Source organism: Hesperophylax consimilis, chromosome 16, assembly GCF_061612785.1.
Source record: "Hesperophylax consimilis isolate HC1 chromosome 16, BYU_Hcon_1.0, whole genome shotgun sequence".
Taxonomy (NCBI): domain Eukaryota; kingdom Metazoa; phylum Arthropoda; class Insecta; order Trichoptera; family Limnephilidae; genus Hesperophylax; species Hesperophylax consimilis.
Window position 1 is genome coordinate 32675747 of NC_142851.1, and position 288358 is coordinate 32964104.

A 288358-nucleotide genomic window follows, 5' to 3' on the forward strand; every position below is an offset into this window, starting at 1 on the left:
TGTATGATTGACTAAACACTAGTATGATGGGATAATAATTGCTCAATTTGAGCAGTTTAGGGGTTAAATAAAACACTTTTAATAAATTTATAGTCTTCATTATTTATTTTCATTGAAATGCAATAATTTTCATTATTCCGCAAGAGTAAACAAATTTAAAATTTCATAGTCTGAAATGCAAATGGCAGAAGTTCTCATATAATTTGATAAAAAGTACGGTGTTTTAAATGGTTGATCAGCTCAAATATTTGTGCCTAAATATCACAATAAAAACGGGTAATATTATAAAATGATTTGTGAAACACATTGCAGGTTACAGTTTTTTTCTTTGAGAAGAATACTATAAATATACTGAAGATAAACACTACAATAAGCACCTAAATCAAATTATTAAGATAAATTAATTGACTTCTTTTTAATTTACCTCTAGAATAAAAACATGCAGTTTTGTAAATAACATAAAATATGTAGATTTAATTTAGGTCAAAGATTTTTAGAGAAGAAATTGATAATTAAATCAAATGTTAACACTTTGTTCGCGGGAGACGCTTGCTTAAATGTTTTTTTAGTATTTTCATGCTATTGGTAGACGACGGGAAATGCCAAAAAGTGTTGTTTATCTGTGAAGTCAAAATTCTAGCCAGATCTCGTGAGACTTGTACTAGGGTAACCGGCAAATTGTTGAAATTATTAAATTCGTAGAGTTATTACCGGGTGGCAGACTTTGGTCATAAAACATGCACTTGTGGTCATATAGCATAGTTGTAACATTTCGTCTTTATCTTTACGCTTCTTCAGTGTTGTAGCAATATTCTTTCTTCATTTTATTAGACGTTTACCATTTTCGTTTCAACCTTCATTCCGCTGTTAAAAATCATTTTTAATAAAAAAATATAACGAATTTCATACAAAATATCTATCATTGCAAAATCAGAAAAAAATTCCTGCTTTACGTGGTGGATTGATAAAAAACCACCCGCAAACATTGTGTTAATATTTTAAGCAAAGCTATTACAAATGATAAAGCCTACAATGACTACCATTTTCTTACATCTAACAATTTGTATAAAAATACAGTACATAATAATTGCAAAAATATAGTTCTTCCAAAAACAATCTACGGAACATAAAAAAATACTTTATTCCGATGAGATCTTGCAAAAATACGTTAATTTAAATCGTCTCTACTGTTTGTTGTATAAAATCATAAAAATTAAATCACAATAAATATTGCTCTAATAAAAAAGTTATGTTTCAATTCCTCATAAGGTCAAAGTAAATAATTAATAATAAACTTTTTTTAAATATAAATAAATCATTTGAAAACGAAAATAATCTGACTAGCAGCTAAAATTTATTTGGAGTTCTAAAAATAATCACAGAATTTTTATGGTTAAATTCGGGGAAAAAAAATCAAACAATGTTTTCTTTACACTCTCTAAGGACGGATATAGTAATTTAAAAATACTTTTCAAAATATTTGCATTTCTCTTTTCTCACTAAAAACATAAAGACTAATAATTGTTTTATAAACCCAAAAGGGGTGTTGGTTCAGACGACTAGATTTATTAAGTACATAAATAAATAAAAAATGTTTCAAACATTCCATCTAATATAAAAAGCACAATTAATCTATAATACATATAAGACTTTAATTGCGGAGACAGTTGTGTTGCAACAGTTGCAAATGCATTACGGTATTTGGAGTTCCCATTGAGGTGCACACACGAGAGACTTTTTATTGGAAGACTTTTAGTTACGGCTCCCGGCAATCGCAACTTTCACCGCGGCTGAACGATTATATCTCAAGTCTTCGGAAACTGTTCTGAATTCAAATTTTACACATATGTACATCCATGTTTCCTCCAAGTATCCACATAAGGTTATTTTTTTAAATAGTTGCCGCAACTAAAGTCTCTCATCTGACTAAGTTAATAAAAAAGTGCTGCCATTATAATGAATAATAAAAACTTGAAATTTTTATGAAACATTACCACTTTTTTTTACCTATTGAGTGGTATGAATCTGTTTTCAAAAAAGTATCTTTCTAGAAGGTGGATTTTAATTTAAACAGATAAAAGATTTTACTTCAAGTAACAATAATAATTTCTAATGCGTGGTTAATTTCAAAATGTGTACACATTAAAACAAAATTATAGTAAAGTCCTATACAATCTGACGAGCATTCTTATTCATAAAATATCACTTAGGTATAACTAAAAAAATATCTTTGTTGTTTGGTAAAAGCAATAAAAAAAATTAAATTTTTTCATGCAGAATAACACATTATTCAAAACAAATAAATAAACTGCTTAAACTATCGTTGTGCTACACAAAAATAATGTTACTGTTAGCCAATGTTACATACATACATAAAAAATATAGGTAGAAGTGATTGTCTATTTAGAAGCTATGTATATTCAGTGATGAAGGTACATGAATAATTGTCACCTGTCCGATTGGCATTTATTTAAAGCAATTTGTATTAAATCGATATTTAAGTCTATGCATATTGGCTGTGTTTATAAGTACAATGAGAATAAAGTCTAAAAGAGTGAAGAATTAAATCACAAAACTATCAATACGAGTTTTTAAATACATAGTCTGCATATTCAGTTTAGGCATGACTTAGGCCCAGTTATTTTGCAGAAATCATGTGTGACAAAGTTAACAAATGGAAATTCAGTGCCATATTGTTTTTTTTTAAGTTGAAAGGTTTCCAATAAATGCTGATTCTAAGTCCATTGCAGCTTTAGAAGAAAGTATGATCAGCAGACGAGGACAACCATCATGTTGTTAAATTTGTCAGATTATTAGAATTTTATAGAAAGCCGAAAATCACCTAGAATCGGAGTTTAACGGGGACCTTTTAAATGTAAAAAAAAAAAACAAAATGACACTGAATGGCCATTTGATGACATTTGAATTTCTGGGCCTTGGGGCAGATTGTTTCAGATAATTTTAATAATTCATCAAATTTCAACGTAAAAATTCAAGTTCTGTTGAATGATTTGTTAACATCATTGTTTGTTTCACAGTACTTGAATAGTAACAGAACTAAAATAGGACTTTCACAAAATTGAATATGTATTAACTTTGAAATTTGATGAATCGTTCAAATTTTGTGAAACAACTCGTCCTAAATTTCTCTCTTGTTTTTCAATAATAATTTATCAAAGGGAATTTTCACATTCATTTGATAAATGCATTCACAGGCTAGCTTTCACATGGCCTCGGTAATTTTAAAACCTATATGTAAGAACAGAACTGCACCTTAGTATCTCGCCTGTTTTGAATAATCTCGAGGTACTTTTAAAACGCTAATCATTTGATAAAATTCAAATGCATTGAGTAAGATTTTCTTAGGCTAGTTTTAACGCGGTCTCGAGAATTATAAAACCTATGAATAGAGATGGCAAAATTTCGTTTTAACTAAAAACGCGAAAAAATATTTATGTTTCGAAAATAGGGCATTTATAAGTTTTCTTTGCGTTTCAAGGCATTTGAAAGTGTTTCCAGTGATTTCTATTTCGCGAATTAATGCGAAAAACGTGATTTTGGCCGTATTTCAGCTAAATTATTCTATTTAGCGAAATAGGCGCGAATTTCCCGAAAATACCGGGTATTAAAATAATATGTGAGAATTTCAAAAAATCGATATTTACATTACGATTTTTTATAATTTTGTTACTATTTTATGTGTAAATATTTAATATTTTTGTACTGTAGGCTAAAATTGCTTTTTGACATTACACAATTTGTGCGAAATAAATTACGCTTATTGATGTTAATCGCAATCTGCATTTGTTGTGTTTGTGTTCGACCCGTACTTAGAGTTTCCTTCCTTATTAAATCTTTCACATGGAAATACTTGCAAATGAAGGTTAAACATATATTTGTACCAAAAACACTTAAAATACGCGCTAAAAACTTTAAGAAAATGCATTTATTTCTATTTTGCTACAAAACGCTAAATTATGCCTCAAAATGCTATAAAACGCTAAATTTCCAATTTTTAATGCTAAAAAATCTGAAAATTAATGCTAAATTTTGCCATCTCTACCTATGAAGTAAGGATATCTGAGTAAACTCTTAAATTATTTTTTTTTTTCGATTGCATTTTTAGAATACATAAGATTCAATTTAGGCCACATTTGTGCTGTATTCTAATTCAACACGCACTACTATCAATCTAATAAAACCCTAGAGAACACAATGATGAATTAGTATTATTAATTGGTGTCAGATATTTCAGAGTTGATGGACCCAGCGTAGGAGTTTTTGAGATCTGATGGGGTCCTTGGGGCTCGACTGTGGATGGTGGGGGATAAAAGATTACTTGACGGAGAAGGGGAGGCTGTGGTGTCTCCGAGAGTGGGGGGCTGGTATCTCCTCGAGTGCAGAGGGGTTAAATGAGTGAGGAGGCGCAGAAGCTGGTGGTGTTTCGAGGAGTTGGAGGGTTTGCCGGATTGGCCGGCTGGAGGGGGCGGCATATCGATGCAGAGGGGGCTCTGGCGATCTCCGAGAAATGTGGCGATGTTCCCTTCCATGCGTAATACCTTCAGCAATACACTCTCCAGGTCTTCTTCACTGTAACAAATTTGTTAAATTGAGTAACACTGTATGTAAATTCATTATTAAATACTGTTGGAAATAATTAAAAGATATAGCATACCTAGCATCATAAATAAATTGTGCAAAATGTATATTATTAATACAGTCCTTTTCGTCATTCATGTCCGTCTCCCGGTGGTATATGTACAAAAAGTCGCTCAGCTGCTTGGCTATCATGGCTGCTTTGTCTTTGTCACTCATTCGGTTTGACATGGCCTGGAAAAGAATAGTAGATGTTAGTTAAACCAACCACATATAGTACAGCGGCTAGATTCTCCAATCCAGGCCGCTCATAATTGCCGTCGAAAGTACGTACATTGGTCGACTTTCTTATTCTCGAATCTCATCAAAGGTACATACTTAGACGCCAAGCGTCAAAAGTCATTCCACTCGAACGAGTGGGTCGAACCAGTTGACATCAATTTCTGTCAAAATCTAGTCTATTGTATCTTAACATAAGATCATTTCCCACCCGCTCTTTGCAGGACGAGCATCATATATTTTTAAAAATTTGTTTTAAAGTCCCATATAATGGCTGATTTACCGGCGATGTTGGCTGCAATAAATAATGTATAGCAATCTGAAGCGGCTGCTTTGAGACCAACAAGAACGTTCCGCCAGACTCGATTCTTTCGCTAATTTGACAGACGAAGACTTTGTCAGGAATAGGCTTAACAAACAAAGCCTTGGTACATTGGCTGGTAGCGTAGGGAGTGTGGCGAACCCATCGCTCAGGGAGTGGAAACACGACATGCAATAGCCATCCCAAGCCAAGGTGTGAACTACCGTGCTCAGGCTGAATGACCTGGGGAACAGTGTCACGTACGGTGCCTCTGAGAAACAGGGTCGCATCTCGGAGTATTTAGACCTTACTCCAGCACTCGGGGCTCTGCTGGAGTAGACCTTCTATTTCCCTGTATACCCGTGGGAAGAATATTGGAATATTTGAAAACCTTCAAGGAACCGAGGGGGAGTGGATTCTTCTGCCATGGGGCCTTCAGGGAACCAAGGAGGAGTAGACTCCTCCGTCGCAGGCCCTATAGGGAACCAAGGAGGAGTGGAGAGGAGAGACAAAAATCTCTTCCATTTGGCCTTTAGGAAACCAAGGAGGAGTAGAGAGGAGAGACGAAGTCCTCTTCCACCGTGGAGCCTTTAGGGAACAAAGGAGGAGTGGAGAGGCTAGATGAGGCCATCTCTGTGAACTCTTCCCTTGTGAGGCCTTCACGGAACCAAAGGGGAATGGAGAGGAGAGATGAGGCTCTCTTCCCTTGTGGGGCCTTCGGGAAACCAAGGGGGATTGAAGAGGAGAGATGAGACCTGGGAATACACATTGTGGAACCAGAAGATATAGCCACATATCCAATGACAGCCCTGGTGAACTTTATAAAAGGGACCGGGTGACTGTCAAAGGAATGAGGTAAAATGGGAGATAGCACAATGGGCCTATGGCCTAAGTGCTCACGGAAACTATGTGTAAACCGTCTCCGCTCTATAAAAAAAAAAAAACATTGGCTTGTAGTTCTTGTGTCTCCGTTCTTTTAAATTCCCATCCCGTTATTCAGCTCTAGATGTCGAAACAAAGGTGCGTACAAAAATGTTGACGCGGTGACATTTTGTTTGGACATTTCAAACTATCACCATAGAAGCATCAAAAATATCAGAAACAGACAATATTTACAGGGATGCCAAAATAATCATCTCTTCAACCTTACAATATTCAAGAATACGTATAAATGAAATATAACGACTGGTAATTTTTTGCATGTAAATGGCGCTAACGAATAACTCTTGATCGCTATTGGAGAATCGAGCCGCTGTACTCTCTCACTAAGCCGCCATCCACAATTTTGTGACTGATCAAATGGTCGGCTTTAGCAATCTAGACCCCGGTATACTAAGGACGGGTTGTTTCGGAGAATTTGAACAATTCATCAAATTTCAACGTTCATTTTCAAGTTCTGTGAAAGATTTTTTAAAGTAATGTTTTAATTTCAGTTTTGTCAAGCAACTAGCCTATAATGATATAATAACAGAACTTGAATAGGATTTTCACAGAACCCGGAAATGAATGTTGAATTTTGATGAATTGTTCAAATTCTCCGAAACAACCCGTCCTAAGTGTGTAAGAGAAATAACTCAACCTGTAATGACATAAGCTCGAATCCAGGCATACGGCAGACTATAGAACTTAACAAACGAATATGGGAGAATTTTAGAGCTTGATCTTGTGCTATCATCTAGTAAAAATAACGGCAGATTATAGTAGTTGTCGGATATTAAATTACCTTCAGGCTATAAGGCATCTTAAGAGTTGAGGCCGCCCTCTTCAGGAACCGGTGGACGAGGTCAGCGTGGTGCGCCGACTGTTCCGACTTAGAGTTTGAAATCCGCTTCAGAACACAGTTCAAGAACAAACCGAAAGCTCGGCGGATTTCCCCCGTGCTGGAAATCAAAGTAGACGATAACAATCAAAATTGGGATAAGCATCTTTAAATAAAGAAAAAATAATACAGCAGATTCAATTATAGACCAGAGACTGACGGACCGAGGATTGATGGTTAACTGGGATCGTTAACTGATGTCAACAAATGCAAAATGGTATTATTGGTTTATTTTATGACAATGAATAAGATTCTTAAGATTCATAATGCACATGTTTTCAAAAGCCATAATTTGGTCTGAAAGGGTCGCTAGTACTGTGAGTAGAATGCTCGGTTGGCAGTCAGATGGATCGAGTTTGAATTGAAAAGCAGCTACTGACTAACTCCTTTTACAACAGAAATAATTATGCTTATCAAAACTCTTGTACCTACTATAAATCTTAAGGTACCTATAAAGTGTTTTTATATATGTAAAAGTTATTAAAAAATACTTACGTCAGATGCATTCCATGTTCCAATTGCTTTTTAATAATGGTTCGAGCAGTTTTGGCATCTGGATGGGGGGGCCTGCTAGAGGACTCCGAGTCTGATGTATCAGTGCCACTGGCATCTAGGCTCACTCGGGGGCACACTGGCAACACCCGCTCATAACGCATCAGCCTAAAAGGTGTACAAAAAATTAGTCCACATATTGATTGTCTATGGTTTTCGTTTGTAGAACTCTCTCAAGGTTTCTGAAAGGCCGTTATGTCTAATAATAATAAAATATAAATAATAGAACAAAAAAATTAAAACGTAATTAAATAAATTATACATAATTTAAAGAAATCATTGCTGTCAAAGTATGGGGTTTAATCAAAATATTGAATTCCGATTGATGTTTTGAATTCATTGCTCAGTAACAGACAATATTTTCGACAATCACATTTTTAATTTAATGTTTTTGTCAGGATGTGTTTCTTTTTTATCTTTCTCCTGTGTCATTATATATTTTTATGCAAGCAATTTGATTGATTCTTGGCTTGAATATTTTATGTGTAGGGGGATGAAGGTAAAAAAATTATGCTGTCAATAACATAACCACAATAATGATAGGAAAGAATTGAAATATGTTATTACCTTTCAGGAGGATCCGACGCATTGTGGGTGACGACACTGTGGTCGAAATTTGGCAGGACTTGAGAGTGTACTAACAAGTTGTAATTGTGAGGAATTAGCGTGTGAGGGTCTATTACATTTGTTATGGAGGTGTTGCACACTGGAATACCACTTACAGGATCTGTTCATTAAATTTAGCATTAATTAGCAGTGGTCAATTTTAAAGATTTAATTAGCGATTTAGTAATAAATTGTAAGTAGGTACCATAGACTACGGAATGCCTTTTATTACTTTCAATTATTTGTACACACCTCTATAGAAAGAATAATTCAACTAGCAGCCCTGAAATGTTTCTATTATAATAAAAATCTATGGAAAACCTGATGCAATGTCGCCATAAATTAAATAAAACAGTTTCCTATTCATTTTCAATTTTTTACAACAAGTGTATCAGGAAGCATTCTGTATTTCCTTGGTCTATTGAGTTTTGATGTATTAAGTCACTCTGTATTTGTTCATGATTTGTTTTATAATTATTATTTAGTAATTCAAGCGAGAAGGGTAAAAGCGGTAAACCATAGAAATAGAGTAAGATAATCATAAAAAAACCTAAAAATAAATCTAGTAGAGAGTATCTTCTATATTTCTATAAAGGTACATAATGAAATTAAAATAATAAATTAATTGTTTTAAAAGCCAGTAACTTTCTTGTAAAAGGAAAAATTTGTACTGTAGATGAACCGAGTTATAGATAAGTTGCATCATTACACAATAATTTTAAATAAGAATCCTCCTATGCAAGGAAGTACACTATGTCATTATCAAATAATATAATTCACCTATATTTCTACCTCCAACATAATAATTTTATAACCACTCAAGCGATTTTTGGCATATTATGGCAAGTTTGCGAAAACGTTTTTAGCGATTGCTTGTCATAACGATCCAAATTTATAGAACCTAAAAATATGGGATGAACGGCGAAATCCAGGTGGATTCATTGGCTTTAAACCGCAGCAAGCAATTAATATGTTTCAATATTAATATTTTGAGGAATGATATTATTCAAATAATGTGGTAAATGTATAATATAAACGTAAAATAAACAATTTAACTTTTTTATTCAAAATACTAAACTCTAATTTCGAGAGTTTGAACTATTGCAACTCATAAACCTACACATAATATATAAAAATAACAATAACAGCATAAAAAAATACACTATTCTACTGCAGCATACGGAAACACAACTACATTGCACATTCCCTATACACAGCAGTTTAACACTATGGGAAACCAATACTTATACAATAGGTCAGGGGTCACCAATTACTTTCATTAGGGGTCCGTTTTTTTTTAAATATATGACGTCGCGGTCTGGAAGAGAAAAAGCCTAACAAACTCCCCCCTTAACAATTGAAATAATAAAGTGTACTATTTAAATATGTGTAGATACAATATCAATGAACGAATAAAACGAATGGGTTCCGGAACAATTGTTTAGTATTGTCATTAAATCTTGGAAATGTTCATCGGTAAGTCTGCTCCGGAATTCATTTTTAAAGAAGTTCACTTGGAATACGTTGACCCAAACAAAGTGAGAATTTTCAAGGCTATTTCTTTTAATTCTGGGTATTTATTACCACCTACAAATTTTATCCAAAACTCTTGACAAAAAACTTCCTGTTTTGGTGTTTTAAAACTGCATTTTCTTGGAAATTGATCATTTCCATCTGGAGAGCAGCTTTTATTACTCCCAAAAATATTTGCAGCTTCATTGCTCCATTCATCACCGGAATACAGTGAGTAAATGTTATAATAATAATAATAATAATAATTGGATAATTTGTAGAGCGCTGTTTTTGTGAAAAATCACCTCAAGGGCGATATGGAGATTTTCGACGACATTCTCAATTTTCTTAAAATCTATGAATCTATTTTGTGCGGACCTGTTAACAGAAGGTACGCACAAAATAGGTCGGCGGTCCGGATCCGGACCGCGGTCCGCGATTTGGTGACCCCTCCAATAGGTGATAATGACATATACTTGTCGAATTTTGTGGATCACATAAAATATGTATTCCAATGCTACTCTTAAACCTTCTGTTGTATTTTTGTAAACCTATCTGATCTATCTGTATTTTTGAAAAATTTTGTTTGTTGTATTTTTTATCTATTGTAATTTTATTTTTACTATTTCTTCTTTTGTTTTGAAGTTATCTGTCATTTTAAAATTTTACTACCTAAATGTAAAAGCCCTCTGGGTGTTAAATAAATAAAAATGAATGGAATAAGCCGAGCAGAATTGGGAATAAGCCGACGTAGCTCAGTGGTCCAGAGCACCTGACCGGACATCAGAAGGTGCGGGTTCGATTCCCGTCGGCGGCATTTATTTTACTCGGGAGATATTTTCAATTTGTATGGATATTTCAGGCAAGTAATTAATGCTTATGATAATTTGTTAAAAATTAATGGTATTTTTATATTTTTACATCTAATCGCTCGAGCAGATGAGTGCTATCTGGCTTTATGTTTAAAAGCATTATTAAATGATTTAAAAGACGTTTCATAATGTATGAAATAGATCAAAAATCATTGTCATTATTGGCAAGTAAGTACGTCTTTTTTCCAATTTTCTAGAACAAAAAGTATAGGTTTTATCATTTTATACCTGAAAAGAGAATAATTTTCAGCACAAATAATACTAGCCATAAACTTTTTATCCCGAAAAATTTTTGTAAGTCACCTGCAAGCTACTGTTAATTCGTTATTATAAAAACTGTGAACTCTGAAAAATTATATAAAATTTTAATGATGATGTAAATGTGCGAAACGTTTAAAGTGATGTAAAAGGTGCCTTTTAGAGTGTGTTGCATACCGAGGTACTGCGCGTACTTCTGCCAGGAGTCCTGCGATGGGAATATCCTGACATAGCCGCCCCTGCGCTGGTACTGCCCTTTGACTATCCTAATGATTTTTTGCTCGTCGTTGGACAGAAAGGAAATGCCGTTTGAGTGGCCGGGCAGGGAGTTGAAGGTGCTCCCGAAACCCTTCTTCATGGTGGACACCATGTTTTCGGCCGAGTGTACACGGTTACACTGAAACATGCAATCACACACTTACAACATATTCAACCACAAGATAAATGACCACGTTGATAGAACACTCCATCAGACATAATGATTTAGCCATTATACGGGCATCCGGGGGTATAGTGCACTAACTTCGGAAGGTGATTCTAAACGATGGTAGGAGTAATAAAGAACTTTTCTTTCCATACAAAAGACGTACCTACTAAAAATCCTTAGTGTGAGGTACGAACTTACCCAATAAATTCACTGTGAGCTCACCGTGGCAACGTTGCATTTTTATGATCCATAGAAACCGCATGTAAACAATAACATAAGACCGACCTTTTGACATTTACAATAAGCTACAAAATCGTATGTTGTAAACCAAATTCAAAAAGAGAACTGCACTAAAATAACAAAATGTGGTAACCCTTTTGACGATAATATTATTTATAACCATTAATCACAATAATCATAACTAATGTCATTGTTTTGAACTCATTTAAAGTCTTTGGAGAAAATACGCACTAGATAAAGACACACTACATAAACAAATTATGATTATAACAATCAAGTTTTTAAAGTCAAACATTGAATTATCAGATCACTTTGCTTTGATAAAATAAAAGTTATTGACACAGCGCGCGGCAAGTATCCATTGCATTCAAATTCAACACTGATTGACGGAACCGGCAGCAGGCGAGGGACAGTATACTTGGCAACAATTCAAAATAATAATGCCAGCCGCACACGGTGAACTAATTTTACCTTTTTACTTGAAAACTACTCCTAAAAGTTTTGAAAAAAGATATTTTTCTTTTTTACTTGTACTATCGCCTCCCGAAGTTAGTGTACTTTACCCCCCCGCACACCCTGTATAATATTCTAATATATAAAATCCAAATTTTTCATAAAATAAACCATTGTATGCAAAAGGCCACGAAGCCCTTTCTCTTGAAGATAATTCTGAGTATTCAATACCAAAAGTAGCATCCGGGAAAATATGTTTTGTTTATCATCTTGGAACATTAAACGGTTAAAAACTGAACATAGCTGAACATATCAAAGTGGTCCTTAAATATATAAAATTTGTGATAATATTGCAAGGTGTACTTTTTTATGAGAATAAAATTATATTAAATAAGGAAATATTAAGTAATAAAAAATTTAAAAAACACGTTAAAATCGAGGGGTTGATTATAAACATTTCCTTTTTTTACATTAGCTCCATTCAGGAGGCCCTGAGTAAAATAATTCCCCTAAGGGCTTATGTCATCTTTGGGGAGGCTGTGTAGGGGTATTTTTAAAGAAAGAAAGGAGAGGAAGTTCTGGGAAGGAAAAAGGTATGAGAAGTGGGTAGGAATCTGGCGGTCAGTGTGTCCAGGAGAGATGGACTTATGAATCCATCCCTCCCACTGCAGTGCAAGGCAATGTTCCAAAAGAGTCCTGCTGGAGACGTCAGAAGGTCTCCCTCAAACAGTCTCTTCCGATCCAGCCTGCCATGCAGTTGGTGGGCAGACGCATCTGCCGCCAAAACCCGGACATAGAATAATCAAAACAAAACCTCACCCCCATGAGCCCGGGCACCCCTGCTAAGTCACCAAATGTAGCAAACCACTTGGGGCGACCTATGGTAGAGGTCTTGGTTATTCAATAAATGGTTCCCGGGGTGGCGGTAACCAATTGTACCCGCCTCCCAAATTGTATTAACAATGCTATCACATACCTTAATATTTTAATAATTATGCTTTGTTAGAAACAAATATATATTATATTAGAATATAGGGATAATTTACTTACACCTACGATTCTCATTTTGAGGTTAACTGGTTTGTTGGAGGCCTGTGGGACGGCAATGACGGCTGCGGGTGCTGTCTTGGCAGTGGGGTTGCAAGCCGGTATCCCGATGAGGGTAAGGGTGTCCGCCAGCAGAGAGGACTTGAGGCGGGCGTCCAGGGGACTATCACAGCCCAGACTGGGAGAGAGGTTGATCTCTAATAGCCAAGGTTTTAGCATGTCGTCTATGAGTATGTCAAAGCCGTACAGTTCTGGAAATGTTGAAAGATATTAACATAACTAGCGCAGAAGACCTGTGAAAAGTGATATTATGTTAGTAAGTGAATAATACTTTCTTGAAAATGGAAAAGCACAGATCCTTGAAAATCTGACGTTACTTGTCAAGATTAACCTTAATAAATTTTTGGGGATGGTAATGAGAGACAAATGAAAGATGTGTAGTAATCACAGTGTTTATTGAAGTCAGTGAAGTGTTGTAGCGAAGTCTCCAAACCGATGCTAGACGCAGTTGGAGGACATAATCGGTGGCAAATTTCCCAGGCCACCCGGCTCAGTTAGTGGCAGGCGCTTGCCTCGGACTGACTGACTGAGTGCTAAAGACTGACTGCCTAGGTACCTCGACGTAGCCTCTTTATGTAGTGATCACACGGGTTCGAGAACATACCGGCAGTCGCGAGGAGGTAGATGCGGCGCGCTTTCGCCACTTATCTCGTTAATTCCAAATGCGATGCGCATTGCACATATCTATGTTCATCTAGGAGGACACAGCTAGCAGAGGAATTGAAACCACCACGCCTAGGTGGGAACCAGACGAGTTTGTCAACTCAGCCACTAACCTGTCAATTTATTTAAAAAATTGTGATAAGTTTATTTACCAAAGCAGTTGCTGAAGTGCGGCACGAACATGCGTGTGGCCCCCGCGATGGACTGCGTGCAGGACAGGATGGACTTGATGACCACATCCTCGATGGCAGCCATGAGCGCCCCCGTGTCGCGGCCCTCGCGCCTTAAATGGCGCAGCAGGGCTGACAAGGTCCACTTGTGCCCCACATTCTCAGCCGAGGGATCTTCACATCTGTAATTATTCAAGAATATTATTATTATGCATTCATTCACTACAGCTTAATACTAACACATTTTTGGTTATGTATGTGTCTGTATGTACCAATAATAAAATTATCTATTTTAGTAATGACGATTTATTTATTTAATTTAAGAGTGAGCTCGAGGGATTTTATAGTACCGTGAGGGAGGGGCTGCATAATGTATAGGAAAATAGAAGATTGCTCTAGTGCAGTGGGAGGGAACCTTTGCCGCCCAAGTAAATAACAGCCAGCAGACCACCGGCTACTACTGACAACCACGCAACGTGGCACCGTGAGCGAAACCCTGTACCCCTTTCGCTCACTACCGCACCACAACGCATCGATGCACGCAGATATACGTATATTCTATTTATACATAATTTTTTCCCTATTTTTCAACAAAACATTTTTTTCTATTGCGGTGCAATGAATACTTGTAATTATTTTTATTTATTTATTTTAATATCAACGGTATAAAATTTACCATATACAGTAAATTATAAACAGTGACATCAGAAAATATACAATTAACAGAAACTCTAGATGGATATAAAAAGTTAGAGATACAAGTACATGCAAAACTTATAGGTAGACTAGGTTAGATTAGTATTGATAGAAATATATGATAGTATAGATACACGATATAATATATTACAATAGCTAAAATGTATGCATTTATTATCAGGTTTTAGTTGAAAGTAGGTAAGTGCCAATCAAGCTGTTGGTTCACCTTATTGACCCAAGTTTCCTCAGTTGCCCCAGGCAGTTAATTTTGTATACATATTTATTTGACTTTTTATGTAAGTATTTTATCCAATACATAAATGTATTGCTAAGGAACACCTAAAATATCAACTCTGTGTTTACTATATTTACAGGCTTATTGAAATAATTATAGATATGTCGAATCGGTTGACAGCACAGACAAGGAAGGTTTAATGACTTACTTGATGTAATCCGAGTGGTATTTGTTGATGCTATAATTGCAGAGGTGCATGCACGGGTTCCAGAGGTTCTTGTTGGTCTTATCGTACTTGACGGTTGCGAAGCGCACCAGCCCCTCCTCGTACATGTAGATCAGCAACGGGTCAAACGAGGTCACGCACACATACAGGCGCAGGTCGCACTTGTGCCCGTCCACCAGGAGAGGCTTGTCAATGTACTTCGCCACCACCACACTCTCAGCTTTGGGGATCTTATCAGGCTGGAATATAATTCATGTTCTCCATAAAACGGTTATGCACCAATATATATTATGGAGAAGATTACAAATTTGAAGTACATTTAAGTATAAAGTTCTTGAGAGCAGTTTTATTATTTTGTGACATGCGACAAAAGATAGTTACTGAACTGTCTGTAAGTGATGTTGAAAATTTCGATGGTCAATGTAGAATCGTTGAGCAGTTGAGTGGCTCCATTGATTGGCGCTTTCTGATAGGCAGAAGTCCTCGCTTTCAGAGTATAAAAAAGTGCATGGGATCTCTTATGAGAATACTTGCACATACAAGTTAACCTCTATCAATACAGGTGGATTAAGTATAGTTCCAAGTTGTAACTGTTGAGTGTTGTGTTGTCTAATTTAATATTTCATTTCATGTTTTCTTATTTATCATTTCAAATTAACTTCATTTTTTCTAATCTCGATGTGAAGAATCCTTTACATTAAATTCGCGTCCGTGTGTCACCTTTCCTGTTATCTTCTCTATGTATTGTCTATACATACTACGTTTTATCTATGGGTTTTTATGTCAAAATAACGGGATTGGTGTAATTATGTCAAATCATTCTTATATTCTTGTATCATTACCTTTTACAAAATTCACTTGCATTCGAGATCTAAAACCCTTTGAGTTAACATTCGACACCTTAAAGCCTCCGTGCTAACAACTAGAATCATTGCAAATTCATCTGAATTAAAACGCAATAAATCAATCTGTTAAAACATAAGTGTTTTAATAAAAACCATCTCTCACCCACCACTCTCTGTGAGCGTATCCCTGCGCAAAGAAACGAACGACTTCATGAAAAGCAGCTCGCCTTACAACCGACGGCAGAAGTCCTGGAGACATACGCAGAGATCGTCCAGTAACTACATTAATTACTTTGCTAATTTTTACAGTAAAATTTTGTGTCAAAGGCACTGTACAGAGTTATAAAAGAGACCACTGTTATTTACAGCTGTTATCGGCTGTGAAAGACAATGAGGGAATGAATTTGTGAAGTAAACTGTCAAGAATGAACAAATTGAAAATGTACAGAGAGTCAAAATGTTTGCAATAGTGAAAACAGATAATACAATACTCTCTCGGTAATCCAACAACTACTATAATCCGCTGTTATTTTTACTAATTGAAAGCACAAAATCAAGCTCTATAATTGTCTAGTATTCATATGTTAAATTCAGTTAGTGCGTCGCATGCCTAGACTGGAATGTCAAGCTTTGTACATAAACATATCTTGGTTGCGGTATCTTACTCTTGCACACTCAGTTACTGCAATGCCGTCTAGCTTGCTAGAGCTGACAATTTTACCGGTCACCGGGGTTCATTATTGTAATTTTAGGATATTTCGGTTTGTCCTCTGTGTATTCTAACTGTTCATTTCGCTCTGCCACATTTATGTTTGAATAAGTTTACAAAATGAAGTCTTTTTGTGGAGCGTAAACATGACACCGTAACTTTAAATCAAAAATGGAAAATTTCTGAAAGATCAATAACAGCGTTTGTTTTTATGAAATACCTGCTTTAAATTTTTTGCATATTGCTTTTGGGCGTCAGATTGATGAGAAAGTACTGTAATATAACTCACCGAGTTGACAATATAAATGCCTCTCCCCCGGCTGGAAGCGGCGGGTTTGATGATCCAGGGCCCCTTGGTGCGGTAGTGCGCCGTGCACAAGTCCCGGTACTCCACAGGCATCAGGAACGTCATCGGGATGAAGTCAAAGTTCTTGGACCCCCGGAAGTGTTGCATCTTCTCTATGTTCTTGAACAGCTTGTCTTTACGTGTAAGCTCGTAAGACCTAAAAAATACTAATATTTTGAGCTTATTCATTGCAAGTCCAAAATTAGTATTAATCACATTATTGTATAAAATACAAAAAAAAAACTGAAATTTTTCAATAAATAGTTACTAGTAATTATGTACTTCCTCAAATATCACACTTTTGTTGATTTATTTTTTATTATATTTTTATTACAAAAAATTTCTCTTAGGACCTGTCATCTTTGGGAATGCTGCTTGAAGAGTGTTTTAAAAAAAATGAAGTATGCGAGGTTTTTTTTTTAATCCATCATTGTAAGCACCCGCTAAACTACCAAAGCAGTTTGCCAGCAGGTCAATTTCACAATATTGATTTTAACACTAAAGCACACATATTACGAGAAATCACAATTTAGAAATACAGAATATAACATTACAAGTGACTTCTATACAAAGATATAACACAGTCACATACTCATAGGCATACACACACGCAAAGGCACACAACATACATTCATAGACATATTTATACACAAAATTACATGCATAAAATCAACGCATACTAATTTAAAGGTGCTTACATGCAATCTGCATATAAAAATCTTGATTTATTAACTATGTTTTCAGCATTTTTTTTTAGTTCAGCGGTGCAATTTGATTAGCTTTTTATATGCATTGGCACCTTATGAAATATAGTAGGTACATGATAAGTGAATGTTCATTACCCAGACGGACATGCCTTCTGGGAAGAAATTCATGATTCTAGGAAGGAATGGGTAAGATTAATGGGGTCAGTGCGCCCAGTAGTTACAGATGCATGAATCTATGCCTTCCAAAATGAAAACGAATTAACAAACAATTGAAAAATAACAATTAAAGTCTTGTCTTATTTGAGATAGTAAGGATATTTCAAAGCTCCACAGCTTACGACGGAAATGATGTTGCGAGTTGAAAATTTTAATTGACCTAAAAATCCCAGACAGAAAAAGCTGTGTGAATTTTATGATTCCAGAATTCACCATTCGAGAGTTTTTTGCTGATATAGAAAACAGATACATGATTAATAGCGAATCTTTATAAAAACACATTTATTATAGATTGTATTATGATTATAGTTTACCTTGGAAAATGATTAACTCTCTGATGCGCAGCCAATGATCTCAGGAGATCTGGTTTTGGATGTAGTCCTGTCCACAAGAGAGAAAAATCTTTGGAATGAGACAATGTATCTTGGAACCCATGAGCGTGCAGTATCTTGCTCAGCAGCTTCGTTTCCGTCATGGCCGTCTTGTACGTGAGATTCATCAACGAGGCCGGCATCTGACTCTTCTCCGGTACCTTAATATCACGGTAATCCTTACTATAAATATCGCTATAAGTGGAATCATAACTTAATGAAGTATCAGGAGTATTTTTACTAAGAGTGGAAGACACGCCGGAATCTTTCGATGTAGAACTCTGAAACGATTTGGGATCAGACGATTCTTCGGGCTTTTTTTTATTCTTGTGAACGGTTTTCAGTAAACTCTTTGGCGATTCAGTCTCATGACCGCTGTCGTTATCCTCGTCGGACGACGGATGTTCGGTTGGTAAAGACATCTTGATAGCATCGGCAGTGGTGTTTATCACGTTGAGTTTTCGTTTCAACGTTATTTTATTAATATCGTTCAACACATCTCGAATATCACGCTTTTTCTGCGAATCGGGACACTCACACGAAAAGGAAGTAGTGTCGGCATCTACACTAGTTTCTGTGCTGGCATCGGAATCATCTATTATTTTACAGTCCCATTCCGTAGTATGATTTGCGACGCTTTTCTCACCATTTTGATTGCACGGCTCAGATTCTCCAGGAATCTCTTGGGATGCTTTTTGTGTTAGACTGTTACGATGTGCAGGGTCATCGAGAATGTCTTTTTGAGAATTTATATGCATCAGGCTGCTACGAGGGGCGCTGAAGGAGCTCTTGATGGAGTAAGGGTAGGTCTTCTCCTTGGGGGCGAGGACACAGCTCCGGAAGACCAGCACCGTTCCTTTGCCTCCGAGCTGTCCACCCCACAACCAATCTGTGAGATCGACATCAGATTTTTTTTTGATACGACTCGTTGCTTGTTTCTCTTCATCCTTTACTCTCATGATGGCGAGGGTACCACCGTTGGGAGTGTTGAAACTGAAAAAGAAACACGAGCCACAAGTCAGTTGATTAATTTCTAAATAGCCATTTGCCCATGACTGATTTGCAAATCTCTTTTGCCTTATATGAACTTATTACTCTTTATGGTGAGGCACCTTATAAGGAAAAACAGATGGTATTAGAAAAAGTTCTATTGCAATTGCAAATCTTTTACAATACTATTGCGTGACTTTCATACACTACTTATCAAATAATAAAAAATGTGAATAACGTAAAATGGGGTGACTTTGATCAATTTTCAAATGATTGACGGAAAATGTGAGGTCATATTTATTGCGCATAGAAATATATTTATAAAAGAAAATCGTATATGTATTTGGAAAGTTGAAAAAAAATTAAAACCGAGGTAATCAGTCACCTTTCGGAATGGGGTACCTTTGACATATATATACATATACATTCAAGTGTAGTTATATGTAGTTAAATTTTGCACATGGATACACAACCATTCACCCTATGCTAATGGTTGTTTATCAGTTGTGTAAAATTAAGAACACGTTTATTAGTAAGGCACGTTATATCAATATAATTTACAATATACATAAATGACAACGCTATTATAATCTAATCATTGAAGACAATATTAGCGATTTTGCAACGAAAATTTGAAACAGAAAATCAGAAAAAGATACGGTCGCATCTAGAAATTGAACCCAGGGCCAAGGCATTGCCGGGGAGCTGCTCTGAATTTGAGGTTTTACTCATTATTAAGTTATTTAAAAAATAAACCATTATAATCATATGGGTAAAATAAAATGCACATATATTTTTTTGTCACTGAAAATATCTAAAAAAGAAGAAAAAAAAAACAGCTTCACAAATTCAAACGACAATATGTTTGAACATAAATAGAAATTAATTGATTGACGCTTTTCGAAACATTTGTATATTTATAGCGATTTGTTTTTGGGGTATTATGCCGTGTTGTGCTACCTCTACCTACATTCTTTAGCCAACGTTTTGGACACCATTGCAGTGTCCACCATCAGGGCAGATGTGGCATAATACCCCAAAAACAAATCACTATAATACTTTTGGCTGTGAAAATCTCAAATCATACCATTTGTACATTGTTGCCCGAAAAAAAAAATCATTAAAAAGTAGCGAGTAATTTCTGAGTTGTAGCGAGAATTATGCAGATACCGGCGACGATCAAAGTCGCCCCATTTTATAATAGTGATTATTCAATCGGAATGATTTAAAATTTAAATATTCCTAGACATTAATGAATAAAATGAGTGATAGAAAAATGAAAAATACGTACATGAGAAAAGTAGAGCATAAACAAAGTGCAGCATGTCCATTATAAAAACTAACGGGCTTGCATGTGTTTGGTCAATCATCTATAGAATATTATGTATAGAGTTATTGAATAGAGTAATGTTAGGAGTGGACTGGTGGGTTGAGCATGCAAGAAGTACGACGCATATTATGGAATATATGGATGAGATCTAACAATGGCGGCCTCACAATCAAATAATCCTACCCATTGTCCCATGTTCCCATAAAAGTTATGGCTTCATAGAATCGAGAGAAATAATGTATTGCACAAAATATCTTAATCAAATTATTTCATTTATTTTTTGTAGACAGTAAATTTCAATTGAACTCTTAAAAAAAATAATAATTGAATTGATCCTTCCTGTCCAGGACTGGAGTTGACAACTCTACCAACCTCGCCAAATGCTGATCGGGTAGGACCGAAATTTATTTACTATATTAACTGCTGTAATATCGTCCGATTTCAGAGAAATAAGTATATGTACACACTCCTTGCTTCATTCACATTCATACACTGTCTCGTACAGTTATTTTATTCAGTTAAAAGTTACGGTTTAAATAAACCAGAAAACTTATGTTGTATTATATTATATCAGATTAACAATAATGAGATTCGCAATTTAATTAAATTAAAGCACTATCTACGTCCAGCACGGCTCACGGTAAAATAAATTTACATTCATTCATCTCCAGCCAGGCACATCTGCATTGTTCAATCAACGAAATGTTTAACTTTTTACCAATGGAAAATGTAAACATTGCTTTGATCGTAAATCTCAACAAATTTTCACTAGCCTTTATGTTTTTAGCAGAATATTAGAAATTGTGAAATAATTTCAAGTTATTTAGCAAGACTCATATTTACAATGTAATATTTTTATAATATCCATCATCAAGCCAAATGTGCTGACAAAAATATTTTTTAATGTCTTAACCATACAGCAGAAAATCTGTTGTAACAAACACTCTGGAACGGTAAGGTCTGTTGTCGTGAAATTTGTGCGATTTTTTCTGTCCATAATTTTCAGGTTAAAGCAACGATTTTCAGCTTGCAATGTCATTTCCATCTTGAGCTATGGAGCTTTGAAACATTAATTTAACTGTCAAGAGACATGATACCATATTTTTCAAGTATTCAATAAGAAAAAAGTTTTTTTTGTGTGTTAGAAATCTAGACAGAAAAAAAATAAATTGTTTGACATACGTAATCTAATTAATAACTATTATAAACGTATTTAATCATATCCAAAATTGGGGCAAAACCGGGTAGAAAAAGTACATTTTTTTGTATCTATGCCAAATGTAGCTAATTTATTTTGAAAGCACCACAATAAAAATACATGCCCCACATTAATATTGATTTACAATAGATATTGACAATAAAAACACCTTTTCCAAAAATAAAATACAAATAGAATGGGTTATTGATATTCCTGATGGATATGAGTAACTATGAAAATATTTAATCAATTTTTATGGCTGCAAAACCAATAAAGGGTCCCTCCCTTGCGTAATAAATAATTCCAAAAGCTATCTGCTGAAAGGATCTGCTATGTAAATAAATTCCCCTGACTTTAAAAGTCAAGGAATATGAATATAATTAACTGACACCACATTACGGTATAATGACTAATTTAATTTACATATTCTGTACACATAAAATTATTTTTATGATTTAATCATGATCAGGTACAATTCTGAAGTAATACATTTGTAGTACAGCCTCACCTAAATTTCCACACCCTATTTTAGTGATTTTTTTTTTCTTATTAACCCTCCCGCACCCGATGGGGGTAATACATTTCCCCCAAGTTTTGTACGATATCAAAGTTTTTTACACATACTCTATAATTTAGGTAATCTGAAAAACCTATTCTGTAATCCATCTGCATTTAAAGAATATTAATTAACTATCCCGCAGCCAAGTGGGGGAGTATGTAGTACCCAAAATTACTATCCTCCTTATATTAGCTTAAATACTTGACATATCATATTAGTATTTTACGTATTCCTGCGCAAATCCATAAGTTATCATTAATAATTAAAATTTCCTGAAAATCTTCATACAAAAAATCGATTTTCGAAAAAAAAATAAAAAATCATTTTCAGCTATAACAACATCAGAAATGCCATTTTTTATAATATTAGCACTCTAGTACACCCAAAAGTCACGAGCCGCCACTGGTTCCGGTTACAGCATTCATCGACACAAAATACAACATGTCATTATGATTTAAGCGATTAGTTCGCAGTGATGCTATGTCTAGGGAGAAGTCCCCAGATCTGGGGGTTTTGAATTTACAAGTAATAAAGGACGTTTTTTTGGAAAAAGGTAAGAAATCTAGGGTATTTTGAATAATAGTATATCATATATTTCATACAATGGCTATATCTCAATAAGAGGATCATAGAAATTTTCGCAAAACAAAAGGAGAGGGGAGTAGAGCTTCTTTATAAATAGATATATAGTACATATGTAACGCTGCAGTCTGGTGAACCCCCAGATATTTTGACCACCGGCCGCCACTGGCTACAATAATATATATATTGAAGTTACTTTCGATTTTGTTCTAGCTCTTTTATCATTTTGCATTACGTAATGATTGACTGCTGGGTGAATAAGTGCAAAATCCAGTTAAAACGTTAGGTAGTAACTAATATCTAAATGTTACTGGACAGGTCAAAAGGAATATTAAGAGACACAATCACTCTGCGATATATGATATATGGGGGATCCTAGAGACCCCCACCCCCCTTCGGGTGATACAAGATATTTTCCTTTAGGTATGTAAAGGTTAAATACCTAATTGAAAAACATGAAATAATGGGGTCTGCTCTCATCTTATGACCGATATAAATGGAATAGAAAAGTTCCATAGCTCATAAAAAATGTACACAAAGTACAAAAAAAAATTATGGCAATAAATTTTGTCATTTTCTCAGAAATCGAAACTGTAACCTCCAAGTGGTTAGTCGAATGAATCAATAACCACCACACCAAAAAAAGATGTCTTATTATCATTACTATGAATCCATCACTTTGTAGGTAATCCTGAAATTCCACCTCAGTGGCAATAGACCTACATCGGAAGAAATTCAATAATCACCACACTCCGAATGCATCAAATCACAGCTGACATTAATTTTGGTCTAACCCTCCTCAAAAGTAGTCAAGCAAGATATGAATTAAAAATGAAGTAATGTACTTAATACATAATCATAATATGTCTAGACTAGAACAACATTGCATCATTTAAATAATTATAATTGACCTTGACCAACAAATTTACAAAACAAGGTTTAGTGAGATTAATAAAACTTTTGGTATCTCATTACTGTAATAATTATTATGAATTAAAATAAGAGTATCTCATTACTGAGGTAATGATACACAGTTAGTTATATGATAGTGATAATATTACTACAAGGTGTAATGTTACAATTTATTTTCGTCACGCGTATTGGATTACATTTGAAGATACAAGGTGTCCGGTGGTAAAGAGCACAAACTTAGGGAGGTGATTCTACATGATAGTACACGTTAAAAAAATAAATAACTTTTTTAGAAATTTCAGGGTTTTAAGGTAGCTTTCAGGTACAAAGATGAATTTTTTTAATAAAAATATAATATTTTTTTAAACTAAACCGCACAAGAGTCCCAACTGCTCCCAACCTTCTGGAGCCAGTGAGACTATGGCATCCCCAATTGGGGTATGTTGTGAAGCTGAATGAGAGAGGAAGGAGATGGAGAAGAGAAAGGTGGGATATGGAAAAAAAAACCATGGAATTTCGAAAAAAGTTATTTTCTTTTTTACTTTTACTATCATGTAGAATCACCTCGCGAAGTTAGTGCACTTTACCACCGAAAATTATTTATTTAAAAAAAAATCAAGTTTGATTCACAAATAATGTTGAATATGTTTAGAAAAAATCTCTTAAGATGAATAGCAAGCTAAAAATATTTATTTTCTTAGCGGCGGTTTCACAGAATATATATGCAAGAGTTCTAACTGTTCCCAACCGCCTGGAGCCAGTTATACTAAGGCATCCCCAATTGGGGTATTTTGTGAAGCTGGGGGTAGTGGAAGTACCCGGCTAAAGCCATTTCAAGCAACGTTCCACTACTGAATGCATGAAGAATTTGATTAATTCATCAAATTTCAAATTAAAAATTCAAGCTAAATTTAAATTGTTTCACCATGGTCAGTTGTCTCACAGTACTTAGATAAAAACAGAACTTGAATAGGACTTTCACAGAACTTGAATATTAACTTTTAAATGAATTGTTCAAATTCTGTTAAACACCTGTCTTAAAAATCGCTTGGCAAGCGGAGTCTAGAATATTGTTGATTTAAACGCAAAAGTGGTTTATAATTATTTTGTGAATAATTTTATAAGAAAGAAAAAAAGTTAATCAAGGGAAACTGTCAAAAATAATCTTAGTCGTAAACTGTATTTTTTTTCAAATTGTTTCTTATTTGTGAAAAATAAATCATTTTCTAGTTTACGCTTATATTTTTTATAACCTATTTAACAATTTCAAACTGTAGGAAAAGCTTCAATTCACCCAAAGCAAATTTTTTTGGTATTCATAATGTAAAGATTAATCAAAAATAGTGATTTCACTGATAGCTTCGCCTTAATGCATGATATAAATCAATTGAAGAACTTATTCCTTTATAAAAATACTGGATTAAAAAGTGGACGCGTGGAAATGTTTGGAGTGAAATTTTGAGGTATTTTTAAGATATACAATTCCGTAGTACATTATTTTGACATATATCACAAGGTTTAGCCAGCGTTAGCAATGTAAGCGCCAGAAAATATTTTTTTCGACTTGATTACAAAACATAGACTTTCCTCTACTTTCTATAATTATAGTATGCATGTATTATGTATGTAAACCTTCCGGAAGAAATTTTCTAAATGATAGTGAAAATCCTATCAATGTCCGTTTAGTAGTTTAGAAGAACTAAGCGCACAAACAGACAGACACGGTAAGCGATTTTATTTATACTATTTAGATATTTACATAATATTAACGAGAAATCTAAGTGTATTAAATAAATAATTTAACGTCAGCTTGTAATATTATCATAATTTATACATAATCATACATAATTCAACACACTTATAGATAATAATATACATGCATTTATGGATTACCTTAAAAATACACGTGTAATAAAAAGATTAACAGATAAGTGCCAAAGTATTTAGTGAACAACTGTTTGAATAATGTATGCAATCATTAAAACTCGTGAAAATATGTAATAATGCAACGTAGCGTGATAAAATTAACTTTCTTTTATTTCTTGCGATAAACAAAATTCATACCATTTGCAATTTAACATATCAAATACCGATTTCTAAGCTATGTAATGTTTACTAGAATAAGAAGGAAAACGAAAGCGATAAAGCAATTTAATTAGTTTTAGCCAGTGGCGGCTCGTGACTTTTATATGAGCTAGTTCTTAAATTGATGTTGTTATAACTGAAATGATTTTTTTTTGTTAATCAAAATAAATAAAAATTGTATGAAGATTTTTCGGTTAGGCTGGTGTACATATATACCTAACCTAATCTAACTGTAAGAATCCTGAAAACCTTTGTACAAAAAACTGAAATGTTTGCAAAAAATATATATTTTCAGCTACATCATGAATAGAATGGTATTTTTAAATCCGTCTACATGAATTTCGATTTTGTTTTCGGTAATGAATGAATTATTTAATGAAGTTAACCCACTTCCCGACATCCGATCGAGCTGAAACTCAATGATGACAATAATGCATTCTATCAACTTTTGGTGGCACAAACACAAATAATATACTAAATAAATGTCAGGCCTACCCAATCGGGACTTGGATTAGTCCCTTGGAAGGAAGTTTCAATCCTCAGTCCAACCATAAAAAAATATATTTTCAATTACAAATAGATGTATTTTAGTGAGGGTTGATTTTTTCAATCTCAACACTCTCACTTAAGTCACGAGCCATCACTGGTTTTAGCTATCTCATTTTATTGCAATACATAAAAATAAAATAAAAGAATGGTTGCGCAAAACCATGTGTTGAATTTTTTTTATCCTTAATTGATAAGCATCAATAAAAAAATTAAAGTATTACATACTAATAAATCTTCATGAATTTTAATTGAATATTCAAAGAATTGGTAGCACTGAATATAATTATAGAATTGTTCGAACGGTTACCAACCACTCAGGCTAGAGGTGCTAGAGTCAATTTGTTCGCTTTACGAAACAGCTCATATGGTCTTATAAAAATCATTGTCTAATGTCATAGTGAGAAATATGATTTCGCTGTAAGAAAGAGAAAACACTACGCTTTATATTCAAATCTAGAAGTTAACTCATAAAATTTGGAAGCTTATTTCATCACCTCTCAAAAACAGTTTTTAGTTTTCGGATATGTTAAGCAATATAACATTTATTTGGATTTTATTGCAAAGTGGAAAAATTCTCCGACCTACTGACAGCCTCTTATAGAAATATAATGGTCAATATGCCAGACGCTTGAAGGGTTAATTTGATATCTAGCAAGTTCAGACCACATACATCTATCTACATAAATAAATATTTAAATGTTTGTTAGTTCAAACTCTTAAATCTCTGAAAGTTCTTCACCAATTGCTTGACAACGAATTTTGACACAACGTTACATTCGAATACGCGCGTGTTTTTATATACCTATATTTTATAGATGTCACCTGTGACAGGTAAAATCATGTTTTTTTAAAAAAACAGTACCATCTGTTGGACAAAAATGCTTTTTTGAAAAGCAGCGCCATCTATTGGACGTAAAAGCAACACACGTTATTGTTTCTTTATCTGCACAGACAAACTTAGCCACAGCTAGTTTTAAAATGAAATTATATGCAACATCTGATAAACTCAATAAGCCAACAACCAATGAATGATGCCTTTTAAAGCCAACAGGAACTATCATAACTAACCTAGTTAACTAAATTTACTGTTCGACTACCATAATATGGGTCTGTGTGTATTTTGGCGGATGTAACAACTATAAATAATAATAATGATTTTAAATTAAGTAAATGAATAAAGACATTTAAATTATCGACGAAGTTGAAGAATTCTACACGCCATGCTTTTAATTTTACTTAGTTGCCAGATCTACAGTGGTAGAAATGAAGTTAACGAGAACCATCTGAATACATAATAAAAGATTATCAATATATGTGCAGAAAAAAACGGACATATTAACCTCTTAAAGGCAAGCGTATCTATATGGATATGTTTTTAAATCATTTCTCTGAATATAACTAGCTATTCTACGGAAACGACATATGGTAGATTATACACTATTTTTATAAATATACAGAGTTTCTGTAAGGGGGTAAAGTGCACAAACTTCAAGAGGTGATTCTACATGATGCTAAAAGTAAAAAGGATAAATAACTTTTTCGAATATCCATTGTCTTTTTTTCCAATGCAAAAATATTTTTCCATAGAAGAATATTATCTTTTCAATGCAAACAATTCAACTTCTTTACCTGAAAACTACTTTAAAATGTTGAAATTTCGAAAAAAAAAAATGTCTTTTTACTACTACTTTTTTATGTACTATCATGTAGAATCACCTCCCGAAGTTTGTCCACTTTACGGACACCTTGTATAAACACATTATCTGGTAAAACAGTACAATTTAAAAAAAAAAAGTGGATAAAAAACAAGTAAGGTATGATGACAATAGAATCAGACGACAAACAGTGAAAATTTTGCGGTGGTACACCAAGAGTTAAGACATTATTCTACATATTGATCATAATATCATTTGAATGCATTATTAATGTAACTAACTATAACTAATAATCATTAGTATAAGAAAGTATGTATTATGTTAAAGTATCATAATATCATTTGAATGAAAGAATGGTAGGAACAAATCCATGTACTGCTAAAAAAATAATGCATACATAAATAAAAATAGATAGAAGAAATAATTAATTTTGAGTCATTCATTCTATCTAATTGAGAAATACAATACGAAAGATTTTAACCAGAGGCGGTCAGAATGAAATTGGAAGGAAGTACGTATATTTATATACTATTATAAAATACGATAGAGACAATATCCTGGCATGTGTAAAGAATACTAATACAATGCTATGTAAATAATTGTATTGTGATCATTGACATTCTATATACGTATAGAGATGACTAATTCAATTAGATTTATGGTATGGGCTTGGTGAGGTTTGTTTTACATTAAACAACATTTTAAAAACTTTGAAAAATACATAAACGAAGTTATCTTTTCAGAAATCGTATAGTTTTATCGCACCGAACAGATAAAGATGCGTATAAAATGTTAATATTTATTTGCTGTGTAGTATTTTACGGGCAGTATAAAGTATTTTGGTAACTATACCGAAATTATACTCGGGCAATAGGCCCATTTTATTTTAAAAACACTTTGTATCAGTTAGAAAACAATGAGAAACAAGTATTTCAGCAATGGAAAAAGTGTATTATAATAATAAGTAGCTATTTTGTTCTTAACTAAACCCAAACTAAGAACCTATTTTAGATTCTCAGATTCGGTTCCATGATATCTCATCAAAATGACAATTCAACACACCTTTAAAAATAGATATATTCATTTAAAAGTGATGAAATAAAAACTAGGTTAAATATGTAATTTATTTTACCTAGTTTTTTTATCACTTTTCATGACTTTATATCACTTTTTGCAGGTGTCTTGAATTTTCATTTGGTGAGATATCTTATCACTTACAGATTCATAGTTTGGAATAAGAAAAGAAAAAAAAACTAGGCTTAAAATTTCGCATCACCAATAATGGCCACCAAGTGAACAATTGATTGTAATTTTAATGAAATAACTATTCAACTGCATTATTTTCCATTTTCAGATACTGAAATACTTACATCTCATTATTATGTAACTGATATAAAGTGTTTTTAAGATAAAATGTGCCTATAAACCGTGTCCCATTTTCTGTATATTTACTGGTATTTTATGCAAGGAACTTAGCTAGCAGCTTGCAGTAGCTTCAAATGGTGAGATTATGAGATACATTATCCTTATACATATTATTATCTTTTCTTAGATAAACAAAATCGAGTTAATTTTGTTTACTTTGCGAAAATAGAGCAGTGCAGGTTGCCCATAAGAACTGAATAAATAATATGTATCCATTGTCCCCAAATTCAGAATATATATTAGTAAAATTTTGCATAATATGCTTTGGTGCTTTACTTAAGTTTATAATAAGGTTAAAGCAACATGTTTGAAAGTAAATTAATGTTTACTTTGAGTAGATATTTCAATGTACACATTCATCACATATGTTTTATTTCAACTATACAATAATTATTATTATATTATATGTAATCGATTCGTTTTAAAGATTAGTAAATATTGAAATGATTGATTTTTAAATAAACATGAGGTATGCGCATGAGATAGCTAATGAAAATATAAAATCTATTTCTAATAGAGAAAATTGTCTTTCCGGCTTCTAGATCTAGCTGTGAAATTGACATTGATTTACCCACAAGCTGGAATGAAAATGGTGAAAAAATGTCTATTTAAAAAGGTAAAAGAATGCGCGAATTGCTGAATAATTATTTAAAAGAAGAAGAGTAAAAGTGAATGTCGCGTGAGTGAGAAGCATTAAATGGAGGGAAGTTGGGGTGGTACCTCGGAACAATGGCTCTGTTACTGGGAGCGTGAACTGGAACCAGTTCCTGCCCAGCAGCTTTGGCTCTAATTCTTTTCTGCCCATCTTCATATGCGTCCATATCAATAGTTAACTGATTTAAACCAAAAATACTTATTTTATAATTAATTAAATATTCTACTAAAAAATTATCATCATCCTCCATATTACTCTAGAATTAATATTAATAAGCATCAATATCCTATGGTAAGGGGTATCCTGGTCATATTTTATAAACCAGTTTGATAAAATTATTTATTCCATCAATTTATGAAATGTCAAATCAATATTGTTTAATTTGTTTTGTTTTAGAGCTAATGCAAGGAAATGCCAAGGGAAACGAAGAATTGCACAATTTAAAATATAACAATAGTTTCTGTTAAAAATATATACATAAGTATATAAAATAGTTTAAAAGTAGGTTGTAATGTAATATAATTGTTCAAGTACAATATTATGCTACAGCTAAATACCCATACAGCAAAATAAATAAATAATTAAAAATATCTCTTAATGTGTAGATCAATAGCTCTACATAAATCTACATAATTGTTGCACAATTTGCAGTTTTAATTAAATGTAAATAATACAAATAAAAACGAAGCAAAAGTGCATATTCCTTAATTCATACTTTATTTATAATCAATCAAGATTCAATAAGTTCGATCAGTTGGGTGTTTCTTTAAAAAATATAATCTAAAAATAAAAGTGACTGCATTAATCGAAATAATTTTTAATTACCTCAACGTCCTGTTCTCTTTGTTCATTTTGAAACTACAACTGACTGAGAGTTAACTTTATTTGTTTTCAGTGCACCCCTTATTTATTGTTGCTAGGCTATTTCACTAAATCACGAAACACGAATATTTAATTGATGAGATACCTACCCTTATTTGAAAGAGACATGAATAAGTCGGCTGTGTGTTTAACCTCAATTAATCAAGAATAGGTTTGTTTACCATTTAGGTATGTCATAAAATATTCAACTCTATTCGATTTATTACAAATAAACGTGTAATAACTTTCGCTTTTTTCTCAGTAGGGCAAAATCATTCACGGTTGACGTATCGATTATAATACAGGGATATATAACTAAAGAATTACAATAATAATAGCAGAAAAAACTTACGTTAACTGATAATTTGAGGAAAAATTGCACAATAATCCACCTTCTTCATTATAATTCAAAATTTGACACTGCGAATTTTGACGTGCAAACCAGACGATCGGGAATTTACTTTTTCAATTTTTTGGCATATTTGTCAGTGTTGCTGGGCAAAAGTATTTTATGTTGCCAGAACAAGAAAACAAATAAAAATATAATTTTTTACAGGTAGGTACTTTTGCCCATTTATAATAACAATATGTAATGTTCTTTCTTTTTTAATGTATCTTCGGGAAATGAAAATAGTAATTTAGAAATTTATCTACGAACTTTCGAATTAAATTATGTACTGGAGCTCGATAAAACCGACTGGTTTTTACGTCTTTGATGTCTATCAAAACAGAAATGAATTGTTTAAGGCACACAAATAATCGATTTGTTGCGTATCCTATGGATTAAATTTCACTTATCCTTAGGATGATGCACTATTTCATGAAAATATTATTTTTATATTTACAGCCCTTTATTATTTTAATTTGAGAAATATTGTGAGGCTCAAGGATATGGATGAATGAGAAAAGAGGAAGGTTGGAAAGAATATTTAGTCTATTTCATTTAAAAATAAAAAAGGTTCTCTCTTAACTCATGTGCACGGTGATTTTTTATTACTTTTTTTTCAATCAGTCAATCCAAATTTTTATTTCTTTCATTTATAACTGTTCCGACTTTAGCCAAGAATCAAACCAACGAAAATGCCACCTGTATCTGTATTGAGTAATTGAAATATCCGACAGATTTCTCCCTTAAGCGCAATAATTGTGATTATACATTCAAATGAATTAGTTTATAAATAGGCTTGCAAGCCCATTTTCTTTCTCTTCTCTCTCTAAATAACGGATCAATAACAACAATGAAATAATTACGGAATTCGAGGGTGGCCATTTTTGTTACCAGTGATGTGTGTTCTAAAGAATAAAACTTATCAATTATATTTCGTAGTATCATTAATTTAACGAGGCCAATATTATAACAATAACAATGGGACTATTTACTTCAGCGGTCAATCAATACACTCACTTACCGAGTGAATAAGGAAAAATCAAACAATAAAAGATACCTAGTTTTAATAATTAAAAGTTCATTTTTATTTCATAATATATTCTTATTCAATTGGATTTGAACTTACTGAAAAATATTAAAATCATTATGTAATAGGGCATTTTCGCCAAACTTTGTACATGTTTTATGCATTCCATTTCGTCATTACTTTTACTGTCCACTTATAAATTTCAACCAATATACATTTGGAATGGAAGTATAGAACGGATTCTTAATCAGAAACGTTACATATAATTTTTTTCAATGTTAGTCTGAATTTACATAAAAAACGTACTTTTCATATTTTTCTATTTCCAAAGCTTCTAAATATGTTCCCCATTACATCACTTATCCCAAGTTTCCCTCCCCCACCTCTCTCCCACAACTGACGATCTGTCCCACTCTAGTATGCTGTCTCTTTCTTCTTTTTTGATAATATGTGTATATATATGTGTAATTCTGTATTTAATAGCATCATTTTTATAACTGTCCTGATGATGGTACGGAGGTACCGAAAGCGGTAGAAAATAAAATTTATCAATAAAGTGACTTAAAACCAAGTATTTTCATTTCATATATCAACTGAATTTAATTTTTGTCCTGAATTGATGTAGTAAAAATGGCATAACTTTTAATTTTGCTTTCATTTCATACAAATTGATTTTTTAATAAGAAATAAATTAAATGAAGAATTAAATTTAAAAAAATATATTTCTTAACACACTTCCTATGGGAAGGGCAGTTCTACCTTTTACGCTGGTCCTACTTGAATGGCGGAAAAGGCATTGCTGTCCGATAATTTTATATCAATTTCTTTGTAAGGGTTCCAACTATATGCACATGTATTAAAAAAATGTGAACGGAGTTTTCACCGTCTTCAACTTCTTGTCTTTCGTGTGGAAGAATATTTTATCAAAAGAAAACTATATTTAAACCCGTATAACATCCTTACACTTATCGCACCGTGGGCAGAAGTTTTTTTTTGTAATGATTTGTGCGAGAATGAAAAAAAATTTTATACACATAAAACATAACTAAATAATACACTACTGACTTTAACTTCAGTTTATGGAGTTGTATAACAAAAGTAGGCTTTAATTTCAGACAATATTTTATAGCTGGGGCGTGTATTATTTAAAAAATTTCATTCAAATCATGTATTATTTTCAAAGATATAGCTGTTTAGAACAAAATCTATTTTCTCGAATGATACCCTTATTTTCCCCGAGATGGCAATGCGTTCTACTATTTACGTAAAAATAAACATTTTGTTGAGAGGTGGCATAAATTATGACAGCCCCGAGGGAATGGGTTAATTTAATGCAGAGGTGGGACTTCTCATGTGACACCTAAATTAATAATGGATTAAAAATATATATGTGTATGACAGTTGCCTTTAACTGACTGAATAATAACTTGCTAATATTCTATGAAAAAATCAATCAAAATCGTGGGTCATGACAAAACAACAATGTACAAATTTTGGTGAAAATGCCAGATAACATTTTATATTGTAATTTACAACAAAGTACAATAATTATATTAAAGAATCTAATTATGTGCGTTCCATTGCTTCCAGTTTTCTTTTTATTTCATCGGATGTATATTTGAATTTCTTTGGCATGTTGGGATCCGTCGAGGTGTTGTCACAGCTGCTGTGTTGCGAGTTCTTTGACTAAAATACAACATAGAATTAAATTGATAGCATTATATAAAATCATTCAAAGAAAGTAAATACATATTTATTTCTCATTCGGAGATTAATTAATGTACTAGCTAACGTGTACCCGGCGTTGTTCGTGAATTTATAAATGGTTTGGGGTGAAATTTGATGTTGTGAATTCTAGAGTACCTGACAACTGGGTGCATTTTTAAGGTGCAAATAATATTACTGGATTGTAATTAAAATATTTGTACTCGCCCACAGACGAGAGACTTTAGTTGCGGCGACAGTTAAAGACTATTCCAAAATTCATATAAATTCTCCTTAATGTCGCATTGCTCCTTTGCCCACCTCTATATACCATAATGAATTTTTACGCCTGCAACTGTCGCCGCGACAAACATCTCTCGTCAGCGGGCACTCTGGTTCAAACAAATTGGATTCGTTTTCTATTTAAGTGTAATTTTCAAAATTTTAACTGATTGTGTCAAGAATTCAGACAAGACTTAAAGTACTTGCCTAAAATATTATATTTTAACAGAAAATTATTTTAAAAAACATTTTGAAAATTGTAACTGATGTGTCGAGAATTCAGACAAGCGATCAATAATACTTTAATTTTACATTTGAAATGTGTATTTCTTTTGTTTAAATTTTAACAAGAAAAATCAGATTTTGTGATATTTAAAGGTCTGCGTTATTTCCATTTTCAAGAAAATGTAAACTAACCAGATTTACTAAAATAATACCCTGTGATTTTTCAAGGGTCCTTCGCTAGTAGTTAGTGACGTTATAAACTTATTGATTATTTTTTAAATCTTACCCAAAACATGACATATTCTGGGGATATTGATTCAAGTTCCAGAATTCTATCCTCAATCTTTTTTAAGCGGCTATAAATGTCACTGGATATCGGCTTTGCTATATTTAAATGCGTTTCAGCATTGCATAATCTTTCGTCCATTGCTCCTTTGGGATGGTGTTGAGAATCATTACTGATCAGGTCTGGTTCTCTTTTGGTTACTTTGGTTTGGGGTCCCCACTCATTTTGAACTCGCATAACTGTAGAAAAAGAATTTTATCATTAGAATAGGTAGGTACTTAAATTAAGACAAGAAAAAATACACTACATATTATTTAACTCTATGGTTCAGGTCTGAGCCATAAATATTAGCAAATACAATTTGAAAATAGAACTCTCTTTAGAAGTTAGTATTTAATAATATCATTAGATGGCGTTGGCGATGGCCTAAATACTTAGGAATAAGTACATCCGCTCACGGGGCAACTGAAAAAAAACAAGTTGGCAACCCATGTTGTGAAATTCAATGGCAGTCCGCAAAGGGCGCAGCCAGTTTTCAACGGCAACGCAACCAGTCACTCGCAATCACCTGCAGTTGCCCGTAGATATATCAGTTTTCAAGAAATTTGCGATTTGTCCATGCCTCAAGAGCTGTCATATTACGATATGTCCGAGCAGGAAAACATAAAATTTATTCAGGAGGGTAAAAAATTCCCGTGTATTTACGACTATAGGTTTACTGATTATGAAATTAAAAAAAATAAAATAATGGCGGCTTCATCATTACTAGATTCTGCAGACATTTTTTAATGCAATATGATAGTGACAGATGATGGCTGAAGTGTTCTTCATTCTATAGCTAAACAATCTTAGATAATTTGTGAAATCGTAAACTTGAGTTGCAGTGAGAGAAGCTTGACAACCAGTTTGAAACTGGCCAGGGGGGTATAACTCCGATAGAAAATTGGAACCGAAATATTGGGAAGTCATATGATTGCCTAACTATATCCACCAATGAAAAACTCTGAAAGTCTATGGAATAAACTTTCAGAGTTTTTCATTGGTGTATAGTTATAATAAGTAGGCTCCGAATGAGAATTGTACTATCTAAATATTGGCATATCTATGGTTTTTTAGGACCAATTTGTTTCATACAAAAAGCCCAAAAATATCGATCTAGTGAGTGGTTTATTTATCCAACCGGCAGTTGCCAACCAGTTTAAGTTTAGTTTCAGTAGCCCCATGAACGGATGGACTAAGTATAAGTCCAACTTCTGACATTTCCCATACAATCTAATGGCAGTATGCTATGATTTTTATCTTATCTCAAAGCAAAACAATAATTGAGTATGGGTAAGAACTAAGTGAGAACTGTGAAGAACTAACTGTTCTAATGTGTTGCTTATCATAATAATGTATATGTATTGGTATGCATATCATCGACATGCAACAAAAAAAAATGTGTTTTTCACATAACAATCATTTAACCACTCTTTTATAATTTGCCACTCATTAGTTACTCAGTTTTTGCTGCATAGCAACGAGATATTATCTAATTTAATTAACTTCTCAGTCTAATTCGTTCGGTTTTGGGAAAACAGCAATTACTCTTAGAGTCAATTTGTTCGTTTTTTGGAATAGCTCATACGGTCTCATAGAAATCGTTGTATCTCCCTTACCGTAATAGTTAGAAAAACATATTAACTAAAAGGTGTTAAAAAGAGAAAACACCAATCTTTACATTCAAATATAGAAGATAACCACAGAATAATTAAAAAGTACAGCTTTATGAAACCGAAGGTTTCAACCGCAATTTTAGAAAAATTTATGAAACTTTGTGAATTTTTTATTAAATATTTTTATATGAAATGACCTTTGATTATATAAATGTCTAGATAGAGTGTCGCACTGTTATTCCGACAGAAAGAACAGGCCAGATTTGAAATACTTGTGTGCGTGTCACGCACACAAGTATACGCAACTTATATCGTTGACGTAAGCGCTTAACGTCACTGTAGGCGTATTGAGTGATACCAGCTCCCTATTATTTCCCAAAAAAGTTGGGAAAAAATATGTTTCGATTTTGCGGGACCTATAATTCGTTTAATTTTGAATTCATTTAAGTAAGATAGTTTTCTACATAAATATAATGATATAAATGAAAAGAAAATCATTGTTAAAAGAGATTTATTTTTATTTGATTATTTTTAACAAATAAAAAAGAAATACGCTTCCTTTTTCAACCTTCGACGCTTTTGATTGTTGACAAAATACAGGTCTTTGGCAAGGAAATGATCAGAGCAAATAACAGATGTTTTAGCTGGTTGCCAGACATCCTCTCCGCGGCTTTTTCTTATTATTTCTATCCACTTACTTCTTAATATAGGATCATTAGGTATTCTGTAAAATATGCATGAATAAAATTAAAAGTTTACTTGATACTTCACAAAACAAGCCTGTCACATTTTTTTGTAATTTTAATAGATAAACAAATTTCGAATTCATAACTTTTTTAAATATAGTGTCAACGCGAAGAATTTACAAACACAAAGACAAACTTTCACATTTATAATATTATTATATATATAGTTTACTTTGGGTAATTATTAAAACCTATTTTAAAATTAACAACGCACTCATGGGAAATTTTTTTATTTACTAGATTCTTATATTTCTTAAAGAGATGAATCATTTAAATTTACTGAATTTAAAGTTAATGTTATTTATAAATAGAACGGCGTCATTTGCGCCTTGCAATTTTTACCTTATGTGGGTATTTTAATTTGAAGAACAGGCAACCCTATAAACAATGCGTCAAAATATGGCATTGTCAAGACTATTCAATTTCAATTCAATTCAATTAGTTTATTCCTTTAAAAACATTACAAAATTATTAATTACTATTCAATTCAATTAGTTTATTCCTTTAAAAACATTACAAAATTACATTTTATTTCGTTTTTAAGTACATTTGTAAAATGGTATTACATAATAAGTAAACGGTGTATAAACTATACCAGCATCAATAGAGCTTGCCTTTTAAAGGCAGCTTCACCGATGCTACAGCTCGACATTTAAGTGTAGAAAACAAATGATGGCGCTGCAATCGTTTTCTAGGTTTTAAATGGCAACACCAAGATGGCTCATAGGACAATGAATGTATGTTAAAAAAAAAACACTTCAGCCAAAATGCATATTTCATAACGTATTTGTATTTTCAAAAATTTTGCACAAAAAACTGTAATTTAAATGGAAGTAAAATAAAACAAAACAAGTCTTAAGTGGGCGTTTATTTCGCTATAAAAACGTAGGTACAAAAGGTATTTAAAAATCTGAGTCTATTAATTCAACACCTGACATGTAATTATTATCTTCGTCCTCATGCGATTCTTCTTCTTCCGTATCTTCATCTTCATCTAAACGTATTATCAGTTCATCGATATCATCATACAGAGTACTGCCTCGTGCATAATATTCTGCCTCAATTTTCATCACGTGTTTGCAACAATTTTTCCAATCATCAGCACTTATGCTATTAAAAGCATTTTCTGTCAGCTCTTTTATATTGACCGTGTTTCCAATATTCTGAGATGCAACTTTTCGTTTGGCCTGTGCCCAAATTAGCTCAATCGGGTTAAGGTCGCAGTGGTAAGGGGGAAGCCTTACAACCGTGTGACCATGCTCTCCTAATACTTCATCAATATCATATACAGGCTCTGGCTTATGCATTTTAACCAGAGCCAACAATGATGGTTTCCTTAATGAATTGTCAAAAACAATGTTGTTATGTAATAACCATGCTTTTATGTCATTAACTCTCGTTGAGGTTGTTGGTGCCTTGTTTCTCACAACACTGTGATAAGGCGCATTATCCATGACAATAATGGAGGGCTCTGCTATATTGGGTATGAGCTTCTCAACAACCCACTTTTTAAAATTATGTGCATTCATTTCAGAATGGTAATCCTCTTTTTTGTTTGTTCCACTAAAAATTAATAGGGCATTAGGGACAAAACCCATTTCACTTCCAGCGTGAACAATGATCCAGCGCTTACCTTTTGAAATATCGTGTTGAACTCCTGTCACATCCATAGATTGCCAGCATTTCTTTAGCTTGTAGGATGAATGGATATAACTTCCATCCAAGTAAATAATATTTTTTTGCAGTTCTTCAGGTAAATTTCGGTTATCCATGATAATTTTTAAGTAATGCTCTCTTTTCGCCGCAATATTTGTTTTTTCAATAAGAGCACTTCTGTTTGTTTTGCACTTTTTATAAACAAAGCCGATGGAATGCAAAATTCTTCTTAAATATTCCCGGCTACCATCAAATCCAATGTCTTCTTTGAGTACAGTTAGTAATGTTCTTAAAGTTGGGACTTCTTTTCGCACTATGTAAAAAAAATGAATTTTTTGTCGAATGGCACAAATATCAAAATCATCCAACTCTTTTTTAGGGCGTCCTATTTTCCGTTTTCCCGGTGTTTCAAATTTTCCGTCTGCCTTTTCCCCTTCCTTGACGATTCGTCTTACCGTTGATTCAGATTTTCCTGTGTGTGAAAAACATCATTAAAATTAGTATTATAGAAAAAAATTATAGTTAAAAAAACACATACTAGATAATATTCATTTAGAAAGAAAGAAAGAAAGATAAAATTAAGAAAAAAGTTACTTTTCTATGAGTTTAAAGAAGTTGCAAATTTTTTTTTTTAATTGAGTTATTCCCTTTTTCCTGTGGCCTCATATGAACTGTCAAAAGGAAATGTCAAATTCGGATTGTTAAGCATAACCTCAAATCAGATTGTAACGGTTATAATCGCTCGAAAATTGGCATAAATCTTCTAATACTAATGAAATTTATTAAAAAAACTATACTACGTACCAGTCATTTCTGCAGTTCGTTTGTAAACATCTTCTAAATTAGATAGGAGCATCTTCGCGCGATATTCGGCTAGGCAGCGTTGAAAAACGCTGTATATAACTTCTCTTGCACCACTACGTATCGGTTTGTTCATTTTAATTAAATTCAAACAATATACAGGCAAACAATGAAAAAATAATTATTAAATGAGCGGATCATACACGGATTTAAGACAGTAAATCGGAGCAACATGACCATAACATGACAGACATACGAAACGTCATAGACAAAGCAACTAATTCGGTGTTGCCATAGTAATGAAAAATTTAGTTCCAATTTAATTCATTTCTAGACATGCTGGATTCACTGTAAATATGTCGATATCCGAATTAATTCTGTTCAACAGCAAGACTGCTCTCCCCACCGGCATGACCATTGGCAAGTTGGTCCTGCAGGCCGGGAGATAAAACAGTCTATGCTGTCGGTGACGGAGATAACCATCAGGAACATAGAGACTAATACTCTCCATGATAGTCGGATTTACTAACCATCCACGAATCAGTTTGAAGAAGTGTGATACAATATGCACATCTCTTCTGACCCGTAGATGGTTCATACCGAGCATGCCCAAGAGAAAGTCAGTAGGATAGAGCCACGGGTAGTAGCCATACTCCCTCAGGTAGAGGAATCTCAGAAATTTCTTCTGCACTCTCTCCAACATAAGGGAATACTTCACCTGATGTGGGCTCCAAACCACCGACCCACTCTCAAGCCTACTCCTAACCAACGCAATGTATAGCACTTGGAGAACCCGGGTGTCTCTAAAATTCATCGCAGTGCGTAGGACGAAGCCCAGCATTTTCAGTGAAGCACTACACGTCATTTCGATATGAGTATGAAATGTCAGCCTACTATCAAACATGATGCCAAGATCTTTCATAGTGGAGACACGTTTTAAACTTCGGGCATTCATGGTATACCGGTAAAACCAAGTATGACGTGCCCTTGTGAAAGAAAGAATGAAACATTTAGAAACATTGAATTCGATCCGATTCCGTTTACTCCAGTCAACAATTCTATTAATGTCCGATTGGAGTCGAATGCAGTCTTCTAAAGTTTTAATTTCCAAGAATAGTTTTAGGTCATCAGCAAAAAGAAGTGACCTGGAATGCAGAATATTTTCTGTAATATCGTTAATAAAAATTAGAAAGAGGAGCGGTCCTAAATTAGAGCCCTGTGGAACGCCTGAGAGTACAAGGAATAATTTTGACATGAATATTCCATGAGATATAAATTGCTTTCTTCCAGTAAAATAGCTTGCAAAGAATATGAGAAACCGTAAAGAAAAACCTATAGTTGACAATTTATTCAATAATATGTCATGGTTTACGGTATCAAATGCCTTCGAGAAATCATTATATGAGCAATCTACTTGGTAGCCCTTATCTAAAGATTTGGAAACATAATCTGTGAGTACCAGTAGGTTAGTATCTGTTGATCGACCTTTTCTAAACCCATGCTGTTCCGATATTAAGAAAGGCTCTACTTGAAACAGCACATGTTTATGAATTATCGATTCGAATAACTTAGCCGGGGCGGAAAGTATTGCCACTGGCCTGAAATTTTCGACAGATGTCTTTGATCCACTTTTGAAAATGGGACAAATTTTTGAGACTTTCCAGGAATCAGGAAATACACCAGTATCTAAAGATAGGTTGAATATAAAACTTAGTGGCATTTTTAAAAATTCAACACATCCTTTTAAAAAAAATACTGGAAGAAAGTCTGGCCCAAGTGAATGTGTATGCTTCATGTTATTAATTGAAGATTTAACATCTGATTCGTCTATATGACTTATATCAATGTTTTGGGCTCCCTTCACATTCATCTTGGAAGCAGAAATGGGATTTAGTAATGGAGGCTCATTACTGTACACTGATTGGAAATGAGTTGCAAATGCATTGGCTACATCCGCTCCTCTAACTTCCCGATCACCATGCATCATGATGTCTGTTATACCACCATCTTTGCGCAGTGATTTTACGTAGTCCCAAAATGCCTTGGGATCATGCTTGATATCACTCTCTATTGAGTCGACATACGTTCGGAATGCTATATGAACATTTCTTCTAACAACTGCTCTGAGGTTACTGAACATTTCATACTCATTTTGGTCACCAGTAGCTTTCCATTTTTTATGGTGAGCATGTTTTATCTCAATGCTCCTGATGGTATCTCTAGTGAACCACTTCGGATATCTACGTCCACCTCTGTTGGGAGGTTTCCTAGGGAAGCAAGCGTCAAATACATTATAAATACATGAATAAAAATGGTGTAGCGCCTCATTAACGGTATCGAATTTAGAAAGTTCATGCCAATCCAATTGGCTCATCATCTGATAAAGTTTGACAAAATCACCCCTACCAAAAATCCATCCCCGCAAAGTGCCGTCTGTAGTTTTAGGTAATTTGGTAGTCTTCGGAGGCTTTTTACAAGAATACCGGAACTCTAATGCGGGGTGATATTTGTCCTCATATACGAGGGGAGAATCGCTATGTATGACATTTAATTCAATGTTACACAAAACTAGATCCAACATCCTCAACTCAGAATTGGGAATACCATTATTCTGGGTGAGCCCAAACACTTCGCATAAAAAATTGAGGTCATTTTCAACATCCTTGCCGCTACGCGCTGAATGGATGTTGAAATCTCCCAAAACAATAATATTCCTTCCTCCGAGAAGATCCACGTTTTCGTGAAACTTATCGAAGAATAGTTGATATGTTTCCAGAGTTGATACCGGTGGAAAATATATTACACATATAAAAGTAACAGACAAATCGATTGTAATTTTTATCCACAAGTCTTCGATGTCAGCTTCCAGATCAGGCATGTGTTCGGCCTTAAACTTAGTTTTGACAGCCAAAAGGCAGCCTCCGCCTTGTCTGTGGCCACTACCACTATCTCTGTCCTTTCTGTACACTTGAAAACTGTCATCGAATAACTCCTGGTTGCACACACTGGAGTTCAGCCAAGTCTCAGTGAGCCCTATTACATCGTAATTGTTTACCAAAACGTTAGAATAAAATAGAGAACATTTAGTTTTTAGTCCCCTAACGTTTTGGTAAAAGAAATGAAAACTATTGTACTGTCAACTATGTTTAATATTTGGTAGCCGTGGTGTAATTACCTTATTGACCCATTCTTTTAAAAACGAATGCTTAGGCCAATGCTTAGACTGCAGTAATTCTGCCACCGCTGACCCGGGTATACCGATTTTAAATGATGCATATTCTCCCCTCGTTTTGATTTTTGTTATTTTAAATGAGGAGATACTGACAGATTTACTTATTGTTTTGAGGTGCGATGTTAAGTCATCTACTGTAGTGTCTGGATGCAAGGGGTAAAGATGGAAGTATTTCACTTCCTCCTGGTCCTTTTGACTACCTCGTACGGTGATGGGACGCCGTTTACGATTACGATTAATCAAAGTCCAAGGTTGACTTCCTGGAGTTTGACGTAAGGGCGGTGCATCTGCTTTAGCTCCATCGGGCGGGGGCGGTGCATCCACATCAGTTCCGCCGGCCGGTGGCAGCGCATCACTATCAGATGGCGTGGAGGTAGACGCTGTGGAGGTAGACGCAACGGGTGTCACATCAGGAGTACTTCGGGATGAAGCATAAGGGGAAGAAGATTGTCCCTTGTCTGAAGCGTTACTCGTTTTTTTCCCTCTTTGGGAGGCTTTTGCAGCCTGTGAGCGGGTTATTATTTTTCCGACGGCCAAATTTGCAGTGTCATCTGAGGTACGAGTCGGCTTAGTAGACGGGTCGACGTGCGGGGGGAACGGAACGGGGAAACCGGGCCCGGCAGTTGCAGTTGTATTGTCTGCGGAAGCAGCGAGCGGGGGCGGTGAGGTGGCGGTGACGAGGGGCGCTGGCGGGCCGAGTGTGTCGCCTGTAGCGAGAACGGGCATGTTGTGCACACATGTACCTGCAACCGCAGTTTCACTATTGTACAAACTACCGACAATTACTGGTGACGTTTTTAGAATATTTTTAACAACATTCAACTCACTAGTTAAATTGTCCACTTTAACCGAGAGAACTTCGATGGCCATCGTTAGCAAACGAAGCGCATTCGTTTCCTCGTTGATATCCATTAGGATAAACTTGTAAACTTGTAAATTATTTAATAAATTAAAATTACGGCGCGCGGCGAAAAACACGTATGTCCTGCCGGCGAATTTAACAGTTAACTAAATTACACTATTAAAACTGAATTATTTCTTTAACTAAATGGTTATTATATGGCTTTGAAAAGGTAACTTACCTATGATAGGTAACATTTTTAGTTATTTTCAATCGTCCTTTGTAATTTCTGCACACTGTTATAGCGCAAATCGTCATTTTCAAATGTCACACAACACGTGTTTACCGCACAGCGATAGTTTCGCATCTGAGCGGACTGAACGAGCTTATCAGCCAACAGTTGACTGATATTTTTTTTGGCGTTTCGTCGCTCGAACGCTCAATCTAGACATTTATATAATCAAAGGAAATGACAAAAAGTAAGGAGGCTTTAATGTTTATAATACATTTATCTAATAAAATGTGTTTTTTTCGTTTTCAATAATTTTAGTTCAGTGTTCCGAAAAACAAACGAGTTGAGCCATTTCGAAACATTTTTATGTTTGATTTCAAAATTTTAATATTTCAAATATTATATGTTTATGTCAAATAATAAAATTTGAAAGGGAATTTCATCACCTTTTAACAGCAGTTTTTAGTTTTCGGATAAGTGAAAAAATATCCCGTTTATTTGAATTTTATTGAGAAGCGGAAATGCACACAAATTTTATGACTCTCTGACAGCATCTTTAAGAAATATAACGGTCAATATGCCAGAGGCATGAAGGGTTAAGAAAGTGCATTTAAAAACCGGTGGCTTTTGGATGTACTAGAGTGCTAATATTACAAAAATGGCATTATTGATGTTGTTGTAGCTGAAAACAATTTTATTTTTTAAAAGATTTTTTAAACAAAGATTTTTAGAAAATTTCAGTTTGGCGTGCGCCGCACGGATTTCCTGAAAAAATCGTTTTCAGCTACAACATCAATAATGCCATTTTTTGTAATATTTGCAATCTAGTACACCAAAAAGTCACGAGCCGCCACTGTTAAAAACAATACCTACCACTCAAGTGTCCTTTTGAGTCTTTCCTTTTAACAAGAACCGCATCGATCCTTGCACAAGTAGATTCACCAGTCTCCGGTATTTGTTTAGCATCTCCTTTGTTTGCGATAAAATCCTGAATATTGCAAAGATTTATCTGTTCTCTTTTCCTATCAATGTAGTTTTTTATTCTCCTCTGAATCTCGTCATTTGAAGCGTTTACTTGTATTATTTTCGGGTCGATCGTGAACTGTTGTGTTAAATTATCAGATTTTTTCTGACCGTCTGATGGAATAGACAATCCACCTTCTGAAAATTGGAAAAAAATATGTAACAATGGTCATGATAATAAAACACCGTCAAACGAGGAATAAAATTTATTAATAAAAATATATATTGTGTTATTTAAAAATAAATAACTTATCAAAATCAACAAACAAATATGTACATATTATATTTTTTCTACATACTAACTAACTTTGTAATAACAATATACACACTGAAAAAAATTTTTGTTCTTTTAACATAGCTGCCAACAGATCGATCGGCGAAATCAGGAACTACAAGTAATTTCGTACTAAAAAATATTGAAACAACGTATCCATTAATATCCATGACATTACTAACATTTATGTACAAATGAAATAGATATAGGATCGGGCAGCGTTTATGTACAGAAAAGTTGAGTTGAATCCTACATTCTACATTATGGGTGTGATTGAGATGATTTGTTTACTCGCTTACACTAAGACGAATGCGGAATGCTGTATGAGACGACCTACTGCTAGTAAGTTGTCGTTTTTACAATTATATGTTGCTACAAACACCATCTCAAAATCTCTAATGGCGCTTAAAATCTTCAGGAAACAATCGACAAAATTGTATTATTTATAGTAAAAAGTAATTTGCATGTATTTACGAATGAAATGTTATTCGTTGGCTTTGACTAATGTTTGCCGTGTGAAGGAAACACTTTCTCATCAAACAAAGAAAGAACGGCCAATCACCATATCTTTTGCTTGCCACTTTGAGATCTCTACAACGTGTCTGTATGTTTTGTAATGTCGTTGATTAAATTTGTAGTTCCTATCTTCATCATAATCAATATCTTCGCTGTGCCACTTTACGTATGATATCATATATTTTAATTTTGAGCAAAACTTTATAAATAAATCATGTAACATCAAAAAGTAGTAAAATAATTATGCTTAGTTTTCATTTTGACTTGTTTTATGTTTGCTGGACCATTGACACTCGGCATTTTCTTTCCATTGACTGTCAACCGTGTCGGGTTCGGAATAGATCTCCTTTTTCCAAATGGGCACCGTACCTTTAAGATGCTCGATGCAGTATTTCACGGCATCCATTGCATCTAATCTGTGCGGACTACTGATCGCTATCACAACGCTCGCCTCCAAAACTGGAACTGTCCCCAATCTGAAAAAAATGATAAAAATATAATAGCGAACCTAACCATCAACAAAACTACAAATAATCAAGTTAGTATAGGTGACACCAAACATAAATCTGAGTGGGTCATCCACGAATAATATTTATTATACAAATAATCAAGTTAGTATAGGTGACACCAAACATAAATCTGAGTGAGTCATCCACAAATAATATTTATTATACTAAACTATAAACGGATATCTGAAAAATCATGGATACTCTAAATTCTCGACAAATAAGTTCCAATTTTGAAAACGGCAATAAAATAATTTTCTTAAAAATATAATATTTCAGGTAGGTACTTTTTCCCTTTTCTGAATTTTCCAAATAAACGCTTCCAATTTTGAAAATCGAAAACAAATCCAACTTTTAGAGTTTATTGAAGCAGAGATATAAATGCACAACTGAAATAAGTATTTTTAATTCTGTCTTGCATGAAAACGAAAAAGCCAAAAAAATCAAAATGTCAAATTTTTCCAATCAAACCCTTAGAAATCGAAGAATCTAATCTAATATTCATTCTGTCTGAGGCGTGCGGGCAGCGTGGATTTGATTTGTATACAAATCTATAGTTATATTCCGAGGGTGACGAAATTTTGCTCACTTGACCTTCAAAACAAGAGGAAGATTATTTTGTTTATATTATATTTCGAAACGCCGGGGACTTCAGCTAATATAATATCCATAAATACATTCTTTCTGACTAGTGTTATTTTATTGTGATAAATAAAAGAGTTACATTTGAATGTTACACCAATCATAATTTATACACTTAATTCTTTTTTTACACAGCAGAAATGTTTCACAAAAAAGTGTATTCATGTTCATTTGGAAAAATGGGATAATTCTAATAGGAACGGACATTTTAATGACCGTGTAAAAACGGAAATTATTGTACAATAGCGATGGATCATTTTATTAAGAGCGATGGTACCAGCTCAATATTATCTTACAGATCAAAGAGTCGGCTCAATTGAACAAAGGCACAATTGAACGACGGCTCACTTGAACGACAGCTCAACTGAACGACGGCACAATTGAACGACGGCACAATTGAATGATGGCTCAATTGAACGACGGCTCAATTGAACGACGGCTCAATTGAACGACGGCTCAATTGAACGACGGCTCAATTGAACGACGGCTCAATTGAACGACGGCTCAATTGAACGACGGCTCAATTGAACGACGGCTCAATTGAACGACGGCTCAATTGAACGACGGCTCAATTGAACGACGGCTCGTACGTCACCTCGTAACATGAAAAAAATAAGATGCGGTAGTAAGTAGTTGTAAGTACATTTGTCCAAGTCCAGACGTCGGACTGTCAGACGCCATTCACGTCTCTGGGTATGTAATAACAATTAATACTTGTATTATTTAAATGGCGCTATTTTCATAAAATACCTCACATTCAACTGAGTCCTGGTGCAGTTTACCGGGAGTTTTACAAATACAGCTCAACAAAAAGAGCTAGCTCAAGTGTGCAACTCGTTCATAAAGGACCCATCAGTAAGAAACATAATAGATTATAACAGCAACATATTTAATTTTACTACTACTATGTGAACAAAATAATCAATCTGCCATTGTTCATTCTTACTGCATTACCAACACAAATAAGTCACTTATTTGTACCTGTGTATAAATGTATAATCATTTCTCAATAGCGTGCCGACCGATGCATAACATAATATTCAAACATAAATCAGTTAATTATGCAATGAGGACATTAAAAAAACCAGCGTGCAGGAATGAATGCTGTAATTATTTATACAAAGGGGAAATAATGCAGTAATAACCAGCTACTAACAAAATAATTCAAGAGAAAACCTTTTTTACAATATTCATTTGATTCTCATCAGAGAAAAATAAAACTTTTTTTTTAATGTGAATACCGCACAAGAAAGCAAAAGGGTATGGGGAAAGGAAAGAGATGGGAAGGAGAAGTACCCGACTATAAAGATCTGTTCACTAAACACCGCTGAAGTCATTTCAAGCAACTTTTCGATTCTGAATAGTGGTCTTTCACCAAGGCGATACTGAAAGTATCTTCCACTCTGGAACGTACCGCAATATACTGTTTATTTTGAATTAATAAATAACACAAATTAATCAAATAAAATTTACTTGCGTATGCCGGGACTTTTAACCGCGACCTCTAGATTGCTAAGTGCCACAAATAATACGCTACATTATTTTTAAACAATTCATTAGCGCATGCCAGGATTTGAATGTGCAAACTCTGGATTCTTTGCCGAGGATCTTAACTGTTCCGCAAAGGAGGTCATCAATATATTCGAAACAATGGTGATATTTTCCATTAAAGGTATTTATGATCCGTTGTTGTGATTATTGATATAGTGTGTATGAAAAATATAGTTAAATTTACTGTACTTGTCATAAAACTAACAATATATAGCCACATTCCCAGTGCGAGGGTTTGAGCATCCCTTCGTGACCATTTTAGTGGAGTCATAAAAAGTTTCTAGGCTGTACATTCAGTCGGACCTGAATGGGGCTTCAAATGCACCATTTTACTTACAAATCAGATAGAGGTTATTATGATTGCATTACAAAAAATCTATAATATGAACTTGACCCCAAATATCATATACAATTATCTCTGAATTATGAAACAACAATATGTATGGGTTTGTGAATAAAAACATATTGTTATTACATTTGGAATCGGCGGTTTTAGATAATTTTTTAAATCAATAATAATGAATGAAAATTACGAGTTTTTAGTATGATAATCATGATCAGAAAAATAAACTTTAAATCTTCCACACATTTTTAAAAGTATTCATGGTTTGTGAAAACACTCCATTATATAACTCTGATAACTTATGTAACTCTTATAGGAAAAATAATCAACAGCAAGTATTATGCAAACTTATTGCAGAGTTTAAGTGATGACAACAAGAAAAACGGCAGCATTTGGCGAAAAAGAAAGTGTAGATTCATCAAGACAATGCACCCGTTCACACATCTGTTATCGCGATGCCCAATAAGTTAAAATTAGAATCGCTTCCACATGCAAAAGAAAGTGTAGTTTCATCAAGACAATGCACCCATTCACAAATCTGTTATTGCGATGAACAATAAGTTAAAATTCTAATTGCTTCCACAAGCACCCTATTCGCCAGATTTAGCCCCCTTAGATTATTTTCTCTTTCAAAACTAGTAAATACAAATACAATAAAATGGCTAGGTGGTAAACGATTTGCCAACAATGAAGAGGTGGATTCTGTGGTTGATGCCTATTTTGAGGACCTCGACGGTTCCCACTATAAACAGGGTATCGAAGCTATTGAACATCGCTGGGAAAAGTGTATAGAGCTGAATGCAGACTATGGTGAGAAATAAAGATAATTTACCCATCTTTGCATTCTTTTTCTAATCTTGATTACCATAAGCAAACACTTCAAAAACTATTCCATACCTAATCAAGGTTATAAATATGTATTCCTATCTAAATTATGAAATCTATTGAAGATTAGACTCATAAATTAAAACAGTGATGGTCAACAATATAATATTATGAGTTAAAAGATAAGATCTATAATAGCAATGATGATACTAAATTTCTTATCTTTGAGAGTAACATTCTTATACATAATACTGCAAACTGTTAACTTCGTGTTGGTAATATCTATATCTAATGTGAGTTGCTTTTTCATATTCAGGGACGAGCTCCCTAGAAGAAACTTATCAAAAAATAAATGCAGTTATCCTATAAGCCAAGTGAAAAATATTACAACTTTTTTATCATGAAAATAATGCAAATAACAGAAAATCTGTTTAATCTGTTGTTACTCACTGCACATCGCAAAAACCTTCGAAAATGGTGAACTCTAATGTTGTGAAATTTACTATTTTCCATTTTCAATTCCATCCTAAATTTTAAAACATACATATTTATTTTATATTATATAAAAATATATGACATGCCTTTATCGTTTGTTCCATACTTTTCAGTTGTTCAATAAGAAAAAAGATTTGGAACAAATAGTACCAAAACTCTGGGTGAAGCTATAACAATTTCATAAAAAGTTTAAATGTTGTAGACGGTATGTAACAAAAGACATTAAAACTAGTCACAAATTTTGGTTTCGTTGGCAGGAATTTTTTTTTGTGTTAAATCTGCCGTATCCGATAATTAAAGGCCTATTTTAAAAGGATTATTAAATAAATGCACAATTTTAAATGTGAACAAAGTTAGTCTTTAGCTTGGGTATAATAAATTTGAACTTAAGACCGTATTAAAAATTTTCGACAACCACTTTAATAGTTCACTGAGGAACAGGTTACAGCCGTTTCGTATCTCACAAAGGAACGTTATGGCGCAAATACATTTGCGAGCTGAGCTTCGAATTATGGGAAAGGGACGAAGCAACAGCAAATGGCTCAAAACGCCGCATGCGGTTGCTTCGTTCCTTTGTTATAATTCGAGGCTCGGCTTGCAAATGTATATGCAGCATAATATCCTTAACCATTTGTTTTACCAAAAGGATTTCAATGAGTATTTTCTCTCAAAGTCGACAGTTTACTAAGCGTCGCTTGGGTTAGACCTGCCGGAGGTTGCCGAAGTTAGGTAACTTGACTTTCTAAAGCAATAACATAACCATTTATGGGTCATCACAGCTGTGACATTCCATCCAGGGGTCAAATCTGTAAACCTGAGTGATGAGGTAAAAACTAACCAAAAGAATCCTGCGTCCCATTTAGTAAAAGACAAAGCGGTGCGGAAATGAGAAAGCATTCTAGATCGAAGAACTGATAAACATACTCTCGGATATCTCATAATAATTAGATGTTTTGTATAAAATTGTAATAGTTATTTGTAACTCATACATGAAGCAGTGTAAGCAATATATTATGTGGTACATTGTTATAGGCTTGTAACGGACGTACTGCTCCGGGCTCGGCCGCAGTCACCCACGTTAAAATTATAAAATAAAATTCTAAATTGAAATATGTAAATGTATGTAAAATTAAACTGTAAACCCTCTATGTATGTAAAATGTAAAAACAATAAATGAAACGTCGGAGCTTGGCTAGAGGTATACGGGCAGAGAAGTATTGTGAGAGCTGGTAAAATCATAATCATATTTTAATTCGGGCACGATTATGAGAGTCGTGCCTATACGAGAGGGAACGTTCGGCCACGGCCCGAAGCAAAGGGCCGTGCGCCGTCATGGCGTGCGAGATGGTTTGCCGTCATAACGTTCCACAGGCGCGATTCTGAGGATCGTGCCTGAACAAAGGCCGTAGTCGCGTTCGACCACGGGCCTGAAATTACCGGCCGAGAGGCGGTAACGAACCGGCGGCGCGCCGCGATCGCGTCACAACGCGGCCCTCGATTCCAGGAATCAAAGAAAAAGTGGGCCCGTGTGAGCGTCGCGCGGCCGCCGCACAGTGTGTCGAATCCCAATCTAGCTCCCCTTTATTCATTCCCATACTCTAAAATCATTTGTTTACAAGATACCAAACTTACAGAATTACAAAATACGTCATTTTAAAGGTAATTAAATAAGGAACAGTTTACAAAAATCGCATAATTTAAAAAATATATTTACGTAGAAAGGCTTCAATTTTAATACTGAACAAATTAATACGTATTGGAGTGCGTTGATGTCTCTTTCACAACTTCTAAAGAATTATGATTTTTAAATAAGATATCATTAATACTACTTTGCATTTTAGGTCATTTTGAAGATTATTAAATACAAAAGTATTTAAAAAATAAAACGTATATAAACATTAATTTTCAAGCTTTTCGCATGAATAAGAAGAGATTAAATTTTTCTTGTCTTTTCAATAAAAAATCTTCCCAATACTCCAATTTCAATTGAACAACATAAGATACTTATAGCCTTAAAACCTCCGTCATTTTGAAGGTAATTAAATATGAAAGTGTTTAAGAAAAAAAATTACTTAAAATATCATATAGGTAGGCAGTGTAGGCACCGCTTTAAGTACTTTACTAATATTAATACACGTTAGAATATTTTTGTCCTTTCAATAATTTACCCTTCTACTCCATTGTCGTTTTTGTGAACAAGTTAGCATGTTTCGAGTCTTACGTCATTTTAAAGGTAGTTTAAAAAGAAGGAGTTTTGTGTAATAATATATTTCTAATTATTTTTTACACTGGCAGGCATCAATTTAAATATTGATTGTACCTACAAAAACTTAATTGTTTTAGTATAATATTTATACGATCAAAGACAGAGCGTGATTTGCCGTCAATGTTGCTTGTGTGGAATAAGGTATATTATTTTTTTTAATTTTTGTGGCATATCGCGGCGATGATGAAAATAATTTGCCCACCATTGAAGCAGCATCTTTTTTACCAGAAGCTCGTAGAGATGCTTGAGCCACCATGGATATTTGTGTTTTGTTGGAGAACTGAAGGATTTTTTTCACTTCTTTTGCTTTGGTTTTTTCGCAACAATCCGCAAAAAGTTTTTTTGGGCGACCGCGTCTGGAAGCACTTGTAACGTTTAACGTCGTATTGTAACTACAAGAAGGTATTGCACCATAAAAAATATCACTAAAATTAATGTCTTTGTTGAGTCAAACGGAATAATTATTCACAAATTTATGAGCACATCTTCCACTTTTCTTCCAACGCATGTGAATTCCAATGGTCACTACACTAATCGAATGTTTAAGTGATTTCAAAATATCGTCAGTAGGATCTACAAAACCAAAATGTCGAATAACATGACGTAATATCTTGTTTGCTCGGTCTTCCTTCGGGTTTCGTAACCAAATATCGAATATCGTTCGGTTAGAAATTGATGGCTGTATCACTGGAATGTGAAGAAATGGCATGAAAACGCAAACAGATGCATAAAAATTTCAGCCAAATGAAATAAAGATGAGTCAACCTTACGACTAATTTTTTTTGGAATCATAGAAATGCATAGAAATAAACTTTCAGACCATGTAAACTTTTGAAACCAGATAAATGAATAAATATTGCTTTCTGTTATTTTTGATTAAATCTTACATGCAATCTGGAAAATATAAATGGTCGAACACGATGAAAAAAATTAATGCATATCTTGATTTGTCGCCTCCATTTCACAGAAAAATAATAAAATTTCACACAAATAAACCACAACCATTCAGCGCAGACGTTCAAAACAGACTGTTTATTGGGGTACAGAGCAGCGGCTCAAGTACAATGGACTTTAAATGTGATCAAACCTACCCCAAAGGCAATAAAAATAAAAATATTTTGCAGTTTTATCTACCTGGGATATTTAACAACTCAATGCTGAATATTTAAAAAATATTTGAAATACACCAATTTTGTATTAAAGGGGAGCTAGATTGGGATTCGGCACACCGTGCGCCGGTGGCCTATAAAACATGAAACACCCCCTCAGAGGGCAGATCTCCAGAAACCACCACCAGCTCTACACCTCTCTCTCTGCTCTGCCCTCTACCTCGCTCCGACTTCTGACTCTGCTCGCATTCTTTCACTCTGACCCCCGCCTCACCCTGGACCACGGACTTGCCTACCCCTTCGGACCAGACCCGGAATCTGCATCAAGAACAAGCGACAAGCAATCGGACCAGCTCTACAGCGGCTGCAGAGACGCCCCGCTCTACCCCTCCACGCCACTGAAGGACGACATCTCACGCCTCCACAGATTGGGATCACCGGCCCATTTACAGTCTTATGTGTCACACAATTACGTCTGATACAAGGCTAATTGTGGAAACAATAAAACAAACAGAAACAAATAATATTACTTACCGGTGATAAATGGCAATATTATGAACATCCGTCCATTCTTTCCTGATATCCCCACAAATACTCTTCATTACTTTTAAGGCCATGGTATCATATGCTTCATACTCGAGTTGCACCACCTACAAGCATAATTATTGTTGAAACAAAGACATGGAACTGGCAGAGGAAAGCTGAAAGTAGACTGAAGGCTGTAGAAATGAGATTCCTTAGTCTTGTGGGTTGTAAAACCATTCATAAGGAATGTGAGAGTAATATACGTGTAATGAGTAAGATTAAGAAAGGGACGCTTAGATGGTTTGGGCATGAAGAGCGAATGAATGTTAGAAGAAGTCGGGGACGCCCGAGGAAAATATGGCATAAACTATTTATGGTGGTTTTTTTAGAGTTTTTTCATTGATCTCTTTCAGCCAGATTTTAAATCTTGAATTGTACTCATAAAGCTTTTCTATAAGTTTTATATCTGTGAGAAAGGATGTTGTGAGTTGCAAAATAAATGTAGTAAATACATTGACATAATCTTACAGGCACATTTTTACATAAATATAGTGTACATCCTTATAACTAAAAATTTAATTTAGCCACATTGCATTTTTTGCATTCCCAGCATCATTTTGAAGAAATTTAATGGTCGAGAATTTTAGCTTTTTTATATGAATACTGCACAAGAGTCCCAACTGCTCCCGACCGTCTGGAGCCAGTGAGACTATGGCATCTCCAATAAGGGTATGTTGTGAAGCTGAAGGTAGTGGGGAGAGGAAGGAGGTGGGGTAGAGGAAGGTGGCTATTCAGATCTGGTCACCAAACATAGCTAAAGCCATTCAAGCAATGTTTCAATTCTTAATGGTGGTCTTGCACCAGGGCAATACTGAGAGTATCTTCCACTCTGGAACGTGCCACAAGTATACTATTTATTATTTTAAATGAATAAAATGTGTAATAACACAAATTAATTTTAGCAAATAAAATTTACTTGCCGCACGCCGGGATTTGAACCCGCGACCTTTGGCTTGCTAGTCGAGAGACTTAACCCTTGACCACGGAGGCTGCTTCAGATACTATATGCTTGTTAAGATACTATATTTGCAGTTTCTAACATTACAGATTTTTCAGAGTTGATTTGAGAGAAAATGTTGCTTTAAATGGTTTTAGCTTTGTTTGGTGACCAGATCTGATTAGCCAGGTGCTTCTCCACCTTCTTGTACCTCTCCTCACTACCTTCAGCCTCACAACATATACATGGGGATGCCAAAGTCTCACTGATTCCAGATGGTTTGGATTGGCATTTAAAAAAATTCATACTTTGAAAAACATTTACTGCTTTGCAGCAAGAATCCTGCATGAATGGCAGAAAAGAATTACAATTTCACAAATCCAGAATTACAACACAGAAAATACAGAAAGAAAATAAAAAAAATGTTACCTTTTTCCCTTCAAAGTTATCTCTTGTTGTTCCGACAAACAATGAAACAGCTCCGCATGTTTCCGAGGAAACCTCCTTTAGAATATGGTCCACCGACAGAATATCATTTGTGAGTTTCAAAAAATCCATTTTGTTAATCAAATTCAACTCTTTTCATATACTTAACCTCCACTCAATGGCGGGATAATTGCTAGTTCATCATTACTTTCAAAATTAATAAGATGTTCACCATGGTCCGCGCACAGCTCTGTGTTTTTGGCAATCAAAATATTGTTTTTGATACTAGATAATCCAAAAGTGGCACTGATGGACTCCAGAAGGTGTGAATATGTTGTTGTCTTTGGAACAACTATAGAAGATTCCTTCGAGCCAACTATTTCCCTGGATTGAGCGAAAAATAAAATTTTAACAGAGACAGTAGACATATCCATAATCCTGAAAAGAAAAAGTTTTTTAATGCTGGTTTAAATAGTCGTTGTAATTTAAGTATAGTATGTTAATAATGATTATGGTAAATATTTACCTACGACTACCGTTTTTACTACTACAAAAAAATTGCCCCTTTAATAACGCCTGCTCGCGTCCCCTTTAGAGTTATATCCCAGTTTTCAAGTAGTTTGTGGGCTACGCTAAGTTTGTATAGACTGGTTTGTGATTTAATTCTACCTAATCCAACCTAACCTAACATGTACGGAATATTTTCTCAAACGGTAGTCGTAGGTAAATAATTACCATGATTATTTATTTACTTTTAAACGATCTCAAAAATACGGTCATGCGACAAGCATTAGATAGACAGGAAAATAAGTTAACTTTAGAGAAAAAATTTTCACTTAATCACAGTGGTTCAAATATGACACATTAGTTTTCGTGGAAATGAAGCCAATCAACGATGACCTAAGATATTAATCAATTAAATTGATCAGAAACGTTAAATAATTACTTTAAATTACATTTTGACGTAACACGAGTCAGAACCAAGTATGTATATAAGATATTTACCATAACAAAAGTTTGATGAGTAGAACAATTACTTTGCATAAAACAATAAGCGAAGAAACCCAGTTTATTTAAATAAATTTAAAAAAACAATAGTTAAGCTTCGGCACATCTCGCGACCACTTGCGACTTGCAAACATAAAATAATAAACCCGGAAATAAACCACTCAACTTGAAACTGGCGTAGTGTTGCCCGAGTTGCCCAAAAATAAACCACCGCTCACGAGTTGCCAATGTAAAATAAAGCCAGACGTCACTGAAAAACATATATTTATGCTGAGAGTGGTTTATTTATGTTTATGCTGGAAAATGAGATAGAAGGTAACAGCATTGCGTTCCAATATTTGGAACTTGTATGGATCGATAAAATATATCGTAACTGTTAATAGTATTTAAAAATGCTACATTTTGGATTGATTCCATTTCATACCTTAATTCGTGAGTGAGTGGTTTATTTATGCCTTAATTCTTGGTACGATTCTAAAATATTAGTTAGTTCGGCGCGATAGAGCCTAAAAAAACGGCTTTTGTAATTCGAACCCAAGTGTTGCACTTGTGCCCGTTAAAATGATAAGTTTCTACAAATGCTGATTTTGTTATTGATTCCACATCAGACCATGTTTTTTTAGTACGATTCAAAAATTTCAGTCAGTTCCCGAGAAAACGCCTTTCATAATTTGTACCCAGGTCTTGCACTAATTTAGTTTTTTTAATAAAGTTTTGACGAGGATAAAGTTGTCGAATTCTGCTGCACGCAATGCAAAATTTAAAAAATATAACATTTGTTTCAACTTAAAGATGCATTAAAGTTCAATTTTTTCTCAATCGCGTTCTGAGTTAATTTTGAATGTTAAGAAATACTTTTAATTTCTAAATAACCCAAACAAATAACCTATTTTGTGCATGCATTTCCATGTCCCCCGACTTAAATTATTTTTTCCAGTAAAAATAAGCTGAAATCATAGACATATGATTCCTATGTCTGTGGCTGAAATCAAATTATGTTATTTTTAAATTATTGTTTCCAGTAGTAAATAAGCTGAAATCAAATTATGTTATTTTTAAATTATTGTTTCTAGTAGTAATTAAGCTGAAATCAAATAATGTTATTTTTAAATAAATACGCATTTTGCGTGTAGCGGATTTCGGCAACTCTACCAAATCCTTTATCCGAATTTCGATACTCTTCAGCATCTCTTAAGTATATTCTAATATATCGTCGATATTATTTCCCTGAGGAATCGGCAGTTTTTATAACTGATTCCTTTTAGAATATTAATTTATCCAAAATGAAAAAAAAAAATAATGTTACAAATTCTAGAAATTATAATATAATATAATATATTATAATATAATATATTTTGCTATATAGACTACCAAAAGGCTTTCGATAGTGTCCCGCACTCGTGGCTGATCAAAGTATTAAAAATATATAAAATTAACCCCATTATTATTAGCTTTTTGGAAAATATTATGTCCTTTTGGAATACCAATTTACTTATCAATTTAAAAGGTAAGAAAATAGTAATACCGGGCATTTCAATTAAAAGAGGGATTTTTCAAGGAGACTCATTGAGTCCTCTTTGGTTTTGCTTAGCATTGAATCCTCTATCTAAAATGTTAATTAAAAGCAAGTTTGGAATAAAAGTTAAGGGTAATACAAGGGAGAGTAGTACAATTTCGCATTTATTATTTATGGATGATATAAAATTATTTTCGAATTCTGAACAAAATTTAGAGAAAATGATCGAGGTAGTTAAAAACTTTTCAGATGATATCAAAATGACATTTGGTTTAGATAAATGTAGAACGATCCATATAGAGAAAGGCAAAATTATAGATGGGGACGAGAGTATATTTAGAAATTTCCAAATTACTAGTATGAAAAGGGATGAGGTTTATAAGTATTTAGGATACCCACAATCAAATAGATTAGACCATAGTAGTATTAAAAATGATATTAGGATTAAATTTCAAACTAGGATAAGGAAAATTTTAAAATGCAATCTATCTGCTAAAAATTTAGTAAAAGCAATAAATACTTGGGCAATACCTCTATTAACGTACTCATTTGGCATAATTAAATGGTCTAATACAGATTTAGATAACTTAGAAAGATTAATTAGAACTACGCTAACAAAGTTTAATTGCCATCATCCAAATTCAGCTATAGAACGAGTTAATTTACCTAGAAATTTAGGAGGTAGAGGTATAGTCAAAATAACTTCTTTGAAATATAATCAGGTAGAAATGCTAAGAACTTTTTTCCATAGGAAAGCTCATAGCTCAGAAATGCACAAAATAATTTGCAAGGCAGATAGAAATATTACACCTTTAAATTTATACGATGAGAATGCCAACATTTTTATAAATCCCAACCAGGAATTATTAGATTCCTGGTCAAATAAAATTTTACACGCAAAACACTTCAATTATCTCAACCAAACGTATGTTGACAAAATTAAGTCAAACAAATGGTTGAGTATTGGAGAGTTGAGCGCAGAAATAGAAGGATTTATGCTTGCAATTCAGGATAGAGTCATTAATACTAAAAATTATAGAAAGCATATAATCAAAGATACAAATCAAATTGATGATTTGTGTAGAAAATGTTTGGCTTTTCCGGAAACTATAGAACATATTATATCGGGATGTTCTATATTAGCACCGTCCGAGTATACATTTAGGCACAATCAAGTTTTAAAAATAATTCACCAAAATTTGGTAATTAAACATAACTTGATTGACTGCCGTAATGTAGTACCATATTATGAATACGAACCAAATTCATTTTTAGAAAACGAATTTTATAAAATATATTATGATAAAACTATACTAACAGACCGAGCGATTAGTCATAATAGACCCGATATAGTTTTACATGACAAAATTAAAAAAATAACTTATATCATTGATGTTGCTATTCCAAATTCCTGTAATATTCAAAAATCTGTTAGTGAAAAAATAAGAAAATACACAGATTTAGGAAATGAAATAAAAAGAATTTGGCATTCTCAGACTATAAAAATATTACCATTCGTTATTTCGGCTACTGGCATTATACCTAGCTCTCTAATTAAAAATTTAGGCGTATTAGATCTATCAAAAAATTTATATATAAAGATGCAAAAGTCGGTCATTTTGAATACATGTAGGATAACAAAAGATTTTTTAAATATTTATGTTGAGGGATCAGTAGGATTTATAGGCCCTGTTAGAAGTTCTACCGAGCCGAACCCTCTGATATGAAAATATCTGGAGACGGTGAATTTTTTTTTCCCATTTGATATCTGGTGATTTGACGTGTTGTTGTTCTTGTATTGTTTTGTATTTATTTTACTTATATAATGCACTTACATAGTGTTGATTGACTAGCTGATCATTTGTGGAAAAGTGAGTGGAAGGGTTAAGTTTTTCCTTTGGGGAAGACTTAACCCGGACAACTAAATCGGAAGTTTTAAAAAATATTATAATTAATATTATATATGTAATAATTAAAATAATAATAAATTATAATATATATGAAATAACTCATGGATTAGATAAAATTGATTTTACATTGAATTTGATTGCTTTATTATTTTATGTCAAGCATTAGTCAGCGAAGGAACCGGTGCATTGTGGCTGGGACAGGAATATCGACATATCGATCATCTCTAATGAGCATTATTTATGCTAATGAGTTTGACGTTTGACGTGAGTGTGTTTATGGAATTATATGCGTTGGTTTTGGTTTATTTATGTCAATTTATGCATGCGTTTGACCGGGCCGAATTTGACGTTTACCTACTCTGAACTTTATGTAGAACTGATTGATTTTAGTTATTTTATTATGTTAATCATTATCTAATTTCAATATAGAAATTTATATCTTTTGATTGGCTTCTAATTAGTATATCTTCATTTGCTATCTAATGCTTCTAAAATAATGTAAGTATACTAGAAACCATTACGAATTTTACGCTGTTGTATGAGCCGGGTTTGTCACAACGCTTGAGTTTCATTGTGTAAAAACTTTATAACATAGTTTTTTTAAATAAAAATGAGTGCTAACAAACGATTTAAAAGTGATATACCAGATTTGGAAACAACTGAAAAGCAAGAACCATTCGAAAACATTGATAACAATCCCATTGTCATCTCCAACTATTTTATACCAGAAAATGCTTATAAACCAAGTTACCATCATAATATCTACGAAGACATCATAACGCCACCATTTCCCGACATTTGTTCATCATTTCTTACAAGCATTAATAACCTGAGTTTTAAATTGAGGGATCTTAAATTCTCTCGACCAGTCGAATATGTATACAATCCTACTGAATATGCGTACGATGTATTTAAAAATTACATTCACACTTACTGTAATAATCTTAAGCGTCTTATGTTCCTTGGAATGAACCCTGGACCGTGGGGAATGTCACAAACTGGCGTAAGTCAAAATTAATTAATATTAGTAAGTAAATGCAAGAAATTTCGATAAGATAACCTGTCTGTAATGATGATATTCCTGTCAGAATCTAGCAAGACTTTAGAGTTTACAGTTATAAGCAGTGGTGGCTCGAGCACTTCTTCGATGGCCCCCCGATTCTTTTATGTGTACTGAAATCTCACTACCCGAAGAATGTATAAAATTTCTCAAACAAAATTGAAAGTAATTTATCTACATTTAACCAATTTATAATATAGAATAATAAAAGTAGCACCGTATCTTGCAAGATTATCACCAAACTTAATTTGAATGTGCGCGATTCCCGCGTACATACCGTCTAGCATACCGTCCAATTGTAGCCAGGGGATTTTCAAGTCTGTCCCCTTCGAGATTCACATACAATTGCGCATGCGCGGTAGGGGGGAATTCCTAGCGAAAGAATCAAAATGCACGAAATACGAATTTCAAGGGAAAAAGTTCAGTGACGTCCCCTGACTGTGCTGTGTATACTGCACATGGCCAATGCTCAGCGGCGTCAGCGCCTTGACCTCAAGTAGTGTGTAGGTTATTATTATGTATGTGTGCATTTATGCTTTAGTAAATCACGAGGAAGGTCGCGGAGCGGACATCAGTTTGTCCATAGGAACTATTCTAATTTTGAGCTTAAAAAAATCAAAAATAAGGTTTTAACCAGAGGCGGCTCTAGGGATTCAGTCGTGGTAGGTCATTTGAAAAAAATGTGTGACTAATCTTTATTTGATATTGTGAAAAATGCCCATATATTATTAACTATATCAATTTGTTATAGAGTTTTAGAGTCGCGGACTCTAAATAAATATTATGTTAATATAATAAATTGGAAATAAATACACAATCCATGTACTTACGGCAAATTATTTTTAAGATATTAAGTTTTAATGTAGTTGTCCACAACATTAAAATAAATAAAATCAGTGTTTGATTCTATTTGACAATGATTTTTTACGTTTTTTGTTTTGTTTCATTCTAAATCGATAACAACATAAATAATTATTCTAATCCTTTCCCGAACTATGCAATTGAAAAACAACCATTGTTCCACACACTACAAGCGTGTAAAATGAAAAAACGACATTTGTTTATGTCACCATCTCTGTAAAACATATAATATTCACCGTGTTGTCTCCCCCACGGTCATGACCTAAGCGTCCCTAAACTTTCTTCGGAAGCTAATTTTTACTTCGACGAAAAATATAGTGCCATCTCGTTTATTCTATGGCGCGCGTAGGGACAGAAGATGCCAAATTGGACATTCTTTAAATTGACCCAGCGAATCGTGTGGACTTGTGAATGAAAGCTTCTATTAGAGACAACAGATGTCACTGCTAGTCACTCGCCGCCGCCGCTGTTTCGCGTTACATTTTAAATGTTTTGATGCACATAATTGAATATTATTATTGTTGTCTTATAATTTTGGGGGGTCAAACACCAATTGACCTAAGGGAAGAACCGCCACTGGTTTTAACTATTTCCTCTTTAAGTAGGTTTAGGGATTATATGGTGACGATAGACCCCATCGTCCCTTTATGAAAAACCGCCACTGGTTATAAGTCATACAATTTTACGACTTCAAGATTTTATGTTGATATTGTATCAATCACTGTTGCAAAACCTTGAAGGCATAATATTAGCCAGGTGCTGACTGCATTTAAACATTATTTTATTGTAAATTTACTATATATTTATATATGGACCCCTGCATTTGCAGTGTTGAATAATCATGTCCCTGCATGGTATGAAGCACTGCAATTGCAGTGTCAACCTTATACGCTCATTTGCCTTCGAATATTACCTATACTGAGTTAGTCAAAGACAAAAAAAAAAGTGTCACTTTATCCAAGTACTCTATTATTATCTATGTGTTTTAATTTAATTGGAAGTTCATCGTTATTTAATTAGAGCTCATTACACATAGTGTGTACTAACTCTGTACTTTAATTCTTAAGGCTTATAGCTTTTTTTAATTAAATAAGTAATAAATTTGTTGAGGTAAGTCACATAATAATTATGTCCTTTAATTGTAGAATAATTGTTTAGATAAAATATTATGTATTATTGTTATACTATGTAGCTTTTATTTATGTAGTTAGTTAGAAGGAGAAATATATTTATTTCTTTAACCATAAATAATATTTTTTTTTTAAACCAAAAAAAAGAAGTACCACAAGGTTAGTTTTTCCGAATTTTTTTACATTCTTCGGACATTTGACATTACAGTGATATCTCAATCCATTGTTTTTCTGCATGTGTCTTTTATTTCTTCCAGTCCCAAATTAATTTCATACAAAAGTCGAAAAAATAGATCGCATTGGTCTCATTTAAATTGGTCTGGTTTAAAGCACACAGTTTTTCTACTATTTTACACAATCAATCGCTGCCGGCAGTCGCTTCTGACATTAATAAATTGTTTTTAGACAAATACAGCGGTGCACGCGTGTAGTTATCTTTTAACTTTCTAGTTTTTGATTATTTCTGCCTTTAAAATGAACCATCTGGTGAAAAAAGTCTCTTCAATAAAGATTAAAAATTGTCGACAAAGTGGAAAAAAATCCCACTGAAAAACATGTTGATATAGCAATGTGTTTAGGCATCGCAACATTTATATTTATACACATTCATTCATGTGTAAAATATATACGACGAACAAAAAACCTTGCGATTTCGTCAGTAAAAAGATAAATTTAAAAGCAGTATAGTATATTGTAATCGTGTTTTATATTAGAAAATATTTTTTTACTATCGTTTGCGTCTCTGTGATCCAGGGGTAAATCTCTCAACTGGCAAGTCACGGCTTCAAATGTCCATGTAACTGTTATTTAATAACTGAACACAATATTAGTGTATTATTTTGATCGCAGTAATTGAATTGATTATATACCATTAGTGCCACCTGTGAAATTTAGGTCATATTAATTATGAAAGGTTCTTGCCTCTGCTAGTTACTTGCTGTTAAGTCGCGTCCGTAAGAACAGTGTCCTGTATTGCTGCGTGTTGAATTTGAAGGTGTCAATGTGTTGGTGAACACTTTTTCATATAAAAGCCTAGGTTCCTAAAGAACTAGTGTATTAAAACCCTGTAAAAAGTGTCCATTCATGGTGACTGTAAATAAAGTGATTCAGGTTGTCTCTCAAAAATAACGGTGTTGAATTTAAAAGGACCCTACAATTTATAACCATTAGAGATTCTCAAACGAAAATTTGAAACAGAAAAGATATGGTCGCATCTAGGAATTGAACCCAGGACCTTAGCCTTGCCGGGGCTTTGCTGTACCACTGAGTTAATACTACCCTATTTCCTTCAGTCATATTTAACTGTATCATACTTCTAATAAGAACTACCAACATTATCATAATTAAGATTTAACCAAGTACATGTTGTAGTCTATTGGTCAATTTCAAAAATTGGAATGCGCCAATTATTGCGGTTTGTTCGCTAACTGAAAGCACCAAAACACATTTTTTTATTATTATTTGGCTCGTGTGTGGTATTGAACTTACATAGACGATATTCGCTATGTCTTCAATTAACTATTTGAATATTAATATAACTTACCTACTAATAATTGACCAGATTTTGTAAAATATTGTGCAGGTACATAATATATTGTGGTAATTGTAATTATTTAGATTTGATAAAAATCTTATGTTTTATCTATGAACTTTTTGTAGGTTCCATTTGGAGAAATAAATGCTGTCAGAGACTGGTTGAAGTTGGGTGGAGTTATTTATAAACCTGAGAGAGAAGTCAAAACCAGGCCGGTTTTGGGATTTGATTGTAAAAGATCAGAGGTATGTTTTTTAACTCCCACTTTATTTTTTTTTTCGAATTTTGGAAATGTTAAATTTACTAAAATTTTCAATGGATAGTATAATATCCTTGATATTAGTGTATGAGCTCACCCAGACGCCAATAGATTAGTCTATTAGGTTACCCATAGATGGCGTTGGCTATCGATAATAAGAGGATAATAAATAATGTGAGAACCTCGATGTTGGGTTCCATGTTATTCCATCCGTCTTCTAATTAAGATATCGTTGTAAATCTATCACAATAAAAGGTTGTTTCGGAGAATTTTAACAATTCTTCTAATTTCAAAGTTAATTTTCAAGTTCTGTTATTATTTAGTTCTGTCAAGCAACTAGCCTATAATGATATAATAACAGAACTTGAAAAGAATTTTCTCAGAACCCGAAAATGAATGTTTAAATTTGAACAATTCATCAAATTTTAAAGCTTATTTTCAAGTTATATGAAGGTTCTATTCAAGTTCTGTTATTGCATCATTATTGGCCAGTTGCTTCATACAACTGAAATATTAACAGTACTTGAATAAAACATTCACAGAACTTGAAAATCAGCTTTGAAATTTGATGAATTGTTCAAATTTAGTGTTTTGTTGAAGCCAGGTTTTATTGTTTAACCCCTTCAGTAATCATTTCAAAATTAAAAATGGAAAAAAAACACCGTTTTTTTATCAATGAATTTTATTTACTCAAAATATATATCCTCATATAAAAGCCATTTCAGGCCCAAAATGGGAAATGAATATTGATGTTGTGGTGCACAGTGTGAAAAAATAATTAAAAATTTTCTTTAGTATGAATTCCGAATTCTGGCACATAATAGCCGCCCGAGTATACTCGGGCGTGGTCCTTAAGAGTTTAAAAGAGTTTGTGAGAAAACTGCGGAGATACAATAGATAGATACCACATAAAATATGTATGTCTTTCAGCATTTCCATTTTTGAAATAGGTATAAATATTTATTATCAATCTCTATTCTATTTCCTTCATTGTAAATCATATATTTTTTACCATTCTTATACATAATTTTATATCTATTTTAACAGATAAGTGGCAAAAGGTTTTGGAGTCTTGTTCAAGAGTTATGCGGAACTCCTGAAAATTTCTTCCGTAGCAGTTTTGTTCACAACTATTGCCCCTTACAACTTATGACTGAATCTGGTAAAAATGTTACGCCAGCAGAATTAAAGGTGGGTATTAATCAATCAAACCTGATGCATAGCACCTGTTCCGCATAACACTGTATAAACCCTCAATCCCCCTTCCTTCCACCTGCCCTAATTGCCTTTTAACTATACCCATAATATGTTATATTATATCTGTCCTGACAAGGGCACGGTTTTGGCAAACTGCCCAACTGTCTGGTGCAATTTAATGGGAGCACTCTCCCCAATAAAGACTCCATTGAAATGCTTGGAGTTACTATATCAGACCAGCTCAAGTATCGGGGATCCATAGAAGCCCGAGTAAATCAGGCCTCCAAAAAGTTGGGCGTCTTGTACAGGGCTAGGAGATTCTTCAACAGTGACCAGCTGCTGACCCTGTACAAGTCTCAAGTCCGCCCAACTATTGAATTTGGGAGCCACCTTTGGGCTGGTGCCCCTAAATACTTGATAAACCTGCTTGAATCTGTGCAAAGGAGAGCGATCCGTCTGATTGACAATCCATTGTTAACAGACCGATTGCCTTCTCTAATGCATAGACGCAATGTAGGCATGCTGTGTCTGTTCTACAGGTATTTCAATGGAGCCTGCTCCAAGGAGTAGGCAGCATTGATTCCTGATGCACCGGTGCACGTGCGCGAAACTCGACGGACACGAACTGAACACCCATTCACGGTTGACGTTGGTTTCATGAGAACGTGCCTTTTTTACGACTCGTTTTTGTGTAAGTCGGCTCGTATGTGGAACGAGCTACCAGCATCTGTTTTTCCTCCCTCCTATAATCCGAGCCTCTTCAAGGCCCGCATTAACAAATCCCTTCCTACAGCCCCTACCTTATTCCGCCTCACAACGCCGCCCAACCGGGTGGTGACATAGTTCCACTGTCTGTATACTGCACAGGCAGGGACACTCTTGTGAGGTGTCACATAAAAAAAAAAAAATAATAAAATAAAATAAATAAAATTTAAAAAAAACATGTTGCAATAAATTAAATGGAAAGTATTACTAAATTTGGTAAATTTTGGTTTGTACATAATGGGTTTATTAAATAAATACACAATTTTAAAAATGAACACAATTTTACTACATAGTACATATTACAGTCAAATTGCAAATTTGACATGTATTTATAACAGTTAAACAATAGTAGACAATGTAATAAACTTCTACAGCCCCTCTATGGGTTCACTGAAGAAACCGGTTGCTCCTGTGTCATTCCTCCCAAAGGATCCTAATACGTTCTCTTCAGAGATGTGCTTTATTTCAAATAAATCCATTTCAAATGGAAATGCAAAATGCAAAATGGGTATTTTGCATTTTGCATTTTAAATGCTTTTCTCAATGCATTTTACATTTTAAATGCTTTTTTGCAACATTCTTCCTACTATCTCCACTCATCTTTTTTTCATAAGCCCCAAATATCAGTCGGTCCTCAACCTCGCCGTGAGAGATAATTTATATTTGTCATGTTGCTCCATTACAAAAAATACTAATTCAAATAGGTACTGAACATGGGGCCATGACGCTTTAATATTAAATGTTAGATAAAAGTTTCTATGTTTTTAACCTCTCAGAAAAGGACTTTTATTTACTTTGTGTTCCTTTGCGAACTGTCAAAACGCGAAAATTTTTGTGTTATTCACGAGTTTCGTTAAAAACTTCATAACTCACGTTTTGGGAAACGTAGCCTCATTCTAAAAACTGTTTTGGAAAGATTATGAAATTCACTATCGTATTGTTCTGTTGTACGTAAATATTTGCGTTTCTAAATATACATTTTCTGAAAACGTCAAAAATATCTAAAAATCGCTGACCATTATTTCAAAGCTGTGAAAAATGTACTGTTTTCTGAGTATCATAAAGAAATAACACTTTATATATTGAAGAAATATAATTAAAAACTATTAGTCACCTCAAAAGATTAACCGTCCGTACTAAAATATTTTTAATAAATTATTTAAAAACGCAATAAATTATGAACGAACAAGATGACAAATCCAATCGACTTAGATAATGCACCTCTAGATTCCATAGATATTCTTGAATACAGACGCGTAGCGTTATTCATTATCGATACTTTGTTTTTTAAATCATGGCAATCCGTATACTAGTGATGGAAATAAATCGATTTTTGTAAAATCTCGCGCGTTTACGTGAAAAGACGTACTAATGTCTTGACCGCTATTATCATATTTACGTCTTTTGACGTTCTAATGTTCCGAGTGGTTAAGTTGGCAACATTAGTCCCGCGCAAATTTTTTGTGGTTTCATAATCTGTAGTCGTGGTGTTTCTGGATTTACCATCATGTAATGTGTTTGTTCTACATTGATGTCCATTATTAAATGACAAAATTGTTTAAAAATTCTATAATTATTTTAATTGTTTGACCTGAGAAACCATTTTGCATTTTCAGTGCATTTTGAAAATAGGTATTTTGCATTTGGAATGCTTTTCTTAAACCCATTTTGCATTTTCAAATGGAAAAGTTTTGACCCATTTCCATTTTGCATTTCAAATGGTTTTGGGTACCCATTTTGCACATCTCTGGTTAGAGGTTCATATTTATCATTCCCTGTAATAGGATCGCAAGACCCTAAAATTTTTATAAAAATCATCAATAAATCAGAAAGAATTGTATTTTTTAGACGGTTGTTTTTTTTTCAGGCTACTGAACGAGGAACACTTTTCAGCCTATGTGACGCCTCATTAATTGAAGCCATAAATATTTTCAAAGTAAATATTATTATCTGTATCGGCAGATTTGTGGAGGCCCGAGTTATTAAATTGCTGAAGACTGCAAGGTTTAACCATGATGTCAAGGTATGTTTTAGAGATTGGTACAATGCGTGCACGTCATCGAAGATTGTTCTCTTCCTTCTTACATGTCATGTGTGAAAACGAAATAGACAGAAGATACTAGAACAATGATATCACATACAACCTCTCTCTGGGACTAGTATACATTTTGACTTTTATTTGCAACTTCAAATAATGGCCCTTGAAAACTAACCATTTTCGACCTGTGTTTACATTAACTCCTCAGGAAACACAGAGGCCAAGAATGAGTTGTAGAAACGACCTGTTCCCATGTGACAAATGTCAAATGTGTACAAATGTTGGGGGCATGTTTCCCGACTTTGCATTTTCCATAGAAATACCGTTATAACGAGGACAGTACTCCCACCTGACGCCTGTGCTCTAAAGATTGCGATCCATTTGTTAAAATGGGGGAATTTATCAAACGGTAAGTCAAAAGTATTTTGGGGCACCAGACCTGAGGTGGCTACTAAATTCATCAGTGGGGGCGACTTGTTTTTTTTTACATTAGCTCCACACAGGAGGCCCTGATGAAAAAAAAATTCCCTCAGGACCTATGGGGGTGAAGGATCTTTTTAGGGAAAGGAAGGAGATGAAGTCCGGCTGGTGTGGTCAAAAGGTCTTCCTCAACCAGTCTCTTCTGATCCGACCCGCCACGCAGTACATGGGCAAACGCATCCGCCACCAAGACCTAGACAAACCTCGCCCCATGAACCCTCTCACCCCTGCTAAGTCACATAGCGAATCACTTGGGGTGGCCTATCGCAGAGCCATTGTTTATCCAATAAATGGTTTCCGGGCCGGCGGTACCCATACCCGCCTCCCAAATCGGAATTTAGCTGGCAGTAATGGCAATTATATTTTGTTCCAGGTACTGTTGATTCCCCATCCCAGTCCAAGAACCCTCGGCAACAACAATTGGCAAGAAAAAACAATCAAAGTGATTGAAACCCTCGAACTTATGCCATATTTCCAACAACCACCAGTCATCGAAGAATCCTCCAATTATAATATATCTAATTATACGCATTCTGCTGAAAGATCAGTTTTAAACCCTCCCGCCTTCCCATACACAATAACGTACGCAACGAGAAGCGAGGTTACATCGGAGCTTTCAGTAGCAGGACATTTCTTCGAATTATGAAAATGAACAATAAGGACGACAACGATTACATGAAAGCAGCGTTTGAGCTTGCTAATGAAGCCCTGGCAGCTCAAGAAGTACCCGTTGGATGTGTATTTGTCAAAAATGCAAAGATAATAGCTGTTGGCCGAAACACAGTCAACGAAACGAGAAATCCAACAAGGCATGCTGAGATAAATTGTATTGACCAGGTTGTAGACTATTGTAAACAAAACCAATTGCATTCCGATGTTGTGTTTAAGGATATAAGAGTGTTTGTGACTGTTGAACCTTGTATAATGTGTGCAGATGCTCTGCGGATTGTTGGTGTTAGTGAAGTTGTATACGGGTGCGCCAATGACAGATTTGGCGGCAACACCGTCTTTGGAGAATTAAATCTGCATAAGAACTGTTATTTGCAAACGGGCGGAGTAATGGCGGATGAAGCCTTGGCCCTGCTTAAGTTATTCTATAAAGGGACTAACCCCATGGCGCCGGCATCCAAGGCAAAAAAGAGATCTTGATAACCTCAAAAAAATTATGATATATATATGAGTTTTTTTTTATTGTTTTATGTGTCAAGTGAAGTTATTATTTTATCAAGTCTATGTGGATTTTATATGTTTTGTAATAGATAAGAAAAATAAAAACTGTGTTAAAAGAACTTGTGTCTCTGAATTCTTATTGCCTAAATTGAAAGAAAGGTGGATGAACGTTCGATGAATCCTATACAAAAAATAGGAAGATCTATAAATCTCAGTCACATTCTAAATTTTATGTGTAAGGAAAAAAAATGGTTTGATATTGGTGAGCGAGGGACACTACTAAGGACGGGTTGTTTCGGAGAATTTGAAGAATTCATCAAATTTCAATGTTAATTTTCAGGTTCTATGAAAGTCCTATTCAAGTTCTGTTATTATATCAGTATAGGCTAGTAGCTTTACAGAACAGAAATAATAACAGAACCTGAAAAAATCTTTTGAAGAACTTGAAAATTAACTTTGAAATTTGAAGAATTTTTCAAATTTTCCAAAACAACCCGTCCTAAAGTACGAAACCTTGGAAAATCAAGTTCAAAATTTGATGAATTGTTCAAATTCTCTGAAACAACCCATCCTTATAGTCCAAGCGATGACCATAAAAATCCCATCCCATAGGCCACATGAACAAAATTAGTAGTGGCTTAATTAGTAATTAGTACCGCTCACCAAGCTGATGCTCCTTACGCGGGTAATTTAAAAATGTCGCTAGAAGAAAGATATTTTTTGCTCTAATAATCGCGTAGACCACAAGGTTCTCCTCGGCCGAACGACATATTCGTAAACAGGGAATTTTTATCTAAATTCTGACATCGATTTCATTCGTGTGGCACGTCGTATATTTTCATCCCAAAAATGACACCGGAAGTCGTCGCTTTCGAGGACTCCTCCCGGCCCGAAATCTGGATGAATGCGTTTTTTTAACTAATCTTATTTGAGGTTAAAGCCCAGTACTAATTTGGTTCATGTAGCCTATGGGATGGGATTTTTACGGTCATCGCTTGGACTATTATTATTTTTTTAAACTATGGTCATGTACAGCAGATGAATGGAGAAAGGCATTTAGGAAAATATTTTTATTTTTATTTGTTTATTATTTGTGTTTTTTACAATAAATATACAATGTTTACAAGTCATACTGTTTTAATTGATACTACACTTCCATTAAAAGCATTTGCTTGTGGATGGAAGAGGAGTGTACATTTGCGAAAAAATAATATAACTAGTTTACAAAGTAAAAAAAATTACAAAATTAAATTCCATACAAATTATTGTATTTGGAAGGAAGAAAAAATATATATAAAGTTAGTGGAAAAAGGAAGGGTTGCCGCAGAAAGTGAATCAAATACTGTAACACCTCCAACTGTCAGGACATTTTCCATATATTCTGATGGCTGTACGCTACACTAGCGCCTCCTAGCGACGCTAGTTCTGCGGGTTGGTTTTCTTTCATACATTTTGTTGGATTTTATGTAAAATATTTTCACTATTCAGAAATCTAAAATTATGAAAATAAGCTATCAACAACCTGTACAACCTTTCTACTTTTTTACTTGTACATAAAAAATATTAAAGCAGCTATTAAGTTTGTATTAAGACTGGCTCCAGATACTCAGGCATCCGGCATGTCTATATAGGTGCACTAACATGTTCAGGTGGACCTGAAATCTACGCAGTCCCAAACAATAGCATCGACAAACTATAAGTTTAACTTAGCGGCATAACAGTTATAAGTATAAGTCTACCACTGCCACCAAGAACTAAATAAATTAAATTATTTGCCACCATTGTTTGGAAGGAATGCAACATGTTACACTAGCGCCTCTAGGGACTAGGTAATTTAAAAACAAATGAATTAACCCCACACAGGGCTTATGTAAAATTTGGTATGCCGTGTGAAGGGTTTTTTTTAAAGAAAAGAAGGAGAAGAAGTTCTGGAAGGTATGAGGTTGGGTAGGAATCTAGGGATAAGTGTGATCAGAATATGAATATAACCTACCAACCTCTCTCGATCGGGCACACCACGCAGCTGGTGGGCAGGTGCCACCTGAACACACCTCACCAGATGAACCCGGCCACCCCTGCTCACTTGGGGTGACCTATGGCAGAGGTCCCAAATTAAAAGTACAAGTAAGTGCTGCCAATGTGTTAATGGAGTTGGGAATATTATGAAAATTTTAGGGTATGTGCTTTAGTTGATATTGGGCATACTGAGTCTGTTCTCCGGGTATTTTAATGGAGCATGCTAAGGAGCTAGCAGCATTAATCCCCGGTGCACGTGCATAAAACTCGACGTACACAAGCGGAACACCCGTTCACAGTTGATGTTGGCTTCATGAGAAGGAACCACCTCTTCGACTAATTTTTGTGTAAGACGGCTCATATGTAGAACGAGCTACCAGAATCTGGTTTTCCTCCTTCATATAATGCGGACCCCTTCAAGACCCGCATTAATAAATCCCTTCCTACAGCCCCTACCTTAATCCGCCTCACAACACTGCCCAATTGGGTGGTGACATAGCTCCCCTACTTTTCCACTGTACAGACATGGGCGCTCTTGTGAGGTGTCATATAAAAATAGTTGAATCATGTTGTGAGTGAGTAGAAGTTAAGAGTATGAATGTGAATGAAACAAGTAGTGTGTAGTGTGTGTGTACCAAAATAGAGTTGTTCTGCATTCTATCCTATTTGCATACACTTGTGGAGAAAAGGCACCACGGTTAGTTAGTTTTTTTTTTTACTATAATAAAGAAATAATTAATCTCTTTAATAAATTGTTGTGTAATTAGTTTCTTGATAAGAGAAAATTGTTCTTACTGGCATTGATTGCACTTAAATTTAATAAGTAAATTAAAAACATTGTACGACATCTCCTGAATTATGCTTTCCAAATATGGAGTCCATATTTTGCAAAGGATGTAGATGTAATAGAGAGAGTACAGATGATTCACAAAATACTTTGAAAGACAAAGATTCAAAACAACTAAAATTACCAGCATTAAAATAAAGAAGAGAAAGGGGTTGACTTGATTGAGACTTTCAAAATTTTATCTTCACCACCAAAACAAATGTAAATCTCTATTGACACTATAGAAACTGAACAAAACACCTTTTGCATCCAAACCTCGCAAGTAGAGTAGTTGAAGCATGGAACAAACTTCCACAATGTGTCACCGATGATATAAATTAATTTAAAACTCTCTTGGATTGTCATTCAGAGAGAAGAAAGGATTGAATTTCTTTTAAACTTAGGGTAGAGACACATTATGCTATACGCATGGTTTGGCCTATTTCTGGCGTTTGCCATACACTGCCTATGGGAATGTATGGCAGGCGATACAGACTAAGCCGCAAGAATGTAGAGTGATCTATCACAGGGTGAAATTAGATATGTATGAGGGCATCAACTAATAATAATAAAATAATTTTTATGCGCACATATTTTTTCTGTCTTGTCAACAACGTTAATGTAAATCCAGCAAGGCCTGGAATGTCAATGGAGAAACAATTATGGGCGGAAGGAAATTGATTGGCTCCAATAAGGATGGAGTAAATTATTATTATTGCTTATTTTATGAGGTACCATTTGAACCAGTACGTTCTGTAGGTTAATATAGTTCAGGATTGGAAGAAAATAACAGATCAACCAATAAAGAGAACAAGAATAAGATTATTAATTAGCCAGTTTATTTAATAACATTCATCAAAACCATATATTCTTAAAAGTAGTACATACTTGCATATATTTTTAATATTATAAAATTTCTAAAACTGGTAAATAAAATATATTAATAATCAAGTAAAATCTTTCATCACAACGCAGCGTGCCGAGAACAACTTAGAATAAACAAACACTAGAATTAATAGAATTTTGTACAAGAGTCAGTGCTTTTTACAGCTAAGTCTAGTTTAAAATATAATGTGAGTGCATTAGTTAGATTTCCGCAACGTTTGGGGTTTCAGGTTCGTGAGTTCCATTTCCGTTCACTATTATCACTTCATCAACATCTTCGTTGGACGCCTCGTCATCGTTGGACAAGGCTTCATCACTGTCAATGTGTCCGTTCACTAGAGATTCAGGGGAAGGCGAGTGGGAGAAGCCGTTCACCATAGGGGTGCCGTTGGTCAAGGGGGGTCCATCAGTGGGGCAGCCTATAATCAGCTGGAACGAGCCCTGGCTACTGCTGCTGCTGGAACTAGACGAGGAATCACTCTCCGAATCCACACTGGCACTGCTATTCCGAGAGGACTTCTGCTGGGTCAGTCGTTCGTTTTGCAGCCTCAGGGTCTCGTTGGAAGCCTGTAATTCTCTGATCAAATCTTCGTGTTCCTTCACTTTGGCCTGGAGTTCCTCCACAATCCTACAAGTCTTGCTGCCTTCGCCAGTAGCTTTATCATCTTTTTCAAATCGGCTCAAACGTTTGGTGAGAGATTCAACTTTGGCTTCTAAAACCAAATTTTCTCCAATTAACTCTTCCCTCGGCATATTGGCCATCCGTTCACTTTGAGCAATTTCGTAGACACTAGAGAATTCTTTTGTCAAGAAATCTTCTTCATCTTCTGGCAAAGAATAAAAGTAATTTTCTTCACTATCCACACTGAAGCTGGAGTCTCGGGTCCTGGCTGAAGGAGCTTTGGGTATTTGAAAGACTCCTTCACACTCCGGCATGTGGACTTCCATCAGAAACTGGTTGGTGTTGTAGGGCGCGTGCAACTTGGCTTGGGCTAGAACTAATTTCCTGTTTCGGTTTATTTTTGAGTTCTTCCCGATAGGATTCCGCCTCTGGTGCCATGGTAACTTGGCGTAAGGTTTATTCGCCTTACGTTTGGATTTGCCGCGCCTTGTCTTCTTCTTCTTGACGCCCGTGTCGCCACCTGTCGACACCCCCTGAAGTTGCTTATCCTCGATTACAATAGGAGGCACCTCTATCGCATTTGTTTGTTGTTGACTGCCATCTTGGACAATAGATTTTGCATCACATGTATCCATTTCTGAACGAATGACGTTAATATTTTTATGCAAAATTTTATTTAACACATAATACACGAGATACTACAGAGGTTTCAGCTCAAAAATGCTCAGCTTATAATCAAAAACTTTAATTTTTGTGAACACACCCAACGTACACTTTTCGCTGCAACGGCAACAATCGCCATTTAATTATCTATGACTATTTTTCTACCTTTCTATGGGCCAGTTTTCAGGAGGACAACCGAGTGTCGAGTTTTAAACCACCTAATAAAAATGTCAATTTATGCTTTGGCTGCACGGATCTTCATTTATGAAAACAGTTCGTCATTTTTAAATCCCGGAACATATTTTTTATGTAATTTTCCCGACTGTGTCATAATATTTAAGGCATATAAGGTGCATATTTTTCGTTCAGAGAATACACATTTTCCTGAATTTTCCAACAAAAATATTTTGCAAGTTTGCCATATGTATAGATTCTTAAATGATTTTCATAAAAATTCGATTTTCTCCAAACTCCCAAATATTTTCATCGGCAATGGCAAAATCAAAGAAAAATATAAAGTGTCAGTTTTAAATTTTCAATAAACCTATACCATTTCACTAACAAGCAGATATACAAACAAAATGGAACAACTAAGCAAATACACAAATTTAATTTCTGCGAACTCTTTTCCAGGGGTATTCAACATTTTTGGGTAAAATTAATTCAGAACAACTTTTATGGTAATAAATATACCATTTGATTTGGTGTTAATCAGGGTGGCCAAAGACGACTTCTTTAAAATTATTATAAAAAAAACACTAAAATTTTGTACGTACGAAATATTTTTTATGTGAAAACGCACAAGAGTCCCAACTGCTCCCAACCGTCTGGAGCCAGTGAAACTGTGGCATCCCCAATTTGGGTATCTTGTGAGACTGAAGGTAGTGGGGAGGAAAGTAAATTGGGAAGAGGAAGGTGGGGAAATACCTGGCTATTCAGATCTGGTCACCAAACAAGCCATTTCAAGCAAAGTTTCAATTCTGAATGGTGGTCTTACACCAGGGCGATACTGAGAGTATCTTCCACTCTTAGACAGTTCTCCAAATATCAGTTTTGCTTTATCAATATACTTACTTTTCTTTGACAAAAAATAAAGACGAACATCCAGGTTTACCAATAACCTGACAATACCTTGTGCAATGATGGAGGACCAAGCCAGGAATTGAATCAACGATGCCTGGATGGAAACCTGACGCAGTTGTCTATTCAACCACTGACTGACTAAGCGAATGAGTCTGTATTTTTATTTGTAGTTTTTTCGGAACAAACGAATAAAAGTACCAACTATCTCAAATATCTCCCAATAAAAAATAAAAAAAAAACAAGAAACACCCTTTTTCAAACATCTTTTATCGTCATAACAGATTACATCTCTTCTATTTCCATACAAAAACTCATAAATAAACCACCCACAACTGTTTGAGATAAGGAAGGTGCATCTCCCACGGCGCCGCCTGTATGTTGCATAAACAAGTTCATGATTATAAATAGACTGCACTAATTTCACGAATTCTTGCTTTTCCACCCTTCTTGTTGCGGACAAACATATTTTTTGTGCGCGGTTCATGTTCCTTAGGCCGATGTCAAAACAAATATTGCTGTCAATATTGTTCCACCGAAAATGTCAACTCATAAAGTTCAGTGCGATGTAAAAGGATACACAGATTCAAAATCAATTCGACATAGGTTTCAGAGTTCTAAGCAGTGCGACGAGAATCTGTTTTAGTCTGTTTCGTGAATGGTCGTGGAGAAGTGAGTGGTTTATTTATGCGGACAAATCTCCTCCACAAATATATAAACTGACTTATAATTCAATATTTATATCAGTGTTTTTATAACATTGCACCTAGCGTTGCCAAGATTTAATTAATATTTCCTGTGAAACTAGCAAAAATGATACAACCAAATTTATATATATTACCACCTTTTTGTCTTTAGTTTTTCTTTTCAATTATAGGATCCCTGGAAAAAAACAACACTTTTATGTGGAAATATACTACCCCATAAATAAACCACTCACCACTACCCACTACTACCCTATATAAATAAGCTCTTTTCTCTGGAAAAAGCTTAATTTTCATCTAAAAAACGTTCTTGGGTTAGTCAAATTATGTATAATATTAATATATTATGTAAATCCTCATAAAAATTATTTATGGCACTATTTGGCATTCTATCCCGGCTTTTCACTATTTTTTAATCATTTTTTGTGATAAAATGTCTGGTACCCAACCACGGATTATAAAAATAGTTACATTTTTATTACTGTTTGTAACACTGAAATCAACAAACCTGACAGCCGTCAAATAATGTCAATTTTGCTTATACTGTGAGTGATTTATTTATGCTTGTACTACAATACAAACTTTACAGTTATTATATATTGAAAAATAAATAATAAAGGATTTTTGTAACCTAATGTTATGTCACCCCAGAAACAGTAGTCTTTCATTTGGGAACTTCAGGTTTTCAGTACATATTACATGTCATAACATCAAAAAGCGAAATAATTACTACCTGTAACGAAATATTTCTTTTATAAATAATATGCTCTATTAATATCAGCCAAACATAATATTGTGACGAATATTTGTAAAGAATATCTACTATGGCAGATGAAACGTTATTTGACTTTTTGCATAGCGAAATAATCAATTACGCTATTGACCAGAAAAGTGACAGCAAGGATGTTAAGGTTTGTTTTAGGTTTATACTTAATTTAACTATTATAATACACATTATCATATGAATTTTAACAACTCCCAGCCAAGATTAGTTGTCAGGTATATTTATATTTATTACTGTCTTACTTTTGTAAATTGCACTGTTATCCTATTTTTCTAAAACGTTATGGTTATGAGGATGTCGACACAAAAACAGGAATATAAAATGAATAAGATTGTTATTATTTTTATAATTATAGAAACCAAGTAACATAGGGTAAATTGCTTGAATGTATTAAGTGGGCGGAACCGCTCCAAAGTGAACCTATTGATTACAATATTTTGGTAAATATTTCCCTACCCGCCGTACTTTTAATAGGCACAGATTATGGAAATTACACTCCGTTTCAACTTAATTACTAGAAGAAACAACCATTTATGTCGGGATAGATGATAAAAGATGCGTAATAATACTATTTTTATTAAAAATTCAAAATTTTCATTATAAAACGATCCCTTTGCCGCCATTTTGTACTTTTTTTTGTATGGAGTGACACTTGCGAAAGTCTCGATCTTGACTCTCCCCTATCTCGTTCTTGACTGTTTTTCCTCTATGAACTTATAAGACCCGTGACTCTCCCTGCCCTTCTCCCTTCTTGTCCTTGCGATCCACGTCTTTCAAAATTTTCTTTGTCTTTGGGCGTACTTATTAATTCAAATTTAATTGTGACGAAATATGATTCGTCACAACTTGAAAGCACGAAATCAAGCTCTCTAATTAACCGGTATTCGTATGTTAAATTCAATAGTCCGCCGCTAGCCTAGACTCGAGTGTCAAGCTTCGTACACCGATGGGTTGGGTTATCTCACTCGTACACACTCAGTTACTATACCGCCGTCTAGCTTGCTAGAGCTGACCAGTTTACCGGTCACCAGGGTTCATTATTATTGTTTTAGGATATTTCAATTGTCGGTTAGTCCTCTGTGTAAACTAGCAACAGTCGCATGTGTTAAACATGACACCTTAATATTTTATACCAAAAAAATATTATTTTATGAAATATCTGTTTTTAGGTAATCTGTTTTAAATTTTTAGCATATTTTGTATGTATACACTATAATCCGCGTTTTCACTAATTGGACCCTTACATGGATTTCAGGGTGACTCCAGTGAGGATGTATTGTATTAATCACTATTGGAATTAAAAATCTTTTAAATATGTTTTTAATTTCAGGATACAGATTTATCCGTGGTTGAGTATATTGGCTTTTCCGCGGGTTATAAAATAATGGAAAGATTGACGCGCGAGTGGCCGAGATTCAAGGACGAGCTGGACACGGTGAAGTTCATCTGCACCGACTTCTGGACCTGCATTTACAAGAAACAGATTGACAACCTGCGAACCAACCACCAGGGGGTGTACGTCTTGCAGGATAACTCTTTCCGCTTCCTCACCAAGTTTTCCAATGGACATCAGTACCTAGAATATGCGCCGAGGGTAAGGAAATTAACAATATTTGTTAGTCTGTATATGACCTTAGTTATGCTCTTAAAATTTTGTCATTGCCCATTCCCTCTTTCAATATACCTATACCTAATTATTCCGATACTTTCCCTTTCTGGAGACGGTTTCAGTCATAAATTATTATAATTTTTTAATTAAAGCGGAGACGGTAAACAGATACTTGAATTGTCGAGAATCGAATACTTGGGTGTTAGATAAGTCTTTTTATAAGCCCAGATAAAATAATGTATAAGGCCTATGAAAACTGCTTTAAAGTTCAAAATCTCCTACTTATGAACCCATTTTCGGTTATGATTTTATTGTATAATGTGGAAAATTAAGTTATTTATAAAATGATCGAAAAAAAAAGAAATATTTATGCCTGAACATCCACAAAATAAAATAAAAGACACTTTTTGGCCACGTTTTTTTCTTGCATTAATCAAAACAGGCGGATCGTGTTGAGCAGGAATTTAAACCTTATCGCCATCTACGTAAGGGTTGTTATTGATAGCGGCTCAATTTAAAATATTACACTACATAGTGCATGGCCTTAACATAATACAATGTACATATTTTTTGTAGCCTTGTTTTTATTTATTTATTAACGCCCCTTTTAGGGGCTTTTAAATATGAATTCTTGGTGACTCTACCCATCCGAATCCTGAGTCCTCTTCAAATCAAATCAAACAATAAATGGAACCTCACTAAGTCTTCAGTTTGTGCAGAAACGGGGGGTCCGTTTGAAAGATTCCCCTATCTTAAGAAAAGGGTTGCAATCTTGCCCTCAGGTGGGAATGCTGTCAGGTGAAAATGCCACGAAGAACTAGCGTCATTAATCCTTTCGAGACTCATGTTCACTCCATTCTCTCCCCAAAAGGACCCTACACACAGCATCCTGAAAGATGACACACTCCTACAGAGAGTTAAGCCTGGCAGATGAAAGTAAACAAGTCCTTAAATTTTTGATAATAAAGCAATTCTTTTATTATTATTATTTCAATACACAGAGATAAATATGTATATCACAAATTAAAAATTCATCATCATTTAGAATAGATCCCATCTTGGTACGCAAGCGTCGATTTTACCCCCCTAGGCGTGCTAAAAGATGTTTCACATGAAAAAAGCTAACCTAGCCTGTTCTTTTTTCATGTTCTGTTTTGTCCGGTTACCGATTATAACATAGCCAATTTATTTTTATTTTCGCAGTTTGTGGCGTACACCTGCGGCCTGGTGAGGGGCGGCCTGGCCAGTCTGAGCATTAACAGCATCGTCACCGCAGAGGTTCAGACCATGCCCTCTGTCAAATTCCACATACAAGTCCAACCTAACTGAATTAATATTATCACAATACATATTACTCTATTAATTATTATTGCTTGTTTTATTTACAAAAAAATTTAATTCCATAGATAATTGAAACAAGAAAGATGGGTTATGATTTTTTATTTGTATAAATTGGATGTAATTAAGAGGAAACCAAGTGACTATTTTGGGTATTTTGACCTTTGAATGGATCTACGTGGAAATATCAATGACGTTACAATATATATAGATGCGCTGTAAAAATCTCATAACAGCAAGCCAAAAGCAATTCAATTGTGGTGCTTTTGATTTCCTAGTTTTAGTACTAAACTGCCACACTTGGCGTAAAGTTGTGTGCTACCTCTATGTAAATTGCATTAAAATTGCTTGAGAAAATGTTTTCATTACTCGGCAAACATTAGTAAAAGCCAAGAAATAAGATGTCACTTGTAAATACACGCAAATTATTTTATTATGAAAAATACAAATAATTTGACAAATACAAATTGTTTGCTGAAAATTTTCAGCACCATTAGAGAAAGTGAGAAGCGAACGTAGCAACACGTAAGTATAAGAAGCACAACATAAAAGCAGTAGGACGTCTCATACAGTATTCTGTGTTTGTCTTATAGTGTAAGCGAGTGAGCATATCTTGTTATTTCAGTCCCACCAGTGATGTAGAATGTAGTATTCGACGTAAATTCAAATACGCCACCCGCTATCGTTTATTTTATTCATACGCACATATTCTTTGAATGTTTATGTTTATCATACTTGAATAATGTTTGAATTAAGAATTTACTGGAGTGCTTAGTTTATTTTTTTTATTAAAACACAAATAACTTAGTTTAATTAGTTAACTTAGTTTATTATTTGCCACATTTTATCTTGAGTTTGTGAGACAATAATGAGTCTAGATGTATTGTAACGTCATTTGAAGTCAATTTCTCCATATTTAAACTTGTAAAAGTGTTGCCAACATCGTTCACAGTAGCGCCCAGCTTTAATAATAATAATAATGTTCGTTTAATTCGGCTGAACAGAGCGGTGAGTGCAATACTCTTGTCTGCCATATAAAAGAATTACACTAAATAAAATTGAATATATTATGATAAATAAAATAAGATTGTTAACATATTTAGCGCTACCATGGTTTGAATAATAGTGTTAGTTTGCACGCTTCCATGCCATATCTTCTTTTGTTTCTGTTATCTTGCTGAATCCATAAATTACTAAAACAAATCGTTTTTGTAATTAAAAATAATAATTTTAGTGGTGTCTCTGTGAAACTAGGGTTCAATGAACTCTAGAACTAAGATTTGCTTTGATTTTCAAAATTAGAACTTTAAAAAAATAAAAATATATATATGTGAAAGAGTCTTAACTACTCCCAATCGTCTGGAGCCAGTGAGACTATGGCATCCCCAAATGGGGTATGTTATGAGGCTGAAGGTTGTGGGGCTGGGAAGGAGATGGGGAAGAGGAAGGTGGGGAAGTACCTAGCTCTTCAGATCTGGTCACCAAACACGGCCAAAACCATTTCAAGCAACATCTCAATTCTGAATGGTGGTCTTACACCAGGGAGATACTGAGAGTATCTTTCACTCTGGAATGTGCCGCAAATAAACTAAATATTTATTTTATATGAGTAAATTGACTTACGCATGCCGGGATTTGAACCCGCGACCTCCGGCTTGCGAGTTGAGATCCTTACCCCTCGACCAGGGGGGTATAACACCGATCGAAAATTGGAATCGAAATATTGTGATTTATTATTAAATTATAAACAAGTAATATGACCAATCGTGTGGATACTGCCAAAAGTTGGTAACTTTCAAAAACATGTTTTGGAGAGAACTCGATTTTAAAGTTTGACCTTCATTATAAAGTCAGGGTTTTGGGAAATAAAGTTGATGTTGTTTTTTAAACAAACCTGCTTATTTTTATAAATGCTTTGACAATATTTTTCTTGTCTACTAATTACTAGATGACGTGAACCCGGGGTTGCTGGGACATAAACACATACAATCCTGGACTTTTCTGTAGGCCTTTTTAAGACATACAATTCCGTAGTACATTATTTTGATGTATCTCATAAGGTTAGAAAATAAGTCAGCCAGCGTTAGAAAATATTTTTTACGACTTGATTACAAAACATCGACTTTTCTCTATTTCTATAAACATAATATGTATGTATTATATATATATAAACCTTTTGAAAAAAATTCTATAAATTATAGTGAAAACTCTATAAAAATAATAGAAGAACTAAGTGCACAAATAGACAGACGCGAATAGCAACTTTATTTTATACTATTAAACATTAAAACAAATGAAGTTTTATAAAAAAAAAACAGTAGCTAAAAACCTACTTTTGGGACCCAAAATTATTCCAGACATAGATTCATAATAAATAAACATTAAAATCATCACTAATTCAAAAAACCAAAAAATGTAGTTACCAACTTTTGGCAGTAACCTCACGAAATATAATTAAAAACAGAAACCACAATAATGTGAGCTGTACCCCTAGGAAAGGCTTGGCCTTCAGTTTCTTCGTATTTGAGATTATTTACAAAATGTTCCCTTACAATGAATTGTTATATAGATTTCTTAGTAATCTTTCTTTGCTTGGAAAAAACATTTTGTACATTATTATATATAAAAAAAAACATTTATACCATGATAAAATTGAAACCATCACCTAACGACTAAATAAAAAAAATACCCTCTTTATTGTCTGTACAATCACCAGAAAGAAGATTTTTTGGACCTATCTGGGAATATAACCTTTCAATTGCAGATTGTTAATTTGAAAAGGTTTGTGTCTCGGCTAAAGTCAAATATTTCAACCAACTTACCCAGTTTCTACAAAATAATAAACTGATGCTGCTTCACAAATTTCAAATTACTTTGTGTAGAAAAATTAGACCTAACTAATAATTTTTTCAGATTGAATTTCAATTTACTATTGCAGTAGAAATCTGACTCATAAAAATATTGGGAACAAATTAAATGGATGGGTGGATTTGGAAAGAATAACAACAAAGATTAAGATTTCAGTTATTTTTATTACATTCTACATCTCCAACTTTCTACAATTATTATTCTAATCGTTCTGTTGGTACAAGCTTAACACATAATAAATAAACAAATCGATCCATTTGTAAATGCCTTCAATGGTACAAAATAATCTTTAAAAACTGGATATAATACAACTGTAAACTTGATACAATAATTGACAGTAGCTTGAGGTAGACAGTTTGGATAATACAAAAATAAAGCTTGAAATTATAAATAATACAAAAATAAAGTGTACAGATTTCAAAAATATGTATAACTCTTGTTAAATGTTTGGAATGGAGAGAAGATAAAAAATATTAACCCATTCGGTCTCGCAGCGCTGATATCATATACAAGATAATAATATAGATATCACTGTGAAACAAAGAATGTCCATTAGAGGAACCTTTTGCCATTAAAATAAAATTATTTGTGAAACATTATTCTTGTAGCAAAAGGTGCACAGACGTATGTCTCTTGCCATGAGCAGAAAGGGTGTGGTTTATTAGTATGTAGTTAGCTGGCGCTCATTGGTGGGTGGCTGAGACCAAAAGGGATAACATAGTAATGCGGTGTAAATGCAATTAGGTTAAGTTATCATAAAAAAATATTGTAATATAAAGGCATTATAAATAAATCTGCTGTTTGTTGGGGGGAAGATGGTTTACTTGTTGGCCGCCTTGTAGTAGGTGGTCATGGACCAGCCCAGGCCCACGAGCATGAGGGTCATGGACAGGCGGTACAAGATCATGTCGGAGGTGCCCCCCTTCAGGAAAACGGGAAGGTCGTTGTGAGCCTGCGGGAACAATTTTTTTTTTAAATCATCTGCAAATTGTGATTAACATTTACAATGCCAAACTTTTTAACATAATCTATCCCATAACGCGGCAAGTTTTGACAAAATGTTTGTGTTTTAATTGGCAAATAAATAATAACAAATAATTTTTAAAAAATCATAAAAAGTGATGAAAAAAAAAACTAGATTGGGTTTTTGAGGCAGTTCTATCGTTTTATTATTCATCACTTTTCATAAGTGTTCTGATTTGTCATAGAACCGTTTTAGAAACTTCTTGGATCACATACATGCAACATCAGCATACAGGGATAGCTGCCGATAGATCACATAATTTGCGACAGCCGCATAGATAAGGAATGATGATTAAATTCACAATTCTATTATAATAGTTTTGATGATGTGGGCCCCACTGGGTGCAGTACCCACTTTATTTAATATAAATATATCAATTTTACCAGTTTTAGGAAACTAGCGAAATTTTAACAGAAAAGTTAGATTCAAAATTTTAAGTACATACATTTCAAAAATTTATAGCATTAAAAATGTAAATAGTAGGGTAGGTACCCCTTTCTCAAATAATATACACACTTTGAAAATTAGGTACCTACCCACATTCTACTATTTTTAAATTATAATATTTATTTGCTTATAACTTTGATCAAATAACATTTCAAAGCCAGTACCTACACAAGTATCAGTAAAAATATTGCAGTAGTTAATAAATTAAGGATGTCTTGCATCCTATTTGAAAAAAACTGTAATCTCAAAAAAAATGTATCTTGCATCAGATATAATATATATAGTCATCTTCACTAAATAATTCAGAGACTCGTCCGAGGGTAATCATCATTTTGCACAGATACGTCAAATACAAACTGGTTGTAAGTATATTATTGAAAAGAAAATTCACTTCCAAATTTTCGGCAAGTGTAGGAATTGAACCTACACCTTCAGAATCGTAGACCAGCGCTTTAACCCACTGGACCACAGACACTGCATATGATACTGTTGAGAAATACTTACTAATAGTCGGAATAACACTTTGAAATAAGGGATTATTAGTATGCACAGCTTCATGGGCATAACCACTTGAGACATGTATTTGTATTGATTGGTTACTAACCTGGAAAAGTTCTTGCTGAGCCTTCAACTTGGGGTTCAGAGGAGAATATGCGACGGGCTTTGAGGACGATTGTCTGATAGCAAGAGTCTGGATGTTCTTGGCCGCCTGCATTACCTTCGTGATCTGCAATAAATAAAATTAAAATTGGTAAATATGTTACATAACACGAAGTGGAGTAATATTTTCTAACTAAAAAACCTTATGAAAACCTCAGGAAAATTACTTTAAAAAAATTAATATCTTGTATTGTAAGAATAAAACTTACCCTGACGAAACTCATTATGAAAAGTTATGTTCTCCTTTAAAACCGAAATATAGTAATTTATCTAACTTGTAATTTACAAGAATGAAATTCCTCCGAAAATATGACGTCTCTAGAAATTTCTAATTTCTATGCATTTGGAGCCATAACCAATGTTTTTGTCAATCTGCTAATATACGTAGGAAGTTGAAAAACATGCGCAAAATGCATAAGTTCATGGCGAAATGCGCATTGCAATAACTTTAATTTTAAATACCCTACCAGTGTCATGAAAGCTATATGCGAAGAAAAAAAAACAAATGAAATCTGAAATTATTAAATGTAAGTATGTAGTGACGAACGGGGTAATACGTGACGTGTTTAAAACAAAATAAATTTACATTGTCTAACATAGCACTTATCTTACATTTGACCGGTATATCAATTGCTTTTTATGCTCGCTAAGGGAGATATTTACGTCCGTTAAGTTTCTTTTTTTTAGAAACTTTGGAAAAATAAGCCGATTGATATTACTAAAAATTACTGGTCTTAAGATATATCCGAAACAGTAATAAATGGATTTTGTGTAAATATCTAAAATATGTATTTAATGAAATACCAATATGTATTTCCAAATGATAAGCAGAGGACAGAGGGTCAGGAATCTTTAAGGTTCTCACAGGGAGCACTGATTCTGATATAAAACAATCTCTGACATGTTGTGTGTAACTTGTCTGTCGTTGTTTAAATAATTCTGTTGTAAATTTAATTAATTTAATATGCTGTTTTCTTAAGATTAATGATTTTTTATTTTGTTTTATGAAATTCTATTTTTTATCGTGAAGCGGAAAATTTATAATAATTATTGGTTTCTTTTTTTGAGTAATGTAAAAACGATAAAATTCAACTTTTAATTTCTCAAAGATTAATAAATACATAAATAAAATGCTATAAACTTTCTTGAAAACACGAGTTCATTAGCAAATAAAAATTAAAACCCTTCAGTTTTAAAAGTGAAAATATTTACTCTAATACAATTTACTCTCCTGTTCATTAGAGCCAAACAAATATTATGTCCAAGCCCATGGTTCGTAGATATATATTTTCTACGAACCTTGGTCCAAACCAAGCGTGTTTCTTTTGGTAAAATAAAATGATACCCATGTTTCACTGTGTATGTGGTGTTTTATTAAGTATTGTGTCGATTATCTCAAGTAACGATCTATTTACCCCTACCTATTGTTATCTATGGTATAAACTTGTTGATTCGCGGTCTTTTATTCTTTTAGTGTTTGTTTCCGGAAAATGGCCTCCGAAGAGTTGGTGACCGAGCATTTTTTGATGTTAGGAGTTGAAATAGAAGGAATTGTGTTGCAAAAATGTAAATTAAGTATATTTATTGAATATCTTGCACCTTAAAATATTTCACTATTGTATTTTCTTTGCTACAGCCACTTTAAAACGTCTTTCAAGGTTGTCGTTCATCGTTCTTTTTTATTTTATTCTAGGCGTTGACTTGTGCAATTCAAACGGATTGGACCCCGAGACTTTTGTCGAACAATGGATGGCTTTCAGTTTATCTCATCACAATGGTGCCGCTCCCACCATCAACTTGTTGGAGTTGATGGAAAGGAAGGCATTTTCCAAACCAGAAGTTCAAAAAAGTTTCAAAGAAGTGAAGGACCACGCGTATGTTTCGGAAGCTTTGTCGCATTCTGTGTATCAACATACCAACATCTCGGAGTATCCTTTCTATGACGCTTTCCATGTTTTTCATGCTCGTATTTGTTTTTTCTCGAGAGTCAAAGATTCCTTATAGTTTTAATAACTTTTTAATTAGTTGAAAGTAACTTTTTAATTGTTCGAAACTTTGTTAGTAACATTGTAATTATTTTTTCACCCTGAACCGTGTCGTAATTATTATTAGTCTTTTGCTAAAGTTATTCAAATTGGTATTGTTCTCACTGTCCAAGTGTATACTTACAAATTCTTGAGATATTTATTCCTTAACCAGTATCTTTAGTAACACTGAAGGAGATGTCATTGCAGATTACTTGTGCACCACTCCGAAGGTAGGATTTATATTATACACACTTCTAAGGGGTTTTTCCTCTTTATTGAACCCTGGTTTTAAGCTTCAGAATTGTTAGTTTTTACCAATTTTAATATTTAAATCGCTGAACGTTCGGCGATTCATCTTTCTTTTGCATTATGCCATTTTCATGCATGTTCCAGATTTGTGAAACTTTGCTCTTCTTCCTGAATGGGTGACGGTCTATCCCACAGTGTTATAGTTCTGTGACTAGACCTACACTCATTAAGGACGGAGAGAACTACCATCATTGCGGGCGTCAACAATAAATCTTATACTTAGGCTTTACTACAGTGCAACTTCAGATAAAGTGACAAATCCTTAGTCACGTGTAAACTTTCTTAGAATTGACTATGAAGGATGTTGAATTTATCTCTCAATGTCATCACCATACTTTTATCATGTAGTTGATGGTCTCATCATTGAAATATAGGGTGTTAAGAGATTTACTTTAACCAGTGATTCCTGAGGTTATTTGGGTACAAAATGTAGATGACATTTTGGTCTAAAAAACATTACGCATTGCTATTATAAAATTGCTTTCCTGTGTTGACTCTGTGAAATTATAACCAATGTGAACAATCACTGTGGTGTAGTAGAGGTATCGGTGAATGATGGTCTACAGCTGTGTCCAACAGTATAGTCGGTGATAATTGTGGACGGGTATGTGTTTAGTGCATATTGAACTTGATTTATGACTAGATCCATACTCGTCTGCAGCCTTCAACATTCACAACAAACAACCTTAATCACAGACTCCTAGAACCTTTTCTTACACTGAACAGAAAAATCCTAGAATATTTATTTGAAAGAAAACTAATGTCGCTAATTTATATAAGACCTTTTGACTCCTAGTCCCCAAACAAGCCAATGTAATTGATTACTCGTTCGATAAGGCCATCGTACGTGGAGATACTTACAAGTGACTACAGGTTTGACATAAGTTGCACGCTAGTGACAGTGCTGGATGCATGCTACGCCAGTTGCATTCGCATCTGCTATTCGTTTGACAGAAATGTCATTAAATTTGTTCTGGAGGTGGGAAAATATCCGTGTATATGTAACTATAATTTACCAGAATATGTTAGAAAGGATTTAGCGGAGAAGGCGTGGATTGAGGTTGGAAAGAAAAGTCAACTTGACAACATTTATATATATTTATTTATACACATATATATCTTTTTAAATACATATCAAGTTTCAGTATAATTCGGTTCCGCACCGTGTACAGAAACCAGCTTTAGCATATTGGTATGCCGCTTGTGGCCGCGTCACAGTCATGTAGCGCATAAGTATCTCTGGGTACGAAGGGCCCGAGACTTTCAATGTTTGTGACACCTGGAAGTAAAGGAAAATTGACCTTCCTTCGGGCACGGATACTTGTCCACAACACATCTACTGGTTTATCTATTCAGTATTTTCTTGCCTCAATCTTTCATACATAATAATTAATATTTATACATATTCTAATTTAAAACTAATGAATACTTTGAACAGGTGGATGAATTTGTGTATTTGGGAAGTTTGCTTGCGAGAGATGGGAAGCCTGATAGAGATATTGAAAGAAGGGTAAATGCAGGTAACTCCATTAATGGAGGACTGAACGCAGTTGGAAAAAAACTATCCAAAGAAGTCCACAATGGAGTGCTGGTACCTACCCTGATGCATGGAACAAGCTGAGGAATAATAATAATATTTGGATGATTTGTATAGGGCCGTTTTTGTGCAAAATCACCTCAAGGGCGCTGTATAAATATATGATATATTTCTACAATTATCTATCTTATTACTAACTATAGACTAGTCAAACTATTGTCAATTTATGGCTAACATATTGCATCCACCGGTACGTCGATCACCAATACAAAGCTATATGTGCAATGCATTTGATTGATGAACGTGTTCCTACATATTATTATTTATTTACATTTTATAGAGGCAGATAATATACAGTACCATACTAACCTGGTAGGTCACTTGAGATTAACACTGTTTATTGTTTATTAGAGAAATCTAGATACGGTTCAAACGCACAGGACATAATTAGAAAATTGGACTTTCCGGTATTTATTTTAATAATATGTATTAATGTTCTTTAATGGGCGTGTTAAGGAAAGGAAAAGCAAACTTTATGCTAGGCGGTACCAGAGTACAAGGTTTTGATTAGAATTCATCTTTCTAAGACAGATTTCGAATAATATAAATCCAATAAGAAAAGTGTGATTAGGATGTATTATAGGCAATACAAGAATGCTACTCTCAGGCAGGTATATTTAATTTAAGGGTATGAAAGCTTAAAAAGGTAAACTTTTTTATTTATTTAACGCCCAGAGAGCTTTTACTTTAGTATAGACCTGAATTCTGTAGGACTTGTTAGGCATCTTAGTTCCAGACAGTGGCGGCTCGTGACTTTTGGGTGTACTAGAGTGCTAATATTATAAAAAATGGCATTTCTGATGTTGTTATAGCTGAAAATGATTTTTTATTTTTTTTCGAAAATCGATTTTTTGTATGAAGATTTTCAGGAAATTTCAGTATAGCCGTGCGCCGCACGGAATTCCTGAAAATCTTCATACAAAAAATCAATTTTCGAAAGAAAAAAAAAAATCGTTTTCAGCTACAACAACATCAATTAAGCCATTTTTTGTAATATTAGCACTCTAGTAACCCAAAAGTCACGAGCCGCCACTGGTTCCAGAGGGAGTTTATTCCAAGCCTTTGGCCCAGATGCTCTGAAAGCGCGATCACCAAACTTAGTATTTGGCTTGTGCTTAGGTTCCATGGGTCTGCCTGTAGCTGATAATGTTGCGGATCAAAAAGTTAACTGCCTCAGACCAGTGTTTCCCGTTACGCATAGTTCAGAGATGTAGGGTGTACGAAGGTGTTCTGAAATGTGCAAATATTTAGAGAACCTGGTTATGAGCCGTGCTGCTGCATTAAACACTAATTGAAGTTTATCAGTTTGAAATTTTGGAAGGCTTGCACAAATGCCGTTGTAGAAATCGACACGTGAGACTACGCTAGATTTTACGTGAGTAGTTTTGTTGCCTCAGTAGGAAGGTTTCTTCGAATAGTCTTGAGTTGACGTAGATGAAAAAAAATGTTGCCTACAGTCCTATTTATTTTACTAAATTGACACGGAGAAGTTTGACTGTTGTTTAAGGGATGATATCGCTGCCGGAAAGAGAAATAGGTGAATCGTCTAGGAAATGTTGATGCTTGTTTGTGGCCGCCCAGGAAACTCAGTCTTAGATGGATTCAGCTTCAGCTTGTTTGAAGACATCCAACGAGTTATTGCTTCTAGATATTCAGCTATATGGATAGTTACTATTGATTTCGTTTGGAGCGCAGTAAAAATAAACTTGCTAATTGTCAGCGTACCAAATGACTAGATTATTTTGGCGACATCATTTGTAAAAAGGGTGAAGAGAAGTGGATCCAAAACGGATCTCTGGGGTACACTGAAGAAAGTGTTGCAAATTCAAACAGTTTATTTCCAACTTTCATGGCTTGTAAGCGATTGGATAGATAGGATGCCAGCTAATTTTTGATGTCGGAGTTCAAACCAAATTTTTCCTCTAATATCTTGATGAGGAAATCTTGTCAAATGCTGCACTCATGTCTAGGAGTGGGATAAGTGCTAACTTACCTGATTATGGCAGGAGTTATGTCTGACAGCATACGAAGTAGTCTGGTTTCGGTTGAATGGAATTTTCTGTATGCAGATTGACGATGTGCAAATAATTTATTTGAATTCAAGTGACTGGTTATTTGTGCAGCAAAAATTTTCTCTAGGATTTTTGAAATGAAAGGTAAGTTTGAAATGGGTCGATAATTACCTAAGTTATCAGTGTCTAATTGTGACTTTTCAGTATTAGCGTAACTACAGCTGACTTGAAAGGTTCAGGAAAGTCACCGTGCTGAGTGATTTATTGAAAACGTGAACTAGGAATAGAGCTAAAACAATGAAACAGGAAGGAAGGATGAAAGTAGACAATGCTGTAGAAATGAGATCCCCGAGGCATATGTGTGGTAAAACCATGTATGATTGTGTGAGATGTGGAGATCCCCAAAGAATGCAAGGGAAATGTAAGCTTAATGAGTAACATTAAGGCGATGCACTACTTCGTGTAATATTTTAAATTGAGCCCCTATTAATAACAACCCTTACGTAGATGGTGATAAGGCTTAAATTCCCGCTTAACACCATCTGCCTGTTTTGATTTATGCAAGAAAAACATGGCCAAAAAGTGCCTTTTATTTTATTTTGTGGATGTTCAGTCATAAATATATAATTTTTTTTCGATCATTTTATAAATAACTTAATTTGCCACATTATACAATAAAATCATAACCCAAAATGGGTTCGTAAGTAGGAGATTTTGAACTTTAAAGCAGTTTTCATAGGCCTTATACATAATTTTTTTCTGGGCTTATAAAAAGACTTATCCAAAAAATACTCAATTGTTTCAAAGGCCAAGATGTATTCTACTCGCAGTATTTAATTAAAGCATCTGAAACATTTCTAGGCGACCAAATTTTCAAACCAAAAACACATGATTTTGAATTACTACGTATGGCATCGCCTTAAGAAAGTGATGCTCTGATGTTTTCGGCATGTAGACCGTATGTACGAAGAAAGGAGAATATATGATGCAAATGTGAATGGCAGAAGAAGTCAGGGACAAGCGAAGAAGACATGGCACGATCAAGTAAATCAGATACTGGAGTCGGGCCATGTCAAGAGTCAGAATAATAAAGGGGTATGTATGAATGTGGCAAGGAGTGTTTTACAAGACAGAGTTGTTTGTCAGTTTGTCCTCTCTGCCTACTCCTGCGGGAGACGGCGTAATGGTTAGTTAGTTAAAACTGAACAACTTCTTCTATTGTAGATAAAATTGGGTTTTATCTCCTTTAATGTCACGTACGTAAATTCAATAACAATATAATATTATTTAACCTTTTGACTGCTAAATATGCAGATACACCAGAGTTTATTTCAGAATTAACTTAAATCTGACCTTTATTATTTATTTAATCATATCAAACATCCTTAAAATATTCGCCAATGCACTTTCTTGCACATTAAAAAACTTCATATAGTTTAACACTGCTTCGGAGAAAATATTCAAATTGTCTTTTGTTTTCATCATCCTCGGTAAACTCCTGGCGTTGCTCATTTTCTGCAGTCTAATTTGTTAAATTTTTATTAGCATTACCCTGAGAAGGTTATTTTCACAGTATTTTAATTTAATTTAACGTTAATGAATAAATTTTGGATTTAACGGTGTCATTTTTGTCCGTGAATACAAGTAGTACATCAGAATGTCATTATATATATAGATATAGCCAGTTTGAAATGTTTAAGAATATGTGGTTTTAGATCATTTCTTAAATCAATAAATTATGAATGAAAAAATATAAATAAAACGCATTTTAGTTCGATGATCAAAATCTAAAAAAAAAAAACTTAATTTAATTTTAATTTGATTGGATTTAATTCTTTAATTTGAACAATTCTTCAAATTTCAAAGTTAATTTTAAAGTTCTGTTATTATTTCAGTTCTGTCAAGTAACTGGCCTATATTGATACAATAACAACTTGAGTAGGACATTCACAGAACTCTCAAATGAACATTGAAATTTGATGAATTGTTTGAATTCTATGAAACAACCCATCCTTAGAACGGGTTGTTTCGGAGAATTTGAACGATTCATCAAATTTCAACTTCATTTTCGGGTTCTGTGATAGTCCTATTCAAGTTCTGTCACTATACAATTATAGGCTAGTTGCTTGACAGAACTGAAATAAAAATAGAACTTGAAAAAATCTTTCACAGGACTTGAAAATGAATGTTAAAATTTTATGAATTGTTCAAATTCTTCGAAACAACCCGTCCTTAAAATCTATCACACATTTTTCACGTCTTCCATAAATCCACAGAATCTATCAATTATTGGTATAGACTTTAAAGTTTCCGCCAGCGCATTATGATACTTCATCCCTTTGTATAGTAAACTATTTTGCATATTCGCTTTCTCCTTTTTCAGTAGCTTGATTTAACTGCTTGTCGATGATATTTACACATAAAATAATAAATAACTTGTTATCAAAATACTTTTCAAAAAAATTATATACAATTAGGACATTCACACAAAAAGACAACACAAAATACCCTATTTAGACAAATAAATTTTGTTTCGACTAATGCCTAGGTATTGCAATCCCAGGGTTTGATTTTGTAATCACACTGGAGTCATTGTGTCAATGATCCCTTAATCTCTACATTTGCCCCTTTGACCAGAATGACTCAAGAGATTGCAGTTCCTACAATATCTTTGTTTTTCGTTATACTGAACATGTTAACAAAAGCTATTATGATTTATTATAACTTATGCAAAAAAAGAGTTTTTTTGTTTGTTTTTAGAGTAAAAAGGGGGGCAGAGAATATGTGACACCCAAGTCCAGCAAACCTATGAAAGTGGATGACACCCTGTCTATTTGTCCTGCCACCTATTCCCCATCTTTGTAAGTAGTTTCGTTATGATAAAATAGATTAAAAAATATATATATATTTACATTAATTCTTCATATGGACCTATGCCCTTAGGGTATGCTGTGTAGGGGGTTTTTTTGAAGAGAGGAAGGAGTGAACATGGGTCTTGAAGAGAGTCTTGTTGTAGAAGGGAGGAATAAAAAGGCAGTGAAATTTTTCCACAACGAGAAGGAGGAACGACTGGTTCTCATGTGACAAATGTCAACTGTGTACAAATGTTAGTAGTGTTTGGTGTGTTTCCCGATTATACATCGGTGCCGAAGTGATCAACAACCCTAGTTCCTCGGAGCATCTTCTATTGAAATACTGGTAGAACAAGGACATCATTCCCACAGCCTGTGCTATAAATATTGCAATACATTTGTTAAGAGAGAAGAATTTAACGGACCGTCCGTTTTTCCAGTCAACCAGGTATTTATAGCCAAATTCATCAGTGGGGCGCAATTGTGATTTGTACAGGGTTAACAGCTTATTATTAAAACATTTGCGGGCCCTGTGCAGTACGCTCGCAGTGCATTTTACTGGAAAGGGCTGCGATAATAGTATATATGTATAGAGTCACGCTCGCTTTCGTACTCTTATCATTTTGCCTTACAATTTTTGACTGCTGGTCGAAAATGGGCGATGCCCAATTAAAACGGTAGATAGCAACTAATAACCCAGTGTTACTGGAAATGGCAATAGGAATAATTGGAATATATGCTATTTTATCGGGTACCTTAGTGACTCCCCCTTCAGATCGTGCATAATTTTTACCTTCATACGTAACCTATGTAAAGGTCAAGAGGTTAATGAGTTAAACTGCAATAAATATTTGAATTAAATAGAGAATGTGAAACATATACGAAGGGTTTTTAGGTCAATGAGTAGAAATGCAATGAATGTTTGTTTATCCTCAGATCTCAATCAGTAAAGTATTCTTCGCGTGTGAATGCCGGCGATGTCTTGTGCAGTTACGGAGACGCGGCGAGACTGGAGGTCAGCGGATGGATCAACACCATCGGGGAGGCCTGCAAGGTCACGCAGCTGCCCAACCATGCCGGATCTCTCTTCTCTACTAAAGCTATGTAAGAAAAAAAAAGAAAGACAGACAGTTCTAGGTTATGAACTTCTCGACAATATTTAAATTCTTCCCACTACGTACTATAATTATCAGCGTAAAATTTGAACTATCACCTTTATTCTTTGTCCCACAAGCATACAAGCTAAATCATTGTTAGCAAATGAATCTTCATACCCTATTTAAATAGAATTCTCGATAATGTAGTTGCTATTCACTGTTTTGCAAAAATAAATTAGAGTGTAACAATAGTAAAGTTTAATAATACTGTAGATCTGAAATCAATGAATTGTTTTTTTATTTTTTTCAGGTATGGATTTGAACTTTTACAAGAAAAAGCCGGCCTACTGGATAGCAATATTAAATACTTATCCCAACACATTCTACACAAGGCTGATATCAAAGACTCCATCTCCGTTAAGTGCAAGAGCCAAGTTCCCGTTACTGCAGTTGGTCGAATTGATTGCGATGCAAACGGTAGGCTGAATCCCAAATCCGTTCTACTGCAAGGAACGTGGGAAGAATCACACGGACAAAGTGTTTCCGTGGACTTAGATCAAGTGAAGCAATACTCCTTATTTCCAGGACAGATTGTGGCTATGAAGGGATTAAATATAAGAGGTGATAAGTTTTTAGCTCAAGAAATCTTTAACGATGCTTCTTACGTAAAACCAGAGAAAATCAGCCCTGATGAACCAATGAGTGAGCCCTTGCAGATTGTGTTAGCTTGTGGCCCGTACACCACTTCTGATAGTCTCACCTATGATCCTCTGACGGATTTGATCGCGTACGTAACAAAGAACAAGCCGCACGCATTTATCCTAGTGGGGCCGTTTGTGGACGCCAATCATCAGCTGGTGAAGGATAACACAATAGCGGAGACCTACAAGGCCTTCTTCGAGAAGCTGGTGGAGAAAGTTATGACGGCCGTGGAAAATGCCAGGTAATAAACTGATAATATTGCTTTAGCGATAACCACTCTAGCAATAGTTACCTAGATTCGGGTAGCACCGCTCATGCGCTTGACGATAGGTAACACAAATTTGGGTAGCATTGCTCATGCACTTGAGTGATAGGCTACATAAATTTGGGTAGCACTGCTTATGCACTTGAGTGATAGGCTACATAAATTTGGGTAGCACTGCTCATGCACTTGAGCGATAGACTACACAAATTTGGGTAGCACTGCTCATGCACTTGAGCGATAGACTACACAAATTTGGGTAGCACTGCTCATGCACTTGAGCGATAGGCGACAAAAATTTGGGTAGCTTGCGTGTGGGTGATTTTTATGAATTTAAATTATAAATTTAAACAAAAACAGTGAAATGGATGGATTCATTGGAATTTTTATTTTTAAATCCCAGTAAACAGTTTATATGTTTCCGTATTAATATTTAAAGGTATGATTTTTATAATGCGCGCTGCTGAATCTAAAACTGGAAGTATCGCTTGAGTAGATAAGAAGCACTTTCTTTTGGTTATTAAAATAACATAAAAAAATTTCGGTATGTAGTTGTCTGTCATTGAAATCGACTGAAAGAATGAAAAATTGGTGACCATCATAATTTTAGCCATGATAAATAGTGATGACAACTTGATGATTCATCGAAAAAAACTTAAATTTATTTCTTTATGTTGTATTTTTTGGCAAAGTAATTGCTTCAGCAAATAATAGCTTCTCTTCTACAGAAGAACTCATAAAAAACAAGTACTGTTTGAATCTTGTAAAGTAACAAGTAAATTTATTTGGATTACATAAAATACATTGATTTTAAAATTCAAATATGACATAATGATAGGACTATTTTCTTCCTTTGATGAATGCTCAAATATTTGAATTTTTCGTTTCAGTCCCTATACCCAAGTAATTTTCGCATCTTCGTGCAAGGATATTTTCCACGCCAACATCTATCCAACGCCCGCCTATAGTCTGAGAAAGACCTACGCCAACCTGAAGATGGTTCCTGATCCTTGCACTCTAAATATTGGTGGAGTGAATGTGGGCCTCACTTCTACCGACATATTAATGCACTTGAGCAAGGAGGAGATCTCTCTGTAAGTTCATTTAACTCACGTAATAATATCACTAGCGGAGACCCGAGAAAAATCATGAAATCTTACTTTACTTATGAAAAAATTTAAACATGTTATTCCAAAAAAAAAAATAATAAATTGGGTATGTTGCAGTCCTGCCCAAGGACCAGACAAGCTAGGCAGGCTGGCAGGACACCTGCTGCACCAGCAGAGCTTCTACCCGCTGTGGCCCCCCAGCGGCCTGCTGCCCGTGGACACGGCGCTGTGGAGCGAGCATGCACACATGGCCACCATGCCGCACGTCCTTCTGCTGCCTTCCGACTTTAGATACTTCTCCAAGGTAACATGCAACACAGCTGCTCTCAAATGTACTTTTTAAAAATAGATAGCAACTCTATATATCATAATTTGTCACGGTTTTTATGTTCCAAAACTAGGCCAAGAACCGATTCCACATTGATTAACCATCTCTAATATTTGGTTCCAAACATGCCTGGGAAGAATTCTTTCTTTCTATATATTTAAAAAAAGGCAAACATTAATGTTTTAAGAATGTTTGAGAAACTCCTGCTTCCATAAATTATAAAGGGAAAAGGTTACTCGTGCAACGATGGAGGATGGCGGCTAGCAGAGGATTGAACCCACGACGCCTGGTTGAGAACCCGATGCTTTGGACCAAATCATCATCATCATCACTTTTGGCTCTACAACCCCTGGTGGGTCTTGGCCTCCTCAAGAGTCTTCCTCCACTCATCTCGGTCCCGCGCCAGCTCTCCAGTTTCGAAGCTCCAAGGCAGACAAATCTTTGAGGACGTTGTCGCTCCATCTTAACCTTGGCCTTCCCAGGCTCCTTCTCCCTATCGGTCTTGAGCTCAGCAGGGACTTTGGTTCTTGATGCTCGGTCATTCTCTCCACATGACCTAGCCACCGAAGTCTTCCCAGTTTTATGAACTTTGTGACGTTTAGCTCCTTAGACAGAGTATAGAGCTCATTGTTATAACGTCTGTGCCAAAATCCATTTTCTAGAACGGGTCCGAAGATGCGCCTCAAAATTTTCCTTTCAAAAACGTCCACTGCTCGCTCATTCTTCTTAGTTAGAACCCACGTCTCGGCTGCGTACGTAAGCACTGGTCTAATTAGTGTTTTGTACACTAATACCTTGGTGGTTCTGGAAAGCAGTCTGGATTTTATTTGTTTTTGTAGGCTGAAATAGCAGCGGTTTGCATTCACGATGAGCCTCTGGATCTCCTCTGTAGTGTTGTTATTGTTTGTTATCAGGGAGCCCAGGTATGTGAATCTTGGTACCGTTTCAAAATTTTGCCTTCCACATGCGAGAGATGGGGTTTGTTGGGTACATCCTACGGCCATGTATTTGGTCTTCTGCTGGTTTTGGACCAAATACCCTAGAATAATACTAATACGCCAAACTCCAGTAAAATATCGGCAGTACCAGCGCTGGCCGCTAGAAGGGCTAGTGTAGCATGTTGGGATTCCTTCCAGACAATGGGGGCAAATAATTGAATTTATAAGTATGTACTCGATGGTTGTGTTTTGTGCTTTCTAATTTGTATTTTGATCAATATCCTTTTTTTAAGTATGTGCAACAAAGCAGTAAGGTCTAATGTAGGTTACCTAATATGTATCTATTTTTTTAAATTTTCGATTTCTATAATTTTATCGTAAAATAAAGGAAATTAATATTTTATATACAATACGTTAAGGTGTATGAAATAAAACCTAGCCGCAGAACTGGCGGTGTTAGGAGGCGCTAGTGTAGCATACTGCCATCAGAATGTATGGGAAATGTTTGAAGTTGGAGGTATTGTCTCTATTCTACCGATATTCGACCGATGGACTAATGAAGGGTTATTTTATTAAGAGCAGGAGTCACGGTACCAGCTCAATATTTTCATGACTCAATTGAATTGGAGCCGTGAGCTCAGAGCGCATGAGTGATGAGCATACCGTTCTCGCCCGATATGACTACCTCCTAGCTCCCCAGCTTAAGTGTATGAATGATCGTAGAACTCCTGGTACCGGTACGCCGTCTCGTAACACGAGAAAAATAAGATGCTAAGTAGTTAGTAGGTGTAGGTTAAATCCAAGTCCAGATGTGGAACTGTCAGATGCTGTTTACGGTCTCCGAGTATGTAATAACAATTACATAATACTTGGATAATTTTTCTCATGAAAAAAAAAAAACAGTTACCGTTCAATTGGGCCGTGGTGCAGTTTACCGGGTGTTGTACGAATACGGCTCATCAAAAAGAGCTAGCTCAAAAATACGGTTCGTCCATGAACGACTCATCTCTACAATGGACCAACTGCCAATCAGTGGGATGGAGCCGTAGGCCAAAAGAGATGAAAAAATATCCTCTTCTGCCAGTTTGCAAATACATACTTTAATAGACCTAACTATATATATTTTTTCTAATTTATTCTCTTGCCAGATCTTTACAATAGAATTCTCCTTGTGTTCACAGGAAATCAACGGTTGCTTGGTGGTAAACCCTGAACGCTTGACCAAGGGAGCTGGAGGAGGAACCTTTGCCAGGATACAAGTGGACACTGGCTCCGAATCAAACAACATACTCTGCCAGATACTGCGAATCTAGACTGTTTAAGAGCTAATATTTTGAAGTAAAACGATCTTGCTGAAGATCTTAAACATATAATAAATGGCAGTGTCATTCTGATGGAATTTAAAGTACAAATATTTTTTACGGCAATGAACAATAAGTATGTCTCTATTGAAATCTAGTATTTTTTGTGGATGGTTGAGAAGAACTTTGACTAGCAGTTGGAAGATAGAGTTAAGGTGGGTTTTTCCCATTCCGGCGAAATTCTCCTGATAAACGTTTTTTGTCGAGCAAGTGAGATTTCTTTTAAGTTCTCTGGATATTCCTACATTCCTGCCTACTGTTCCTAGAATGTTCTAAGAACGCTTGGTATAAACGCACGGTAGAGCAAGAAAGATCCCAGCTATGTAGACCATTCTTTCGTGTTCCGACGTGCTCGCTGGCAGAACGATTTTTATCAAAATTTTTGCTTATTGTTACACTCAAATGGATTGAAACCAAGAAAAGTGTTAACAATTGCTTGAGAATTATCGAGAGCAGTTATTTGTGTTGATGTGTACTTATAAAAAACAATACCAAATCCACCAATCTTTTTAGGGTATAACAATAAAAGCAGCAATTTTTATTACCAAGTCATTATCATCGGACATGTCTGACGATGAAGACTTAGTTATGAAAATAGTATTATTACGGTATAATTGAACAACTAAAACTCCACTCGTAGTGCATTCGCGAATAAAATTTTTATTGTTTAATTCTGTGAGCTAATTGCTCATGTATCTGTATTCGCTCAGAGTTGTTCTAAACACAGCTAAATTTGTTTTGTGGATATGGATATAAAATGCTTTGGTGTAAGCCCAGCTTTAGAATCTCAAGTCAGCAGGTGTGCTGTCACCATAGGATAAACAATAACACAAGAATTGCCTTTTGGGCGTGTTTCGTGATCCAAATCGACTGTCCCGAAGAACAATGTCAGATGTGCAAATTTGTAGTTTTGCAGGAGAGCTGTTTAAAGTTTCGTTTAGGCATTTTTACTGTTTTCGATAATATATTTCGCTAATTAAATAAATAGGGGTTAATGAAAAATATCAAACATTATATTTCTTCATCTCAAAAACACTAAAAATGCAGAAATTAAACTTTAAATATACTTATTTTTATAAGCAATAATTGTTCGCCTGAAACACTCATCCACATTGAAAAAATCTCCTGATAAAAAATACATGACGCCAACGGGACTCGAACCCGTGTAATAAAAATAATAATTAATATTTGACAAGTCCAAGTATTTCACCTAAAAAAATGTATACAATTTGTATCAACGCCATCTAGTGAGAGATTTAGCACTTACAATACCTTTCTCATATAAAAATAAAGTTGGTTGTTCTCAGGTGAAAAAAAATGTAAAAAAAGCAGTAATTGTTGAATGAAACACTAGCATATATTGAATATTTTCTCGGGTAAGAAATAAGCCCCCATAGCTCAGTGGTCAGAGCTTTCGACCGGAAATCGAATGGACACGGGTTCGAGTCCCGTTGGCGTCATGTATTTTTTATCAGGAGATTTTTTCAATGTGGATGAGTGTTTCAGGCGAACAATTATTGCTTATAAAAATAATTGTTATCCTTTGTGCTATGCATAAATAAAATCTTGTCTTTAAAACATTAATTTATCAAAAAAATAATACTTTAAATATTTCTACTGCAAAACTACAAATTTGTGCATCCGACATTGTTCTTCGGTACCGTCTGTGTATCACCATGGTTACGATATTCAAATGGGATGTCGATATGCAATTTCAAGTATAAGAGAGGCAGACCGCGTGCTAAATGGTCTAGAACCAAATGGTACTAAGTGGCGCATTTGTTTCCATTCAAATTTATCTGGAAGGCACTTCTTGTTTTCTTCGTTATTCTATGACTGTCACTAAGCCACTGATAATATTAAATGTGTATTGTCAATTTTCCTATGCTGAACAAAATATTACAATATGTATAATGTAATAGCACCCATTCCGATAATAATTATTATCATTACTATTAATTATTACCAAGTACGTATTATAGTATTGTACCACAGAGTTGGAAATATAATTTGTGATTTATTTGTCAAGATTTTTTTAATAAATTAATGTTTTTTCAATGACTTTCGTGTTTTCTTTATATGTACACACATATTATTATATCATAAATTTCACAAAAACCAACAGGAGTAAGGAACAGACAGAGCTGCCCATAAATGCGATTGGAACAAACCAAGTGGCGTGGAGCAGGGGGGAGTGGGGTGGGCGTGTCCCTGTCGGTGTTTTATTAATAAATATATCTGACAGTATGCAGACACCTCGCACTGTAATATGCATCACCTATTTAATGTGAAAAAATAATATCTGCTTACGAATAAAAAGTTCTTTTTACAATGGCGCGCAAACTGCTGACAGCGTAAAAACTTAACTACATATTCCAAATTGGGTAAACAAAAGTTTGGACTTGTTTCCAAAAATTTGATATTTAGTTAGACACTTTTACAAATGTGTTATAATTTGTCGCTACGCCAGGCGATTCGTTCAAGAACAAAAAACATTCAGATCCTGTGTAAAAAAAGTCCCGCAATGGACTGCGCTGCAAAGTGTTTTTACTTAAGCGAACTTTAATTTTCTGCACAGGGTCTGGTTATTTTAATGTGTGCTCTTCGGCGTTATTCAAAGCATTCTTGAACCCTCACGGTGCTAAAAATATGATCACATGGTTTGCCACCAGCTTGTCGAAATGATACCCGGATTTCATGTTAGGGCAAGTCGATCTCTTTCGACGTCAATGGCTTACATGCATTCTTCTAGGAATATGCCAAACACGTGCCCAACATAATTAACATTTGTCACACGGGAACAGGTCATTTCTATGACTCGTTCATGAGTTCCAACAGTTTGGCTGTGGAATAGGTGTCTTCAAGACCCAAGTTGCTTAGTTACCTCAATAGACCCTCCACACAACATCCCTAAAGATGTCAGGTCAGTGTAAAAAAAAAAAGTACATATTGTGGCGTTACTGCTAATAGGACAAATTTGAAATAAATGGAGTGATGATTTATGTAAATTAAAAACTCTCTTACTGTGAATACATTTGGCATTTATCACACTATAGTGAATAAAATGAATATTTTGATTTCTATGCACTGCAGACAGTTACTGGAGATTAATAATAATAACAAATTGTTGATCGATAAATGTAGGATAACGAAAGATTTTTTAAATATTTATGTTGAGGGATCAGTAGGATTTATAGGCCCTGTTAGGAGTTCTACCGAGCCGAACCCTCTGATATGAAAATATCTGGAGTCGGTGAATTATTTTCCCTCTCTTATTTGATCTCTGGTGAGTGTGTTGTTCTTGTATTGTTTTGTATTTATTTTGCTTATATGATGCACTTGCATAATGTTGATTGACTAGATGATCATTTGTGGAAGGGTTTAGTTTTTCCTATGGGGAATATTTAACACGGACATAAAATCGGAAGTTTGTTCACCCGCATTGGTCTGCCTGCTTCAGTAAAATTTTATTTTATCGAGAGTGACCGAAAAATTGGTTTTAGATACTCAATTATTCTAATGAACTTACCAATTTTGGCAGCAACTCCACAATATTACTGGTATGTTTTGGATATACATAATGTATTTATTAAGTATAAAATATTTTGACAGTACATAGTAACAATTGTAAAAATATGCATATAGTAACAAACTTTGTAAAATCTTTAATAAAATATAAACAGTATTTTATAACATCAACTCTAAAGGTGCTAACCATTGTAAGATTCTTTAGGTCCCGAAAACTGCGATGAACTGGTAGGAATGCGGAATATTTGGATAGAATACTAGATGGCAAGACAGTGGTAAAGGTTTTCAAGCAGGGGGGTATAACTCCGAGAAAAAAGTGGGTCAGAAAAAAAGACACGGTAATCTCTATGGGTGACTTGTGACGTATATTTTCCACAAACCAATACGAACTTCATGCATGTTTATAGGCCGCTGTCATTGGCCGATTTTAGGCTAGCCAATGGGTTGGCTCCGAATGAGAATTATATTGTCTATGGTTACTCCTTTTTTATAGTTTCTATCCTAGTCGATGGTGAGTATGTGTAGTAGTGACGTATATTTTTCAGTTACAGACTTTTATCTATGGCAAACATTAGGACCCATGGGCTCAGTACTAAAAACCCGAAGATATTGATCTAGTGAGTGGTTCATTTATGTTTTCAAGGTTGGAAGTGACCAGAGGCAGACCAAGGCAGAGGTGAACTACTGCGTAGAAGAGGTTTGGAGCAGGGCAGGAACTGGAGACGAATGGCTCGTGACCGCAGCCAGTGGAGAAAATTTGCGAAGAAAGTCAAATCCCACCTTGGGACGAACATATCGACTGCGTAAACAGTATGTAACTCCAAAAATTACTGTGTTCAAATGTAGAGAAGTCGCATTTCCATCGTTATTCCAGTTTCAAGTTATGAATTAAAAAATGTTTATGATTAATATGTACCCTGTAAATATACATATTTTTTTTATAAACTCTATCAAGCAACTTCAACGATGTCGCCCAATTTGACATTTCCTCCTTTACGGAGAGCAAGATGGATGCCCATTACTGGACAAGACTTGGCATTGAAGTTCTTCTTCTTTGGATCTCCGATTAGACGATACCTGGAAATTAAAGAAAAGCATCAATCTGCGGAAATTAAGCATATAAATAATAGAAGATAATTAAAGTTAACATATTGTATCTCCTGAAATTATAATAAAGAGAAAAATGATATGGGCAATGTTGGCAAACCTTCAAAAATTAGATTTAAGATGTTCTATATTATGGTATCTGTATCTGATGAAAATACAATATTTTGGCATGAACTTTCGTTTAGCATGAATATAAATAACTACAGTGAAACTCGCTTAAGAAGTTCTGACTTAAGAAGTTTTCAGTCTTAAGAAGTTTTATTTTTCAGTCCCTTGATATTCCGTACAAAAAACTGCAAAAAACATTTAGTTTTTCCCACATAAGATGTTTTAGCTAAAACTGTTTTGAAAGCTAGAGGCGAAATGTTCCTGATTAATGAAAGTCATAAAATTTTTCACTTTGTTATTCCCATTTAACCGGTTATGTGCCATAAGCGTGTTCACGCGCTCTCCATTGCCTTGTATGGCAGGCCGGCCATACAAGATTATTAAGATTATCGACTTTTCAGTGATCTATCCAAAAGCTTCACATGGCAGTCAATATGAGTGCAACATGCAGGGTTGTTACATTTTGGCGTTTTTTATTCGATCTTGTGTCAGTTATCACTTCTCCGTTGAAATATTACAATTTTATTGCCATTTTATTTACTTTTCGTGATTAATATGTTATAATTTATGATGCTTGTGAAAATAGGTAATTATTTTTAGTTTACAGAGTGTGTTTTCTGTTTATTGTTGATTTTTGAGTTTTTGTTTTACGAAAATTATTGTAATATTTCTTTGACCGGCAATGGAGAGTGGTGAAGAAAATACATCTGGTAATGACCAACTGGAGGAAGATTTCATGGATGAAGCTGGCCACACTATTGAATCGTATGACAGTGATATTGATTTCGAAGTTGGTGATGAAGAGCAATAGCAAGTTCTTGTATTTTTCTGTGATAAGTTATGACAACCCTGACATTTTGTGAAAATATAAGTTTTTTTTTTTACTGAATTATTTTCATTATCTTTATTATTATTTTTATATCAATGTAGGTTTAAAAGCTTTGGTTACCAAATTAAAAAAAATAATAAGTGATAATGATAATAATAAATAATTTAAGTGTTACGATCGGACGGGCGAACCTTTCGACGTGAACCAATTGAAAAAAACCCTCGGCCGCGGTGCCCCTCACCGCTGTCGCTTGCCTATATTGTTGTAAAAATATATAATAATAATAGTTCTTATAAGATTGCCTAATACTCTATATTAGTTGGAAGATCGAACAACCGCTGCGTCCAACCAGTGCGTTGAAAAAAGAGAGTTTTACATATAAATATATATAATAAATGCTCCAAGGTTGATAAAGATTTCGTCAAACCTCGTGCTCTCTGCTATTTTATTTTGCATTGCTATGTTTTCAATAGTTGAATTGTGCGTCACAATTATGTCATATTGTTGACACTCTTCACATATTTTTTCTGCAATGTCAAGTGTCTTGTGCACGACTATATGTGAAGTGGGAGATTTATTAATTTGAGATAAATAATTGATTACCTGAAGTTTGCTGATATAAATACATATTAATATATTTTTATACTTACGTGTTCAATGTAGTAATGGGTTCCTTATCTTCATTCTTTTCTCCAGTCTCAACATCAATTGTTGTCAGGATGCATCTTGAATAAATAAATTTAATTATTAAAATTTCAAATTCTAAAAATGATTACGAATATTTTAAAGAAGATGTTATTGTAGATTGTAACCATTATTGCTTGAAGCTGACAACCACTAAAATACATTGTTCCTATGAAAAATTAATTAATTGAGTCTCAAATTCCTATCTAGGAATGCGAAACTACGTACATTAATTATATACACTTCCGTTGTGACAAATATGATGCTTATACCTAACACATACAGTGGTCAAAATATGTGGGGGTTCACCAGAGTACAACATTAAGTCAGACAATAAATTTAATATTAGGTACAGAACTATTTATAAAAAAGCTCTATTCTCAGCTCATTTTGTTTAGCCTCCTTATTGAAATATGGCCACTCAACAACATGTATAATTATTACATAGCTCAAAATTCCCTAGTAACTTACAGTTAAGGCGATGCACTACGTTGTGTAATATTTTAAATTGAGCCGCTATCAATAACAACCCTTACGTAGATGGCGATAAGGTTTAAATTCCCGCTTAACACCATCCGCCTGTTTTGATTTATGCAAGAAAAAAACATGGCCAAAAAGTGCCTTTTATTTTATTTTGTTGATGTTCAGGCATAAATATTTAATTTTTTTCCGATCATTTTATCAATAACTTAATTTGTTACATTATACAATAAAATCATAACCGAAAATGGGTTCGTAAGTAGCAGATTTTGAACTTTAAAGCAGTTTTCATAGGCCTTATACATTATTTTTTTCTGGGCTTATAAAAAGACTTATCTAAAAAATACTCGATTATTTCAAAGGCCAAGATGTATTCTACTCGCAGTATTTAATTAAAGCATCTGAAACATTTCTAGGCACCAAATTTTCAAACCAAAAACACATGATTTTGCATTACTACGTATGGCATCGCCTTAAGATTTATTTATTATTAGTGACTTATAGCTAGCAATTAAGAACTGATACTTATAACTAGTGACTTATAGCTAGCAACTAAGTACTGATACTTATAACTAGTGACTCACAACTAAGATTTAAAACACACATATCACATTGTATTGAGCCATTTTTGTACATTAGATAAAATTTAGCATTGAAGATATCTCACCTGGTGCACTGTCGGACAGCCCTGAACACTACATCTCCGATCTTGACCCACTCCCAGTAGTCCTCCTCGTAGGGCTTCGGACCCTCGATGGTGAAGTTAGGACGGAACTGCTGCGCCGGGATGGGCTTGGTCAACCGTGAGTTAAGGTCATCCATCGAGCTGCCGTTGATCAGGTTATAGGAGGTTAAATCCGGGAAAGCACCCTGGAATAGAAAGGATAATGCGTGAGAATAAATTAACATGAATTCTCATAACTAAATGGGTTTCGCAGTGAAAGCCAACTAGAGATAGACCGAGGTTGAGGTGAACTGACTGCACAGAAGAAGATTGAGGAGTCAATAAATAAGTATCGGTGCAATTACAAGAAGCCAGTATCCACCTATATGCTGATTTAGACTTCACTGGGTGATAACCGGCGGCTGTCTAACATTCGAATGGAGAAATTCCCAAGATCGCCGACAAAGCAAACGAGCCCGTTTTTGCACAGAGTCAAGGGTTTTTTTCAGGTATTTAGGGGCTCCGGACCAGAGATGGCTGCCAAATTCGACAGTAGGGCGCACTTGCGATTTGTACAGGGTCAGCAGTTGTGTACTATTAAAGTATCTGCGGGCCCTGTACAGTACGCCCAGCTTCTGAGAGGCCAGCTTTACTCTGGCTTCGATGGAACCCCCGTACCTGAGCTGGTCACTTATAGTTACACCAAGCATATCAATGGAAGGCCTGTTCGGAAGATTGCTTCCGTTGAAGGAGACTAGATTATCATTTGGATCCCTTTTAGACGTAATCAGACAGGATTGGGTCTTTGAAACATTAAATTCAACGAGATTAAATGTAATTATGTTGATATTATTCCGTCAGTGAACAAGTACATCAACACGATCAAGGTCTGTCCACAACCATAGTCCGACTCCTACAAGATTAGCAGGATGGGAAGGTCTGAGGACTAGACTGCTGCGGTAACTAAAAACGCTATAAAACGCTAAAACGGTAACTATGTCGCCACCCGGTTAAGGTAGGGGCTGTAGAATGGGATTTATTAATGTGGATCGGATATACTTAAAACAGTTGTATTTCGATTATACTGTTTTTCTACATAAGGGCTCAATTAGTACTAATTAGTAGATAATGCTATTTACTTTAAAACCTAAAGTTGTTTGATTTTAAGCCCCCGATATATGAAGTTAAGGCTCTATCTGGATATCCATTGCATTACAGGAGCCGACACACAATTTTTTTTGTAGTTTTCTTACGAATCACGAAACAACTTAAATATGATGCAAAAGTGAACAAGTATATCAACATGATTAAGGTCTAGTGGTAATAGTACGTACTGATATATTTACTGTTGAAGTAAAAGAAAATTAAACTAATTCACATCATTTAAACAGTAATCTATAACAATCTTAGTTTCTAATGGTTCAATTTAATTAGTTTAATCATTTTTCTTCCTGTAGTGTAAAAAACCTCCTTTTTGAATTAAGACCAACATTTTATACAAACAATAAATTAGGAAAAATTTTAATGACTTCAAAGAATAAAGATGACAAACTTGTACATAGGGGCCGTTCAAGTATTATGTAAGCAGATTTATTACAATTTTTTACCCCCTCTTCCCCCTTGTCACCAAAAGTAAGCAAAGCTCTTACCCCCCCCCCCTCCCATGCTTACATAAAAATTGGTACCTATATGCATTTTTCTGTTAATGTATTCTGTTTTTTTATTGATTCATAAGCGAAAGAGGATCAACGGTAACACAAATATTAACTTGCTTTGATTTGCTTACAAATCGTCAATCGTACTGAAACGAAACAATAGATTGATGAAAGAAATTTTGACAAGTGAGTAGCGCGCGGTAATTCCCCCATTCGCTTCTAAGCGAGTACCTGAACGTATTAATTATTTGTGGGAATCCCCGAATATGTATTCGGTTTTCAAACATAGACAATGTGTGGGTTGCCAATGAATAAAAAAAAAATAAGTACTGCTGAGCAGTGCTGACGTAATCACTATCTCGACCCCCCCACCCCCCCATGTCATCAAAAATAAGCAAAGCAAAGACCCCCCTGCCCCCCTATGGTGCTTACATAATACTTGAACGGCCCCTTATCTGTAATTCGGGAATTTACAAATTAGATTGTAGTGATTGTTCAGCATTCTATATTGGTAAAACAACATGCAATGTCAACAATAGAATTAAACAATAATGGCTTTTCCGAATTCGCCAACCATTTATTGATAAAGATCATACCTTCAATCAAAACACCTGTGCTAATACTCTGCACAAAAACGGTCATGGCAACAGACTAAATATGTAAGTACTTGCATACTGCTGGCTAACTCCGTATGCAGGGACATTGGAGGGTCTAGTCATTCAAAGAAAATGTAGCTTCGTTAAATTAAAAATATCTGTTTTTGAGATGAAGAAATATAATGTTGTTTGATATTTTGCATATTAATGCCTATTTATTTAATTGGAGAAATATATATCATCAAGTAAATATTTCAAATCATTCAAACTTATTTCTACTATGCAATTTATATTTTTAAAGCTATACATTTTAATGCAATTGTATGAATATTCAACACACATTCTAACTGAATATGCATTCTTAATAATCTAAGGTTGGGTTGTTTTAGAGAATTTGAAAAAAGTTCATGTTTTAAAGTTAATTTTCAAGTTCTGTTATTATTTCAGTTCTATCAAGCAAGTAGCCTGTAATGATATAATAAAAGAACTTGAGTAGGACTTTCACAGAATCCGAAAATGAATTTTGAAATTTGATGAATTTTCTATGAAACAACCCATCCTGAATGTAAAATGTTAATTTCTTCCCAGTTCTTTGTAATGATGTAATAATGGTTCTAAATAAAGATAATAATTAGGCAATGATAATAGAAAATACTAACAGAATCAGATTTGTCAATAATCGCCTCCTTGGTCTTTTGCACTTTTTTATAATCCTGCGGACAGTGGACCAATCTCATTCCCTTTTCTTCACCAATAAGATAACTGGAACAAAAAAAACATCAACAAATTATTGACTGAGCGTAGTGAAATCCTATTTTAACTCAACCATTTTGCATTTCTTCTCTCTTTAAATATAAAAAAATGTGTTTGTATATTATGTTTTCTGTTTCAAGATGGTGGCTATTTTAATGGTTCAGTAAAGATTCTTTTTCAAATGTGAAATTGTCGTGTTTATTAAGGGCGGGTTGTTCCGGAGAATTTGAACAATTCATCAAATTTCATTGTTCATTTTCAAGTTCTGTGAAAGATTTTTTCAAGTTCTGTTTTTATTTCAGTTCTGTCAAGCAACTAGCCTATAATGATATAAAAACAGAACTTGAATAGGACTTTCACAGAACCCGAAAATGAACGTTGAAATTTGATGAATTGTTCAAATTCTCCGAAACAACCCGTCCTAAGGACGTTTTCGGGCTCTGTGAAAGTTTTATTGAAGTTCTGTTATTATATTATTATAGGCTAGTTGCTTGACAAAACTGAAATAAAAACAGAACTTGAAAACATCTTTCACAGAACTTTAAAATAAACTTTGAAATTTGATGAATTGTTCAAATTCTCCGAAACAACCCGTCCTTAGAATTTCTTATTTGAATTTTTTTAATATTATGGTATCTGCCTGACGAAAAAGTTTGAAAAAAGAATCATTGAGATAGTGATGATCATAAATAAAGTACTCACGTGTTGATTCTTTAGACAAATTATGGAATTCCTTATTTGAAATAAAAAATGTTACATAAATAATTATATAGTTTATAATTATGTAGGTAGGTATTTAAGTACCTACTTACAAGTCTTATAATTTCAGAGAAATTTTGGTTTTAATTTATTAAATAAGAGAAAATTAGAAACATACTTTTTTGAACACTAGGTCTACCGATCAGAACTACTAGTTATAACATCTGTACACATTTAAAACACTTTAAAAAAATTGTTTTATCAAACTTTATTCCTTTGGCAGTAGCCCAGTCCCTTTAATGAAGTCCACCAGGGTTGCCAGGGTTGTCACCCACCTGGTTCCAAAATATGACCACCCAGCGATTTTTTTTTTCAAAGAGAAAAACAAATATTGTCAGGAATTCCTCCTACTACATATCACCATATTAACCACTATAGCGATGGCTACCCAAATTTAGGTAGGTGATTTTTATTAATTAAAATTAAATATAAATTTAGTGATTTTTTTTTTTTATAAAATCTAAAAATATGGGAAACAAGCTGAAATCTAGGTGGATTCATTGACCGTAAACCGCAGTAAGCAGTTTATATGTTACCATATTAATATTTGAAGCTATGATATAAATTAAATCGAAACGCTTTGCACACTCGCGAAATAATATATTGTAAGCTAATAATACAGTAATCCTCACCGTGAAAACCATTTAGCAACTTCGTCCCCACAATCCTGGCAATCCATGGTCTGCCCCCAGATCCCAGCTTTGATTTGGGGATCCGAATCCTTGGTCAGGTCGATCTTCAGCAGCTCCATGTTGGGGGCCTCCAGAACCAGATGGTGTCCGTCCACCTTGGGCTTCACGAGCACCAGCTTGGGGTGCATCCTGGCTGTTGTGCAGCCTCCAACCTCAGTAACGACCATGAAAAATCTGATCAAAAATAAAGTAACCTATTTTTACTAAGGAACAGATTGTGCATTTAGGTAATATTATTTCTTCAGTGCACATTTGGGAGACGGGTTTGGATAACGCTGCCCCGGAAATCATTAATTGGATAATCAATACTTCAGCCATAGGTCATCCGTAGTGGTTCGCTATGTTTGGTGATTTAGCAGGGGTGCTCGGGTTTATTGGGTGAGGTGTATTAAGTGGCTAGTTTGGGGAGACCCTTTGACCTCTCCAACTGCTCTCTCGACCCATCAGCGGGAGGAATAGATTCATTCGTCCGTCACTCTTTGATACACTGATCCCTAGATTCCTACCTACCCCTCATACCTTTTCCTTCCCAGAACTTCCTCTCCTTTCTTTCCTTAAAAATACCCTCCACACAGCATCCCCAAATATGACATAGGCCTCCGGTGTGGGGCTAATGTAAAAAAAAAGTTATGTACACTATTTCATATTTTATAATGGTAATACCATGTAATATGACCGTGCTACAAATATGGTGATCTGGAAAGAATGCAAGACTGATGTAAGCATAATGGATAAGATTAAGAAGGGTACGCTTAGATGGTTTGGATATGTAGAGCAAATTAACGCAGAAGGAGTATAAGGAGAACATGTGACGCGACAGAGTGGTAAAATAATTGAACAAAACTATTTATTTTTTCATATTTAACAATTAAAAAATACTTTAAAGTATAATGTGCAATGTATTCCTAAAATATTTTGATTAGGTCCATCTATGAACACGAAGATCATAAATCGTGTTACGTTTAACCTTAATTGGTTCAACCAGTAATTTACCAGTCGTTTCTGGCCTACAAGTTATCATGAAGACAATATAAAAGTGCAAAGTAACATAAATAATAATAAAGATATATTTCAATATCTACCTATCTCGAAGCCAGTCAGATCGGAGACCAAGGTCAGTACATTCCATCTCGTTTAGTCTGATGACTCCGCAGGACTTTATGGGGAAACACATCAGGTCGGCGAGGGTTCCTACTTTGCGCCATTTCTCCGGGATCTTTTCCTTCCTTGAATATAATTTCCATGCAGCCAATAATGTTGCCGCGCTTAATACTCCTATCCCAACTGCGATATTGACAGGAGCTGACAAAGGAAGTGAGATAAATAAACATAATATCTAAAATGTAGGCGAATATTGTTTTTCCTTCGAGATAATATTTTCATCATTCATTCGGTTTTTTATGCATAGCACAACGGATAACATATTACTTTTATGCAATAATTATTAGCCTGAAACACCTATATAAATTGAAAAAAATATGTCGCCGACAGGAATTGAACCTGCAGCTTTCTGATTGCCAGTCAGGTGCTCTACCAATTTCAAGTTTTCAATTCCCATCGGCGGCATGTATCTTTTCTCGGAAGATTTCTTTCAATTTATATACGTGTTTCAGGCTAATAATTGTTGTTTAAAAATAGAATATTATTTTTTAAATTATCAGCAATTTATGTTAGGTAGGCACTTGCATATTCAGAAAAAATATTATTAAAATGATTATCAGTTATAAAGTCACTTTCAACCAAATAAGCAATCAGTGAGAACAAATGAAGTTCAAGGAAATCATAAAAAGTTGTACATATTGATTATTATAATCATTCAAACCACCTTGGTATTCTCAATCAAAATCAAAACCAGATAAACCACTACATGCCACTACAGTAGTTCGCAAATCTCTAAACTTTACTCAACATCGTTTCTATGGCATTCAGCCAATTTCATTCTATTCATAAATCATAATCCTCTAAATTAAGATGTTTTACATGTAAAAATATGCTCAAACCTTTAAATGAAGACATAATCAATAAGCTGCTTACTAGACCTTGGTTGATTAGAAACTCTCCAGTGTCCAATTGGTCCAATATCACATATGACGAAACAATTAATTTAAATTAACCGGTAACAGACAACAACACTACAGATATAAATACAATAGAGTGCTCAAAAACTCATGAATATTCATGGCTTCAAAGTTCCATACTAGATGGGCATGTAAGAAATAATAAATTTATCAAATGAATGTTTCACGTTAGTTTTTGCATCATTAATAATAAACAAGAGGTCACAAAAGTGTTATATTGTCCATTATAAAGTTTACTTTGGGGTCTTCCGATAAGATAAGAGGGATCAAAAGATTTATGAAAGCAAATGTTTGAATATGGTTATCTAAAACAAGACATTATTTTCTCAACAAGATAATTTTATTTTGTTTAAAATATGCAAGATATCTTCTAATTATATTACTGAATTTTGAATATAATAACAAGAAAAATAATTTTACATAATTTCTGCTAAAAAATTTTGCAAGATACGTTGGATGTGTGTAAGTACTTAATTTCAATGTTTTTTTTTTAGTCTGGCAATACCAACGGCGGTAAAATAGTGTCAAAATACAACTGTCAAAGAGCGTGTTTACGTTTTCATTGTTTGACTTTTACTTGTGATGCATAAATAAACCACTCATATGTGATCTAAATACACCAAGAACGAAGTTGGGTTTAAAGCCCAGTGTATTTATTATTTTAGTGAAAAATATCTCCGAAAATGTCGGAGAACGCTTATATTTTGGACAACGGCGCGTATATGGCGAAGGTTGGTTATTCCAACAACAAACCCAAGTTGGTACCGAATTGCATTATGAAAGCTAAATCTGAGCGCCGGCGTCCTTTTATCGGAGATCAAGTCGAAGAATGTCGAGACGCTTCCGGATTGTATTATATACTAGCATTTCAAAAAGGCTTTCTTTTGAATTGGGACACACAAAAGACAATTTGGGACTACATGTTCAGCAAAGACTGTTGCCCTGTCAATTTCAACGAGACCCCTCTTATAGTCACAGAACCTCTGTTCAATTTCGCTTCCATTCAAGAAGGAATGACTGAGATTTTCTTTGAAGAATATGAATGCCAGTCCCTATTACGGATCAACTCGACAGATTTATGCGACTATAATTATCGCAAAACGCACGGAAACCCCATGTGTTCTCTCGTCGTAGATGTAGGCTACAGTTTCACAAACATTGTGCCATACATTAAAGGTAAAAAGCACCGAGAAGGAATCCGCAGAATAGACGTTGGGGGAAAAGTTCTAACGAATCACTTGAAAGAAATTATTTCATACCGACAGTTGAATGTGATGGACGAGACTTATGTAATAAACCAAGTGAAAGAGGATACATGTTTCGTATCTCAGGATTTCATGAAAGACATGGAGATTGCAAAGCAGAAACCTGCAGAAAACTCAATTGTCCGCGAGTATGTCTTACCGGATTACACATCAATTCGTCGAGGTTATGTTAAAGATGTGAATTCTAAAGATGAATCTGAGCAGCAGACATTGCGGATGAATAACGAGCGGTTTTCTATTCCCGAGTTGTTGTTCTACCCGTCGGATGTAGGGATCCAGCAGATGGGCATCTCGGAGGCGGTGATGGAAGTGGTGCGGGCGTGCCCTGAGGAGACGCAGCCCCACCTACTGGCCAATATAATTGTGTGTGGGGGCTCCGCCACCTTCCCCGGCTTCAGGGATCGCCTGTTTAAGGATATCCGGTCCATGGCGCCTGATCATCTAGATGTTAAGGTAAAAATTTGTTATTATTTATTTATTTATGATAAAGTTGAATTAAATTTGAATAACACTTTGTTTCAACATTATTTTAAGAAACAACTATTTACATCTGGGGAGTAAAAAAGTAAAAAAGATGCATTAAAGTTCCATTTTTAGTATGAAGTGATGTTTGCTGAAAGATTCTGCTTCAATCTTAATATGCACAAATTATTTAAAGAACCTAATAATATGGGGTAAAGGATGTCTAGGTGTTGGCGGGGGATGCGTTTGCCCAACTATTCATATTTGGTGGGTTGAATTTGGAGAGACTGGTTGAGGGAGAACTTTTTACTTCTCCAACAGGACTTTCTCGGCCCATAGCCGTACACCAATTCAAACATCTGTCACTCTCGGACACACTTACCCCCAGATTCTTTCCCACCCCTCATACCTTTTCCTTCACAGATCTTCCTCTCCTTCCATTCCTTGACAAAAACCCCACACACAGCATCCCCAAAAATGACATAGGCCCTGAGGGATTTTTTCCTCAGGGCCTCCTGTGTGGAGCTAATGTAAAAAAAACTCATTTTATATTTATATGTTTTTTATGTCCTACGTTTTTCCGTCTCCCCTAACGTAAATAGTTGTTTGTAGAACTAATTAAGTTGAAACAAAGTTTTACATCAATAATATGGGCATATTCACCTGTAATCAGAGTAAAGAAACTTTACCCTCTTTATTTACAACCAACTGGGCTTTTACATAGCCATGCCAATTTTCATCTTATTACTGAGAAACAATAATACCAATGTTATTCATAAGAGAAATCACAATTCAGCATTAAAATCTACTATAAAATAGCGTAAATAGCGAGGTTTTAAACCAATCCATACTTACATTAAGTTTAATATAATTTAAGTTACATGATGTTTAGTTTCCAATATTATATTGGCTGTTAAAAATGGGATATTTCTTCTTTTTTCGATGTAAAACTCCTTGCTAATATAAAATGATATCGGCTACCTCTAATTATGTAGAAGGACATTAGTTAGTTTAGGTAAGGTTTCCTTACTCTACCTACTGATAAATATGCCCAAATTATTGAAATAATACTTCATTAAACTTAATAAGTACAAGAAACAACTATTTACATTGGATGAGTTGGAAAAATATGCACAAAAAAGGTTATCATCTCTGGTGTAATAAATGTAATGATATATTACCAGTTTCCTTTTGATAAAATATTCTTCCACACAAAAGACAAGAAGTTGAAGACGGGAAAGACTTGGTTCACATTTTTTAAATACATATAGTTGTAACCCTTACAAAAAGATTATAAAATTATAACTTATATAAAACTAGCTGACATAGATAGACATATACCATTACGGACTTTTCTGTAGCCCTTTTTAAGATATACAATTCTGTAGTACATTATTTTGATATATCTCATAAGGTTTAGCCAGCGTTAGCAATGTAAAGCACCGGAAAATGTATTGTTTTTCTACTTGATTACAAAACATTGACTTTTCTCTACTTTCTTTAAATAAAACATCCATGTATTATATATATAAAGATTTGTAAAGTTAATGTCATATATTTTACCATTATTTTACAAGTTTTCTAGCATGAAAGTGCGTTTTTTTCCGTATTCCTCATATTTGAATTCCTGTAACAATGCAGGTAACCCTTCCTGACGAGCCCATTTCGTATTCGTGGCGCGGTGGTGCGCTGCTGTCGCGCGATCCCGACTTCTACTCACTGTGCGTGACGCGTGAGGAATACGACGAGGAGGGCAAGGCACTGGCGTACGAGCGCTTCGACATCTAGCGGCGCCCGCGGAGGGAGGGGATGCGGCGCGTCCCACCCTCTGAATAGCCAGTGTTATTCTAGAAAGTTTTGGAATATTTAAATAGCCAGTGTTATTCTAGAAAGTTTGGAATAATCAAATAACAAGTGTTCTTCTGGAGAGTTTCGAATAATGAAATTGCCAACGTTATTCTAGAAGGTTTGAAATACATAATCGAATAGCCACTGTTATTTTATAATGTGTGGAATAATTATAATAAATTTGGAATATTTTATTATCCATGGATATATTGAAAAATCGAATACCCAGTGTTATTCTGGAACTATGGAATAATCGAATAGCTGTTGTAATTCTAGAGAGTTTGGAATATTCAAATAGCCAATGTTATTCTGAAAATTTTGCAATAATCGAATGGCCAGTGTTATTCTAGAAAGTTTGGATTTTTTAATAATTGAAGATAATTGGGACGTTGAAGGACTAAAAACTTAACAAACAAAAGTCTGAATATTTAAAATTTAACATTGTTTTTACTTCATTCTTATTCTTATTCATTCTCATTCCAGAGGCTTCTTAAGCCAGGTATTAATGCTTTCCTGGATAATAAGGAACTACAGTGAAAAATATTATGGCTTGGAAAAAAATTCATATAGAGTAACAAATTGATTCTGAATATCTAAGTTTTATTTTATATTATTATACATAGAATTTATAAATCACCTTTTAAAAACTAATAAGACACGTCGTTTGATTGGTGTGTTCGAACTGTTGATTGATCACAACCAGTCTACGTAAGTAATTCATCTAAGGCCTATAAAATCCACATCATGATTGCCAATTCGTGGAGAATTCCCCAAATTGTGTGGAATTTCTAACATTTTTCAAGAATTGGATTTTTTCTAGGATAACCTTTATGTGGGGAAAATGCGGGTATTCTGGGCATTTCTTCTTTATCCAACCATATTGAAAAATAATAATTACAATAATTGTGAAAACGCACTATATTTTCTTTTCGTTCACAGCAAATTTTCAAAAAAAAGTCTGTTTTTAAAGCTTGAACGAAAGAAAACAGCCGAAAATGACTCGAGAATTAATTTCAATAGAACTTCAAAGGAACTTTTGGGGAATTTGAAAATCTTTTCATCTCTTCTGTGTATTTTAGAATATATGCATTGGCAACTCTGTTCTGCTCTGCTCTGATGAAAATATTTTAGTGCAATTGTTAAACACCGGTAAATTGTTTATCAGGTGCGGTCATGGATGCATTTTTTCACTTTGGTTCAATACAATAACATTAGTGACGAAATGCTAACATTTTACCTAGTGTAAAAGCGGGTAATCTTAAGAATAAAAAACATCTCGACTCCCATACAAAGTACAGGGCCGGTTAAAAAAAAAAAGTAGGCTCTTTTAAATATGGGTAACTTTCATAGATTCGATCCGTTTTTTGGAGATTTGAGAAATTAAAACTTTGAAAATTATTTTAATTATTAAAACTAACCATAAAAAATAAATATACAGGTATTTAAGTTAGAAGATGGACTAAAAAATGGACTGCAGTTCCTCAATTGAAAAAATTGTATACATATAAAATCCACCTAATTTATTAATCAATATTGTTAATTGTACCTATTGTAAGTAATTTGAACAAAATATTTAACTATGATGGTCTCCTAAAAAACATGTACAAATAAATAGTACCTTACCTGTGAAATGGTGTACTGGATGGATCAAAAAATGATTTAACCTACCTACCTAACCATCACGCCTTTTCTTCGCAGGGGTAGGCAGAGAGGACAGACCGCCAAACAACTCTGTCTTGGCACACACTTCTTGCCTCATTCACATTCATACATCGTCGCGTACATACTCTTCTATTATTCTGATTCTTAACATGGTCCGACTCGAGTATCTGATTCACTTGATCGTGCCATGTCTTCCTTGGGCGTCCCCGACTTCTGCTACACTCCTTTCTTCGCTCATTCGCTCTACATGCCGAAACCATCTAAGCGTCCCTTTCTTAATCTTACACATTACGCTTACATCAGCCTTGCACTCTTTGCGATCTCTACATTCCTCACACGATGATACATGGTTTTACCATACATACGCCACATAAATGATTTAACTAAATAATAATTTTGTTTTCTTAGGAAGCTGAAAAACGAAAGAAAATTAACTTTTTCAAATTGAATGGAAAGTCTAAATTTAAACTGGTAAGAGGGGACTGAAGGCTAGTGTTCCAAACTAGTTAGAAAAAAAATTAACTTTCGATACTATCTGAGTGCACAAATACATTGAAAGTGTACTCTTTAAAGTGATTTATTTGCCTGAATGTACATAAGCAGATTTAATGTTTTTTTGTTGATAAATTAATCTGTTTAGAGACCTTTGATCTAGGTATTAAAATTCTTGTTTGTAAGAAAATACTATAATAATAATTATGCATAAAAGTGTTGGCCGTTGTACAGTACAGTGTATCAAGAAGTAACCTTGCAATGGTGTTTAAAATCATATTGAACTAATCAAAACGTTTCTGTTCTGTTTACTTTGTATTAACCATAGACATCCAAATTGTTAGACTGGCCCTAACACGAAATCCGCGTATAATTTTGACAAGCTAGAGGCAAACAATGTGATCATATTTTTGGCACCAGGAGAGTTTGAGAATGCTTTGAATAATCTACGACATCAGTTGCACATTGAACGCTGAAGAGCGCATATTGAAGTAACCCAGAAAAGTAAGGTTCGCTAAGGCAACGGTTCGCAGCTCAGTCCATTGTGGGGCTTTTCTACGCAGGATTGGAATGTTTGTAAAAATGGTTAAAAAACGGGTTGCGTAGCGATGCTTAAAATGAGTGTAGTGGATAAATTATAAAACATTTGTAATAGTGTCTTACTAAACAGCGTAACAGAATATTCAGTTTTGGAAACAAGTCCAGATTTGGGATTTGTAGTTAAGTTTTTACGCAGCCCGCAATTTGCCCGGCATTGTAAAAAGGGCTAGTAATTCGCAAGCAGATTTTATTTTCGCAGACTTAGCGGTGATATTACTGAACTGAAAGGGAGATGGTCAAGCCCTTTCCGCGCTCCGCTGGTTTGTTCCCCTTTCCCTGATGGGCTAATCTATCAATTTGATTGTCTATGGAATTAACATTTTTTAGTGATTACATATGACCCCATTAGTTATTGTGACATTATAATATATTTGTCCTTGACATTTCAATTCGTTTGTCATTTTTATTTCAGCTAAAATTAGTGATAAATTTCCAATCAACTTCTCTGATTACTACATAATATCACAGGGCCTATGTAACTTAGTCTTTTATAGTACATTAAAACATCAATGTGAATAGAATTATTTTTATGCTTGTTTGAATGTTGCTATTGTTTTAAATAATGTATATCGTTGTTACGCTTGCAAAAGTGGCTATGTGCCAGATTTCAGCAAATGTTTTTTACATGAAAAATTTCTAAAAAAATCAAGAAATCTGAACCAATCACGCCTATAAAAACTGGAAAGTTTTGCTTCTCCTGTAAAATTTCGTAAAAACTCAAATAGTTGGTCTTCCAAGCGCAACAACGATACATTTTTTTTTATATAAACTACAAATAACAAAGTTTGCTTCTGTAAACTATTTTATATATTTCATTTTCATGTTAATAAAATAAAATAATAATGTACTGTCCTGTTTCTGATAGCTTCCTTGTAACCTCTCTTTCTGATACATGCATCCTTTATGAGAAAGAGGAAATGGTTACAAGGGCGCTATCAGCGGTATTACTTTATCCAGATAATAAAATTATTTGTCCAAATCTTTTTATTTTTTTTTTTTTTACATAAGAATGTTTCCAATTTCAGTCTCATTTGAAGTCAGTCAATTAAAAAAAATTACAAATGAGATACTATGTGGATTTTTAACATTTCAAAAGTCAATCTAATGTTGCTAAGAACCCATTTTTGCTTGCAGTTTTTTTTAAAGAAAGACCTTAGATCATACATGATCTGTGAGGAAGGCAAACTTTCCCAGGTGTCGAATAACCTGACAATATTTGAAAAAAAAATACCTCTTATACAGATACTTAACACGTTGCTTACGGTGTGCACATATTTGTGCGTTTCAGAAACCTTACATTGCGGCGGGGCGCACATTTTTGTGCATTTCTACGACCTTCAACTTCACATACAAAAAACACGTCTTATCTTGTAATTTCTTCTGTTATTTTGGCTTTGCTGTGTATTGGTTAGGTGTCGCTAAAATAAACACAGCATTATGGATTCTTTTCTGGTTCAAAACATTGCTAAAAGTCATCATTAATTTCAATGAAATATTGGAAATTAATTTTAAACAAAGACAATAGGTGGTATTTTTTCTTCCTCGTCAAAAAATTAAATAAAATATGTAGATCATTGACCTTTACTTTAGTCGTTAGCTGATACTTATGACGAAATAAACTCAAGTGGGGAAGCCTTTATATCAATTTTTATTCGCAGCTGTTGTGATTTCAGCGCTTGTTAAACTGTGTTGTTATTATGGAATATTAATTTTAAACATTATAAAACGCGTATATGACTTTTTATTATTATTGTGATTTGTGGACTTATGTGATTTTATTTTGAGACGTTAGACATTTACAATTACATTTGTATTTTTTCGAGTTCATTCGAGAGCATCATCGTGGAATAATTAAATGTGTATTTAATTTTTTTTTTACTTTTGTGATTTAATTTTTCGCCTTTTGGGATTAAGTTTTTTTTTATAAACCTAAAATGGACGATAGAGAGGAAACTTTCGTCGAAGAACATTTTGAAGACTATCTTTCAGACGTACCCAATGACGCTGACGAAGAAATCAATGAACTTCACGAAGTTTACAGTGAGGCTGAAGAAAACGAAGAAGATGATGAACCAATTTTACGTAGAAGTTCAAGACCGCGTGTCATGCGCATATCATCCTCTGAAGGATCTTCAGAAGACGTCCCTGACATAACCCTGGATTGGTCAGAATTTGATCCTCCTAGGAATTTGCCTGATTTCGAAGGTGTACCCGGTCTAAAAGTTTTCCCCGAAAATCGATCAAGTGTAGGGGATGTTACATCGCTATTTATAGGAGATGATTTGTTCGACAAAATAACCAACGAAACAAACATATACCATGAAAGAAATCATCACAACTATGCGACATCAGCTCACGCCCTAAAATGGAAAGATGTAACGATTCAAGAATTAAAAAAATGGTTTGGCTTAGTTCTTATAATGGCGCTAGTCCGAAAAAATACCATGGGCGATTATTGGTCCACAAATCCTCGGATAGAGACCCCATATTTCCGAAAGAAAATGAGCCGCGATAGATTTCGACAAATATTACGAAATCTCCATTTTTCTAATAATGACGAAATTCCGACCGCTAGCACAAACCGTCTGATCAAAATTCAAACTGTAATCGACTACTTCACGAAGAAATTCCAGGAAGTGTATACGCCAAATCAAAATCTATCTCTAGACGAAGGGATGATTCCGTGGAGAGGTCGTCTGAAATGTCGCGTGTACAATCCCATGAAAATTGTAAAATATGGAATCCTGAATAGGATGATTTGTGAATCAAAGAGTGGATATATCTGTAATTTTAAATTATATTCAGGTATAAGTGCTACGTTAGATTCCACAATAATCCAATTGCTGTCACCGTACCTAAATAAATGGTATAATATCTATGCGGATAATTATTACAATAGTGTGCGTTTAGCCAACCATCTAATGGAGTTAAAAACTAGAATCTGCGGCACAATTAGAAAAAATCGTGGCATACCGCCAACACTAAAAAATATACGCCTTAAAGTCCAAGAAACCACATATCTACGAAAAGGGGATGTACTTCTTCAAATGTGGAAAACCAACAAGAAGAGAGATGTAAGGATGATCTCTACAATACACCAGGCGGATATAGTGGATACGGGAAAAATTGATAGAACAACAGGGTTGCCCATCAAAAAACCAAAATGCATTGTAGATTACAATAATTTGATGAATGGTGTTGATCTTGCAGACCAATATTTATCGTACAATCCAATATACAGAAAATCTTTAAAGTGGACCAAAAAAGCCTTCTTATACCTTATTCATTGTGGAATTTTCAATGCTTTCCAAATTTTTAAAAAACTTAACGTACCTAATAAACTTTGCTTCCGCGACTTTTTGTTACGAGTTGCAGAGACCTGGCTTGAAGATAGTTCTTCCGCAGCAGCCACACCGTCCACATCATTCACGCAAGATTTGCAAATAAGTACACCTACTTGTGTCACGGCGAGAACTTCTTTTTTTGATCCACATGATAGACTGTTTGGCATTTTGAAAAACCACGAATTGGTAAAAATAACGAGTGAGAAAACTAAAAACTTAGTAAGACGCAATTGTCGAGTTTGTGCGAAGCTCAAAATACGGAAGCCAAGTGCGTTCATGTGTAAACAATGCAAAATTCCGCTTCATGTTGGTAAATGTTTCCAAACATACCACACCAAGAAAAAATATGTTTAAATTTAATTAGTTTTAGAACGTGTTCTATTTTTTCCTATCATATTTTATCCTATTATATTTTATTCCTATTATATTATAGTAATAATTAAACTTATTATTACCCCTGAGTCATTATTAAATATCAAATATTTTTTTATTACTAATTTTTGTTTTATTGATATAAGCTCCACAGTTTGAAGTTTGCTGACATACATCCGGTAGTGGGATTGCGATCAAATTTCGCCCGCCGCAAGTGGCAGTTTTTTAACAAACATCTCCGTAGCTAGTGTGTTAAACAGTACATAACTGCTAACCATGTACAAATTGTAAATGCGCCCATCCATTGAATTTAGCAACCACATCTGTTCTGGAGCCACCAAAAAACCCTTCACTCCGTGCAGATAGATTGCAATCTTTCATCAAGAGCACAGGCGTCAGGGTTGTGCTACCGGTAGTTCAATGGAAGATGCTACGAGGAACTAGCGTCAATGATCCCCTTAGCACTGGTGCAGTCGGGAAACACGCAAAACGCGCGCCCATCATTTGTACACAGTCAACATTTGTCACATGAAAATGGGTCGTTTCTACGATCCATTCTTGAGTTCAACAGCTCGGCTGTGGAATAATTTGCCGGCCTCAGAGTTCCCTCCCTCCTACAAAATGAGTATCTTCAAGACCCAGGTTCACTCTTTCCTTTCCTCAAAAAAACCCCCACAGCGTCCCCAAAGATGATAGGCCTGAGGAAAATTATTTTCTTCAGGGCCTCCCATATAGCTTTAATCTAAAAAAACACACTACCATCTTTAAAGGCAGAAAATTATGCTTGTGCGTTGATGGCTAGACTTAGCTAGCAGAGGAATTGTACCCGCGACGTCTGGATGGGAACCTGACGCATTTGTCCAGTGAGCTTCTTACCGGTCCGGTAGTGCTTCGATTTTGAAATGTTTTATTTTTCCCCACCAATCAATGGCTTTAATTTATTTAATACAGTCTACAGCTAGCAAACGTGGAGAGTGTCTAGTGCAGTTACAGATCATAGAATGTTCTATAATCTGTGGGTGAAGTATATAATACAGTCTACAGCCAGCAAACTTGGAGAGTGTCCAGTGCAGTTTTTAATACAGTCTACAGGTAGCTAGCGTGGAGAGTGTCCAGTGGAGTCACAGATCACAGAATATTCTATGATCTGTGGGTGCAGTATATAATACAGTCTACAGCCAGCAAGCTTGGAGAGTGTCCAGTGCAGTTTATAATACAGTCGACAGGCAGCGGCGTAGCTACCTAGGGGCTACGTGGGGCAGTGCCCCGGGGCCCTCAAGCTCAGGGGGCCCTCGAATCTTTACCAGAAATCTGATCGAACTGAACTTTTGGAAATTTCTCCCATTTTCAAAATAAATATGACAGGTTGCAACTAGCAACCCCACTTTAATCATGACAACTCAGTTGAGAGAAATTCAAAAGTTATGCTTAGAGAATTCCCCTAAATTCTTTCTGTAGGTTGGCAGTGTTGTCAATTTGATGGATAGTGATATGTGCGTCATTCCCCAACGACACTTGTAGCGTATTAAAATATGGATAAAAAGAAGAAACCAAGTGGTGCATTTAAACGCAAACAACGCCAAGAAAGAGAAGATAGTAAACAAAAATTGCCCGAAATTGACAAGTCTTTTAGTCAGCCTTCTGCAAGTACATCTGGCCAAAATATTTCTATTGATAGTGACTCAAATAATGTGGTAACTGCAGTGTTGGTTGAGAAGCCTACTGAAGAAGATTCGACAACTATTGCAGTTGGAGATACCTCCGCCGCCGATCATGTGAACGTTTATGATGTTTGCATGACACACATAAGAGCGGAGGGTTTGGAGGAACCACAGACCTCAAATCTTCTTATGACTTGGGAAACTTCACTAACAAAATATTAAGTGATAACGAAAAACGTCAAATTCTTGATATGGGGCCTTTACAGCCTTCAGGACCTTTTCCAACAGACATCAACCATAACAATAGGTGTTTTTCAATATCGTACTACTTTTCGTGTTCTAAATATGGGCCAATCGTTTTTGGTTGTGTTATTCCAAAATACTAGACGCTGCCTATTGTCAACCCTGCTGGTTATTTGCTTCACAAAGGAATAATGTTTGGTGTACGGGAATTCGAGATTGGAAGCATTTATCAGAATGTTGATAGTTGTTCGAGTGGCCATTCGGAAGCATGTGCTGTGTATGAATTTTGGAGAAAAAAAAGATAATAATACTATCGACAAGGAACTTGAAAATGAAATTCGCAAAGAAGCATCATTTGTTCTTCAAAGGTTATGCGATATCATACTTATCCTAGCAAAGAGTTCTTTGGCTTTGAGAGGATATCAAGAAGACTTAAGTCAGAAAGGATACCACGGAAATTTTCTCTCCTTTGTAGAGCTTGTCGCCCGATATGATCACATTTTGCGGCAAGTTTTGGGCCCAAAGATAATAATTATTATTTCTAAGTTTTTTATCGTTTTATTTTGTCTATTAACTGTTTAACTTGACTTGACTTTTTTGAAATTGTGTTTTTTTTATGTTATGTGCAACAATTCAAAATGAAATGATTGAGAGCTTGGGGACCAAACTCGAAACCCATCTACTAGAACAAATTAGAGCGTCACCGTTTTTTGCCATCATAATGCATACGACACAGGACATATCGAAGGTAGATCAGCTCAGCATTGTTGTGAGGTATGCAGTAATAACCAGATCGGAAAATGGACAGCCAATTGATATAGAAGTAAAATAAGTGTTTCTAGGCTATGATGTGCCAGTGTGATGAGTGGTGTGTATAATGTGTGGGGCAAGGCTATGATGGAGCCAGTGTGATGAGTGGTGTGTATAATGTGTGGGGCAAGGATATGATGGAGCCAGTGTGATGAGTGGTGTGTATAATGTGTGGGGCAAGGCTATGATGGAGCCAGTGTGATGAGTGGTGTGTATAATGTGTGGGGCAAGGTTATGATGAAGCCAGTGTGATGAGTGGTGTGTATAATGTGTGGGGCAAGGCTATGATGGAGCCAGTGTGATGAGTGGTGTGTATAATGTGTGGGGCAAGGATATGATGGAGCCAGTGTGATGAGTGGTGTGCATAATGTCTGGGGCAAGGCCATGATGGAGCCAGTGTGATGAGTGGTGTGTATAATGGTGTACAAAAACATATTAAGGATATCCAGCCTAACGCAGAGTACGTGCCACTCATTATTTAAATTTGGTGATAAATTATGCCGTTAGCAGTTGTGTGGAAATACAGATTTTTTTTGCAACGTTGCAAGATTTGTATAACTTTTTCGGAAACAGCATCAAACGTTGGGATCTACTGTCAAAATTCACTGGCGAATGGGACACCACTCTAAAATAACTAAATCCGACTAGATGGTCCAGTAGTTTCAATACGATATCTGCAATAAAACTTCGTTATTTTGATATTATCAAAGCATTATCAGAAATAGTTCTAAAGAGTCCTAATAAAGATGAGCGTAGTGAAGCAGAAAGTATTAAAACAAAAATGCTAAATTTCGAGTTCGTGTTGCTTTGCGAATTCATGCGCAGTGTATTGAACGACATCAATTATGCATCCAAAACTTTACAAAAATGCGACATCAATTTGGGCGAGGCGAGTAAAGTTTTAGCAGAGACCAAAGCAAAGTTACAAATTTATAGAAATGATTTCGAATTATTCAAGTGCAAAGCCAGTGAAACTGCAAAAAAATATGGTATTGATACCCATTTTCAAGAAAAAAGGCAATGAAAAGTTAAAAAACATTTTGATGAATTAGCTGCTGATCACCGATTTCCAAACCGAGAAAAAATATTTAAAATTGCGATTTTCAATAATGTACTAGATACAGTAATATCTCCATTAGATACACGTTTTATTGGTATGAGTGCAGTCTGTCATATATTCGATTTTCTAACACCAACATTGTTATTACATGTTGATGAAGCAACTTTATTACAAAAGTGTGACGAATTCATATTCAGATATAATAGGCCCTAGTTTTTTACTTCAATTTATTAATATTTACCATCTAGTTTTACCTCAACTAACTCAAGCATGGACTGTTCACCAATTATGTAAGGAAATAATGGGCAAATATGGAGTGCTAGAATGCGACCTAACGGAAGTATTTACAGCAATGTTATTATTCTTTACGATTCCTGTCACTTCTGCAGAAGCTGAAAGGTCATTTAGCAAATTAAAAATAATAAAAAATTATTTAAGAAATAAGATGGGCCAAACACATTTATCGCTAATAGCAATTGAAAACAAAACCGCATCAAGCCTGGATTTAAACGATGTCATTGATACTTTTGCGAAAACTAAAGCTAGGAAAAAATTGTAAATATAATTGTTATTAAGTCAGTTGGTAGGCCCGACCTTTATATAATAAACCCTCGAATCTTCTCTATTTCGTTTTACTAGCCAAACCTACACCAAGTATTTATTGTAATTTATGTTGTTACTGTTTAATATTTTTATTACCTGCCCTGCAGTCTGCAGTGCACAAAAAAGAGTTTAAGTAGCTTAGCATTTTTAAAGTGTTTGTATATTTCATATTTTTATTTGATAAAACTTAATCAGTTTCATTGCAGTGGGGCCCCATTTTTTTAATTTGCCCCAGGGCCCTTGGTTACCTAGCTACGCCACTGTCTACAGGTAGCTAGCGTGGAGAGTGTCCAGTGCAGTTACAGATCATAGAATGTTGTATGATCTGTGGGTGAAGTATATAATACAGTCTACAGCCAGCAAGCTTGGAGAGTGTCCAGTGCAGTTTTTAATACAGTCTACAGGTAGCTAGCGTGGAGAGTGTCCAGTGGAGTCACAGATCACAGAATATTCTATGATCTGTGGGTGCAGTATATAATACAGTCTACAGCCAGCAAGCTTGGAGAGTGTCCAGTGCAGTTTATAATACAGTCTACAGGTAGCTAGCGTGGAGAGTGTCCAGTGCAGTTACAGATCATAGAATGTTGTATGATCTGTGGGTGAAGTATATAATACAGTCTACAGCCAGCAAGTTTGGAGAGTGTCCAGTGCAGTTTTTAATACAGTCTACAGGTAGCTAGCGTGGAGAGTGTCCAGTGGAGTCACAGATCACAGAATATTCTATGATCTGTGGGTGCAGTATATAATACAGTCTACAGCCAGCAAGCTTGGAGAGTGTCCAGTGCAGTTTATAATACAGTCTACAGGTAGCTAGCGTGGAGAGTGTCCAGTGCAGTTACAGATCATAGAATGTTGTATGATCTGTGTTACTTAAAATTACATTACTTAAAATGGCTTTAGCTGTGTTTGGTGACATTCAGATCTGAATAGCTAGGTACTCCCCCACTTTCCACTTCCCCATCTCCTTACCCTCCCCAATACCTTCATCCTCACAACATACCCCAATTGGGGATGGCATAGTTTTACTGGCTCCAGACGGTTGGGAGCAGTTGAGTCTCTTGTACGGTATTCACATTAAAAAAAACATAAATTATTATATTTTTTTATGTTTTAAAAGACATTTTTAAAGTGCATCAATTTAAGAACAAGTCCCTGAGCAGGAAATTTCAATCCTTAGTCAAACCAAAAAGATAAAAATATTTTTAAATCTAAAAATGGGTTGATTTAACAAAAGTTGAAAACCTATTTACATGAATTTGTCTTAGCTAATTAAAATTGCATGCAAGTGTCTCTTTGCAAATTCGCTACCAGGAATATGAGCAACATGAAGGTCTTGAATTCAGTAGAGATTTATAAAATCAACTGAAAATTAGTAATATCATTTTTGGTAACAAACGTATGTTATTCATACAAAACACAATTAATATAATAACATAATTATATTTATGACGATATAACGTAGTAATTATGTACCTTTTTACAATTTACAGCGGAAGTCGTTTTAGTATTATTATTAATACAGTCACGTAGGTACCCCGCAAAGTCAAATCAACAGGTAGCAAGCGTTGAGAATGTCCAGTGCAGTTACAGATTATAGAATGTTCTATGATCTGTGGGTGCAGTATATAATACAGTCTACAGCTAGCAAGCTTGAAGAGTGTCCAGTGCAGTATATAATACAGTCTACAGGTAGCAAGCGTTGAGAGTGTCCAGTGCAGTTACAGATTATATAATGTTCTATGATCTGTGGGTGCAGTATATAATACAGTCTACAGCCAGCAAGTTTGGAGAGTGTCCAGTGCAGTTTTTAATACAGTCTACAGGTAGCTAGCGTGGAGAGTGTCCAGTGGAGTCACAGATCACAGAATATTCTATGATCTGTGGGTGCAGTATATAATACAGTCTACAGCCAGCAAGCTTGGAGAGTGTCCAGTGCAGTTTATAATACAGTCTACAGGTAGCTAGCGTGGAGAGTGTCCAGTGCAGTTACAGATCATAGAATGTTCTATGATCTGTGGGTGCAGTATATAATACAGTCTACAGCCAGCAAGCTTGGAGAGTGTCCAGTGCATTTTTTAATACAGTCTACAGGTAGCTAGCGTGGAGAGTGTCCAGTGGAGTCACAGATCACAGAATATTCTATGATCTGTTGGTGCAGTATATAATACAGTCTACAGCCCGCAAGCTTGGAGAGTGTCCAGTGCAGTTTATAATACAGTCTACAGGTAGCTAGCGTGGAGAGTGTCCAGTGCAGTTACAGATTATATAATGTTCTGTGATCTGTGGGTGCAGTATATAATACAGTCTACAGCTAGCAAGCTTGAAGAGTGTCCAGTGCAGTTTATAATACAGTCTACAGGTAGCAAGCGTTGAGAGTGTCCAGTGCAGTTACAGATTATATAATGTTCTATGATCTGTGGGTGCATTATATAATACAGTCTACAGCTAGCAAGCTTGAAGAGTGTCCAGTGCAGTATATAATACAGTCTACAGGTAGCAAGCGTTGAGAGTGTCCAGTGCAGTTACAGATTATATAATGTTCTATGATCTGTGGGTGCAGTATATAATACAGTCTACAGCTAGCAAGCTTGAAGAGTGTCCAGTGCAGTTTATAATACAGTCTACAGGTAGCAAGCGTTGAGAGTGTCCAGTGCAGTTACAGCTCATAGAATTTTCTATGATCTTAGCAAGCTTGAAGAGTGTCCAGTGCAGTTTATAATACAGTCTACAGGTAGCTAGCGTGGAGAGTGTCCAGTGCAGTTACAGATTATATAATGTTCTATGATCTGTGGGTGCAGTATATAATACAGTCTACAGCTAGCAAGCTTGAAGAGTGTCCAGTGCAGTTTATAATACAGTCTACAGGTAGCAAGCGTTGAGAGTGTCCAGTGCAGTTACAGATTATATAATGTTCTATGATCTGTGGGTGCAGTATATAATACAGTCTACAGCTAGCAAGCTTGAAGAGTGTCCAGTGCAGTATATAATACAGTCTACAGGTAGCAAGCGTTGAGAATGTCCAGTGCAGTTACAGATTATAGAATGTTCTATGATCTGTGGGTGCAGTATATAATACAGTCTACAGCTAGCAAGCTTGAAGAGTGTCCAGTGCAGTATATAATACAGTCTACAGGTAGCAAGCGTTGAGAGTGTCCAGTGCAGTTACAGATTATATAATGTTCTATGATCTGTGGGTGCAGTATATAATACAGTCTACAGCTAGCAAGCTTGAAGAGTGTCCAGTGCAGTATATAATACAGTCTACATGTAGCAAGCGTTGAGAATGTCCAGTGCAGTTACAGATTATAGAATGTTCTATGATCTGTGGGTGCAGTATATAATACAGTCTACAGCTAGCAAGCTTGAAGAGTGTCCAGTGCAGTATATAATACAGTCTACAGGTAGCAAGCGTTGAGAGTGTCCAGTGCAGTTACAGATTATATAATGTTCTATGATCTGTGGGTGCAGTATATAATACAGTCTACAGCTAGCAAGCTTGAAGAGTGTCCAGTGCAGTTTATAATACAGTCTACAGGTAGCAAGCGTTGAGAGTGTCCAGTGCAGTTACAGATCATAGAATGTTCTATGATCTTAGCAAGCTTGGAGAGTGTCCAGTGCAGTTTATAATACAGTCTACAGGTAGCTAGCGTGGAGAGTGTCCAGTGCAGTTACAGATTATATAATGTTCTATGATCTGTGGGTGCAGTATATAATACAGTCTACAGCTAGCAAGCTTGAAGAGTGTCCAGTGCAGTTTATAATACAGTCTACAGGTAGCAAGCGTTGAGAGTGTCCAGTGCAGTTACAGATTACACAGGCCTGCGACCAAATTGCTTTCTTTAAAATAATGTGTGATTCTTATGTATTTTAGTGCGCTGAGTTCAGAAATGCCCTCAGTTTTTTTCCAGCACGTAAGCATTTCCGCAAAATGCATTTTTCTGCGGGATTGGCTACCTTAAGGCGTATATTTATGAATATGCCGAAAACAGTTGTTCTTCCTCTTCAGCTTTATAGTTTTATATCAGAAACTATGAAATATGATAAAAATTAGTATATTTAACAGTATTAGTTGAGATTTGGAACTTCATTCTCTTGGTACAGAAGCAGAGAAAAACAATTTGAGCCAAATTTTTCTCAAGATGGTGAACTTGTATATTGTTCTGATGTTCCCAAGTTGATGTCAATGTTTAACATTCAACATGTGTCAGATGATTGGATGCTTTTTATTGACTCATCAGAAAGAAGTTTAAAAGCAGTTTTGCTACACAACGGCAATAAATATGCTTCTGTACCCGTGGGGCACTCTGTGCATCTAAAAGAAAAGTATGACAACATGGCTTTTATACTTGATAAATTGAAATATAAGGAGTTTGGATGGCCTATCTGTGGTGATCTCAAAGTCATCTCTATGGTGCTTGGACAACAAGGTGGCTATACGAAATTCCCCTGTTTCCTATGTGAGTGGGATAGCCGGGCAAAAGCACAGCACTGGAGCCAAAAAGTGTGGCCAACGAGAACTTTGAAGGTTGGAGAAAAAAATGTTCACTTTGAGTCTTTGGTTGATCCCAAAAAAGTGCTTTTACCCCCACTTCACATCAAGCTTGGACTGATGAATCAGTTTGTCAAGGCATTGCCAAAAGATGGCGAAACGTTCAAGTACCTTGAAAAGAAATTCCCGTGACTGTCTGAGGCAAAGTTAAAGGAGGGAGTTTTTGCTGGTCCGGACATTCGGAAACCAATGAAAGACAATCAGTTTGAAAAGGTGATGAAAAAAGCTGAGAAAGAGGCGTGGATATCATTTAAAGAAGTTTTGACTAAGTTTTTGGGGAACAATAGGACCCGGATTATGAAAAAATTGTAAATAAAATGTTGAAATGTTTTAAAACCTTGGGGTGCTCCATGAGCTTGAAACATCACTTTTTGAACTCCCATTTGAATTATTTCCCAGAAAACCTTGGTGCCGTAAGTGAAGAGCAGGGCGAGAGGTTCCACCAAGACATCAAAGAAATGGAACGGAGGTACCAAGGACGATGGGATGTGAATATGATGGGAGACTACTGTTGGATGCTCCATAGAGAACTTCCAGACATCCCATACAAACGGAAAAGCTCAAAACGGAGTTTTGAGGGAAAAAGATGTAGATATTATAAAGAATTATAAATCCTTATTGTATATACATATTATTTTTATCAAATTGTATTTAAAAATGTAAATAAACCACTAGTTTTATATATAGTAAATTTAATTTTTACCCACAGTAACAACACGACAAAATACAATATTCTACAGCAGCACACATAAGCGTAACTACATTGCCCACTCTCCGATACAACGACTTCACACCATGGGAAATCATTACTTGGGTGATGTTGACATATTCAATACCAACTTGGCAAGTTTTGTGGATCATTTAAAACATTTATTTCAACAATACTCCTAAACACATCATGTAAACCAACAAATAGCTGTAATTTTCTGTTTTTGTTTCTTGTGTTTGTATGACTTGTTGCATAGCTTTTATCAAATGTAATTTTATTCTTATTTTTTATGTTTGAAAGTATTTGTCAAATTAAAATTATACTACCAACAATGTAAAAGCCCTCTGGGCGTTAAATAAATAAATAAATAAATATTTATTTTTCATTTCAAAATGCATTTTTACCTATATGTACTGCGGGTTTTGCATAATTTTCATTTTCATTTTGCGGAAAATCCCTACGTGCTGGAGAAAAACTGAGGGCATATTTGGACTCAGCGCACCAAAATACATACGATTCACCCATTACGGTGAAAAAAACTATCAAAAAGTGTCAATTTGCAGGCCTGTGTTATATAATGTTCTATGATCTGTGGGTGCAGTATATAATACAGTCTACAGCTAGCAAGCTTGAAGAGTGTCCAGTGCAGTATATAATACAGTCTACAGGTAGCAAGCGTTGAGAATGTCCAGTGCAGTTACAGATTATAGAATGTTCTATGATCTGTGGGTGCAGTATATAATACAGTCTACAGCTAGCAAGCTTGAAGAGTGTCCAGTGCAGTATATAATACAGTCTACAGGTAGCAAGCGTTGAGAGTGTCCAGTGCAGTTACAGATTATATAATGTTCTATGATCTGTGGGTGCAGTATATAATACAGTCTACAGCTAGCAAGCTTGAAGAGTGTCCAGTGCAGTTTATAATACAGTCTACAGGTAGCAAGCGTTGAGAGTGTCCAGTGCAGTTACAGATCATAGAATGTTCTATGATCTTAGCAAGCGTGGAGAGTGTCTGGTGCAGTCACAGACTTTTCTCTTTTGTAATATTATTTCTTTTTTAAATACACCTATTTGTATTTTTCTTTTGTTTTCGTGAATGAATGAATGCATGAATGCAAATCTTGGAAGCGGAAATTAACCCAATTGCCAAAATCCGATCGAGCTGAAACTCGGCAGATACACTCGTAGTCGATGACAATGCATTCTATCCACTTTTGGTGGCAATCACGCGTACACATGCGTTACAGGAGTTAGTATAAATATCATTACAGGAGTTAATATACGAAATAAATATCGCTTCTACACATTCATTTGGCGCAGTTGTTAGCGCGGTTTCCTCCAGTCCCTGGGGACTAAGGTTTAATTCTCAGACCTACGTGGTCGAGGGGTAAGGCTATTGACTAGCAAGCCGAGGGTCGCAGGTTCAAATCCCGGTGTAGGCAAGTAAATTTTATTTGATTAATTTGTGTTATTTCACAATTTATTCATTGAAAATAATATATTGTGTACTTGCGGCATGATCCAGAGTTGAAGATACTCTCAGTATCGCCCTGGTGTAAGACCTCCATTCAGAATTGAAACATTACTTAAAATGGCTTTAGCTGTGTTTGGTGACATTCAGATCTGAATAGCTAGGTACTCCCCCACTTTCCACTTCCCCATCTCCTTACCCTCCCCAATACCTTCAGCCTCACAACATACCCCAATTGGGGATGGCATAGTTTTACTGGCTCCAGACGGTTGGGAGCAGTTGAGTCTCTTGTACGGTATTCACATTAAAAAAAACATAAATTATTATATTTTTTTATGTTTTAAAAGACATTTTTAAAGTGCATCAATTTAAGAACAAGTCCCTGAGCAGGAAATTTCAATCCTTAGTCAAACCAAAAAGATAAAAATATTTTTAAATCTAAAAATGGGTTGATTTAACAAAAGTTGAAAACCTATTTACATGAATTTGTCTTAGCTAATTAAAATTGCATGCAAGTGTCTCTTTGCAAATTCGCTACCAGGAATATGAGCAACATGAAGGTCTTGAATTCAGTAGAGATTTATAAAATCAACTGAAAATTAGTAATATCATTTTTGGTAACAAACGTATGTTATTCATACAAAACACAATTAATATAATAACATAATTATATTTATGACGATATAACGTAGTAATTATGTACCTTTTTACAATTTACAGCGGAAGTCGTTTTAGTATTATTATTAATACAGTCACGTAGGTACCCCGCAAAGTCAAATCAACGAATCTATTATTGAGGAATAAATTTAAATGATTTAACCCTTGGAATGCCAACCGCTATTTTCGTAATAACTTACTTCTTTATTACAAAATGATACTTTTTAAATTAAAAAAAAATAACACATCAAAAAAGTCACCGGATACCAAAATTTCATTTACATTTTTTACTCCAAAAAATGTCAGGAATTACTGGTTAACGTACCTAAGTCAATAGATTATGTAGTTACCCCAGTACAGCTACTTATATTAAGAGATTTTTTGAGATTTCATTTGACATAGTATTTTGCGATACGTTTTTTAACCTACTTTTTGTTTCATCACTTTTCATGACTTTATATCTATTTTTAAAAAGATTTACCCGGTCACTAAAATGACAGCTATAATTATATTATTAAGATGTATTCTTGCCAAGCGAATAAAATATATTTTAGTATGGTAGGAGCACTTATTAAGGCGACACAAGAATCTAATAACCGCGGCGCACGTATTAATAAATTACAAAGAATTCGTAACGATAATATAAGGTGGTCCATCGGGTACGCTGGATTTACATTTAACTAAATAAATTACTAATTAAATGTTTCTGTAAATGGAATACGATATCGTGTCATGATATTTAACTTTATGCGCGATAAATTGGACGACACGAACGTAGAAAAAATGTGGTTTCTGCAGGATGATGCCACATAATCTACAGCAAGAGAAACCATCGATTTGTTAAGGCAACCTTTTCCTGGTCGTGTGTTTTCCAGAAATGGTGACGTTAATTAGCCGCCCAGATCTTGGGAATTGACACCATGCGTTTTTTACCTCTTGGGTTTTGTTAAGTCCAAGGTCTAAGCAAAAATTCAAGGTCTATCAAAAGGGCCAAGGTGTGCCAACACATAGTAGAGGCGGCCATTTGTCAGACATCGTATTTCATAATTAATGTCGACATATCTACTTTATAAATCAATAAAATTTTCCCAATTAAATAATAATTTGTGATGTTTCATTTCTAAATTAAATTCGGCGTATCCTATGGACCACGCTTTATATATATATTTGTAGAGCGATCCTTACGGATGAAAGTTATTTATATTTAAGATTAATAAAACAGTATTACATTTTAATGGTAAGGACCATTAAAATATTTTATTTAAAACGTTTTGAAAATTTTATAAAACGTTTTTCAACTATAAAATTAGCGGTAAGAACCAAATTTTATTTTTACAGATGTAACTTACAGGGATTCGTCTAGAAACATCTGAGATTTTAGTAATACGTCCATCAGAAATAAACCCCACGGAAAGATCAATTTTCTACACCTGGTAGGGAAAACTCGACCGTAGGTTCGTTCAATACGCCGGGCCGCGCGACGAATATGTTTTACACGCCTTCTTCACTTAAGGCGAAGCTTAATGCTAAATCACTATTTTGATTAATCTTTATAACGAATTAGTGTTCATTATGAATATAAAAAATATGCTTTAGATAAATTGAAGGTTTTCTTATCGTTTCGCTTGAGTAGAATACGAATAAAAAATAAATTACTCAATAAAAAATATAAATGTAAAGTACTAAAAAAAAATTTTTTTCAATAGTAATAATGTATGAACGCATAAAGGAAAGAACTTAAAAAATACAGTATTATAGCTAAGATTATCTGTGACAGTTTCACTTGGTGAACTTTTTTGCTTTCTTATAAAATTATTTACAAAATAAATAAAAACCAGTTTTGTGCTGGAAATCGAACGTTTCTAGACTTCGTTTGTAAAGCGATTTTAATGCCTATTACCTACAATACAAGGCACGCCAAGAATATACACATTTTTGGCTTGTAGCTTCCTCTTAAATAAAGTCGAGGCAATTGCGGTAAGCTACTAGCAAATCCACATTGGATTTCTAGGCATACTTGGGGTTAATAGACAAAAACGATACTAGCCTATACATCTACCATAAAATTAATAACGTTTCCCACTTTTGTTATGTGAAATTAATCATGATTGTAGTATGGAGAAACGCGATGAATTAATTATTCTTTCAACAATGGCGGCCATGCGCTTCCTAGCTATCCTATTGAATAAAACATCAATAAGCTCCTACATTATTAGTTGACACACGGTGAATTTATTATTTTGTTTATGGATTTCAAGGGTAAACCTAATTATTTTGAATTTGTAAATCGTGAAATATATTTGTCTGGTTTTGTCCAGTAGTTTCGCCTTGCGGAGGCATTAGAAGTGATTCGGTAAACGTAAAACTTAAAAGTAAAATACCACTTGTCCTTAAAAATTGAACAAAAGTGTTGAAATTTCAGATGGATTAATGAATCAATAATTATAATTTAGTTAGGTACCGTTGTTTTCTTATTTAAATGCTCGTTTTAAACATGGTTTTTAATCCTTAAAATCGTGGTAAAACTTAGATTTTTACCGCTGAAATGTGTTTATTTTTTTTATTTTAGAGATATGGTATCACTAGGTCTCCCTCAACTTGCCTCTCCGATCCAACCCGCCAGTTACCAGTTGCAACAATTTGTAAACCTCACCCCATGAACCCCTGCTAAGTCAACAAATAGTTCCCGGGGCGGCCTACCATATGAATGAAATTTTTACAAAAAATAGTCAACACCGTGATAGAATGCCCTTTTAAACCTTTTTATTGGTTTAATAATGTTGTGTTCCCACAAACAGTTCTCCAACTCGTCGTGGCAAGAGATTTTAAAGAATAAGTAGGTACTTTATATTAAATCAGGGATTTATTCAATACTTAGTGTATTATAGTAGTGACTTCGATAGTCGACCTAACTAGGGGCTGGCTAAATGAGATCCGCAAACACCATGTTTGTCTGGAAGCAGCCTAACTGGCCCTAGGGCATAAATAAACCACTCCCCCCTAGCGACTACTGACCACTACTGACTACTAGCTGCCATCTTGCGGACTTCCAAGCAAGCTCTTTGCACTGCCCTCTATGAGTGCACCTGTGAAGCTCTTAGCTAACTCACTTCCCAACAAATAATTATACATGTTTCACAATAAATTATCAAATGTTATAACTGTTAGTTTTCCAAAATAAAATAAAAAAAATTGTTGACTGGTACGAGTGTAGTTCCAACGAGTTGTTCCGGGCTACATCTTGCGGGGCGAAGATTGCCCTGATAGATAACCAACAGTAGAGTACACGTGAAGAATTTTGAGTGATTCTTGTGGTTAGAACAATATAATTATGTTAAGTTATGGAGATGTAAATTATTATATTTTTTTGGTGCGAAGTCTAAAAAAGAATATACTTATTTATGAACGTATTATGTTTATGTTAAGTTATTCGTAAAATGACGCTAGCACCTTTTTAGGCATTGTATTTCCTCCAAGTTATCTTTCAAAAGAATAAAGAAACGATAGATGATCCTTTATGTGTATTCTTAGGTCTGCCTGCTTCTCCTTGACAATGGCTTCTCAATATATTATTAACTAGCTGACGTGTACCCGGTGTTGCTGGGTTTATCCTTAGGAGATAGACAAATACCATCTCGGACTTCTGTAGGCCTTTTAAAGATATACAATTCCATAGTACATTATTTATTTTTAAGATGTACAATTCATATTTCTCATGCTCAGGCTTAGACAGCCTTAGCAATGTAGCGCCCGAAAATATTTTATTGATTTTACGACTTTATTATAAAACATCGACTGATGGGTAGTTTAGAAGAATTAAGCTCACAAACAGACAGACTCGGATAGCGACTTTATTTTATACTATTTAGAGATTTTAATGTTCACTTACTGCAAAATATACAAGCATGTTCAAGTGATTGACAAACTCAGATATTGATAATGTAAATATTGAGGATATTGTATAATGACTTGACCATTAAGACTTATTTTTAAATATTTATCAAAAATTTATTTAGCGATTTTGTAATAATAATTCCTTTAACTGTGAAAAATCACGGGATATTATAATTGCAGGATTTGTAAAGCTGAATGTTTATATAAAGAACACATCAGAACAAAACATCTGCAGAATAAAAGAGAAATACATTGCATGATTTTACCCATATCCATGCTCTACCATACCACACAGTTTTTCTTTGGTCCTGCGGGACTTTAAAACCATCCCTCACCGTTTCACATTTCTTGATTTTACCCATATCCATGCTCTACCATCCCACACAGTTTTTCCCTGGTCTTGCGTGATTTTCCCGTATACAACCGTCTCCCACTGTTTTACATTGCTTAATTTTACCCATATCCATGCTCTACCATCCCACACAGTTTTTCCCTGGCCTTGCGTGATTTTCCCGTATACAACCGTCTCCCACTGTTTTACATTGCTTAATTTTACCCATATCCATGCTCTACCATCCCACACAGTTTTTCCCTGGCCTTGCGTAATTTTCCCCATACAACCGTCTCACGCAGTTTTACATTGCATGATTTTACCCGTATCCATACTCTATCATCCACACCGTTTTCCCTGGCATTGCGTAATTTTCCCCATACAACCGTCTCACGCTGTTTTACATTGCATGATTTTACCCGTATCCATACTCTATCATCCACACCGTTTTCCCTGGCATTGCGTAATTTTCCCCATACAACCGTCTCACGCTGTTTTACATTGCGTGATTTTACCCGTATCCATACTCATCATCATCCCACATAGTATTCCCCGGCCTTGCGTGAATGCTTCCGTTCAACAATGACCTTGACATCGCGTGATTTTTCCCATTCAATGATTTTGACTACTTCTCTCACTCCTATGTTTTATAATCATTTACTCTTTCCACTATTTCAATTTTCTGAACAGTTTGGGAATCATTACCTACGCGCCATCCACCGTCCACTTGGTAGAATAGTTGTATAATCCGACGAATCGTTACATACATATTCCATTGCGGTGTACTGTACATACCAATAACTGCTCATTGCAGTACAAGCCATGTATATACCATGAATGTATGAAGACAGCCGGTATCCACTACCCACAATGATTTCGTTGTCCTCACGACAACACCACTGCCTGCGGTATGTACATACATTATTATTTGATATATTACATTATTTGAAGCGGGCTGGTACATATTAGTACATTTGTTCGAGTGGATTGCCCAGTGTCTAGTCATTGTTCGACCGCGAAGAGCGCCGGTGCAGTCGATCCATTTGGTCGTGTAGTTTTATCCACAATGTTTACAACGATCGCGCCATCCAAAAGAACAGTCGTACAACTTCGAGGACGCCAAGAAATAACGTCTGTGCTAGTTTGCGGTCGAGCAATGCAATTTTCGCTCCATTTGTGAATTTGTTATCCTTCGCTTATCAGTGTCGAATCAATAAGAAAGTATTGACACATTTTCTGCACAGATAAAACTGTTCGTATTTTAAATATTTGCGCCACATTTTGCCGATAATAACTGATCATTCTATTCAAATTCGAACGCTTTATTTTGTGTTCCATAAAAAAACGTTATGCTTTGTCCAAAGAGAAGTGTTCAATCCTATATGCATGATAATGGGAACACATTCAAAGTAAAATAGATAAAAAACAAGTAATAATTAAAATACACAAATATTATAGGAGGAAGGGAGCACATAAAATAATAATACATAAATAGTTTTTGTGTTGTGTTTGTGACAAAATAATAAGGATTCGTCTGGTGTAGTGACATATTTCAGTTCACTCAGTGGAATCTATTTTATTTTTTAATTAATTTTAATGTCTTCGAGCAAACTGCAACGTTTGTGTGATCGTCAATTATAACTTATTTAAATATTGAAGCCATGAATAATTTTAAAAGCACGTGTGTTTTAATTTGACAATGTTTCTTGGAATCACTTGGAATGGTATTATTATCAAACTTTATTGAAATTGAATATATTATTCCGTTTTTATCTGAAATAAACAGAGTGTTACAAAAGTAAATTACGAAATTATTCATAATATTGTGTGACGCACTTTTGTGTTTGTGATGTTACAACTATGTGTTTTTCACTTTTATAGTTGTTTATAATAGTTTGTTGTGATAATTCAGTAAATGAATTTAATATAAATATAATAAAGTGATAATAAGTGGAGTTTTTTGGTGGGAAGACAATTATAAAGGTAATAATATTTTTTTAGGTTGTATCAATTTAATATTAATATTATCAATAAGACAGAGATCGCGGGTTCGATATCGATTCCTAGTTTCGACCATTGCCTTTTTATGTTCCGTGTCTTGTTCTGTTTCGTTTAGACTTATTAGTATTATCGTCTTCTTCAACGGTAAATATTATTGTATTTATACAATGTAGTATGTTATTATAATATAATTTTCAATATATATTTATTTTTACTTTTATATTTATCCTTCCTGACATCCGATCGAGCTGAAACATACAGATAGACTCGTTGTCGATGACAATGCATCCTATCAACTTTTGGCGACAATCACGCATACACATTTTTCGAAAATTGGAAGACATTACAGCATACACGAAATAAAATTAGGTCCTACCCAATCGGGATTTGGCTCTTCTTCTTGGGGAGGAAGGTTAAATCCTCAGTCAAACCAAAAAAAATATGTATCTATTAATAAAACTAGATGTATTACAGTAAAATATGCTTTTACGCTTTGATTTTTGATAAACATGTATTTTAGCATTCTATCTCAACATATCTCGGAACCCGACTTTTAGAATTTTAGATAGGTAGCCGATGTAATTAATTATTATTATTGTGTTCAATAAAATTATTCACTCACCCGGCTTCGCTTAAGTTACAACTATACCTACTACCAATATTCATTTTTTCACCGTACATTTTTATTGGCTCCTATCTTTATGTATGTACTTATTTTTTTTTCTTTTTTTTTATGTGACACCTCACAAGAGCGTCCCTGCCTGTGCAGTGTACAGACAGGGGAACTATGTCACCACCCGGTTGGGCGGCGTTGTGAGGCGGAATAAGGTAGGGGCTGTAGGAAGGGATTTGTTAATGCGGGCATTGAAGAGGCTCGGATTATAGGAGGGAGGAAAAACAGATGCCGGTAGCTCGTTCCACATACGAGCCGACTTACACAAAAACGAGTTGTAAAAACGGCCCGTTCTCATGAAGCCTACGTCAACCGTGAACGGGTGTTCAGTTCGTGTCCGTCGAGTTTCGCGCACGTACACCGGTGCATCAGGAATCAATGCTTCTAGCTCCTTGGAGCAGGCTTAATTGAAATACCTGTAGAACAGACACAGCATGCCTACATTGCGTCTATGCATTAGAGAAGGCAATCGGTCTGTTAACAACGGATTGTCAATCAAACGGATCGCTCTCCTTTGCACAGATTCAAGCAGGTTTATTAAGTATTTTGGGGCACCAGCCCAAAGGTGGCTCCCAAATTCAATAGTTGGGCGGACTTGAGACTTGTACAGGGTCAGCAGCTGGTCACTGTTGAAGGATCTCCTAGCCCTGTACAAGACGCCCAACTTCTTGGAGGCCTGATTTACTCAGGCTTCTATGGATCCCCGATACTTGAGCCGGTCTGATATAGTAACTCCAAGCATTTCAATGGAGTCTTTATTGGGGAGAGTGCTCCCATCAAATTGCACCAGACAGTCATTGATCTCCCTCTTTGCCGAAATCAGACACGCTTGGGTTTTTGAGACGTTGAAACTGACCAAGTTGGCCTTACACCAGGCACGAACCATCTCGAGGTGGTGGTCAATTTTTTGCTTCAAAACTTCCCGAGCTGTTCGGACATCATAGGTGGAATGATCGCGTATCAAATTTTCATTTAAGAATCGCTAGATTTAACTCGAACTAAATGCAATGTAGATTGCATTTCATTACGCGGACAGGATTTTACTTCTACCTGCCGAAATTCAAAAATAAAATATTAATCTCTATACGTACGGTATTTGAAATATCTTGTTACAGTTGCGAACATCGGTGGCTCGCGACTACTTTCGTACGCAAAAAAACTTACAGGTAAAGCAGAAAATCCATTTTTGTGTCCCAATAAAAACTCTAGAACAATGAATGATCTCTGGTTTCATTTAATTTAATTTGTTAAGGCCCCGTAGTAAGCGTTCAAAAATGGTTTGAAAGAAAGATACGTAAATACGAACGTTAGAGGGAGCGCGCTAATATTAAAAAACGATAATAATTAAGCGAAAATTGTGAAAATATTTAATCAAACACGACTTGAAATAGAGCAAACATGTCTCGAAAAATGCTTTAGTTGCATTTAAAGTTACACTCTGATTTTTTTCATGTCTATAACATATTAAATAACAGAACAAAACGTGTTTTTAATAATTTTCGGAACTTACTTTGTGATTTTTTTCGATCGAGGGAATTTAAAATAATTAACGTTTCAGCATAACAAATGTATAGATATTATCTAATTTATTTTATTTTATTTGGAACTTAAAAAGAGTTAACGAGAAACTTTCTTATACATCAGTAGAAATCGGATATACGAGGGCTTAAAAAGAAAGACAAACATTCTCGGGTTAGAAATAACCTGAAAATATTTAAATTTTCTACTACCACCACAGCGAGCGGAAAATGTTGTTTGTGTTGTCATGGAGGACTTAGCCAGCTGATGAATTGAACGTAGGACGCCTGGGTGGGACCCAAACGTGATGCCAACTCAGCCACTGACCGGACGAAGTTGACTTTGTAGTTTTGTATAAAATTTGTAGGTTAAAGCATATGTATTTCAGAGTCCAACATCATAAATAAACCACTTACTAGATCGATAACTTCTGGCTTTTTGTATGAAACAAATTGGTCATAAATAAACATAGATATGCCAACATATAAACAGTAAAATTCTCATCTCGACCAATGAAAAACTCTGAAAATTTATTCCATAGACTTTCAGAGATTTTCATTGGTGGATATGGTTAGGAAATCATATGACGTCTTAATATTACGGTTCCAATTTTCGATTGGAGTTATACCACCCAGCCCAACATCATTACACCACCATGAGCTATTGAGCAATTGTCAAAAAATAATATAGATTTTATTATTTTTCCATATTTTCAGTGGTTCAATAAAAAATAGCGATAAATGCTGGGCTGGGCACTGGCAGGAAACATGTACTTTGCTATATATGAATTAAGATGTCTTCAAAAACTAGTATTTATATTATTTTTTGTGTTATTTTAAAACTTTTACGTATTTTATGATTTAGTTTCTTGTATTGCATCTCTACAGTAACTCTTTTAAAATAACTTAAATTTATATCTGATATTGTATCTCCACTTGTATCTAAACCATGGAAATAAGATAAAAATACTTATAATACCCACACTCAAGCTTCGCCTTCGTGGGATTTTTTATTTTTTTTATTATGTACATTTATGTCAATATTTTTTATACATTTTTCAATATTTTATGTAACTATCCATTTATGTATAAAAAAATTCAATAATAAAAATAAATACATAAAAAAATCGAAAAGAAATCGTTTTTGAGAACATTTTCGTGTATTTCGAAACCTCACCAGTTTTCTGTTATTTTTCAAAATCCATTATATAGTTTAAAAGAATATCAGGACAAATCAAAGCAATAAATAACTTAATTAAGCCCTTCGTCCAAAACTGGACGCCAGAAGGTTAACATATCTGAGGGAGGTCTTTGATTGAAAAATATCCTTACGAGATGGCCTCCCAGATTTTTATTTATTTATTAATAGGACTAAATTATTGAACCTTTTTTTAAAACATTTTTTCTGTCATTTTTCAGTTCTTGTTATATGTCATAGACTTTGTACCACCATTACAGTGTTTAAATTTTTTCTCTCTAGGACTTATGTCATGTAAATGATTTTGGAGTTTTTTTATAATTTAACACCGAAAAACACATTTTAACAGCTTTGTTATACCGATGCTATTAGTAATTCTTTTAATCAATGAAGAAATAGAAATTTAACATATTGGAAGATACTCTCAGAATTTTGCATTGTTATGAAATGGAAGATTTTCAAAGTGTACTTTAGTCGGATAAGTTAAGGCGATGCACTACGTCGTGTAATATTTTTAATTGAGCAGCTATCAATAACAACCCTTACGTAGATGGCGATAAGGTTTAAATTCCCGCTTAACACCATCCGCCTGTTTTGATTTATGCAAAAAAAACATGGCCAAAAAGTGCCTTTTATTTTATTTTGTGGATGTTCAGGCATAAATATTTAATTTTTTTTCGAAAATTTTTATAAATAACTTAATTTTCCACATTATACAATAAAATCATAACCGAAAATGGGTTCGTAAATATGAGATTTTGAACTTTAAAGCAGTTTTCATAGGCCTTATACATTATATTTTTCTGGGCTTATAAAAAGACTTATCTAAAAAATACTCGATTATTTGAAAGGCCAAAATGTATTCTACTCGCAGTATTTTATTAAAGCATCTGAAAAATTTCTAGGCGACCAAATTTTCAAAACAAAAACACATGATTTTGCATTACTACGTATGGCATCGCCTTAATAATATTTAGTCCCTTTTTCGCCAATGCACCAAGTTTCAGTTTGAAAATAGTATTATTTTAAGTACAACGGTTTTTTTTGTCACCCTACGCCAACTGCTCCCAACCGTCTGGAACCAATGAGACTATGGCATCCCCAATCGGAGAATATTGTGAGGCTAGTAGGTAGGTAGCAGGGAAGGGAAGGAGACCAAGAGGGAGGTGGTAAAGTATATTAATATTTAGATCTGGTCACCAAACACTACTAAAGCCATTTCAAGCAATTGATTACTGAAAGTATCTACCACTCCGGAACGTGCCACAAATATACTATGTACTCATAGACATATGAATATTAGTACACCTGCCCTAAGTGATTAAAAGCGTATTATTCCCCACTCCCCATACCGGTTCCATTGGAGCCGGCTGTGCTCGCGTATGGCTTCCCGTGAATCTTGAGAATGTGACGTCATCATTCTTGTTCGAACTAGCGTCGAGCTATGGTCGAGGCATTTTATGAAATAACACGGCGAAATAGTGGCTTGTGATATGAAAACTTGTAAAAATAGATGTGAAAAAGAGAATAAACCCAATTGTCGTATTACATTCCATATGTAAGCATCATTTTAAGCTTATTCACGTCGTATAATATGAATCAGTTGTAGAAACATATACTATCACATCGAGCCAACATTGGTCGAATGTAGCGATTCTCAAGTGTGCGCATCGTTGTTACTGGGAAGTAAATTATGAACACTTATAAAAGTGTCTTAACTAAATACGTAAACAAAATATTCGAAATTTTTTTTTGCCGAATTTGGACTTCGCAAATTTATTCATAACGTGGCGAGTAATTTGCGCTCCCATGTAAAAATGTCTATTCATTCAAAAGCAGATTTTACTTTTAAGAACTAAATGGTGATATTATAATGCGAGATGCCTATATACTGTCAGATTGATTTATTGACGAATCACAGTCAGCTTTACCCCCTTCGTTCTTCAACAGTTGATTTTACCCCTCACCTTTAATTTCTAGTCCATATATTCATATGTCTGTGTATGTACTATATTATTTTATGTGAATAATTTGTGAAATAACACTTAATCAAATAAAATTTATTGGGCATGCCGGGATTCGAACTCGTGACCTCCGGATTCGTAGCCAAGGATCGTCATCACTCAACCGTGGAGGCCGAGTTGATAGTTTAGTTAATTGTTGTTATTTAGTCTGATTTCTCAAGTTTAGTAATACGATGATAATAACATTGGTTCTGATTACTGATAAGTGATAACCTTGCACATAAAGAAAAGTGTAAATATCTCCTTTCACTCGCTGCGAGGAATATTGCGTAATGCTCCCATGTGTGCTGTGTGAACACCTCACTAATCACACTCACTACTCACAGACATGTGCGGCGCTCTGTTGACACTGCTTACCACTTACGGCACTTACTGCTGTTGGTTATTGCTATTAGTGAACCCAACAGTGGCGGAACTTTAAATTTCTTCTCCCAGGCAAAAATTAAAAAATCCGAACCTCTTAAATGAACAAATTTCGTGGATGGATAAAAGATTACTAAAACATTTTTGGGCTATACGAATATCACTAACTAACTAACTAATCATCATGCCGTTTCTCCGCAGGGGTAGGCAGAGAGGACGGACCGCCAAACAGCTCGGTTTTGGCACAAACATCTTGCCTCATTCACATTCATACATCGTCTCAGGCATACTCAAGTATGTGATTCACTTGATCGTGCCATGTCTTTTTCTACCCCCTTCGTTCATTCGCTCTACATGCCCAAATCATCCTTTTTTATTCTTACTCATTACGCTCTTTAACATTGAAGACAATATTAGTGATTCTTAAACGAAAATTTGAAACGGAAAAATCAGAAAAATTTTCAAAAATGATTTGGATTTAATATTTTATATATGTTAATTTGTTATGATGAAATTTTTTATAACTAAAAAATACTACAGATTATGATGGTTTATAATACTTCTATGAATCATACATTTAAATACCAAGATATAGGTAGAGATATGTTTAGTAAATTTGCCGATTTAGTTTGATAAATTTAACAAAGAACTTCTTTAGTGAGTACTTGTATCATGGATAAATGATTTGATTATTTCATGTTTATATTGTATCAGTGACATATTCCATACATCTATGTGCGAATACATTTTTCCCAAGGTTTGAATTCTGTGTAGTTGTATATTGAACTGCGCTCTGGTCGCAGTATTACCACAATAAAACGGTAGTACTGACCTTGTATTTATTTTGGTTTCATTGTTTATAATTCAAAACCGATTTTGCTTATACACCTTTTGAGATGTGTGGCTGATAATTGTGTGGGGAGAGAAAAATATGAGTTCCGCTACTGGCCACTGGGTGGAGAGTCTATAGTCCACTTGTTCTGCGGTAATGGTTATGTACTGGACGTGCGAACGAGTTCCTTAGCTGAGCTCAAGAAATGAATAAGTTGTAACTAGACCAAGGCATTCTAGAATTCATATTTAGTTTTAGGATAACATGTTATATCATCTACGTATTTCTCATTTGCTCGACAACTTCTCTGCTTGTTAATCAGTTCGACCTCAGCAAGGCGAAATGGGATAGGAAGACAGATAATTAATAAATCAACCTATTTGTAATTGTATTTCTGTAATACATCTATTTTAAAATGTCTTTAAGGCGATGCCATACGTAGTAATGCAAAATCATGTGTTTTTGGTTTGAAAATTTGGTCGCCTAGAAATGTTTCAGATGCTTTAATTAAATACTGCGAGTAGAATACATCCTAGCCTTTGAAATAATCGAGTATTATGATTTTATTGTATAATGTTGCAAATTAAGTTATTTATAAAATGATCGAAAAAAAAAAATTTATGCCTGAACATCCACAAAATAAAATAAAAAGGCACTTTTTGGCCATGTTTTTTTCTTGCATAAATCAAAACAGGCGGATGGTGTTAAGCGGGAATTTAAACCTTATCGCCATCTACGTAAGGGTTGTTATTGATAGCGGATCAATTTAAAATATTACACGACGTAGTGCATCGCCTTTAACGTTTGACTGAGGATTGAACCTTCCTCCCCAGGGACTGGAGTCAACCGCGCTGCAATCTCGCTAAATACCGATCGGTTAGGACCGACAATTATGCCGTATATTAACTGCTGTAATGTTATCCAATTTCAGAGAAAAGCGTGTATGTCCGCGTTTGTTAACGTGATTGCCACCAAAAAAAGTATTGTCATCGACAACGAGTGTATCTGCTGAGTTTCAGCTATCGCATATCGGGAAGTGTGTTAATTTCCGCTTTCGAGATTTGCATTTATTCATTACCGAAAACAAGAGTGAAATTCAAATAGATAAGTGATAAATATTCGAGTTACGAGCTAGATGGCTACTTTAGTTCTAGTATCTCTTAGAGTTTATAGAATTTCCCGAGAGATGTTTCTATTATTACAGGTTCGCCCCTCCCGCTCCAGTTCAGAACTGAGATTAGCATGCAAGCAGTAAGGTTTGTAGTAACAGAAAGATTTTGAGAGCATAACAGAGAGAACTCTGGTCTCCAGGCCGCCCTGCACAATTGTTCACAAATATAAGAGTTTCTAGTATAAATTTACTAGACGAAATGTTTTGTCGTGAAGAATGAGTTATTATTTATCGAGAAACCATTAAAAACAATTAACCTCAAATTACACCTCTTACATTTTCTACGTTTCCTGATTTTTGAGGTTTTCCTTCCTAATTGCCGTTTTACATGACACCCTTTTTCATCCAGTTCGGGATGAAAAATGGGACGTGTTCTATTTTGGTAGTTGGTACCGTGAGAGACGTGGTTGGTATGCTCTCATTGTTTTACGTAACTGTATTACGTGAAAATGTTGCAGGTTTATTCAGTTTTATATTTAAAGTATTAGTAAAAAGACTACAATATCTCGTTATTACTGTTAGGTATTGTGATTTTCGCGCGTATGTTTGATGATTGACATTTTTTTCTGCCATCTCTCATTGTTTTACGTAACTGTATCATTCATTTTATATTTTAAATATTAATAATTTGTATGTATTAACTACAATATATATATTTATTACTGATTGTGAGTGTGCATTACTGTTATATATTGTAAATTTCACGTGTATGTTTGATGAAATTTTTAGAGTGGGCCCCGATTTAGGAATCGGTATGAAAAAAGTATGGTGTAAGCCAGTCATAAATCTCTATTTTACATCCTATTTATTGTTATTCATCTGTCAAATAGGTGTTTTATTTTTGGGTAGTAGGTACCCATTAAAAATGGAACACACCGAAAGAATAATGTTTATAATACACTATTAACCCTTTGGGGACGATAAATATTCTACATGTTCTTTGTTAGTTTGGTCGTAATGTTTTCCAAAACCTAAAATTTTAAATTAAAACACGTTTACTTACGCATTTGCTGTTATATCTTTTTGTTCACCGTTATCTTTTATTTATCTTTTTACTTCTACCATCATGTAGGATTACCTCCCGAAATTAGTGCACTTTACTCACGGACACCTGTATATTATAATAGAATAGCTTTTTTCTGCGATATTCTCATAAAAACCGAATAAACACAAATTTATGTTGCACTTAATATCACAATGTTTATAATTTTCTTCTCAAAATTTATGCAAAACAGTCACTGTATAGTTGTATAATAACCTCCCTCGACCAGGTAAATAAACATATCGGGTTTAACGCAAAGTACTGGTGATTAATTATCTTACAAGTGAGCAATAGACATAATTTATTAATGGTATTATTGATTCACCTACTCTACTATAACTCATTCCCTTCAATATCCCCTCGCAAAGACTCAGAAATAATGAACTGCTCTTCCTCACCCATCATTCCAAAAATTATGGATATTATTCACCATTGTCCAGAATGTGTAGACTGGTCAACTCAAGTCAAAACCTTAACTTTTTTGGGATATATATTCGAATAAATGTGGAATTAATATTGGATATTTTGCATTTCAGAGAAATTCGCAAACCTGGTATAGTCATAATCAAGGGAGAATTTACCACAGATTTCTCAAAAAAAATATTTAAACTGGCTGGACACTGTCCCGCGCAGTGTGCGGGGTCACTACTATACTGACTTGCCGCGCAGTGCGCGGGATTCGTCCGTAAAGAGTTAACACAATAATTGTAAATTATTTCATAAATACACTAAGAAAGATATACAAAAGAAAGATTGTGTCACTAATAAGCCTGCTGAAAAGACATTCTTTAGGAGCTTTTTCCAATGTTTTTTTGTTTGTTACTGGAAGTTTTAGGTAATGCGTTGTATTTGGTTGTATTGCATATATGCGATGAATTGTAAGGAGTTAATTCCAAATTTAGTTGTGTAAGTAGGTATATGACAAATCATTATTGTTACGGACGTACTGCTCCGGGCTCGGCCACGGTCGCCAATCTATAATCTACGCCAATCTGTCTAATCCTAAATTGTATAAAATGAAAGAAATGTATAAAATGTATGTCTGAACCCCTATGTAAAAATGAATATGTAAACAATAAATGAAACGTCGGAGCTTGGCTAGGAGACACGGGCAGAGAAGTATACCGAGAGAGCTGGTGGATTAATAGCATTTAATTAGCATAGCATTTAATTTTGACTTTTGAAATATTGGCATACAGAGCTCCGGGCCAAAAAGGCCCCTTTCTCTTTCATAATGATTTTAATAAAGGTTGTAGGAAAAATAGATTTAGTTTTTAAGTTTTTTTAGAAAAAATTTTTTGCAAAATACATGGCTGCAATATGGGGGGGAAAGTTAGCGTAATTTTTTAAGTGGTTGTCGAGGGGAGGATTGGTGTTGTTTAGGGATTTTATTGGTTGTGGATGGAGTTGAGGAGTGTTTCGACGTTGGTGAGGATACGGCTGTTCATTTCTAGCGCGGATCTTAGTTGAGCGGCAGCGTTTGTCAGGGCCTTGATGATATGAGGGGTTAAAGTTGGGAGGTTGGGTGAAGGGGGAGAGGTGAGAGAGTCTTGTGAGAGTGGGGGAGGGGTGGAGAGGACACGTAGGATCGGGGTACTTGTGGGGGCCAGCGGGGTATCTGATGTTTGTATGTCATTTTGGGTGATGGGAGTCTGATCGATGTGGTTTTGTAGCGAGGATGAGGGGGTGGGCGCAGTGTTGAAGTTGGTAAAGGAAGGGTGGGGCCAGGAGTTGGGCTTTGGGATCGGTGTATGCATGAGGGGGCGTAGGTTGGAGGGAATTGCGAAGCGAAATCTGTTTGAGAAACGGGGGGAGGGGCGTTCGGGGCAGCCTTGGTAATTGGCCGGGTGGGGGCCGGTGCAGAGAGCACATTTAGCTGGTGTATCGGGGGTTTTTGTGCATGAGCTGGTTGGGTGGTGGTCGCCGCATTTGACGCAACGGGGAGTGGCGTTACAGCAGGATGAGGAGTGGCCAAATGCTTGGCATCGGTGACATTGGCTAACTGAGAGGCGTCTGCGTTGGGGTTCAACGGAAATTTTTAGGTGGAGGATGGATGTGAGCTCTGTGAAAATCTTTTTCGCCGCTTCGGTTTTGGTCAGGTTGACCAGCATGAGAGGTATTTCCCTGCGGGAGGGGCCAGTCCGCATGCGGTGGACTGAAATGACGGGATAGGTAAGGCCAAGAACGTTGCTGATTTCTTGGCTGGTGATCTCTTCGGGGATGCCTCTGAGGACAGCTCTTAGGGGTTTATCTTCTGGTAATTTGTAGGAGTGGTGATCGATATTACGTTCAAGGAGGAAAGTGATAATGCGGGTTAGGTCGTGGGAGGATTTGGGGTGGATGGTGATGGATTTTGATTGATTTTTTGCGTAAAAGTCAATACCTCTGTCTGTAAGGGTTTTCTCGAGAGAGGCCCATCCCGATTTGGAATGAAGTACCACTGGGGGGATCTTTTGGGTCGATACGACCACCTGAGGTATGTTGGGGGGGGTGGCAAGATTTACGGGAGGGGTGGCAGATTCTTGAGGGGGGGGGGTAAGGTCTTGAGAGAGGGTTGTTTGGTGTTGGGTGGGGGTAGTAGGGTGATGTGGGGGGCTGGTAATGTAGGGGGAGGGGGTGACAAGGCGATTTTTGTACGGGAGAGGGGAGAGAGGTTCAACGAATTTTTTAGGGGGGGGGTGAGGTAGGCGATTTCCTGCCGCGAGATCGTTTACGTGAGACTTTGGTCGTTTCCCAGGCCATTTCGTCGGTACTTGAGAGTTCGGAGGCTGACGCCTCTGAGCCAGAGAGATCTGCCTCGGACTCCTCTGCAGCCGAGGAGTCGTAGGAGCGGAGAGAAGTTGGCGAGGTGATGGGGGCGCTGATTGGGGGAGAGGCGAGGAGCTGACCGGCGAAGGAGGCCGCGCTCAGAGTCGGGGTGTTTTCGGGAAGGGGGGGTGAAAGGGTGGTACGGTTGATGGGGGTAGTGGTCTCTAAGTCTATGGGCGGGTTGTTGGGAGAGGATGGGGGGGGGGTAGGGGTGCGAGAATTTAAGTATTGGCGATAGGTGAGATTAAAGACGTGGATTTTCTCCTCTACAGAATAGGTATTTTTGTCGGGGCGCGACGCGAGGAACGATGTCAGTTCCAGATCGATGAGATCGTTCTCGTCGATGGTGGATTTGGGAGAATTGACGTGGTGGCAAGACATTTTGGATTTGATGAGATGGGGACGGAGCGACATTGGTGGTGATTTGTAGATAGAATATTTAAGGTTGGGGTCGGTAAGTGAGTTTAGAAACTTGGAGAGACTGTATGCCAAATATAACAAAAGACAAAAGACTTACAGGTTTGGATGGTAGAGATGGTCTAGTCGGTGGAGTTATACAGCGCTGATTTCGTGGGACGCACAGGTTTGGTGGCTAGTGATGGCTTTACTCTTCTTTCAAGCGGGATGCACTATGGGTACAAACACTGGGGTCACAGCACGAAAGTTCAAAAACACTGTATAAATTGTTTGAGTATTGTTTATTTTTCACAAAAAATCACTGCAGGGACGCTAGACGCGTATATGTCTGTGGTAGGTAAACTTTCACTTTCGTAAAATAATTAATGTTTTTATTGTTATGGTAGTTTGCAGAACGAGTTGGTAACGGGCGGAAAATTCCACGAACTTGAATTAAAACTTGATAATCACTGTTGGTTGCTAGGCCAGGTGAGAACGGTAATTAGTGAGCGCGCGGGGATTATCACTGTTGGTTACTATGCCGGATCAGAACGGTAATAAGTGAGCGGGCGGGATTACCCAGAGTTGCGGTCAAATTAAAACACTTGGAAAAACACGGTGCACAGGTGGTTGCGGAGCGATCACTTGTAAGGTGTTGACGGTAGCGGTGTCAGAACGAGACTTTGTTTTGCTTGTCGATTTTGACTTTTGTTAGCATTTAATTCGGGCACGGTTATGAGAATCGTGCTTATACGAGAGGGAACGTTCGGCCGCGACCCGAAGCAAAGGGCCGTGCGCCGTCATAGCGTGCGAGGTGGTTTGCCGCCCGAACGTTCCACAAGCGCGATTCTGAGGACCGTGCCTGAACACAGAGAGGCCGTGGTCACGTTCGGCCACGGGCCCAAAATTACCGGCCGAGAGGCGGTAACCAGACCGGCGGCGGGGCCGCGAGCGCGTCACAAACACGGGCTTCGATTCCCAGAATCAAAGAGAAAGTTGGCCCGTGTGAGCGTCGCTCGGCCAGCGCCTGCCGCCGGTGGCCTATAAAACGGGCAACAGTCCCTTGAAAAGACAGACTTTTTTTTTTTTTTCAACAAAAACAATTGCTTGGAAGATTCATCTTCCCACCGCAAATTGTCTTTCTTGCGCTCTCCGAGCCCACCGACTCGCTCTGCGAGCCAATACAGTCCTCCAAATATACTGTACAGTCCACCCACTCTGGCATCCCTCACCACTGACCACCTGCGCTCCTTGACCTCGTTATCCATCCTACTCTGCCCTACGACCTACCCGTGCCCCGCCCTATCTGACCTGCATCTCCACCCACTGACATGGAATCTTACCTCCTTGAACTGGAGAAGCTGGATCCTCCAATTGAGGCTCTCCAGACATTTATCAACAATATGAAAAGAACGGTCACCAAAACCCCCCAACGTAAGGTGACCTTCTACCCGGATGGGGTAAACCCCTCGGCCACCACCTACCTCTCAGGCACCGCACGTAAAACCCCGCCCATCGCCACCCAACCGCCCACTACCTCCGCCTACACCTCCACCGCCTCCACCTCCGCCGACCACAGCCTGGCAAGCCTCACTGCACTTCCTCCATCACCAACCAAGGACTTCCCGCCTCTCTGGACCACCCCGAATAACCCGATCAAACAAAAACCGCCCACGCCTCCTCAGACCCTCGCTACCACCAACCGCTTCCAAACCCTGGCCCCGCCCTCCTCTAACGAAACAATATCGGACACAATCACCACTGACGGAGCAGATACCACAGACTACACAAACACCACCAGCACCCCGACTCCCGCCCGACGTCCCATCAAAATCCCGCCCATCATCATCAAATCCGACTCCAACTGGAATACCATCAGAAAGAAGCTGGAGAACGCCGGTGTGCGCATCTCTCACGCCAAAGCCATCCCGACAGGTGTGGTTGTCCACACCGCCGACTCCTCCAGCTTCCGACTAGCCACTAAAATGCTGGAAGAGATTAAAACAGACTTCCACACCTTCGAGCTGCACGAGGACAAAACCACCAAGGCAGTTCTGAGGGGAATCCCGACACAAATCTCGGAGGAGGAGATTCTCCTCGAACTGCAGGACCTCGGTCTCCCGGCCATCTCCGTCTCCAGGATGAGGTCGGGACCCGACCGCACGAACGTCCCGATGGTCCTCGTGCAGCTCACCCACGGCGAAGAGGGAAAACAAATCTTCAACATCACTCACATATTCCACCTTCGCATCAAAGCAGAATTCCTCGACCACAAATCAGCCCCTACCCAATGCCACCGATGTCAATTTTTCGGCCACTCCGCCAAAGGCTGCCATCTCCCCCCCCGCTGCGTCAAATGCGCGGGGCCCCATTTTACCGCCACCTGTCTGAAGCAGAGAGAGGACGGCCCGGCTACCTGCGCCAACTGCGCCGGCCCTCACCCGGCCAACTTCAAAGACTGCCCGAAACGCCCCGCACCCTCCACATCCACGCCCCGTCGAACTGAGGTACCTCCCTTAATCACTTTCACCTCCCGCCCAGTCCAACCATCCACCTCCTATGCTCAGGCATTAAACCCCCCCCACCAAATCCCCCCTCCTTCCCCCACCCCCTCTCACCTTCCCCCCTCCAACCTCCCCCCTCTCCGTCAACCCCCCCCCCCACCACCACCCCCCAGCCCTCAGCTACCCCCTTTAGTTTCTCAGACATATTCAAAAATAACTTCTTTTCAAAGATCGGCGAACTCATCGCTGATCTACTCCCTAAATTCCTATCTGCCACCTCGCCGGCAGACTACCTCTCGATTCTCTTTGTAGCAGCCCCTCAAATCATTGCCCTCTTTACTAATTAAATGGCTAATTCTACCAAGCCCTCCGCGCTACGTTTGGCATTCTGGAATGCCAATGGTCTTGACAAAAACATGCACGAATTACGAATTTTCACCAACACACATAATTTAGACATAATACTCATAAATGAAACACACCTAAATCCCTCACACACACCAACAATCGCTAACTACACACTGTACCGAAACGACCGATTACACTCGCGTGGCGGTGGCACAGCCGTCTTCGTGAAAACTAAAATCGCCCACAAACACAACATCACCCCCCCCCTGACTACCATTGAAAGTACCTCCATCACTGTATTCACAAAACATTCAGGTCCATTGAGAATTAATTCAATTTACAACCCACCTGTTCAGACTTTACAAAAGTCGGATCTTGAATTACTTCTCGATGGACAAACGCCTACTATTCTAGCGGGGGATTTTAACTCAAAACACCCCGCTTGGAATAGTAGGCTCACCAACAAAAACGGACGTATCCTACATGACTTTGCCAACTCTCACCCCGACATAAACATTGCAGGACCCATAGAACCAACATTTTTCTCTAGCATCGGACACAGACCTGACGTACTCGACATTGCACTTTTTCACAACTCGTCCTGGGCATACAGTATCGAAACCATCTGCGACCTTTCCTCCGACCATAACCCCGTGTTGCTAACTCTCAACGAATTCTCTTACCCCCCCCCTGCAAAAATTAACAAAAAAACTGATTGGACATATTTTTCGCACAGAGTCGGGGAAAAAATATCCATAAATCCCCATATTAAAAATCCCTCAGATTTAGATACAGCGCACATACGTAGATTTTAATGATTTAGACGGCCAAAAGTATTTTTTTTTAAATCAATATAATGGTAAGGTATCTATTTAAATGGCGAGTCAACAGTTCTATGTACAATATAACATCCCCTCCCCCCTCCTTGGAAGCGCGGGAGTCGACTTTGATCAGTCGGAATTCGATAGTGAACAAGTGTGTACGTGTCGGCTCTCGGCGCTCTCCTAAACTTATAACTTTCCAAACGTGCATTATTCATTTCAAGCTAATATTTCCGTTTTAACTGTGATGGATTGCGATAATACAGGTAAGAACAATTTGTTTTCGTTACAGAAAAATTTAATTAACATTCTCTGTCATTCATTTTTAAAACGACAAACATCACTCTGTCAATTTTTTTTTTTTTTTAATATATTTAAATTCGAGTGCCTTTTTAATGTACTTATGAGTCCGTCCCTGTATTAATTTTCATCATACTATATAGTGCATATATGTAACTAACTAATTCCATAAGAAATAGCCGCGCAAAATCGCGCTTTTTTGAGCTAAGCCCTATTGAAAGGCTCTTTGTCAAATATAGGAAATATTGAGTGTGCGATATTTTGTATTAAAATTGTTTTTTTTATTTATTTCAGGTCTACCTACTACCTCGGGTACTAAAGTAGTGACTCGTCAATACATATTTGACCAAATACAGAGTCAAAATTTACCAACTTTAAATGAAAAACTTGACTATTATGAGAATTTTCTCCTTATGCGCTATGGGCACAACAAAGAGGCTAAAGAAGACTTTAAAAAAAGATTTTCTTATGTAAAATCACAAATTAAGCAACGATGGGTAAAGGCAAATAAACACCAAGATGTTTTCCTGAAAATAAACCAATCATGGTTAGAGGGAACATTCGAGATTCCCATTGAATCAGCCTCCTCGCAAGGTCGACCACCCAAGTCTTTTGGAGAACTAAGTGAGCGTAGTAAAAGAAGAAAAACGGAAGAAATAAGGGCCTCCGCAGGTGATGAAGTTATTGTTCACGCTGCTACATCTGTGTTGCAAACAACGGGACATAGGACCGCCTCGAAAGTGCTTAAAGATATTACGAACTCCCCAACACGGGCTAGTAAATATAGAAAAGCCTACAGTAGAGTTACCAACAACGATGAGGTACCTCAATTGACGCCTCTGCAAGCACTTAAGATGTTCGTTGAAGCTGATTTTACAAGACGACAGTATGAGATAGTAAGGGCAACAAATCCACAACATTTTCCTTGCTATGATCTTGTTTTGAAAGCAAAACAAGAGTGCTATCCGCCGAAAGAATCCCTAAGAATTACGGCTACTTGCGCGGAAAGTAATCTACAGTGCCTAATGGATCTAACCGTAACACGATTATCAAAATACCTAGAAGATGTGATAATCCGGCTTAACGAGCAAGAGAGGAAGTCGTTAATGATAATCTGCAAATGGGGTTGTGACGGTTCTCAGCAATCCAAATTTAAACAAATTTACGATAATGAGACTGATTCCGATGCCAACATTTTTATGAGTTCCTTTGTGCCTTTGCGCATTGTTTGTGGAAAAGAAGGCAGTAAAATTGTTTGGCAGAATCCAACTCCTTCTTCGTCAAGGTTTTGCCGTCCGATTCGATTCCGATTTGTAAAAGAAACAACGGACATAACTAAAGAAGAGATAAAATATGTGCAGGAGTCCATTAAGCAACTAAACAAAACAGTTGTTACGTTGAATGAAGAGGAGTTTTCGTTCGGGCACCAGCTCAAAATGACTATGATTGACGGAAAGGTGTGTAACGCAGCCACAGACACAAAGTCAACATCCCAGTGCTACATCTGTGGAGCTACTTCGAAAACCTTTAATGATCTATCGAAGAAAAATAGTGTAAACCTTCAAGCTTTGGAATTCGGCTTGTCAGTATTACACGCCCGGATCCGCATTTTTGAAAGCATTATACACCTTTCGTATAAACTGCCAGTAAAAAAATACAGGGAAAGAAAAACCGAAGAAGACAAGGCATTAGAAGCCCAAAAGAAGTTGGAAATTCAGGAGAGGTTTCGAAATGAAACCGGTTTGCTTATTGACATGCCAAAGGCCAACTTTGGCAACACCAATGATGGCAACACAAGCCGGAGGTTTTTTGAAAACCCCGAATTGGCTTCAGCCATCACAGGTATTAACTTTGAACTGATTTACAGATTCAAGGTTATTTTAGAAACTATTTCTAGTGGCCATAAAATTGATGCTGAAAAATATGATAAGTATGCGTACGACACAGCAAAATTGTACGTAGAACAAGTATGGTTGGCACCCAATGACGCCAACTATGCACAAGATATTGGTACATGGAAGCCAAATCATAAAAAGTTCGGGGCTCCTTCCAATTGGACAGCTATCGGAAGAAGCTGCAGAAGCCCGGAACAAGCATTTCCGATCGTACCGGCTAAACTTTGCCAGAAAGTTTTCTAGGGAAGAATGTAACTTAGATGTATATTATAGGCTTTTGTTAAGTTCAGATCCCTTCATTAGTTGCTTGAGACAAATAAGAAAACCTTCACGTAACGCATTTCTACCTGAAACGGTTAAACTTTTATTACCTGGTGACCCAAACACAGAGTCAGTAGAGACATCTGGACCTGAAGATACCGATTTTTAATGTAATTTTATATTTAAAGAAAACTTGTTAAATTCTGTTTCCATTCATTTGTATTTTTTAGTGAATTTAGCTCTGTTATATATTACTGTTCTTTATAACCTGACAAATATATGTATGTTTTTATAAATATATACCTTTTCTTTATTTTAATTGAACTTAGAACTAAAATAACCCCAAAAATAATTTTGGCCGCCTAAATCATTAAAATCTATCTATGTGCAGCGGTTGACGAATTCGCGAAGACAATAATGTCCGCAATTGACGAGGCCTCAAAACCTCTCCCCCCACCCCCCAAAATAAATTTCAAGGAAAACCTCCCAAATTCAGTAAAAGACCTAATTAAAACAAAAAATATCTTACGCCGCCACTGGCAAAAATATCAAAATCCCACCTTGAAAACTTCTATAAACCGAATCCAAGCCCTCATCAGAAAAAAACTTCAAGAGCACGTAAATTTCACCTGGAATTTGAAAATTCAAGAGATAAATCCACAGGACGGCTCTCTGTGGAAATTATCCAAAACTCTCAAAGCCACCCCCACCCCTAACCACCCCATTCACGCCGAAAACGGTCTCGTCTTCGACGATCAGGACAAATCAGAGGCGTTCGCTGACAGTCTTGAAAATCAATTCAGCCCCAGCTTCAAACACGCCGATCTAAATCACATTGCAAATGTCAACCGCAAAATCAATAATGTTTTAAATAATCTCCCCAATACAAACATACATTTTACTACCCCAGCCGAGGTTATCCGCGCTATAAAAAGCCGGAAAAATAAAAAAGCCCCCGGCCCCGACGGCGTCACAAACTTCGCTCTTAAAGCCCTCCCCCAAAAAGGAATACTAGCGATAGTAAATCTCATCAACACAGCCCTCAGACTGCGCTATTTCCCGAAAAGCTGGAAACACGCGCACGTCATTCTTATCCCAAAACCGGGAAAAGACCCCCTCTTCTGCGAAAATCACCGTCCAATCAGCCTTCTATCAAATATTGGTAAAATCTACGAACAGATCCTTTTGACACGGCTCCTCAAGCACATTGACGAGGTTTCAACACTACCTGAAGAGCAACACGGTTTTAGATCAAATCACTCCACCCTCCATCAACTCCTCAGAGTCTCCGAAATCATTATCGGAGGCTTCAATACCAAGCGATCAACTGGCGCCATTTTCCTGGACATAGCCAAAGCTTTCGATAAAGTATGGATAAACGGCCTGCTTCTCAAACTCCACGAAACAGGCATCGATCCCCAACTACTCGGTGCCTTCAAATCATTTCTACGCCATCGTACTTTTCAAGTAAAATACGGTGGCGCTCTTTCAAAAAAACGTTTCATGACAGCAGGGGTCCCGCAGGGCTCTCTGCTTTCTCCAATCCTCTTCAATGTCTACACTCACGACATCCCCCTCTCTGAAAACTCAAATTCTCACAAAGCTTTGTACGCAGATGACACCACAGTTATGGTTAGATACTGCTCACCCAGGATGATTACATACCGACTACAAAAAAACATTGATTTACTCCAAGATTGGTACGATAAATGGCGTATAGACGTGAATCCCTCAAAGAGCGTGGCCGTCTTTTTCTCTCGTAGAAAGAGCAGCCGCGCCCCGCGAGAGGAAATAACGATGTACGGCCAATCTATACCGTGGCAAAAATCGGCCAAATATCTTGGAGTTACACTTGACAGACGACTCACATGGACAAAACACATAAAAAACACCCTACAAAAATCAAAAAACACATCCAACGCCCTTTACCCGTTGCTACACTCAAACTCAAAAACTTCCATACAAAACAAACTACTCATCTACAAAACACAAATACGCCCCATCATGTCATACGCCTCACCCATTTGGGGCACAGGTAACACAAAAAGTCTCGCCACATTCCAGAATGTCACACTTAGAAGATATACCAAAAGCCCCTGGTTTGTCCGAAATAGCATTATTAATTCAGGCACGAAAATCCCCCCATTTAAAACACATATGGTAGAATTAGCCAAAAGATTCTATACGAAACTTCCTATGCACTCAAATCCAAGCATAGCATGTCTCGGGCGCTCAAGTCCCGACGACAAACCCACCTATCCATTCCCAGTCTCTATAACCTTCCCCCCTTGATGAGTGGACTTAAATAAAAAATTAAATTGCAACCAGATATACAAAAAATATAGTATAAATTTTACAAACACATTTATTTAAAACAATATATAAAAATCAAAATAAAAAAAATCTTTTACAAAAAAAAAAAAATACATATATAAATAAAATTTAAAAAATACCTACAGACAAAAAAAAAAATAAAAAATACAAAAAATATAGTATTTCAGTCCTATAAGTTGCTATAGGCAGCCCACTCATCGGGTAGAAAAAAACCATCCCCCAGGTACTTTACACCCTCAGTTCACGAGACATGGAGAAAATATTCCCCGAAACTCGAAATTGCACAATAGATACCAGAAAAGACAGATAGCCAGCAACCACCACCAGCTCAACACCTCTCTCTCTGCTCTGCCTTCTACCTCGCTCCGACTTCTGCTTCTACTCGCCTTCTTTCACTCTGACCCCCGCTTCACCCTGGACCACGGACTTGCCTACCCCTTCGGACCAGACCCGGACTCAGCATCAAGGACGCGAAAACAGCATTCGGACCAGCTACAACGGCATCAGAGACGGCCCCGTTCTACCCCTCCACGCCACTGAAGGAAGACATCTTACGCCTCCACAGATTGGGATCACCGGCCCTATCTACAGTCTTGTGTGTCACGATTACGTCTGATACAATTATTATTATTACCAGATTATAGTTTTCGTGCGTATTATTCAGTCGATCTATTAGCAAATTATATTAGCTTAGGCATCTCCGTAATTTCTTATTTGTTTTTGCTGAAATTTCCGCCAAGACACCATTTGAATAGTAAATTATTATGTTATCCTCGAAATTGAAAGAAGAAGCAATCAATTAAGCAAAAAAATTTACATATGTACTTACTATTCTGCAAATACACAGTGTTCCGTGGTCGAGGATTAAGGCTTTCGACTAGCAATCCAAAGGTCGCGGTTTCAAATCCCGGCGGGCGTAAATAAATTTTGTTATGAATGTGCATTATTTCACAATACGTTAATTAAAAATAATATATTGTATATTTGCGACACTTTCCAGAGTGGAAGATACTCTCAGTATCGCCCTGATTCATATTTGGAACGTTGCTTGAAATGGATTTAGCCGTGTTTGGTGACCAGTGTGCCACCTTCCTCTTCCCAATCTTCTTCCCCTCTCCAATACCCTCATCCTCACAACATACCCAAATTGGGAATGCCTTACGGCCGCTGTTCCCAACTTTTTAATCGTTATCTAAGTTCAAATCTTTGTTTTTGCTCAGCCAAGCGATTTTTAAGCATTTTGTAGGGAACGTTCGATTTGCGTTGTTCCCAATCATTTTATCTTTGAAAATCTTAAGTAGCCCCACACACTACCGCACATTACCATAGACAATAAAATGACATCAAATTAAAAACTTTCTATGTTAAATTAATATGAAAGAGTTAATTATTGTAGCTCTTATTAATACACATTACTTCTTTTAAATACCGTTATTCATAAACTGGTATTTCATATTTTTTAAACTAACGTATATAATATATTAAAAATAAAGTGACAACTTGAACGTGATGCCACAATCGGGACTTCCCATTTGATTTGGCAGATCGACGTAAGTTTTTTCTCCGTGCGACAGCAAAACAAACCCAAACAAACCTTAAAATGGAGATCAAAGCAAAGCGTGCGAAGAATAACATTAAATTGATAGAATAGAAAGGTTTTCAGATCTGACATGAGGTAAGGGCAAAATATTTCGCACATTCATCGCAAAAATGACACTTGCGTAAATAAAATTAAATTCTCCTCAATTAGGTTCAAAATATACAAAAAAACACGTTTTCGTCATACGAAAACGGTCAAAAAATTCTTTGTCATTTAATTCATTTGTAGTTATTTTCATATGTACTTTTTCTATTTTACATTGTCTTTGCCCTTCACATACATGTACTCTCCATTCACTGTCATCTATGTTTTCTTATTCGTGTCAATATTATGGTTTTAATGGACATATTGTCCGTAAATTAATAAATAAATAAATAATTCGATGTAATTGACATCCACACCCTGTCGCCGCCTGTATAACCCGATGTTTTCATCAATTACTTCGGCCCATTCCGCAATATCTAGTATATCAAAAATGTCTAAAACTTCTCTATCCATTTTAAAACGATAATGACAAATGCAACACAAATAACTGAAAGGAGCGCGACTGTCGATTGTCAGAGTGACATTTGATCATTGATTCGCGGTATTTTTTCACTCTGTCGACACTTTTTGTAACTAGCTTTTTCCTTACATATTGCTTAAATAGCTAATCTAGCTGTCCGGCTGGCTTAGACTGAGCGGCTTGCTTAAGCAATTATTGTGTGTTGGAATTACGTAGTGCAGTGGTGATTCGCTTAGAATTTGATTATTAGGATTGGGAACAGCGGCCGTTAGTCTAGCTGGCGCCAGATGGTTCGGAGGAATTGGGACTCTTGTGTAGTATTATTGACGGCCGGCATAGTCCAGTGGTAACGCATTGGACTGCCATTCCGAAGGTCGCGGGTTCGAGCCCGGCGTGCGCAAATAAATTTTATTTGATTAATTTGTGTTATTTCACAATTAATTAATTAAAATAATATATAGTATATTTGCGGCACGTTCCAGAGTGGAAGATACTACCAGTATCGCCCTGGTGTAAGACCACCATTCAGAATTGAAACGTTGCTCCAAATGGCTTTAGCCGTGTTTAGTGACTAGATCTGAATAGCCAGGTACTTCCCCACCTTCCTCTTTCCCTTCCCCACTTACCTTCAGCCTCACAACATCCCCCAATTGAGGATGCCATAGTCTCACTGGCTCCAGACGGGAGCAGTTGGGACTCTTGTGAGGTATTCACTATAAAAAAAAAAATAAAAAAAAATTCACATAAAAAATAAATAAAAATTACAATTTTACCCATGTAACCAAAGGAAGGAGTAACATGATAATGATATAAAGGACTTAGCCTAGGAGGAAGTCTGTAAATAAATTGCGCCTTAGATTATATTTTGTGATGATTGTAGTGTTTCGCTTAACAGTTCGGAAACGACTCAGACCACGAAGAATCGAAGATGAGAATCAGACGTTTATTTGGTTCATCTGATCATCATAATTGGAAAGCAAAATCGGACACGTATTCCTGGTTTAACACGTGTAGTAACGTCCGACCAATAGTGGGACGCGAAAAGACACTCACACACTTACACGTGAGTTTAATTCAAGGGCTCCAAGAGCCTTTGACACATTACGCTATATTTATAATGCGCACATAAATTGTGCGCGGCATGTACGTATTATATGTTGGGCTAGCACACTATGCTATAATCTTCCCCAGGAGAGGCGGTCAGATCAATTGGGGAACTGCCGCGGAATATCATTTCTTTGTATGGGATCTGTCACCTTGGCAGATAACACCCGCGTCATTACGGCGCTCCGTAAATTGTTCTGCATAATTTTCAAATATAGCTTGGCTAGCAGATCATAGCGCATATCGTCGCCACGCCCACACTTATAACACATAATCTTTTTAGGTGTTTCAAATGTGTATAGGATTGTATGGCGAGCAATATGAAGTTATATAAAATATAAAACACTAGGAACTTATAGCGTAATCTTTCACCCCCTTAAAAGTGTTATAATTGTGCGTTCACTCTTCCTAAAATATAATTAAGGAAATTAATGTTTACCTGTTATCACACATTTTACGATGACGAATCCTTTATAAGGTTGTTATCATCGGTCACGCATGTGTATGCAGGATATATATATTTTTTTTTATTTTTTATTTATTTGTTAAGACATACACAGTACAATTAGATACAATTAGATATTTTTAGTTATTACATAGTTGTAGTACCTATTACGTATGTCCATAAAATATCATTACGTAATTTCGCCTGAGATTGTTATAAAAGGAAGGAAGTGTGTGGATAATAATAAAAATAATAAATAATAAATGAATTGAAAACAAGAATTATAATAAGCTCACGAATTGTAATTGACTGTTAATAAATAGGAGTTTTGAAAAATGATGTGAAAATATTTTTGAAATATGTCATGCTAAGAAATTTAATAAGTTAGTTTTGTATGTTAGAAAGGAATCATGAAAGATGTCTAAATGTAGTAATTTTTCGTAATGGGTGTATGTTGTGATTGCGCGAGTAATAACTGAATTGTTTGCTGCATTGGTATTGTTGGCTTCAATATGAAATAGTGTAGTGTGCCTGGTACGCCTCGTTGGAACATTTAAACCAATGACGGATAGCAATTCGGGACTATCTATTTTATTATTTAGCAGATTATGTAGAAACAACGGGTCTGACAATGTGCGTCTTTTTTGTAAAGTTAACATATTATTTGTAGTATTGTTGTATTTCTTGAGTAAATGTTTCGAAAATATATTCTGTATACTTTCTACTAAATCTATGTATACTTTATATTGAGGATTCCATATTGTGGAACCATACTCCAGTGGACTTCTGACCAATGAACAAAACAACATTTTCAGAGTCTTAGCACTTTTGAAAACTTTGCATATTCTTAATAAGAAACCTAGCATTCTGTAGGATTTTGAAATAATGTGTTCAATGTGCTTGTCAAAAATTAATTTGCTATCTAAGTAAACACCTAGATCTTTACACGTAGACATAGGTTGTAAAGGTTTGTTATTCAAGTTGTATGGATAGATGATTTTGTTTTTATTTCTAGTAAATGTAATCGAGTGACACTTAGATATGTTTAAGGACAATAAGTTTGATTCACAATATATGCACAAATTATCAAGATCGCTTTGCAATTCCATACAATCGGATAAACACTGTATAGCTTTATAAATTTTCATGTCATCCGCGTATAAAACAAAGTAACTATTTTTAAAGCAAACGTAAATGTCATTTATATAAATATTAAATAAGAGTGGTCCAAGATGCGACCCCTGGGGCACACCTGAGACGATTTCCGTTAAGCAAGATGCAAAACCATTGACAACCGTGATTTAGTGCCGATTATTGACGTATGATGCGATCCATCTATAGAGGTCACCGTGAATTCCTAGACCTAATAACTTTTGTAAAAGAATATAATGATTAACACGGTCAAATGCTTTAGAATAATCCGTATAAATGGCATCTACCTGGCATCGCATATCCATTTGAGCATGAAGAAAATTTGTAAAAAATGCAAGATTTGAAGTTGTGGAGCGATTTTTCATGAAGCCGTGTAGGGTGAGATAGTAGAATATAATTGATCGTAAAATACTTTACTTAGTATTGGTAATTTGGATATAGGTCGATAGTTCGAGTCGATAGTTCGATAGATCGATTTAATAGTATAATACATCATATACAGGATATAACCGTACTTTCGACTCTTTAGGTCCCTCAATTCTCTCATGCAGCCTGTTTAAAGATAAGAATAATTACTCCAAATTAACACGTGAAGAAACCGTTTAATGTTAGCCTAATAAATAAGGAAGCAATCGACGAAATCAGTCATAATTCAGTTGTCTGGCGACATTCGTAAAGTCTGTGTTTTATTTGCAAATCCTTACTCAGAGTACCTTCAAAAGGAAGCCGGCAGTTTGAAGTTTTGGCGTGAGCAGTGAGCGTCCATTAAGTGTCAGCTACACTACTCGCTTCGACGCTTCGACGAAGTCCTCGACGAAGTTAGCCGAAGTTCGAAGTGCGTGCCCACACACTCGTGCAACTTCGCGAGTAACTCAGTCCAACTCAGTCTCTCGGACTCGAGTCCTTTGACTCGGGCGCATTTACCGACAACAATCGGAAGTCGGGCGAAGCGAAGCGAAGTTACCCGAAGCGAAGTGAAGTTCGTGCCCACACTATCGTATTTGGTCAACTTCGATCAACTTCGCGAGTAGTGTAGCTGGGCTTTTAGAGTGGACATTGTTGCTGCGGTTACAACGAAGTTATCAGCAGTACCTACGCCATTAAATAATTTATTATTCTCTAGCGTTTTTACCAGAAAACATCACATGGCGATGACGCTACTGTACCAAAACCACTACCAGAATGATATAAACACACGACAAAATAACTTAGAAAACAACCAAATATAAATCTCGTTTCGGCTATGAAAACCCGACAACGATGACTGATTCGCGCAATCACAATTTCTAACCTTTTGCAAACGAATTATCCATGTATATTGTTTTGTAATCAACAATAAGATGTTTTCAGTAAACGTCGTAACAAACCGTGTTAAATCATTGATGACCCGGATTTTTTTTTAATTCCGTTGATGACCTTTCGTCTTCACTCGGAAATCGGAAATTTTTAAAGATTCTTGTCAAGACAAGAATGTGTCAAGGTAAATTGAAGACAACAAAACATTTTTAGTGTAAATAACCATTTTCACCTGTAAACAACCAACTTTTTTTTTTTTAATAAATATAATAAGCAGTAATTGTTGATTGAAGTACTAGTACATATTGAATTATTTGGCGGGTTGGAAATAAGCCGACGTAGCTCAGTGGTCCAGAGCGTCTGACCGGACATCAGAAGGCGCGGGTTCAATTCCCGTCGGCGGCGTTTATTTTTACTCGGGAGATATTTTCAATTTGTATTAACATGCGACTAATTATTGCTTATAATAATTAGTTATCCTTTATGCTATGCATAAAAACCTTGTCTTACAAACATTAGTTTATCATTAAAAAAATAATCTTAATTTTACTCTACCAACATGTAAAAGCCCTCTGGGCATATAAATAAATAAATGCTTCGGTATTGCCAATGTTTTTCTCAGGCGTCTCCGACTGCTTCCACCATTCACTACTGTATACCACAATGTTACTGTTAAAACACTACATTACATCGACTTAAATTCGATTCCGTATTTCATTTCGGTGCAGAGATATTAATCAGATTCTTATTCGTAGGGCGTTCCCAGCGTCTTTTTTCTATTAAAACCACTCTCTAAACACTCCTGGCACTAATAAGAACAAACTTATGCCGGCTGAATTTATAAATAACTAGCTCACCATTTCCCGGTGTTGCTCGACTTTTCTCTGCTTTCTATAAATACAATTCGTTTGTATTATACAGGATGTATCGGGACGTACCCGACAATTTTTAACTAGCGATTCCTCAGCATATATGGAGTAAAAAAATTTATGGCCACTTTGCTGTTTGGTAACGTTTTTTTTTTTAATAAAAAAATTATTATTCATATTTCACCACATGTCACCACTGTTTTATCCTTTGTCAAAGTTTGAAAACCCATCTGGCAAATATTTTATTCGAATTCCGTTGAATAATGCACGTGTGTACCTACATTGGCGCGCTTTTACAATCATAACGAAATGGGATGGCATTATTCGTCTCATTTTTAACTATTATTATTTAGTGTGTACGAAAGAGCGAAGACGCTTTTCGACATACTTGCTAATAACAGCTGTTGAACACGAGAAGCAATGCCAATGACAGTGAGGGAGTGTGGAAATTTTTTAGTTTTTTGTTTTTAATTGAAAAAAAAATGTTACCGGACAGCAAAGTGCCCATAACATTTTTTACTCCAAATGTGCTAAGGAATAGCTGGTTAAAGTTTGTCGGGTACGTGCCGATACACCCTGTATATATAAACCTTCCGGAAAAAAATCTCTAAATGATAGTTAAAACCCTATCAAAATACGTTGCTTAGTTTAGAAAAACTAAGGACTCAAACAGTGTTGCCAACTCAACTACTTCAAAATATGTTAGAGTGATGGGAAAAATATGCCAGAAATATGCTAAATTCCTTTAAAAAATGCCAAAAAAAAGCCAACATAAATTTAACTTATTATTTATTGAGAAATATAGTGATGGGAAAAATATGCCAGAAAAATGCTAAATTACTTTAAAAAATGGCAAAAGAAGCTAACATAAATTTAACTTAGAAATAAAATCAGTGAAATAAAATATCAATATCTTCATCTTCTTCTTCATTAACAGCAGCTGATGTGGAAGGCTGAGAGACGGAGTCGTAACTTTCTTTGGTCCCAATGCAGCGTAGTACTTCGTCAGGAACAGTATAAGAATAACAGCACTTTCCTGCTCTCTTTAGGCCAAATCTCACGTACAAAATGGCATTAAGGGTTCTCACCGCCAAAAGATTTCGGAGTTTTGTTTTGACCAGACTCATTTGGCCAAATACACATTCAATGTCCGCATTTGAATGCGGCAATGTTAAAATAGACATTGCAAAATGACATAAATCACCTAAGGGGTTATTATTAGCCGCATCTCCATTGAGACACCAGTTTTTCAATCGATATCATTTTTGTTAGTTAAAAAATTGGTTTTTATTATTTTCATGTTTCTGTAAAAATAAGCCAAATAAATATGCTATATGCTAAAAGCATAAAAGTTATGCTAAACATGGAGTAATTATGCCAAATTTAGCATATAATATGCTAACTTGGCAACACTGGGCTCAAACAGACAGACGCGGATAGCGACTTTGTTTTATACTATATAGAAAAGAATACATTTATTTTATTAAAATAATTGTATAGGAAATCATGTACATAGTACTATGTAGATTATTCATTGTTTGTACCCGTTTCATTGTCACGCAAATGCGCCATTAAAGCATCACTGCCCTGTAACATTGGAAATTGTGATAAAGGACGTACCATTTATTATTTTAAATTAGCCGACGTGTACCCGGCGTTGTTGTGGGTTATGCTTAAGAGATAGACCTTTTTAACTATCCCGCAGCCAAGTGGGGGAGTAGGTAGTACCCAAAATTACTATCCTCCTTATGTCAGCTTAAATACTTGACATATCATTTTAGTATTTTACGTATTTCTGCGTAAATACATAAGTTACAACCAATAATTGACTGAATGGTTGGGATTTCTATAGTTTAAAGGCCCATCAGACGTAAGAATTTTACGTATTTCTGCGTAAATACATAAGTTAAAACCAATAATTGACTGAATGATTGGGATTTCTATAGTTTAAAGGCCCATCAGACGTAAGAATTTTACGAATTTCTGCGTAAATACATAAGTTAAAACCAATAATTGGCTGAATGATTGGGATTTCTATAGTTTGAAGGCCCATCAGACGTAAGAATTTTACGTATTTCTGCGTAAATACATAAGTTAAAACCAATAATTGACTGAATGATTGGGATTTTTATAGTTTAAAGGCCCATAAGACGTAAGAATTTTACGTATTTCTGCGTAAATACATAAGTTAAAACCAATAATAATTGACTGAATGATTGGGATTTCTATAGTTTAAAGGCCCATCAAACGTAAGAATTTTACGTATTTCTGCGTAAATACATAAGTTAAAACCAATAATAATTGACTGAATGATTGGGATTTCTATAGTTTAAAGGCCCATCAAACGTAAGAATTTTACGTATTTCTGCGTAAATACATAAGTTAAAACCAATAATAATTGACTGAATGATTGGGATTTCTATAGTTTAAAGGCCCTTAAGACAGAAAAATGCATGGGGTCGTCGGAAGACCCACTTGGTTACCGACGTTTTGTTTGGCATCTTGGCCTGTCAACAGTTAAGATATACAATTCCGTAATACATCATTTTGATGTATCTCATAATATTTAGTCAGCATTAGCAATGTAGTGCCCGAACATGGGTGTATCGGCACGTACCCGACAAACTTTAACCAGCTATTCCTTAGCACATTTGGAGTAAAAAATGTTATGGGCACTTTGCTGTCCGGTAACATTTTTTTTAATAAAAAATTTACTATTCATATTTTCACCACATGTCACCAATGTTTTATCATTTGTCAAAGTTTGAAAACCCGTCTGGCTATATTTTGTTCGAGTTTCGTTGAATAATGTACGTACGTACCTACGTTGGCGCGCTTTTACAATCACAACGAAATGGCAGAATCAAAAATCCCATTAAATATCAATATAGCATCAACAACAATATTCATACAAACAATTGAAATAAATAATGAATAATGACTATTTTTAGCTAAAACAAAATAATAATGTCGTAGTTTTCTATATGACCACTCTAGCTCACTGAAAAGTCACGGACTCCATCCTTATTAGATATTAGTGATTGTGATTATTTTTATATCATTAATTTTTTAACATTATTGTCTTCATCTCAACTTAACTCGGAAGAATGTATTGTCACTAGGTACCTACAACAGAAATATCGTATCTTGCCTACTATCGCCGAGATATAAGAAATAGTAATTGACATAATATAAAATTATGTAATTGAATTCCTTTTATTTCGCTATGATCGGATCGATCATCATCGTGATAAGGTGTTGATTGTGCACATTCTATTATTTTATTGTGATTATCTTCAATGGAGGTAGATACCGACTTTTAATTATTTATCATTTTAATAGAGTGGGTACTGGTTAAAAGTGATAGTAATGATTTTAGGTAGGTACTTTAATGTTTCTATTAATATTCAACAGCCATTCAAAACAAAAGACTTTAGCTGGCAATGAGAAACAAAATGTGTTCCACCAGGGGGGTATAACTCCGATCGAAAATTGGAACCGAAATTAATATAAATATTATATCCACGAATGAAAAACTCTGAAATTCTATGGAATGAACTTTCAGAGACATTTGCATAATATGTGCATTGTAAAATAAGTAGGCTCCGAATGAGCATTTTACTGTCTATATATTGGCATATCTATGCTTTTTTAGGACCAATTTGTTTCATAGAAAAAGCTTCAAGATATCGATCTAGTGAGTGGTTTATTTATGGTTCCATATAAATTCAACACTGTACAACAAAAAAATGGATTATGTGAAATATAAAAGTACGATACGATTCGATAAAAAATAAAACGTGTTTTAATTTGCAACCGGTGAGTGCCATAGAAAACCTCGACCTGCCTAATAAAATACAAACCACAAAATAGCGCCAGGTACATTGTCAAATACATACTCCGTCAACATCCATATTATAAAACTAATGATAATTAGTTGGGGTCGTCGTCGCCGGGCGACGCGCGACGTTGGTAACAGCCATCTTACTAGCTAGTAGCATTTCTATGTCACAGTGATGTTGTAGCCAGTTGGAACCATTTCGGAATTTGCGGTTTTAGATCATTGATAAAATCAATAAGTCTTAATGAAAATATTAAAATTACACATTTTTAGTACAATTTAAGTCTTAGTTTAAATCATTCACACAATTTTAATGGTATTCATAGTTTGTGAAAATACCTCGTTGTTGTCCGGAAAAAGGCTATAATAGGCTATTTATCTTGCTCACCATTTCAATAATGCCACTCGTACACTTTACGAGAGCCGTAATTTTTCTTCATTCTGTAAAAGTGAAATACAGGGTTTTCCAATAAGAGGTGTTATTTTGATATTCAATCGTAAAAGATCAATGGTTTCGTTGCTTGTGTGGCACGTAGCGCCGTCTTGTTGAAAGTAAACGTTGTTCAAATCAATACCATCCAATTCCGGCCATAAAAAATCATTAATCATCTCTCGATAGCGCAATCCATTCACCGTAACTGTTGCTCCAGCCTCATTTTCGAAAAAGTAAGGTTCAATGACTCCGTCGAACCATAAACCGCACCAAAAAGTCACACGTTGAGGATAGAGAGGCTTTTCAACAATAACTCTTGGGTTTTCCGAGCCCAAGATGCGACAATTTTGCTTGTTGACGAATCCACCGAGGTGGCAATGGGCCTCATCTCTCAAGATGATTTGCTTTTTTTTTACTCAAGTGAATTTTAATAATTTCAATGCGTTGTTGAAGCGTGCATCGTTCCATTTTGATTAATGGCGTAGTTTCTATTTGTCAAATGTCAAAAAATGACAGCTTCAAAAGTAACATCTATCGAAATAGCGGGCTATTCAAAATAACACCTCTTATTGGAAAACCCTGTAGATCAGTTTTCATTTACGGTTTTAGGTTTTTCGGTTGTCCTGGGAGATTTTTTTTCAATATTTGACACACCCGACAAAGATCGTCCAATCACGGCCATTTGATAAGACGCATCTGTTATCAGTATTTATCTTCCAATCATGTTTTTTTTTAATTCTGAATCTAGATCTATGAAGATGGAAAATGATATCGGGGGCTAGCAATCAGTTTTATTTTTAATATAATCTCAGAACGATCGATATATTGCCCACAGTGCTCCTATCAGTCGGGAGGAAAGGTGAGCGTTATTGACTATTATTTATTCATGTTTTTTTATTTGAAAACTTACGAGACAGTCAATTAAATTTAAATATTTAGTTCAATGATGCTAATACGCGACTATTTTGATCGCTTACAGAGGTAACTGAAGCGATGACCGCTTGGATTTTGATATTCAGAAACCCTCCAACCCACGAATTGGCAAACTGAGATTATCGCATTAGAAATGTGTCTAGATCTAAAAAAAATACCTCACTGTGTTAAATGGTAGAAGTTAGATTTTGAAAAATATTACAACAATGGTTAAAATATTGTATTTCCAATTTTGGTCGAAAACGAGCTAAGTACGGAAATGTACCAAAGATAGCCCTATATTTTATGGGTTCAAATATTGCATATTTATGGGTCTTAATAATTTTGTATTTATTGGGCATTAACTAAATACCAATTTCTATACATTTTTGTTTTATTGAGTTTTATTTTCCAATGTACATTTGTTATTACTTAATCTATTACTTATTAATCTGTTACTTATCTCCTAAACCTACCGTCCCAAAGATATAAACATATTAAATATATTGCAAATCCTCCAAGCAATGTTTTTATGATCCCAGACATAGTATCTCCTTAACAATTATATTTATTTTTATGCTAAACGAAAGTCCATGCCAAAATATCGTATTAATATAAGATACAGATACTGTAATAAGTAACTAAAAACTTGTTTTATATCACAAAATCTACTGTTACCACGTTTTGCAAACCTTCAAACTCAGTTTTATCAATATTTTGTTTTATGGAGATACAATATTTGAACTCTAAGCTCTAATAAAGAATCATTGTTTATTGTGTGTCATGTTAAAAATGTTGATTAATTTGTCAAAAAAGCTACGTTTTATAGGTTTGATAGTTTCAGCAATTAAAATAAATATAATTTTTCAGAGCCTTTATATGATTTGAATGGTTTGGATGTTTAGTTTGAATGGTTTCATCGAAATTGTTTTTTTTTCTAGTTCAGAGTCGAAAAAATTAATAATGATCATCCAAACACAATAAATTATTTTATTTATTTATTAATTAACGTCCTTCGTCGGGGCTTTTACATATGAATATTAAGAAATATACATTATTTACTGTACGTAACTGAATTGCTTCATTAACAACGTTTAAAGATAAATTGAAGATGTCCACTGACTTGGTATAATTGTTTCCCTCCATCAGGTTTCTGGGCAAAGAGGACTAAATATGGTAGTTGCTCCTAGAATTTCAGCACTGAAATAAATCCTGACTTCTAGTATTACATTGTGGAATTCGAAAGCTTATCAATTCTAGCAATACCGGACTATCAACTAAATCATTTAGAATTTTAAAAATTCTTCTGTTTGAAAATTTGAGCATATTCATCTAATTTAACAGAGTATTGTAGTTCAACATATTTGCTGAAATACCCATTTTAAAAATTATAAAAGTAAGAATTGATTTTGTATTCTTTCAACAGCTTGTACATGTATATTATAATGTGGGTTCCAGACAGGAGAATTGAACTCAAATTGTTATAGGCAAAATATAACAATTTAATACACTTTATATTGTTAAAATTTCTGGTTAGCCTAGTTATAAATCCCAACATTTTTAAGCCCTTATTAGAGATTTCTGTTATGTGGTTAACAAATGAAAGATTTGATTGAAAAGTGATTCCTAAGTCTATATCGGATGTTTCTAATTTTTAACCATTAAGTTAAGGGCCTTCAGTAAATTAAAATATCGCTATTGATAAAGTATTCAACTTATTAATTAAACTCAATTTTTGCAAATTGTCGGTTGAATAGTTTCTGCATAACATTATCCATTTGGGACTCATTATTGACGAGGCGAGTTTAATTTTTATTGGCAATTTTATCTATCTTCTCCGGGGCTCTTTTAGGATGAGACTATTCATCTTATCATCAAATGGTACTTTATGAAGTATATTTGCGTTAATATGATATTTTGCCGTGTGTGTTTGAAGTAATACATAAAATAATAAACGCAACGATATTTATACATAAAAATTATAAACAACCTACTACCAACATACTTTTCAGACAAAATTATATACAACAAAGAGATTCAAAGACATAACACAAGAGCGTGCAATGAAGTTAGGCTACCAGAAAAGGACAAAGCCAATACACTAAACAGTTTACTATATAAACTACTATACTATTATACAAATTATATAAAGTGCATACTACTATACGAACTATATAACGTATATACTAATACAAACGTGTATAGTAAACTAGTAAATACCATATTATGGGTGACCGCATAACTCGTCAAAATGACAATTCAACACACCTATAAAAGTGTTATAAAGTTATGAAAAGTGATGAAACAAAAACTAGGTTAAATAGGTTACATGGGTAACTACAGGGTTTTCCAATAAAAGGTGTTATTTTGATATATAATCGTAAAAGATCAATGGTTTCGTTGCTTGTGTGGCACGTAGCGCCGTTTTGTTGAAAGTAAACGTTGTCCAGATCAATACCATCCAATTTCGGCCATGAAAAATCATTAATCATCTCTCGATAGCGCAATCCATTTACAGTAACTTTTGCTCCAGCCTCATTTTCGAAAAAGTAAGGTCCAATGACTCCGCCGGACCATAAACCGCACCAAACAGTCACACGTTGAGGATAGAGAGGCTTTTCAACAATAACTCTTGGGTTTTCCGAGCCCCAGATGCGACAATTTTGCTTGTTGACGAAGCCACCGAGGTGGAAATGGGCCTCATCACTCAAAATGATTTGCATTTGATTCACTCAAGTGAATTTCAATAATTTCAATGCATTGTTGAAGCGTGTATCGTTCCATTTTTATTAATGGCGTAGTTTCTACTTGTCAAATGTCAAAAAATGACAGCTTCAAAAGTAACATCTACCGAAATAGCGGGCTAATCCAAATAACACCTCTTATTGGAAAACCCTTTATTTAATAGTTTTTGTTTCATCACTTTTAAAGACTTTATATCACCTATTAAAGGTGTGTTGAATTGTCATTTTGATGATTTATCATGGAATCTTTTCATTAATATGAAAAGATAATTTAATAATGTGTGTACGTAAAAAAAAATTGACTTTTTTAAACGTTTAAAAATTTCATTTTCGATGTTCAAATGTGTAAAATAAATAAATGAAAACTAAACATCTCGGTTACTTTTTACCTAATTCATTTTACGGTACCTTATTATTTATTTTCCATCTTAATTTATTTTGGTCACTTATTACTAAAAAAAATCACAAAAAAATTGAGAGATGACGTGAGAGATAGCATCGTGTTTTGTTCCACTATTTTCTTCTCGCAACATAATTTATTTTTAAAACACACTCACACTCTCACGCACAATTAAATCACATGTAAAAGCACTTATAAGATACATACAGTAATAATAATAATATTCAAAAATCTGTTAATGAAAAAATAAGAAAATACACAGATTTAGGAAATGAAATAAAAATAATTTGGCATTCTCAGACTATAAAAATATTACCATTTGTTATTTCGGCTACTGGCATTATACCTAGCTCTCTCATTAAAAATTTAGGCGTATTAGATCTATCTAAATTTATATATAAAGATGCAAAAGTCGGTCATTTTGAATACATGTAGGATAACGAAAGATTTTTTAATTATTTATGTTGAGGGATCAGTAGGATTTATAGGCCCTGTTAGGAGTTCTACCGAGCCGAACCCTCGATATGAAAATATCTGGAGTCGGTGAATTATTTTCTCATTTGATCTCTGGTGAGTTGACGTGTTGTTCTTGTATTGTTTTGTATTTATTTTGCTTATATAATGCACTTGCATAATGTTGATTGACTAGATTCACTAGATGATCATTTGTGGAAAAGTGTGTGGAAGGGTTTAGTTTTTCGTATGGGGAAGATTTGACCCGGACAATAAAATCGGAAGTAAAAAAATATATTGGACAATTTTTATAGCGCCGCTTTTGTGAGTTATCACCTCAGGGGCACTTTACAGTTGATGCAGGTATTACAAAAAATATAAATATATAATGTTAAAAAAATTACGTTTTCACAATTGGATATAATCATTATGTTATTAAATTACGTTAATTACCACCTTAAAGATTTGTTTTGCCTAATAATCTAATCTTACATTATTAAATTTAACTGTATTGTCACCCTACTAATAAATGACTATCTTCCAGTAATTGAGATAATCTGCAATCACTGCCCATCAATATATTTTCAACAATCATCATGTTGATTTGGACGATCTTGCTTACCTATTTCTGCAGTGTGACGTCCACAATATTACACGTTCGTTATCATTCATAGATATATCTAAAAAGTTATTTTTAATAGATACTGGATGAAAGTTTTATGAATTTGAATTATTAGTGTCGGAACATTTTTTTTCTCAATTGGAGATGCCGTTGTTCCAGTGACTGCGGGCAGTTGAAACTCTTGTGCTGTAATATGTAATCACGTACTGCGTTTCTGACACTAAGAGATTATTAATGATAAATTGTAACTTCTCTTGTTTATACAATACAAATGCGGTTTTAAATGGAAAACAGAAATAAGTTACGCTGCGAATTTCTACCGACATTGAACATTTAGGATGGTTTTTTTCACAGAATTTAAACAATTCATCAAATTTCATCGTTCATTTTCGGGTTCTGTGAAAGTCCTATTCAAGTTCTGTTAATAAATCACTATAGGCTAGTTGCTTGACATAACTGAAATAAAAACAGAAACAATCTTTCACAGAACTTGAAAATTAACATTGAAATTTGAACAATTCATTAAATTTTCCAAGTTAATAATTTCATTTTTCTGTGAAAGTTCTATTCATATTTTGTTATTATTTCAGTTCTTTGAAGCAGCTGGCCCCCAATTATACAATTACAGAACTTAAATAGAACTTGCACAGTCAATTCTCAAATTAAAATTAAAGTGGGAACCTCAATGACGTGGTGAAGAATCCGTGTACAAAAATATTCGGCGCGCGTCAAACATACTGTGGAATTTTCCCCAAGAAAATTGATCTTTCCGCGCGGTTTATTTTAATTAATTCTGATAAACTTATTACTTATATCTGAAATGTTTCTAATTGAATACTTCGGGAAGTTACCAATCCATTTAGAAAAATAAAATCTGGTTTTTACCGCTAATTTTATAGTTGAAAAACGTTTTATCGATTTTTCAAACCGTTTGACGTAAAATATTTTAATGGTGAGGTACTGTTTTTATAAATCTTATACATACATAACTTACACCCGTGGGGGAATCGGTCTAAAAAATATATTATAGATACGAATTCGGTAACACTTCAGGCAGAAATCGTTGTCTCCCGCTTAAAGAAAGAAAAACACCATGCTTTATGTATCTTCCAGAATGCGACGTTTACATATTGCTCAATAAAATTTAACCTTCAGGCCAGTTCTCACAGTTCGTATTTTTTAAGTTAGTGTAGCTTCCCACATTTGCAGATTCGACCCTACAATAAAACAATTCTTTGGCCTGGTACTTTTATAAAGATATTGTCTTGTTTGTGTATCATTTATGATTCAAGAATTAGTGACATTTTAATCCAAGCGGCGGCAGCTTTCAAATAGAGCTGTTCGCTCTCTATTTTATGATGACCCTAGTTAAACCATTATGCCAAAAAATATTTTCCAATACCTTTCCCACCCCTGTCCCATAGTAATAAAAGCCCCAAATAAAGTTTCATCTCTCTTAAAATAATTCCTTTAAAATATTTGTTTTGTTTAAGTCACGTCTGTATCATTAAGAATAGTTAAGTGCATTTTTTATGTTTAAGAATGTTGTTTGCCAACGAGCGGGTGGAACATCTTTATTTTGGTAAAATGTCCTTCAAAATTTAGTTTAAATACAGATACCTCCCAGAAAAAGGACAGTATTGCAGTATTGCTATAACGGGTAGGTACAGACGTACCTACGCAGGAGCTAGTATTGAAATAACTGGTAGGTACATGCGTACCTAGGCAGTCAGTCGTGAGATAATAACTAGGTTTATGTAAACCTAGGGAAAACTAAAGAATAAAGGAAATTAGACCTTTATTTCTTTCAGTTTAAGTTTGAGCAGAGGAAAATAAGATCCTCTGCAATTATATTGTGATTTAATAAATTTATAAGTCAAGAAGAAGAAGTGTTTTCCTGCATTCCATCTGACGGCGTGTTCTCGTACCACGATAGCAGGAACACTTTATATTCAAATCTAGAAGTTGACCGCAGAAGAATTAAAAAGTGCACATTTATGAAACAAGGTTTCCGACCACAATTTGAAAAAATAACTTTTGAGACTTTAATTTTAGTTATTTCTGATAATAAAATTTGAAAGAATATTTCACCACATCTCAAAAAACAGTTTTCTGATACGTTCAGAAATATTCCATTTATTTTTATTTTATTGCAAAGCGGAAATACTCCGACCTTCTGACAGAATATGCCGTAATTCGGAAATATAATAACCGTTGAACCAGTAATTTAGTCTTGTGTCGCCTTACCGCATTCGATACTTCATAGGTGATTTATTCATTTCAGTTTGATGGCATTGATAACTTATAAATGCTTTTTATGGACATTGAATAACTCTCGAAAAATACTAAGTACTTAGTATTTGTATGAGACGCCGAACATATAAAACCAATCGACCTTTGAGGCACCTTGTAGAAGTTGTTAGCAGCTAGGTTAACAGACGATAACAAAGACTTTGTGATGTGTAGAAAATAAGTAATTTTTTTCTAGCGTCTATTTACAAATAAATTCCCTTGAGCCAACTATTTATCGGTTCACAAGCTGAATCCCCCGGCGTTGCCCGGGCACTTAGGCAATAATTTTCCTCTTATTTTGAAAGTCACGTTTAATTTCATTCAATCGTCATACATAGACCCTGAAATCAGATATCATTAATTATATTTTTTAATTTGGCCAATCTTATTTGGTAATGACCTACCTGGGAGATTCATAGTACACGGGTATAACTGTGATTATTAGGATCAATTTCAGATTAGTGACTCCCCATTGAAAATCCGCTATTCAGAATCGAAACGTTGCTATAAATGGCTTTAGCCATATTTGGTAACCAGATCAGAATATCCAGACACTAATCATCCTTCCTCTCCCCATATCCTTCCCTTCCTCACTAGCTTTAGTCTTACAACATTTAGCAAGGATGCCATAGTCCCACTGGCTTCGGAAAGATGTACCTGCTGTAATCATATTAAAAAAACATAAATTGACTGAGAATTGAACCTCACCAAAGGCCAATCGGGTAGGACTGATATTTATTTCGTATATTAAGTGCTGTAATGTCATTCGATTTCAGAGAAATGCTTATATGTCCGTGTGTACATACGTAAGTGATTGCCACCAAAAGTTGGTAGAATGCATTGTCATCGACAACGGGCTATCTGAATAGTTTCAACTTGATCAGATGCCGATAAGTGGGTTAATTTCCGCTTCCAAGATTTGCACTAATTCATTACAGAAAGCAAAAGTGATATTCAAATAGATTGTTATTTTTTAATGATAAACTAATGTTTATAAGACAAGGTTTTTATGCCGTAAATAATAAGCAATAATTGTTGATTGAAGTACTAGTACATATTGAATTATTTGGCGGGTTGGAAATAAGCCGACGTGGCTCAGTGGTCCAGAGCGTCTGACTGGACATCAGAAGGCGCGGGTTCAATTCCCGTCGGCGGCATTTATTTTTGCTTATAATAATTTATTACCAAATAGATTGTATTTAAATATAAAGATTATTTTACAAGTGCGCTAGTGCGGGCGTGGTACTCCAAAATTAGTGTGCATTTATATGAGTATTACACTATTTAAACATTAGTTAACGACCTCCACCCAAGACAGAGCATTAAGATCCTTGGCTCACGGCTCTAAGGTTGCGGGTTCAAATTCCAGCGAGGACAACAGGTGCGGACTTCCACTAATGTAGGAATTAAATTAGCAAATATTATTGAATGAAAACAAATATCTATATTATACTGCTGAAGTCCCCGGCGTTGCCCGGGCTTTACCCAAAGTGTTTTTAAAATTTAATGTGGACAGTGAGCTTCCTCTTGTTTTGAAGGTCAAGTGTGCAAAATTTCATCAGTACTTGAATAAAACTGGAGATTATACAAATCAACTCCTCTTCTATATTGATAGATGATAGATTTATGAAAAAAATAATAAGGCGATGCACCACGTCGTGTAACATTTGGAATCGGGCCGCTAACAATAACACTCCTTTTGAAGATGGTGTTAAGGTTTAAATTCCTGTAACACCATCCGCCGGTTTTGATTTATGCAAGAAAAATACAAAAACAAAAAGTAAGTTTATTTTTTTTTTTTTTTTAATTTTTCTTTATTCAGTTTATTTGGTTATTACATTGTATGGATGTAAGATCACCAAGCTAGACACATGCCCGTGCTGTGGCGGTTGATTATATACCTATACAGTACGTTGAAATAATAAATTTTTAAAAAATGTTGTTTTTTTAATGAAAAAATTTTATATGTGCGAGTTAGTGTGTAGGTATGTGAAATACATTAAAACAATTTGAAAGAATATATCAAAAGATTGAAATATAATAGAATTAAAAAATAATAAAAAGGTATATAATATAAGACATAGTAAAGAATTTTAGAAAATATATAAGAAATTATTAAAATTATACCATCAAAGTGAGTGTTTAATACTTGGTAAGCAAATGTAAAATGTTCTTTTCGAAGTTTTAATTTTTTTCGATCATTTTCAAAAGAACTTAATCTTCTACATTTTACAATAAAACCACAACCGAAAAGTGATTCGTAAGTAGGAGATTTTGAACTTTAAGACTGATACTTTATTTTTTTCTGAGCTTATAAAAAATCTTACCCAAAAAATGTTCCATTATTTCAAAGGCCAAGATTTTTTTTATTCACACTTAAATATATACAAGCGATCAAAATTTCAAACCGAAGACACCTGATTTTGCATTACTTTGTAATGTTTCGCCTAAAAATATATTTTTGGGTTTGAAATAATCATTCTTTATTATAAGAAAAAAAATAATGCGAGGTCTCTTTCTTTTGTACTATAACCTTCTTAAATGCAATTTTCCTTGATTTATCATGCGACCTTCTCATCGACAAATTTATTACCAATAAAATCCCTGTTAATTTATGGAAAACAGAGGCGATCATAGTAGCTATTTATTGTAATTTGTATTGCACTATGAAATAATCTCACAGTCCGCAGCCAGTGGGACTTCGGCAACCCTAATTGGAGAATGTTGATTAAGGAACTGAAGAAATTGTAGAGTTTTACCAGAGGATATTTATTTATTTATTTTATACTAACTGACGTGTAATCGGGTTGTGAATGATAATGCATCGAATTTTCTCTACCTCTAAACCTTCCGGAAGATATTCTCTACATGATAGCGAAAACCCTCTCAAAATCCGTGGGGTGGTTTAGAAGAACTAAGCGGACAAACAGACATACGCGGATAGTCACTTTTTTTTATACTATTTAGATATTAATTACAAAATTCAAATTAAATTAAAAAAATAATGTTGAAATATATCATGTTTTTTATGTCTTCTTATTATGCTACTCTCCGTAAATTGAGCTCCATTGCTCTTAATTATGGGAGTAGTATCATAAAAATATTGGAAAATAATGCTTAGTAGCTAGATGAGATATAAACAAAAATCAGTCACAGTGAATAACTACCAACGTAATTCGACGCCATTACATTACATAGTTACCCATTTTTCACACTCGACCATCAAAACAAGAGAAAGGTGACTGTCTACATGAGAGCGCCCTTGAGGCGATTTTGCACAAAAACGGCGCTATACAAGTCATCCAATTATTATTATTATTATTATTTGTAAAAACCATCCCCATCTTCTTTCTCCATCCGGGCGAAAGTTAATGCTAAATCACTATTTTGATTAATCTTTATAACGAACCGGTGTACATTATGAATACCAAAAAATAATCTTCAGATAAATTGAAAGTTTTCCTATCGTTTCACTTGAGTAGAATAGAAATAAAAAAATAAATTACTCAATAAAAAATATAAATGTAAACTACTAAAAAATATATATTTTTCAATAGAAATGTATGGACGCATAAAGGAAACAACTTTAAAAATACAGTATTATAGCTAAGGTTATCTGTGACAGTTTCACTTGATTAACTTTTATGATTTCTTATAAAATTATTTACAAAATGAATAAAAACCAATTTTGTGCTTGAAATCGAACGTTTCGAGACTCCGTTTGTCAAGCGATTTTAATCCCTATTACCTACAATATAAGGTATACCAAGAATATACATATTTTTGGCTTGTAGCTTCCTCTTAATGCAGAATTTAAATACTTATTGATGAAATTTTGCACACTTATGATTATGGAAAATTAATTTCAACATCTGATTTCGAAAAAATCTGCGTAAAGCCTAGGGACTTCAGCTAGTCTTTTATACAATATTTAAAGGAGATAGTCTGTGGGTTTGTTTTATACAAATCTGCAGTTTTATTCCGAGATTGATGAAATTTTGCACACTTTTCAAAACAAGAGAAATGTCACTTTCTACATGAGATTTCGACAAGTCACACTCCTAAAGCCGAATACGGCCCGGACAACGCTGGGTGCTTCGGTCTATATAAATAAAATGTAATGTTTATATGTTTGTGCCCTATAGACTCAAAAACCACCGATTTCAGTGAACATTTCAAATTTTGTTCTTATTAGTGTTAGTAGTGGTTAGGTCGTGGTAGAAGGAGTCGGGGACGTCCGAGGAAGACTCAAAACTTTATTCGTAACCATTAGTAACCCAGAGCAACGCCGGGTAAACGTCAGCTAGAATTAATTATGGTGTTTAGAAAGTCTCAAAAGAATTGATAACACAATGATGCGGCTAAAGTGCATGACAAAAACATTATTTATCGTTGCGTGGAAAACAATGGTTTTTAGTCATGTCATGGTTTTATTGTTTTCCCATCATATCTGGTATGATGTTCGCCAATGTTCGTGTTTCAATCATTTCGCTTATGCCTTTTTCCGATCGAAACAATGAGGAAAAATGGTTTCGTGCTGTCCTTGTTCGTACATTTCGTGACTTCATGTAAGCAAGTAATTGGGTACCTATATACCGGATATTTTTTATCAATGATTAGGGCCAGTTGTGCCATTAAATGTAATATTAAAGTTCTGTTATTATTCCATTATGGGCCAGTTGTTTTATAGAACTTTAATTATAACAAAACTTTCTCAGAGCTTGAACATCACCATTGAAATTTGATGAATTGTTCAAATTCAGTATTCAAATTCTTAATTTGAACAATTTTTCAATTGTTACCGACAGATGGCTAAAAGCCTTGCTGCTTTTCGTAGGTTATGCCTAAATACGATAAAGAATAAGTTTTAGATGTATTGTAAAGTATCCTAAATGTAAATGAAATAAGTAAAAAAGGTTTATACTTGATATAAAATGTAATTTTATAACTAAATAAATACAAAAAAATTTCAAAGTAAAGTTCTGAGAAAGTTCTTTTCAGGTTCTGTTATTATTTCAGTTCTGTCAAGTAACTGGCCTATAATGTTATAATAACAGAACTTGAAGACGACATTCACAGAACTCGCAAATTAACATTGAAATTTGATGAATTGTTCAAATTCTATGAAACAACCCATTCTTAGTGAGGTTGATTATTATGTAAAAAAATATGATTAAAGTGCAGTGGGAAGCAATGAAAAAAATAAAAACGAGCGAACAAAGTAGGTACTATTTTAGAATATCTGTATATTTTCGCACATATCCCCTACCTACATGTGTGCATCTTCAAGTTAATGAATGTGTATTGTGTATGCACTTATTTGTAGCTTTCCACGACTCACACAGCTTGATTCTTAATCAAAAAGTCAGACCATTCTTTGCTTAAATTTAAAATACAGAACTGTGTTTCATCATCATCGTGAATTTTGCATTTCTATCAAACGGGATGATGATGTATGGTGTTAGTCAAATATAAGAGAGACAGAGCGCGTGCTAAATAGGCTAGATCCAAAATATAATAAGTCAATGGTGACATTATTTTCCATTCAAATTAATACGAAAGGCATTTTTAGTCCGATGAAGATATGCCACAATCAAGTCAGAATAACAGAAGAATGGACATGTCTATATGAAATGATGCATGAATGTGAATGAAATTAGGAGCTTATGGCACGAGAGAGTTACGAGTACTTATTCGGGAAAACGGCGTGATGTTTGTTAGTTTAATATTATTTGCTTTGTGATGGATATAAACGTGTACTATTTATATTTTTTAATTTAAAAAACATGAAAAAACAAAGGTTATTTCTTTTTGTTCGAAGACACAGCTACGTGAGGTGGTGACGCAACAAAAATGTTACGTCGGTAATGTAATACAAAGACAAATGATGCAAAATAAAATGGCTTATATTTACATAAACAAGCCATTTGCAGTATGTAGGTATTTGTCGGATCAATCGTTTAATATAATAAAATTTATACAATTTGTATGCTCGAACTTCACCATTTGTGAGACGTTTCTCCGAGGAAGCTCGAGTGCCACCTTCATACTCTCGTATCGCGCAGTTGTTGCTTGGATTATGTGATTTGTTGTGTAGTGTCTGCGTTCAGCCATTACCAATACAATGTTGATGGATTTTAAAATTTCTTTCACATGTTTTTATAAAATTATTTTGTAAATGTTGCTATTTTTTAATTAATAAATTATTATTATTTTACAACTTCTCGTAATTCGTTCGTAAACATGATTCGTTTGACCATCTATATGTATTTTATTAGACAAAATAAAACAATACGATTCTAGGTTTTTCAATTTCAATTTGGAAACATTCGATGTTCGGATATTTGTTGTCTTTTTTCGCTTTCATAAAAGATGTGTGAGAAGGAAGATATTTGTAGAATCACCAGCCACAATGATTGATCTTCCCTGACGATGCATCTGTAATGCACTCATAAATATACCACTCTAATGCACTGAATATGAAAAGGACTGTACTGCAACGTTGAGACCATAGACATATGATGAGACCATCGCGCAACAAATTAACGACTGGTTTCATTGAAAGTGAAATTGATTGATGCATTCATTCATTGAGATTCAAGATGGCGGCTTGCCATTTGTGTAGTGATAACTCCCGTAGAGTAATGGGTAGAGACTTGAAAAATTCGCGTTTTGGTACCACGATTTTTTTGCGCGAATAACATGAATTTTTCCATTTTTTCGAAAATTTCATAATTTTCCGGCAAATAACGCCCGTAGCCATTAATTTAGACGCAGCTAACTCCATTATTTTTCCTATAGATAAAAAAACCCACCCAAATACGAAAAAAGGATAATAACATCTTTTTTTTGCTGAGAAATTACGCTAATTTTGTATAAAAAACGCGAATTTCACAAAAAAACGCAAAAATTTGAAGTTCCTCGCAATGGGAACCGAATTATGTATAATACCTAAGTTATTGTTTTCCGTGACATTCTCAAACCATTTTGATAAGATTCGGTTCAGGGCCGGTCTTGATGATACTGTCGGTAACTTGTCATCATACACAATGCAGACACGACTGCAGATCGCCAACGAACAAACAAAATAATTCACGTTACGCTTAATTTGGTCGACCTGTCGTGAACTGTTGTTTTTTTTCGTTGGCGATCGGCAGTCGTGCTCGGGAACGATAACATGTTATCAACATACATACAATAGTTCTTCAAACATTGCTAGTGCAAAACAAAAAACAATTAACGGTTAATATTTCAAAATAATTAAAATATATAATATTAAAATATAATAATATTCAAAAATCTGCTAATGAAAAAATAAGAAAATACACAGATTTAGGAAATGAAATAAAAAGAATTTGGAATTCTCAGACTATAAAAATATTACCATTCGTTATTTCGGCTACTGGCATTATACCTAGCTCTCTCATTCAAAATTTAGGCGTATTAGATCTATCTAAATTTATATATAAAGATGCAAAAGTCGGTCATTTTGAATACATGTAGGATAACGAAAGATTTTTTAAATATTTATGTTGAGGGATCAGTAGGATTTATAGGCCCTGTTAGGAGTTCTACCGAGCCGAACCCTCTGATACGAAAATATCTCGAGTCGGTGAATTATTTTCCCATTTGATTTCTGGTGAGTTGACGTGTTGTTATTGTATTGTTTTGTATTTATTTTGCTTATATAATGCACTTGCATAATGTTGATTGACTAGATGATCATTTGTGGAAAAGTGTGTGGAAGGGTTTAGTTTTTCCTATGGGGAAGATTTAACCCGGAAATAAAATCGACGGTACTATATTTAAAAAGGCGCCAAAATTCAAGTTACTCTAGGCGCCGGACTCAAGACCATCTTAGGTTAATTAAACACGATACTATTGACACTACAATCATTACACCTAGGGCGAAAAAACATTTTTAGTTGAATAAAAAATACATCGAATTTCAAACCAAAACCGAGACAAATTTTCAATGCAGTATTCAAGCCGTATGAGGTAATTTTACTACGAAATATGTTAAAATATTCATGGATTTATGGCCATGATATAAAAAACCCGGGTTTGCGACTAAATAAATTGACTCATTAAAATCTAGTTTGTAGTGACTAGTATGACTCAATAATGAATTGCAGAGTCGTGACTCGTGACATTGACCGCGAAGTTCTTGGAGATCAAGTAACAACTTGCGGATGACGAATATTTTTGATCAATTACAACAAATGTATTAACTAACATTCTTTATTTTAAATACGTTTTCATATTTTAATTTGAGTTATTTTACATTTAATTTAACACTAAATTATAACTTACATGCTTAGTTACTTTTAAATTTTATCTTGCGTGTTTCTTATAGTATATAATTGGTGTAGTTTTTATAGTTCCGACAACAGATTTCATCAATTAAACAAATAAATTTCACACCTTTGTAGTAAAAAGTTACCATAAATTACACTAAACAGTTAGTATTATGAGTTACTATTAAAAATTACTATAACCGGTCAGTGGCTGAGTTGTCATCGCGTTTGGGTCCCACCCAGGCGTCGTGCGTTCAATTCCTCGGCTGGCTAAGTTCACCACAAGAAACACTTTTAGCTTACTGTGGTGATAGTAGAAGATTTTCAAATATTGTCAGGCAATTCGTAACCCGGTAATGTTGAGTACCTACTTCCATGGTAAAAGCCTTTTAAAACTTAAAAAGAATAAAAAATGATTTGACTGAGGATTGCACCGTCCTTCCCAGGGACGCTAACAACCTCGCCAAATGCCGATCTGGTGTTGTTAACTGCCGTCATGTCATTCGATTTCAGATAGTAGGTAGTTGGGGAGCCTTACCGGGGGGCGAGTCGTATCGGACGAGCACAGTATTCTCACACGCTCTGAGCTCGCGGCTCACGTTCAATTGAGCCGTCGTGCAATTGAGCCGTCGTTCAATTGAGTCGACTCTTTGAGCCGCACGAAAATAGTGAGACATGAGAATCAGTAGACAGGAACCTAAAGGCGAGGGTAACGTGGTGAAGTGGGCGTCACCCTTCAATGACTGATCAATAAATTAATCCGACAGTTTTCAGACAAATCGCATTCTATCATCATTATTAAGACCTCGAAAATAAAATATGCTTACGAATTACTAGTCCTTTTTACAATAGCGCGCGAATTGCTAGGAGCCGTAAATACAGGTATTTGCTAATTCAAAAACTCGCGAAAAAGGACTTTGTCAACAAAATGACACCCCGGAGACCAAAATGCCACTTTTTTAACTCCAAATAAGCTCGGGAAAGTTCGTAGGTAATGTCCTGATGTACGATGAATTTAAACAAATAGTATGTATTTCCGAACCTGCTGTTTCACGATCCACAGCCAAGGAGGTAACAATCACCTCTTGACTGACTTAATATTACCATTATTAATTCGTTCACTGATTAATTGATTCATATTCATCGATTCACTGATTCATTAATTCATTGATTCACTGAGTCATTGCTTCATTAATCATTGATTAGATGATTTTGATTCACAAATTCAACTCTGCCACCCAAAGAAAGGACGTTTTAAAAAAGATAATTTCGTCATTGTTTTTCACGCACCTAATTGTTTATATTTTATTTTCAGGACAGACATGGGTTCTTCACACAATATAGTGGCGCTGTGCCTAACAGTGCTGGCGGTGCTATGCCTCGTTTCCAGCTCACTGGCGGACTACAACATCGGGGTGGGAATAGCCGACATCACAGGGCCCTCAGTTGAAGTTAACTTTGTAAGATATTCATTTCGATAATAAAACCCTTTTTTATTTTTTTTATTAAAATGTTTCATATAAACCTATCTATACATACGTTTCATTGGAAATATTGCCCATTAGCTTAGCAGCGAATGAGATAGGGGTTGGAATTAAAGTCAATATAATTAGTTTATTAAGGTCAGTTGCAACACGTTCAAATTTCGAGTTCCTTTCTACTGTCGCAACAAGTTCGAATATTGTACCTGATTCCTGTTAATTTTAACTGAAAAAAAATTACTATCATTACATTATTAGCATACCTCAAATTTTTTAAATATTTTTAAAATCATTTTAGGAAACGAAATAATTTTTTCTACGTCTCTCATTTTACTCCTAAAAAGTATTACATACTACAAATGTTGAATAGATTTTTTTTTTTATAGTGAATATCTCACAAGAGTCCCAACTGCTCCCGTCTGGAGCTAGTGAGACTATGGCATCCCCAATTGGTTGATGTTGTGAGGCTGAAGGTAAGTGGGGAAGGGAAAGAAGAAGGTGGGGAAGTACCTGGCTATTCAGATCTAGTCACTAAACACGGCTAAAGCCATTTGGAGTAACGTTTCAATTCTGAATGGTGGTCTTACACCAGGGCGATACTGGTAGTATCTTCCACTCTGGAACGTGCCGCAAATATACTATATATTTTTTTAATTAATTAATTGCGAAATAACACAAATTAATCAAATAAAATTTATTTGCGCACGCCGGGTTCGAACCCGCGACCTTCGGAATGGCAGTCCAATGCGTTACCACTGGACTATGCCGGCCGTCAAGATTTAATGGAACCCCCCGTAAAAACAATCCTGTAAAATCAAATCCAACAAAATAACACAAGGAAGACATAAATGAAACTACCTCTTTAAACCTGTTAGATAATCGAATAATGTTTTTTTTACAGATGGGATATGCAAACCTGGAGCAGACTGGACGAGGAATCCACTTGCGGCAGTTTGCCCGATCCTTCATCATTGAGGATGAGAACCAAAACAGGGTGGCCTTTGTGTCCACCGACACGGGCATGATGAGCACCGGCCTCAGGAAAGAGGTAACAATTACCTCTTGACTGACTTAATATTACCACGATTAATTCGTTCACTGATTCATTGATTCATATTCATCGATTCATTGATTCAGTGATTCATTGCTTTATTAATCATTGATGATTCGTTGATTCACAAATTCTCGGATTCATTTTTGTTTATGTGAATACCGCCCAAGAGTCCCAACTGCTCCCAACCGTCTGGAGCCAGTGAGACTATAACATCCCCATTTTGGGTACGTTGTGAGGATGAAGGTAGTGGGGAAGGGAAGGATATGAGAAAGAGTAAGGTGGGGAAGTACCTGATTGTTCAGATTTGGTCACCAAACATGGCTAAAGCCAATTCAAGCAACATTTCAATTCTGAATGGTTGTCTTACAACAGGCTGATACTGAGAGTATTTTCCACTCTGGAACGTGCCGCAAGTGTACTATATATTATTTTTAATTAATAAATTGCGAAATAACACAAAATCAATCCCCGACCTTCAGATTGCTAGTCGAGAGCCTTACCCCTCGACCACTCACTAATTAATTCATTGAATCTAACGATTCACTGATTCATGGATTCATTGATTTGTATATTAGTTCGGGGATTCATTTTATTCATAGAATGATAAATTCGTTGATTCACGGATTCATTGATTCGGTGATTCATTGATTCGTAGAATCATAGTAAGTAAGGGTTTCTATTTCACCGGGAAACCAGTGACACCGGTGGTCATAACAAACCAATTTTCTAACTCTTTATGAAGGGTCCCTTATCTGGTGTCTGCTCGACGTCAAAAAGTATTTTGCTCGATAAACTCTCGCACTCGCAGTTCATATTCAATAAGTGAGATCATCTGATATTTAGACAATCTGATTTGATTTTGATTGAGATTGGCTCAATCTTTAAGATAGTAGGTACCCATTGATTTCACATCAGCAATGACACCCGATATTTAATCATGATTTTTCAGGATAAAATACGAATGATTACATCGAAATTTCAATTTACTCTAACCGATCTAGAAAAACAAATCAAAGTATGCAGACAAGCAGCAGAATTTACTCTATTCTAGCTAACAAAACCAAGCAAAGCATGCAGACAAGCAGCAGAATTTACTCTAATCTAGCTAGCAAAACCAAGCAAAGCATGCAGACAAACAGCAGAATTTACTCTAACCAAGCTAGCAAAACCAAGCAAAGCATGCAGACAAACAGCAGAATTTACTCTAATCAAGCTAGCAAAACCAAGCAAAGCATGCAACCAAACAGCAGAATTTACTCTAACCGAGCTAGCAAAACCAAGCGAAGTATGCAGACCAACAGCAGAATTTTTCCGAAAAGTGGCAATTATATTCTCTGTCTGATTTTTTTCAGTTCTACTAATTTTTATACTGCCAAATATTTTTTTCTGAAGACTTTTAGGAAGTGTGTTTACGAGAGATGGAAAAGCTGGTGGATGTATTGAAAGAAGGGCAACTTCATTAATGGAGGACTGAATCCGTTTGTTACTAGCAAAAAATTGTCCAAAGAAGCGAAGCTAGCAGTCCAGAATGGAGTTCTGATACCTACCTTGATGTATGGCAGTGAGGCATGGAATTGGCAGAGAAATGATGAAAGTAGTTAAATCATGTATGTATGATGGTGTGAAAATGTAGAGAATGGCAAAGAATGCAAGGCAGATGTAAGCGTAATGAGCAGTGGCGGTTCTTCCCTTAGGTCAATTGGTGTTTGACCCCCCAAAATTATAAGACAACAATAATAATATTCAATTATGTTCATCAAAACAACTGGTCTTATTCTTAATTTATTTAAAATGTACTGCGAAACAGCAAAGCTGCAAGCGGCGGCGGCTAGTGACTAGGAGTGACATCTGTTGTCTCTAATAGAAGCTAGAAGCTTTCATTCACAAGTCCATACGATTCGCTGGGTCAATTTAAAGAATGTCCACTTTCGCATCTTCTGTCCCTATGCGCGCCATAGAATAAACGAGATGGCACTATAATTTTTGTCGAAGTAAAAATTAGGTACCGAAGAAAGCTTAGGGACGCTTAGGTCATGACCGTGAGGGAGACAACACGATGAATATTATATGTTTTACAGAGATGGTGACATAAACACATGTCGGTTTTTCATTTTACACGCTTGTATTGTGTAGAACAATGGTTGTTTTTCAATTGGATAGTTCGGGAAAGGTTTAGAATAATTATTTATGTTGTTATGAAAACAAAAACAAAAAACGTAAAAGATCACTGTCAAATAGAATCAAACTCTTATTTTATTTACTTTAATGTTGTGCAAAACTAAATTAAAACCTAATATCTTAAAAATAATTTGCCGTAAGTACATACATGGATTGTGTATTAATTTCCAATTTACTATATTAACAATTTTTTTTTTCTTTTAAAAAGAAAGACAAACATTCCCGGGTTACGAGTAACCTGACAATATTTGAAAATCTCCTACTACCACCACAGTAAGCTGAAAATGTTGCTTGTGTTGTGATGGAGGACTTAGCCAGCCGAGGAGTTGAACACACTACGCCTGGGTGGGACCCAAACGCGATGTCAACTCGGCCACCGACCGGTCAAAATATAGATAATAATATATGGACTTTTTTCACAATATAAAATAAAGATTAGTCACACATTTTTTTTCAAATGACCTACCACTACTGGATCCTTAGAGCCGCCTCTGGTAATGAGTAAGATTAAGAAAAGGGCAGTTAGATGGTTTTACTTGTAGAGCGAATTAACAAAGAAAAGAGATATATGAAGCAAATGTGAATGCTAGAAGAAGTCGGGGACGCCCGAGAAAGACATGGCACGATCAAGTGAACCAAATACTTGAGTTTAGCCATGCAAAGAGTCAGAATAACGATGTATGAATGAGAATGAGGCAAGGAGTGTGTGCCAAGAGTTGTTGGGCGGTCTGTTCCTGTTATGGTTTATTAGTTAGTTAGTTAAAAGACCTTCTTACTAAAGCAATCCTTGTGCCCCAACTGTAATCACATTCTCTGAATGCCAGGAGTTCAAATAGAAATCAAATAGAAAGAATAGAGAATTGGTTTCAAATAAATGGCACTCACGGTAAGTTGTTGACCAGCTCAGGCACGGGGACGTATTCAGGGCCTGCAGATACGTTAATAGTACACAACTGCTGACTCTGTACGGTTGAATTTGGCAACCTTCTCTGGTCTGGAGCCCCATAATACCTTTAAAAAGAACCCTTGACTCTGTGTCGAAACGGGCGCTCAGTTTGATAGATTCTCATACTTTATTTAATAAACGGATTGCAATCTTTAGAACACAAGTATCGGGTGGGTATGCTGTACGTATCCCACCGGTATTTCAATACAAGATGCTCCGAAGAACTAGCGTTATTGATCCCTTCGGCATTCGTGCACAGTCGGGAAACTTACCAAACATGGGCACATAGTTGACATTTGTCACATAAGAACGGGTCGTTTCTACGACTCGTTCTTGAGTTCATCAGAGCTCATCTGTGGAATGAATTGCCGGCCTCTGTCACGAATCTCTACTCATCCCCAACGATGACATAGGCCCTAAGGAAAATGGTTTTCCTCAGGGACGTCTTTTGTGGAGTTAAAAAAAGAGGTAGTGCATTCAAACATAATTTATAGTAATTACAGGATCTCTGTAAAAACAAATTTACTAGGCTGTTTGATGTCTCTTTTTGTAAAACCAACTTGTATTTATAATATCTCCAGGTCCTGCGGCAGCTGAGCAAGGTGTACGGGTCCACGTACAACCAGTCCAACCTGATCATCAGTGGCACGCACACGCACTCGGGACCCGGCGGCTTCAACATGGACCTGCTCTTTGACATCACCATCCTCGGCTTCGTACAGCAGACCTTCCAGTCCTACGCCGCCGGCATTGTCAGGGTAAGCCAAGGCAACTAGCAAAAAATACTTGATTTTTGGCAACTTTGGCAAAGACAATTGACAATTTTTTTGAAATTAAATCTAAAAAATTCTTTGGGTTCGATTTACTTTAAAAAAAAGCTCAAATCAATGAAGTTATATCACAAAATCCACTCCAAATATGATGTAGATTCACCAGTTTCTTGTACCATTAGTTTCCGGACATCATGTATATAAAAGCGCATCGTAATAATAATTTAATGAAATGAAATCCTAATCATGGGAGATCCCAGTCTTCTTCTTCTTTTGTATGGTGGGGGGATCAGAGGGGGACATCTAGGTCTGCGAACCATTCTAAGGCTTCAGGCGTCGCCATGTGAACCTCATCAATCCCGCCGGTGAATGAATGGAGCGGGCATTCGTTGACCACATGTTCGGTGGTACCACATTCACACATCGCCGACTCTTGAGGTGATTTTTCACAAAAACGGCGCTCTACAAATTATCCAATTATTATTATTATTATTATTTAAGGCCCCATCTGTGCATCATGTGGGCACAGCGGCTATGGGAGCACCTATGGGAGACCCCAGTGAGGATACCATTATCTCTTGCACCAAGATATTTTATCTTGAGATGATTTTTCACAAAAACGGCGCTATATATTATTATTTTTACTATTACTAGTGCAGACCTGTGAAAAATCACGGAATAGTATGAATTCTTGACAAATCCTTTCCAATTTTGTAAATGGCAATTAAAATAATTTTCTGTTAAAACAGTATATTTTTTTTTTATTTAACGGCAATATAAAGTAAAGTAAAAAAGGTACAACATTAAGTAAAATAAAGATATAAAGTGATGTAGTTTGTTCTCAGTCCTCCTCACTAGGTATTCCTGTTCCGAGGCGGACTGTAGATTGTTGTATGTATGTTGATCATGATTTCCTCATCTTCTAATTTGTTGGTAGGTACTTTATTGCATGTGTGAATTCTTCACACAGTCGGTTCAAATTTTGAAAATGACACTTAAATTCATAACAAGTCCGAGTTCTAGAGGTCATTGAACCAGAGTTACGCAAGACACAAGCACTGCCGAAATTAGTGTTTTTGATTACATATTAAACTGATTGTATTAACAATAATTTATTTTATTCTAGAGTATTAAAATTGCACACGAATCCATGACCCCTGGAAAGCTGCACTATAAAGAAGGAAGACTTTTAAATACCAACATCAACAGATCTCCATCTTCCTACTTGTTGAACCCCGAAGCAGAAAGGAACTTGTAAGCTGAACTAATTATTCTTCAAATACAAAAAAACTTCAATTATTGACTGATAGATTAAGCTATATGCATTATATATACGCTATATTATATATACTCTATATCATATATACGCTATATCATATATACGCTATATCATATATACGCTATATCATATATACGCTATATCATATATACGCTATATCATATATACGCTATATCATATATACGCTATATCATATATACGCTATATCATATATACGCTATATCATATATACGCTATATCATATATACGCTATATCATATATACGCTAAATCATATATACGCTATATCATATATACGCTATATCATATATACGCTATATCATATATACGCTATATCATATATACGCTATATCATATATACGCTATATGCTGAAATAGGCCAAGCCACGAGAATATAGCGTGGTCTGTTACAGGCTTATGTGATTTGAGATTTTCGCCGCGTCTGTCTGTTTGTGCGCTTTGTTCTTCCAAACTATGCAACGGATTTTGATAGGGTTTTTCCTATCATTTAGAGAATCTCTGATGCGGTGCTGATTGCTAATAGTATGGATGATCTGCAGTCTCTCGTGTCTAGGATGAACGAAGTATGCGTGAAGAATGAGTTAATGATGAATGTAAGTAAGTCTAAAGTAATGGTGTTTGAAAGAGAAATTACGAAAACAGTGTGCAATATAGCTGTGAATGAGGAATACTTGGAGCAGGTGGATGAATTTGTGTATTTAGGAAGCATGTTTACGAGAGATGGGAAGGCTGACAGAGATATTGAAAGAAGGGTAAATGCAGGTAACTCCATTAATGGAGGACTGAACGCAGTTGGCGCTAACAAAAAATTGTCCAAAGAAGCGAAGTTAGCAGTCCACAATGGAGTGCTGGTACCTACCCTGATGTATGGAAGTGAGGCATGGAACTGGCAAAGAAAGGATGAAAGTAGTTTGAATGCTGTTGAAATGAGATCCCTGAGGCGTATGTGTGGTAAAACCATGTATGATCGTGTGAGGAATGTGGATATCCGCAAAGAGTGCAGGGCTGATGTAAGCGTAATGAGTAAGATCAAGAAAGGGGCGTTTAGATGGTTTGGGCGTGTAGAGCGAATGAGCGAAGAAAGGAGTGTAAGGAGAATATACGATGCAAATGTGAATGGTAGCAGAAGTCGGGGACGCCCGAGGAAGACATGGCACGACCAAGTGAATCAGATACTTGAGTCGGGCCATGTCAAGAGTCAGAACAATAGAAGAGTATGTATGAGACGATGTATGAATGTGAATGAGGCAAGGAGTGTGTGCCAGGACCGAGTTGTTTGGCGGTCCGTCCTCTCTGCCTACCCCTGCGGGGAAACGGCGTGATGGTTAGTTAGTTAGTTAGTTAGTTACTACATGCATATTATAATTAAAAAAAGTAGAGAAATGTCGATGTTTTGTAATTTCAAAAAATAAATATTTTAGGGCGCTCACATTGTTAACAATGCTAACACTGATAAACCTTATGAGATAACTCAAAATTATGTAGTACGGAATTGTATATCTTAAAAAGGCCTACATATATGTCCATCTCCTAAGGATAATCCCCAGCAACGCCGATTACACGTCAACTAGTTATCATACAAATGGTAAATATACAGAAAATAGGGACACACTTAACACGCACACTTTATTTTTCAAAACACTTTGTAGTAGTTAGAATTTAACGAGAAATAAGTATTTCACTTTCCGGAAATGGAAAATAATGCGTTATTCACTTGGCGACCGTTGTTTTTGATGCCAAAGTTTTGGGGTCTGTTTTTTTCTATTATTTAAACCAAAATATAAACCTATGATCCTAAAATAAGTTTTTAGGTTGTTAGTTCAGGTTTAATTAAAAAAATAACTTAAAAAACTAGCCTTAAAAATTATTTTAATATGAGTCGTGTAATTTCTATACCCGCTATATCAACTTTCATTGATTTGGAGAAAACCGCAAAAAACTGTCACATCTCTAGCGTACATAAGTAAATGCATTAAATTTTTTTATATAATGAATTGGAGTAATAAAATTTCGAAAAGCATTTATTTTTCTATATATGTCTAGCAATAATTAAGTAATTTCGATAAATAAAATGGATATAGCGGATTTTGATACTCACTTCGTGATTTTGAAAGTCAACTGAGGCGACATGGCGGGTTTAGAAACTCACGCGTAGATCATTTTGACACACTAGCGTGGCGTCAGAGCGGCGGCCATATTGTATTTTGGCAAAATAACTGCTTGTGATTCGTTGAATCCGATATAGCGGGTTTTGATAGTGACTTTCTGTATGATATAGCGGATTTGGTTTCTCACTCGCAGTTTTAACATGGTTTTTGGTCATGATAAGGAGGGTTTTGAAACTCAATTTTAGGCTCCTCTTGTTGCTCGCAAAAATGTGAACAAGATGTCATACTCAGATCATTTTGTCAAAAAATCGGATATAGCGGGTATAGAAATTATAGGATTCATATTATTATGTCAAAACATGGCATGAAGAAAGATGTCAATTAACCGTGTTTTTTTACAATATATCTACTAAATTGCATTATTTCTGAAAACCCAAATACTTACTTCTCATAATGATACAAAGTGTTTTTAAAATAAAATGTGCGTAACCATGGTAAATTTTTGGGTTATTGGCGCTTGTTGCGTTTCCTCCTTCTTTAGCCAATGTTTCGGGCTTCGTTACAGTATCCATCATCAGGGCAAATGTGTAGATTGTGGTGAAGTATGTGTTTATGTATTAATTTTCGGGAAATCGACAGTTTACATTTAATCAATTTGTACATAAGTATTATATAGACAAAATAAAACCAATTATGGATTTCCTCCTTGTGTACTTTACCTCTGCTGAGACAGCATAATATGTATTTAGAAGAGATAACGGCGCGCGTTAATTCTTATAGGGCCGGTATTAGTATCACTTTTACATAAACATGATTAATCATCTACGTATTATGATGGACACTGTAACGCTGTCCGGAACATTGTAAGTGCGAAACGAGTAATAACCCAAAAATGAAACACTTCTATTAACCCTTTCACCACATTATCGGATATGCGTGACACTGTTAGTAATACCTTACTTGAAAATGAATGCACACATAGTGCTTAGCGTTGAAGACACGGTTTGTTTTTCCACATAGCTGCCAAAAAGTTAACAGGTTAATTTTGAGGACGTAAAGAAACTATGTACACACACCCAAATGTACCTAATCGGGCATAGTGTCCGGTTAACATACAAAATAAATTAAGACTTTGTTTGCACAAATTTTTTTTTTTTTCCCAAAGGTCGTTTCAAGTTTTGAACTAATCATTTTTACAGGCTGCACTATACCAATGAATTACATTTTTTTAAATCACCTTGCTTATTGAAGTACAATGTTTTATTTTAAAACTAATGCTCATTTTACATGGTTCCATAATAAAACAGAACACGAAAACTGATATCATCATTTAGTCATCAAAAATTGATGAAAAAAAATTCTAACCTAACCTAACGTATAATTTTTTGATGATCTGATTTGTCCGATTACCTGTTTATTCAGGCGATTCAGAAATTATTTGCAGATGATATTAAAATGTTTGTGATATTTTCATCTTACCAAATCCACAATTATAATATTTCAGATATGAAGATGGAGACACAGACAAGAAGATGGCGCAGTTGAAGATGATATCCAGCAACGGAACCTTGCTGGGGGCCATCAACTGGTTCGCCATCCACCCCACCAGCATGAACAACACCAACGTGCTGGTTTCCTCCGACAACGTGGGGTACGCCTCCGTGCTGCTGGAGGAAGCCATCAACCCTCCGGGAACCTTCCCTGGAAAGGTAAATAAAATACTGTCAACAGATGTCACTATAATTTTACCATAACATCCAGTTTATTTTATTTGTCAATTAGCATCATTTAGCATGTTATCCAGCTTTGGATATAGGCCCACTTCCATGTAAGTGTCATTTCATTGTCAACCACATCTCATTCGTCTTTCTATTCTGGATTCTATTTCTAGTCCTCAATTTGGAATGCGGGTATGGGTACCGCCGCCCCGGGAACGACAATAATGAACTTGGGAATTATTTATTTATTTATTTTATTTATTTATTAACAGACATCGTCCAAATTACAAAATAATAACACGAATAAAGTAAAAAGAAAAATACAGGAGTAGACAAAGGTACATGAAAGCAAAGACAAAAGGCAGATATAATATAAGAAAATAAAGTGACAAGTCGAATCAAGTCAAGAATACGCCGTGGGTCAGGACCACAGGACACTTATAATATTCCGTCACTTGTTTAGCGACTGGCAAAAATCATTCAGACTTATCCCAAAAAAGTTAAGGTTTTGACTTGAGTTGACCAGTCTACACATTCTGGACAATGGTGAATAATATCCATAATTTGTCGAATGATGGTTGAGGAAGAGTAGAATTACATTGAATTATACTATTTTACGGACTTTTTATGAGATTACATATTTATATGAGGGAAGAAAATAACAAGCACTTTCAACAATGATGAAAATTTGAACCATAAAACAAATGACACTGGCATTGGTCTTCTTTTTCAAATCTTCTCTCTTCCAAGGTAAGACTTTTAGGAACTTTACAAAAAACAAAGGACAAGGCAATTTGAGCAGGAAGTGGAATGTGGAATAATCATAAAGTTGTTTCAATATTGACCACTATATATGGTTTTGTTTTCATCTACAAGACGTTGCCAGTCTTTAGGTGTTGTGATGTTGCTTACAATAATGGCTCTGCTCTAATGCAATATTATGATGTATGAGTATATATGTTACAAATAAAAACAAATCAAAAGCGTTTTTCAAATCGCTACTTTTAGTATTAAATCGCAAAAATTAACACAGTGATCACATAAAAACCTGTCTTCTAAAATTATTGATTAATTGATAAGTATATATTTTGAATAACCTAACGTTAACCTTTTCAATGCTGGCCTTTTTAATAGCAGCTGTCTCACCATGTGGTACGCTTTCATACAACATACGTGTTTTAGAGCTACTTCATGGATTATATATTATGCGACATCCACGTAAGGGGAGAGTCGGCGATGGTTCATTAATGCGACTGTCACGTAGATCAGCTTAAAAAGTCTTTACCCTCCAAAACATGACTCTCTAATTTTAACAATTGGTTAACAACTTTCAGGGTAAGTTTGTTGGAGCATTTGCATCCACCAATCTGGGTGACATCTCCCCCAACATTATGGGCCCCAAATGCGAGTTCACGGGCGTGCCGTGCGACATCCACTCCAGCCGCTGTGTCAATCCTGACGAAAAGTGCTTTGCGCAGGGGCCCGGTAAGGACATGTTCGATTCCACCAAGATCATCGCCCAGAGGATCAAGACCGAAGGACTGGTGAGTTTCAATTGATCTCGTAATTTTTTTTTGCCCCATAAAAATCCCTACAATTATACATAAAGGTGCTGGTAAACAAACAAGATAAATTGCCTAGTATTGCCTATTGCCCATTAATTGTCTTTCCCTTCAAAAGTCTTGCCGGGCAAGGTATTGGCCTGTCCCGTCGGGCCACTAATATATTAATATTATCTCCTGCAATCACCAAATTTGTATAAGGTGGCGCACATATGTAACAGAGGGAGAAGGAAATAGATTTGACCCAGCAATATTGTCGTAATACAGGTAGTGGTAACTCAATAACAAGACAGGGGAATACATTGACAAGAGTAGGCAATACATGTCAACCTTTCCTGAAAATATGGAAATCTTAACGGCAATACCTTGCCGGCAAGAAATTGCCATAAAAACTTTCTTGTTTATCATTCTTTACAGAAAATTTTAAATTAAATACAGGTAATATTCAGAATCTAGCATTCATTTCCAAAACAATACTGTATTGTATGTTAAAATAGCCCACGCCGACCTTTATTAAATATCAAATTATATACTTTTTTTAGATGCTATCATCAAATATAATATGCTTCTGCTGTAATTAAATTAACAGAAAGAAAGAATAATGTATATTTTTTATGGCAAGAAAAAAGTATTAGAAAATTTATCCGTAAACTACAATAAATAAATACATATCTCCTTTCAATAACTGGCCAAATAATAGCTGAATATTGTTAACTGTTGTAGTTGATTACTTTTGCGATACTTTAATATTAATTTATGTTTTCAGAGACTGCTGCAATCTCAAGATGATTTCGAGGTCACTGGACCAATTAAGACAATTCACCAATTTATAGATATGGCACACATTACTGTACCTGACTACAATCCGAAAACAGGACAGTTTATGAGGGTCAGTGGATATTCATATTATATCATTTTTCATGTACACAAATATTATATCAATACTTGAATCATATCTCCATCTCCATCAAAGACAAGTCATGTTAACCAAATATCCTATAATATTAATAATACATCTTCCCGCAGTTAGTTTATATGTTTAATCGCTAATAATAATAAAAATAATTGGATGATTTGTATAGCGCCGTTTTAGTGCAAAATCACCTTAAGGGCGCTGTACAAATATATAATACACTTCTACAATTATCTATGTTATTACTAACTAAATATGGAGATAATATACAGTAAAATACTTACCTGGTAGGTCAAATGAGATTAACACGTAATTAACATTAACTAATTGTTTATTAGCGAAATTTAGATACAGGATTTAGGACATAATTGGATATAACTGGACTTTCTCTCAGGAATGGTATATTTAATTTAAGGGTATGACAGCTTAAAAAGGGTAAGTTTTTAGTTTAGACCTGAATTCTGTTGGACTTGTTATGGATCTTAGTTCCGCAGGGAGTTTATTCCAAGCCTTCGGCCCAGATACTCCGAAAGCGCGATCACCAAACTTAGTATTTGGCTTGGCGCTTAGGTTCCATCAGTCTGCCTACAGCTGCTAATGTTGCTGATCTAACTTGATAAAGAGTTTAAGTTTCTAAGGGCGACTTGCACCAACTATCGCAAATTTTATCTTAAATTGTATTTAACTAAACGTATTTAAGACCCTAAATACATTTAACTTAAATGCGTTTAGTTGCGTCCTGCACCACGCAGTTCGGTGGCAATTTTAGTTAAACGCGTTTAACGCGTCGGTAAAACAGTTACCGCGTGTTTACCGCCATTTACGCGTAAATAAAACAGCTACGATGTTTCATTTTACTTGAAGTGTCAAAATATTTTGTGATTGTGTGTGTGGTTTAATAGTGTGTTCATTTATTTTATGAAGAAAAAGTTAAAGCAAATAGACATAATGATGAAATAATACAAAAAGAGCTTCTGTTGTTGGAATTAAAAATAAAACAATTATCCGAGTAATTTTGTTTTTTTTTTTATTTCTTTTACATATTAGGTATATTGTTTTAAAGTATTATAAGAATGCTGTAGGTATGATTAGAAGTTTACAACCTTGCAAAGTACCTACTCCTCGATAAGGAGTGTTAGCTCCAAGTGACGAGCACCTCGCTGATGTTTTATTGGTGTTGAATTTTAACTGAGGTTCAATTTCTTGCACTAATAATGATGTCATTTCTTTACTGAGACGAAATATTCTTTGAAACTTCTTGGCACTGAGTGTTTCAAATAAATTTGTTCTCTTGTTTACTTTTCTGACTATATTATAATTTATTTAAGCGCTTGTTATATGATAGCGAAATTTCGCAAACTGTCAAAATGTCTTCATTTTTATGTCACTAGAGGGCGGTAGTTGTACATTAATGAACTTGTTAAAATATAACGTCACACGTGCGTTTGTCGCAAAGCAATGAACGTATAATATGAATGTGAAATATTAAGTAAAACAAACAACTTAGTAAAAAAGTATGACTTATTTGCAGAACCTACTATTTTGGTAAAGCATTTAATTTGACATTTTTTATAAATGTTTCATCATTCACTTGCTGTTGTCATTAGTGTTGAGGAACATTTCCGATACATATAGTTTGTTTTACACGGTGTTCGGAAACTCGTGGTATAAACGGTAAAACCCTTTATAGGTCATAAGCTAAAAACGGATAGTTTTGAAACCTGCAACATTAAGGTTTATATTTCTTTATGTTTACAAGTTATAAGCCCTTGGGTTGTAATCATTCTGAGGTAACGCACAGAGGTCTTGAATCGAACCAACCGCCCAAAGTTCTCACATGTTGAGTAAATTTACGAAAATCGCGTCCTGGTCAGTTTCTCTATAAAATTATCAAAGCAGTTATTCATTTATTGTCAATTTTGGGTTATGACTTTTTTTATTTGAGCTTTCGTTTTCGAGAAAATCGAAGGTGGATTTATTTGGTAAATTTCTTAATTTTATATTTGATAGAATATCTATACATATTAATACCATCATTAATAAATTGACCTCGAGAAATGAAAGAAATTTTATTTTTTTATTTATATATTTGTTAAATTATTCTGTGTTATTTAGTACAACTAAACAATAATCTTTTTTCATTTATTCGTTACTTGAAGCATACCTTGTTTGGAGTATTTTTTCCGGCTGCCATGGATAAATCATAATATTGATCTACAAAGAGAAAAATAATATTGGTAATTTTTGGTTCAATTACCAAACGTGCCCTATGATAAAACGTTCACTCTCCCACTTGGTCAGAGCGCGTAAAGACAATGAATTCTCTCACACACACTTGCATAAAGATGCCGCCAGTAAACAACATGACGTTAGTGCTAACCGTTAGGAAAAGGAACGCATATTAAATGTTGAGTTTTAAAATATGACACTTGAAAAAATACAATACGTCAAATTTACATGAAAAAAGAGAATTTGTGAGTAATTACTGTTTTTGTAGCTTCATTAGATTATTGCAATGCTTCAAGTGAGTCGGTATTCTACTTTTAGACCCATTAATGAAACATTTTGATGGCATTTTCGAAATATATACGCCGTGAAACAGGGAGCGATAGCTTCAGTACCGTTCACGGGGGCTTCTCACCCGTAATAAGTAAAATACTGTGAAATGTCTTGAAAATTTGGTGCAAGATGAAGTATTTATTTAATTGTTAATATCCACAGATATCATAACGATAATAAGAGGCCGTACTTCTACAGATGTGTGTATTATATACATATTTTAAATTAAAAATATTGTGTAAAAGCGTTTTTAATGCGATAATCATGGATCGAAGTTTTAAAAGTGGGTTGTATGGTGTATCAATGTTTTTATTTTTTATAGTCGAATGCCTACAACAACTACAAAAAAAAATAGGCAGACTGAAACATAATAGTCCATTAATTGGTATAAAAAAATATGAAGTCTGAGAATGACATACGAAAGGTAGTATTAAGCCGTTTTAGGGAGCTGTTTTCCAGCAAATCACCATTATGCCCTATAACCCACTCTTAAGTTATTTATAATTTCAATAACATAATTTCTTCATGATCGTCAGAATACAAATCCCAAATGTTCATTGTGAATACAAATTAAAATGAGATAGATTTTAAACACAATCAGAAATCGAAGAGATAACCTAAATATTTTTGACAGTACTGCTTTACGAGTAGGGCTAAACACGTTTAACTCAGTTAAACAGCCGCTTTTGGGTATTTAACTTTGACAGTTCTTTAAACGCATTTAACGAATTAAATTTTGTGGTGCAAGACGCCAAGTCGACTTAAATCAAATAATGTGTTTAAAATTATATTTAAATCAAATTTAACTTATGGTGCAAGCCGCCCTAAGTTTCTACCAAATACAAAAATATATCACTAATGTTCCTGTCACGGACTATTCTACACAATGTTTTATATTGCGTAGTCTGCATTTAGTTTTCATTAAAAATGGTTTTAAAAAAATTCAACATCTCTTTGCATGTTAAAATTACCACTTTTTTTTAAATGTCTGTGACCATAGACGTTTCCGGTATACTATAGACCGCATTCATTCAACCATAGTAATATTCAATATTGCCCAAAATAAACACAAGTTAAGGCAACTTTGGTAACTAACGGATAGAAGAAAAGTAAGTTTACATGGGATGGGAAGGCTGACAGAGCCAAAGAAAGGCAAATGCAGGTAGCTCCATTAATGGAGGACTGAACGCAGAGTTGGCAACGCTAAAAAAAAATGTCCAAAGAAGCAAAGCTAGCAGTCCACAATGGAATGCTGGTACCTACCCTGATGTATGGAAGTGAGGCATGGAACGGGCAGAGAAAGGATGAAAGTAGACTGAATGCTTTGAAATGAGATCCCTGAGGCGTATGTGTAGTAAAATCATATATGTATGATCGTGTGAGAGATGTAAAGATCCGCAAAGAATGCAAGGCAGATGTAAGCGTAACAAATAAGATTAAGAAAGGGGCGTTTAGATGGTTTGGGCATGTAGAACAAATGAGCAAAGAAAGGAGTGTAAGGAGAATATATGACGCAAATGTGAATGGTAGTAGAAGTTGGGGACGCCTGAGGAAGACTTAACACAAGTGGATTAGATACTTGAGTCGAACCATGTCAAGAGCAGTGGCGGCCGGTGGTCAAAATATATGGGGGTTCACCGGATTACAACATTAAGTCATAAAATAAATTAAATAAAGGTACATACCTATTTCTAAAGAAGTTCTATTCTCTGCTCCTTTTGTTTAGCGAAGACCTCTATCAATGCTTAACACTGATAGTGCGATCAGTCTGTCCTGGCTCAACGTGTTTAAAAAAGATTTTATTCTTTTTAACGTTGAGAAACATCTTTAGCTTTCAACTGAGGTCATTCCAAAGGTCATGAATGGTGCACAAAAGTTTTAGTAATTTCACAGTCTCGGGAAAGTCTTCTAATAAACAAGTACTATAAAAAATTTGTAAAATTGATAAAGGGCCGTTAGCTTTTGAAAAATCGTCGCGGGCGTAAATTCTACAGAGTTCACTTTTACTGAACTTTATTTAGGAAGTCATACGTTTTAAACGTAACATTGAAATCATGTTCTGGGAAATTTGACCTGTATCGATTTTTATTAAATAGCTCATTATGGTGTTTAACTTAGGCACGGTAGCCAGAATCCAATTGCATTCTGATGTCAACTTTTCCTAAAACCTTTAAGCTCAACACTTTTTGTAAATGTAAATAACGAAGAATTATGTTTTTTGATTTTTTAAGAAAGGTGAGTTACATCAGTAACACCGCTGATTGTCCAAACTGAATCAACATCGTAAATTAAACACGTAAAACAAAATAAACTATTCAATTGATCACATGCACAGAGCTACGAAGCTTTGTTATACATTGTTTTGTTAAATGATCGAGTAAACTTCTTCGATCCAGATTTTCACTCTTGTTTTATTATCAGTTCAGATTTTAGGTGGACAGGCATTTTTTATTATCACTTTGTTTTCAAAACTCGACCTATTGTTCTTAATGTATTCCACATTCAAACTCATTCTTAATTTATACTTTGAACAAACACAAAAGTAATCATAAATTAGTATAACCTGCAATTGATAACCCTATTAATAATTGATATACAAGATCGATATAACCTGCAATTAAACTTAAAAACTTTCGCAGAGTAAGAACATTTTTTAATTCAACAGACCGTGCCCGGCAACGGCGAGTACTGACTGAACTGATAATAAGTAATCTGACCATCACTCAACTCTTAATGACAAATTTTATCTTAAATGCTTGTATCCAAGAAGCGAAACATTCGCTGAAAATAGCAGATGGTAAATTAAAACCACGATATCGACAATAACATTAAACATACGCGTTTTAGTTTAACTTTCTACTGAATAAACCGTTCCTTCTGATGTGGTGGTAAAACCCCGAACGCCGTCCATGATATGGTATTATTTGCAAAGAATAGTATGAACTGGTATGTACCCACGCTTTCGACTGTTCCACAGAATATGCGACAAAGCAGTTAAATTTTGGATCGCAATCGAAAACGAACTGCTACGAACATAGGCACAAGTCAAAGTCGGTCTGCAAGTTAAGCGCGCTTAATAAGTAGGTACCTTTTGAATGAGATATTATAACCGAACCGAGTTACGTATTGTGATTAGTCATGTCGGAAATCTTGTTGGTTGTTCGGCGCTCGGGAGCACATATTAGCTGGCCGCCACTGGTCAAGAGTCAGAATAATAAAAGAGTATGCATGAGATGATGATGATTAAAATAAACTATAGGATAAACGGTGAAATATACATAGGTGATGAATGAGTTATTTTTGCTACTTATCAGTTCTTGGTTTTTGTTAATGTTAGTTAGTTCTTTTGTTTCCAAATCAATTTTTAATTGGTGATTTTTTTTTTTATTTTTTTTTTTTTTATTTATTCTTTAATATATTTGTTAAACAATGGTATAGTATATTGTCCTCCACGCTAGGAGTTCACCTGTGTTGTGGAGGACTTTTTCAATTGTAAAGTTATATAATTCTAAAACAATACAGTGGAGTTGGTTACACAGAGAAACATTAAAAATTAAAATATAAAATCGATTTTTCCATAGTTATAACAGTAGTTTTTCCATAGTTATTCCAAAAAAGTGAAATATAAAAAGTTAAATATTAACAGGATTGTAGCCAGTTCCATATGTGTTTTTTGTATTCTGTAAGATTAGATGTTTTATATTGTGTTGGAAGTGAATTGAATAGTTTTATAGCCTGGAATCTGTATCTGTATTTAACAGATAATATGTATTTTAGGATGCCCCGGTACGCGGCTGCCTGCCGGCCATGGGCTACAGCTTTGCAGCGGGCACCACAGACGGCCCCGGGGCCTTCAACTTCAGCCAGGGCACCACCACCGGCAACCCCCTGTGGAACTCAGTGCGCAACCTGCTGGCCGAGCCCACCCCCGATGACATTGAATGCCAGAAGCCAAAGCCCATCCTGCTGGCTACTGGAAGGGTGAGATATCTTTTTTTTAAATTAAAGTGTTCCCGTATATGTACACATTATGACTTTCTTAGCAATAACCTTCAGAAATATCAAAGTAATCGATCGATCATAAATTAATGCATCAATATAAAATGTATCGAGAGCATCTACCATCCTTATCCTATATTCCTCTTCCCTTTACCCTCTCATTAGTTTTAAGACAAAATAAAACTCGCTTTCTCGAACCAAAATTAGCAAAAGAAACTCTTTTAGCTAAACTTTGTTTAACCTCACGTTCAACTTATAAATAGAGCTGTTTATTTCTTACAAAATAAAAAAAAAAAATAATTTTCTGCTTTGTTATACAGGGTGTATCAGGACGTAATCTGAAAACTTTAGCCAGCGATTCCTGAGCTCTTTCGGTGTAAAAATTATTGTAGATGGCATTTTGGTCTCCGGTGATATTCTTGTTCAGTAAAAAATCTTTATTTCTTTCACGGGTCCACAACTTAATGCCAGCACGCTTGTGTCACGACACATGCACCGTCTCTTACTGTCTTATGCCGTGACGGGCAACGCTGTAACGGGAACCTGAATTGCGTGAATGTGGACGTAATCAAACAACAATTCACATCGTAGATGAACGTCCCTTCCATCAGATTCCCAAAGGCACATCTCTGCGGAACCTAGTGAATCCAGATGCCGTTGACTGAAAAACCTTCCCATCCCACATTGACTATTTGAGTCTCTTCCACCACACAGAAAAAAAGAATATGTACGTAAATGAATATTTCCATGTACATTGAATATAAAATCTAACCTAACTTTTCCATTCCAGATAACGTTCCCGTACGAGTGGCAGCCGACCATTGTGTCTTCGCAGCTGGCGCTGATTGGGGACCTGGTCCTGGCTGCCGTGCCCGGCGAGTTCACCACCATGTCGGGACGCCGCATGCGCTCCGTGCTCACCAACACTTTCGCTGCCGCCGGCAAAGATGTCAAGGTCGTCGTGGCCGGCCTGTCCAACACCTACAGCGATTATGTCGCCACTCCCGAGGAATACGAGGTAAACAACATGGTATAATTCCTTCACTTACAACTTCCACCCCCTGGGTTCTATGTATAAAGTGGTGCCATGACCATTGAAGAAAAGAAAAGTGAATGAAAAAAGAATAAGTAATAACCAACTAACCTAACCTAACTGTTGTGAATTGTTTCTTGAAATAATAATGCCTTGTTGACGACAAAACACTGTTTATTTAGACCAAAAACTCATATGTAATCAAGAACGAGTGTATAGGACGGCCTGGAGGTTAACATCCTTTCTGTTATCCTCTCAAAATCTCTCTGATTCTCGAAACCTCACGGTTCCCCGTACTTTTGTACCCACCATTAATTAAGGGGCGACCCTATATACTACCCACATACACTAGAGACATCTAGGTCTTGTAGCTGGAACTATCACACTATCATGTTCTCTTTTGTCAGTGTTCCGTTTTATCCAATTATTGTGAGTACAGGGAGGTTAATTGCTCTTTGCAATAGCCCCCATCTGACTGCCGCATTAGCAATATTGAATTATAATTCAATACCACAGACATATGAATATTAATAGACTAGAAATTAAGGGTGAGGGGTAAAATCAACTGTTGAAGAACGAAGGGGGTAATGCTGACTGTGATTCGTCAATAAATCAATCTGACAGTATATAGGCATCTCACATTATAATATCACCATTTAGTTCTTAAAAGTAAAATCTGCTTTTAAATGAATAGACATTTTTACATGGAAGCGCAAATTACTCGCCACGTTATAAACAAATTTGCGAAGTCCAAATTCGGCAAAAAAAAATTCTTCTATTTTCAGAGTCGAATATTTTGTTTACGTATTTAGTTAAGACACTTCTATAAATGTTCATAATTTACTTCCCAGTAACAACGATGCGCACACTTGAGAATCGCTAGCTCGACGCTAGTTCGAACAAGAATGATGACGTCACATATTCTAGACTCACGGGAGGCCATACGCGAGCCCAGCCGGCTCCAATGGAAGCGGTATGGGGAGTGGGGAATAATACGCTTTTAATCACTTAGGGCAGGTCTACTAATATTCATATGTCTATGTTCAATACCTATGATTCCTAAACATTGAACTTTCATCATCTGTATTTTCTGTACGAATTATATACTTACATGGAGATTAAACGCTAACGGCTTCTTTATTGTTTGTTTCAGGCGCAAAGATATGAAGCCGCATCTACAATCTTCGGCCCACACACGCTCACCATTCATCTGAACCAGTTCAACGACCTGGCAAAGGCTCTCATCGAGGTAAACTAAAACACCTTTCAACATTATTCAAGAATCATGCACCAATTGTTTATACATGTACATATTCAGTTTGACCTCTCATTTGTTGTTGACAGGACAGAACACTAGACCCCGGGCCAACACCCACTGATTTCTCCAATGACCTAATCTCCCTGGTGACCCCGGTCATCTTCGACATTGCCCCCTGGGGCCTCGCCTTCGGAGAGTGCGTTTTGGAACCCAATGAGAGGTACACCTCTGGAAATGTGGTCCACGTCAAATTTGTGAGTACCCCCATCAATTTTCTATTTTTATTAGGATTTTCACTAAAGGTTGTACATATAGAATAAAGAATAACACAAGAAGTTCCTTTTGGGTGTGTTTCGTGTTCCAAATATTGTTCCAAATATTTGTTTAATTATGAAACATTGGGGCAGGGCCACAATATATTTTTATTCCTTGGCCGATGGAAAACAATAAACGTTGTGGCCGCGTTAATGGTGTTTGATTTTTGGAAGTTCTGGTGATTCCTGGAGGGTTCTGTTGGCACTATCATTAGTACATCTAATAAGCACCGTTGTTTCCGCAACAAGAACTGTTTTGTAGTCACCACACGACACTATTTAATGTATTTAACTTGGGGATGATAATTTACACTCTTTTACGAAGATTAATTGTTACGAGGAACGAAATAATATGCAACTTTCAACAACAACGAATTTTCAAACATCAAAACAAAATAACACTTGTTTTGGTCTTGTTTTTTCAAATTTTCTTTTTTGCTTTTTTCCAAGATAAGATAGACCTTTATGTATGGAATAAAAACAAGGGATAGGGCATTTTGGGTAGGAACTGGAATGTGAAATACTGTACTATAAAACTGTTTCAATATTAAACAACCGCAGAAGAACCATTTGTAAAAATGTTCAGTATGGACAACATTACCATCTAGGGCTATACGCATTCTTGCCTGCTTATGTACTGAGGATAGTTCATTCGCGGTATCGACTTCAACCGAATACAAGCAGTCTTGGGTTGTTCAATAGAAAGCGCAATAAAAACATATTTTGAAATTATTGGCTGATACGGTATTAAACTTACCTAGATATTATAGAGTGTTTGCAGCACACAATGGATAAATAGATAATAGGAACAAGGGGGAAGTGTTATGAACTGCACTTTCAGTATAACTACACACAAAGAAGTGTCGCCAACATCGTTGTGTACCCATACTACTACAAGCTACAGTGGTTCCCACTTGCGGTTTGTCATTAAAAAAATAAGGCTGCATGCTTCCAGGCCACATTTCACTTTATTTCTATTGTCTATGGAGAGATAATATATCACCCTCGTTAAAGACTACCATTTAAAATTGAAACGTTGCTAGAAATGGCATTAGCCGTTTTTGGTGACCAGATATTATTGCCGGGTACCTACTCCTCTTGTCAGCCTCACAATAAATCCCAATTGGGAATGTCATGATCCCAGTGTCTCTGATTGCATCATTTTGAATTCTTTATTTTACAGGTGTCTGGAAATCCACGTAACAATTTGATGACGGAGAAATCTTACTTGTCGGTGGAGAGGTACATCGAACAGGACGGCTCGTGGGAGGTGGTGGCCACGGATGCTCATTGGGAAACAAGGTAACATTAAAATACCATAAAATTGATTAAATTTCTGTTAAGCTGCATATCCACCGGGGAATGGATGCATATCCAAGCTGCATATCTGCATAAGCTGCATATCCAAGCTGCATATCCACAGGCTGCATAGCCTGCACTGGAAGTGTACAAATGTTAGATATCCGCTAGGAACACGCCGACATTCAAGCAGCTAAGAAATGAACCTTTGGACAGCCGAGCCTTCCAACATCTAGTACATATAAAATCCATCTGTACAGTCTGTATTCAGATATTTTTCCCGCTGTCCAAGCCTCCTACCAAGATGTTTCAACATCAACGATCAGCTGAATTCTTTCATTTGTCAGACAATATTTTACATGCATATTTTATTTGCAGATTTGTTTGGGAGAGGACATCTCTGATCCTTGGCACCAGCAAGGTGAACATCTACTGGGAGGTGACCGACAAGGCTCCAGTGGGAACCTACCGCATTCAGCATTTTGGCTACTTCCGTTACATCTTGGGTTCCACCAAGTCCTACAGCGGCAAATCCAGAACCTTCCAAATATACTAGTGATACATAACTAATACTTTTGTTTAAATATAGTTTAAATAAATTATTTTTAAACCAATTTGTTCTTCTTTTTTATTATAATTATTGTAGGATTGAGAAATGGATGTTGGGACTTCACTCGTTCATTCATTCCCACATTAACCCTAATTCTACGTCTACACCCTTGTCACAAGTCGCTTGTCCAAATGCTTGGCAAGTATAGGCAGTCAAACGTCGACATCTACGCGCTTTCGTGTGCGCCAATATGTTCGGAGTGTCCATGCGTGGTGGGCGTCGAAGTAACTACATAGGATATTATGTTTACGTTAACCTATTTTTATTTGAATGTGAAGACAAAAGGAAAGGAAATTTCAAATAAAAACAAAATTTTGAAAATTCTGAAATATAATTTATTTATTTCCGCCCTCGGGGCTTTAACATTTTGTTTAATATAAAATTATTTACAAATTTTACAAATTACAATTTTTGTGATTTTCGCAACTACCATACTAGGCTCATTATGGTAGTTTTTATTTTGAGTACAATTTAAGAATTACATATAAAACAAGTGCATTCAAATTATGTAACATAATAATGTTAGAAATAATAACAATATTAGCGATAATATGCATTTTAATACAATTTACGCCAAAACCATTACGAAAAGGTGTCCGTCTATCGCCAGTTCGGAAGTTCTACTAACAAATGTGCGAACGTATGGTTGCCTCACAAGCGTTTGCCGTAAGCCGTAAGATCCTTTTGACTTGTACATAAAATACCGACATAGGCCCGATCAGCAGCAAGCGCTTGCAACTCTATGCAAGCCAAGCCAAACGCCCGCACTACATGTTCGAATTTTTTTAATGTTCACCGAGGCATGGTGAGCATGTAGCTTTTCAAAACGATCCAAAAATTCACGCAGATCTCGCACTGACGGCAGGTGGCGGGAGCACGCGACGACCTCTCCATCGAAAGAATTTACTGTGACTGAAAAAATGGCCGACAAACAAGCGGGACCTTACAAACATACCTTTAGGATCCCCCCTATATGCCAGGTGTGCCAACGTCGAAACAAAAAAATTTCCCCTGCCTCAGGAGCCCTTGTAACCTTACATTCTGGATGATCTTCGTATCTACTTCATGGTGACTGGATAACTCGTCAAAATGAAAAATTCAACACACCTTTAAAAAAAGAGAAAGCACATTTTATGAAAAAAAAAGAAGCCAAGTTTTAGTTTAGTCACTTTTCATGACTATCACTGTCACTTTTTTTAAAGGTGTGTTGAATTGTCATTGTGTTGAGTTTTCATGGGACCGTTGTGTGGCAGAAAGGAGTAGGGAGGAGAAGGAGGTATGAAGAGGAAGATTAGGAGGTACCTGCCTATTCAAATCTGGTCAACAAACATGGCTATTGCTATTTCCAACAAAGTTTCGATTCTGATTGGTATTTTCTAACCAGGGCGATACTAAGAATACATACCATTCAGGAACTTGCCTAAGCTCTTATTTGCTGATAAAACAGTCAGCTTAGAGAAGTTGTTTAATTATGGTATTAGTGGAATTTCACCACAACTGTCGAGTAACTTCTCATCAAGTAACTTTTATCGTAGGATGTGGCGGTAAAAACAGGCGGCCGGCGCTTAGGCACATTCCATAGTGGTAGGTACTGTCAATATAACTTGGTGAAAGACCACCATTTAGTGTCTAAATGTTGCTTGAAATGGCTTTAGCCGTGTTTGGTGACCAAATCTGAATAGTCTCACAACGTACCCTGATTGGGGATGCCATAGTCTCGTTGGGACACTTGTGCAGTATTCATTTTTTTTTTTAATTCCAACTAAAATTAAATTATAAAAAAATTACAAGGGAGTTCCGCAAAGAACAAACAAACAAACACTACTACAAACCACAGTGGTCTCTCGCCTTTGTTTCTATCAACACACCAAATGTATAATTTCCATTAGCTCCACTGCTTTGATAATTCAAGTCCAGCTTGGTTGTTGCCTGGCGACAGCCAGAATAGAAGATATCGCCCCGGTGTTTGTATCTCAGTATGGCATGGCACTAGCCCTTTTTGGTGACCAGATCTTATTGCCAGGAAACTCTCGTGTCAGATTAACAAACTCCAATTGCTAATCCTCGAAGAACGAAAAATAACAGAAGTAAACAGAGTAATATATATGAATTTACATTTTTTTCGTAAAATTTGACGAAAATCGAAAAAAAACCCTGAGGTGCTATTTGCGCCTCAAAATACATCAAAATGATGTAGAATCGCCATTTCACTGCTTGAATCGCGAGATTCCAGATAAACTAATTTAATCATTTATAGTTTACAGTCGATCCAATAAACATCCTAACATAACAATGCGAAAGAAATAATACAATCAAAGAATAGTCGAAGCATTCTCGTTTTCCGCGGACGCAAGAAAATTCCAAAAATACTCAATTCTCTGACTATCTTGTCGCATCTTTCAAGATTCAGAAAACGAGTGCGGCGGATCTATTATTAACTTTATTACTAAATTATGATTGCTATTAGTTGTTTACCATTGAAAAAATAATAATATTATGGATCGAGTGTTGTCTTTTCGAGACCCGGGCAGTTGCGGAAGTTCCGAGTACATAAGGAAAAGATTATGCATTAGTATGATTTTTGTGATTGGTTTTTTAAGTATATTTGGAGGTAACTAGTTTCCCTTATCGAATTATCAATGCTTTGTTGTATTAATCCCTCATTAATAGCTCTCACACTAATATAATAACATATCGTCTTCCTAATGGAACCGGCCACGATATTTATATTGGTCAATGGCGTCAGTGCTTCTTTCGCAAACTTTTAGAAGTTGCAGCTTGCAATCGAACGATAACCCTATATTTAGCTGCAAGGTCTTTATTTCTGTCTCTCACTAATAATACGTACAGTGTATCTACATTGTGAACACATTACAGAGTACGAAGCCAACTATGTTTTATTAGGAGATGGTATTTATTTTATTTAATAATTACATGTTTTTTTAATAGCTGTTTCATGGTAACCAATACATTATACTTATTTTTAGTAAAAGGTAAACAATACAAATTACGAATTCGGGTCTTACCAATAAACGTGTTTCAAACCCTACACAACTGATAACCATCCCTTAATGTAGAGTAAATGGATGTTTCTCAGCTGCACAAAATCTCAAACACGCCCATTAGTAAGGGGGTAAATATATTATAATAGACGTACTACTCGTAGTTGTTAATTTCTTCATTAAAACACTTATTTATTTCTCTCGATCGTCAAATAATGAATAAACACAAACAACAAAAATCAGCAATTAAAATACCTACCTAAATAAAACTTTGCTCTCTAGAAATAAATGTAAGTAGGTACCTACACAATCGGCTGTAATACACGGGAACTCGTAATACAAGCGGAAAACTAGTGTGGTGTAACTTTTTTGAATTGAACTATCATTGTAATTTCTTAGGTCAAATTTGGAGAAATCGGTTGCTCTTGTGTCTCTTAAAATGCGTTTCGTAGATTTTTTCAACCCTGAAATTGCCAAATTGAAAAAAGTAAAAAAAAAAATAGAAAAGCTCAAAACGAAACGAATTTTTTTGAGGTTTTCTCATGTGACGTAGATTCGCCAGTTTTCCGCTTGTACTACGAGCATCGACTAATGATGAATAACGATGACTATGAGTCTTAGGACACTGTGTATGACTTCGGGCATCGTAGACTTGGAAACAGGTAAAAATATTAACGTGGGAATCATTTTTCATAAATATAGGATCGAATTTAGCAAAGCAAGCTACGCAATTTGATGAAGCAATACAAATAAACTAACCTCCTGAGCAGAGAAAGAAGCCCGAGTTTAAACAAATCAAAACTGATGAAATCAAAAACACTATTTCTTCTCTAAAATCAAATTTATCTTAGGGGGAGTACTTAACCACAACCAATGCAATAAAATATCTTTGTAAAGAACTTATCGTTCCTCTAATATACCTTGTCGGTCTATCTATAACTGAAAGCCTTTTTCAAACAGCTCTCAAAAAAGCCATTGTTATATCCCGACGATGCCTCAATTAGAATACCTACACACATTCCGATGAATGTGCCCCTATTGCCATTGAGCGCTCTACTCAGATGAAGTACCTCGGCCTCACCATTTATCCATATTTCAAATGGAATCTTCATACTCAAATAATTGCTAACAAAATAAGAAAAACCATGCACTTTTTCAGAATCATACGAAACATTCACGGCTTACAACAACTGAAAATGATTAATTTTGCAGTCTGCCAATCTATTATTGAATATGGTATCATGGCATGGGGAGGCGGCACTTAACCCAATCATAAAGGCTCAGAAACCAATTTTAAAAATAATTCTTAGGCTACCTATAATTGCAGACTCGAACCTAATCTTCAATATTAGGAATGTTTTTGATGTTCGGCCGCTATATGCAAAAACTATCCTAACTCATAGCCAGTAGCGGCGTTAGGGTAGGGCGCGGTTGGGCGACCGCCCAGGGCGCCGGATTTAAAGGGGCGCCACAGGCGCCCGGCGCGCCCCTTTATATCCCTCGTTCTTTGAACGAGGCCTACTTAACTACTTACTCGTAAATTCCCTAAATATAAGGAAAAAATTGTTATGGTTGCAACGCTAGAATCTAGAATGGAACCTTCGATTGCACCGCATGCAGTTCATTTTACCGGGAATCCCCAACCAATTGGCAACCATAGAGAAAAACAATAGAAAACATTATCCATCTCTTTTTAATATTTCATTTTTATTCAAAAAGAGTTGGCGGCATTGGCGCTTCAAAATAATACAATATCAATGGAAATTAGCCTTCCTGCGGAAAAGACATTCAAAATGAATTAATAGAGTTGATCGGTGAAAAAATAAAGGCAGAAATCATATCTCGCGCAAAGAAATCAAAATATTATTCTATTATAGCTGACTGTACTCCGGACATTAGTCATGAAGAACAACTTTCACTGACAATACGATTTGTTGATTTATCATCAGATGATGATAAAGTATCAGTAAAAGAGCACTTCATAGAATTTATACCTGTAAATGAGTCGACTGGTGAAAAACTGACTGAAGTTATTATTGATGTTTTAAATAAACACGGACTGGAATTGAACGACTGTAGGGGTCAGGGTTATGACAACGGAGCGAATATGAAAGGGAAAAATATTGGGGTTCAAAGGAGGATTCTGGACATAAATCCCTTAGCTGTTTATGTACCTTGTGGTTGTCATAGCTACAATCTCGTACAATGCGATGCCGCTGAGTCATCCGTAAAATCAGTCACTTTGTTTGGGGTACTTCAGAGGTTGTTCACATTGTTTTCAGCTTCTGTTCATCGATGGAAAATTCTAACCGATCATTTGGGATTATATACTATAAAAAAGCTCAGTGACACACGTTGGGAAGCAAGAATAAACAGTGTTAAAGCAGTCCGTTATCAAATTAGTGCCATCCATGACGCTTTAATTACTTTGGCTATTGAAACTCAGAAAACTGATGTTCAAGTCTCTCATGAGGCTACTACTCTAGCCGAACAGTTAAAAGATTTCAGCTTCATAGTTTCGTTGGTTGTTTGGTATGACATACTTTTTCAAATTAATGTCGTTAGTAAATCTCTCACAATCAACAGATATGGATATCAGTAAATGTACAGAAATGTTGAAAAATGCTGCACTTTCTTGGAAGAATATAGAAATACTGGCTTTAAAAGCGCCATTTTAACTGCGAAGGGATTGGCTGAAGAACTAGAAATTGAACCTGTGTTTAGAGCCACAACCAGAATTCGATTTGTTTAGCGTCAAGCTGATGAAACTGCCCACGACGAGCCTATAACTTCTCCAGAAAAAAAATTTGAGGTTGAATTTTTCAACTCTCTCTTGGACACTACATTAATTTCAGATAATGAAAGATTTGAACAGTTAAATGAGTACTCGGAATCTTGGTCTTTTTTGTACAATATAAAACAGATTCCGGAAAAACCCGACCTTGTCAAACTCTGTGGTAATCTCCAATTGAAATTAACTGAAGACTCTAAATCTGATATAGATGGTTGTATGTTGTGTGATGAACTCGTAAGCCTGAAATCTTTTTTGTCTAATCAGAATGTGGTTACCCCTGCTTATGTTTTAAATTTTATCAAAGATCGCAACCTACAAGAACTGTATCCAAATGTGTGGATAGTATTGCGTATATTATTGACTATACCTGTAACGGTTGCTAGTGGGGAGAGGAGTTTTTCTAAGGTTAAACTGATTAAAACCTATCTGCGATCGACAATATCACAATCTAGATTGACAAACTTGGCAACTTTGTCAATCGAAAATGAAATTGCTGAAAATATCGATTTTGATAACCTTATAAAAGAGTTCGCCGATAGAAAGGCTAGAGAAGTGAAGTTTTTTAAATAAATAGATTTTTTTTAATAAACGGTTATTCCATTATACCCATTGCCTTTTTTCGTATGGAATTGAATTGCAGTTAGGGGGCGCCGTAAAAATCTCGCCCAGGGCGCTGATAGTACTAAAACCGGCCCTGCTCATAGCTGCCGAACATCAAAAACATTCCTAATATTGAAGATTAGGTTCGAGTCTGCAATTATAGGTAGCCTAAGAATTATTTTTAAAATTGGTTTCTGAGCCTTTAATGAAAATTGAAATCGATGATAATCTCCATTGGAACTCATTGACGTAATTACAAAAAAAACTCACCATGTACATATCCTTCTTTAGAAACATCCGTAATATCCTCAACATAAACGAAAAAAGTGTACTGCGCTTTGTGGACTAAAGACAAATCTAAAAGTTCCGGTTAGAACTCCGACAGAAGAAATAAACTTCCAAGTCTAAAATATACAAAAGGTTTTTTTTCATTTTTTTATTTGAACTAAAAACATATCTGAATACTCCACTGCCCGACATAAACACTCAACCAGAGCAAGAAGCCAAAATATACTGGTTACTCCCAGTTTGAATACATCTTTTGAAAAGAGAAATATTAAATTCTATGCTACGAAATTATACAGGGTGGGGAAAAAGTAATCACCCTATTGGAAAACGCTATAACTTTTGCAAATGGCGCCAAATGTCGATTTGGTTTTGAGATTTGTAAAGTAAACAAACGCAGAATACAAATCGACAAGACATGAATCGGTTTACTGAAAAAAAAAACAAATTTCACAAGCAGTACCAAAGTTTATCATTAAAAAATTACAGCAAAAGAACATTGGGTGATTACTTTTGCCCCACCCTGTACAATTCTCTACCAAATCAAACAAAAACATAACGGGAATATATTTAAAACAAAAGTAAAAACATGGCTGAGAGAACAAAGTGATATTCAATTTACAAACTTTGTGAAGACGATGTAAAGATAATTTGAAACTAAATACAAAAGTTTAAACAAAACCACAGGCCACCTCAGAACAGGAAACCTTAGTGAAGACTGTGAAATCTTTAAAATTTATACTAATATTATACTTAATACCTACATCATATACAAACTTGCCATTGAAACTAATTAATAAAAAATAAAAATAAATCTTTCGTTCAGGTATCTACTAAAATGACTAATTTGAGTTTTAGATGAATTAAAATTGAGAAGTGTGATACATAATTTCGGCTCAATAGGATTGGAACAGCGACCGTTGGGCCGTAACTGGCCGTAACATCCATTGATACAGGTCATTACCATAAATAAACCACTCGTCATGGTCATTACTGAAGAAAATACCCTCACCCTCAATGCGTAAAATGCTAAAAACAATGTCGCAGTGCAAAACTTCTTTCTTTCACCCTGGGGCCACCTGGGGGCATTGGGGCTAACCTTGGCGGAAATAATATACACACATTTCCTCCAAGGAGCTAACCCAGGGGTTTCCAAACTTTTTCAAGTCGTGACATACTTTGAATTTTCTCACGGCACCCTAGTCATATAATATCTACGTGTGATAGGTAGATATATTTCATATTTGTACGACTACGAAGAAGAATCCAGGTAAGAAACTAATACAACTCGTATTTAAAATGAACAAGTACATTTATTAAAAGGAAAACATAGGTGAGAATACAAATAAAATGCAAATATATTTACAAAAACCTTCCACATACTCTTGAGGTATGTGTGTTTAGTGCTGCTCACTGCATAATTTTTCGAATTGGGGAATAAGGCTTGATACGGCTACTGTTATTTGATTATTTGCTCTTTATAACAGTATATGATATGAAGTCGCAAGGGGAATGAGGACTTTTACATCTTTTGCACTTAGAATCGGATACTCATTTTCGACTGCTCCCAAAACTCCGTAAAATCTGCGTATTTTGTTTTTAGGCTGTTGTCGCTCGAGATGTCAATTAGATTTTCTTTTTCTTTCGTAATACTTCTTTGCCTCCCACCCAATCCGTACCCAGAGCGAGCGCGGACCAGCCACCACACGGGTGATTTTTCATTCCATAAAATGTTTGTATTAGTGTCAATTTTGATTTTTAGCGGCACCTACTTTGGGAACCTCTGGGCTAACCCAAGGTTCGTAGAAAATGTGCCAATAAGTAGGTAGTTACAGGTAACTAAATAGCAGGCAGGTATATAAAAATATTATGATGCCGAAAGTAGGTACCTACCTGCCTCTCCCCCAGAAAGCACATAGCAACGGCCAATAAATTGGCCTGGCACCACCCGGTACAAGGCTCATTCTGATGAAGTTTACCTGCCTTCGGAGCTAATAATAACAATACCTGTCCCTCACCCTCACATTCCCATCATATCTTCATGATGCGTGACTCACAATGATTCACATTCGTAGCTTTTTATTCTAAGTTTATGAAATACTTTGCTTAAATTTATCGCGAATATTATTTTATGTTCGGAATGATCGGAAATAAGTTGATTAAGTACATACCAACTATTATTTTAAAATATTGGGTAATGCAGGGCCTCAATAACTAATATTTAAAATAAACGTACCTAGTACCCGTGGTTTATTTATGCTAGTACATAAATTATATAAATATTATAGCGGCAGCTTTACAGCAGCGCGTGGGGGCAACGACCGGTCGGCTAGCAAAAAACACTGATGCTGAGGTTTTTACAGCTGATGACTAAAAAGGTTGCATGGTGATTATTTTATTTTATACTTATCCTAATTTGAACGGGGGTATTTTATTGCATCATCTGACTTTAGTCAAGTGATAAAACGAGCGCGACCACGCAACGGAAGTCAAAATACGACCATGTTTGCAGTTTGCACTTGTAAGGTTTGTACGTGTAACACAAATCTAACGTGGATCTGGTAACACCCCTGGGAATGGGGAAAATAATAAACTTACGTGTTATAATTTATTTCTTATTATAATATTATGTTATACGTGTAAAATAGTGCCCCAGTATTACAAAACTGATTGATATTTGGTTGTAACATCAAACGATTATAATAGGTGATAGGTACTTAATAAAAAAAAATCAATAGGTAGGTAGGTACAGGTAAATCATTTCAAAGAGACCCTTGGAAGTGGTGTAGGTACTGGATGAATAAAAAGTTTGTTGAAAAAACAAACAGAACATTGTTGAATTGAATCGCTCGCATTGAAGTATTGAATTGTGATGTATTATCTATGATCGCTCGTCTAAATTTAAACGAAATTGACAAACGTCTTTCAGTATCTTTGGCACTTGTGGGGTAAGAGGGGACTGCGTGCGAGTGTTACAAATTATGTAGTTCGAAAACTTTTTTGGAACTTGCGATACTATCTGTGTGCACAAATACATTCAAACGAATGCTCTTTAAAATGATTTGCCTATACAATATATAGGTACCTATATTCTCCAACATAGTAACATTTCCTCTATATTTAAAAAAATATTATATTTGTAAAATGTAATAAAGATATGTTTATAAATATAGGGCGCCAAATTTTAGTCCGGGTTAGGTACTTTAATCTATGGGTATGTTTAGTGTATTATGTAAATAACTTAAGAGGAAGCTACAAGCAAAAAATGTGTATTATATTCTTAGTATACCTTATATTGTAGGTAATAGGCATTAAAATCGCTTGACATAGTCTAGAAACGTTCGATTTCAAGCACAAAACTGGTTTTTATTTATTTTGTAAATAATTTTATAAGAAAGCAAAAAAGTTAATCAAGTGAAACTGTCATAGATAATCTTAGCTATAACACTGTATTTTTTAAAGTTGTTTCCTTTATGCGTTCATACATTTCTACTGAAAAAATGTTTTTTTGTCTACATTTATATTTTTTATTGAGTAATTTATTATTTTATTTGTATTCTACTTAAGCGAAGCGATAGTAAAACCTTCAATTTATCTAAACCGTATTTTTTGGCATTCATAATGTACACCAATTCGTCATAAAGAGGAATCAAAACAGTGATTTAGCATGAGCATACACGGCGTCCGAGAACCTTTGTTCAGAACATTGACTAACAGTTAATTCTATTTTTTTGTATAATCATAATATATCATCCATAATCATATGTATAAATAATTTCAAATATTCGATCCAATGATTAACATGCCTATGTATGAGTGTTTGCATCTCTCTTGCTCGTGATATTGGAGGTGGCAGGGTAATTGGAGCAGTCCGCTCCGGGCGCCGAATTCCCAAGGCGCTGATAATACCTAACATAACAGTCCTAACACATCGCCGTTAAGATTATTTTTCACAGAAATGGCGCTACACAAAAATGGAAAACATCTAAATATTATTGATTACCTTCCTGGGTATTCACTGGTTTTGACTAGGAGCGTCAAAGTTTTACTCGCGCCAGGCGCTGTTTGGCTCAGGGCCGGCATGGGCCAGACAATGTCAGGGGGATTATTGTAACCTAACATATTGTTTTTCTTTCTTTTCCAGGTTACCTTATAGGCCGAGTGTCGATGAAACATGAATATATCCTGAAAAACTATAGATTTTTACATATTTTGACGGTGAACAATCATCCAGAGATTTCAGTAAAATTACAGCAGTTATCGGCTTCAATCAACAGTCTAATGGAAGTGTCAGAATTTGTTAAAGAAGTTCACTATAGCCCAGACCTACTGCGAAATTGCTCCAATTTTGATATGGATTCAGAACAGACAAATTACTTTAATGTAACTCAAGATTACGCAAAGAGCTTAACCATTGTAATGAAAGAATTTATATTGAGTGATATTAATTCTTTAATTGAATGCATTCAAAATATGCAACAGAACATTGAAAATTTTAGCCTAATATGATTAAATACAATATTCTATTATGATTTTCTTGTGCGTAATTTAATTAAAAATTATTGTTAGTTTCGACAATTCGACTTTGAATTTCAAAATTTACTTGTACAGACTACAAAACGAAAATATTTTGGATAATTACATAATGTGATTTTTTTTAATCATTCGAAAATTATAAATTATTTCTATGATGTGGTTTTCATTATTTTTACTGATGCAAAAAGAATTTTGTTTTGAGAAACCCTCTTAATCCATTTAGAAAAGTCGAAACATAATATTTCAACCTACCCCAGTTCTGAAGAAGCAACTGGCTGCCAAAAATAAATTAGACTCGCCACATAATAAACGCAACCGACGCGCCGTGAATCGCCATTTTGCAAGCGCTTCTCTTTGCCCGCCATTCTCGTTGTGTAAGTCGTGTACTACGGTGCCGCCAATATTTGTTAAAAATGGTTCCGGTAAGCGCTGGTTTTACTAAATTACATTACTATTTGATGTTTAGAAGTGTTTATTATAGTACGTGACTTTCTTTTCAGCAAACCAAAGTGTTTATCGGCAGTTTGCCTCTCGGATCGAAGCCGGAGGAACTGCGGCGTCTGTTTGAGAACTATGGCGCCGTAACGGAGTGTGATGTCATGAATAGATGCGGCTTTGTTCACATGGAAACCGAAGAGATGGCCTCCAACGCTATCAGGGGCCTAAATAACTCAACATTCAACGGCGGTGTCATCACCGTGGAGCGAGGGCGCATCAAGGAACGCGGTGGACGCACCGGTCCCCCGAGGGGCGGTGGCCCGGGAGGCATGAGAAACGGAATGGGCGGCGGAATGGGGATGAGGAACGGGGGCATGGGAATGGGAGGCCCACGCAGGCCCGGAGGCGGCGGCCCCATGCGCGGCCCACCCATGGGAGGCGGCAGGGATGCCCCTTACATGCGCGACTCGAGGCCTCCCATGGGAGACATGGGCAGGGGACCCATGGGCGGTATGGGCATGAGAAACGGCGGTGGAAGTTTCGACCGCGGAATGGACCGTCGAGGAGGCGGTGGTGGTGGCGGCTACCCGGATGACCGTCTCGGCTTCAGCGGAGAGGACAGGAGGGGCTTCGCCCTAATGGACAGGGGGGGTATGGGAGGCAACTACGGCGGGGGCAACTTGTATCCCGAGGAGCGCAGAGGAGGCGGTGGGGGCGGATACCCCATGGATGAGAGGCGTGGAGGTGGCGGCGGAGGCGGTGGCATGTTTCCCGAGGAGAGGCGCGGGGGCATGTTCCCAGAAGAGCGAGGAAACATGATGATGGAGAGGCGCAGCGGCGGAGGCATGAGACCACCCCCAATGCCCATGCCCCCATCATTCGACCGAGGAGCACCCCGCGGTAACAACGGCATGGGTAATGGAGACATGTTCAGCCGGAGATCCCCGCCAATGTAAGTATTCCTAACAATAAGTCAATATTTACATACTCACTTCTCGCCAACGAAGTGTACACTATCTTATGTTTACGTCGTTTGTCCATTTAGGCGAGGAGGTGGTTTTGGAGACAGGGACCCCTACAGCCAGCAATTCCCCCCCCTTGGACGGTAAGTGTCTTCTAACAGCCCTATTAACGTTACCGCCGCCATCTTTATTAACGGGCCGTGCTGTGGAAATGCAACGAAGTTTAAAGGGATCGGTTTTCTGACTTGTGTAGGACTTTTTAACTGTCGGTGCATCGGTTTTCTGACTTCTTGCATCGAGTTTGGTACTAAACACAGTGCAAGAATTCCGAAAACTGGTCTCTTTAAATCAGTGCATTTTCTACAGCACTGCCTGTATTAATAAAGCTAGTGGTGACATTCCCTTAAGTTAACTAGATTCATAACTAAACACGTCACTTTGCGTTTGGCCCAATACGTTGTCCATCTAACTCGAGACAGCTGGAAAGCGATTCAAAATTAATCCCTTAACAATAATCCCGTCAGATAATATACTTTCATAACTACATTCTGATTTGACGCTACTTTTCTCCAAACCCAGTTGGGAAATCTTGTCCAATTTGCAATAATACTATAATCGTAAAAAAATAAAGCAGATTGTCCGTACGAACACAATGGCTCGTCATATATACGGAGGCGTCCAAGTCGGAGAAACGTTGATTGCCATTATAATATGTGTAAACGGGGGAGCGTGCTATATGGAAGATGGCTATAGTGTTTTGGTGGTTTGTGTTTAGTGTTGGAGGAGGCGGAGCGCGCGGTGGACGGGACATGGGCATGGGAGGCCCCCGCAGATACTAGCACCACGCAGATAAGCCCCGCTAGGCGGATACGCAAGCAACTAGGGCCGTCTCGAGGATACGTCTCCTAGCCTGCGCCAGACAAGCAGGACCAGCTGTCCCCAATAGGATTAATCTAGGAAATTATCTTTCATTTACAATAGACGAGTGTGCGCCTCATGACGGCGTGCATGAAAGGCCCGAGGACTAGCTGTAGGAATATTTATATAGAATAATGCTAGAGATACCTGGTGTCTCGGCAAGAACAAACCAGGCTAACACAGTATCATCTCATTTTCCCGTCTGTATCATTTGACAGGACTCTCATTGTATATATTGATTAGCGCTAACAGGAACTCGCTGAACCGGCGCTCTAAGAGTGCGAGTGGCATCTGCTGATAGTAATCTCACGGGACTTACATCGCCTCTTGGTTCATTCAATTCATCTCCTTACCATCTTTTTCTTACCATTCTTATGTTAAAATAATCTCTTAATGATTTATGAAAAACGTGTTCACTCATTTGTCTCTTAATTTTACATACGTTATTTTAGTAGGAATGTTTCATATCTAGGGTATAAACATGGCTTACATTTTGCAAAATGGTTTGTCTTTTTAAAAATGTAAACGAAACTGAGATTTCCGGCGATATAATGTCACACGGTACAATAAATATTCCATAGATGTAAGTCATCAATAATGAATTTAATGTTTTTTGTAACTGCAATATTGTACAAGCTATCAAATGCGTATAAAGAAAACAATAAACTCCACTAAAAATATGACGTCTTTCTATTTACTTTTTATAAACTTGTTTTAAGTCTCACGTCTATCCAAGTTCATCAGGTCAAGACTTTAACCTCTGCCTAGATATTCCACGAATTAATTAACGTGGCTGATCACCCACTCGGCCAATTATTGTGAAAGTAGCAACAATTGTTCCATGACTCATCTATTATTATAAGTGAAACTGCCGAGTCATGTATTATCTTGCGCAACATGTATGTCAGATCTCTAACAGTTTATATTTAATTGTTTAAAATTCCATTAGAGAATCCTTTCAAAAGATCTGATCTACTAGAATTAAATGTACAAGTTTTAACAAGTTTGGGGTGATGGCTGTTTAGCCAATAAAGCAATTGTTATCACAGCAAATCCTTTCTTTATATGCCGCGGCTATCACAACAGGCATCAAACAATGTTTTCAAAGTACATTAGTCCTGAGCAGACACCAAGAGATTCTGTTGCAACCATTAAATGCTTTTTATAAGGAATTAAAACCGTGTGGTTGTTCTGCTAAGGGAATTGCATTCTTGGGAAGGCTTATGTCCAATCTGCTGAAGACGTTATCGAGAATTTAGTATTTCTAACGTTTTACAAATATATCTGGTATTTGAGCTAAATTTCAGTGTTGCAATTCTTTGAATGTACAACGTATCGCCACCAAGTGGTACTCAAGAAACGGCCAGTTATCGTATCGCCACAGATGCGATGTTCCCAACACGACTGGCGAATATCGTCAGATGCGATACCAAGACTCGTCCAGCGATCATATCGCCACGGAGCGGTACTCAGGACTCGGCTGGCGAGTATACGCCACGCAGCGGTAATCGAGACTCGGCCAACGGAGCGTATGCGTCATGACGTCCAGCGACCACACCACGTTGCAGTGCGTAATAACTGCCGGCCACTCGGAGCGTTTATTGTCAATGCGACAATCCAATCGTAAGTAGCCCAGACTGCCTGTTGCGACAGTCTTTAGTTGCGTTATTATACATCTGGGCATCAATATGCTGCTAGAAATCACGTACAAGCGTAGTGCATGCTCGTTTCAAGTAACAAAACACATCTTTACTTTTCTTGTGTATCTCCAATCAGGCGGCCAGAGATGTGTTGACCGTAAATTGATCAAGAGCTCTTAATCGAGGAGAATTTTATATTACAGCTAAAAGCCAACGTTACGAATAATTTTCTTATTTCTCTAAGAAATAAAATCAGTAATTTAGAATGCTCTTGCCGAAATGAAAAAAATCTTTCCTTTATTTTTAACATAATCAATTTATACATTTCAGCATTTTGTAACCAGTTTCCAGCCTATGTTCTTCGTTTGCTTCTAATTAATCAATTATTTAAAACAGATTTTCAATAACTTATAGAAACTTGAGATACGTAACAATCAGCCAGCAACAGAATTATTTGTTAAACATTGTGCTGCTTATATTTTATCTCTAAACCCTATTTCCCCAATGTACTACTTCACTTGTATACTTCCTTCCAAATTTAAAAGATGTCCGTCAATAAATATGCGCTATACTTAGTTGCCTAGTTTTCAAATTTTATCTTTTTAATATTTAATTCCAGTTCATAAAAAAATAACAATTAAAGATAAATAACTTTAAAGTTTCTCAACCCAGCCATTTTGGTATTAGTACTTTAAATCATTTTCTAGAAAAGATTTTCCCTTTAAAATATTTTATTCTTTGTGCTAATTATTTTATTTTGTACAGTGAATCCTACGGAGGATGAATACCCTAAAACATTGACCCAAAGATGGAACTAAACTAAAATATCTCTGGAAAGATGAACGCCTACAGACAATGGGCGACAGACAATGATAACATTGGTTAAACCAGTCAACACCGGAGGAAGACGATTATGAGATTTCCAAGAAGAAAGAAAGGACTTCATTGAATTTATTTCGAGAAGGCTAATAAAAATGATAATAAATAAGCACATTATTTAATTGATTTAACTGGAATTTTCTTTTTAAAAACCCTCCTTTAATTTTAAGAAAATTTATTCAAATGCACTTAAATGAAGTGCATCTCTGATGAACAGATCATGTGATTTTAATCATTGATGAAGATAATATCAACAACTCTTGATGAAAATATGAAACAGACAGAAAATAAAAAGGTGACAGTCGCAACTGGGACTCAAACCCAGATCCTCTAGTCTTACCGGGAATGGAACTCTTCCAATTAATCTATTGTGTAAGTCGGCTCGTATGTGGAACGAGCTACCGGCATCTGTTTTTCCTCCCTCCTATAATCCGAGTCTCTTCAAGGCCCGCATTAACAAATCCCTTCCTACAGCCCCTACCTTACTCCGCCTCACAACGCCGCCCAACCGGGTGGTGACATAGATCCCCTGTCTGTGCACTGCACAGGCAGGGACACTCTTGTGAGGTGTCACATAAAAAAAAAAACATTGCCACCTCATTACATTCTGTCAATCTCATACTTTTTTTTTTTTCAGATTATTTCCTATATTTTTGGGTGTTCTTGCAAAGTGCTACCCGAATACATTTGTAATCTAGATGGTGTCTCGTTTTATTATCTTTGTCAATATTGCAATGAGATTTATAAGCTCCCTAATACAATGGTCTATCTACGCGAACTGGACAAAGATTTAAAAAAAATTAATTGCCCAGGTGGAAAAAAGAAATGAAAAGTTATACAGGATCATAGCTGTATAAGAAGCATTGCATTTACATAATCTGACCTAGATAACCTTATAAAACTATTGAGTGGGTTTTAGCAAACCCATTGAGGCCCACACTTAATTAATTTACATAATATTACTATTGCAACAAAAAAGTACAGTAGTTGTGAATGTGTTTTACGGAGAAGTGTTCGAACTGAATGACTCATTCCGTTGTTGATTGTGGTTTAATCACTAAATTTACCTATCAGTGGTTTTCCGACCCCTCTTCAAATAAATTCCAAGTGTTATAATCAGACCATGAACAGATTAACACTTTCTTTAGTTGCACTTCAATTTCCATAATAAGGTCATTGCTTCGGCACACTTTTCTCATCAATATTACAGGCAATAAAAGCTAGTATAAAAAGTACAAAATACATTTTAATCTGGGTACACACAAAAGCACACATCGCAATTTGATCATTTCAGAAGATAAGTTCAGTAGTATTTCAGTTTGGCCAGTTTCTGTTCCACTTCGGAAACATACATTTTGTCAATCTTTTGTTCTCTCATCTGGCCGATCTTGTGTCTGATGATGGCCCTCTCCAACTTGTCTTGCCGCTCAATGTCAAGCCGGAGGGCCACTCCCTCGTCAGCCATTCTCTGGCGCAGGACAATTCTGCAAGAAGATACATCCATAAGAGAAGTCATCCAAGTGTCACCGGTTTACAAACATGAATATTGAAATTTTTGAAAGGACATATCCTCGGAGTTTAAGAAAATTTATAAAATTTGGTTTGGGCAGGACACAGAGCAAAAAAGGAAGAAAGTTGAATACTGAAGAGGTGCCGATTTAATAAACCTACAGGACTGGGGTGGCTAAGGTGGTTAGTAAGGGTGAGTCGTTCCACTTATTTTACAAAAATGTGGACCGGGGCTGTACGATTATGAGTTCAGCCAAATAGACTCGTTCTGCCGGACTTGCTAAGTCTGCTGGAATGATACGCGTAGAATTCCGGTGGAATGCCACGAAGTTGGGACACAATGGGAATCGTAGGATTTACAATAGTAATCAAACTTCTCATATTTACGTACTTATCTTTGACACTGAATGGGAATCAATACAGGTTAAGGGGTGGTTCCATAGACATATGAATATTAGTAGACCTGCCCTAAGTGATTAAAAGCGTATTATCCCCACTCCCCATACCGGTTCCATTGGAGCCGGCTGTGCTCGTGTATGGCCTCAAGTGAAATTTGAAAACGTGACGTCATCATTCTTGTGCGAACTATGGTCGAGGCATCATCGGTTCATTTTACGAAATAACACGGCAAAATGTTGACTTGTACTATGAAAACTTGTAAAAATAGATGTGAAAAAGAGAATAAACCCAATTGTCGTATTACATTCCATATATAAGCATTATTTTACTTTATTTTAAGCATATTCACATCGTATAATATGAATCAGTTGTTACTATCACATCGAGAAACGTCTGGACGCGAAACACAAAGCTGGTTGGTTGCTGGGAACTAAATTATGAACACTTATAAAAGTGTCTTAACTAAATACGTAAACAAAATATTCGACTCTGAAAATAGAAGAAATTTTTTTTTTGCCGAATTTGGACTTCGCAAATTTGTTCATAACGTGGCGAGTAATTTGCGCTCCCATGTAAAAATGTCTATTCATTCAAAAGCAGATTTTACTTTTAAGAAGTAAATGGTGATCTTATAATGCGAGATGCCTATTTACTGTCAGATTGATTTATTGACGAATCACAGTCAGCTTCACTCCCTTCGTTCTTCAACAGTTGATTTTACCCCTCGCCATTATCTTCTCGTCTATTAATTCCTATGTCTGTGGGTGGTTCATATTTTTTTTTATTTAACATCGTACTCAACCACCGTACTCAACTCACCATCTCAACCATCTGGAGCCAATGAGACTATGTGTATTGTGTATCCCCAAATGGCATGGAATGCAAAAAGAAACTTGCTGTAAGGCAAATATTTTTGGTTCCTGCATCAATTTCAGATCTACCCACAGTTCGGAATGAATCACAGTGAGAGTGAATCCGAATTCATTTATAATAATATTTTGCAAACTTGGAGTGAGTCAAACGCCCTTGGAATCAGATTCGTTCTAGCTGGAACGACAATACTTTTAGTATAGAGGCAAACACTGCAGCAAAAGGAATTGGAGTTTGCCAGGACTCTGCATGGGTTGTAACACCAATGAAGAATGTATCAATATTGGTGCAGTGTAAATAAGTATGTACACATTTATTGCACATGAAAGTAAAATATTAAAAAAATACCTTTCTCTCTCCTTGTCGTTGATTTGTTTAATAATATCTTGACGGTGTTTTTGCACTGCATTATGGTGTTGTTTTTTCATCTGGCAAACAAAATAATACAATATTAAAACTAAAGTTTTTGGTGATAATAATAAAATAATATTGCAATTCTCGGAGTTGATATTTTTTAATGAGAATATTGCACAAGAGTCCCAAACTGCTCCCAACCATCTGGAGCCAGTGAGACTAGAGAATCCCCAATCGGGGTATGTTGTGAGGCACAGAGGGAAGGAGAAAGGCTCACCCTGCCTATTCAGATCATTTCAAGCAATGTTTCAATTCTGAATGGTAGATACACCAGGGCGATACTGAGAATATCTTCCACTCCAGAATGTGCCGGCAATATGATATATATTTTTTTAAATGAATAAATTGTGATACAACACAAATTAATCGCCAACCTCCACCTCCGGATTGCTAGTCGAGAGCCTTACTCCTCGACCACGGAGACCGTGGTAATAGAAAATAACAGAAAACATCTTACATCTTCCTCCCTCGCAATGTCTTGCATATTTTTATGCACAATGTTGTGGAACATGGCTTCGTCTCGTGATATTTCCAGAGCAATCTGCCTCCGGATGTCTGCAATCTACATTATTACATAAAATATAGCCAATTAGTATTTCTAGAGCAATCTGCCTTTAAATGTCTGCAATATACATTATTACATAAAATATAGCCAATTAGTATTTCCAGAGCAATCTGCCTTTAAATGTCTGCAATATACATTATTACATAAAAAATAGGCAATTAGTTTATTAAAATCTTTTCTCACTTCCAGAGAAGAATCACAACAGAATGACATATTAGAAAGTATGTTTAGAATATACACATATTATATTTATATTACTTTATCAATTTACAAAGCTTTAGTAAGAAAAATTAAGAATTTTACAACAACAAACGTCATACACTCTCATGCACTACACAGCAAAAACAACAAGTTGATGGAATCTCCCACGAGTATACTTGTTAGGTACGCATAAATTGTCCTCTTTAAATTTTGGAGATTACCAGCACTGTTGTAGTATGATATATGACTCGCCAATTTCTTAGAAAGGAATATTAGTAATATGTTATTATAACATGTATAGTTTTCAGTCACTAGTCGTATGTCTTAGTTATTAATCTCAGTTTTGTTTATTGAATATCAACGGTATAAATATACCATACACCATAATTCATGTCACAGAATAACAATTAACTGTGGCATTTGATCATTAAATGACGACAGAAAGTATAAAATTAATACTAAAAGGAGATACAAGTACATACAAAATATTATCAACAAGTATGAGTAGACTTACATTATATTAGTAATGATTTAGAAGATATGATATTAAAGACTTCTTGTACCTAGCTTCTGTGCAGTTAAACAGATCCGCTACATCTGCGTACATATTACATACTAACTTCATGTAATCTAGGTACAAGCGAGTGTTTAAAATGCTCACTCTTGGAATTGTTACAATTAAACAGGGTTTTAGAACGAGTAGCTCTAATGGCTACATGAAATTCAATGAGGTTAATTAAATCAAGGCTGTCTACACTACCATTTACAATTTTGAACATAAATATTAAGTCGAATATAATTCTTCGATCTGAGAGTTTTAATAAATGAAAGTAATTATAGTTTATACTTTCAATGGGAATACTGAGTTGTAAGCCAATAGTAATAAATTTTTACTAAGTTACTATGTAGTTATAAGTGTAAGTGATAAGGGGTGGATTATATATATATATATATATATATAAATAAAGTTGCAAAGCGATATTGAGGTGATTTTCTCACGAAAACTATTCATTATTCGAGTAAATTTCAAACCTGTTGCTCTCTCGATGCTTTCAATTGTTTCATTTCCTGTTGCCGTCGAATAGCGGCTTCCCTCTCTTTCCGTCTGAACTCCTTTTCCACATCTTCCTGTATCTTCAAGTTCCTTATGTACTCCAGTTCCTCTTTGAGCTGTTTTTCAGCCTAAAAACACCATAACAAAGAATTTTATAAGCTGCTCACAATCTGGCATGATCAATTTAATAAAATCAATTTGAAAGACAGACTTTCTGCGCTCTTGATATGGAGTCGATTCCTTTCTCTTTGGCAGCCTTGATGGCATCAGCATCGGCTTTTTGTTTAGCCTCTCTCTCTTTCTTCTGTTTTATGAAGTTTTCAATACGTTGAGTCGCCACGCGTTCTTCTTCGGTCTTCAGCTGTTTGAAGTACATGTTCTCTTCGTTGCCTGAAAGAACACTCATCTTTAAATCATCTTGTGTTGAAATCAACCAAACATTTCAATAATACACCATCAATTTTTTTAGTGTGACTTTACTTTTTTACTAGACTAAATTAAAGAAATACGTTTTAACCGCCCTGTTCCTTCTCCTTGTTACTTTCCACTCTTTTCAATTCTTTCTTTCAAGGCAGGTTTTTTCCCGAAACGAATTCATTTAAATTTATGTAAATACCGCACAAGAGACCCAACTGCTCCTAACCGTCTGGAGCCAGAGCAACTATGGCATCTCCAATCGGGGTATGTTGTGAAGATAAAGGTATAGCCAGGGACTTCCCCACCTTCCTCTTACTTCCTCAGATCTGGTCCAAACACTAGTAATTTCAAGCAACATTTCTTATTTTTTTACATCAATGTTTTATACCAATCTCTTTGTGCGGGTCCCAACTATATGTATATGTATTTAAAAATGTGAACCAAGTCATATCTTTAAATCCTTGTCTTTTGTATGGAAGAATATTTTATTAACTATATTTAAACTCGTAGAACGGGTAATACATCGTTCCACTTATTGCAATCCATTTTCTTGAATGGGACCCTTCTCTTCACCCAAACATTTGGAGGAGGCCCACCACTTCCCCGCCCTGTTTTCTGTACATATGGTACCTAGGGTGTCCCAAAAAAATTAAAGTTGTTATTTTTGAACGCATACCCTCTAATTTTGTTTTAATAATGACAAAACACTTATAAAAAAAATTTCGTTTACTTTGGACAACTGCAACCCGTGCCGACTTGCATCGAAAGATGTCAGTACTTGTACATTAAGACGCCAGCGAGCAAACGTGTTTATGAGCTTCTAGTAACTTGCTATTTTGTTAGTAAACGAAAATCACTCGTCCAGGCAAGATGTTGTTAGATTTACGCACTTCTAAAAAGAGTATATTTTAATAGGAGTCGCAAAACACCAAATATCGGGTTCTAAACGGCCATCTAATGGACAAGTTCTTGAAGTTTTGTTCTACAATATCCGGAAAGTGAATTTAACTGTCAATATATACCAAATATAGCCATAGTTGGTATTAAAAGCTGTGTTTGAAGTAAAAATCAGTCAAGTGACTACAAGCCCTGACATACCACTCTTCAAAAAGTTTCGAGATAACTGTTAAAATATTGATCCCGATAAAATTCAGTGCTACAGAGAAAATTTCACATTGCACCTAACCGCTTCCGAAATCGATGATTTGCTTGACTTTTACCGTACTGCACTGACAACAAAAATACTTGGAGATGACTATTGAGAGTTTTTAGAGCTCTGTGTGATAGTTTTAGGAGGAGATACAGCGAGAAAATTTAAGATTCGGCCTCCAGGTGCTCGATGGATGGCAAAGGCGCTTTATTCCTTGAAAATATCATTAATTTGTGCGCAATTTAAATTTACCGGTAAAGATAAGGCGGCACTTTTAGACATTTGCACAGGCAATAATGTGTATGAACAGTCATAGTAACATCCTATGTCAAGCCATGGTTACAATGTATTATAGCAGTTAAAGCACCTTACCAGGACTTGTGCTTTTTGAAATCGATGAAGGCTTAAGAAAAAATTGATGAAAACATCTCAATGGCAGCTTTATTTCTGTTCAGTAAGCAGTTATGGTATTAGACCGATTAAGGATCTATTTTATCGCTGTTTGATGACGCTGTGGATCAAACAACTAAAATAAAAATGCTCGAAATATCAAAAAAAAAAATTATCAACCCATGACAAACGTTACATCCCATCGAAGGAAGATCTTGATGCTAAATTGTATGGTAAGTTTATTAAGTAGTTTAAATTATGTTTTGTATTGAGGTTTTTGTTCATATCATAATTTAGTGACTTTTGTTTCAGAGAAAAATATTTAGGACTTCATTTCAGTCAAGAGCAAGTATTTGTTTGATTGTCTGAAAACAGATGCCAGTTCGAACGAACGAATTCCCTACGATGTGGTCAAATAATGCTTCGTATCAAGAAGTCAGAAAGAAGGTGTCGCCGCTGAGGGTAGTGAATGATACAGCTGAAAGAACTGTTTAGTTAATGCAAGATTTTCATGGCTTAATCTCATGGTCGAAGAGGAACAAAAATAATTTTTGTTACGATGCGTTCAGGAACACCGGAAGATTTATCCTGACTGTAAAAAACAAACTATGAAGAAAAAATTTAATCAATAAACCATTTTCAAATATAAAATCCTACACAATTGAACACTTGTGCATTTTTAAATTTTATTTATCCGACAAAAATGAAAATTGAAAATCCTTCCATATTAACTCTGTACCATATGTTTGGCATCAAGTCGGCACGGGTTGCCGGTGTTTAATCAAAATAATATTTATTATATGAGTTATTGGGATCAAATGGAATAAAATGAGAGGGTATGCATATTTCAATTCATGAAAAAAAAATTCTTCCTTATGTCCTGGGACACCCTAATGGTACCCCTTCAGGGCTCTCGCAAGGACGCTAATTTTTTTTATAAAACGAGTCTACATTTAAGATTGTCAAAACAAGACCTCCAAATGTCCGTGCATACAATGTTATTCGCAGTATGCAAGTCCTGAATATAATTGTGAAACAACAAAAAATAATCAAATACAATTTACTTGTGCACTGTGCAAGTGCAGTTGGAGCAGTCCGCTCCGGGCGCCAACTTGCCAAGAAGCCAAGGAGCCAAGGCGCTGATAATACCGAACACCTATCACAGCGCCTTTGAGGTACTTACTAGCGCCAGGTGCTGTTTGGCTCAGGGCCGGCCCTGCCCGTGACCTCCGGATTCTGGCATTGTGGTAAGCCTACATTTCAAAAAAATAATCATTGACTAACATTTGTCCAGAATTTCTTTCAAGTTGTCACATCGTTCTCTCTTCTTCCTGATCTGTTCGAGCTCATCGAGTTGTGTTGCGATGCCCACTTGGTTCTGCTTAATGCTCTCCGTGGCAATCCTCTCCGCCTCCAGCAGCTTGGCCCTGTCATTCTGCGCAATCTGTTTCTTAATGTTCTTGATGTTGTCCATACGGCGGGACTTCTTGATGCGCTGTTCCTCTTCTTCCTTTTCTAAAGCTGCTACCCTGTCTTCTTCCATCATCTGATCGAGCCTGTGGAAAACCTAAGATTTAATTTATTCAGATTAACCACAGATATATTATAATAACTAGGAGTCACTTATATTTGATCACTGAAGAAGATAATATAAACTGAAAATTGTGAACCTCAGGACAAATGTCATCTTTGGGGATGTTCTGTGGAAGTCCACAGCCGAGCTGTTAAACTCAAGAACAAATCATAGGAACAACTCTTTCTCAACTATGCTCTCCACTCCTCCTTAGTTCCCCAAAAGCCCCATGGAGGAAGAGTCCACACAAAGTTAGTTTCTTGAAAACCCTATGACGGACGAGTCCACACCCCCATGGTTCCCTGAAGGCCCCACGAGGGAAGAGGACTTCGTCCCTCCTCTCCACTATTCCTCGGTTCCCTGTAGGCCCCACAATGGAGGAGTCTACTCCCCCTTGGTTCCCTGAAGGCCCCACGAGGGAGAAGGCCTTCGTCTCACCTCTCCTCCTTGGTTCCCAGAAGGTCCCACGACGGAGGAGTCCACTCCGCCTTGGTTACCTGAATGCCCCGTGAGGGAAGAGGGAGTTTTCGAATGGTCCAATTTTCGTCCCACGAGTATCTAGGGAAATCGAAGGTCCACTCCGTCGGAGCCCTGAGTGCTGTGGTAAGGTCTAAACACTCCGAAATTCGACCCTGTTTCCCTTGATTAACTATGAGCTTATTTATCTGGAACAATTATACTCTTCTGCGCAGAATAAAAAAAATAATAAAATACCTTCTTTCCTCATCTTCCAATTCCTTCTTGATCAACTCCTTTTCTATGCATTGAGCATCTCGAATGGCGTGACATTTCGAAGCCAATATAATTTGGTTGGCCAATCGCGGACCCTGGTATTCTTCATTCTTCATACCTGCAAAAAAGAATATAATATAATTCACAAGTTGCTAAATTATATTTACATACTGAAATTGTGTAGGAGGTTATCAATAAGGGCACTAAGACACATGCACTATTTTTTTAAGAATAATAACTATAAATCTTCTTTATTACCAAAAAATGAACAATAATTATAGCAGCATTTAAAAAAATTTACAGCAAAGTAGGGCCATATTATTTCTTCAAACATTTAAAATAATAATTTGTTGTGCAAGAAAAATAATGTTGCAAATTACTATGTAAACGAAATGATTTTATTTTATTTTATTGACGTATACGGTTTTTGAATATTGTTGTCTCTTTTTAATTACAACACTCGTAGCGTCTCAGTCAATTCAGTCGTCGGTCGGAGCTAACGTAAGACGGCTGTATAACAACGGTAAGTGCTCAAATACTTTGATATGGCTATGATATTCGTCCGCGAGACGGATGATTATCTTCTGTGAAACTTTTGCGCGACACATATTTTGTGTGATAAATGTGTATAATACTATAAATATATTATTTTAGTAATATAAAAAGACTAATAAGCATTTAGTAATAGTGAAATGTGCCAAATAGTTTTATAAAATGGTCCAATTATAGAAGTAAAAGATTTTTTTTGATTTATAAGACTTATTTAACACATTAGCTACGGAGATGTTTGTTAAAAAACTGCCACTTGCGGCGGGCGAAATTAGATCGCAATCCCACTACCGGATGTACGTCAGCAAACTTCAAACTGTGGAGCTTATAACAATAAAACAAAAATTAGTAATAAAAAAATATTTAATATTTAATAATGACTCAGGGGTTATGATAAGTTTACTTATTACAATAATATACATAGGAAAAAAATATAATAGGATAAAATATGATAGGAAAAATAGAACACGTTCTAAAACTAGGTAATTAAATTTAAACATATTTTTTCTTGGTGTGGTATGTTTGGAAACATTTACCAACATGAAGCGGAATTTTGCATTGTTTACACATGAACGCACTTGGCTTCCGTATTTTGAGCTTCGCACAAACTCGACAATTGCGTCTTACTAAGTTTTTAGTTTTCTCACTCGTTATTTTTTCCAATCCGTGGTTTTTCAAAATGCCAGACAGTCTATCATGTGGATCAAAAAAAGGAGTTCTCGCCGTGACACAAGTAGGTGTACTTATTTGCAAATCTTGCGTGAATGATGTGGACGGTGTGGCTGCTGCGGAAGAACTATCTTCAAGCCAGGTCTCTGCAACTTGTAACAAAAAGTCGCGGAAGCAAAGTTTATTATGTACGTTAAGTTTTTTTTAAATTTGGAAAGCATTGAAAATTCCACAATGAATAAGGTATAAGAAGGGTCCACTTTAAAGATTTTCTGTAAATTGGATTGTTGGTCTGCAAGATCAACACCATTTATCAAATTATTGTAATCTACAATGCATTTTGGTTTTTTGATGGGCAACCCTGTTGTTCTATAAATTTTTCCCGTATCCACTATATTCGCTTGGTGTATCGTAGAGATCATCCTTACATCTCTCTTCTTGTTGGTTTTCCACATTTGAAGAAGTACACCCCCTTTTCGTAGATATGTGGTTTCTTGGACTTTAAGGTGTATATTTTTTAGTGTTGGCGGTATGCCACGATTTTTTCTAATTGTGCCGCAGATTCTAGTTTTTAACCCCATTAGATGGTTGGCTAAACGCACACTATTGTAATAATTATCCGGATAGATATTATACCATTTATTTAGGTACGGTGACAGCAATTGGATTATTGTGGAATCTAACGTAGCACTTAAGAGTGGGTTATAGGGCATAATGGTGATTTGCTGGAAAACAGCTCCCTAAAACGGCTTAATACTACCTTTCGTATGTCATTCTCAGACTTCATATTTTTTTATACCAATTAATGGACTATTATTTTTCAGTCTGCCTATTTTTTTTGTAGTTGTTGTAGGCATTCGACTATAAAAAATAAAAACATTGATACACCATACAACCCACTTTTAAAACTTCGATCCATGATTATCGCATTAAAAACGCTTTTACACAATATTTTTAATTTAAAATATGTATATAATACACACATCTGTAGAAGTACGGCCTCTTATTATCGTTATGATATCTGTGGATATTAACAATTAAATAAATACTTCATCTTGCACCAAATTTTCAAGACATTTCACAGTATTTTACTTATTACGGGTGAGAAGCCCCCGTGAACGGTACTGAAGCTATCGCTCCCTGTTTCACGGCGTATATATTTCTAAAATGCCATCAAAATGTTTCATTAATGGGTCTAAAAGTAGAATACCGACTCACTTGAAGCATTGCAATAATCTAATGAAGCTACAAAAACAGTAATTACTCACAAATTCTCTTTTTTCATGTAAATTTGACGTATTGTATTTTTTCAAGTGTCATATTTTAAAACTCAACATTTAATATGCGTTCCTTTTCCTAACGGTTAGCACTAACGTCATGTTGTTTACTGGCGGCATCTTTATGCAAGTGTGTGTGAGAGAATTCATTGTCTTTACGCGCTCTGACCAAGTGGGAGAGTGAACGTTTTATCACAGGGCACGTTTGGTAATTGAACCAAAAATTACCAATATTATTTTTCTCTTTGTAGATCAATATTATGATTTATCCATGGCAGCCGGAAAAAATACTCCAAACAAGGTATGCTTCAAGTAACGAATAAATGAAAAAAGATTATTGTTTAGTTGTACTAAATAACACAGAATAATTTAACAAATATATAAATAAAAAAATAAAATTTCTTTTATTTCTCGAGGTCAATTTATTAATGATGTTATTAATATGTATAGATATTCTATCAAATATAAAATTAAGAAATTCACCAAATAAATCCACCTTCGATTTTCTCGAAAACGAAAGCTCAAATAAAAAAAGTCATAACCCAAAATTGTCAATAAATGAAAGGTTATTCACAAGTTATCCCTTTATAGGACAACTTTTTTTAAACGATACGCCCTTAATGGTTTTATTTATGTATTCTATATTCATTTTGATGAACAGAAAAAAACTTTTTTTTTCTTAGCTTTTTTGAAATTTTCGATTTTCCAGCGGGTTTTTTTCTGACCGGTGTCCATTTAAAAAAAATGATATAAAATTATTGTTTTCATTACAAAACGACAGGTTGGTAAGGAAAATGTACTTTTATTTATTTGCGTTACAGGGGAATAACTGCTTTGATAATGTTATAGAGAAACTGACCAGGACGCGATTTTCGTAAATTTACTCAACATGTGCGAACTTCGGGCGGTTGGTTCGATTCAAGACCTCTGTGCGTTACCTCAGAATGATTACAACCCAAGGGCTTATAACTTGTAAACATAAAGAAATATAAACCTTAATGTTGCAGGTCTCAAAACTATCCGTTTTTAGCTTATGACTTATAAAGGGTTTTACCGTTTATACCACGAGTTTCCGAACACCGTGTAAAACAAACTATATGTATCGGAAATGTTCCTCAACACTAATGACAACAGCAAGTGAATGATGAAACATTTATAAAAAATGTCAAATTAAATGCTTTACCAAAATAGTAGGTTATGCAAATAAGTCATACCTTTTTACTAAGTTGTTTGTTTTACTTAATATTTCACATTCATATTATACGATCATTGCTTTGCGACAAACGCACATGTGATGTTATATTTTAACATGTTAATTAATGTACAACTACCGCCCTCTAGTGACAAAAAAATGAAGACATTTTGACAGTTTGCGAAATTTCGCTATCATATAACAAGCGCTTAAACCTGAATATAATTTAAAATTACAGATATATCCACTCTTTGATTCACAAATCATCATATTCGGGATTCCATATTTTACAATTTTCATGGGATTGTACACGCGACATTTCAGACGACCTCTCCACGGAATCATCCCTTCGTCTAGCGATAGATTTTGATTTGGCGTATATACTTCCTGGAATTTCTTGGTGAAGTAGTCGATTACAGTTTGAATTTTGATCAGACGGTTTGTGCTAGCGGTCGGAATTTCGTCATAATTAGAAAAATGGAGATTTCGTAAAATTTGTCGAAATCTATCGCGGCTCATTGTCTTTCGGAAATATAAGGGGCCTCTATCCGAGGATTTGTGGACCAATAATCGCCTATGGTATTTTTTCGCATTAGCGCCATTATAAGAACTAAGCCAAACCATTTTTTTAATTCTTGAATAGTTACATCTTTCCATTTAAGGGCGTGAGCTGATGTCGCATAGTTGTGATGATTTCTCTCATGGTATATGTTTGTTTCATTGGTTATTTTGTAGAACAAATCATCTCCTATACATAGCGATGTAACATCCCAAGTGTAGGATCGATTTTCAGGGAAAACTTTTAGACCCGGTACACCTTCGAAATCAGGCAAATTCCTAGGAGGATCAAATTCTGACCAATCCAGGGTTATATCAGGGATGTCTTCTGAAGATTCTTCAGAGGATGATATGCGCATGACACGCGGTCTTGAACTTCTACGTAAAATTGGTTCATCATCTTCTTCGTTTTCTTCAGCCTCACTGTAATCTTCGTGAAGGTCATTGATTTCTTCTTCAGCGTCATTGGGTACGTCTGAAAGATGTCTTCAAAATGTTTTTCGACGAAAGTATAGTCTCTATCGTCGATTTTAGGTTTATAAAAAAAAATCGTAATCCCAAAAGGCGTAAAAACAAATCACAAAAGTAAAAAAAAAATTAAATACACATTTAATTATTCCACAATGATGCTCTCGAATGAACTCGAAAAAATACAAATGTAATTGTAAATGTCTAACGTCTCAAAATAAAATCACATAAGTCCACAAATCACAATAATAATAAAAAGTCATATACGCGTTTTATAATGTTTACAATATATATTCCATAATAACAACACAGTTTAACAAGCGCTGAAATCACAACAGCTGCGAATAAAAAATGATATTAGGGTTTCCTCACTTGAGTTTATTGCGTCATAAGTATCAGCTATCGACTAAAGTAAAGGTCAATGTTCTACATATTTTATTTCATTTTTTGACGATGAAGAAAAAATACCAACTATTGTCTTTGTTTAAAATTAATTTCCAATATTTCATTGAAATTAATGATGACTTTTAGCAATGTTTTGAACCAGAAAGAATCCATAATGCTGTGTTTATAATAGCGACACCTAACCGATACACAGCAAAGCCAATATAACAGAAGAAATTACAAGTTAAGATGTATTTTTTGTATGTGAAGTTGAAGGTCGTAGAAATGCACAAAAATGTGCGCCCCGCCGCAATGTAAGGTTTCTGAAACGCACAAATATGTGCACACCGTAAGCAACGTGTTAAGTTAAGAGGTAAAATTTTATAATTAATAAATATTATTACAGAATCGATATGGGTTTCATTTATTATAATAATACATTAACTAATGCGTAAAACCTAAAAAGTACAAATATATTTCACATTATATACTAATGTCATTGCATACGTCTCTGGGACTTAATGCCATTCAGTATGTGATTATCTTTCTAGGGGGGTAAATGTAACATAAGTTATAATCTACGCGTTCATAGATGGCGTAAATTCAATTATTTTAAGAAAATAAATACACTGTTCACAAATTATGCTTTAAAATATTAATATGAAATATTTGTTTGCGCCCTTACATACGTAATATGGATACGAATGAATAGTTTTACCCGTATAAAAACTCAATTCTTTCAAGAAAGGCATACAAATAGAATATTGTATTGGTGATTTAATCCAATATTGTATTTGCAAGTCTTTCTTGAAAGAACTGCGTTTTCATACGGACAAACCAATTTATTCATATACATGTTATATTTTTACATGCGCAAACAAATAATTTGTCTTAATATTTTAAAGCGTAACTTGAAAAAATTATATTTTAACCTTTTTAATGCCGAAAGGTTAAGGTATGGTTGTGTACGGCTAGTCATGAATGTTTTAGCAAACAATTAGATCACTGTGAAGATCACTGTGTAGATCACTGTAATGTCGGTAATATTAAAGAGTTCTTGATCATACAAATAGATGTCTCTATGTGTTCCATATTTTAAATTATTCTAAATACATGATAAAACCAAGCAACAAAGGCATTAAGAAGGGCTAGTAAACGCTCTAATCTTTTATGGCCGGCGTGCCGTACCATTACCCCGAGACATCTAGGAGGGACAGGGATCTAGGTGGTATTAGACGTACACGGCACATAAGCGCATGTGAAAGCGCTTATGGGACAGAACCGTTTAGTAAAATAATTAAATTAACACCATCTATAAATGCATAGATTATAATGTACGTTACGTTTACCCTTAATGTGCAGAGACTTAAAAATTAAATTGGTTTCAATATTTATGTACTTATGTAGAGTGCTTTTGCTATATGATAAAATTTATCTTAAATTTTTCCAGGGTTGTAGTAAAACCTTGATTTGTTACAGAAGTGTGTACCTGTGCAGCGTTTGAGCACATGCTCAAGTTGATCTGGAGCATCCTGGTCAGGGTTGTCCACCTTCTGACCAGGTTGTTTCTTCTGTGTTTTCTTGAGATTCTCTTTCCTTGCTTCGCTCTCCACTATCTTCTGTTTTGCATCTTCTTCAGCAACACGTATGGCTTCCAGTGTCTCGGACAATGTGACTACCTAAAATTTATGAAAAACAAATTATGAACCTCTGGTGTTCTTGGAGAGTTGCCTTTCGAGTATGGAAGATTTGTTTTGCCATTCGGCAACGGCTTCCAGCTTTTTATTTTCATAGATTTTTATACTTTAAAACCTTTTGGTAGACATATTATCTAAATTAACCATACTCGCCTTTTAATTAAATAATAAATCAAAAGAGAATTTTCGTTTTGCTTGAACGAGACGAGTCAGGTAAGTAATAAATATTTTAAATTGGTGCACATCACAGCAAAAAATATTTCCAATTTCCAAAGTTATTACTGCCGTTATGTACAGAAAAACATTAAACGATTTTATTTTTATTTGAAAAGACACTTATGAAAAATACAATAAAAATTGAAATATTTATTTGTTTAACTTTTTTAGTAAGAGAGAGAGAGTTTTATTTTTCTCTTAATATATTTATGGAGCTATTCTGGGAAAACTACTTAAGCCCCCACATTCCCAATTTCTACTGATTTATAACAAGTTTACCTTTAACTCTTTAAGTTTTTAAGTTCCAAAATAATATCTATACATTTTTTATGCCGAAACGTTAATTATATGAAATTTCCTCGATAGAAAAAAATCGCAAAGTATGCTCCGAAAATTATTGAAAACACGTTTTGTTCTGTTAGTTAATATGAAAAAATTCACATCTTTAAATGTAACTAAAGCATTTTATTGAGAGATTTTTGCTCTATTCAAACGAGTGTTTTATTAAATATTTTCACCATTTTCGCTTAATTGTTATCGTTTAATATTAGAGCGCTCCTTCTAACATTCGTATTTACATATTTCCCTTTCAAATCGTCTTTGCATAATTCAAATCACCACGCCTGTAGTATCTATGGTGCCATAAATAGGTACACAATATTATAAACAAATATTTTTTATAAATACATTCTTACACACTTTATCTGTTAAGATGGTAGGATTTACAAAATATCATTTTGTAAAACAAAAGTGAGTTGTTACGAAATTGTTTAAATTGCTTACAAAATTTTAAATTGTTTTAAAGTACACATTTCTTTAATTTAAAGTCTTCCACTGAAAAGAATCAACCCTACCCTTGAAAAATGTATATATTTTATTGTGTTGAAAGTGTTATTGGTTTTATATATAATCATAATCAATAGGAGAGTATGTATGAATGTGAATGAGGCAAGGAGTGTGTGCCAAGATCCAGCTGTTTGGCGGTCAGTCCTCTCCGCCTACCCCTGCGGAGAAACGGCAGATTGGTTAGTTAGTTAGTTATATTTTTTTTATTTTATTTTTTTATTAACAGAATGATAACAAATAATACATATTGATAGAAGTAAGTGTGTAAGATCATCAGTAAGTGTACAGCAGTGTTAATATTAATAAAATTACAAAGTAATAACAAAGTATATATACCAACTGTCCAATGACGGTGTACAACAGTTATTATTTCAAATGATCTGTATAAGGGTAAGTATGTCATACATGTTTCAAGCTGTTAATTAACACCTCCCTAATTGAGAAAATTGTGTTTAGGGAGGGATATGATCATTTCTTTACTGTTATCAAGCATATTTTTTTTTTTCAATTTTAATATTATATCATTCCTACTACGGACATATTTAGGAGTGCCAGGCGACACTGGCGGAACATTTAAGCCAAGAATTTCACATGAAGTTTCGTAAGACACGTCGACTTGGCTACAAAGTGGTAATGTTTATCTCATTTTATATGTTTTAAACAGAGAAAAAAAAAATTCTTTTATACAAATGTGCCATTGACTTAGTACTTTTTGGTTCTAGACCATTTAGCACGCTGTCTGTCTCTCTTACACTTGCGGAGATTTGAACACATATGAACCTGACGCTTTGAACATTTCCACCACAAACAGGTCAAATATAGTTCAAGTTGACATAAGCGTGTAAATAATTAGTTTGTATTTTTTATTTAATTTAATAAAACAGAGATGGTTTACATAGTTCCTGTGAGCACTCAGACCATGGGCCTATTGTACTATTTCCCATTTTACCTCATTCCTTTAATAGTAACAAAGTCCACCAGGATTGTCTTTGGATATTCGGCTGTCTCCTGGTTCCACAATGTGTTATCACAGGTAACTGAGCCTTGTTCCCCACCAGGGACATTGGCACCATATGTGAATTGGAGTCTTCACTTGTCCTGCATCTATTGGTGTTTTACAATCCCAACAGCTGCATGTGTATCCTGAGGTGGCAGTATCCTGTTAATAGGGCAGTAACTGATAAGTAACAGGCTAACAAATAAAGCAATAGAATGAAGTAAGTCACCGTTGCCTGCTGCTTCAGTCGTTCGTATTCACACTTGGGCCACACGGCGGGGTAGATGTTAGTCTCGTGGCTGGGAACCAGCAGCTGCCTCCACTTATCATTCTGGGGCACCTTCACAACCGTCTTGCCCTCGTAAGCACTCTTTATCTTCTTGTGGATGGGTTTCAGATCTTTTGGAAATTTCAAATTGCACTGGGAAGGGCTGTTGAAAAAATTAAAATTTTTAATTCATTTTCATATTGTGATATTTTTATACCCTGCGTGTAAGAGGATTGGTATGACAAGGTTTCGCAGGCGGTGGTGAGCATTTGTGGAATAGGTCAAATCCCACCCTGGAGTATAGCGCAGGGATGATGTTCATAATGTGACTGCTCCCAACCGTCTGGAGCCTTTGAGACTATGGCATCTCAAAGCGAAGCTAACCGTTCACAATAGGGCGCTAATACCAACACTGATGTATGATAGTGAGGCATGGAACTGGCAGAGAAGGATGAAAGTAGACTAAATGCTGTAGATATTTTAACCATGTGGAGATCTGCAAAGAATGCAAGGCTGATGTAAGGAGTAAGATTAAGAAATATACTTTTAGATGGTTTGGGCATGTAGAACGAATAAACAAAGAAAGGATTGTAAGGAGAATATATGATGCGAATGTGTACGATAGATGATTGTAAAAGTCAGGGATGCCCAAGGAAGACATGGCATAATCAAGTGAACCAAATAATACTCGAGTAGAGCCATGTCATGAGGAGAAAAGTGTGGCACTATAGGTCAGCAGATTGGTTCGGTATGCGGGCCCATTTCAATGCTTTTCCGTGGTCAGCTGTTTGTTTTCGGACTTCGGACCCTTCAAGATGTGCCCAGGAGATTGGTAAAGTCATCAATTCGGCGATGGATGGCTTCATACAATCGACTACTAAAGAAACTGGTGTGGGCTCAAAGCCGTGGTTCAGTCGACAATGCTCCGAAGCAGTTCGACGAAAAAACGCGGCTTACCGAGCCTACAACACATCTCGAACGCCCGAAAGCAGATCAGCATACAACAAATCGGCAAAGGAATGCAAGAGAATCATCAATAGGTCTAAATTCGAACACGACCTGCAGATCAGCAAAAAGCTGGCTGCCTGCCCGCATGGCAGCAGAGCATTCTGGTCGCTTGCGGGCTCAATAGGTCGAAATTTTTGCAAACCCAGTTTGCCACCTCTTACCAGACCTGACGGCTCACTAGCAAACACCGCCACCGAAAAGGCAAACCTTTTAGGGAAAATGTTTGCGGAAAACTCGACCCTCGACGACGGGGGTGCTGTTCCGCCGTCGGTTCCTCACTGCGGCTTCTATATGAAAAAGCTGAGGATCCGGCATCGGGATGTACTCCACGTCATACGGGGGCTCGATGTTAACAAAGCTAGTGGACCTGATGGAATACCTGCCCTGGTATTGCAGAGGTGTGCTGCGGAAATAGTTCCAGTTTTGACAAAGCTCTTCAAAATGTCCCTGAAGTGTGGCACTGTGCCCTCTGGTTGGAAAAAAGCGGTAATTCACCCTATTCCCAAGAAAGGTGACCGCTCCAACCCGGCCAACTACCGCCCCATAGCGATCACATCAGTTCTGTCCAAAGTGATGGAACGTGTGATCAACGACAAACTGCTCACATACCTCGAGAAGAACAAAATTATCAACGACCGTCAATACGGATTCCGGCGGAACCGCTCGTGCGGTGATCTTCTCGCGTATGTGACGCATGTTTGGGGGCGGTGCCTGGAACGTCACGGTGAGACCCAAACGGTCGCACTAGACATATCCAAGGCCTTTGACCGGGTCTGGCACCGAGGACTTGTCAACAAATTGCATTCTTACGGACTTCCCGCATCCCTGTGTACGTGGATTGCTGACTTTTTAAGGGATAGGTCGATTCAGGCGGTTGCTGACGGTTTCACCTCTTCCTCGCACTCCATAAATGCTGGCGTCCCACAGGGATCGGTTCTGTCTCCAACTTTGTTTTTGTTGCACATCAATGACCTTTTGACATGTGCACCGATTCATTGTTACGCGGATGACAGTACAGTTCATGATAGCTTTTTGTTTGACAAGCCCCCAAAGGGCACACAAACTCCAACGGCTCGGAGGGCTTTGAAGCAGAGAATGGACGGTTATCTCGAGAGTATTTCCTCCTGGGGTAAAAATAATCTCGTCGAATTTAATGTTTCAAAGACCCAATCCTGTCTGATTACGTCTAAAAGGGATCCAAATGATAATCTAGTCTCCTTCAACGGAAGCAATCTTCCGAACAGGCCTTCCATTGATATGCTTGGTGTAACTATAAGTGACCAGCTCAGGTACGGGGGCTCCATCGAAGCTAGAGTAAAGTTGGCCTCTCAGAAGCTGGGCGTACTGTACAGGGCCCGCAGATACTTTAATAGTACACAACTGCTCACCCTGTACAAATCGCAAGTGCGCCCTACTATCGAATTTGGCAGCCATCTCTGGTCTGGAGCCCCAAAATACCTGAAAAAAACCCTTGACTCTGTGCAGAAACGGGCGGTCCGTTTGATAGATTCCCCAATCTTAACAAACGGACTGCAATCTTTAGAGCACAGGCGTCAGGTAGGTATGCTGTCCTTGTTCTATCGGTATTACAATGGAAGATGCTCTGAGGAACTAGCGTCATTGATCCCTTCGGCACCGGTGCGTAGTCGGGATACACGCCTAACGCGCGCCCAACATTTGTACACAGTTGACACTTGTCACATGAGAACGGGTCGCTTCTACGATTCGTTCTTAAGTTCAACAGCTCGGCTGTGGAACGAACTGCCGGCCTCTGTGTTTCCTCCCTCCTACAACATGGGACTCTTCAAGACCCATGTTCACTCCTTCCTCTCCACAAAAAGACCCTCCACACAGCATCCCCAAAGATGACATAGGCCCCGAGGGAAATTATTTTCTTCAGGGCCTCCTGTGTGGAGTAAATATAAAAAAAAAAAAAAAAAAAAAAAAATGTCAAGAGTGAAAATAACAGAAGGATATGTTTGAGATGATGAATTAATGTGAATGAAGCAAGGAATGTGTGCCGAGTAAGAGTTGCTTGGTGGTCTAACCTCTCCGCTGAGAAAGGTGTAATGTTTAGTCAGTTGGTTTGTTGATTTTCCCAGTTTCTCGGTTGGGTTTCAAACTCCCGCCACATAATTAGTTATTTCTTGTAGAAAGTTGAAACCAAGTGCTATTTTTTTGCGTGAAGCTTGCAGCGGAATTCGACAACTTTAATTTTGTATTTTTCACTAATGTAAATTAAGTGTACTATTCTCTTTTTTCGTACGATTTTTTTTTATCCTAACCCATAACCCCCTCCCACTTAAATGCGCCCTTGACGATAATGTTTTTTTAAGAGAGATCATCAAAAATGCAAATCGTATAATAAATATTGAGTTTATTTTTGTCTGTTTTAGAAATGAAAACTATAATTATGAAGTTTGGGGACAGAGTATTTAACGCTCTGGGTCCACATTCTTGAAATGGCCAGCTATTATTTAGCCTCGGAAAGAAACTGGTTTTGAAAACTTTAATGGTCAGACATATTTTTTTTATTCAAAAGCTAGCTACAATAACCAATTTATAGCGCCCTTATGTTGATTATACCACTAAATGTAGCGATAAAGTTAAACATATTATTTTTGTGAATTTTGTTGTTCAGTAAAGCTTACCGATGGAGAGAGTATGTTCCAGGAACCACAGTCCCCTTTTGAAAATCATATTTCACTTTCGACAATTTAGCGAGTTTAGCCATGGTTCTTTTGTAAATAAATAAAAATTCCTGGCTGACAAAAAACGTATCGTTGATGTGTATTGTTGAGTTCCAAGCATGTTCCGAGACAATAAACAGTCTAATAAACAGAATTGAAGTCATGGTAACAGTAACAAAGTAGGTACAAAATTACTGATGTACCGGTATAGATAATTTTTAGTAATGGTATCATTCGGGTTATCTTGCCGGCTCCTACCAGAGAGCTACTTGACAGATGTAAATTTCTCTCAAGGCCGATATATAAGTTGCTCTGTTTGTAAGATATTTACGTCCGTCAAGTTGCTCTCTGGTAGGAGCCCTGGCAAGATAAATCGAGTGATACCATTACTAAAAATTATCATTTCAATTCTGTGCCGGCAAACCGGGCGTTTTTTTATAAGCCTAGTGATACCATTATAAAAGCCGGACCGAGCGTTAGTGCAATTTTGAACGCATGCCATTGAAGCCAAATCTAGGGTGAGGTGAAATTGCCTGGCAGCCATCTTGAATAGCTTTCGAAATGATTTGTATGCAAAGTGGAGCATAACGAACTATTGTAATTTTATTTTTGTTATGTTAATGCAGTTATAACGGCATATGTGATTTTTGGGTTTTTGATGAAACAAAGAGGATTTGTCATTACAAAAATTAGGTATGTTTTGACATTTTTCATACTTCTTCCATCTTTTTTTTCGTGTTCCCTTTCACTCCGCGGCTTTAAATTGTTCTCAACTAGCTCCGTCCATAAAAAAAATGTCTTAAAAGATGATCTAGAATCATCTCATTTGAGGAATTACCATTTTTTGTATCGATGTGAAAAATATTCTCTCAATTAAAACAGTAGTGCCTTTTTAAAGTTGCATAATTTTTCTTTTTAATTAGTTTCATGCTTTTTGGTGCTGACATTTGAAACCATTTTTTAAAACGATCGAAATCTTTTGCAGCGCCCTCCATTTTTGTCTACATTATTTCGCCAATCTGTACGTGTGTTCAAACCAGGAATCGAGACAGCCCTGGACAGAGCATAAGTGCGATTTTGAATGAATTGAAGTGACATTGAATCAAAATCTAGGTTAAGGAGATGCCTGGCAGCCATCTTGTAAGGCAAACTTTTGAAATGATTTGTATGCAAAGTGATGTAAAACGAAATATTATCTATTTTAAAATGTTGTTAGTGCAATTATAACTGCCGTTATTTTTTGAGACAGCGAATGTACATGTCATAAAAAAATTTAAGCAAGTAAAGGCATTTTTCCACATGTTCTCCCTCACCCCGCGACTTCAAAATGTTCTCGGATAGCCCTGTCCATAGTTTATACACGGTTTATCAGGTGTCATCACATGAAAATTAACCGGTTCCACAAAATATTTTCAGTCGAAAATTTTCTAATTTCGTTTTGGATAAATTATTCCAAAAGGAACTAGTGATTCCGCAATGAAATAATATCGACGGTTCCAGTGACGGCATAAACCGGTTCCAAGTAAGCGGGACAGGAATACGAACATCTCTATTCTCTAGTACGAAATTATTCCAAATTATTCATTTCTGTGTTCGTTTCGGTCAAGTCAGTTGTGTTTAGGTTAGGGCAGAAATGGCTCCCGTCCGGTGTGGTGAGGACAATGACGTCCCGAAAGAGGATTTAAATAATAAAGTGACAGTTGTTTTGGGAGCCCAATGGGGTGACGAGGGGAAAGGGAAGGTGGTGGATATGCTGGCCATTGAAGCCGACATTGTGTGCAGGTGTCAGGTGAGTTATTATTTTACTAAACATGTGATCCTGCCAAAAATATTGCATTGAAAGTGATGTTATCAATTTAAAATGCTAACATGATATTTTTAATTTATCAAACGTGGACAAACCAGTTACGATTTTGCTACTCTGTCTTATTATACTACCTTTTATTTGATTCTAATATTTAGGGTTATGATTTTTCGGTTTGTATTTCAAATTTACGGAGTACTGTCATGGTCATGTGATAATTCTGGTTTATTCACGACAAACACTCGAGACTATGCTAGGTTTTATCGAGGGCTTGAACTAAATATGTATGGTTTTGTATTTATGTTTACTCGACAGAATTACGTAAGACTAATCACATGTTTGTAAATCGTAAACAGTAAAACCACATAAACATACTACAAACAACTCGTTCACATACTCTGGTAACTTGCCAAAAACATATAATGTATATTCTGTGGTGGTAGACGGGATGAACGGGCCGCTATGAATTGGTGAGAGAATTTTAGCGATTTAGCCTACTCCAAAAAATACTGGCAGCTTCCCTAGCTATTATTAAGTGCAAAAGCCAAGGTCAGGCCAGGGTTGGAAAAAAGCGTTTTTTCAAAAATGATATGCCCAGTGGTTTTTTTCGAGCTCTTAGAAGAAATTGTGGTAAATATTTCCCTAACCGCCGCACTTTTAATGGGCACAGATTATGGAAATTACACACCACATTTGAACTTAATTACTACAAGAAACAACGACTCACGTCGGGATAGATTGTTACCCTTGCTAATGTTTAGCAAAATACGCATACATTACTTGGTTAACCCAAACTAATAACCTATTTTGTGCATTTAAATAGTTGTTTATTGTAGTAATTGTTGAAACGAGGTTTAATTTGCATAATCTGTGCCTAAAAGTGCGTAAAACTGTAGAGAAATAATTACAAAAACTTCTAAAACCTATATCTACACACTGCAATGCACCTCAAGGCAGTTATAATTTGACTTGAGGTGCATGGCCTATTTGTATATTAATTTAATATTAAACAATTGCAGAATCTTAAAAATGGCGTATGTAAGTTTTTTGAACTAAAAGTTATCATGATACAAACTGACGTTTTACCCAATGACTAAATAAAATACTCTGCTTTACCACAGATTTTTCGAAATTAGAATCATGTAATCATGGCATGCTTGTGATTTTCTTATACTATGAACAAACAAAATACACTATTTCAACTCATTTCCAAAAAATTTTTTTTGAACGATATTCTTTCCCTGCCAATGGAATTCCCCAGTGTATTGGGTCAGGGACTTCCTTCATAAGATTTACACCAGTCTTGGCAAAAACCTATTTGAACTGAGCTCGTAGAAATCTGATGCAGTCAGTGATGGCACATATTATACCAAAAATGAAAAACCATGCTTTTAGTAAAAAAAACATGTTTTAGGTAAGTTTTTTTTAAATTAGAAACAACGGTACCTACGTAAGTAAAGTATCTATAATGCTTTATTAAAAACAATCATTTTACAATTTTCCTTTGAAAAATATAAAAAAAATAATTAAAAAAATAAACACGTGAAAACTTGAATAAGAAATGCTTTTAGGCTTGCAGTGTAAATAAAATACATATTGTAAACTAGACAAAGCATTTAAGCATTAAAATGAATCATCAACATAAAAAAGTTTTTTTTCAACTTGAGGATTAAAAAAAAAAAATCGCTAGTTGCGCCATAATACGAAGTATGTCAAAAAATACAAATAAATAGTAGTATATCTGTGTGTAAGGATAGAATGGCCAACCTTATGATTCCAGAGATAGCCCCATTTTTAATGTCAGTGCAATACAAATTTTTCTTAAAAAAATGATAACTCCTTCATTTGTACACGCAATTGCTTCGTACGAAATTTTTTAGCATAGTAATGATCAGCAGAATCCATTTCTAGCCAAAAAAATACCCTCGAAAATTCAAGTCTCTATGTCTATGAAAGGCGATTTTCAGCCCTCTGTGTGGCGGACGTTTGAATTCATGCTTCCCAATGCGGTACAAGGCGATGGGTCGAACGAGTTCTGCTGGAGAGGTAAAAAGATCTTCCTCAACCAGTTTCGCCAAATCCGGCCCGTCACACAGTAGATGGGTAGACGCATCCGCTGCCAAGACATTGACAATCCTCACCCCATGAATGAACCAAGTTATCAAGTTTAATTTGTAAAACTTTAAAAGTTAAATGTTAAAAAATAAGAAATTCTCCCATAAATCAATAATACTTTATTTTTTCATAATTTTACAGTATTTAGTGTAGGTACCCGATTAAAGTTACATGGTAACTTCATTAGAGTAAATACAAATTATTTACCGACAAAGATCGTTTGAACCTGTAGTTCAAGAACTACATTCCTGACTTCTGGATTTCCCCCATGCTAAATAAAACTTATCCAACTCAAAAGTACTCACTACATAATTTTGGACCCGGTATGTGGGTATAAATGATCCAAAAAACTACGAAAACATCGTAAAAACCATGCATCAGGCGACACTGGTTTGCTTCCAGTTTTCAGTATTCCTGGAGTGATCACAGGTCTAAAATCATTTATTTCTGTATTTTATTCATGTTACACCTTTAGGGCTTTTACGTAGGTATAATGTTGATATGTTACATAATTTAGGATAAATAGAAGAAATAATAAAAATATGATAACAATTAACAAAAAATACATACACACATAAAATAAATTGGATAAGATGACATTTTGCCCGATGGATTTTGCCATTTTTTTTTGTCACCGTATTGGTATTTTTTTGTCACCGCAGTTACTCGGCTCAGTGACCAGTGAAGACATTTTGTTTGGTTTAAAAAAAAGCGTTAAAAAGGTCAGTTATGTGTCATCAGTTTTTTTTAACAAACACTAGCTAGATTACACGAAATAAGTGATAGATACGAAGATGTAACGGACCTATTTAACTGCACGGAATATAGGTACAAGAAGACTTCTAAATCAATACTAACCTAACCTAAGTCTTCTTATAAGTTTTGCATTTAATTTTATCTCTTATTACTTTTATATCCGTCTAGAGTTTCTGTTCATTTTATGCTTTCTGATGTCGTACATAATTGATTGTATATGGTATTTTTATACCGGTGATCTCAAATAAATATACAGGTATATAGTTTGCATTTTATTACCTGAAGTTACTAGTACGTAACTGTGTACAGTATTTACATAAAACTACCTTAGTTTCGCAGAAAGATAAATTATGAGTGGATTCTTTTTACCAAGATCGTTAAAACCACGAATATCTTAAATCATTCTATGCAAGATTATTTTTATTGTCTGACATGGCAAATCATTATTCCAACGGGTATAAATAATATAATTTACATTTATTGCATAGTTCCCAAGGACATTCGGTGAATTATTTTTACGTATAAACTTAATTTCTCGTTTTCAGTTGACGCCATGGTGAAAGTTGTTAGTGAAAGCACCCCCAATTGACATTTTATGGCACTAACATCATCATCAAATTTTGCCAACAGGAAAATTGGGAACTCTCGTTGGGAAAATTGGGAACCAGAATTGAAAGTTGGGAACCCTCAGCCAACGACGACTGTTTAAGTTTTATACATCAATAATTTTCAATGAAAATTAGATACTACTACACGACTATTAACAAAATCACAAAAAAATGTACATAATGTTTAACTGCAGATATTCCTCGATCATGCAAATATCATAGAACAAGGAAAATATAGCAACGAGAATAATACTTGGGCTAAACAGATTTTCAAAAGTAACTTAAATGTTTATTTATTAATTTTATTTTAGTAATTTATACATTTATGGTTAATAATTACTAATTACTAATTAATTGTTACATGCATATATGCTATATTTTCTCCTGCTTGATGTGGCTCCTACACAACAACTTGAACCTAAAGAAGTAAATTTCAAGGAACTAAATTGGCTAACAGTGAAACAGATGATTCCCCTACCTGGCATTTTTTCCATCCCCAAAGATATATCCCGCAATGTTTGGGCAGCCACATTGCTAGTCACAATCTAAGGGAGCCATCAAAACCGTGGTTTCAACAATTTCTCCATTTCTATAAAAATAAATTTCCTCACTTATTCGAATGAGGATTAGACGTTATTCCGTTCCTCCCCACCTTGCATTCTGTGGTCTAGAAGTGGGAACTTTAGATAACACATTTTTTGGCTTTCCCTCTGTAAACAAATCCTCTCTTCTATCAAGCCTTATCTAAAATTGCCTCCCCTCAATTCAACATCTCATCTCTTCTAAGTCTGAACTCGACTCCATTGTCCATATAATTTTTAAATTTGCCAATTTAACCAAAATTAATATATAAATTCACTTTACTTCTCTCCATAATTTGAAATAATGGCCTAGAAACACCCTTGAGTGGTGAAAGCCAGAAGCATTTAAAAAAAAAGTACGATATTACTAGTTCTAAGTTCGTTCCTGTTCTACGGTCGATATAAAGTTCTAAGTTCGCTTCTGTATTGCAGATTTGCAGAGATTAGGTACCTATCTTCTTTGGGCACGTATTTTTTATTCGGATTATAGCAGTGAGCAGCTCAACATCAATAATTTGGATGTCGGTTGGTATTATAAATTACCCCAATTACAGCATTCGTATCACAAGCAATAATCCATTATACAACCGTCACAAATCTACCTACACGGGATTATTCTGTCCATTGACACGAGTATACGAGATGGGCACTGGCGGTAAACAATATGTTTGATGTCGAAAAGTATTGTTAAAGTCTAGTCTGGCTTAAGTCTCGTCTAGTCTGGTCACGGTCTAATCTTGTTAAAAGTTTAGTATGGTATAATTCTAGTGTACTCTTGTATTAACGGACACTTTCTCGCGTCAGTGGACCGCTTTAAACTCGCAACAGGTGACGGGTGTCGCAAAAAACAAGAGGGGTTCTTAATAATACGAGTATAGCCGTTTCACCCGTACATATATTCTTTAAGTGGCTATCTCTTTCTAATGCGTTCCGTTTATTTATCTATGTATGATTTTATTTATTTTGTAGTCTTTCGATTTCAATCTGGAAACATGAACGTGCCATATTTTTTGTTAGATTATTATGAACATAACGCGTCTTTGTATTTATGTTAATGTTCGTCCTACAACAAAGAAAACATAATTAGTTGTGAATATAACTGATAAGTTTCTGTATTATGTTTGTAAAATGATAGGTAACTGATCGCCTCCGTGGTCGAGGGGTAAGGCTTTCGACTAGCAATCCGGATGTGGCGGGATCAAATCAATTTATTATTTAAATAAGATAAGTATATTTGCGGCACATTACAGAGTGGACGATACTCTCAGTATAGCCCTGGTTTAATATCACCATTCTGATTTGAAACGTTGCTTGAAACGGCTTTAGCCGTGTTTGGTGAGCAGATCTAAATAGCCAGATATTTCCCCACCTTCCTCTTCCCCACCTTCCTCTTCCCCACCTTCCTCTTCCACACCTTCCATCTTCCCAATCTCCTTCCCTTCTCCACTACCTTCATCTTAAAAACATGCCCATTAGGGATTCCATAGTCTCACTGGCTCCAGGAGGTTGGTAGCAGTTGCCACTCTTGTGCGGTGTTCACATAAAAATTTCGGCATGTATTATGCTTGTAAATGCCCTACGAACGTTCAAAAAAATAAAATATAGTATTATTAAAATGAAGTCTGGCATGAAAGTGTATATACTTAATTTACGCAACATAATTTTATTTAATATTTAATTATAATATTTGGATGATTTGTATAGCGCCATTTTTGTGCAAAATCACCTAATTTACGACTAGGTGAAGTTGCTCGGGCTTTACGCTGGCGTTTTTAGAAATTAGATATAGACAGTAATAATTTTCCCCTTATTTTGAAGGTCAATTGTGCAAAATTTCGTCAAGGAGTATCAAAAGCGGTGGGTTTTAGAAATCTCACATAGCAGTCACGTTTATATCGGTAAATGATTTATTGAACAGTGATATCCATAAATATCACTGTTCATAGCTGTTATAAAAGATAACGATAATAAAATGTGTGTTCAAAACCATTCCTTTCACCACAATACCTTTTTCATAAAAATAATATTTTAATCAATTTTCTCATGTTTTTTTAATTCAATTTTCCTCCATCATAATTTGACACATTTGAGCATTTTTTTTAGATACCTGAAATCTGCGATTGCGGTAGCGCCACAGACATATGAATATATAGACTAGAAATTAAAGGTGAGGGGTAAAATCAACTGTTGAAGAACGAAGGGGGTAAAGCTGACTGTGATTCGTCAATAAATCAATCTGACAGTATATAGGCATCTCGCATTATAATATCACCATTTAGTTCTTAAAAGTAAAATCTGCTTTTGAATGAATAGACATTTTTACATGGAGCGCAAATTACTCGCCACGTTATGAACAAATTTGCGAAGTCCAAATTCGGCAAAAAAAAATTTCTTCTATTTTCAGAGTCGAATATTTTGTTTACGTAATTAGTTAAGACACTTTTATAAGTGTTCATAATTTAGTTCCCAGTAACCAACGATGCGTACAGATATATCTCGATGTGACAGTATATGTTTCTACAAACTGATCCATATTATACGATGTAATTACGCTTAAAATAATGCTTACATATGGAATGTAATACGACAATTGGGTTTATTCTCTTTTTCACATCTATTTTTACAAGTTTTCATAGCTAAGCCACCATTTTGCCGTGTTATTTCGTAAAATGAACCGATGATGCCTCGACCATAGTTCGCACAAGAATGATGACGTCACGTTTTCTAAATTTATAAGCGAGCACAGCCGGCTCCAATGGAACCGGTATGGGGAGTGGGGAATAATACGCTTTTAATCACTTAGGGCAGGTCTACTAATATTCATATGTCTATGGGTAGCGCCAATTTTTACGCGAAATTAGTATTTTTTTTGCTCTATTTAGTAAATTGCACATCTAGAAACCAACCATGTTGTAACTGTTTGTTTCCCAAAAATAATACATTTTTATCTATACAAATGACTATTATAACCTATATACTATTACATTTTCTTTAATTTCTAAAAATGTAAAAAAGAATTGCATACTGTCTTTTTTTAAGTTAAAAAAATTTACGCCAATTTTTTGCCGAAAAATACCAAAAAAGGGTAACAGAATCTGACTGTTGCTTCAAAATAACACAATTTATTCGCCAAAAATTATCACTATAAAAAAAATAACCAGAAATTTTCAGGTCTCTAGGCCAATTGTTTTCTCGAGGTTCTTCTGACGAATTTAATTCCTCTGGTCGCGGGGTATTCGTGACACACGATCCGGGGATATCTCTCGAAAACAATTTTTATTGCAGTATTATTTGACTAAATCTTTTATTGTATCCCGCGACTCGGCACCATGTATTTGGCATGAGGTTAGCGGGGCGGCTAACCGACTGTCCCACCACCCGCCCACCCACCTACCAGTCCCGGCAAGCTCCGAACCGTCGTGGATCACACCCAGCTTTATTAGCTTTGTTACACTCAGCGTTCAACTCGTAGTTTAAGATGTCTCCATAGGTGGCGGTAGTAATGCCACATGACAGAGACAACATGTCGGCCATACCCGAATGGTTACGAGTACAGTCGATGCTAGCCGATCTTCAGGCGAGCAGCTCAGTACAGGTTCCCTTCCGCAACAAAATAACTTAAAGCCTCATGTACAACTGGCGTTAGTCCAGTTAGACATTCGTTTTATAAATCTCACGATAATAAATAAACTGTTAACCTCAGTCGAACCTAACCAATCATTGAAATTTCCCGATCATCGAGTGTATGCCCAATTAAGAAGAAAATATTACACTACACCAATTAACACACATTTTTAAGCAGTCAAAAGAGTAAATTAAATTAATTGACAATTCCCCAGCTAACTGAAAGAATTCTGAAAATCTCCATGCATATAATGAAATTAGGTAAAAAAATCTTTTCAGCTACAACCTACAACAAAATAATTAATGTGTTTTTTTTTCAATCGTATTATTTATACTATTCTACGGCGATCGGGCTACGTTTTTAATAGTTGTTAGTATCAAATGGCTAAACCAAAACTAAACGCAGATAACCACGTAAATAAAAATGTCCTAATTCAGGTAATTATGAATATATGTGGATTGCACCGATTCCATATTTGTTAATTATTGTAGTTATGTCTTTAGAAGGTTCTCCAAATTTCGTTAATTTATATCAGATTCACAGAACCGTCGGTTATATTAATTAACGAAAAAAATTTTTGTTAGGTTTTGTCTTGTTGTGTCGCCCTTACTCTCATGAATAGAAATATAATCTAAACGGTGTGAGAAAGAGAAAATAGCACGCTTTATATTCAAATCTAGAAGTTAACCACAGAAGAATGAAAATGTACATCTACATGAAAATTTGTGCATTTTTTTATGATGAAATGCTAAAAAAGGGAGATGATAATAATGTTTAATACATTTTATCTAATAAAATATTTATTTTTTCGTTATCAGTAATTTTTGGTTCAGTGTTTAGACGAAAAAACGTAAGATGAGCCATTAAAAAAGGTTTGTTTTAAAATTTTAAATAATTAACAAAAAATATTTCATGTTAAAATGTGAATGCGTATTTTATCACCTTTCAAAAACAGTTTTTTAGTTTTTGAAACGTTCAGAAATATTCCAATAACTTAATTACGGAAGTACACACAAAGTCTCTGACTTTCTGACAGCATCTTTAAGAAATATAACAGTCAATATGCCAGAGGTTTGAGGCTTTAAGTATTTTCTGCATTGGCCCTGTTTGCTCTGGCAGTGTTCAGCCATTGCCAAAGGGGACTGTTCTTTTAATTCTAACTTCTAGCCAACTTTTGACGAACTATCACAATGTTTGACATTAACGTCTTCATTATCATTGTATGAATCGTTGATGATTAACGTATTTAGGCCACGGTTTTAACCCGTTAACCCAATTAAAAGGGCGCTAATTGATGCCTTTCCACAACCGACTATTATCGACTAATTAAAACGGTTTAATTTATGTGCATTATTTCCTAATTCAGGTGATTTTTTGAAGTCACGATTTAAAACGATAAAGCATTTCCATTTTCACAAATAAAAATGATGTAAAAAAAAAATACAATGAAGTCGATTTTTTTTTAAATTTACCGTAAAATATGTTGTGTTTTCAAGGGAATAATCAAAGTTCTGTGAAATTACTAGCTTAGGTGTACCCGGAGTTGCTGAGTTGAGTATGCCATCGTGGAATTTTCTGTAGGCCTTTTTAAGATATACAATTCCGTAGTACATTATTTGTATGTATCTCATAAGGTTTAGCCGGCATTAGCAATCTAAGCGCCCTAAAATATTTTTTTACCGTCTTGATTACAAAACATCGACTTTTTTCTACTTTCCATAAATATAATATGCATATATTATATATGTAAACTTTTCGGAAGAAATTCTCTAAATGAAAGTGAAAACCTCATCAAAATCCGTTGCGTATTTTAGAAGAAATAAACGCACAAACAGACGGACACGGATAGCGAATTTGTTTTATACTATTTAGAGATAATCGTATTCTCTGGATATGAAAATGGTGTTTTTGTATAACAATATTACTGCTGAGGTTCAAATTTATATTTTGTTCTGTTGGGGGCGTAGCTGTTGATGTTGTGTTGATATTGTGTTGATGTTGTGTTGATATTGTTGTTACCAGTGTAAATACATTAAATTTGTCTTGTTAGTTTTCGCCCATACTGATAAACTTCTACAATAATTTCTAACATATCACTTGAAATATCATACAGCTATAAAATATTCTAATTTAATTGATATTATGTGATTAAGGCCCCGTAGTAAGCGTTCAACGATGGTTTGAAAGGGAGATATGTAAATACGAATGTTAGAGGTAGCGCGCTTAAAACACGACTCGTTTGAAATAAAGGAAAAATCTCTCGACAAATGCTTTAGTTGCATTTAAAGATACACAGAATTTTTTCTTGCCTGTAACATATTAAATAACATAACAAAACGTGTTTTTTTATAATTTTCAGAGCTTACTTAATTTTTTTCTATCGAGAGAATTTCACAAAATTAATGTTTCGGCATAACAAATATAGAGATATTATCTTCAAAAATAACATATATTATTTTTGGAACCTAAAAACTTAAAGATTTATCGAAATAAATCGGTAGAAATTGGGTAAGCGGGGGCTTAAAACATAGTATTTACGTCCAATCATTTGACCGGTCAGTGGCTGAGTTGGCATCGTGTTTGGGTCCCACCCAAGCGTAGTGTGTTCAATTCCTCGGCTGGCTAAGTCCTCCATCACAACACAAGCAACATATTCCGCTTAATGTGGTGGTAGTAGGAGGTTTTCAAATATTGTCAGGTTATTCGTAACCCGGGAATGTACGTCTTAAAAATGTATATATTATGCAGGTAGGTTCCTACATACATATTTATGTTGTGTTTTTTATGAGATCGTGGAACTAGAATAATTTACAGATTTGTTAGGATATCGGAAGAATAATTACTTTTCACTTGCTTACTGTACAAGATACTTAAGTCGGGCCATGTCAAAAGTCAGAATAATAGAAGAGTATGTATGAATGTGAATGAGGCAAGGAGTGTGTGTGTGTGTGTGTGTACCGAGTTGTTTGGTGGTCCGTTATCTCTGCATACCCCTGCGGAAACGGCGTGATGGTTAGTTAGTTTTTAAGATTTGTTGTCTGGACTTTTCCCCAGGAATTCTTATTAGAAACCTTATTTCAATTGTTCCATAATACAGGTAATTATTTTCAATAAGGCGGTAAAAAAATATTTTTGAAAATTTATGAATTTTGGTGACTAAAATAGAATATTGATTTGTAATCCACACCCCTGTATTAATTATTTATAAATTATATAATATCAAGAAATGGGGTAGCAGCATTGACGTCAGAATGGGTAGCAACGGCTCTGTAACGTTAGAATTGGAATTATTGGTTTCTTGTAGTCAACAACAAAATGACGTTCATTGACAAAATGTTGGAATGGTGGTAGGTATAATAGATATTTGCAAATGCAACTATTCTTTTAAACTTAATTAATAATTAAATTTAAAAAGCAGATTATTTTGTCAATCTGGAACCAATGAGACTATGACATCCATAGTTGGACTATGTTGTGAAGTCGTAAGTAGTGTGGAGGGCAAGGAGATGGGAAAGAGGAAGTACCTGTCTATTTAGATCTAGTCACTAAACACGGCTAAATACATATCAAACATGTTTCGATTATGAATGTTGGTTTATATGTATAACGCAACTTCGTCAAATAAAATTCACGCCGGGTTTTGAACCGACGACCTCCGATTTCTAGTCGAGAGCCTCACCCCTCGACCACGGATCTGAATCTGAAGTTCCCGGCGTTGCCCGTTGATGTAGACAGTAGTTTTCCTCTTATTTAAAATTTGATTTAGGTGAACTTTCTTCTGTTTGCGAAATCTCATAAATCTCTGAATAAAACTGTAGATTTGTATAAAAACATCCCACTTCTTTTTGAAAAATATATTTAAAAAAAAATTTAAACTGGGATGGCGATAAACGATAAAGAGACGAGCGTAAGAGAGACAGAGCGCATGCTGAATGTTGAACCAAAAAGTATTAAGTCAGCGGCTACATTTGTTTCCATTCAAATCTACTATTCTACTACTGAAGCAAACATTGATTTATGATTCATAATCAACTTTAATGCAACGAATATTTCTTCAGCACGATCTTTTACAAAAGTGATTTAAATTTGCCTTCATTATAGACATGATGAATTGAGTTAGTTTTTCTTTTTTAATGTTGTGATAATACTCGAAGGCCGTTGTCGACGTGAGGCCGCGAGGCTCGCCAACCTTTGTTCGAGCCGCCTGATTAACTTTAGAAAATAAATCTGATTACATCAAATGAAGGCTCGGCTTTTTGTCATCTTTTGTTGCAAGGGAGCTGTGCTACCGTGGATATCGCTCATATTGAATGTTTCCGATTTGTTTATATTGGCCTTGCATTTTTTTTCTTGCAGGTAGAAGTCAAGTTAATCATAGTAGTTGCCAGTATTAAGAGGTAGAGCTTGCAAATCACATTAATCATTCTAGTTGCCTGTTTGAACGAATGAAGTGATCAATGTTTATTTATTTATACGCCCATTGGGCTTTTGCATACATAGTTCATAAAAAAATAATATTCTGAAGATTGTAAGTTCACAAAAGTAATAGTAAAAATACATAAATTTTATATCCATTTGACATATTATAACAGCAAGTAAATAGTAAATGCATACAATAATTATTTGTAGCAAGGCTGCCCAACCTTTTTAACAGTTGGGCGAAATTAACGATTTTGAATCACTGGCGGGCCACTGAATACCTGACGGTTTCTGTTTCCATGGCGGGGGGGGGTTGTTAGAGAATTTCTATAAAACATAATTCCCCATAAAAAAATTCTAAATGAGTGCTCCCCACAAAATATTTGAAATCCATGGGGGGGGGGGGTTGTTACGGAACTTCGCTGAGTAAAAATTCCGCGCACCCAAAAACATCATATGTGATTCCCCACAACAATTTATCGAATTCCATGGGGGGGGGGGTGGCTATTTTGGCTGGTGGTTTTTTGAAAATGGTTCACGCGGGCCACTTATAATTCGTTCGCGGGCCACATTGTGGCCCGCGGGCCTGGGGTTGGGCAGCCTTGATTTGTAGGAATAAACCTGTTGTTCAAAAATAAGAATAAGAATATTCCTACTCCTAAGTTATACAGACTTAAATTAGTTAATAAGAAATGTAAATTTTATATGTAAATGCTAGGTAGTGGCATCAGTAACATGATACAATACGACACATAGTGTATGAGGCCTTAGAAAGTTAACGAAATAATTATTGGCAGTATTGTTTAAACAGAATTGGCAACATTAGGTACGAAATTGATGCAATTTCGCGTAGTGTTGATGTTTTCTCTTTGGGGATGCTGTGTGGAGGTCTTTTTATGGAAAGAAATGGGGAAACCCTGTCTTGGGAATGAGTCAGTTAATCATTCCACAGCCGATCTATCCAGCACAAGAACAAGTCATAATAACGTCCCATTCTCAACTAGATAGCGGATACATCCATAGACATATTAATATATTCATACGTCTATGGATGTTCATTAGGGTGTATCGATTTTTAACTTTTTTTGTTTTCAAATTCCAAGTTGAGAAAAAGTTGCTACTAGGTACAACAACTTACCACAAAAAGTTTTGGATTTTTAAAAAAATGTTTAGGTCTCCCGCACAAGGCTTAAAGTTTTAATTTTTTTCAAAAAATATCCAATTTATTTAAATTTTAAAAAATAAAATCGTAACTTTTGTGTTTATTCCAAGTTAAAAAACAGTAATATTAGGGCATAAAGATAAGTAAGAAACTATTTTTTTTATAAAAAATGGATTTTAGGTCTCCCGCACAAGCCCTAAAGTTTGTTAATTTTGATGGAATTTTGTAATTTTGTGGATATATGAACCACGTTTTTTTTAAAGTTTAAACCACCGGAATTAATTTTAATTTTCTTACAGAAGGCATAAAATGAGTTCAGAACACAAAAATTACGATTTTTTTTTTAAATTTAATTTTTTTTAAGCCTTGTGCGGGAGACCTAAACATTTTTTAAAAATCCAAAACTTTTTGTGGTAAGTTGTGGTACCTAGTAGCAACTTTTTCTCAACTTGGAATTTGAAAACAAAAAAAAAGTTAAAAATCGATACACCCTTAAACTAAAGCAATTTCACGCTATGTTTCGATTCCGAATGTTGGTCTTTCAGCATGGCGATACTGAGAGTACCTACAACTCTGTTTTTTAACTCGGTATTTTGTAATGTTTTTTTAACAAGTATCATGTGATGAATCAGTTTTGAAATGCGTCAAGAATTTAAAACGGAGGCATTTAGATACAGGGACCATCAGAAATTTAGATAACAACAGCAGCCAGTGTTGCCAGATGCATGGTTTTTTTTTTGGTCATTTGTACCTCCATAGTTTTTTGCCGGTCAGCCATAATATGTACCTACTTTGGAATTTTGAGATAAGAAACATTTTTAAGCACGTGTAGGGGAACTCCCGAATTCAGAAATGTAGTTCTCTCGTGGTTTACAGTGTCTCTTATTAAATTATTATTATATTTGTCGTTTAATCTCTAAATAGTATAGAGTATCTATACCTAATAAGCTGAAACCAGTAGCGGTAAAAAATATTATCTTTTAAAATAGTTTCAATATCATTTTAACCCTAGAAGCCTATCTATTTTATAGGTACATAAAGCCTTAACATACGTCTCAGAGGCGTGCACATGTAAATGACAGCCTGTAGGCCAAAATATACCTACTTGTGCCCTATTCTTTGATAGAAAGTTAAGGTTGGTATATAAACTAATAATGAAACACAGTTTTATCAATGAAAACTACTATCACAGGTATTTAACCTGTCCGGTGGTGAGTTTCTGGAAAGAAAACGGTCCCGCTGGAGGGAGTTTTTTCAACAATCAAAATATAGAAAAAAATAAATGCCACCTCGTAGAGTATAAAAAAATAAAAATAAAATCCTTAGAAACTAGCACGAAAAAACAAATACTAAGCTATTTAGAAGGAAAAAATAAAAACAATTTTGCAGAAATCGCCAACCATCGAAATCGGAGCAGATTTTTGTTTTTACTTAATAAAAATCAGATTCACTTACCACAATTTTAATGAAGCCAAGGGGGGAAGAACGACTTTTTATACACACTAACATATACGTATTATTATTTACACTTATACTATTGTATTTTCATTATAAAAATTAAACATAGGTATACAATGTATATGCAGTCAATAATTACGATAAAAATAACACTATTCTAATTATTATGTACACTATCTTAGGAATAAAATTGTCTTCACTAACTAATACTGCTTTTTCGTATGGTAGTCTTCGAAACATGGATATACGCAAAATGCAAGATTGCAGTCGGTGCACATATATTTCGTGTCACTTCTTTTTTGAGCTCGAACTGCTGTATGTCTACACACATGGCATTGTCGTTGAGTTCGCTTTCCTTGGGCTGCAGTTTCTGGTACAGGACGGAGAAAATGTTTTCCTAAAAGGCGAGTTGGTTGATCCACTACTCTCCTTCCTCCAGATGATGCCGGCCTTGGCGTGTGATATTTTTCGATCATTTGAGACACTAAGTTTTCCCGGAATTCGCTAAATGATAAAACCTTTTGCGTTTTCAAACGATGCAAAAAGAAAGCATTTAGTGTTCCAATGTCTATCAATCTGAAGAAAATTTTTTTATACCATTTTAGAGACTTCCTGGAACTACTTGCGAAGCCCAATATGCGGTCCACTTTGTCAACAGCTCCCATATTCTTGGTATAATCTAAAACTACCTCTGGTTTTATTTTATTTTCTCCCGTGGAGAAGTCAATTTTATCAGTAACAATCATTGCATCTGTATGTATGTTACTAAGCATAAGGACATCCCTTTTATCGTGCTATTTCAGCGCCATGAGATTGTTCGAATTCAAAGACTTCATTTCCCCTTTTTTCATTTTCTCCTTACCAAATTTGGGCATATCTTTTCGGTTTGCTCTAGCCGTTCCACATGCATTAGTTTTATGTTTATGCAAGAAATCGAACAGGGCTGGACTTGTATACCAATTATCTACAAACATTCTATGACCTTTTTCCAAATAATCTGCAAGCATAGTGGTAACGACTGATCCTGATATACCAATGTCGGGATTCATTTGTATGTCTGATTCAGAGCCAGTGTACACAATTACATCCAAAACATATCCGGTGAGTGCATCACAGTGTACAAACAATTTAATCCCAAATCTATGTCGTTTTGAGGGAATATAAATTTTGAATGAAAGTCTTCCCTTCCACAACAAGAGACTCTCATCTATGCACAGATTTTGATATGGGTAAAAAGTTGATTTGAAAATGGTCTTCAATGGTTCCAGAAGATTTCTTATTTTATATAATTTATCGGTTGTCGCAGTATCGTTATCAGAAAAATGAAGAGCTCGGAGCAAAAGAAAAAATCTATCTTGCGGAAATAATACTTTGAAAAAAGGTGTTTCAATTATTGGATTATTTGTCCAGTATTTCTTCAGCGAGTTTTTTCCCACAAGTCCCATAAGCATAATCGTGACTAAAAATGTATATATTTCAGCCTCCGTGGTGTCTTTCCACTTCATCATTTTAGACTTCAGAGAAATGTCTAAAGAAATTTTTGCAGCGTATTTATTTGTTTCGCTGACAATTATTTTTACTATATCAAGTGTGAAGAATAACTCAAAAAAGTCTATTTCCAATGAATTTTCACTAACGGGAATATTTGCTCTTATACCTGAGTTAGTTGAATCGAATTCATGAATAATGGGCGTAAACTTACCCTGATCCCATTTACGATGATCAACTTTTCTCTTTTTGGATGTTGAACAACTAGGGAAAGTTTCATCCCCATCAGATTCGTCGGATGAGCTATCTGAATGTATTGGCAAATCATAAAAATCCTCGTAAACATCTTCATCTTCACTTTCGATTAAAATGTCAGCAATGTCTTGTTCATTCAAAGGGTTAACCATTTTTTTATAAAAGTAAAATATATAAATTGAACTAGTTATCAATACGAATCACAAAGTCAAATCACAGTAAAACACTGTCCAAATTATGAATAACCTAAAATAATAAAATGTCAATGATAATAACACTTTGTAGTCGGGCGTTTCAAACAATAGACTCTAGCCTATAGCGGATGTTTTTCGCGATTAGCACAAAAATATATCCTCATCCCTTTCGTTAGTATCTGAAGAAATTTTTGAAGGGTAAAAGAAAATATCAATTAAATAAATTCCACTAAAAACACGTCTGTTTTGTAACTCTGTATATCATAACTAAAGCACGTGTATATTAGCGCCACTCTATCTTCACAAGTAACGAGTACCGGGAATAAATCCAATTGCTAAACAATTTTTGTGTTATCTCTCATTCAGGAAATGATTATTGTCATAACATCCTCGGGATTATCTCATAAAAGTAAAGGTCCAATGAATTTATAAGACGCCATAAAAATATAATAGGTACTCATATTCCCAGTTCAACTAACAAACAATCTTTGAAATTTAACACGATAAAATTGCCTAATTATTACGCGCAATCTCTCATTGAGCTGCGCAAAAGTATGTGTGTACATAAAAGAAACAACGGCTTATCTTTTTTTGTTACATGTGTGTGTAGAAACTCAGTGTCAAAAACTGTATTCAAACTGAAAACAAACACTGTCGGTACAATATATGTAATAAATATTCACATCCAAACACGTGAGGTAATTTTTAATGCAAGATGATTAGGTTATTCAGTGTAAAAACAAACAAAAACCACAAATTTCACTTCACAAAAGACGTCGCTCGCAATAAAAATGTTGTTTACCACCAACTGCCAGACGGTGACGTCACGGAATATTTTAATTGTGAATAACTCCGTTGGTAATGTACCTAAATCGATAAAAACTTTTGCAAGTTATGACAAATTGTCCCTAGATAGCAGTAACTATCGGTTTTTCGGAAGAAATTCAATAGTTAATTAATTTTAGGCGCAACCGTACGGGTACGGTCATACTCCTTACGAGGATTTTTTTTCTCACCGTACCTGTACGGTCATACCACCGGACAGGTTAATACAACTAATCAAATGATTATGCTTATATTCAAACAAAAAAATCATTTTCATAAAAAACAACTTGAACATAATATGTTTTTTTTAAATAAACTTATATTTTTTAACATTAATTTTATTCAAAGAGCAAACATTAAAACTAATCATGCTTTTAATTACTAGCTTTAATTTTAGAGTAATCCACACAGACATCAACATTGTGCTCAGAAAATACTGACTTTTTGCACTTACAGCACACTAATTTCGACATTATATTTTTTTTAGCAGCAAAAAGCTCAGTATTTATGTTTGTTTGGGCTCTGGTTCTCGTGCCTGAAGTTTATGACCTGAATCAGTAGGTTTTGCGAGAATTTGGCTTATATTTTGTCTTCTTGTCTATATAAGTCCGAGTTTCAAGTCTCATCTCCATCCAAGGCATAACTGAATCTGTGCTGAGTTGTTTAATGAATTCTCTTTTGTTTGATGGTTTATTTTATCATTTTGTGGCCATAAATTACAGCAGAATTGACAAATGCCATGTTCAAAATGCCATAAAATACAGTCATTGACCATCTATTAGTTTTGCGGCTGCACCACATTGAGGAGCACATTTGATCAAATTTATCTACTCCTCCTTTTGTTTGGTTCTTGAAATAAATCTCGTGTCTGGTTTGCCACTTGAATTATTAATTATTGCATTTTCATCACAAGATAAAAGGTAAACCATATTTGCAGGTGGTTTGTACGATAGAAGTGTCAGAAAGCCATCAAAACAAAACGTAGAATTGCCAAGAGGTCGAAATCTCGAGTTCTTCAATTTTTCGTAAATTTCCCGCATATTTCATCGAAAAGTGCCACTAGATTTAATTTGTAATTTGAGCTGGTCCTCGAGAGGTGCCGACTTCATTCATAGCTGAAGTTTTGTGAGATGATTGACCCTTATTTGTAGACCAAACATCCTGCGTCCATTCTTACCGCGAAGAGTATTTCCAGGAACACGATAATTTCGCCCTGAGTTGGCAGATTGCAAAGCATGAGCAAATTTTGAGTCGGCTTCTTCAGTGGGAGCAGATTCTTCTAAAGGGAAAGCCTCTTCAGTTACATAGTTATTCTCATCTTCGCTTTGAATGTTGTCCAAACTGGCTGACCTCGTCTTCAGAAGCTGATTCTCCCAGTGAAAGACTATCTTCTTAGTCTAAGATTTTCAAAATATCGTTATTGTTTAATATATTAGACCATGACATATTGGTATCTGAAACAATGCCAAAATAAACATAAAATGGATGAAAAATTAACGAAAGTAAAAACATATAATCTTAGTTAAAAGTTACACAAAGCCTAAACATACGTCTCGCAGGCGTACTATACCTCAAAAACTCAAAAATGGCTGGACTTACCTTAGTGATGCAGGTACCATCGGTGAGCTCCTGTCAGCCACTAGGTTGGTTAAAGAGCATGAGGCGCTTACTTCAACCGTAAGAAAGAGAAATAGAATTTAAGATAATGTGTACGCCTCGCAGGCGTAGATAAGGCTTTTAGGGTTAATGGAATTCCACAATGAATTGTCAGTATCAAAAATAGGGTTCTTTTAATTGAGAAAATGTTTTTTTCCCTGCAACAGAGTTTTTAATTTTTGTAATATGGCATCACTGAGCCTGCCTCATATCTTTGAATGATGCTGTTTATAACGTCACGAATCATGGAGACGTTTGTTTGTCAAGCTTCTCACGTGTTATCTATTACATTAATATCTTTCATAATTCATATTGTTGTTATCCTACCGCATTATTATTATTACGTCACCATAATATTTTAATACTAAGTCACCGCTCGCGGCTAGCATTGCCTTTTCGACAAATTAATAACATTTTTTATTTGTTTTTTATGGTGGCAATAATAATGAGCAGGTGCTGGAAACCCAGGTGGATAGTACTATCGGCTAACACTTGAAATAATAGAATTTAATACTCACAGAGAGACAGTGGATTTTTTAAAACATTAATCCCACACAGGACTATGTCATATTTGACGATGCTGTGTTGGGCAAGTTCAGCGATGTTAAAAGGTAATACGGTTGGGTAGGAATCTAGGGATCTTTCTGTCTAGGAGTGACGGACATATATCCCTAGCAAACCACTTGGGGTGACCTATGGCAGAGGTGTTGGTTATCCAATAAATGGTTAAACTCGTATGTATGTAAAATTGCGTATGTTCTACAGGGTTTTCCAATAAGAGGTGTTATTTTGAATAGCTCGCTATTTCGGTAGATGTTACTTTTGAAGCTGTCATTTTTTGACATTTAACAAGTAGAAACTACGCCATTAATAAAAATGGAACGATACACGCTTCAACAACGCATTGAAATTATTAAAATTCACTTGAGAGAATCAAATGCAAATCATCTTGAGTGATGAGGCCCATTTCCACCTCGGTGGCTTCGTCAACAAGCAAAGTTGTCGCATCTGGGGCTCGGAAAACCCAAGAGTTATTGTTGAAAAGCCTCTCTATCCTCAACGTGTGACTGTTTGGTGCGGTTTATGGTCCGGCGGAGTCATTGGACCTTACTTTTTCGAAAATGAGGCTGGAGCAACAGTTGCGGTGAATGGATTGCGCTATCGAGAGATGATTAATGATTTTTTATGGCCGGAATTGGATGGTATTGATCTGGACAACGTTTACTTTCAACGAGACGGCGCTACGTGCCACACAAGCAACGAAACCATTGATCTTTTACGATTGAATATCAAAATAACACCTCTTATTGGAAAACCCTGTATTTATTTATTCGGGCTTTGAAGGCTTTCACATGTGTACATTGTTATCGTAGGTAAATTGTTCAGGAGTACAATAATCAACATAATAAATGGAGTATGAACGATATAAGCCGGTACAAGACAAGTTACCTTATCAAGTTACTTATAAACAATTATCAAGTTACTTATAATAACCAGAATATAAAATAAGCAGTAAGAGGAAGTTACAAGCCAAAAATATGTATATTCTTGGTGTACCTTATTTCGTAGGTAACAGACATTAAAATCGTTTGACAAAAGGAATCTAGAAACGTTCGATTTCAAGCAAAAAACTTTTTTTATTTATTTTGTAAAATATTATTTTTTTATATTAACTCCACACAGGAGGCCCTGAAGAAAATAATTTCCCTCAGGGCCTATGTCATCTTTGGGGATGCTGTGTGGAGGGGAGGGGGTGGTTTATAAGAAAGCAAAAAAAATAATCAAGTGAAACTGTCACTGATAATCTTAGCTATAATACTGTATTTTTTTAAAGTTGTTTCCTTCACGCGTTCACACATTTCAATTGAAAAAATATTTTTTTTAGTAAGTAGTTTGCATTTATATTTTTTATTTAGTAGTTTATTTTTTATTTATATTCTACTCAAGCGAAGCGATAGGAAAACCTTCAATTTATCTAAAGCATATTTATAGTCTTCATAATGTACACCAATTCGTTATAAAGATTAATCAAAATAGTGATTTGGCATTAAGCTTCGCCTTAAGGTTACTATGAAAGTAGTAACAGAGCAATGTGTAGTAACTTTGTTATTATATGATTATTTAAAACAATAATCATATCAGTTTGTATTTAGCAAATTTTTACTACGCCAGATTGAGTTTTTTACAGAACATAGTTAAATTAATACAGCGATAAAAGATGCACATGAAATATATATAATACTATATTGAAAGTTGTACGAAGGAGTTTGATAAAATATCTAAATAGTATAAAATAAAGTCGCTATCCGTGTCTGTCTGTTTGTGCGCTTAGTTCTTCTAAACTACGCAACGGATTTTGATATGGTTTTCACTATCCTTTAGAGAATTACTTCCGGAAGGTTTATACGAGGCATATCCAGAAAGTAAGTGTACTGAGGCTCTCACGACCGAATGAATTTTATTTTCGATATGTTGGCTACACTTACGTGTAGTCTGACTCTTCCCCTCCGCAACGAGACCTGTTCAAGGTCAGTACGTTGAGAAGTGTCAACGCGACAACACGTTTCGTGAAAAATGTCAATCCAATCTCCCGCCAAATGCGAAATACGCGGCGTCGTCCGTTATCTCGTTTGGAAGGAAAAACCTCCGTTTGAGGTTTATAATGAGGTTAAAACTGCATTAGGTGATAAAGCTATGAATTGTACGAGTGTGTACAAGTGGTATCGCGAGTTTAAAAACTTTTCTCACCTCTTCACCCTCCACCAAAAAGTTCAAAACCACAATTTCAGCCAAGAAAATCGTGGCATCCGTGTTTTGGGACTGTCAAGGCATAATTTTGATTGAATATCTGCCTCAAGTGTAGACCATCAACTCTGCAAGATACTGTGAGGCCCTAAAAAAATTGCGGAAGGCGATTCATAACAAGAGGAGAGGCATGCTGACAAAGGGAGTCAGCCTGCTGCACGACAATGCCAGACCACACACGGCCAACGCCACGAAGGAACTGCTTGCTTCGTTTAAATGGGATATCCTGAACCACCCCGCGCATTTCCTTAACCTAGCACCTTCAGATTATTATCTCTTTACCTCCCTGAAGCTGTACATGGATGGAAAAAGGTTTTCAACCGACGAGGAGGTTAAGGAGGAGGTGGAGAAGTGGACGAAGGGGTTGGCGGGAAACTTCTTCGAGGAAGGCATCAAAAATTGATACCCGCTTCACAACCTGCATTGAGAGGAATGGCGACTATGTCTAAAAATAGCTTACATATGTACTACGGTAATCATGTAATTTTTTTGTTTCAATAAAAAGATTTGTAACGTACAAAAATTCAGTACACTTACTTTCTGGATACGCCTCGTATATATATAATACATGTATATTATAATTTTAAAAAAGTAGAGAAAGTCGATGTTTTGTAATTTCAAAAAATGAATATTTTAGGGCGCTTACATTGCTAACAATTAGAGATGTTCCGACTAGTCGGTAAAGCCGACTATCCGGCCACTATTGTAGTCGGCGATTAGTCGGCGACTAATCGGCAAAGAGCGCCGACTATCCGGCTTCTTAAGTTGTATGTATTTCTCAATAATATGAATGCGGGGGAACTACATGAAATAAAAACCTTGATTATATATATTTTCTTTTTATAATCAGTCTTATACATTAAAAAATGTAAAGCAATCTTTCCTTTGGTAATCACTTTTTAAAATTACTTGCTTGTAAAGAAAACATAATTATGACATTTATTGAACAAAATTAGTATCTATCCTAATAAACATAAAAAACAACATAATATCTTCTTATCTTCAATGAACATTTATAAGTATTTCTTATTATTAAAATAAAAAGTAGATTTTTAAAATTAACAATCTCAGTTATATGTATTAAATCAAGATTGTATGTACAAGATGCACAGTAATATATGTATATATTATATATATATATATCCAAAAATTCTAAACATGAACTGTTTGATAAAAACAAAAAAAAAATGAAAAAAACATATTTCTTATAACCATACCTACATAATCTAATCAAATCAAAGTCACAATTGTGACAACCAAAAATATCATAATCTCCTTATATTTTTTATAACATACTTATATTTTTTAATTAAGGGTAAATTATGATGTAAGAAGACTAAAGCTTTTGCCTTTCTGGTAGCAATCGATTTCTTTTTGTTTCATATATGTTTCCGGCCTCTGAGAACAGCTTCTCACTGTAAACAGAACTTGCGGGACAGCAGAGGTACACTTTGGCCATGCGCGACATTTCAGGGTACCTAGAACTATCCCCGAAACCGTAATCGGCTTAGCCGACTAGTCGGTCTTATTACAACCGACTAATCGGCTAGTCGGCGAAAGTCATAATCGGCACATCTCTACAAAAAATGTAATTTTTTATAACTAAATAAAATAAAATAAAAAGTCGTTAGTACGTGACGGTTATTACGTTGCGAAATGACAATAATTGCGATAACCTAAAAATCTAATAAAAATGATTTGAAAAATTTATGACGCCAGAGCTCACCGTTCCGGGTGTTTTTGCTGCTTCGGCACACAAATTGATTAGATTATAAATACAGTAGCCACAGACTGGATAAAGAAGGATAACCAACTATACGGAAAAGATATAATTATTTTGATTTCCATACTTTACGGTAAAGTTAATTTATTAAACCAACAATTAATCATTACCAAACACTGTTTTTTTTATCAAATCGATCACGCAGAAGATACCGTTATTATTTATTATTATAATCACCTTTTATTATTACAAGTGCGGTCTTAGCACTCCCATAATGATTTGAATCAGCTGTCACTAATCTTGATATATTAAATTGCGTTCATAATATTGGAGTACCAATAATTTAACCTACTTTGGAAAAAAGTCTCCGATTGGATCTGGTCCGGGCAATATATTTTTATAGATTTTATATAATTACGGTGTGACCTCGATCGAAGTAATTACTTGGGCGAAATGTGTATTTTTTGCCCATTGTTGTGACAATGAAATACCGTTAGAAAAAACATAATTTTCTACCCAACGCCCTTGTTTTAAAGATTGCAATCCGTCCGTTAGGCCGGCCATACACTTTCAAGTATACTTGAGCTGAAAACATGCGCAAGTATACTTGATGGGCCTTGTGTGTGGAGTCAGTTCTGGCTTCTGGCGAACAACAAAGGAAGGTGGTTGTGCTTGCCATCAATTTTATCTATGGCGTCCATTTTGGCTCTAATTGCACTAATGTTAGCTATTAAAAAAGCCAGACGTGCAGAAAACAGCGTACTATTTGGTGCAGAGATAGGTCGAAAAAAAGAGATCACATAAGTTTATTTAATCAGTGAATTGAAATTCGCTCCGAAAGTCTGGCACACCAAATTATTTGCGTATGAACAAATAACCTTATTTGGAGCTTCTGTCATTAGTAAAAACCTCTTGGCTGCTTTGAAAATTGACGTTTCTTCCACATACGTGTATACTTTTGCAAACGCTGTTTGCACATGTTTCCAGATTGAAAATTCAAACTTTTTACTACACTTGTGGAAGTCAGGAAACTTGTGCAATATTTGTCCAAGTCTCTGCTCAAGTATACTTGAAGGTGTATGGCCGGCCCCTTTGCAGGTATTTCGGGACTCCTGAAAACTACCAGCTCTTTTACCATTAGCTTTGTTTAATGATTTTCTTTTCTCTGTTGTTTGTTTTCTTCTACAATCATTTATCCAAGGCCTAACCTCTAATAGAAACTTATCTGATATATTTTTTATCCAACTGCGTATTTATGTCAGTAAAAAATCATTTATTTAAATACATCACATCGCTCGTCGTATCATTGAAAAATTTAGTCCATGGATTCTAGTCTCCGTTACGACTTGTAATTAATTCCTCTTGCATTTTTATGGCTGATCGGTAGTTACTATTAAAACTAACAATACATAACTTTAGACGAAATACATTTAAAACTATATTTTGGAGTAACAATTGTCGTGGATCAAGTCAACCTCAATTTACTTTGCTAAAACCATATTATTAAAACGTGTTTAACAATCTAATACATTTTGTATGCTGACACTTTCAGCCTTATCAGAAACATTATTATTTCTCATTAGAAGAAAAATAGCTACGTTGAGAAGATAACATTCAGTAAAATCTGTGTAACCATGCAACATACAGTTTTATTAATGAAAAGTGGCCGCATTTGATATTATACCCTGAATTATTATTTCTATTAGCAAATTTTTGTCAGCAGTCCGTAAATTAATTTGGAGTTATCTCTAAATAGCATAAAATAAAGTTGCACTCCACGTCTGTCTGTTTGTGCGCTTAGTTCTTCTAAACTACGCAACGGATTTTGATAGGGTTTTCACTATCATCTAGAGAATTTCTTCCGGAAGGTTTACATATATGATACCTGCATATATCATATTTATAGAAAGTAGAGAAAAGTGGATGTTTTATAATAAAGTCGTAATAATATATTTTCGGGCACTATATTGCTAACGCTGGCCAAACTATGAGATACATCAAAATAATCTTGAGGTGATTTTTCACAAAAACGGCGCTCTACAAATTATCCAATTATTATTATTATTATTATAATCGACTACGGAATTGTATATGTTAAAAATGCCTACAGAAAAGTCCCGATTAGTAATATTACTACGTATAATACGTTATAGGTATATAATTATGTACCATATATAATTTAGTACCTTATAACTTTTAGGATGGGTTGTTTCACAGAATTTGAACAATTAATAAAATTTCAAAAATGATTTTCAAGTTCTGTTAATATTTCAGTTTTGTGACAACCGGTCAGTAATGATATCATAACAGAACTTGAATAGAACCTTCACAGAACTTTAAAATAAACATTGAAATTTTTTTAAACAACCCATCCTTAGGAAGAGCTGTTTCACAGAATTTGAACAGTTCATCAAATTTCAACGTTATTTTTCAAGTTCTGTGAAAGTTCTATTCAAGTTCTGTTATTATATAATTATGGGCAAGTAGCTTCGCAAGACTGAAATAATAACAGAACATTCACAGAACTTGAAAATGAACAGTGAAATTTGACGAATTCTTCAAATTCTGTGAAACTGGTTGTTTGAAAATTCTGGTTGTTTCGGAGAATTTGAAAAATTCTTCAAATTTCAATGTTAATTTTAAAGTTCTGTGAAATATTTTTGAAGTTCTGTTATTATTTCAGTTCTGTCAGGCAACTAGCTTATTACGATATAATAATAGAACTTTAATAAGACTTTCTCAAAACCCGAAAATGAACGTTGAAATTTGATGAATTGTTCAAATTCTCCGAAACAACCCGTCCTTAGTGAAATGTACTGTGAATGTCCAAATAAAAAAATATTATGATCATTTCGTACGGTGATGCTAATACGGATAAAACTAATTTCTTTATTTGAAATTTAAGGTTCGATCGGTCAGACTTTTGGATGTTGTGTTATTATTTATTCTGTAGAAATGTTTCAAGTACATCATCATATTTACCCATGATATACACGGCGTCCGGAAACTAGTGGTCATTTATTTGGAGTCGATTTTGTGGTATAACTTTTTTGATTAGAGCATTATTATTCGTTCTCAAGTATGTACATCAACTCCAAAGTTGGGATTTTTTAGGTTTAATTTGAAAATAAGTGCGGAAAACCGTAGACCTGGCTTCAAAGGTTTTTTTTTTGGTTTTCTGTTTGGCTCTAAAATGTATATTATCTTTCTAAAAATAGGTATCATTTATGTGTATCTTATAAAGTGATCAATGATAATGATGATATTATAAGAGCTTTATTGGTAGGCGCCCTACATCTTTGTTTATGTTCATGATACTGCCTACCTATTATCATCGATCAATTACAATGACATAATGTAAACATCACGCACCAGGGAAGTAGGTGTGCCGTATTTAATTGGTTTCAATTGCGTTTTATCGATATTTACTTAGCGTAAGTAAATAACGATAAGGAAGATTCACTATTATATCTCCAGAATCATTTTCAAAATTGAAATTTTAAACTCATCAAATATTAAGAGGAACGGCTGCGCGCTTTTTCATACAAAATTTAAATTTGGATTTGATGCCAAAATACCCGACCAATCCTTCCCAAACTCATTATGTTTAAATGCTGTAAAAGTGTCAAGGAAGGTGGTAAAAGGATTTGTAAAAATGGGCTACTTTTCAGGGGTTCTTTCAAGACTTGAGCGAAAAAATAGCCCGTTCCAAAGCTTGAACTGAAAGAGAGCGTGTATTTATTTCAGTTGTCTATACATATAATACATATTAATAACGTCACGACGCTAGCTCCGATGGGAGAAAGCCAAGTTATAAATTAGCACAAAGAGACGCTCAAAGCACGTTTTCCAATGAAATTGAAATAGTTTTGCTTAGAAATAAATACAATATAATGTTATCCATGTTGCATAAGTAGCCGAGAAAACTGGTTGGAACACGTCAACCATTTGTAAATAGTGGAAGTTGGCAACTTGCATTCATTCCCTAGGAAATCCGACCCTTGATAAAGTAACTCATGATATTATGGACTTTTTTACCCACTTCTTTGTAATGAGCTTTCAAGTGATTTGAGATAGTACAATATGGTAGGTAAGTGAGATAAGGACATTTTTTGCCACACTTCTTGGTCGCGCAGACCCGTGAGAAATCACGGGATATTATACGATTCGTTCTTAAGTTCAATAGCTCGGCTGTGGAACGAACTGCCGGCCTCTGTGTTTCCTCCCTCCTACAACATGGGACTCTTCAAGACCCATGTTCACTCCTTCCTCTCCACAAAAAGACCCTCCACACAGCATCCCCAAAGATGCCATAGGCCCTGAGGGAAATTATTTTCTTCAGGGCCTCCTGTGTGGAGTTAATATAAAAATAAAAAAATTAGAATTGTATTATAAGTGAAGCTGAAAGTATTTATAAAATATTTGCCTCAGGAGCAAAAAAGTACCTAATAAGAGGTACGAACAGAATTTTACCTTTCGATGATAACTTTAAAAATCATTAGTGAATCAGATTTAGATCTGACAAAAAATTTAAGAAAATAACTACTGGTTTCCACAATTGTAAATCAGTTCCAATTTTGATATTTAAAAGTTCACTGAACCCGAATAATTTTGCGATCATAGACAACCAAAATTAGTATGTTTCATATGTTTTTTACCACAAATAATTATTTGATTCGCGTTTCCTCGGGCATCTCCGATTTTTTTCTACCGTACACTTCAAATATATATGTTGTATAATGAGTGATATCCACATTCGACTCCGTGTCTCATTCCAGTGCAGATATAATGCATTGAGTCTTCTTTGGGCGTCCACGACTTTTCCTACCATTCACTACTGCATACCATATTGATACCGTTATAATACTACAATATGTCGACTTCAATTCGACTGCGTCTCTAATTCCAGTGTAGAGACAAACCGTTAAGTCTTCCTCGGGCGTCCCAGGCTTCTACTACCATTGAAACCACTTTTTAAACATTTCTGGCAATAGAACCCGTGACAGACCACGCTATACAGGGTTTTTCCAATAAGAGGTGTTTTTTTGATATTCAATCGTAAAAGATCAATGTTTTCGTTGCTTGTGTGGCACGTAGCGCCGTCTTGTTGAAAGTAAACGCTGTCCAGATCAATACCATCCAATTCCGGCCATAAAAAATCATTAATCACCTCTCGATAGCGCAATCCATTCATCGTAACTGTTGCTCCAGCCTCATTTTCGAAAAAGTAAGGTCCAATGACTCCGCCGGACCATAAATAGCACCAAACAGTCACACGTTGAGGATAAAGAGGCTTTTCAACAATAACTCTTGGGTTTTCCGAGCTACAGATGCGACAATTTTGCTTGTTGACGAACAAGCAAACACCACCGAGGTGGAAATGGGCCTTATCACTCAAGATGATTTGCATTTGATTCACTCAAATGAATTTTAATAATTTCAATGCGTTGTTGAAGCGTGTATTGTTCCATTTTTATTAATGGCGTAGTTTCTACTTGTCAAATGTCAAAAAATGACAGCTTCAAAAGTAACTTCTACCGAAATAGCGGGCTATTCAAAATAACACCTCTTATTGGAAAACCCTGTATGTTCGCGACACACCACCAATGGGAATTATGGCGAGCGATATGTTGAAATAGGCCAAGCCATGATGCGCATAGCGTAATGTGTCGCCTACCTAATAATAACGAAATTTAAAATTTTCAGCCAAATAGATCCAATAGTCTATAGGGCATTACACATTACCTTTTATTTATTTAGATAGATAACTCCTAAGTATCATAAACTATTACTGTTTTGTTGCATGCTAATGGAAAGTTGACTCGCGGAAGGGGGCGTATTGTTTTTTTTTACGAGCAACACTCACGATTTTGAAAGCAATTTAAATTGAATACATTTTTAAAATTCTACTGGACATCTCTCGAACATTATCTATCGAACTCTCCTTCGTTCCAATAATGCAAATGAAGGCCGTAGAATTATGGAAATGGGTAAAAATATAAATATAGTAAAAAAGTCAGAAAAAACGCAGGTGAACGAGGGTCATGTCAAAAGTTATTTTTTAATCAGTATTAGTGAAAGACCACCATTCAGAATCGAAAAGTTAGCTTGAAATGGGCCAAATCCCAATAGGCAGGTAATTATCAACCTTCCCCTTTACATTTCCTTCCTCCGTGTTAACACTAGTCTCACAACATTCCCCAAACCTTGAGACGTCATAGTCCGACTGGCGAGTAGTCAGAAAGTCTCGCAATCATACTCAGCTCGGTTTAACCCCCCGATCGTTTTAAGGTCATATAGGATGACCCGGGGTAAAGGGGTAAACGTTTTAAGGTAGTTTTTAAAAAGTAAACCGTTGAATTGTTTGTTTGGGAAAATAATTATTCTTCCATGGAAAAACATTTTAGTATGGAAAAAATTATTGAAATTTAGAAAAATGTTATTTATCCTTTTACTTCTACCATCATGTAGTATCACCTCCCGAAGTTAGTGCACTTTACCCCCGGACACTGCATATGACGGGCCGTCCATATTAAAGAAACTTATGCAAAAATACTATTTTTTTCTACGTTAGAAAGAGACTTTCTCAGGAGAAAAATGAGAATGACTGATTTATTGACTCCTGTTAAAAACGTGATTGCAATCCATTTCCTAATGAAATATTTGTAAATTCGGAATAAATGTATATATCGTGTTCCGACATCCTAATAACATATTCATGTTTTACAGATAGTTTGTTACGAAACCTGTCAAGTCATTCGTTTAAGGCCTGCAGTCCCGTTTTTAAAAGGAATACGAATAATTTTACCAAATTTTTATTAAATTAGCAATTATTAAAATATCAGTAAGTTTTCTCTGTGCAGTTTGGCTAATATGATGAATAGAACGCCATGAATAAAATAGTCAAAGTGAATAAATAGTCAAAGTGAATAAATAGTCAAAATGAATAAATAGTCAAAGTGAATAAATAGTTCATATTTCGTGCAGCTAATCTAACATTCGGAAAAAATATTTAATTTTTTATATTGTATGCACGAGTTAAAAAGAGGAGTTACAGTTTTCTTACAAATTCCCTAAATAAAGGGAATGTTTTGTCGAAATTTCGAGTTCTGTCAATTTTTTCTACGTTAGGAGTAAAAAATTGAGTAAAAATGTGGTAAGTGTTTTTGACAACATTTTTCATGTTTAATATTAAAATTTTATTACTTATAATGAGTAATGTTTATTTTGAATACATACACCGGAAAGATAATTTTATCTAGTTTCTAGAACATTATATTTTATAACGGAAAAATAATATGTATAATATTGAATTACATTGGAAACATTGCAAACTGGGCAAAAAAATTGAAAAGACTGAAGGTCCATACCAAAACCGTGTTCGCATAATTTTGTGCACGGCTGCTTCACTTACGTTGTTAAGTCCCCGCATACACTTGTTGCTTACCTTTCTTGATGTGTAAAGAACGTGATTGTGCATTATAAAAATATTATATTGCTCGTGTAAAACAGTATTCGTACTTATATATCAAACGTCTAATCGTTAAGTATTTAATTTATGGAACTAGGAAATTAATGTTTTCAAACATTTCCCATGACTCATTCGTGATACGCAATTTATATTCATAATAGCAGCGCAATTATGTTTTGTGTTATCGCGTCGCAATCCGCGGCCGTTTCAGCGGGAACTCTAAACTTACCGGGTTATTTATTTTCTAAATGAAAACAATGTTATTGCCTGACAACTAGGAAATTCTCGTTTCAAGACAATCAAATTGACAATATTACAATATAGACAGCCGACAATTTCTGCTAATTATCAGAGTTACACAATAACATAAGGCTACAATAACCACAAATACAATCTATCTATATAAATACAAATGTAAATGTTCGTTTGTTCAAAATCTTAAATCTAAATTTACATACTTATATTATATAGAAGCATCTTTTTACCTATCTGTCACCTGTGAAAACATGCTTTTTTTTTAAACTGCACCATCTGTTGAACGTAAAAGCAACACGCGCTATTGTTTCTCTATCTGCACACACGGACTGAGCCACAGCAACTACAGCTAGTAGCTATATAAATTTATTCATAGCAATGTTTCGAAGGCTTATAAAAAAATTATATGGGTGTGTTTTTTTAAGTACACTTCGCATTTGTTTTCGATGCATTGCAAATCTTGGAAATTAACCCACTTCCCGACATCCGATCGAGCTGGAACTCGGCAAATATACTCGTTTTCTTTTATTACAATGCATTCTATCAACTTGCTGTCCCACTTCCGCTAGCGACAATATTTAGGCGTAAACAAGACGGAGGCTGTTCCTCGCCGGTGGAAGCGTTTACCGCCGGCAGCTTTTACAGTTTGTAATTTTACAGAGTAGTTTTTGAACCGTATTCATCATTTTAAACTAGTTAATTATTTGTCTGAATTTAATTTCACACACGAATTTTGTCATTGCATTTTCTCAAACTATTCGTTTACCTAAAGTATTTTTAAAAAAAAGATAATTATCGCGACGTTTTTACCGCGAAAAGTGCAAATGACAGCTGTCAAACTCATAGATGACAGATGTCAACGCATGTACCTCGTGATGATGTGATGACGAACATGAAAAAAACGTGCTTGGTGCGAAGGGCGCCAATTCACGGATGCGGGGGAGCTCGAAGCTCAAATCTTTTGATAGTATTTGACACTCAATGTGAACACTTTTATACCCCTTGGGATTCGACCAACCATAAAAGCAGTTCAGTGAAATCATGACTACCTTCAGGTGCACTGCAATGTGCAGTGTATAGAGCTAGGTTTTACAAGTTTTTAATGCATTTCAGTATTTTCCATGAAAATTCGTAAGTAAAACGTTGACATTGTAGAGATGCCTGTCAATAATTTCAAATATAATTTTCAATAATAATTTAATAAGGAGAACTACGAATATAATCAAAATCTATTATACATTTATATATATAAATATTCTTGTAAAAATATTTAAAAAAAATATAGCCATAAAAAAAAAAAATTATATTTGGTTTTGAGATATTTACAAAATATTAGCTGTCTTCTAAGGGTCAAACTAGCTTAAGTCCCCGGCGTTGCCCAGGATTAACACACAGTTTTTTTTAAATCACATGTATACAGTAATTGTCATGAAAATTAAAAATTTGTTAAAATTAAAAATTGAAAATTGAAAATTAAAAATTTTGAAAATTAAAAATTTTGAAAATTAAAAAGTGTGCAAAATTTCATCAAGAAGTATCAAAATTCTGCCTTAAGGTGTAGGGGTGGTTTTTCGAAATTTCATGTAGACAGTGAACTTCCTCCTGTTTTGAAGATCAAGTGTGGAAATTTTCTTCAATAATGACAGGAATCACTGGTTAAAGTAAGTCAAGTACGACCCTTAACACCTGTATAATACCTAGTTAAAAAAATATATTTCACAAATTATATTTTTTTAACAGGTGTAGGTATATTTTATTTTGAACAAGTACTAACACTTACACTTCGCACTTTATTGTAATTTTGTATCAGTGCCATCAGGCCGCCAGTTATTTCGCGTAAATGGCTTCAACCGAAAATCGTCC

The 288358-nt window shown here is 35.4% G+C and overlaps 16 protein-coding genes and 1 non-coding gene across 27 annotated transcripts in view; 10 read left to right on the forward strand and 7 right to left on the reverse strand.

The window, feature by feature from the left end:
- Positions 1–280: 280 nt before the first annotated feature.
- Positions 281–31475, reverse strand: TTLL5 (Tubulin tyrosine ligase-like 5). The gene is made up of 13 exons (XM_089640746.1): positions 31360–31475; positions 30212–30324; positions 18150–19199; positions 16856–17069; positions 14995–15251; positions 13838–14037; positions 12966–13213; positions 10973–11192; positions 8115–8274; positions 7491–7655; positions 6900–7056; positions 4676–4830; positions 281–4590 (listed from the first exon to the last, which is right to left on the reverse strand). The coding sequence occupies exons 2-13, from the start codon at positions 30310–30312 to the stop codon at positions 4233–4235; spliced, it is 3285 nt and encodes a 1094-aa protein (XP_089496872.1). The 5' UTR covers positions 30313–30324; positions 31360–31475; the 3' UTR covers positions 281–4232.
- A 982-nt stretch (positions 31476–32457) lies between these two features.
- On the reverse strand, positions 32458–55716 carry Mocs2B (Molybdenum cofactor synthesis 2B). The gene is made up of 6 exons (XM_089641152.1): positions 55584–55716; positions 54167–54282; positions 46265–46371; positions 44956–45243; positions 34920–35158; positions 32458–34108 (listed from the first exon to the last, which is right to left on the reverse strand). The coding sequence occupies exons 1-6, from the start codon at positions 55710–55712 to the stop codon at positions 33989–33991; spliced, it is 999 nt and encodes a 332-aa protein (XP_089497278.1). The 5' UTR covers positions 55713–55716; the 3' UTR covers positions 32458–33988.
- On the forward strand, positions 48547–54138 carry LOC149417060 (uncharacterized). 3 transcript variants are annotated; one of them, XM_089641154.1, is made up of 2 exons: positions 48547–48715; positions 49254–54138. In XM_089641154.1, the coding sequence occupies exon 2, from the start codon at positions 53776–53778 to the stop codon at positions 54109–54111; it is 336 nt and encodes a 111-aa protein (XP_089497280.1). In that variant the 5' UTR covers positions 48547–48715; positions 49254–53775; the 3' UTR covers positions 54112–54138. The 3 variants fall into 3 exon arrangements, with proteins under 3 accessions (XP_089497280.1, XP_089497281.1, XP_089497282.1); XM_089641155.1 differs by having other exon boundaries at positions 49295–54138; XM_089641156.1 differs by having other exon boundaries at positions 53727–54138.
- A 28-nt stretch (positions 55717–55744) lies between the features above and the next one.
- Positions 55745–56788, reverse strand: Mocs2A (Molybdenum cofactor synthesis 2A). The gene is made up of 2 exons (XM_089641157.1): positions 56586–56788; positions 55745–56018 (listed from the first exon to the last, which is right to left on the reverse strand). The coding sequence occupies exon 2, from the start codon at positions 56012–56014 to the stop codon at positions 55745–55747; it is 270 nt and encodes an 89-aa protein (XP_089497283.1). The 5' UTR covers positions 56015–56018; positions 56586–56788.
- Positions 56789–59902: 3114 nt separating this feature from the next.
- Smug (Single-strand-selective monofunctional uracil-DNA glycosylase) lies at positions 59903–70127 on the forward strand. 4 transcript variants are annotated; one of them, XM_089641151.1, is made up of 6 exons: positions 59903–60069; positions 60175–60278; positions 64725–64844; positions 65906–66049; positions 68688–68843; positions 69712–70127. In XM_089641151.1, exons 2-6 carry the CDS (start codon positions 60255–60257, stop codon positions 69982–69984), a joined length of 717 nt encoding a protein of 238 aa, XP_089497277.1. In that variant the 5' UTR covers positions 59903–60069; positions 60175–60254; the 3' UTR covers positions 69985–70127. The 4 variants fall into 4 exon arrangements, with proteins under 4 accessions (XP_089497277.1, XP_089497273.1, XP_089497276.1 ...); XM_089641148.1 differs by lacking the exons at positions 59903–60069; positions 60175–60278 and adding exons at positions 60368–60384; positions 60518–61017; XM_089641147.1 differs by lacking the exons at positions 59903–60069; positions 60175–60278 and adding an exon at positions 60321–61017.
- Positions 69992–70913, forward strand: LOC149417063 (tRNA-specific adenosine-34 deaminase catalytic subunit ADAT2). Its single transcript, XM_089641153.1, has one exon. The coding sequence runs from the start codon at positions 70014–70016 to the stop codon at positions 70485–70487; it is 474 nt and encodes a 157-aa protein (XP_089497279.1). The 5' UTR covers positions 69992–70013; the 3' UTR covers positions 70488–70913.
- A 3268-nt stretch (positions 70914–74181) lies between these two features.
- Hexim (Hexamethylene bisacetamide inducible) lies at positions 74182–75650 on the reverse strand. Its single transcript, XM_089640747.1, has one exon. It carries the CDS (start codon positions 75490–75492, stop codon positions 74437–74439), a length of 1056 nt encoding a protein of 351 aa, XP_089496873.1. The 5' UTR covers positions 75493–75650; the 3' UTR covers positions 74182–74436.
- Positions 75651–77782: 2132 nt separating this feature from the next.
- Positions 77783–81066, forward strand: Trs33 (trafficking protein particle complex subunit Trs33). Its single transcript, XM_089640748.1, has 3 exons — positions 77783–78215; positions 79419–79682; positions 80901–81066. Exons 1-3 carry the CDS (start codon positions 78129–78131, stop codon positions 81024–81026), a joined length of 477 nt encoding a protein of 158 aa, XP_089496874.1. The 5' UTR covers positions 77783–78128; the 3' UTR covers positions 81027–81066.
- A 2981-nt stretch (positions 81067–84047) lies between these two features.
- On the reverse strand, positions 84048–86380 carry LOC149417066 (cytochrome c oxidase subunit 7A1, mitochondrial-like). The gene is made up of 3 exons (XM_089640749.1): positions 86244–86380; positions 85979–86101; positions 84048–84855 (listed from the first exon to the last, which is right to left on the reverse strand). Exons 1-3 carry the CDS (start codon positions 86256–86258, stop codon positions 84724–84726), a joined length of 270 nt encoding a protein of 89 aa, XP_089496875.1. The 5' UTR covers positions 86259–86380; the 3' UTR covers positions 84048–84723.
- Positions 86381–87505: 1125 nt separating this feature from the next.
- PolA2 (DNA polymerase alpha subunit B) lies at positions 87506–102649 on the forward strand. Of its 2 annotated transcripts, none has more exons than XM_089641159.1 (9): positions 87506–87600; positions 87728–87962; positions 88243–88291; positions 94740–94840; positions 95768–95935; positions 96239–96871; positions 97783–97986; positions 98119–98305; positions 100449–102649. In XM_089641159.1, exons 1-9 carry the CDS (start codon positions 87525–87527, stop codon positions 100578–100580), a joined length of 1785 nt encoding a protein of 594 aa, XP_089497285.1. In that variant the 5' UTR covers positions 87506–87524; the 3' UTR covers positions 100581–102649. The 2 variants fall into 2 exon arrangements, with proteins under 2 accessions (XP_089497285.1, XP_089497286.1); XM_089641160.1 differs by having other exon boundaries at positions 87529–87605.
- A 1804-nt stretch (positions 102650–104453) lies between these two features.
- Positions 104454–114701, reverse strand: Marc (Mitochondrial amidoxime reducing component). Its single transcript, XM_089640750.1, has 7 exons — positions 114484–114701; positions 113566–113785; positions 112424–112657; positions 110939–111041; positions 108032–108234; positions 106851–106925; positions 104454–105233 (listed from the first exon to the last, which is right to left on the reverse strand). Exons 1-7 carry the CDS (start codon positions 114497–114499, stop codon positions 105107–105109), a joined length of 978 nt encoding a protein of 325 aa, XP_089496876.1. The 5' UTR covers positions 114500–114701; the 3' UTR covers positions 104454–105106.
- A 405-nt stretch (positions 114702–115106) lies between these two features.
- Positions 115107–118844, forward strand: Arp6 (Actin-related protein 6). The gene is made up of 2 exons (XM_089641167.1): positions 115107–116279; positions 117930–118844. The coding sequence occupies exons 1-2, from the start codon at positions 115245–115247 to the stop codon at positions 118074–118076; spliced, it is 1182 nt and encodes a 393-aa protein (XP_089497293.1). The 5' UTR covers positions 115107–115244; the 3' UTR covers positions 118077–118844.
- A 22763-nt stretch (positions 118845–141607) lies between these two features.
- Positions 141608–215121, forward strand: CDase (neutral ceramidase). Of its 3 annotated transcripts, XM_089641164.1 has the most exons (15): positions 141633–141725; positions 142381–142577; positions 191363–191507; positions 192430–192576; positions 196288–196464; positions 197603–197730; positions 201388–201592; positions 202936–203145; positions 203930–204052; positions 210413–210616; positions 211425–211652; positions 212821–212916; positions 213012–213179; positions 214423–214541; positions 214917–215121. In XM_089641164.1, exons 3-15 carry the CDS (start codon positions 191370–191372, stop codon positions 215092–215094), a joined length of 2121 nt encoding a protein of 706 aa, XP_089497290.1. In that variant the 5' UTR covers positions 141633–141725; positions 142381–142577; positions 191363–191369; the 3' UTR covers positions 215095–215121. The 3 variants fall into 3 exon arrangements, with proteins under 3 accessions (XP_089497289.1, XP_089497290.1, XP_089497291.1); XM_089641163.1 differs by having other exon boundaries at positions 141608–142577; XM_089641165.1 differs by lacking the exons at positions 141633–141725; positions 142381–142577 and adding an exon at positions 175176–175186.
- On the forward strand, positions 182835–182907 carry TRNAS-GGA (transfer RNA serine (anticodon GGA)). Its single transcript has one exon. It is a non-coding gene; the product is annotated as a tRNA-Ser (tRNA).
- An 11554-nt stretch (positions 215122–226675) lies between the features above and the next one.
- LOC149417072 (uncharacterized) lies at positions 226676–231333 on the forward strand. 2 transcript variants are annotated; one of them, XM_089641162.1, is made up of 4 exons: positions 226676–226787; positions 226866–227755; positions 227849–227908; positions 231089–231333. In XM_089641162.1, exons 1-4 carry the CDS (start codon positions 226779–226781, stop codon positions 231105–231107), a joined length of 978 nt encoding a protein of 325 aa, XP_089497288.1. In that variant the 5' UTR covers positions 226676–226778; the 3' UTR covers positions 231108–231333. The 2 variants fall into 2 exon arrangements, with proteins under 2 accessions (XP_089497288.1, XP_089497287.1); XM_089641161.1 differs by lacking the exon at positions 231089–231333 and adding an exon at positions 228541–229363.
- Positions 231334–232199: 866 nt separating this feature from the next.
- Positions 232200–253636, reverse strand: LOC149417073 (cilia- and flagella-associated protein 45-like). Of its 2 annotated transcripts, XM_089640752.1 has the most exons (11): positions 253499–253636; positions 253257–253343; positions 249559–249760; positions 247063–247252; positions 240459–240594; positions 239456–239727; positions 236426–236604; positions 236193–236342; positions 234852–234956; positions 234329–234408; positions 232200–232686 (listed from the first exon to the last, which is right to left on the reverse strand). In XM_089640752.1, exons 2-11 carry the CDS (start codon positions 253337–253339, stop codon positions 232506–232508), a joined length of 1578 nt encoding a protein of 525 aa, XP_089496878.1. In that variant the 5' UTR covers positions 253340–253343; positions 253499–253636; the 3' UTR covers positions 232200–232505. The 2 variants fall into 2 exon arrangements, with proteins under 2 accessions (XP_089496878.1, XP_089496877.1); XM_089640751.1 differs by having other exon boundaries at positions 253257–253636.
- Positions 253637–254872: 1236 nt separating this feature from the next.
- The window catches only part of Adss (adenylosuccinate synthetase), a 58320-nt gene continuing 24834 nt past the window's right edge, over positions 254873–288358 (forward strand). Inside the window, exon 1 of the mRNA XM_089641166.1 lies at positions 254873–255084. Coding sequence (XP_089497292.1) covers positions 254929–255084 — 156 coding nt within the window. The 5' untranslated portion in view covers positions 254873–254928. The remainder of the gene's footprint in view (positions 255085–288358) is intronic.

Bases quoted from the DNA above. Each gene is read 5' to 3' on its own strand.
- LOC149417072 (XM_089641161.1), top strand. The intron at 227,756-227,848 runs GTAAGTATTCCT...TTGTCCATTTAG, and splicing joins AGCCGGAGATCCCCGCCAAT to GCGAGGAGGTGGTTTTGGAG. The intron at 227,909-228,540 runs GTAAGTGTCTTC...GTTTGTGTTTAG, and splicing joins CAATTCCCCCCCCTTGGACG to TGTTGGAGGAGGCGGAGCGC.
- Arp6 (XM_089641167.1), top strand. From the start codon at position 115,245: ATGTCGGAGAACGCTTATATTTTGGACAACGGCGCGTATATGGCGAAG. The intron at 116,280-117,929 runs GTAAAAATTTGT...GTAACAATGCAG, and splicing joins CTGATCATCTAGATGTTAAG to GTAACCCTTCCTGACGAGCC.
- Trs33 (XM_089640748.1), top strand. From the start codon at position 78,129: ATGGCAGATGAAACGTTATTTGACTTTTTGCATAGCGAAATAATCAAT. The intron at 78,216-79,418 runs GTTTGTTTTAGG...TTTTAATTTCAG, and splicing joins GTGACAGCAAGGATGTTAAG to GATACAGATTTATCCGTGGT. The intron at 79,683-80,900 runs GTAAGGAAATTA...TTATTTTCGCAG, and splicing joins ACCTAGAATATGCGCCGAGG to TTTGTGGCGTACACCTGCGG.
- LOC149417073 (XM_089640751.1), bottom strand. From the start codon at position 253,459: ATGACTTCAATTCTGTTTATTAGACTGTTTATTGTCTCGGAACATGCT. The intron at 249,761-253,256 runs GTAAGCTTTACT...TTTTTTCAACAG, and splicing joins GGAACATACTCTCTCCATCG to CCCTTCCCAGTGCAATTTGA. The intron at 234,409-234,851 runs GTAAGATGTTTT...TTTGTTTGCCAG, and splicing joins ACATTGCGAGGGAGGAAGAT to ATGAAAAAACAACACCATAA.
- Smug (XM_089641147.1), top strand. From the start codon at position 60,625: ATGAGTGCTAACAAACGATTTAAAAGTGATATACCAGATTTGGAAACA. The intron at 64,845-65,905 runs GTATGTTTTTTA...CTATTTTAACAG, and splicing joins TTGATTGTAAAAGATCAGAG to ATAAGTGGCAAAAGGTTTTG. The intron at 68,844-69,711 runs GTATGTTTTAGA...ATTTTGTTCCAG, and splicing joins GGTTTAACCATGATGTCAAG to GTACTGTTGATTCCCCATCC.
- PolA2 (XM_089641159.1), top strand. From the start codon at position 87,525: ATGGCCTCCGAAGAGTTGGTGACCGAGCATTTTTTGATGTTAGGAGTT. The intron at 95,936-96,238 runs GTAAGAAAAAAA...TATTTTTTTCAG, and splicing joins CTCTTCTCTACTAAAGCTAT to GTATGGATTTGAACTTTTAC. The intron at 98,306-100,448 runs GTAACATGCAAC...TTGTGTTCACAG, and splicing joins ACTTTAGATACTTCTCCAAG to GAAATCAACGGTTGCTTGGT.
- LOC149417060 (XM_089641154.1), top strand. From the start codon at position 53,776: ATGAAACACCCCCTCAGAGGGCAGATCTCCAGAAACCACCACCAGCTC.
- Mocs2B (XM_089641152.1), bottom strand. From the start codon at position 55,712: ATGGATTTTTTGAAACTCACAAATGATATTCTGTCGGTGGACCATATT. The intron at 45,244-46,264 runs GTACGGTGCCCA...TCCAATTTTCAG, and splicing joins CTGCATCGAGCATCTTAAAG to AAGGTGGATTGTCTATTCCA. The intron at 35,159-44,955 runs GTAGGTATTGTT...CTTTTTCTACAG, and splicing joins CTCAAAAGGACACTTGAGTG to TTATGCGAGTTCAAAATGAG.
- TTLL5 (XM_089640746.1), bottom strand. From the start codon at position 30,312: ATGGACGCATATGAAGATGGGCAGAAAAGAATTAGAGCCAAAGCTGCT. The intron at 15,252-16,855 runs GTGAGTTATATT...ATTATATTCCAG, and splicing joins GCATTTATATTGTCAACTCG to CCTGATAAGATCCCCAAAGC. The intron at 13,214-13,837 runs GTAAATAAACTT...CAACATTTCCAG, and splicing joins GCACTTCAGCAACTGCTTTG to AACTGTACGGCTTTGACATA.
- CDase (XM_089641163.1), top strand. From the start codon at position 191,370: ATGGGTTCTTCACACAATATAGTGGCGCTGTGCCTAACAGTGCTGGCG. The intron at 191,508-192,429 runs GTAAGATATTCA...TTTTTTTTACAG, and splicing joins CCTCAGTTGAAGTTAACTTT to ATGGGATATGCAAACCTGGA. The intron at 213,180-214,422 runs GTGAGTACCCCC...TTTATTTTACAG, and splicing joins ATGTGGTCCACGTCAAATTT to GTGTCTGGAAATCCACGTAA.
- Mocs2A (XM_089641157.1), bottom strand. From the start codon at position 56,014: ATGGATATGTCTACTGTCTCTGTTAAAATTTTATTTTTCGCTCAATCC.
- LOC149417063 (XM_089641153.1), top strand. From the start codon at position 70,014: ATGAAAGCAGCGTTTGAGCTTGCTAATGAAGCCCTGGCAGCTCAAGAA.
- Hexim (XM_089640747.1), bottom strand. From the start codon at position 75,492: ATGGATACATGTGATGCAAAATCTATTGTCCAAGATGGCAGTCAACAA.
- Marc (XM_089640750.1), bottom strand. The intron at 112,658-113,565 runs GTAGATATTGAA...ATTTTTGATCAG, and splicing joins TCTGACTGGCTTCGAGATAG to ATTTTTCATGGTCGTTACTG. The intron at 111,042-112,423 runs GTGAGGATTACT...TTTTTGTTCCAG, and splicing joins GTTGCTAAATGGTTTTCACG to TTATCTTATTGGTGAAGAAA.
- LOC149417066 (XM_089640749.1), bottom strand. The intron at 84,856-85,978 runs GTTAGTAACCAA...TTGTTCCCGCAG, and splicing joins CTCAGCAAGAACTTTTCCAG to GCTCACAACGACCTTCCCGT.